General features: G+C 38.3%; 1 protein-coding gene and 1 long non-coding RNA gene across 4 annotated transcripts; one reads left to right on the forward strand and one right to left on the reverse strand.

The window, feature by feature from the left end:
- Nucleotides 1–114,507: 114,507 nt before the first annotated feature.
- Nucleotides 114,508–190,924, reverse strand: LOC140659855 (uncharacterized). The gene is made up of 4 exons (XR_012045249.1): nucleotides 190,086–190,924; nucleotides 189,531–189,577; nucleotides 188,964–189,076; nucleotides 114,508–114,606 (listed from the first exon to the last, which is right to left on the reverse strand). It is a non-coding gene; the product is annotated as an uncharacterized lncRNA (long non-coding RNA).
- Nucleotides 190,925–191,986: 1,062 nt separating this feature from the next.
- Nucleotides 191,987–243,070, forward strand: SFSWAP (splicing factor SWAP). Of its 3 annotated transcripts, none has more exons than XM_072879995.1 (19): nucleotides 191,987–192,553; nucleotides 195,032–195,201; nucleotides 195,737–195,874; nucleotides 198,941–199,026; nucleotides 203,110–203,335; nucleotides 203,784–203,899; nucleotides 204,764–204,899; nucleotides 207,963–208,200; nucleotides 208,527–208,658; nucleotides 209,031–209,124; nucleotides 211,443–211,620; nucleotides 214,211–214,444; nucleotides 215,972–216,162; nucleotides 227,612–227,877; nucleotides 234,180–234,335; nucleotides 235,667–235,792; nucleotides 239,496–239,666; nucleotides 240,255–240,327; nucleotides 242,655–243,070. In XM_072879995.1, exons 1-19 carry the CDS (start codon nucleotides 192,294–192,296, stop codon nucleotides 242,718–242,720), a joined length of 3,057 nt encoding a protein of 1,018 aa, XP_072736096.1. In that variant the 5' UTR covers nucleotides 191,987–192,293; the 3' UTR covers nucleotides 242,721–243,070. The 3 variants fall into 3 exon arrangements, with proteins under 3 accessions (XP_072736096.1, XP_072736097.1, XP_072736098.1); XM_072879996.1 differs by having other exon boundaries at nucleotides 234,180–234,322; XM_072879997.1 differs by lacking the exon at nucleotides 234,180–234,335 and having other exon boundaries at nucleotides 191,990–192,553.
- The last annotated feature ends 5,719 nt before the right edge of the window (nucleotides 243,071–248,789 follow it).

Genomic DNA, 248,789 nt, shown 5'->3' on the forward strand with positions numbered 1-248,789 from the left:
ATATTTCTTGAGGGTCTTTTCCAGTCAAACATTAAACAATATGAGAAACTCAAAATTCTTCAGTTCCAGGGTGTTCTCACACCCACCTTTATACTGTGACCATTAGACCACGTTCTTACATTCATTTGTTTTGGAGGAAAATGCATCATTTGTTTCAATACTGTCAATATGGTGTTTTAACTGTCTGGACATATGTCTTCCCTGGGTATACTATGCATTTTATGATTTTTTAAAAAGTTGGATTATTTCACCATGCTTAATGGGCCTCTAAAGGAGTTAAGGTGTATTATTATTATTATTATTATTATTATTATTATTATTATTATATCCCTTAAAGCTACAAAGCTGTAGCATTGTTTTTTTGAAAGTATTGGTTTTGCTACATAATGGCAGAAAGGAACTATGTGCTTCCTTGTGGAGGGAGGAGAGTTATGTTGCTTTTATAATTCAGGAAACGAAATGGATTCTTCTTTCCTTGCTGTATGTAGAGGCTACAGAAGTGTCAAAAATGAAGTTCAAAGTCAAAGTCTGTAGTGACACTGCTAGCTCAACTGAAATCAGTAGGTGTTCCCATTCAGATGAACAGTGATTTCATCTCTGGATTATCACTCTCACCACATCAGCATCAGCTGTCTTAACCTCTCTGTGCCTCAATTTTCCCACCTACAAAATGGTGGCAAATGACACTGATGACTGCCAATTGACAATCTGGCTACCCTTAACTTTTCAGAACACCTTGTAAATTGTGCAGAGGAAAAGTATATTTTTAGATCACAGACATCATAAAAGTCCCAACATATCTAAAGACACCATAGGTAAAATCCCTTTGACTTCAGTGGGAATTGTTCATGCTTGATGAAATATGGATGATGCACAGAAGCCTCCTGGCTGTTAGTACTGGCAGTGACTCATCTGCATCTGCTCAAATTTCCCCTAGAGAGGAAATAAGGTTTTTTGGGGGGAAGTATTTTAACCTGGATATGAATGCACTGGGTCTAGTATTAACTGGAAACCATTTCAGAATTAAAATTATTAACAAATTTCACATTTAAAGACATTCTCCAATGTTGAAATTCACTGAAATTACAGGAGGAAAAAAAGAATATTCTGTGTTAACATAAGTTAATTTGGACTATTGACTGGTATGTGGAAATTATACTACATGTGTGATTTTCTTGTACTCTTCCCTAAGCATCTGCTGTTGGCCTCAGTTGTGAGGTGGACCTTTGTCTTGATCCAGTACCACCACTTACGTGTGCAAGTCATGACAAATGACGGAGGCATTACCACTGGGGTTTTCCAAGTGAGCTTGACTTCAACTTTGTTTTACGTGAGACTGCTAAATTCTCATTGGGTCACAACTTATAGGGGTTGCTACAGTAATGCCTATATGCCAGATCATTAAGAAAGCACGTACGCTACAATTCACTAGAGATCAATGAAATGGAAACTGCTCTCACAAGGACTTTAAAATCTTGTGGATTCCAAAAAGTGTTTGAACCCTTGTAATCGTGGAGAAAATGCTTGTGATGCTCAATATCAGTCTCCTAAGATCTTAGAAGAAAGCATAATGAATCATTAAGTCTGGTTTGTTCTGACTTTAAACAGTTCAAATCCAAGGACTTTACATGGCTATTGTTAATTTTGGCATGTCATTTACTATCATATGTATTAGACTTCAGCATATTAAGTAGCCTTTCTGAATGCAAATGTTCTGACCTCAAGATTTTGTAGGTAAAATCCAAGAAAATACGACCTTTAAGAAAAACAAAAGAAACTAAGGTACTCAGCAGCTAAACCAAACTCTTGAACAGAAAAGAAAACTTCATGGAAGTTTAAAGTGAATATAAAGCTATTTTTAAATGAAAGGTCAACACCAAAAACTCTCTGAGAAGTAGAAGTAAAATTAAAATTCAGCAAGAGCTATAAGTTTCTGAAGGTTCCTAACTTGGCAAGTATTTTAACGTTAAAAAGGAAAACGGAATGAAGGGAACATATCTTTGTGCCTGAATTTCCACTGAGTAAACAAACAAATGATTTATTGAGCTTTGCCTCTTCTTAGATCCTGGAATATCTGTGAGCAATGTTTGATCTCTGTGAAGGAATCCACTTGAAATAGCCAAAAATATTCTTACTGTGTAGATTGATTACAAAGAGCTGTCAGTGAGGTTTGCCTTCTCTGTGCCCCTCAAGCCATTAGTCAGCTGGACCATCTAGCATTTGTCAGCCTCAGCTGGACTTCATATGGAATCACTAGAAATTGTTCCAGTGAGCTCTCTGTAGCTAAGATCAAGCCCATTTGGCAGATAAACTTTTCTGGTGTGAAATCAGTATTTAACAATACCTCAACATGCATTCTAGTTTACATTCTGAAAAGCGCACTTTGTTTGGTAAGGGTGCTCACATGAATAAATGTGAACATGTAAATTCTGTATGGAAATTGAGGCACAGAATTCTGTTTTTTTATTACTTGCACACAGAAACACAAAACCTAAACACCATAATAATGTGTGACAGTTGTTCAAAAGCATGTAAAAAGTGAACCAAAAGGATAGCAAGCAATGGATTCACTCAGTTTTAAGACAAATAATTTCTAAAATATGTAAATAGAGTAATTTACTGTGGACACTTGATGAAAAACAAATCGATTTTTCATATTGTTGTACACCATTTCAGAACAGAAGAGGTATTTAAAGCCACATCCTTATACAGCAGGTTATCTCTGCGACTATTGAATCAAAAATGTAAGAGCAAGGTAGAGAAAAATCAAGAAGAAATAAAAAATAGAAAATCTGGAGCAATTTCTCTATGTCATTTTAAGTATCTAGTATTTCACAAAGAATTCTAATTAAAGAATTACTTATTGATAATGCATATTTTCCTTTCAGATTTTCAGATCAAAACCATTTTGCATACTTATCTACAAAATATATTCTGTATCCAACTGTATTACCATGTATTGCTGTCTATCAAAGAGATCTGTCTTTCTGAGAAGCTCATTTTCAGTTGCAGGCAGCATCTGCTGTTTTGAAAAAGCAAGGTATGTTCTTTCTCCTGTATGCATTAGCAGGTATAAAGGCTTTGGAAGCAACAGTCCTTCCTGAAAGAGAAAGGAACACAGCCTACTCTGCCATCGTTATAATAGCTCTGGAACAGAGACATCAGTAACATCCAAGTGTTTCCACTGTCTGTGTACTGTCCGCTGAAGAAAATAGAAGACTTAAACCTGTGTAAAATTCATCACATTTTGTAAAATCCATTCATTTTGGTGTTGATGGATTTTACAAAGCAACTCTCCCGGTCGTATTGCTTCCTACTTTATTTTGAGACTACCTGGGAGTTGAGAGGGACAAAAACAAAGCCATTGAAGAACTCCATAACAGATATATATTCCTATTCTATCTCAGTCAAATCCCTGCCAGGACTCACGATGAGCCACTCTGGAATTGCTGTGTGACAGCAGTCACAGAAGAGTTAGTGGGCAGGCTGTGCGGTCAGAGATTTAGCCAGGCATTTTTTTCCTTTGGCCTTGCTGTAGCACTTGCAAATGCCACTTCGCTCCGGTTACCACCTCCAATTTTTTTAATTGCTGCTCAAAAGAGCCTTCTATCAGAGTAGTCAAATTTCATATCCATGAAGAAATGCAAAGATTTGCTATCCAAAAGGGAGAAATTATGATTGTAAGACAACCAGAATGCTGGAAGAATCACAGTCATACCATTAGCACTTCGCGTGTTATTCATGTGACACGTATAAGGAAGTATGAAAGAGATTTTGAAAGTTAAGAGTTAAGTAAGCAGGAATAAGGCTTAAAACACAATCCTTTCCAACTCCTCAGCTTCCCTGTACAGAACAGTTGACATGATGTTTTTCTAAGCCTCTCACAAAATGCATTAATACAAACTTGTGAAATAAGCCTGTGGTTTAGTGAGATTTAAGTGCAGCATTGCAAGTCAGTAAAGAATGACAACTTGATTTATAGTAGTCAACTTAAGAAATATTATTGGTCATACATATAAAACCTTAGGCACTCCATTTTTCATGATTCACATGTACCCCAAAATGCCAAAATTAATCTTAGACATTGTTATTCCAACATCCAGTAAGAAGAATGCGTACTGCATCAAATTGGTTTAATGCATAAGAAGTATGCAAAAGAACTTGCTGTATCTCCCTAAGACAAGGGAGAAAAAAGAAATGGCTTTGATTAACATAGACTAAAACAAATTAAACATATTTAAGAAAATATTAAGAAAATGGATCTTAATCTGAGATAGAAAACTATCGATTGTTCCAATTGCACTCAAATAGGGGTAGGTGAAGCCAAAGGTGTTTTGGTTTATGAAAAAAAGTCAAGCATTATGTATTTGCGAAGTTTGCTGATATGAAACTGTCCTCTTCTGTACCTACGTGTTCTTCCTGTTCCTGCATGTGCACTCATCCCCGTGTCAGTCAGACCCTGTTTGAATATGCTAAGCCAGTGGAAAACTAATCTCATAAAGAGTGAACAATTTGCAGAAAACTTTTTCTTGGTCAGCTTAATTTTATGCTGACTTGGCACAGAAGCGGCTCAGGCAGCAGTGAGCTCAGCCTAGCACCCCTGGGACCACATCCCAGAGGAGAGTCCTAACCTCCTTGTTTTGAAATCAGTCTGTCTCTGCCCCTGCTAATATGCACAGAAAAGAGAAGAGTTCCTGCAAAAGGACTGAGAGATGAGCCAAATGAAGCGGAACAGGAACCAGACCATATTTCCCCAATTCCATTTGGGTGCACTAGAGCATTATTAGCTACTGTAAGAATGCATTTTCTCTTCTCAATATTTTATCCTGGACCTCAGACACTCCACCTATTAAAATTTTTATTCAGCTCAATATATTTCTGTGAAACTTTTTCAGTTTCAGCAAAACAGCACATCCATCATAAAAAACCTACCTGTTTTGTTATTTTAATTGCTTTGTTCTTGAGACTACGACTTCACCAAACACAGACATGCATTTCTCCCAGTCCTCAAGAAAATGAACAAATCCAGTGAACTTGAAGGGCTCAAGAGTGCAAGACCCCCTTCCCATTTAATCCAAAAGGGCTCCAAATTTATATGCCCCCAGCAATTTCAACTCTTTAAGAGGCTGTTATATTTACAATGCTGAAATAAAGTGAATGACATTTAATACGTTAATAATCATAATTCAGGTAGACTAACTCTGTAAATATTATTTATCAACATTTAAAGGTCTTGGTCATGTTTTGTTTCTTTTTTAAGCAGACAAGGTTGCTTATCTATTGTCCTATTTGTGAACTTGAAATATGAAGGAATTTAGTATTGCATATACTCCAGACTTTTCAGAAATCAACTGCATGATATGAAACGGAAAATTCAGAATTATCTTTAGATCAAAACAATACAGTTCTCATTCAACAAAATTCTGAGTTATGTACAGAAATATCTACATGGCAGTATGATGCCACTATTTGATCTTATCCTTCCAATTATTATATTCACATTATGGGAATGAATCAATATTTTCACTAGAGAAAGTGTCCACGTTTTTTATCCGTCTCTGGCAAAACAGTTTCATTGTTCTTGGAAACATTTATTAAGAAATAAAGAAGTGACAAGAATAAAATAATATCTGAAACCATTTTCCAGAGCCTATGCATTTGCCTCACATATCCCCGATTAAAGCAATTTGTAACCATAAGTTTGAGTATAATTGAAATGTATGACCTTCAAAATATTATTACATATTGATTCTGCCAATTTATACCACAGGATGAAAAAGAATTTTGCAGTAAATTGCACTATTATTGCAATCAAAGATTTTAGTTTCAGAAGAAACAAAGGTTTAGAGAAACAGCTAGAATAATTGAGCTTATTCAGATAGGAGATTCTGGATGTGTTATGAATGCAAAGCAGCCCCTGATTGCATAATGCTTAACACAACAATCATAGAAGTAATTGATTTCACACTTCTTTTAGGTTTTGTTTCTCATTACTAGGCAAAGGCAGCGATCATCTCATTTCATTTCAATGCAAGAAATGACAATTGTTGCTAATTAATACAGAATATCTTTAATAGTTTCCTAGATGTTTAATTTTCTGGATCTCTCAAATTTTTAAAAGTCCTCAAGTTGCAAACCAACTTCTCTCACAATTGTACAACTTTTATTTTCTTTAAACTACCTACTGAAAAGATAATAAGAATTCAAGAATAAAAACTGTGCGTTTGCCATGACAACTGCTGTGATAAGATTTCCACATATCTGGGAAAATTATCCCTTCCTGCAGTAAGTAAGTTGAATCGCTATTAAAGTGGAGTTAGCCTGAATAGAGAAAGGGAAACAGGGTGGGGAAGAAAGAGGGAAGGGACAAGCACTATTGGTAACAATGCTATTTTAATAACAGTGAAAATGAAAGGGTAAAATGTGTTTGAATTGTTTAACCAGCTCTGCTGCCAATGAAACTAGTGCACATTCTTCCTTCTAAGATATCATATAAAACTGATTTAACAGCTTCATATCAAGAAAAATATTTTCCTTGACTCTGGTGGGCCCTGGAATGGCATTACAAAAGCAGTTTTTAATTTATGCAGGTCTGGGTGGTTTCACGGCACCGTATGTTGCAGTGCATATGGTTAAACACTCTTCTTTCCCATATCCTTCACACTGCATCTTCATTCACTCCTACCCTACTATTACTTCATTTTCTTAATCTATGTCTTGCCAGGTACACCTGCCAACATCTGATTAAGTTGAAATATGAAGCATTTGTTGTAAATGGTGTATGACCAGGATAATAAATCTTGTGTCGATATTCTGAGTTTTCCTTGGCAGTTCAGGTTCAGCCAAACACTGACACACAGCTTCAATTCCAGATACGGTTCAATTCAATTGCATGCGGGTGTGCCTGAATCTGGGCGTGCTCTTGGGATTTTTAGGAGCAGCAACGCAGGGCACACAGCTGTGGCCCTCTCCATCGCCCCCGAACATTCCAAGGCTTTGGAAAGCTGTTCACCTATACTAGAACTGAACCACTTCCTTTGCATTTTTAGAGACATAACATTAATTCTGACTTATGCAAGAAGATCACATCTTTAAAATAAACTTACTTGGTAATACTTAGTGGCCTGAATGGAGAAGACGACTGTACTTAAGTTTCACCTTAAAATATAAAAAGACCATGGTAGTATTTAGCAACTCTCTTTTTAAATCAATTGCTTCAAAAAATGAAAAATGAATTTTTGAATTGATTTTTTTTCCCAAAGATCCTTCTAAAAAAGTTAAATAATGGAATCCTCATTTATATTCAGGGAGTCACTGCAGACACTTGACCAGATCATCATGCATCTGCTTTAAGAGAGAGTTATTATCTTCTTTTCAATGCCAAATGTTTTCTATCCTACACAAGAATTGTTAGCAAGAATACATGTCATACAGCCGTAAACCTACACAATGCAATAGCAGTCATTTGAATAACTATCCACAAATATTTTGCCAAAACACCACCCACTAAGTCACAATCTTTCAGGGAATGGCACATTTTCCCACTGAATATAGAATGTGATTGATAGTGGGTTTTCCACAGAGCATTATCTAGTCTTTTATTCCTGTCACTCCAGTCCTACAGGGGCTGGGCATATATTACCGAACCTATTTTGTGTGCAGACTTTGAAATCCATCATAAGTCTGTCTGTTGATGAGTTGTTTTGTCTGTTGTAAGGTACAGAAACAGGAATTACAAAACCAGTATCTTTTTATGCTGAAAACAGGGGAAAGAATAGGTACAATACACCTCCACTCACCTTACATAAGCTATCATAACATTTTTTTAAACTGCTTTTTTTCTCCTAAATATTACATGAACAGCCCTGCAGTATCAGTACTTTCAATTTTCTTTAATAAGGCATTGTTTGTAGAGAGTTTTTTTCCACTCTAGAAGACATGAGCTATTTTTTTTGAATCAGAGCAAAGTATTTTCTGCATACCCTACCTAGAATAAAGCCATATTGAGTGATTAATACTTCTCAGGACTGCCACAGGTTTGTTTTAGTTGGGAAAATAACTGAGGTCCATTTTTCATGGTTTTTTCTACCTTGTTATAAGAAATAGCTACGGTTTTGGTTTTTGAGGACTATATTTAAAAAAAAAAAGATTTGGTCATCTTATATACCAGGATAATCTTCACATTAAACAAAACACTTTTTTGCTTAGAGAATGGGTCTTTAAGCAGTATTGATCTGTTCCTCACATTCATTTGTTATGCACGTGTTCTTAAAATATTACTTTTGTCCCATGCAAAGGTCTGAAATACTCTCTGTAAACCACCTACTTTCTAGAAAAATAATTTTAGGAGAGGTACCTTTAGCACATTAAGCACATTAAGACTTGTGCTGATTCTTAGGGTGAATTTCAAGCCGAAAAGTGACAAAAAAAGAAGTTCAGACAACAGTTGTGTACATGAATAGTCAGTATGTGTTATTCGTGCTGACAGGTTTGCTAAGTTGCATAGTTTTTACCTCTTTATAGCACTGCAGACTTTTACAGAAGTCAATTTAGACACTACCAAAACTGTACTGCATCTCTGGCTGAATCCGGAGATCAGGAAAATACTAACATTCTACTAAACTGCTTTCCATCGCTTAAAAGGTCAAGGTTAATAGTGCTTCCCACAGCTGCTTGTGCGGTGCCGCCTCTCACTTCATCTCTTCTGCAAGACTGAAGTCACTCAGGCTGTCAGCAGTTTGGTTCAAATTTGAAATGCATCATCTTCTTTAGATGATACCTCAGTCTGAACATTCAGCTGAGTAACGTATTGTGTTGGTGATGAAAATATGTTTTTAACATAACTGTAACTCTATATTCTTTTTTCCTAAAAGATTCTGTGGAGATACTACTGACAGAAATGACTTGTCTTTACTTTATTTAGCAAAACAGGAGATGGAAGCACAATTCCTTATGGTATGATCAGCCTTTGGATAATGTTGTAATTATCATGAGCTACATTTTCCCTTTGCACTGCAATGGTAAAACGTGTATTCTTGCCTTCTAACATGCAGCTCCAAGACAAAGGGAAGATGAAGTGGAGCTTTGTTTGTAAATTGTAGTGCACGGTTCTGGAAGCACACGATATACTGTCTTTATGTTATTTTTACAAGAGAAGGTAAAAGAATCAAAAAAGCAAAGCAAAAAAGGAACAAGAAACGAGCAGCATGAAGAAGAAAAAAAACAGGCTTTCAGTACTGTGTTTACAGTTTCCAACTGATTTCAGTAACACAGAAAAATTATGTTGTCTTATGACCGCATTTCCTCAGATGCACTGTAATGGAAAAGTAGACGGTTCCTTTCTAAGGAAACAGTTATCTTCTAACATCCTTAAATAATGTTTGCTTTCTGAAGTTTTCCTCTAAAATAGCTGATGTTAACCTCTGTCAGCATCAAGGTAAATGGGCCTAATCTTATCCAATATCCTAATTCTTTTGTTCCTATTCATTTCAATCTAGCCAACCTACAAGGTTACAGGAAATCTATTTTCTGTTGCTTTTCAATATTGATTAGTAATTATTTTGAAGGGTATAACAGAATGGGAAATCAGTAACTAAATCTTCATCTTATCCTTTAATCTTGGGCATCAGTGTCAAGGTAGTTAGGTGATTTTCAAGTTCTTGTCTGCTGTATTTTTCGAGCTCATGCATATGGTGATTGAATTAATACCTGGTGATACTTGCTCAGCCAGTGGATCGAATTATTAACACCGAATTGTCATTAAACTTACACAACAAATATCCAAGTTTTCCTGACTGTATCACATCAGCTTCTATTATCAAAAATAAAATAACTTGATTCAGGGATACTCAAGGCATCAAGAAGTACTGATCATAAAGCACATGACTCTGCCTTTATGGGTTTCTCCAAACTCAATAAATGAGTACAGTCAGCAGGGAATTAATTCTGTTAAGTGAAAAGTTATGAGACTCAGTCAATATGCAGAAGGTATATGCAGTAGCTAGAGAGACTGCAACCAAAGATCACTGAAGTTTTCCTTCTTTTGACTGATAGTGTGATGTACAACCTGATATTCACATATTTATCATACTAGTTATTAATCTGACCTCATAACTACTGACAAATGAATTATGAGGGCTCAGAGCAGGATAGAAATACAGTACAGATGGAAGACAGAGTAAAATGCACCCAAACACCCGTTCTAGGAGAAACTAGAGTTTGGCAAGAGATCGAAAATCTTTCTTAAATTAAAAAAACTTTAAAGAAAAATGTTATTCCGCAGTCATTACAAAGCAATAGAACACTGACACATCAAGATGAAGGTAGAGATCTGCACTTCAAACAACAGTGTGCTAACAAGACTGAAGGGTATGTAATGCAAAAAGGCTGATGACAATACCAGGCACTTCCTATATAGGAATAATTTTTTTTGGTGCATTCTCAGTCATTGATGTACATCTGGGACGTTTTTTTCTACTATTTAACTGGCAAAATCCTCAACTATAGGAGAAGGACATTTTGGTAGTTCACAGAGACCAGTCAAAACCTGGAAGCCCACTATGTGAGGTTCTGCAGGCAGCTAAGCATGCACAAGCAACAGAAAGGGAAGACAGGCAACTGTCCAAATAACTGAAAGTTATTTTGCTTGGGTTTTGTTTACTTTAAAAAAAATAAATCATTGGACCATTTTTCAGTCTCCTGTATTTACTTCTGTCGCATTTCAGCAGTGACTTTTGTGATATTGATACTTGCAAAAACTGCCTGGTAGTTATAAATGCCATTTTATAATGTTTACATAAGAGTCAGCACTGGAAGACCATTTCAGCACTTGGGTGTTTTGGCTGAAATAATCAGTAGCAACTTGTTTTGGCTTGTAGTTAAAAGACTCATGTCTGAGACTCTGGACATCATATTACATTATAAACCACGGTGGGGGTTCTATCAGAAGTTAAACTTTGCTTCACAAATAAAACCCTTGTGAGGCAACGTAAAAGGAAAATGTTGAAAATTCAGACTAAAGAAAGGTAAGAGAAGCAAATGAAACATCTGCCAAACAGTTTATTAGTGACGTGGGGTGCAGGCTTGAAGAGGGAGCAGACTTCCCTTCAATAACATAATTTCAAGAGAACACATTTAAGAAGTGACTGCACAGCCTAAATGGGACAAACATGGTAAAATAAACTACCTAAATTATCACTCTACTACACATTAAATATAAATGATGTCCTGTAATATGCCATGTATTTTTAATGACTGTCCTCTCATCAGCCATAATAGTTTCATAACAGATGTAGCTTATTTGAAGAACTTAGTATGGAAGAGAGGAAAGATCTGACCTTCATTTAGCTAATATGAAGGTAACATTTCATATGGAAAGTACAATCAAAGCTGCTTTACTTATTTCACATTACAAAGAGAAATGATTAAGGGACGCAGCAATTCAAGGGAGGCAAAGCTATTCCACTGTGGCAGGGACAAACATGCCTACGCCTGGGCTCGGTGGAGCAGCACCTCGCAGAGCCACCTGAGCTGGCTGTGGTGAGTTATCTCTGGAGCCAGAAGCACCAGGGCTGCCTCAGTGTGGTGCTTTGACTAATCACCCTTTCAGGGAGGCAGAACTAATTACCTTGGCTTGAGCCCAGATGGATATTGTTTCCAGGGCTCCAGCTACTAGCTCCGCATGGTGGTGCACAGTGTGCTGGATAGACTTTTGTATTCGCTTGATTATCTATACCATGGCATTGCTTGAGCTAGATAAGCATATCCTACTTGATAACCGGTGGAAATACCACAGAACCAAGGGTGCTGAGAATATCAAGATATTATTCATGGAATAGAAAAATACGTATTTACTCTAGCTGTAAGTTTAAGTCAGTCAACAGGTATAGGCATCAGCACATCTTCTCTATGATTTATTATAATTCAGATAAATATCAACTATAGCTTTTATTATAGAACCTTATCAACATTAAAATAAATCACTTAAAAATATTTTTGCCCTCTAGCACCATATTTGGTAAACACACTTCCTCCTGGAAAGCAAATAAAAGGACATAAAAATCTGAACACTAGAGAATTTCTATTTAAGGTTAAATTTCTTCTTTTGCATTGAGACATTCAGTCTGGGCTTTAAATTGATTTCATCTTGTTGTTAAACACAAAAATATTTCAGCCTTGAGGAATATTCTAAGAGTGAAAAGTATTTAGAGCCATGCTTTACAACATGGTTGCCAAAACGCCCTAGAGGTAGCAAATATTGACAAGGAGTACTTCAGTTCAGGAAGCCCCACAAGTCAAACAGTAACTGAACATGAGTTTTAGAGAACAACCTATCAAACACATTTATCCCAACTCTGTAACATGACTGGAGTAATCTCTGAAATGTTAGTGCGGTCAGAAAACCTCGTTACAAATGCAGAAATGGGAAGACTACATTCTCTGACACAGTTGTGCTGATCTTTGGGTGGAAACTGAAGTTATTGACCTGAACATACAAAGTGTTTTTAAGAACTAGAGGAATGAAGCAGGAGACTTTCTGAATTTTGTGTAGACGTTAAAGCCATTCGGCAAGTTCACTGACAGTTTTGCTTTTGGTAGGAAAATAAGATCAGATTGAAAATGCAAGAACATAAAACCAACAATGGCAAAGCTATCCTTAACAGAGAAAAAATAAAGTTCCCACAGGAAAGCAGGCTATCTTTTCACAAAGTTTTAGATTTTCAGAGACTGAATGTAAATCAATCTGATTTCAGAAGAAAACCTATTTAAAGGAGAACTGCATTTGTTTCCCTACCTCTTTTGTTTGAACACACCATACTTCTCTGCCCTTCTCATCCTCTATTTCTGCAGACTCGACTTTTGCTAAGCATTTATATCTACACATTCTGGTTATAAAACAGTCAATACTATCACAGTTTCAAATAAATAAATTTGAAACTCCACACTTCTGCCTGACTCCAAGTGCAAGCTCAGTTTGAATTATATATTTTAATCCTATCAGCTTTCTGAAGTGTTTCTGAGTATCTGCCTGGAAGCCTAGCTTCAGTGGACGTAAGGCACTTGCTTAAAGCACCCCAGTAAGTGCTTTCCCGAAGTAGCTCATGGCCGTGGAACATCACTGGGTGCCTGCGCTGCCAGAGGAGAGGGGCACAGTGTGTCCTGTGCAGGTCTCTGGGCTTTTCAGTGCCCTGTGCCTGGCAACAACTCCGTCCCTTCATTCATTTGCCTACAACCCCTGTCTGACCCAGGGCACGTACAAGCTTCCCCCAGAAAGGGAACCCTTCCGACACATCTCAGTCATCTCCTTTTTCCCTTCTCTCCTCTCCAGCGGACAAGTTACTGAAAGCCCCACAGGTGGGCAATGCTGAGCCACTCACTCACACAGCACTTAACCTTTCCTTCCAGTGCTGGGGAGGAACAAACAGGTCCTTGTGCACAGACCTACCACAGTTGTTTACACTTCAGCATCTCTAGCTGAAAGTGGTATTAATATTGTCACCTGCAGTAAATAGTTCCTGACATGATTTAATGAAATGTAACAATCAGGAACCAGACTATTAAATATTAAGCATTTACTTCAAACATTAAACAATGAAGTTCTCCTCTGAATTTTTAAATCTTATCCAGATTTTATAAAACTTAAAAATGAACCAGGAAACTTTCAGCATGAAAAATTTACATCCCTTAAACAGAGAAAGAAACTGGGAACAGGACATCAGGGACACCTCCACATTATAAATATTTCAGATCACATCTATAAAGAAAAAATATTGTGCTATCTCATATCTTCTCAGGTAAATATAATCTCCAATACCAATGTTGGTAAAGAATGAGAAGTTTCAGTTACTTTGACAAAAATACCTCAGTGACACTGAAAAGTATAATGCTAAGGATGTTTCAGCTGTGTCCATCCTGTGAGCCCATCTTTGTTTCCATTTGTGGGATGAGGCCAGCAGTAATACAAACTGGGAGACTTCTGTGATAATCCAGAGCCCATCAGCTGCAGAAGTGACAGTCACCATTAGTTGGTTATATGGGAGTGGCAGACTTTTTTATTGCTAGCTTCACTTGTCTGAACCACAAAAAGCTCATTATCCTGAAAGCTGCATTCTTATGTTATCCTGTAGACAAAGTCAATACCAGAACTCTCTCACACACACTATACTGGGCAATATCATATTTGTAATCAGCAAAATTATTTTCTTCTTTTAATCTTGACTCTTTTCATTGCTTTTTCAGCACCTTCTCAGTAGAAGATAAATGACATTTTAATAGAATTTTATACTGACTAAATTAAAACGTTCAAGGTAATGTTTAATGAGGCATAGCGCTTCTGGCCACACTGCCTTTATTTTAATGATAATCTCAGAATTTTTTAAAAATGACTACCACTCTATTACAAACTTCCCTGAAGGTTGGGGTATACCAGGACAAAGAAAATAAGCAAGCAAGCAGAGAACCAAACACATGCCCTACTTCTAGGCTTGGGAAGTTTAAGTCTAAAAATCAATGAGTAGCTTTGACAAGTTTTAAAGTAGTGAGAAATGTAACTGTCATTATTCTCTTTGGGAATAAATCAGAAAGTTTTGACACCAGCAGTCATGCCACCAATCCTTCTTTGTGCCTTAACAGATTAGCAAATATGACACCGATCTACAACAAGGGCTGGAAGGAGGATCTGGGGAACTACAGGCCTGTCAGTCTGACCTTGGTGCCAGGGAAGGTTATGGAGCAGATCATCTTCAGTGCCATCACACGGCACATACAGGACAACCAGGCAATCAATCAGGCCCAGTCAGCATGGGTTCATGAAAGGCAGGTCCTGCCTGACTAACCTGATCACCTTCTACGACAAGGTGACCCGCCTAATGGATGAGGGAAAGGCTGTGGATGTTGTCTACCTAGACTGTAGTAAAGCCTTTCACACCGTTTCCCACAGCATTCTCCTGGAGAAACTGGCTGCTCATGGCTTGGACGGGCATACGCTTCGCTGGGTAAAGAACTGGCTGGATGACCAGGCCCAAAGAGTGGTGGTGAATGGAGTTAAATCCAGCTGGCGGCCGGTCACAAGCAGTGTTCCCCAGGGCTCTGTGTTGGGGCCACTCCTGTTTAATGTCTTCATCAATGATCTGGACGAAGGGATCAAGTGCACCCTCAGTCAGTTTGCAGATGACACCAAGTTGTGCGGGAGTGTTGATCTGCTGGAGGGTAGGAAGGCTCTGCAGAGGGACCTGGACAGGCTGGATCGATGGGCTGGGGCCAATTGTATGAGGTTCAACAAGGCTCAGTGCCAGGTCCTGCACTTGGGTCACAGCAACCCCATGCAGCGCTACAGGCTTGGGGAAGAGAGGCTGGAAAGCTGCCCGGAAAAGGACCTGGGGGTGTTGGTCAACAGCCAGCTGAATATGAGCCAGCAGTGTGCCCAAGTGGCCAAGAAAGCCAATGGCATCCTGGCTTGTATCAAAAATAGCGTGGCCAGCAGGAGTAGGGAAGTGATCGTGCCCCTGTACTCGGCACTGGTGAGGCCGCACCTCGAATGCTGTGTTCAGTGTTGGGCCCCTCACTCCAAGAGAGACCTTGAGGGGCTGGAGCGTGTCCAGAGAAGGGCAACGGAGCTGGGGAAGGGTCTGGAGCACAAGGCTGATGGGGAGCGGCTGAGGGACCTGGGGTTGTTCAGCCTGGAGAAAAGGAGGCTCAGGGGAGACCTCATCGCTCTCTACAACTGCCTGAAAGGAGGGTGTAGAGAGGTGGGGGTCGGTCTCTTCTCCCAGGTAACAAGTGACAGGACGAGAGGAAATGGCCTCAAGTTGCGCCAAGGGAGGTTTAGACTGGATATTAGGAAATTTTACTTCACTGAAAGGGTTGTCAAGCACTGGAACAGGCTGCCCAGGGAAGTGGTTGAGTCCCCATCCCTGGGGGTATTTAAAAGCCGTTTGGATGAGGTGCTTAGGGCCATGGTGTAGTGGTGGGCTTGGCAGTGTTAGGTTTACGGTTGGACTCAATGATCTTAAAGGTCTTTTCCAACCTATATGATTCTGTGATTGTGATTCTGTGATTCTGTGAATATTTATTTACTTTTTTGATCACTGGGATAGTCTTCAGAGACAGATATCTCATTTTTAGGAAAGGCATTTTTATGAAAGTAGCTCTGTTCACAGTTGGAAACAGAAAAACCTGGGATTTACTTTTCAATTCACTTCTCTCCAGCTGCTGATTTTTTCCTTTGAAGCAATTAAGAAAAAACATATTGATAAGTAGAATGCTGTTTAAGCTAAAAAAGATCTGAAAACATTCTATAGTCTTCTTTACTGGTGTCTAGACAGTAATGCAATGCATTAATTCAAGTGTTTTCTACCCTGTATTCATTTTTTACCTTATTTGCTATTTATTAATCAATTCTGTCATGCAGTCCTGAAGGTGAAGGATTAGAGAGAGAGCTGAAGAAAAGAAAGTCCAAGGGAGTGCAGCCTTCATGTAGTTTTGCTCTGGCAAGAATAAGTGCATAAATGTATTCACTGAAAGCAGTCGTGACCGAGTCAGGCTTCATATGGTATTTTGTTTTCCTTATGTTTCACTAGAATAACAAGCGACCCTCAGCCTTGTCAGGGGCTGAATATCTAAGCAAAATGCCAAACCTTGATCTCTCTGAACCCGTGAATAACCCATGGAATCTTCTTCTATAAAAATCGAAAGAAAGACATAGCTGAAAGAAAATACATAATACGTTGTAATACACACTCTCTTTTGTCTTTTTCAATCATTAATTTGTTGGGCATTTTTTAAATGTCTGTCCCCTTTACAGTCTCCAGTGTCCCTAATTAAACTCACTAGATTCTTCCCTCATACCTGGCAGATAGCATTAATTGCCTGTTTGCTAGACACCACGTGAGGGGTAAGACACAGTGAAGGAAAAGCGTGGTTCTGACCCTAGGAAAAGCTAGCACGGAGACAGTATTTTCAACTCGCTCTTAGAAACCTAATGTGCTACACGTTGGGAAAAAAAATATACATTGTCTTTTAGATGCCTGCATTCACTCTGCGTACACAGTCAGAAAGGCTGGAAAGAATTGATTATGGTGGCTTTTTTTTTTTTAATCTATGCATATGGTTCCTTCTGAACTGTCAGGATACCTGACAGCAATAACATATTCAATCTTCAGTCAAATGTGCACGTATTTATTTATCTCTGCTTTTACCTTTTTAACGAATAAAAAGAAACAAACTGCAAACCCTTTTCCAATAGTGTGGTTGTATTCTCTAGCTATTGATATAGTTCTAAAATTTATTTTACAGTTCAGAACAACCTTGCCTATCATACAGAAGAGTTTTATAAACTCTTGTCTGGAAACTTATAGACATGAGGAATCTTTTTAGAGTGCTATTGCTACTTACTTAATATTATTTTTACCATTTGTTATTGGGATTGCAAAAAACAAACTAACAAACTGTCTTACACATGAAATACCTACAACTCTTAGAATTAGAAGTGAAGTAGAATGTCCAAATAATCTTCTCAAATATCTGGATTTTATGTCAGCAGGTCTTAATTATATTTACCTTTAAACACCACACCCAGAAAGTATTCTTTCCCATCCTGATTAGATGACCTGAACTGCAGATATATATAAAAACTATTCTTTTGGGGCTCACTGTTCTGCTGCAAATGTTCTTCACAGGATATAAAGCTGAAAATTTAAGAATAAAGAGACACCGGAACCAAAAAGTATTCACTGTGCTGTCTGCCAAATTTCTGTCATCTCAATACAAGTCCAGAGAGTAGTCAGGTGAGGCTGAAAAATCAAATAAAGTATATGATATAATCCAACAGATTACATTTGTGGCAATTATGGAATATTTTCCATTTACACATCTGCCAATGCTTTAAAAAGGAACATATGATTTGCCACATTTTCTAGAAGGGGAAAACCCAGAAATCAAGCCACATTTTCAAGGAACATTCCAGCCAGTCAGAAGGAAATGTGTAGTTCTAGCAAATGGTAGGAATTTTTATTAAATATGCTGTTTTTCTAATAGGTAGACACATTCTGAAAGACTTTCAAAGCAATGTATACAATATTGAAATAGTTTAAAACTACATGTCACTTCAATTTAAAAGGATATAAATTTATTTCCTTGATTTCCTTCTTAATGCAGGCATATGTATTTAATTTTTTACCCACATTAATTTCAGCAAATTATGTGATCATTATAATTATTTACAATTCTTTTTCTGAACCAATAGTTGTTCTTAAAACATGGAAAACAATGAGAGACAGCAAGTGAAATATAAAGAATGTTATTCTAAAGAAGGTAGGGATTCTGAAAGACCGCAGGATTTTCAGAAGCCTGAAAATCAGGATTTTCAGATTTTTGTGGACTAGATAAGATGAGACAATTCGGAGCATCTGTGAAATAACAAACATAAATGAGATAGCCAACAGTAATAAAAAAAAAGGCACCAGTCTTTAAAATTTAAGAATAGCTAAGGAAGACTGTTTAAAAAATCTGAAAATCTTACTTGCAATATTCTTTTGAGAAGGCAAGAGCTCTATCAACAAACAGAAAAAAAAACCAGCTAATTTCAGTCTGACAACCAGTTGAAATCCATAGAAACCATATTCTCTTTATGGACAAAAATAATAGAAGACTGGAGGAGTATCAGAGGAATATCACACGCTTGCCTGTGTTTTTCCTCTTCCATAACTATGTGCTTATTGCCACTGTTGTACAGGCTGCTGGACTGGATTACACCCTTAATCTATACAGCTATTCACATGTTATGGTCTTCGTCAGTGGACTACTACTTTTTCCATGTATCACAAAGCTTTTTTTCTGTCTATAACATCATCAAGATACCAGCTGAGCTGAACATAAGCAGCAGTTCTGTTGCATCAGTTGGAAAAGAGCTCCACTCCGCTAGAGGAGTACAGTTTCCAGATATTTAGGGCCTTGAAAAGCTTTCAATAGATCATTTTCCTCTTTTCTTCCCTTCAGAAAAAGTAAGGAAAAGTTGTAGAAGTTCATAGGATCATAGAATCATAGAATCATTTAGGTCAGAAAAGACCTTTAAGATCTGCAAGTCCAACCGTTAACCCAGCACTGCCAAGCCCACCACTACACCATGTCCCTAAGCACCACATCTGCACGGCTTTTAAATACCCCCAGGGATGGGGACTCAACCCCTTCCCTGGGCAGCCTGTGCCAGTGCTGGACAACCCTTTCAGTGAAGTAAAATTTCCTAATATCCAGTCTAAACCTCCCCTGGCGCAACTTGAGGCCATTTCCTCTCGTCCTATCACTTGTTACCTGGGAGAAGAGACCGACCCCACCTCTCTACACCCTCCTTTCAGGCAGTTGTAGAGAGTGATGAGGTCTCCCCTCAGCCTCCTTTTCTCCAGGCTGAACAACCCCAGGTCCCTCAGCCGCTCCTCATCAGCCTCGTGCTCCAGACCCTTCCCCAGCTTCGTTGCCCTTCTTTGGACATGCTTGATATGCAATAATAATTTGTTTATTGAACCACACTTTTCCTCTTTAAGAATGAGAACAGTATAATGTTTAAATCAGTGCATTGAGATTACTGTTAGATATACGTACATGATTCATAAGCCACTGAAAAATATTAGAGGTTAAACTGCCCTGATTATTAAGGTACTCATAATCAAAGCAGTCTATAAATGTGCACACATTTAGTTACATTGGTTCAGATGGAGAACTGTAACTGTTCAGTTGCAACTCAGGTCTGTTTGATTATATTCCCATGTCCATTTTCTGCAGCTAGCATGTGATGAAGATTTCTCCATTTTCAACCAACCATCAACTAACTAGTGTAATTATTTTTGCATGCTTTTTAATCATATATCATAATGAAATAATTTATTCCCAAGCAGATCATAACAAATGAGGAGTATATAATGTTGATGTTCTCTGTTAAAGACCAACAGCTGTTACAGTATTTGAAGTTCTTATTACTGTTGACCCCTATGCAATACATACGTATAGCCTATCGCAGGCTCGATTACAGTATTTTGCGTATGTATCTGTTTAGAGTAGATGGGACAGTAAATAACATTTTATTTTCCAGAGCTGTATATTTAGCTGCAAGAGCACAACTGTACCAATGACTGTAACCTCATGAGTATGCACTATGGAATATCTAGATTTTCACCTACTTAAAAGGGGAGGGGGGGGGGAAAGCATTGAGTATGCTTATGTAATGGGCTATCAATTGAGGTAGTTAAGAACAAAAAGATGACTTTCTAAACAGTAGTCATGTCTATTATCTCCACTGGATTAGTGTCACTGCCTATGCTTTTTAATGCACTTGTCATCCAGGATAAATGGAGATTGATGGCAACTATTAGTCTATTTTTTCGCACTTTCTGTGGTTCAGTGCTGTTCTGCTTGAAAATGTTGTTGTGTAAAAAGGTGACATCCAGCAGCTATATTGTTCATTGGTTCAAATCATATGTTGATGAATATCAGTGTAGTGCTACTGACTTAAAACATAAGAGTATAAGAGGTCTCTGGGTCACTGTGTCAAAACTCCGTAATCACAGGCATTAATGTAAATGGCAATAAATCCAGGAAGTTCTTGACCATATATCACAAGCCACAGAAAAACCTGTTACACTAAAACACTTATACACAAAAGACCGAAAGCTTCAAAATATGTAATATGCTTCAGAGAAAGAGAAAACAAGAGGTATTACCAGTATCCTGGAATCCTTCAGTATCAGAAAATTTGTTAGGTGCTAAAAATTGTTAGCATTAGCCCAAATGTTCTGGCCTTTTCCAGGAAGCTAACTGCACCCTGCGCTTCAGAGCAAGGACTCACATCCCTGGGGATACTGCTTCACCCAATGTGTACAAAAGGCCCCTTTTTCATGCTCAGGTCTCAATGACGGTTATCCTATCATCCATCAATGCAATTCAGGACCTTCTCCTCTTCTCTTGTAGCCAGACATCCTCATTTTCAGTCCCTAAGGCATGACTTTGCACTTTATATTATTAAATTGAAACCCAGTTCCATTACTACAGGCAACAAGGACATTTATTCTTACCATATGGTAATCTAGCTGCCTACATGACTGGCAAATTCTGTTAGCATTGTGTCAGCCACAAATTCATTTATCTCTTGATTATTCTCTTTTCTTCAAAATCCATTCTAATGCTGTGCATGATATTAAGGTCAAACTAAGAGGTTTGTATTTCTTATAGCTGAATATCTGAGAAGGCATTTGTATTCTCACATTGTAATCCTCTATCCATCATCTCTAACCAGAAAGCAAAATTACTTCCAAATTAGGAACTACCTGAAGAGAAAAGACAATTATTGAGTGAATCATTTTGCCTCTCCAACAGAGGATTACAAATGTTATGGAGTTCTTATCCCATGGTGGTGATCTAAGGGATGAGGAAGTTCCCTGAATGACACTGCTAATGTATCTCCTTTCCCGTTCCCAGATTGTCCATTCACGCCAGTCCTTGCAACAATGCGCTCCCTGCCTCCATGCTCCGCATCCTCCAGTTTTACACCTGCTGACCGCAGCAGAGATGGCATTTGCTGGGGCCAGGGCTATGTGTGTGCTGACCAGGTAACTTCTACATTGTCATTCAGGGCACTCCTGTGTCTCTGGGTTAAGCCTCGCAGTTACTGCTGGGGTAAAACCAGCATTGACGACTGCATGAATCTCTTGGGTCATATTTTGTGCAAGCCTGTTGTAAGTACCTCAAGTACCTTGGACCCTCTCCTTCTCTGATCGATACTGCTCCAAACATTCAAAACGTTTTGGGGGAGGAAGAGAGACAGGTAGGCACGACAGGTAGACCAGTAGACAAAATACAAGCGTACAAACCTTCCTTCATTGGGAAATCATGATAAATGCAATGTAAAATATGCTTTAATTGTAGCTGCTAAATATTAGTTGCGTGATTTTGCTAAGGACGCAGCCCCTTTGTCAATTTTCCCTTTGCTAAGGACACAGGTGGTTCAGCTGTGCCTTTCCCACATGCAATTTCCTTTGAATTACTGTATTCATTATTTATTTACTGTTACATTTATTGTATGTATACCTATTTAGATAATATTAATTATAAGGATAGTTATTTGGATTGTGGTCATTATATATAAATATCAGAAATCATGATTACAATGTACTAATATAATCATTCTGTAATATTTTATCTGGAACAGGTTGTCCAGAGAAGTTGTGGATGCCCCATCACTGGAAGTCAGGGGCAGGTTCGATGGGACTTTGAGCAACCTGATCTAGTGAGATATCCCTACTCATGGCAGGGGGGTTGGAACTAGATGATCTTTAAAGGTCTCTTCCAACCCAAACTATTCTATGATCTTTAGGACAGCAGTGCATACTCTTCACCTAGGAAGAATGTTTACTTCTATTTGTTGCAGTTTTGTCGAGCTTCTTGGCTTTGTTTTTTGTCTGGGAACCCACAGCAACTCTATGGCTAAGAAAAGTTCATAGTTGCCCAGATGGCAGCAGTCATCAGATGAGAATGATGGTGGAAGCAGTATTACAGACATACACATTTAAAATTCTGGTATTTCCAGGAGGGCTATCTTTGAGGAACTAAGGACCCTTTGGATCTTTTATGTGTTTTCAGGCAAACAGACAGCAGAAAAATACATACTAGAAAAGAAGTAAGCAAGACAAGCCACTGACTTGCTTACTAAGGTAAAGTAGTTTGCTTTTGGATTCTCTAAATTTATTATTTGTTGACTTCTATGCTGAGATTGAGCTGACAAATAGAAAGAATAGGACTCTCACCCTAGTTTGTAATCTAAACCAACAGAAGAACATACAGAAGGTCTAAAGGACAGTATTAGAGTGGGCCTTTATTGCTAAAAATGCAGTTTTTCCCTGTAAGTTTGATGTAACTTTGACTCTTACTGAATTTGATGGAAGTTTGGGTTAGTCAGAATATTAATACTAGAATTTTTACCTGAAATATACAGCCTTACCTAAACACTACAGTCACCTAATTACGGCAAAAAATTATTGACAGATGATGCCAAAATGCTGAGAAGCCAATGGTATCATTTAGTGGAGTATATGCAATTTAAGTGTTTTAGAGCCACAGGGACAAAGTAGGACTCAGGGGAGTTTCGCATGAAATTATTGTAAGCAGATCATTATAAATAGTCAAATTCCTGTAGGAGCCAGCAATGAGACAGCAGTAGTCGAAGGAAAATTGGCAAGGGTCTTTCTTTCAGCGGTGAAGTAGCATTACCCATGTGCTCTATTTTTAATTGGTTAAAAATGCTTACACGCAGACTTGCATACACGCCAGGATCTCCACAATACTGTTAGCAGAAGTTTACTACTGTGAGTGTTTGGCATGTTCCCATATAATTCAATCTAATTTATTTCATAAGGTGAATTCTTTAAGAAGCTCTGCTTACTGAGGTGTAAAATGATCATAGCATTTCACATGTTTGTGATGGGTTTGAGATATTGCTCTTCTCTTCCCACACAGCTTTTTACTAAAAGTGCTGCCAGTTTGCTGACCTTCCCCTCTTCAAGGTTAATGGTTTGTTATCTATAAATTACATTTTCTGATACAGCTTGGGTTATGAACTCCAAAATTTTCTTCTCTGGGCTCTCTCGTCAATTTGTTTTAGGCTCAAAGAAAAGCACATTTCCTAGTAACTGAGGCAGATTTCACAACAGGAAAAAGTACTACAGAAATGAAGAGAGATAATGTCAGCTTTGGAAACTTGCCATTTTGTTCTATAAGAAGACATACAATTATTTTGGTTGGTCAATGTTGTGGAACAACTACTGTCATGTTCTCTAGTAAAGCTGACTGCCTACATGACTGCAATCTACCAAACGCTTCCCCGACTCCTTTTTTCTTGCATAGAGAGCCTCTAGGCTAAAGATGTTGCAGAGAGACAACAATTAGTGACACTGCATTATTGTAAAGGTAACCATGTTAATAGTCAGACAATTTATAATATGCAGTGTTTGTTATTGCTATGGAACATCTGTTACTTAAGAGCCAACTCCATAATAAACCATGCCCTAGTATTTTATAATCCTGTCACAGTGTAAGAGGGAAAAGTAGAGATGCTATTAAATTTGATCTTGAGAGGTAGCGGACATATTTCCATCCCACTGAGGACAGCACAAGCAGAAGGTGTTCAGCAACACCTTGCAGTTTTCATACACTTTAATGATATATCACATAATTCTTTACCAGTTGGTCCTTTCCACCCTTTAAACTTCGAGAGTGAATTTTATAAGAAACCAATGACAAGACTCCAGTGGCACATTATAACTCTGTACCCAGGAAATACACATTTGCTTCCAAGCTCTGGGAAACATTAGAGTATCTACACTGTCAAAAAATATAACTTCACCACCTCAGCTGTAATTTCAGTCATATAAATAGCTGTAAGAGTCTCTCATCCAGTCTGACTGTTGTTTGCTACACATAATTTACTTTACATGATGCCATTTCAAAAGGAATGTAAAAATCAGACAATAATGCAAGCAAAGCTTTCTGGGCATATTTGTGGTACCTTTGCACATACAGTATTGCAAACTTCTTAATTTGTTTAATTTTCTATGAAGCATCTATCACGCTTCTTTTATTTTTAAAGCTTTTTGAGTGATACATGGCAGTATACTTCAGAATTACAAGCTGTAATGACTCTTACCACTTTATCATCAGAGATAGCAAAGGCAGATTTTTGCTTACGGTTAACTAATAACAATTCTATTATTGCCATTCAGAAACTGATGAAACTATGTCAGCTTGTTCCAACAGGCAATAAGCCCAACTTTTTTTTGTCCAAGTTGTTGGAAAAGGATTGCTAATTTTTCATCTATTTCACAAATACATGCCCCATACATCCTTCTCCCATTTAATTACTTCACTAGTCCCTTATATTGTGCATCAGAGCACACTCAGTGGAACTCACTTTTATTTTCCATTCTCTAAGACCGAGTTATTCAATGGCTGTGAAGTACTTCTTTTTTGTCTACAGAGATCATTAGCAAAATGTCTAGTTACAGCCATGTGTGCAATGTCTTCAAGTTATCTCAGTCCAATTTTATCCAACATTTTAAAAATGTTCTTAAAACGTATGCTCTTTTAAAGAAAATGAGCAGGCATTTTCTGTGTTTCCAGGGGATTGTTATTCCTCTTTCTCTTAACTCTTCTTTCTTACATTTAATTTCCACTCTTTTACATGGTGCACTGTAATTGCACATTTAAACCAACAAAATCACACACATACCATATGTTATTTGTGAGAAAGAAAATGCCTAACTGTAGCATTTTCCAAATTTTGTTGATTTTGTTATGGAAACACACAGCCAGCTTTGAAAATACATTTCTGGTAACACCTGAACTGTCAAAAAAGTAATATAGAAATTGTGTTTTAAAATATCATTTGATCATCACAAAACATCATAGTTGTCTTATTGCTTCTTATTTAGTTTTTCCTGTTTAATTACCAGCTACCTGCGGACAGAAAAGAATCTTTTTGCTATCAAATACAAACTCAACTCCTCTAATGTTTCGCTGAAATATTTGTTTTACTTTGTGTAACTCTTGTTTTCTCAATTACTGAAGTTACTCACAGCAACCAAACCCAGGGTTCCTATACCACTAGCAAGCAATATAGGTCTGGTTTTCATTTACTGGAAGAGACAAAGATCGCTGGGAGCATGCCAAGCTTAGAGCACCAGCACTATCAAAATCAGCACAGGTTTGAATAAAGGTGCCAAAGTGAACAAACTTCCCGAAAGTGGCACTCAGCTTCCATTTGTGTTCAGTGAAAGGACTTTAGAAAAAGCAGTTAGAAACATCTTTAAGTGACTCTGCTTCTTGAAAAATAGGCCGTGTTAAGAGGTCTCAGACTGGGGACTCGGTTCCTAACGCAAAGCTTAAAGCATGCAAGCCCTGTTTTCTGACATGGTTTAGAAGATGGCAGTTTCAAGCTGGCCTCCTTAAGTAAAATATGCACCGCATTAAGCAAAACTTCCAGGAGTGATGAATCTGATAGTGGTACCCTAAAACATCAGCTTAAAAGCATCAGTGATCCATTATGAAACAGACGTTATAAAAGGATTAAAACTTCAGGATTAAAGAGAAAGAGCAGGGTGCTGCAACATTTCCATCAGAGTAAATCAGGATAGTAAACCTATCAATTCTTTTACAACTATGCAAAATTTATATTGGTTAAAACCCTAAGCCTTTCATTATCTAAATTAAAAGTATACTGTGTTTATTGAATTCAGAGATTAGCTTGCTGTTATACACAGTAGTCTTACTTTGATGTCTCAGGATTAATATTCATGAAGTTTCAGACTATTAACTACACATGTATAACATCTGACAAGAAACGTATCTTACAGACTACAATTATTGTAGGATGCTTTTAGTTCTGATTTTATCTTTCATTCTGCTGTGGATTCCCACAGAGTTTTCATACTGTCAAACAATGTTTTAAGGTTGGTTCTGGCAGGTTTATCATATTGATGGATCTGGCTAAAACCTAGACATTCAAATCCAAAGGACATTTTTCAATTTCTTTCTCATTTTAAATAGTTTTACATGAGTGATAACTTTCAAATTCAGTTGCCTAAAATGTTGTCTGAACTATCAGCAGAACTGGAAATCACCAGAAACTGTTCACTCCTCAATCAGTTCAGCCCAGAATATTGCATGACACTATACGCACTGTTGGCCAGTATTGACACCTGTCACTTTTCAAAGAGTCTCAAAGACATGAAACCTTTGTAAACTATGATAAAAATCACAATTCACCAAAAAAATTGCCTTTTGTTTTTCATGTGGCACCAGTGCTTTGAAAATTATATCAGTCACTTAAACAGAAAAATAGCAGCAGAACAATCAAGCACTACATGAGGAGAAGTCTAGCACCATCAGATAACATCAGTTACACTGTTAGCTCATATTATGCTTAGTTCTAGCTGGCACAGTGACTATATGAGCACTATAATAACTACAGTTCAGGGAGTCATGCACAGTGAGCAAACAATTAAATGCATTGCTTTCTCTGATTAGCTGCTTGTGGTAGAGCACAGCTCTTGATGGCCTGGGAACATCAGCTCTTGGCTGCAGGCTTTCTTGAACCATTTTGTGAAACTTCTTATCATCAGATTCCAACCATAGAGCTGTGTAAGATCTCTGTGGAATAGCTAAGATCTGATCAATCAAGAATGTGAGAAATTTAAATAAGCTATGAAGGTAAAGACAATATAAACAATGATTTCCAAGTACATCAAGGGAAGGCCATCAACCATAAGAGTTCTTCTGAGAGACCAAAATGCATGGTGACAACTTGTGGGATAAGTTAGGGAAAAAAAAATCATTAATGTGGAGAGAATCTCATGCTTAAGAGAGATGGGCCCCACAAGTAGTCATAAACACAAGAAATTGTAAGCTGCTACTTTTTTCAGAATTCAAGCTAAAACTCAAAACATAAAATCATGCATCACTTGTATGGTAATTACCATACAAGATAGCTGCTGTTCAGAGAGCACTACCCACCTATGCCTCTGTGATGCTGCTTAAAAGCTGCTACCTATTTCCCGTAGTGCAGGAGAGAAAGTCATAAATGGCACGGCAATAGAAACAAAAAGCAATAACAAAAGCAAATGTCAGAATTTGAATTGCAAACTACAGATGAGCCTTGACTGCTAAAACTAAATCCAGATTTGAACATTAAAGGTTTGAAGTTGCTCTGCTGGGGCTAGATGTTGCTTCTGCTCATCCCTTTAATAAACTACGAGGCATTACAGGTAGACTAGAGCTGGTAGGGATAGAGAATCACTGCATAGCAACTCTCAAAGATACGTTCACAGGATTCATGGGAAAGATTTACTATTTTAATAGAGAATATATGCCAAATTACTCCTTATATAATAGACAATGATTTTTCTAATAGAGTTGTGGTGCAGGAATATAACTTTCTAAAACAGAGACTAATTTCTCCTGAAAACAAAAGATATTTTAGACCCCACTGTGTGAGCCCTAATTCCCACTCAGATCTCTGGATTTAGAAAAATATAGAATTAATCTCTTGAAAGGCACTGAATTTCCCATCAATTTGAAATTTTGGAGCTTCAGTTTTGCTGTCTTTCAAATTACACTTTTATGAATATGGTCTGTGCAAATGCGTATTATTCCTTACATCAGTAAATCTATTTAGCTGTGCGCTTTGTTCCAACACAGCAATGTCATCACATAAAACGGGTTTCAGTTTAGCTCTCAGTGTAAAAGCTTAAATGGGAATGAAACAAACGGCATTTTTCAGTCATACAATTATTCCCTGAAAGCTTGATGGGGAAAAAGATTTAAAATGCCCACACACAAAACAATGAAATATTAACTGCTAAGAGCAGTTATTTCCCTCTAAAAATATTGATACTAAATTATTTCATTACATGCATAGTCACACCTGAAAGAACGCAAAAGCTACAGACTATGAACCCGGAAAAGATAATGGAGAAAGCAGCTCTCTATCATTAGCTACTGCTGTACTTTTAGGCTGGTTTATGTTAATAAACATTATAAGAATCTATTTACATGCATATAGTAATAGGTAACATATTTTTTAACTCATGCTAATTTGTAAAACAAACTTCAAAATCCTACATTAAGGAGCTTAGCTAAACTGATGTTTTATGTGACTGAGTTTTTGCAAAATACATGACAAACTTTATTAGTAGGAATTGAAGGTAAGGGCTGTAGCAACCATAGAACAGCACAGGGTGTTTTGCACTTTTATAGTTCAGCTTTTAGCATTATCAGAAGAATATCATATGAGATAATTTGTATATCTGGCACTTTGGGTTCTAGGTACTTCTGCTTTTAAGATAGGATGATGGTGAAAAGTTGAATTCTACTGAGTATTGTAAATAAATAAGGTAAAAAGAAATAGGCAGGGGGGTTAAACCAGCAGAAAACTTCAATGGAGAATAACTAACGTAATGGGTGCATGATAACCCATGTGCATTTGCGTGTCCAGAGAAGGGCAACGAAGCTGGGGAAGGGTCTGGAGCACAAGGCTGATGGGGAGCGGCTGAGGGACCTGGGGTCGTTCAGCCTGGAGAAAAGGAGGCTGAGGGGAGACCTCATCGCTCTCTACAACTGCCTGAAAGGAGGGTGTAGAGAGGTGGGGTCGGTCTCTTCTCCCAGGTAACAAGTGATAGGACGAGAGGAAATGGCCTCAAGTTGCGCCAGGGGAGGTTTAGACTGGATATTAGGAAATTTTACTTCACTGAAAGGGTTGTCCAGCATTGGAACAGGCTGCCCAGGGAAGGGGTTGAGTCCCCATCCCTGGAGGTATTTAAAAGCCGTTTGGATGAGGTGCTTAGGGACATGGTGTAGTGGTGGGCTTGGCAGTGTTAGGTTTACGGTTGGACTCGATGATCTTAAAGGTCTTTTCCAACCTATACAATTCTGTGATTCTGTGACAACACCAGCCATTTTTCTGTGTACAGATATAGGAAAGCTGAAACTCAAAGCACCCCATATGCTCTGTATGATGTGCTCAGTGAACTCCAATTAATCTAGTGCTGTACCGGATCAAGAGCTATTTACATGCATTTTATAATGCTGATCCTTTACTAATAAATTCTGTAAAAATCTATGACAAATTCAGGATTCTTACTTTGGTAATTTGTCCCTTTCTTCACATCAGAAATTACAAGAGGTATCTCTGTATGACAGAGTCTCATGCCGTGCGTAAAAACTTAATGCTAACTCTGCAAGATCTACTGTAGGCCCAGGATCAGAATCATAACACTCAGCACGGGCCTGAAAATAACCTGGCCTATGGAGAAGTCTGGTCGGTGCTCAGGAAAACTAGTTTTCTGATAAAGGTTACCATTTCAGTGTACAGAACTGAGGGATCAGAATGTACTGGTGCTTAGATTTTTAAGGGAAAATTACAAATTATTTTATCAGGGCATTCTGTTCTCAGGGAATAATGCCTGAGAGATTAAGAAGCATCTCTTAAGAATTAGTGTAGATATATCACCCTGGTTTCCTAAAACTCTGCAGGATTTGCAACAGCTTACTGAGCTTTCTGTTTTATTAATAAAACTTCGGAGAACTTATATAAAACCATGCTCCAAAAGTGAACTCCTATTTTCAACATTAATATACTGAATGAACCTTCTGTAACAATTCTCCCCTAAACTGTTGGAGACATACAGTAAATTTATTTTTGAAAGAAAAAGAGTAATGCTGTCAACTTTTTAATGCTATATTTCAACTTGCTGGTAACATCAGTAGGGAAGCCCTTGGAATATGAAATAATTGTTTACAATTGTCTTTTCGATACATTTTTCTGTGCCACAAGCACAGTAGAACAGGGCAATTGATTTGCCACTCAAAGCACTTATTGTTTCATCCTGCTTTGTTTGCCCATGGGCTACCACATGGTTTACTCCCTGGCAGTTAAATAAATCCTCAGCATTGCATTGGGAGGTTTCAGGCACTTCAGTGGAAAACCAAAGAGTGGGAACCACTGGCTAAAAGCTGCAGGACTCTTGGAGCTCTTCCCCAGGGTTTGAGATGCTACTAAGAGGGTTATAATCCATCTTTGTGTTCCTGAACAAATTTCTTTAAAGGCCTCATTTTGGTGCAACGAGCTCCTTGGGCAGCTACAAAATCCCAGTTTCAGCTTTAAAATAGTCACATTTCCTTAATCAACATATTCTGAGCAATTGGTTTTAGAATGTCAGAGACAGAGCCATAGACGCAGGGATTTATCACTCATCTTTCGTTATTAGTGGGAGGAAAGAAAAAATACCAAAATGATCTTTTGCCTGGCTTCTGCCACCTTCAAGGTCTTCTGTCAGCCCTATGTCAGCATTGCCTGCTTGAGAGACTGATAGAAGCAAAATGTTTGGGCCATGCAACTAAATAATCCTATGGGATGAAGAAAATTTCTTCATCCTACAAAACGGTAAAGGGAAAAGTACGTGTCTCAAACATTCCCCATCAACATAAAATCAAATGTGACCAACTGACACCATTGTCTCACACATCAATCAAAATAGATATTTATTCTCTCAAAAGGAAGGGAGGTGGAAAACCAGGAAGCATTACACCATAGGGAAACATATCTCAACTCAGTAACTGGAGAATACTTGCAAGCTTCAGAATCAAAATGTAACTGATAAGGTCTGAGTCATTGGAGAAATGTATATGATTAGAAGCATTTAGAGACAAATAGTATCTTGTTACTTCCTGTCTAAATGTCTTCATGACTGATTTGTACCCCGTTGCTCTTGTGCCAGCGCTGTCTTTCAAATTCAGCAGCCTTCTTCCTCTGTAGTGTTTGTGCCTCTGGTGTGCATACAGGTACCAAGCATACCCTCTTAGTTTGATTTTGTCATGGTAAAAAAGCTACAGTCTTCTAATTTTTCCTTGTAAAACCAAATTTTATTCCCCTGATCATCCCACTGCTCCACATCCTTACTGGTTTCAATCAATCTAGTTTGGAAATGAGTGACTATAACTGCCAGATGAGGATGCAGTTATGTCTTATATGAAGGGTAACATTTCTCAACAGACACCAGAAATCTGTTGTGAGACATGGCCTGGCATTCGCCTTTAAGTTGTATCACACTGATGGGTCATAATGATGCTGGGATCTAGTACCGCACCCAGATTTTTCCTCACCTCGTTGCCACAGAGATCCTCCCTATGAGCTGGCTTGCATGATCAGAAAAGTCAACCAGAAAGACAAAGATTAAATATCAGTTTACTAATGCATATTCAACTAGGTTAATAAAGCAAATTCGTGCTGGTAGCCTGTTTTTAGTGAGCTATGTGCTTTGTTTCATTAAATACCTAATCCAAGTAAATTACCATGCTTATTAGTACTTGCTATCAACTAGTTGCAACACACTATCTCACTCAGTAAATTATACCAGAGGGAAAACAGCTCGTTGTTGCAATATGATTGTCTAGCACCAAAAATTTTTTTATATGAATACTTCTGAAAGCTCCTCTGAAGACTTGTATTCTTAACAATATTGTTAGGAGAAAATCTGCCGACTATAAATCATTCTTACATTGAAACAACTAGTGAAAACAATAATCCACGTAACAACTGCCTGAAAAAAAGGGACAGCAAAATGAACTCCCATTATAAGCAAACAAAATATGAAAATGTCTAGGAGTTAAAAATTACTCACAAAAGAAAGTATGACTCAAGACAGAGACTGGGCATTAAAAAGACAAACTTAAAAACTGTATTATGCAAACACAGAACTGCCTTAAATGTAGAGATGTGATTTATACCTTAACAGTCATACAACTTATAAATATTTTGCTTTTAATGTTACATGTTGCTTGTTACCAGGCATCAGAGGCAGCTAGTTCTGACAGAGAAAAATCAATACAATTTTGCCAATGAATCATTGGCAAAATTGTATTGATTTTTCTCTGTCAATATTTATCAGTCCATCTTTTTAGAGTAATCTCTTTTTTGATCCGTTTGTTTGCTGTCCTTTTCTTTCTCCTTGCAATTTAAAAGGAAATTGCCTTTTGAACTTTCATACTTGTTTCTAGCTAGAAAAGAAGATCTGTTTTAAATCTGGTACGCTTTTCATTTAGACAAGGGGGGGGGGGGTATGTGACTGGTCAGTCCAACTACCTCCACATTGTCCAAAAGCAGAAAGAAGGAAACCTACATGGCTGCATTTCACCTCAATTTAAAACAACGTTTGTAAATATAAAATTATTCCAAACTGTAATGGATGTATTTAGAACAGTGTAATTTATCTACATATATAAATGCATAATTTACCTTCGCTATTATGCATAGATTTTTTTCTGTTATCTATTCCAGAATCTAGGAAAAGTTCACTATGCAATATTCAGTTATTTTTAAAACTAACAAAAACGTGATGTTCAGCCACCAGAAAAATAGCATCCACCAGAAGTCAAATGTATGGTAGTGAAATATGATTTAAAAAATTGAAAGAAAATATTTTCCAATTACATTTGCTTCTTGTTTTTACCTGTACCTTGCTAAACACATATATATAAAATCTCCATGTTATTACTGCATCACAAAGGACTATCCATGCCCATCAAATTTAGCAAACATTAAAATCTAAAACAACATGATAATTTGATGTGACACTGAAGTAGCTGGTGATCTTGATTACATTTAAATCACAGTCAGTACCATTATGCTGCACATTGCACCCTTTTATCTATGTTGCATATCATTTTATTAATGTGGACTTCAGGCACTAGATTAAAAATTTCTATAGACGTAATAACCAACAAAAGTTTACATTTAATTTACTAGCCTCTCATCACTTTAGTCATCTCTTTACTGTACGATAAAATCAGAACATAATGAGCTGGTAGTACAATAAACCTTTCATTAAATATGAAAGAAATATACACAGTAAAAGGTTAAAAATAGATGTGCTTTGTCTCCACAGAAGAAAGGTTAGTTCCTCTTTCAAGATGTACAGCCATTCTCATTCTTGCTTACATAGTGTACAATCTGCCTGTTTAAAGACGATAGGCAAAGCCTAAGACAGATAGATTTTCAGGGGTGCTTAAGTGATGCTAAACTGCATGAAGGATCTCATCCCCTCCAGCACAAGGAGGACAAAAGTCAAATCAAGAACTCAGCACCTCCACCTGTTCAGGCCAGGAGAAGAAACCTTGGCTGCATTAAGGGCCTGAATGAAAATGCAACTGAACTGAGGGGCAGGGGACTGGGTGCATGGATGTTCCCGTTATCATACTATGAGTAAAACCTACGGAATTTTGTCGTTTAGAGATTCAAAGCTTTCAGAAGTTATTTGGGAGGTGAAGGGGAGGGAACAAGAGAGCCAAAGACCTTTAAGCTTGCTTCACAGAAGTTCAGCTAAAAATATTGTCAGAAAAAAAATGACTAGCCATGTTTGCATGGAGTTATTACAGAAGAATAACTGTAATGCACCAAAATAATTAAAAAATAATGATTGGCCAAATTTGAGCAAAGACAAAAAGAAAAGAAAACTGGATGGGATATCCTCTACCTGGAAACATTGGTTCAACTGATTTTTTTTATTTTTTTTTTTACTTTTTGCATCTGTAGGAATCTACAATTAAAATAGCTTCTTTGGTATTCATGTAGAGGAATATGCTTTTCAAGGAGAAAAAAAAAAAAATCAAATTCAAGAAGGAAAAAAACCTCAAATCTACCAAGGACTTTCAAGGATGTATGGCTAGGTATTTTTCAGCATATTTCAAGCTCTGCAGTATGGACAGTTCATCTCTTTTCCTCTGCACTGCCAAAATGAAATGAAGTATGGATTATTATTTAAAGCAAGCAAACTTGCAACAGTACAGAAAAGTTGAAATAAGGATTGAGAAAACTGAAGCCCAGGAGTATCATCTTCAATTAAATGTAATTTAAGTGATCTGGAATCATTAACTTCTTAATTTGCAGCTTGCCCCATTAAACATGGGGGGGTTTGCAGGTTTTTTCTTATCAGCTGACTCATACGAAGTAAATTTCTGATGTAGTAGATCTATTTGCACTATAAAGAACTGACGCTTAAATTCTTGGTTTTCACTTGGCAACACAGGCTTTATAATTTGGTCCTTAGATTAATGTGTATACTATATCTAAAGTGAGAGTTTACCATAATGATGATTAATGGCTGGTTTTTCTGTCTGAAAATAAAAAGAGTAGCTGGCATGGTATTTTGGACTTTTACCTTTGTAATACTTAAAAACTACTTCAGTTCTTGCTTTCAGTAAATTTCAGGGTATACAGGAGCGCTTTTGAAATGAACATTGAGAAGTGAACGACGACTGCCACCAGGTAATGAATGTTGTTAAAAGAACCAAGTGCTTTTTTCACAGATTATGTCAGTTGTCTGGTCTGGAAACTGCAGTTTGCTTTGCAATTAATTGTATTTATATGATCAACAGGTGTGTGTTAAGTGTGAGATGATAAACAGGCTTGTGGTTAGGACATCCTACTCGCTCCTTTTGACATATGAAAACTAGTAGGTCTTATCTCAAAATTTCTCTTTGTCTTGCTTTTTCTGTTCGGAAAGGAAATAACAGTTTTACGTTTCACTTGCTTTTCTTCAATAAATTTCTTTGTACCCTACAGTAACTCAAAAGAAATCCAGTGTGGATATTAACACAGACAAAAGAAGAAACAAAGATAAAGTTTTAGTCCCATAGTGTGACAGGTAAGAAAAAAATCTAAAATCTGATGAGGGCTGAATTAGTTTATGCAAAGTCCTTTCCTCCATCTTCCCACATTTGCATTTTAGATGAAATATGTTTTCATTGCTTCTATAAAGACTACAAAATAAATCTTAATCTCCTGTCCATATTTACAGACTTTGAACACCATGTTGTAAGAGGCTTAGCTGTATGGACTTAATAACAGCTCTTTCAAAAAGCTGGAGGCAACATACTTTGAACAGAAGTTTCTACCTGAACCAGAAATTGGTCTGTGTGCATAATTTAACCATCCTTTGTTATATTGCTAACTATTGCTCATATTCCTTTCTCATTTGTGTACATTTGTAAGAATCACTCAAAACTTTGTCACCTAGAGGTACCTAAGTACACCTTTGTACTTCCACCCTACTGCTAACTTATCACCTTCCACCTTATAAAGTGTATACATGCTATAAAAGCGGGTTCCTAAATTTCAGAAATTAAGAGATTGTTAGATCTAGAAATACCATGACTTTGAGCACACAGTCATAAGATCTAGTAAAAAAGAAGGCAATGTAGGATAAAAAAATCTGCTCTGGATACCAAAGGTCAAAGCGTCTGAAACTAGATACTGTGGAATCACACAGATGGGCTGTAGGAAGGTGGCAGATCATGTCACACTGCTCTCTCCACCTTCTTTCCCATTCTGAAGTGTCACTAGAAATAACATTTTAAAAATACACCAAATATTTTTTGTTTATTAAATTTTCTCAATCAGTAGTGTCTGTGAGAAAGATATGAAATCATTAGGTTGAAAGTAATTGGTATGTTCAATTATCATCTGATAAAAATAAAATATGCAGAAAACAATCCATCTTTAAATGCAGTCTGCAGCCAAAAAAGAGCACAGGTCACTCTGCCTTTGGCTGGGTGCTAATATCTTACCATTATTAGCCTATTGTGACAGTGTTCATACACTTGTCAGATATATCATCTATGGATAATTTAATTTGTCAGACTGACAGCTATTCTTCCTTTGGATTAATTAGCTTGGAAGAGTAACAAAAAAAAAAAAAATTAACAACCCCCCCTTATCTTATTTTGCAGCTCTTCACAGGAAAAGATGAATTCCTCAATCTGAAGAGAATTTAAATAAAACTCCAGCCCAGCTTTTATGTCTGAATTTCACTGGATTCTGAATACACTACTCAATGGGGGTAAAGGACTTCAAGCTTTCCATTGTGGTCATAGACTCTTTAACTAAAAGAACATTCTACTCATACACAGAAGTTAACTGAAATTTTTCTTTCAGTAGATTTGCATCAATGCAGGGAAATATTTCATTTAGGGAAAAAGTTCAGAAAAGCATCACTCCTACAGAGGGAATAATCATAGAATCATGGAAACATTAGCATTGGAAAGGACCTCTGGAGATCTCTAGTCCAACTTCTCACTTGATGAAGGTCTATTGCTAGCACTGAATATGGGGAGCCCGGGATTTGTCTAGCTGACCCCAGAAAACCTCCAAACCTTGTGTGACACCTCTTGCAGTGCAGGACTACCGTCCTCATCAGCAGTTTGTGAATATATAGGATTGAAGATTAGTAAAAGTGTCAGCAAGTATACCAGATATGATCGCACCTAAACGTTTTCAGAATAACTCATCAAAAGTGGGAATGCCCTTCTTCTTTTACAGTAGTTGTATTCTCTACAATGTAGCAATGTGTGTAATCTCAAAGGTGTCTTGCCTAATTTGCAGTATTCCCTTTCATTAATAAGCAATCAGATTAAACTGCAAAGACAGTTGTCATGGTCCACAGACATTTAACGTTAGGAAGAATTTGAGATTTGTAAGGTACAGTTACGATTACCTTCTAATCTTTTTCCTCATTAACACATGAAGATATATCAAAATACAACACAGCCTTAAACCGATCATCCTCCTGTGCAAATGCAGGAACTCAGCAGGGAAGCAAATTACATTTATTCTACATTATAGGCATAAAGCAAGTTGTTTTGTGGTCAACCTGACATTTAAATAAAGCAATTCAGAATGGTTTAATTTTCTGCTTTACAGCTAGAGTAATAAAATCTGTATTGGTCCCAATCACCATCTACATTAAAAAACATGCTGCAATCAACTGTGGATTTCAGAAGGATGTTATAATTAATGGCTTTCTGCTGGCTGCATTTTTAGTCACTGTGATTTGCATAGACATCCGGGCTTGTGTCAGAAATAGTGTGGCCAGCAGGACTAGTGAAGTGATTGTCCCCCTGTACTTGGCACTGGTGAGGCCGCACCTCGAATGCTGTGTTCAGTGTTGGGCCCCTCACTCCAAGAGAGACCTTGAGGGGCTGGAGCGTGTCCAGAGAAGGGCAACGGAGCTGGGGAAGGGTCTGGAGCACGAGGCTGATGGGGAGCGGCTGAGGGACCTGGGGTTGTTCAGCCTGGAGAAAAGGAGGCTGAGGGGAGACCTCATCGCTCTCTACAACTGCCTGAAAGGAGGCTGGAGAGAGGTGGGGGTCGGTGTCTTGTCCCAGGTAATAAGCGATAGGACGAGAGGAAATGGCCTCAAGTTGCGCCAGGGGAGGTTTAGACTGGATATTAGGCGAAATGTCTTCACCAAAAGGGTTGTCCAGCACTGGCACAGGCTGCCCAGGGAAGGGGTTGAGTCCCCATCCCTGGAGGTATTTAAAAGCTGTGCAGATGTGGTGCTTAGGGACAAGGTTTAGTGGTGGACTTGGCAGTGCTGGGTTAATGGTTGGACTTGCAGATCTTAAAGGTCTTTTCCAACCTAAATGATTCTGTAATTCTATGATTCTTTCCAGATTTGGGTAAATGACAAATTTTCCCACATTTCTCTCACAATGATACTGTTTCTACATGATTTTGCTGAGCATTTTTAACATAAATACACATTTCTTTCATGTGTACCATAAATAAGCATAATGAAATTAGGTTTAAGCAGCCACAGAGGACTACAACAAAAGCCCGCTGGTTAATAGTGTTACACTTCAAACAAAGGTGGAAGAAAACTGAAGCCAGACTGGGCTAGATTTTCCAGCCTATGTCAACTATTATATAGTTACACTAACAACAGTGGAACTGCATTGGTGTAAGAGAAGCTGATATATTTAGAAAATTTCTGGGGCAGTCTTCAGTAGCCTAAACAATAGTTATGCAGGCTGCCAGGCAACTCAGCGAGTGCTGCAAGAGTTTACTTTCAGAATTCCAAAGCATCTTTTCTTTTCCATCAAAATCAAATGGAGAAAAACTCAGGAAACACTATGTACACACACACACACAGAAAGAAAAGAAAAAAAAGAAACTGGAAATCACCTTACCCTCCTTGAAAGTAAAGAACAGTATATTTTAACAAAATACATTCCTTTCCTACAGGGATACTCCCTGTTTGACCCTACTCCCTCCATTTTAAATGAGATGCTTTAAACCTGTGGGAGAAGGAATAGGTACCCTTTTACTGACTGTGTCTCATATAGGTTATTCATTCCTTTTTTTTTTTTCAACTTTATGCAAGCAAAGAACATGAGACCTACATGTAGCACAGAGACATGTATAAATTAACTGCTTGACTGTGCACTAAAGACTTCCGAGCATCCAGCCCTCCTTTCTATAGTTTTAACTGGACCTCTGTCAAGCTGCTGAGTGTTGATGTCTAATGATAAATATAAGAGAACATTCACTGTATTTTGACTGGAGAACTCAATGAATGCAAATGAAAAAAAATAGATTAAGTTCAGTTTTATGTTTTATTGCAACTAATGTTCATGACTGCATTTCATGTTGCAATTAGTCATGCAACTAATATTCATGACTATTCTGACAGCAGGGATCCAATGATTCAGAGATGCTGCTACAAAAGCTGCTGCAGAAGATGCTACAGAAAAAAAGAAAAGGACCCCACAGGCCTAAGACTGGGAAAAATTGGCATTTATTTCTTGCCAACTTTTATACCTGATATCCGTTACTGTTTTAAAAACGACTATTTGTACTAGACCAAGACTACAAGAGCTATTTTAACAGGAGCCCCACAAGACAATAACTTTGGCTACCATGTGCAGCTGACCTGCACTGGATTTATGAAGTGTCAGCAGTAGAAGATTAATTGCCAGTAGGGCAGAAATCTATTACCTAAAACAAAATTTACACGTGGAAAATCTATTTGTTCAAGAACAAAGGCCACATATCTGCTGTGGATGCCCCAGATTGGGATAATGGTACCTGCTGATCAGCCACAAATTAGTTTGTGTGCATAATATACAGAATCCCATTTATTGCATAGCTGGAGAGATGATTTGTTTCAAACCAGATTTTGAAGGGTACAACATGCAGAAAGGATACCTTACCTGACTGTTCTGAGTCAAGTGTTTGGTATTTGCAGTACTTTATTTTATTCTTGCTAGCATTTCAGCTTCCACGTCTCTGGCCTCTCTCACACATCTTAATGTACTCAGAACTAATTCATACTGTGCAGTAAACAGGAGAAAAGCAGCTCAAATGGAGAAATTTGTAAAAAAAAAAAAAAAAATAAATTTTTTTGATAAAAATATACAGCTCCACAAAAAAGAACTTTGCAATGCCCATCACTATCCACCACAGAGTGCATGCAGGGAAACGAAAGTTATTGCATCTTGCCTCTTTGTACTGTGTTCTGTGGTAGTTTATCTGAATAATTAAAGTAACAAAAGTTTGAGCCATTATTGAGCCACTTTTCCTAAGGAAATGAGGCTTAGAATACAGTGTTTTCTCTCTGTTACTCATTAACAACATTTTTATTAATTATTGGTTGAATTCAGCTGAATCTGACAGAGAAGCAGACATCTCAAACATAGGAAGCTTCCTAGATGTGAAAATCAATGGCTGGATAGAAGAATGTGACTCAGATTAGTGGTTCCAGCCCCTGCAAAACCTCCAGGGATGGAAAGTCTCCACCATAAAGATTTTGTATAAGGAAAGCATGCAGTACATGTTTAACAGCATCAATAAATTGGCAAGAAGCTTAATTCAGATTTTTTCCTCAAAAAAATTTCCAGTATATGTTTAAGGGAATTCAGAGTATGAGCATGGAAAGAAACGGCTCAAGTATTTCTTTCATTTCCTTTTCTACTATCATCTGTAGCTGAACCTCACTTTGGTGTAAAACGTATATGCATAGTCTGCAATGACAAAGCACAATACAAACTTTTAATATTGCAAATGGTTGAATAGTGGATACTGCATCAGACCACAGCATCTAAAGCCTGTATGCCAGGTTTTATTACGAGACTCTGTACATGATATGTACCTACATATGTGTATGTATGTAGGTTCAAAACATATGATGAGAAGCATTAGTGACACTATTTTCACTTTCAGCCTTCAAAGTCAGATGCCTTTTCCCTGTGAATCCTACTGTATTGACTTCAGGCTTTTTTCAGTATAGAATACCTATAAAGCTATCCCAAATATAACTGATTTGGCTTTTACCTTAGCATCACTACCTCATACACTCCTCAAAGGCAAAAGTGTAAACCTTTGGGGAAAAGGGAGGAAGTTTTCTTACTTCTGTTTTGGTTTTCAAGCACCAGCCACTTGGAGATGCTCAGGGATTTTTAAAGTTGAGGTTAATTCCAAGGAATTGAGTTACTAGGCAAGTAATATGGGTACTGAGGAAATATGTTGTATGGCTGCCAGAACTGCATATAATATATTAGGCAGCTATCTTCTCTGGGTTTGCTAGCCTGGAAGGGAGATTTCATGACAGATGCAAAGAAAAAAGAGCATTTGGGTTTGGGGGGGGAAAAAGCTCAGAAATTTTTCCTCTCTCATTTAAAATTACAGTATACTATTGCAATGACACCAAAAGCCCTGTTAATTTTACTAATTAGCTTTGTACTTTCATTCTTTTGTGGACTGGCTAGAAGAAATCAACACAAAGCCATCAGCAAACCTGCTAATTGTGTCACTGCCATACTAGACAAAAATAGAAACTCTCCCTGCAAATTCGTATTGTGAAAAGGAAACATTATTTCCAGTGCCTATTTAGCCATCATGCTTGCAGATATAGCAGGAGGAATTTGTACAAACAAGGAAATCCATTACTGGTACGAGGGAGCCTGTTCCTGATTGAAACCTGACTATGCTGCCTATCAAATCCCTGTCTCTGGGACAGGTTCACTCTACTCATTCCTGGGCTCATTAGTAATTGCAGCATCTTGACAAATTCTCATCATAGAGAGGGTTTCTCTTTTATGTTGCAAAATTACCAGTGTTCTTTGGCCACATACCATCCTGCAAAAAGAAATATGTGCACATAATAGTCACTGAGCAGTCCTGACACTACCTTGGATAAACGACGCCTCAATTATATTAACAAACATCTCCACCAAGAGAAAGATTTCACATAAAAATATGTAAATTACTTTTTATCCATTAGGAGACAAAGGAAGAAAAATGCATGCAATTAACAGAAAGCACAGCAGTAACTAGCTCTCGCCTATAGCTATCTGTTAAGAACAGCAGGAGAAATGTGTCTGTGAAGTCTTCATGTTGGCGTACATGTTCCTCTGTTTAATGAGCGCCCATGCACATCTGGTTCTCAATATCTTTAAAATAAACTTACATCTGTAATGCCTAGTACATGTTCTGAAAAAAATGACAAAAAGAATAATGGTGGTATCTATTGTCAAGGTGAAGAAGCTGAAGCTTGTTAATTGCAAACAGATTATAATTCAGACACCCTCAGTTGTAGATGAACAGAAGGAAATCATTTTGTAACTGCAGGGAAGCAGTAACTTTCTTAGTGTGCATGAGATCCCTTTGTCTTTAAGGGATTTGCAAGGTCATGCATGGCTCTGCTTCACTCAAGTGTGTGTAATGGGACAAGGCACTGTAATAAGACATTCAGACACATCTCAGGTTTTCAGGGATGAATGTTGCAATGATCATATGACTATACAGCTGTATAACATGCACATGAAGACAACTGAATTGCTAAAAGCATTCATACAGGACTCTGGAGATGTTTAAAACCATGCAGAAATAGCACGTACCATAAGAACTGACGGTTCACAGCTAAAACAGCAATATGATTCAGGTCAGAATACACCTGATCTTCTAATCAAGCCATTTAACAAAACTTGATCCAAAACTAGAAGTACTGACTTTCTACGTGAGCACAAACAATGTAGATTTGATCCAAATACAATCCTTCATGTATTACTTTTGACAGTGAACTATAAACTTCATTTTTTTTTCTTATGGACCTGAATACTCCTCAGTTTTCACCCACATCTGACCTCTCCTAAATTCACTTTTTAAATCAGAATTTGAAATTACAGTACCTACCTAACTTAGTGTCCAAGCAAAAAAAAAGTTACTTTATATCTTTAAAAGTAGTTCTTGCGTTGCAGTAATAAAACTAAACAAACTTGGTCACCAGTAGGATTCCGATGAGTAATTATATTCCATACATTTCTAATTTTTCCAGGTCTCTGGCAGTCTGACACTTGCTGTACCTATTTGTAGGCATGTTTAGGTTAAATGATCTCAAAACTCTGTGGTTTCTTAAAGGTAATTCAGGGCATGTAAAGTGACTTGGGCATTTAATCTATGCCTCTCAGTTGCTGAGCCATCTTTCTATTTCAGCTCTGGCTTTTATTTTTAGCCAATAAACCTGGCACGATTCAGTTGAAATGTGTGGAGCAAAACCACTTTACGCTCCTGGACAACACAGGCCTTTATGCCTGCATTTCCTTGATGCTTTCAAAACATAAGGCTGTATTTTTGAAGTGCATAGGAACTGCAGAAGCTCAGTGAATAAACACCAATTCGTTTTTCACTTTCAAAAAATATAAATTACAATTCTTTTATGCATACTACTAGCATAACTTTTGATGACATCAAATACTAAAAATATTTTAAAGAATGCTTGCTGCTGCAGCTACTCCTCTTACTTCCCATTGCTATATAATTTTGCAGTAATATACTACAGAAATCACCTTTTGTGCAGGTCGTGAGCTATTACTGAAATACTGACAATATATGAACAGAAAATAATGTACATTACATTGAAGGCATAAACTATTGACAAAGTTTCCTTGGCTTCCATAGACTCAGAATTGACAGTAAGAGGCACAAAGATAAGAGACATAAAGATAAATAGTGTTTTCCCAAAGTAACTCTTCTACAGGTACTGACAGTTTTGATGTTTCTTCCAAGCACTAACGTTCTTTATTTACTGTTGCATTTCATTTTATGGATTTTTTTTCCACGTTGAGTTCGAACAGAATAAACAGAAGTTTGAGTTATAGCATGTAACATGGTCAGAAAGGGACTTTATAGAATTAGATCAATTCTCATTTCTTACCCACCTGGATTCATAAAACACTCATATTGACTCTCTAGTACTATAATCTTTGTGTTTGGTTGCTCATGTTTCACAATCCATTACAAGCTAAAGGAAGAGCTTTTTATGAGAAAACTGGAAGTCATGGGACTTTGATAATGCTACTCTCTCTTCTGCATGGTTTTTTTCTGAAGCATTTTAAGGAAGTTCTCAATCTCATTTCTGTTCTGTATACATGTATTAAAACCCTTCAATGAAATCCAATAAATCTATGATTTCACAGTCAGGGAAGTCAACAGAAATACATTTCTCCGGTTAGCTCAATAACAAAAAAAATATATTTCCAAAGACAGCATGAAAAAATTGGACAAATTGTAGATGTGAGGTAAGTGAAATGGAAAAGAAGTGAATAGGTGCAAGGAATCCTACTCTACCCACTTCTAGACAGCTCCAAAGGGTTTCTTGTAAGAGTTCAATGCGCTTCCTTTCCCCTGAGGGGTACAGCAAAGGAACAGTTGGTAGAACTGATGCAATATTGTCATCTAGATGGAACCGACAGACACATCAACCGACTATTCTGGTGCAGGAGAAGATAATAGATCCAGGATGCTTCTTAACAACAAATTATTGCTTAAATAGTTTTATGATGTTGAAATACGGTGTTAGGAAATGTCCTTACAGATCTCTTTATAGTTGTACATCTTAGATTCTTAGAATAATTTGCTAACTGTCTTTACCCTCCTTTACTTTTCTGAGGAACCTTAAACAATAGTGGCTTGGAATACAGTTTAAAAGATGCAATTTCTCACGTCTTCTGCTACTACAGGCAAAAATGAAGCTGCTTGGATTACTTCCAGTCTGGCTCTCAATATGTATGAAGGAAGAAATAATAGTGCCTGTGATTTAATAAAAATGATTATCTGTAATGAAAAGCTGTGACCCCTCTGTAATTTATCTAAATGAGATCTGCACAATAAAAAGGAATTTTTTTTCCTTCTTAGCTTTGACATGCTGGCTGAGAGCATCGTCTTTCCAAGTGAGATACTGAGATAAGCCCAAAAGCTATAGACTGAGTGTTACTGAGCACGAAGATGCAACTTGAATTCTGACTTCATTCTCTATGTAAAACTCAATATACATTCCAGTGGGAGTGGGATTAGCCCCTAACTATGAAGAAAGCTCGTATATAATGTATCTAGCAGCAAAATAAATAAGCCAATCAACAAAGTCATGGGAGTTGGGCACATAAATCATGTGGGCATTTGAGATGCTGGAAACATTTTTTTTCATTCCCACAAAAATATTTAGGATTACAATAGTAGCGTCAATGCAGATTGGATCAAAGAATTAAAATTCCAGCTTCTGTGAACCAAAAAAAGGAAATTTCTATTATGGGGCAAAAGGAGTGCATCTTTCAATCATTTTGACACTACTACAGTGCTCTTCTATGTATCCAGTAAATTAAAATTTGTGTGACCCTACTATTATGTTTTGCAATAACAGGACTCTTTTGATCCAAATATATTTAGTTAAGGAAATCTAAGCTTTATAAAGAAAAACAGCTGAAGACAATTTCATACTGTTAAGAACCAAAAAATAAAGTGAAGAACACTTTCTGTTCTGGACATTTTAATTTATATTGGTACCAAAAAAGGACTCTCTCTCATGAACAGCATGCATCAGAAGGATGGTATGCATTTACCCGAGTATAGCTATAGTGATGCAGATTTCCATGTAATGATGTTACTAACAATTTAACTGTTACTAACCTATGTCTTCATTGGCAGCCAGGGAATTGTATTGCCTTTGAATTTCCTGCTATATCTCAATTTCTTGTCTCCTAAAATAGCTGGACTTGATATGAGAAAGAACTAGATGGGAATCTGTGCCCTTACTTGCTCAAGTTACTGGCATTTCATGGAAAAGTCCTGCTGTGAATTATGGTCTGGGACTAGTTCTTGTTTAAAACACACAAATAACACTGACTAAAGAATGGGCTAACAAACCATTTTCTTCATGCTTCTTCTTTCTAGCTTACTCCTCATGTTGTGCTAGAGTTGACTCAAAATGATTTTTCACAAGATGCCTGAGCCAATCCAATGATTTATTTAATTCAGTTTGTGTGTTATGGCTCTGAAAAGGTGACTTTCTTAGTCATTTTAAAATTACTACCTTTATATAAAAGTACTAAGGAACTGACTAGAAAGCAGCATGCTATTATATTTGGGTTAAAACCATCCTATTGAAATTATTAGAGATTTTTTTTCCAGAATATTAAGCACTAAAAAAACGCATAAATATTTTTAAATTTTGGGGGCAATTTCTATAGAAATACATTACACCTTCTTAAAGTAGCGTAGATTACATCTTTCAAATTATCGAAGATTTAAACACCCTAAGCCTTGTCACAGTTGGAGAGCTCATTAACTATTGGTGAACAAGTGTCTTTTCTATCTTGATTCATCAGCTCCTGAGGTATTTCTAGACAAGCAGAATCCCCCAGTTTTCTAGCAGAGTTAAGACCCCCATTATTCCTTTATCATCAGTTTGTGTTTTGCTCAATGTCTCACTAGAGCAGTAAGTATTACATATTACATTTTCTATTCGCACCAATATTAAGATTCATAGCTTTTTAAATCTAACACTGACTGCCTTCACCTCCAACAAATTAGTAACTTTATATTAAACTCACATAACCATAGCAATGAAAATTAAAGGGAAGATTGTATTCTTCTGTGCTGGTACAGCTACTTAGGCTGTCAGTAAGTTACATGAAGGGAACTTCCAGCAGTTGGCTCAAAAAATGTTGCATGTGTCAATATTTAAAATGAAAAAAAAAAATGAAAATAAATATTATGAGTTCTTACTGAATGCAGGAGCGAGAAGATTTTGATTTATAACCTATTTCCTTTGGTAGACAATAGATGCTTGTGTGCTTAAGAAAAGAACCAAGATATCTGAAAAACAAATGGAAATAAACTGCATCCACACGTCAAGCCTAGAGCTGTATCTATTATTTTCACAGCTAGTCTCAATAAGTGGCAATCCTCATCTCCTAGGCACTGATTCACACATCATAACAGCTCGCACTAGGCTACTGCATTATAAAAATGTGGCTGTTATCCAAGAATCAGTGCATTGCTAGATACATGAATGACATAAATGTATTTAACGACACATTGCCTAAAAGCAAATTAGCTTTTTCAATATTTGTATATCAATGAAACTACAGAAAGTGAAAAGAAAATTGTACATGCCATAAAACCAAGTATGAATTTAACACTGGGATTAAATTAAGGGAAAAGAGTGGGCAAATCTATAGTCATACAACCCTCTTGACAGACAGAAAGAAAATTCTGTCCAAACTGAGTCTTAGCCTTTTAATGGAGAAAATCTTGCTCTCACAAACCCTGGGGGTCTCTAATCACTGACACTGGGCCCAGCCCAAGTAACTACAGCTGGCAAGGGGGTTCTATGCTGCTGCTGCTGCTGGATGTTTTTGAGAAAGGTAGAAAAAGAAGGAAGAAATTCCTTCAGGAAGAGAATGCTAGAAACAACCAGTGCTAAACCTCTTCATTGTCATCCTTCCTATCAGCCTGCTCAGTTGGCAGCAAGCCTGTGCCCCTCAACCACAGCTAGCCCCCAAAATTGCCACCGGTACACAGGGTGCAAACCCAGATCAATTTTTCCCCACAAAATCTCCACAGCTATTTGAAAGCACTATAGGATATCGTGGGTCATAGGAAGAAACTAGAGTAATTTCTTGAAGTTTGGGAAAAGGCGTAGGCTACATATTCTAAAAATGAATACAATTTAAAGCACTGGTAAGACCCACTATGCTGTAATATGGGAAATCCTCACACTCTATTGCACTTGATTCCAAGTGTGGCTTCTTCTTTATGTGAATTTGTCCTGTCTACACACAATTGTATTGTCAAACCAAACATTCAGACAGTTCTCAGGTTTGGGGGTTTTGTTGAGGTTTTTTGCTTTTGTTTTTTTTGGCTGGGTTTCTCCCCCCACCCCTGCCTCCAGATATGAATCCTGAAAAGAATATCAAGCACAAAATGCAGTTTGGTCTACAGAGTCATGACAAAGCAAATTTGCTAAATAGGTAAAAACATCACCCACACAATAATATTACTTATAATGATGAAGGTAGTAAATAAATAAGCAGTGCAATTTGCTGGTTTCCTCTGAGTGCAATATATGAAGCCATAACTGTTTTGCTAAACTAACTGTGTCCTCCTAGAAAGATTTCCAATATCAATTACAGCGCTGATTGCATTGCTACTAAATAGATTTCCCTGTCATGTTTCCTTGATTATATGTAAATATTTCCTAAATTAGACATGTTTCAAGCTCCATTTAAAATGTAGTACAATTGGAAAGTGTGTCAAAATTATGCAAGGTAGAACACAACTAGAAGGACTATCAGACTGAGATTTATAGCTTTTAGTTTGAAATGAAAGGAAAAGAATTCCTTGTAGATAATGTAATTTATCAATATACTATTAAGATACTTTGGTTTTATGTTATGGAAAGTATGCCAGCTTCTCTAGGCTATTAAAAAAAAACCCCTGAAGTTTAGCTCACATAAGTCCCTAAAGCCTCTGACATTGTTCCAACAACAAATTCAGAATTTAAAAGTGTGATGTGCAACAAGATCTCTTTCCATTAGTATGATAAATTAAGCCATCAGGTGATGAGAAGTTCATATGTAAAATAATGACACGTGGAGGAATGTATTAATAACTCTCTGAAGTTTTTCATTGCTCACTTCAAAATTCCTGGATTTTTTTTAAAGATGTAAAGCTCCTTACCTTCTGATCTTGATATATTTTATTGTGTTAGAATTCTGCCATAGTCATCTTTTCTCTGAGTTCTGAAAGTCTCCAGAGAAATGCTAGGAGAGTATTAGAGAATACTGGATCAACTGTTAGCAGCTCAAAATTGAGATGGTTTTACTTTAAGAACACAGAAGAAACTAAGAAGCCTTTAGTTAATGTAAGATTTCTTTCTTCTTATTTCTGTGAAAATATGCTTTATATCTATCTCTATATATATTTCCTCAGAATTTATTGGTAAGTCACATATTTTCTGTTGACTTTATTCAGGTTTGTCTGGTATTATGAAAACTTCTCAGAATGTTATTGCTTCCTCAAAATAAGAAAGTTAGGGAAACTTAAATTAATTGGTTTTCCCCACACTATTTTCACCTCAAGGGTTTGGAAGATAAGGATGCACTAAGAAGTTTACTTAAACTTTAATACCTTCTTTAAACATTTACACCTTATGCCATAGAAAATATAAATCAGAGTTTTAACACAGCATAGTCTCCAAGTCAGCCATTTAAATATGTTGAGCAAGCAGAAAACATATCAGGCTTGGGAGAAATTCTTGATGTTATTTAATGAAAATCCCAAATGAAATTCACCTTTAGAGTAATACCACAAAAATGATAAAAATAATTTATGAATACTGATAGTTTTCTCAATGAAGACTGACACTTTTAGAAATCCTTCTTAGATATGGTAGGACTGCACTCAAACAAAGGAAATAAAATTAACTGTACAGCCTTTGCCAGTCACCTGACCTGTGTTTTCCTGTTTAACATCTATGTTGCATTCTATACAACTAGCCAAGTTTCTTCTAATCAAATGGGAGATGATTTATAAATAAATTTTGAAAGGGACTAATTAAACTCTGAATTAAATTCCATCTTCTCGAAATGCTCAAATTTTATTGAGACAATCTGAAATATGATGGACAATAGAGTTAAGGTCTGGGTTTTTATGGTATACTTTTTTTTATTCTTCAATGGGCCAGGAAATAAACTATGAATACATACATGAGTCTGTACACATGCACTTCAAAAAAAAATCGCTGGATCTTTCTTGTTTAATCCAAAACTGACAGAAGACTGAAAACAATGCCATAACAGTCATGCCTCAACTGTTCAGCTTCCTGACAGAATTGCTAAAAGCCAATGAATTCAGTCCTTCCATTGACTCAGAGGTTTTGGATTAGGAAATGACAGCACCAGCAGGAGGACAAAAGATCTGCTTAGTCTGAACACTGAGCTTGTTCAGGGCACAAAAGGCAGACAAGGGCATGGCTGCTTCCAATAAGAGGGAACAGAAGTCACTGAGAAAAAAAACCCCTCTTTGGTCCTGTAACCCCTTAAAGAGGACACTCATGTCAGATGCCATTGCTAAGTGCTCCAGTAGAAGACACACTGCTCCAAACCAGTCAGAAGAGGGGTGAGGTCACCCTGACTCTCTGGGAATGCTGTATGCACCACACTGATGATTTTTCTTTCCCGCTTTCACTGTTTTGTGCTGTATATTCAACCACATATTCTGCCTCAGACAGGCTGCAAATGAGCAATGCACCGTGCTTCATAGCTGCATATAACTCCTGCAGGTAATTAGACTTCTCCATAATATGCCTTGCTTTTTACTTAACAGACCTGACACACTGAAACTTCATTTCTAGAAATGTCACCTGACACCTAGAGGGTACACTTCAAAAATTATATCTCATCAGACTCAGTGAATTAGCATTTATAGTGATAAAATGCCTTTTCGGAGTGTTTGCTACAGCCTAAATAGCTTTTTTCACAGATACCTTTGTAATAAAAACCTATGTAACCTACCTAAGGGTGCCAGGTGCACCTAAATATTGTGCGGTTTGGGCATAATTAAGCCCCCTGTTGCTACCCTACTGCTCCTTGCCGTCAGCAGCTGCTTGTTTTCTTTCTGTAATAGAACCACACACGCTGATGGCTCCAGGAGCAAAGAGCTCTTTGACAGAACATCTTATGACTGTAGATCTCATCACTGACTTTTTATTTGAAAAATGCAAAAATGTTAAATCCCACCTGTGAGAGAAAGCTCAGGCAGAACAGCACTTCATGAAAATTAGGATGATCAGAAAACGCTGGCACAGACTTACAATCCAAGGCATCAATAAATACTCAACCACTGGCATTATTGAAAGTTTTCAGTTCTACAAAAAGCATAGGAAACAACAAAAATTTTCTAATCCAGACCATAAGTGGCAACCGTTTCAGCTATCCCTCTGGTAAAAAGACATCTCTTTTCTATTTAAAGATCAATATGGAAACCTTTATGGAATGTCAAAATATTATAAAGTTGTATAAAAATCAATCTCACACTGCTCATTTGAAGTTTCAGTTTCATTACCCTATTTATTAATAAGAGTTCACATTTTTAGAAATTCCCCATTCACACTTTTTTGAATTACTAGCTTTGGAACATCTCAGTTTCTCCAGAGAAGCAGTCTAAGATCACATGGACCAGGAATTTCACTAGAGGTGAAACCACGTTTCTTCCTTTCTACAGCCTCTTTTGGAGTTTCTAACGTTCTCCCTGCTCATGATCAAGAGCTGAAGGATTAGCAAAATTGCTCACTGCTGGATTGCAAGGTTTTGTCTTAAGGACATAGCATCAGTTAATTTCATGATAAAACGCCTTTCAAAGCAGGAATTCATTTTATGCTTTAGCAGAGAATACAAAAGCACAGCCCTTCACATTGTAGAAACCTACCAGAACTATTGATTTTTTTTTTTTTTTTTTGCCAGACTTCAGGATTTTACCAGATAACTGTTCCTTAAATTCAAAATATAGACAAGTGCATAATTCCTTAAAACCTGCTTGTCCAAAGTCTAGCTGAACTTGCATCTTTGCCTCTCACTCTCAATAAACTACATCTAATTTGTATTTGCAGGTGTGACAGGGGAAGATATGCTACTATCACCTTACCTTAATTTGGCTCTTCCATTTCCCCTCAATAAGAATTTTTTGAACTCCACTTCCCATATACCATTTACACCCATCTTGGTTAATAAACTATGAGATGTTATTGTCAAACCACAAATTAATGAACATTCCCCCTTGAATATTCCCTGTAGTCTTTAGATGTTTCAAATGAGCTTAAAAGAATGCCACAGTCTTACTGCGCCTCAATTCCTCATTACCAAAACAGAGCAATTTCTGCTTTCTATCTCATTCTCAGATCTTGTGAAATTTCTACAAGGATAAGTCATTGAAAATTTTTAAACATTTGGGAAAACTAGCAATGGGCCATATAGCATAGTCATAAGTGATCCAGCAAAGTATCTTGGAAAGATAAGCTTTTCTTCCTGGTGGAATTTTCAAACAAGCTTTATATTTTAATTATGCACCTGACCATCTACTGGGATATGCAGGAGTTTAAGCCTCAGAGTCAGGGTGTGCTAATAATAACAAAAAAAAAAATCGTGAAAGAGCGTGACACAGCTACAATGCCATCAGGCGGTGACAGAGTATAAGAAATTTTGACCATGTCAGTGAGTATATCTGCATAAGCTAATAATACACTAGGGACAGGTAAGTGGATCTTTGTCATACACAGTTTTGGAATATCACATTCTCTTTTGGATGCAAGGGGAGGGCGGGGAGGGAAGGGGCAGAATATACTTTTTCTACTTTCACTACCTGACAGTTTCGTTCAACATTTCCATGAGTTACTTCTTTCTTAGAAACAGAAAATGTTAATACTAATAGTCAAAGGCAGGAAATACACTTTTCTCAAATTCATCAGTCAGGAGTACAAAAAGAAGCTCTGACATGCCAAAAGTGAATGAATAAGAGCTTAATTATTCTAACCACAGAAAGACAAGGTCTCATTACCAGTCTAAAAGGTACTTTTACATTCTACACTCATGCTCCTGAATGGATCTATTGCTAATCGACCAAGTACAGACATAGAGGGTAACGGACTGTAAAATAAGGGCATGTACATTTCTGACCATGCTCTGCAATAAAGTTATCAGTTTTATTTACTGAGAAGATAAGGAGGGAGTTAAGGAACTTAGACGAAGAAATAATTTTACTGCAGAATTCTGGTAACATTAACGATACAAAAGCTACACAGTCAGGAAGCAGTGCCATTTCGATAACAATGATAATGGCACAGTGACAGATGAAATACTCTGGGACACAGCCAAAATGCTAAGAAACAAGATAATAAATAAATGTCACATCTAAGGCAGCAAGCAATATCTTTCTCAGACCCATGCACGCAAGACCCTGCATTGCCTAACCATAACTTGACCACTAGCCCCAACTCTAGCTTTGTTATAAAGAGAAGACCCATCCTCAAAAAAAAATCCCCAAAACCAAAACAAACAAAAAAACCCCACAACCAAAACAAAATAAACAAAAAAAAACCAAACAGAAAACCCATTTGACATCAGCCCTTGTTAATACCAGACCTCTTCATAAATCACAGCCTTTTTGGAAAACTGGATCTTCCAGTTTTCACCTGAAAACTTGATGCTTCGGTTCCCAACAGTTAAGCCTAACTGCAGTCCTCACCTTAGTCTCAACATGAAAGAGGGGACCTGTCTGTACAAGAAAAGCCAATAAATGTCACTGGCCCTCAATAACTCCAGTCTTTTCTTACCACCCAGTGCTTCTACAGGTCCCAGTTTTTAACCTATTTGAAATGCTAACTCTTACTGTAACCTTAACCTTGGCTTTAGCTTGAAGGAGGAAACCCATACATATGTGAAAGTAAACCACAGGATATAGGCCTGTTAATACCAGTTTTCCCTTTCTCTCAGTTGGATCTGTAGCTTCCAGACATCCAGGGGACCTAAGGCTGTGTATTTTGGGGAAAGACAGATAGCATGATATTCTTATTTACAACAGTTTCTCTGTTCCCACCATATAGATAGGCAGTGGAAGTGTGGAGGCCTCTTGGCCATCCAAGGATCACTAGGATGAAGCTGAGGGCTACACCACGAGCTTTATGTCCCTCTTGGCCCTTTGCTGTCTGTGAGACTTCTGTTGCTGGCTTCTCTACTCATCTGTACTATCTAAATTAATTCGGTATTCTGATTCAATTTTCATTAGCCTTGACAACAAGATTCCTTGTTGGCATCTCTGAGACAGGCAATGTTTATCACTCCCTTTATGTCACTTTCTGGAATTCTTTCTTTCTTTGGACTTTTAAAACACATGGTTCCTCATGTTTGTCACACTTAAATTGTCACTGTAGTATTAACTTTAGGTCAGCAAGACAATAATTAATTATGTTAAAAATAATATGCATCTCACTGATGTAAATAGAAGAAACTGAAATAACAAATAAAGCTAACAAGGAGTGACAGCGTAGAATATTTCTGTGTCTAAACAAACAGATGGCTTCTGAACAGGAGTACACTATTGACTCTCCTCAAGCAAGTATTGAGAAATTTATTAGGCAAGGAAATTAGGGAGATTTAAAAAACAACGGAAAAATGGCATGTCATTGTTCTGAACAGAAGCGTTTTCTTGAGTGAAAAAAAGAAGCAATTTTTTTTAATGCATGGAAAATATGGGATGTAGTAGGATTTACTTATACACTGAATAATGTAGCTGTCTTCTCTGTTTTTATGTAGTTTGTACATCTGTTTTCTCGTAGACATCTGGACTCACATCTTGAAGCAGACAGCTAACTGACAAAAGAGATGTGCTATTATTTCTTGATTGTAGATATTGTCACAAAAATGACACCAAGCTGGAAGAAGTACATGTTTTTACAGACTAAAAATGTTACCTAGGACCACTTTCTTCCACAATTATAGTTTATCATTGCTTTCTTACAGCACTCTGGTGAGAAGGATGCCAATAAGTGAAAGCAAAGGAGAAGTCTAATAGACCAAGGAAACTTTCTGAAGGTTGTTCCCTTCAGTCTTTTACATCCAGCAGTTCCTCTCTGTCTTCTGAAGTGCATGGCAGAGTAAAGAAGCAAAGAAATGAACTCATCAGAAATACCTCCTAGAAAATAAACATCACACGCCTGAAAGGAGCCCTAAAAGAAGACGCTATGTACATTACAGTCTTGCAAGTACCAATCTTTAACACATACCTAGGCTGCAACTGCTGCCCAGCTATTGCAGCTCTGCCTTCCCTCCAAACACACAGCTGGAATGGGTGCTAACCCTCCACCAAACAACGTAAAGAGTATGGCATTATTAAGGTGAAAAAGAGGACACTTTCTCCTAGACATGCAGCTGCTGCTTCTGATGCTGCAGCGCAGATGCTGATAGAGTTTGACAGAAGCGGTAAGTAATAGCCAAAGTAAGTTCAGAGCAGGGAACTCCAGCACAGGGGTGATCTCTCCAAAGCAGTTATCCCACAACCCCCCATCAGGCAACAATTAGCAAGCCAGAATGACTGAAGAGAGAACTCAAAAACCAGCTACAGCTACTAAATTATGCAGAATCTGGCTAAAAAAACCCCACACATAGACAAACACACAAAAAAAGGGTTTCCAATTTTTGTTTTAGTAGGGTGTATGGAAATGGAAACGGCTAGACTTGCAAGATAAGCCAAATGCCCTTATAACATCAGAACAGAGCACTGGACAGCCTGTCTGGCCTATTCCAATCCTTGCTGTAAAATCTGCTGTACAGCTACTGCAGAACAGGACCCCATTATCTTCTTTCCTCCCATTTGTTTTGGCCTTTCTAGATAAATGAGGAAATGCAAAGGTTTGATTTAACACAAAATTATTTCTTTTTCTTTTTTTTTTTCCTGAAAAATTAAAAAAAAAAAAAAAGGTTTGGTCTGGACAAGAAAAACCCCCCAAAACAACAACAACAACGCAACACTGGCCACACCACTGATCTTGACATACAGATTCAGAAGCCTTCACCCAGTCCTGAGCAGTTCTTTGGATCAATGGCTCCTTAAGCAGGTCTCTGGACAGATAACAAAATCTACAGCCAAAGACTTTGCTGTTAAGGAAACTAGCATAGCTTAATTGAAGTCACTGACATACATTAGTGCAGACCACCTGAGAATTTGGCCTCTAACATTATTGTTTTGCATCACCTTCATGTTATAAATCCTCTACCAGTTTTAATTAATTTGTCCTCTCTAGGCTCACTGGCTCAAAGCTCTTTATTTAAAGAGCAGGAATAGGGACTCAAAGAGGAGGCAGATTTTTTTACTCCAAGCTCAGCCAGCTTTAACAATTCTAGCTAAAGGAGAGTTCCAGGGCACTGCGTATTCTCAATATTGTTGTGTGTTTGGTTTTACTATCAGGATTCTGTAGCAGATTGTGTTTCATATGAGTATTCTGATGCCTTATCTCAAGCCTTGGTTTGACCGAATTTTCAGTCTCTTTGCAGCAAGCATGGCAGGGGGAAAAAAAAGCTCAAAACATAAGTTCCAATCTGATCGAAACGCTCTGTGCAGAACTCTGTTTGAAATCACATAAAGAAAGAAAGGACTGTACAACTGTCCTCTGCAGAGTAGTAGTACTCATTCTGAATGGTGTATTATACAATCCATACTGCATCGATAGTCTTCACTTCAGTGCTGACCTAGGCTCTCACTCAGGCAACCTCTAACTCCTCTCCCATCCAGGCACAAAACCCTCTTAACTGAACACAGAGGGCATTTTCTGTCAGGTTAATCTAAGTGGTCTGGGGATATAAATGAAAACCAGAGTGCTGCTTTCATTCCAGGGAGTAGCTTAGAGAGGTTTTCTCAGTGCAAATACTTATCATGTGCCTTCCCTATAATTCATCACATGTTCAGAGGCCAAACAAATTATCCTATAATCCAGTGGGAAAGGATCAAAGCTGATTCTTTCTGCCTTATTGCATTTGCTTCCAGAAGTCAGAGAAGATATATCTGTGCTAAGAGTACAGAGCAAATGATCACACAATAACTCCAATATAGCTTTGAAGCAGGCGTAATCACAGCAGAGCTAAGTTAACCTGGATGCTGATTTCTTTTTCAAGGGAGATCATTTTGAGCAGTGAGTAGTAGGGAGCCCTGCTTCCCACGTGGATTGCCAGAGCAGCAGGAGAGTGCTCTGGGGCAGTGCTGAAAACCCTCTGCTGTATTCATAGTTCTGCTGTTCAAGTTTTAAACTGGGCAGACTGCATAAGAAAAGCTCCCTAACTCATATGGGGTGCAAACCCTTCTCTGTGGTGTGAAAATGTGTGTGTGTGTGGGGGGGGGGTGATGAAATTAACTTCTGAGGTATCACTAATTAGTGGAGCAAGACTTGTGCAAGATCTGCCCATAGACATTTTTGTTACCAAGATGACTACAGAACAGTTGCTGACAGATTCTCTGGTGTAGCTGAACTAAATTGTTAAAATATAGACATATTGAACTATATTTTATAACTTTTTTAATACTACTTGCACACTGTATCATTTCATAAGCAGAAAGTAGAGTCACATTTTTAAATTCATGTCATTTTCTAACTCCTTTGTTATCTGTCTAGAAGTTTAGCCAGAGAAACAGAAAACAACAAGAACAGTGGTAGTACTGTAATGGCCCTGCCTCACGGCTGGGATGCTGTTATGATAAATCTTAACCAAACAAGATGAGCTAACTCTAAGCAGCTTAGATCTCTATCTGTCTAGCTGTTAAATTTCTCCTATTCATAGATCAGAACTTGTGCAAATTCTGGAGCATAAAAGATTTAACAGTTAAGGCAGGAGAACCAAGTTAATTCCACAGCCGTTCTCATATGTTTCACTTAGCGATAAAACAAGCTTTCTCTATGATTTTTTCCAGTTCCGTAATATATATTTTCTTTTCAATCCAATCAGTCTTCAGCTGTGGTAGAAAACAAGAAAATGAGCCCTCAGGACACTGCAAGAATTGTAAAGGTGTGATATGATTTTTAATTGCAGGCAGCTTTTATTTGGAACATTTTCTGCCATTTGGAAAAAGTACTGCAGAAAGAGAAAGGCCTGTGGATCTCATCAATCCTAAAACACTCTTATTTACAGGTAGCACAGACTGCACAGTCAGGCTTCGCTTGAGGTACTACGGAAAAGTGGAAATCTAACATTTTTAAACTGGGGATTCATATCCATTCGAACAAGGACAATATAAGCATGCACTACTGAAAAATGTAGACGTAAGCATTCAGCCCTCTCACCTTTTAATTTGCTAAAAAGGTAATTAGCAAAGACAATTATGAGACAAAGGCAATTTATTTTATGGATAATTGCATGCATTTCTAGTATGAGTAGATTTAGAATGGTTCACAAAAGTATTAAAGCCATACATCTCATAAGCTTATTTCCTGACTATTCAAGGTTTCTTTTCCCACTCAGTAGTCTCAGCTTTGCCAAATGATATCCAGTGGAAATTTGTACCCATCCTTTGGGCACCATGGCATAGCAGTTACAAAAGCCAGAGGAAATTATCTAAACCTCCATATTACATTATACTGCATGAGATGTAAGCAGTAACACAGTTCAGCACATAGTGCATTAACTCAGTCATCTATTGCAATGGCAGCTTTCCCTATCACTTAAAAGGAACATGTCACATGAAACAAGATACCTCCTTCAGAGTTTGTACCATTTAGAAAAGTTTTAAACTTATTGCATGGCCAAAACAGTACTGAGAACACATTAATGCTCTAGCTTTTGCTGAACAGCATTTGCAGAGCACGAAGGCCACCTCTGTTTCTCACTCTGCCCCCCAGTAAATAGATTGGGGGATGCAGAATAAACTGGGAGAGACACAACCGGGCAGATAACCCGAACTACCTAAAGAGATATTCCATACCATATAACATCACACTCAGCAACAGAATGGAAAAGAAGGGATTTTAGAGGGGTTAGCCATCTTTTCCTTGGGAACTGGCTGGGTGTTGGTCTACCCATGGGAGGTGGTGAATCATTGCCTTTTCATCATTTATTTTGTTGTTTTCTTTTCTCTTCTTCCACTTATCCTTCACTTATTAAACACATTTTTTGTTGTTTTCTTATCTTGACCCCCAAGTTTTCTTGCTTTTATTTTTCCTTTCCTCTTCTCCTGTCCCACTGAAGGGGTGGGGGAGGTGGGGGGAGTAAGTGAGCGAGCAGCTGTGTGGTGCTTAGCTGCCCAGCAGGGTTACCCCACAACACTAAGCACTGAAAAAAAATTTAATAGATGAATGACCCAAAGGGCTGAAACAGGTAGATTTGGTACAAACTGCTAGTGTCTAATTGTAGAGAAATACTACAGCAATGGTCCAAAGAGCCATAAGTAAAGAAAACACATAGGGAGAGAACGCGAAGAAAATTGGAATGAAAAATGTGCCAAGGTAGATTGGTTACTGATGTATTTGGGAGGTAGCTTGTCAGTGTGGTGCTATGATAATAAATAAATAATACTATATTACATTTATGCAGTGCCCTTCAGTGACAGACCAAGGTGCTTTTCTAGGTGAAACACAGACAGCAGCCACAAAACACTGCTGGCACATCAATGCTTTTTCAATACTGATGTAAAAATGTCCCAATAGAACTGATTTAAGTTCAAAACTATTAAAAAAATTAGGCAAGCCATTATCATGGGAAATAAACAGGCCCTGCTCTTGACAACTTCAAATTAGAATTAAGAAGCATCCAAGGGAAAAAAAGGCTTGTAGAAGTCAGTAGTGGTAACAGCCAAGATCAGAGGTGATCAAAGCAAGGACCAAATGGATGTTTATGCAGTTATGCATGTAATACTGTAATGAACTAATTTAATATAACAGCTTTTATGCTCCAGGTATTTCCTAAGGAACAGAGGCAATAGCTTTAATCCATATTAAACACAAACACAAGGGCTCAGAGTCAGGCAACAGTGTAGCAGAGAGCAAAAAAGAAGTTGAAACCATACAACATAACAAGTCCACTCTCATTAGCATTTAACTGTTATAAACCATGCCTTGGAGTAGGATTTCAGAGTCCAGGTTCAACTCAAGTGGTTTACTGATACTGTCCATAGTTTTAGACTCTAGAATTCTTGATTCCACTTGAAAAAGGGTTATAAAAAAAAAGAATCCACAATGGTTGACTTAAACAGCATACTTGTAATTATTTGTCTGCAAAAGCTGGAGGCACGAATGATACCAACAAAGCCCTTCATTTGCCAGACTACCTCCAACGACACACATTACACTTGCACAACTTTCAGTTACATAAAGTCAGATATTTTCATCAATACTGTCCATCTATTAATATAGCTCTTCCAGTAGAGTTTTGTAATATAAGCTAGATACAACTCTCCAGGATACATCAAATCCTCAGAAATATAAACTGACTAATAGATTAAAAGAAGCCAAGTTGATTCTTTGAAGGGACAACTGCCTACAATTTGTGATTTATTGAAGACCATGAGCTACGTGCCATGAGCGAGGGCTGTCAGCACGCAACGGGCTGACTGCGTAGGAAAGGAAGACGACTCTTGGAGTTCATCAGGGCTCTGGCACTGAAGGCAGGATGGATGAGTCTTTCATTTAGTCTATTTAATACACATCTATTTTAACTGATCACTTTTGATCAGTGCTGCAGTTTTCACTTTGTACTTTGACTAGAGAACTCTGATAAATGCAAATGGGGTGAAAGAGTGAATGGTAAAGGTCACAAGAACAAAAAATGAATTTCAATAAATCAAGCAATATGAAAAAGATACTAATTAACATCTCTTAAGTTCTTCTGATCCCACTACTTTTCCAACCAGTCAAGGCAGGAATGGAATTCAGGGAAACTGAAATCTCTTAAGCAGTTTTCCTCTTTTCCTTTTCTTTTTAGTTTTCAAAACTGTTTATTTTAAACAAAGTAGCTAAGGAGACTGATACTAGGGGTACACACAGCCTTTTATTATGCTACCTTATTGTTCTTTTTCCCCTAGATTTGTTGATTAAGTATCTACCGAACAAATGGAACAAATAATTTTCAAATTGTTCATTACTTATGAACTATTCCCTTAGACTAGCTGATAAACATTAGTCATGTTGTCTGATAGATCACCCAACATCATACAACATTGTTTCTGCCCTTGTACAGGATAACGGAGACATTTGAAGTGGGAGGATAACAAATGGCTAAGAGGTTTTTTGTAGAAATAACATTCACTGCTAAGATTAAGAAGCTTTGGGGATTTACAAAAATTGATGAATAATGCATATCACAGATATCAAATAGTGGGACTGTATGGATCACAGCAGACCAAACTTAGCAGTTTACTTTCCACAAGTTACCCATTATTACTTCCCCCCCCACGTTGTTCTGACAAGCAGTAAAGATAAAATTAAACCGTTGGCAGAGTAGTTTACACAAAACCACTTTAGATTCCTCAGAAAGATGAATTTCACTTATTTTAACACTACCTATCATGCACAGCTTACAATTTTACAGCATTACAATAAAGAATAGTCTCTCTTAGTTGAGCTAGACTTAACCCCAAAAAGAAAAGTTATAAGTTTTTACTCTTTTTTCCCAAGTTTCAAAGCATTGAAATGCAGACAATCCAAGGGCAGTAGACTACACAAATTCTAATACTAATCATCCAAACTAAGATTTCCTTTTATCCTCATCTCTAAGCATATCCACTCCACAGCACTACATTCAGAGATTCTGCACTACTTTACTTTTGACTAGCCCATTTCTGGAGAGCTGGGACCCAGTAATATGAGGGCGGTAGCTACTAATCCTTAACCATTGCCAAGATGACAGAGATACTCCTCTGTTGCTAGTGGAACAGAATCACATTGGCAGTCTTATCAGATGCTTCAAGTTTGTCTCATTTCCTTTGAATTTGAAAAGCGTAGAAGTTGTCATTCTGCCAGTTCTATTACATTATCACGTGAATATTATCTCCCAACCATTACACACAGGGCTGCGCTATTTTGTTTCCTCTGTATTTGATATGTGAGCTACAGCTTCCTCTGTGTATGACGCGTGAAAATTCATGTGAAATTTGAAAATTCAAAGCAGCCTAATACAATAGAAGTATAAGTACACAAATCCAAATATCCCGCACTCTGGTTTGGATTCATTCCACTCATCTGAGAAATTAAAGCAGACAGTCACTTCTCTCCCTCCATTGACTGTGGAGGGAGCTGGAAGTCCAGAGGGCAACTCAATCCAAAGAGCAGACTTGATCTCTGTTTCCAAGTACAAATGTCACACTACTGACAATACTGCAGTGTATTTTTACATAACAATTACCCCCTCTTCACATCAAAATTTCATTGAGAAAAACATATGCTCCATCAAGTTAATGAAAAACGATTGATAAAACATTGCATAAAATCTCAACTTTGCGATTTGGATTTCAGGAAAATTTGCAGACCTGGCCTTTCAGTGGGAGGTTAACCCTGTGCAGGGTTTGCCTTCATGTACACATGGTGTCTAACATCCTTTGGGAGATGAACTGTTTGCTGAGATTTGACACATAATCACACCATACACTTTGCCCAGGTGACACTCGGTATTTCAACAGTAAAAAGGGACTTGGGAGGGATCCACTTCAGCTGAGAATGTTTATTACACCCTCAGGGCTCTCCTGGGAAGTCAGAAAAGACCTGCCTCCTACTGGAAGGTACAGCCCACTGATTTTTACATGAAAACGTTAATAATACTTTCATGCATTTTCTTTTTTATAAATCCTGCCCACCTGAAAGTCGATTGAGGATCTCCAGTTTGATTTTGCCGAAGGCACTAGGTGGCACTGTGTTCTGTCTTTTGTGGCACTGCTCACCCTCAATTTGATAATATCTGCCCAGGTTTCACCAATTTATATTCTCTTGCCAATCACTGCTTGCATGTTAGCAAAGAAGATTCTTCAGCACTCATCACTACGCTTTGTCAGCCATCTCTAAGCTTTTTCTGTCCATCAAAATGGCCGGTGCTATTGAACTCAACATCATACTTATTTTTAAAATTACGTTTGCCTACCTAAAAACATGGCTTTCCTCTAGGTCCATTTAGAATTGAAAAGTTCATTGTTTCCATTTAGAATGGAAAAGAAAAAAATTGCAGTGCTGATTGCTCAACATCACAACAAAGAAAGCACAAACAGCCCAGCCCTATATAAAGGCTCATCGGCAGTCTTTTCTTCTAAGGCTGCATCAGGAATGTTATTAGAACACAGGACTGAATGTTAGAACTGTAAATCTACGCTTTTAGTTACTTGCTTTCACCCTTACCATGCAGTTTCTGCCTAAAAGCTTACACAATCCTTCCTGTCTTTTGTTGTTATTGTAATGGTCAGATCAACAGGCCATAAGCAAAAAGGTGATGAACACATAAACTGTATTTATACACACAAATACAGAGAATGAAGGAGGTTTTGCTCAGAAGAGCTTTTAATCCATTAAACTGTCTGCTCAACAATCAAGCAAGCAGATTAGAAGGAAAAATTAGTCTCCTGATTTCATAGAATAGTTAAGGCCTAATCATTTCCAGCCTATTACCCTCCCTTGTTGACCACATACAAATTTAGGACAACAGAACTTCTTTTGTAACTGTATCCTATTACTCTTTTTTGAGGTGTGTCTGCATTGAACTTTTCTTTGCTTGTATCTTATCTTCGCATGAGGTTAAAAGTCTTTGGAAGCTATACTGATCTGTAAATATTTAATCAAAGAAAGCTTTAGTCTCTGAAAATAAAAGCATATATGTATAGCAGGCATGCTTTAGAGATAGTAAAAATAATTACAAATGGAGTTTACCTCTAACATAATTTATGTTCATCTTGTGGGCATTTATCACTAAGTTTTCCTTTTGATTTCTTCCCACGTGTGTTGACAAAGAACAATTTTCAGTCAAATTAGCATTCAGTCCTGATGGACAAAGGCACCACGTTCTCACCAAACACAGACACACACTTTCAATCTGAGTTGCACATACAGCAAACCTGCCCAATATATTGGTTACCGCATAACTTCCAGGTCCAGAAAGATCAGGCAGAAGTAAAACACAACTCTGAAACAGCTACTGCTCAAAATAAAACACTGTCGGAAAGTTGTGTAGTGTACCCATCAGAGTACAGGAGTGCAAAACAAAAGGTCTAAATGCTGTTCCTACCTGTGCTGTCGAGCTGCTGGTTGATCTTAGGAAAGCCATTGCCCCTTTCTCTCTGGTTAGTCCCCTACTTTCCGGTCCATTCAAATGACAGTGGGAATTATATTTCCTGGAGTGTACCTACAGCATGCAATATAAAAAAGGCTGTAATAACAGTAAAGACTCCTTAGGTACTATCCTATGTTAATATGCCTAAAACAACTTTGCATACTGATTCCAATTCTAGAAAACATCTGCTTGCTTACCACTCACTCTTAACTTACCTCTTCCAGCATTTCCTGCAGGTTTAAGGCTTATATTTTTACATATCAATCATGGTTTCAGCAGTTTGAAGTTAGTTATTTTTAACATTAACAAGCTTCTGAAGCCAATATACACTGAAATCTGGGCATGACAGCCAAAGGAAATTAACCCAATGAAGCATAAAACAAAATGATATAGTTTACTCATTTTAAGTCAGTCATGAAAGTTCATTCTGGGTGTAAAATATGAGGAAACTTTCAGAACTGAAATTGCTTCCTTAGAGCAACGTGCTTACTGCTTCCATTGTACTGTTTGTTAAATCCTGAAAGAAGAAAAAAACACTGTAACACAGTGTAATGGCCAAGAGCATCTTTGTTTTACAGAAATAGAGAGCATGACTAGATATAAAAGGAGTGCTTCTGAAGTGCAACTTTTGAAATTTAATTTTTGATGGAGCTAGAGTTCAAAAGAGGAACCACACTTCACAATTCAAGAAAAATATTTGTGTTCAATTTTTCTACTTTTTGAAATTACGGAGAAATTAAAAGCTATATTACTAATAAATCCTTATCACATTTTAATACCCTACCTCTATGTAGGGACATATTTTTGTCTTGAAGCAAATGTTCATTGTGCCTGCTATAGGGATTACATATTATTTAGCATGTACAGTAGCAATGAGTGAGAATGCCTACGGTGCTGAAATTTTGAAAATATCCAGCCACCCAGTGACTTTCTACACATGAATCAGAGAACTGTAGGAATCTGTTCATGAAAGTCTTGGCACCCGGCATCCCTCATTAACAGATTTACCAATTTTCCACTCCTCAATAGGAATATTTTTTGGCACTTCTCTCTCTCGTATAAATTATTCCTAATTAATTAAAATGAAATTCTTAAGATGTGTGAGTTCATTAACTCCTTTAATGAGAAAGAACATTTTGGACCTTATTATTAGACTGTCATCAGTATCTGTTAGACAGTTAAATTAATAAAGTGATTATATTCAAATAACTCAGGCATTTGCATTTTATTTTTAACATTGCATGTCTCTTGCTTGCTGTGAGACTGGGGAAATTTTGCTGGTCATGAAAAAGTACAGTCTGGATGGATTTCAGTGCATTGCATGCCTGGACGTTTAAATGTATTTAGGGGTCAGAATAGCTGTGGTCTAGGAGAGGTCTACTTCAGGTCTACTGGAGCCTCAAGGAATGATTCAAGCAAGCACGTACCATGCAGCCATCCCTTAAAAATAAAGATATTGTGGTCCCTTTATTGTTAGAAAGGAAAAAGCCTGAAAGAAAAGTAGAGAGAATGGACATTTTGTATCCTTGAAAGCATCAAGATAAAAGCAGGACACAGCAATAATTTCTCCTGTACTGCACTCTCTGTATACTACTGACAGGCTGTGAAAAATATCCATTGGCTGAAAGCAATATACAAGGTGGAACTAGAGCTCCAGATGTCTCCTATTCTTGTGAAAAGCCATGGGTGTTTTGTAATGATCTCGTCATGCATCTTTCTCAGAAGTGATCCTCCAGCTACGCAGTAGCCCTTTAATGCTTTTCTGGGACACCAATTCAGTCAAGGCATACAGAAGAGACATACAACCTTAGTTCAGAAAGAGAAATGCTACTACTTTGAAAATCGTAAGTCAGCCAGGTGAAAAAAAAAAACCTGGTACCAGTTAAAACATTAATTTATAGATCATCTTAACTCACAAAATCTAGATCTGATTTTTAATAACAGGTCTCTGCTTTATACATATCCCTGCAAATTGAAATGTCAGAATGAAAATTTTTGCTCCCAAACATTATTCGATAGACAATGCAAGCATCTTTTTTCCCCCACCTCCTCATCACTGAAGGAAAAAAATCATGACTTTTCTTTCCTTTCTTATGTTTCCCAAGTCATAAACTTCACAACAATCAATAATAATGAAAAATGATAAAGACATATCCAGTCTGGCTCCTGCCTGAACTGAATTATATTTTAAATTTTGTAATCTTTAAAGCCAAACAAGATAAACTGCTGCTTCTTAAGATGCTGTTAGACTTACCATAGCCACATGGAAAGAAACTACATGAGTGAGATTTGTTGCTCAACAGACAAGTACAAAGGAGGAAAGTGGAAGATTTTTTTCAATTTAATTAAGAAACGGTTCCGTGGCTCAGGCACTGGTGCCTTCTAGACAAGTGCAGCTGATGAGGAATTTAAAGCACTGCTTCTTCAACTAAGTCTGCTTCAGTTACAGAACTCAGACATTTACAAAGAGAAATTTAGCTGAAAAAATAGTGTAACACCTGTACAACTGCTTAAATATTTATGCCACAGCTTATTTCTTTCTTTGAGGCTTCAGTTAGCTGCACAATTGAATACCACAGCAGTTACATTAAGATTCATCCCAGAGATAATGATTGAAATTAAATTATGCACATCAGAGCTGTCATCATTTGGAAGCAGTATTGGATACTTTGGCTTGAAACAATGCTGTCGATCACTATGAGGATACATAAGCTTCGTAAGAGCTCTCTTTTGGTGGAGTGGTGGAGGAATGCCCAGGGAGAACAACCCCACCGGTACCTCTGCCCTATACCCAGCTCTCACATGAACATCCATCCTACTTTCCATTCCACTGTTCATTTAATCATAGAAAAAAAAAAAAAATCACAACTGATGTGTGTGGCAGGCTCACAGCCTGAAAAGCCTATTACTGGTGGAGCCGTGAGAGAGGAGGGATATCGTGGTTTAACCCCAGCCAGCAACTAAGCACCACGCAGCTGCTCGCTCACCCTCCCCCTGCCTGGTGAGATGGGGGAGAGAATCTGAAGAGCAAAAGTGAGAAAACTCGTGGGTTGAGATAAGAACAGTTTAACAACTGAAATAAAGTAAAATAATAATAATGGTAGTGAAATAATAATAATAATAATAGAATATACAAAGCAAGTGATGCACGATGCAACCGCTCACCACCCACTGACCGACGCCCAGCCAGTCCCCAAGCAGCCATCGCTGCCCCGGCCAAGTCCCCCAGTTTCTATACTGGGCATGACGCCCTATGGTATGGAATAGCCCTGTGGCCAGCTGGGGTCAGCTCTCCTGGCTGTGCCCCCTCCCAGCTGCTTGTGCACCCGGCAGAGCAGGGGAAGCTGAAAAGCCCTTGACCAGTGTCAGCACTGCTCAGCAACAGCTAAACCATCAGCGTGTTATCAACGTTATTCTCATGCTAAATCCAAACCACAGCACTGTACCAGCTACTAGGAAGAAAATTAACTCTACCCCAGCCGAAACCAGGACAAGGGAGCATGCAAGCATTGTGTTAGGCAATTCATCCATATCACTGGCTATAAATCTAAAAAAATCCAGTGGGCATCCCTGTAGTAACCACGTCTCAAAACACTTTTGAATCCAGCTAGACGGTAGCTAAACAAAGATGAAGTCCAAACAAAACTGCAGCTCCTCAGGTATTCTAAGTGTGGTACAGATGCAGAGTATGCCTCCAGAGCTGGGAATCAAAACCCACAGGTAGGCAGGAAGGTTCTTGAGCAAGACATGCAAACTAAGAGCAAAAAATGCCAATTTGCCATTCTGGAAGACTCTGACTAATGTATCTTTAACCTCAAGATAACCTCACTTTAAACATTGTCTTGTTCTTCACAGTATAGTCATACAGGTGACCAGTAATCCGATTCAAATATTTACCAAAAATCCATGCAATCACCATTCTAAAATACAATATATTCTTCTCTTTGCACTAAAGCAAACCTCACCGGTTCAATGACAGATTCACTTATACAGAGTAAAAAAGGAAAATTTTGTGTGTGTTGGCCTATTTATTTCTCCTCTCACTGGGACATGCTATTTAAATCATTCATCCAATTACATGGTGGAAACAGAATTAACATAACATTGTATGTACAGCATTACATCTTTGTTCTTCTGTGGGAAAAACACCAATAGTACATAGACTCAAATTTCCATATACAGAAATGAAATATTGTAACTGAGAAAATTAAGTGAAATAAATTTTTTCTTCCCATAAAAGTGTTGCAGAGATACCTGGACAGAGAGCTGTATCTTCCATACTAGCCTTTTGTAAAGTAGGAAGTCTATTTGCATTTAATAGCAAACCAGGGTTTTACCAATGACCTTAATTCAAAGTGAGAAGACATTCGGTTTCTGTACACTGAATTAACTAGCTTTTTATTGAAAAACTGCTAAGTCTAATGATATATCCATCTTTAATTACTCAATGATTAATATTAAGGATAGGCTGAAATTCTCCAACCTAACTAAAATCATGGCATGAGAAACCTGTTCTGATTTAAAATAACATTGTATTTCACAAGGATTTTAATGGGCAGCTTTAATTTATTGCTTAAAATAACTACAGTCCTTCAATTTATAATGCTACTTCTTGTTTCACCTGTGATATACTACATGTTCTTATCTATGTGGATCAGCTGGCTTTATATTGGAGTTCTAACAAGTCTTACATAGTGTTAGTTACCGAGTTGCATGCCTGCATCCAAACTGGATGCTATCATTCCTCTTCAGCAGGTGAGAATGATCTAAATTGTTACCATAGCTTTTAAAGCACCAGAGACCATTACTTCAAATCCACTTTTCAAAAAGACCACCATACGGAAAAGCTGAAATACTTCAACCTTTACTAAAAGTTTGTGTTCTGTAAATACTGAAGTCAGGGAAATATCAGGATTATCAAACCATTTGTGCTATAATATTTTATGAACACATCAGTGAAGAACTACTGGTTCCAGTTCAATTATAAAAATAGTGAATGCAACTCTCTCTGAAAATACAAGGCATCTCCAGAATTTTTATTTCAAAAAGGTAACTTTTTGGTGCTTTTGAAATGAAATATGAACAAAATATCAAAATGGAGCGCTTTCACATTTTCACACTACCATCCCATTTTTTCTAGCACAATTTGCAGAATTCAGCCCAAATTCTCAGGCAATTTTTAGTTTGCCCTGAATTTCTATCTATCATATTTAGTATTTCTCATTTTTTTCCACAAATCCCAATCTGAAGTTCTCTGGACAAACATGATCTCTTTACACACATGCAGTGACATAAAAATAAGTCAGTAATAATATATTAATTCTTTTAAACCCACCAGTTACAGAAAGAAAAAATATAACATAAAGGCTTCTCTTCTCATTTTCACCAACAGACCAGTTTAAATACTGCACATGAAACATTACTATTGGGCTCGTTCAGCAAAGTCGGGTTAAGTGGCTGGTTTTGTTTCCCCAAAACACATCCCATGGCATAACAAACTGAGCTCTAGACATCCACAGAAGCTCAAATTCAGAAGACAGAAGACAGAAACTTTTAATACAAGTGGCTTCTAAGGAGTGCACATTTTATTTTAATGAAGTTATCCTGAAAATTAGGAGAAATTGTTTGACAATTTTTCCAGCTTCGGGTTCCCTTTCAGTAGCATACTTAAAAATGTACTTAAGTCCAAGATACCTAGAAAGAAATCTCTCAAGCAGTCATTACCCTAGTATTTGAGTAACTCATAGTTACTACTGCATCTGTGACAGAAGGCTGATAAGGCAGTGCTACTACTTTTCTTTCAGAAATTGAGCGTTGGGGCACAGAAAGACTGACCGCAACATTTTTAAAAAGCTCTTCAGAGCACACGTTTCAGTAAATGAAGCGGGGATACTAAATTATTCTTCAAAACAGTCTGATCTGTTCAAGGTCACATGCAAATATTACAACGGAACCAACAGCACAAGGAAATGTGTCTTCACAAGCCTCAAGCTAGTGCCTGTATCTCTGGGTCAAGCTTTTTTCCATAGTAAATGTTAAGAGGATGTAAGCACGTGCTCTGCTGAATAGGGAATCAACTTACTGAATCAACATCTAAATCCAGAGTCCTGGAAAACAGGGCCAACTATTTAATTTTTATTATTTTGTAGTACAAAGCAGCAAGAACAATGATATATTGAATTGACTTCTGAGGCAAAGAGAAAGTTGCACAAATGAGTAGTCAATTTTCTTTCCTCATCGCCATCCCCTAATGTTACAGTACTCGCACTGTATCACATCTTATTATAAAGCACCTGAAGATGAAGTCATGAGATCAAAGCTAAGAACATAAATCATGGCACGATTAAGCAGGATGTTAGGGAGACACTTAAAAGCATGTGCCATACAAGTGTTTCTATGAGAAATGGAGCTTTCAGAAGCAAAACTTGGCCGTTCACTTTAGCAGAGCTGGCATTGCCCTGTGGTAACTAATTGAAATTAATTTAATTTGTATATACTGAACTTTCACCACTACAGAAATATGCTTCACCACTGAAATAAGCTTCTTTTAATCATTTCAATGAGCATTTACGTTCTGAGTCCTGAATTCATCTCTGTTGTTATAGAAACCTTCAGGGATTTCTCAACATGTTTTGTGCAGGAAATTATTCAAAAAAGTTACATGAATTGCAGAGACAACAGCCACTTTGGTTTTAAATCCAACAGTGTGCAAATATTACCATAATGCACACTCTGTGAGTATACAAGGCTGATACAGCAGTGAAAAATTAACCACTGATCAAACAAGGACTGGTCCGTACAGAGGAGATGTAAGCAGGTGCACAAGCTGTATGTCATCCCTAATGCCAATAACTCTTGTCAGTTTTTGACAGCAAATTTAAAACACAAGCTTTCTGCTGCGCTATGTTAGAAAGACAGGACACTGCACAAAATCCAGACAAAAATGTCAGGTTTTGAACTTGTTCAATAGTTCCTGAGAAGGGAATGTACATGCATGCTCCTCTTTTGCAGGGTCTGCAGAATAGCATACTTCCAATTATATACAAATGCAAGACACAAACAAAGGAAAAAACCCTCAGTGAGAAAAACTAGGACAGCTATTGTATCTTTTACATTCAAACACCACGCTTCCATTCATTAATGATTAAATTCCCGTTTATATAAATAGCAAATTACAATAAAGACCATCAGAGGTGTGCTGCATTTCCAATCAATATGCTCTGGACTAGCATATCAGTGGACTATACTGCTTTGTATGGAGTTGTCTCTCTAGGGATGTGATTTTAATTTCTGAAGTTCTTCCTGACAGAGAACCGCTCCTGACAGAGAGAAGTTCAAGGTACAGAGCTACGAGCTGCAGAGGCAAAGGAGAGCAAAGGAAGGCAGTAGCGAACTGAACAGTATCTGCACTCATCTGTACTCTGGCTTCTTTAGGGACTGCTCTATTTTCTTTCCCAAAGTGATTGAGATGAATCAGTTCAGAAAGCATCGTTACCATTTTTTTAAACACAATTTTTCTTGGTAAAAAATGATGGCTGTGGCCTACACTCTAACAGGAAACTGCAGATTAACTTGCATTGGAAATTTCACAGCTAATGAAAACATCAGGCCACACGGTATGTTTTGTGTTTCTTTCTCTTGTGAACCCATTTGACAAAACAACTCTTCTGGATTTTGCTGCCTCTCGCCTTTTGATAATTTCCTTCCGAGTCTTTCCTTATGCTAGACAGCTTATCTTCTATAGCAGTTATCAATATAGCAGAAAACTAGTATATCCTAGTTTTTACACTGATTTAATATAAAAGGAAAATTTGATCAACGAAACATCAGCACAAATTAAGGCACAGTAAAAAATATCGTTAACGTTTAGGACAGATCCAAACCAATTATCTCTAAAATAGCTTAGAGGGAATATAAATATGCATTTCAGCAGGCAAGAGACTGAACACTGAATAAAAGGAAGATGCTGAACCCTCCGTTTTGGGCTCTGAACTGTATTCCAGAAATGCAAAGTGAAGAGTTAAATAACTGTGAATAGAGCATAGAGATTACTTTGCTTAGCAGGAAACAGTCAACAATTATATATCTGCATTATGAGCCATTAACTGGGTAGCAGTCTTGTAGGTTCAGAAAGATGTTAATGGAACAGCTGCCAGATAATAGGATGGCTGCAGAAATATGTATTTTGCCATTTGTTATGTTGATGTTGCGGTGTGCATCTGTCTGCAGATCAGCCTGATCCAAAGACCACCAAAGCACACAGTAATCTCAGTGACTCACGCAGTGTTGGTGCAGGCTGTAGGCAAATTTAAATCAAGACTGGTAACCTGTAGATAGATGCAGCTAAATCCTGTTAAAATAGATTTAATTAGGCTTAATAACCTGAATTTGTCCTTAATGTGTTAGATAAGTTGTGCTGTTCCAGAGTTCACTGTGGTGGCTTAATACTGTGGTATTAAAGTAGCTTTCTCCTCTGCTTAACGCAATGCCATAATCCTTTGGCATTGATCTAAGATCATTGTCATGGCTGTATGTCAAAGACATAATGGTTACGTATTATTAGACAGTCTTCTCTAATGTTAGATTTGGCAAAAGTAGTTTCTAGTGCTTAAGTAAAGAGGTTCAGCCATGTCCTTTATCAATGAATTCTTGGCATCAAGCTTTGTGTAAAAATGTTTTTCATTTATTTTCAGTTTCTTTAAATTCATTTGATTGTTTATTATTTAGTATGCAAAGGGCAATTAAAAGAGCACTTTAGCTTTCTTGTGGGCTATTAAATTTCGAGAAACAATGCTACACAGACACCTCTATCCAAATTGTCACCATCTTTGTACGACAATGTTTTAACCTAACAACATCTTCTCTCCAATTTCAATATTTTAACTCCATATTTTAACTTGTCGGCATCTCTTCTCTGCCCAGTACTGCATTAGCTACCACTGGAGTACAAGTGCTGCATCATCTTTGTTGTTATCATCTCTGATAGAACAGGTAATGTCTTAGTCCGACAACGGGCAATATAATGTAAATAACAGGTAACAATATCACCTTCTGTACATGATACACATCAACTATTAATGCTATGCATACCTTTTTTCTAAACAGACAAGTAATCTGACAACCACAAGCAGTGTACAAAGAAAGATCCTATTTCCTTGCTTCCAGAAGTCGTCTACAGGGAATGATAATATGGGGGTATCAGCTGTATGAGGAAATGTAAGACAAGACAAGTGAGAATACACAGCTGATTGCCTTCTACGCATGAGCAAATGGATGAAGCATGCAGTAGCATAGAAAAAAGACACTGTAAGAATGAAAACCAGGACAGCATTGAGGACATTGTTAGGATCCGCATACTATTCTTTCAGAGTGACAAATAAGAGCTTGTTAAATCTTATTACACAAACCATCTTCTAAATCACATTGCAAGTGCCTTAGTTTGCAACTGGAGTCTCCGCAGCCATCACTAAGCCTTGTAACTGTCACAGCTTGCTCTGTGTGAAGTCCATCCCTATTCTGTCCCTTTCTTCTCCCCCACTTTCCCCAGTTCTCCAACTCTGAAGACCTGTAGTTCTCTGGAGTTATGTGCAGCACTTTCACCAACACTGTAGTTTTCTCTCACTAGCAATGGTCTACAATAATCCATAGAGATATCTACTCAGTTATCATTTTTCTCAGAGGACTAATACCAGAAACGCCAGAAATCATGGTCAGTATCACTGATGTGATATTTTTTCCTACAAGCCTAAATTCTGCTAGGTTTTCCATATTCACATTTATAATTTAAATTACAACATGGGGAAAAATGCTTGAGGTTTCATTTAAAACAAACAACGAAAAAACCCAGCTTCAATTAAGACTTGCAGTAATTCCTAACCAATACCATTCTGAGCTCAAGTACCATTTCAGCATCTCATGGTACTACACAAGCACATATAAATTCCTGCAGTGTTTACTGAACGGAGCAGCAGAGCATTTCACAGTTTCCTACTTCCAAGCAGGCTGCCCTGACAGTATTTTGTAAATATGCCACCTTTCCTTTGTTTCTAAACAGAGCCCTTCAGCACCTACTTAAGGCTCTGTTTATTTGGAATTTTTTGTGTGTTGTTTTTTTTTTTTTTACTTTTGTATTTAAAATCTTCAGCAATCTCCTGAAATTACATATGTTTTCACTAAAATAAAGTAATTTCACAAGTAATCATGCATAATCACGCTTATCAAAACTTTTGTGGAGATGCTATCATACACTTCATAGCAAGTGTTCAGGTTAGTGGAGTTCTCTTTAGATTGTATTCCATCCCGCCCTTTGCATGTAGTACACAAACATGCATACGTAAAGACTTCTGCAAACCCATTCCCTATGCACACATAAAACAGTGGCATTCTACAGGCATTATTCAAAGTAACGTAACTTCTATTTTAATCAACAGAGCTTTACCAACAAAGAGACACTGCTTTGTTAAAATTGCTTGTTAGTAACATAATGTTTAACTTCATAAAAGCTTTAAAATCTAAATTCTTATTCAATTCTATCAGATATCCCTGTAGAAGGGAACATACTGATACAAACACAGCAGTTCTTTAAGAGGTTTTTTTGGTGCTTTAGGAACTTAGAAGAGATTATATGGTCCAAACAGTGAAGAGTCAGCTCCCAAATCAGTGCCTAACATAATCTTTCAAAAGATCTTTATACCAAAATTTTGAACTCTCTTGCGACTCATTCTGTGTACTGAACAGTTGTGTTTAAAGCATACAGAAACAAGTAGTGTAAACCACATTTTATGTGTGTCCAACACATGACTAAAATAGACACCAGAAAATTATACTTCTATATGTAATAGAAATGGTCTTGTTGAAAATCAACAGAAATGGACGCCTCATATGGAATTCTAAACTGCGCAGAAACCAAATGAAAGGCTATTTTATATAAAGTGCATTCTACAGAACACTATAAATTGGACAGCCATGCTGGCTTTTATCTCTCTCTATTTTATAATTCTTTATAATTTAATTCTTTACAATATAATATTACTATAAATATAGCTTATAATGAGTATATAATAATTTATCTACAATTATATAGTTTATAAAAATATATAATAAATAAATTGTATATAAAATGTATAATAATGCAATCTTATAAAGAAGCAAATTATAAAGAATCATATTATCAGTCTTCTAAAGGCATGCAGAATGATTGTATCTAAATGTGGAAAGTATCTGACACAAGATTTCCTTTTACAAAATTCACTGTCCTACCTATGGGACTCCACTAGTGGTGAGGCTCAGTCGGTCCAGCACCAGGGAAAATAAATTAGGCCCCACTAGAGATGTTACCAGCACTCTGTTCTGACACACACAGAGTCCTCTTATACCATTCCTTGTTGTTTATTCAATATTGTATCTATTCTGGCAGTAATAACAATGATTATAATGATACATCATTCTTATTACATAGAGAGTCCAAAGACAGATTGTAATCAAGAGAAAAGCAACTTAACAGAAAGGACGGGAGAAAATGTTTACTGCATCAGTGAAAATTTCTGTTTTAAAGTCACTAAATAACTTTAAGCAAGTTCAAATTATGTTGCTGAAGTCAAGATTCACACTGAAGTTGACTTTGGTCTTTTATTTGGTTACCTTCCTTCCACTGAAATGAAAAGAAATACTCCTAACCAATACTTCCCATGGCTTCAGAAGAGGTGGCCATGCTAACATACACTCATGATACTAAATCTCTTAGTTGGTAAAACTTCTAGTCAACTCCATACTTCATATTTTACAGACTGCAACAGTCTCATCTTCCAGACTAAAAGGCTGCTCACGCTACTAAGCACGCATTTAAATGGTATATTGTAACAGATCCAAACGTCTGCATGCCTAGACACCAAATGCAAATCAAGACTCCTGTGAAAGCCACAAAAAAGTTAATGCTTTAAAAATAGCTATCAACATTAGGAAATGCTTAGATAATAAGAGAGATTTACACAGCTAGATTAGGACTTTAAAAATTCCAAAGAGATCATTTGCTTTCGATGTATTAAAATCCTATTATAAAGGAAATTAACAGAAAAGTACTAAGAATGCTAATCTCAAAAGCAAAGCATTGCAAAGCATACAAATCAGCATGAAGTTAAGAGGAACTGCTGCGTAATCCAACAAAAGGTCATGGTTATTTTTCTTCTGACACAGCATGCTGAAACAGGCCAGTGAAAGGCTGGCCCAGAGTTAGAGCAAGGAAAGAAGAGAAGTGCTCTCCCTGGAGAGAGGGAAAGCAAGCCACCCCTTTTCAACAGCACACAGTAGTGTGAAGTTGCATTTACTGGCTGAGCCAGAATAAGTCAATTTATAGAGCTAGTCTTTCTTACTGGACCAAATACCTTGTAGCCATTTCACAACCACAGATAAAGCAACCTTTATTATCTCTTTATTTTCTCAGTGGTTCTCAGAGTAGGACCTCCTGCAATGCATGCATTCCCCTGAATTCAAAGATCCCAGAACAGCCTTAGGATCAGCCTAGCTCTGGGGGAACTAATGAGAAGTATATGGACAACAGAATTTAACAACAGATGACAGCATGAAAGCAAATGCTTTAATTCCTTTTTTTATCTGATACAATGACCAAAGCAAGCAGCGTCAACCACAAAAGAACAAAGAACTCAAACCGTAGCAGGCAAACCATGGGAAAGAGAGGATTTAAACAAGGTGCAGTGGTGTTTTCAGATTCTAAACAGTAAGAGCAAAAAGGAGCTAAATACCTGGGTTTTTAAAAATCTAGATAAAGAGCTAAATGTTATAATACTACTACCAAGCAACCAAACCCTGTCTTCCGTATGACAACTGAACTTGGAAAATAGACCCCCAAAAAACAAAGCAAGCATCATTATAAATCTACCAATCCCTTAATACAAGATGAAGAAAAGAGGGAATAGGGTGTGCTGCTTGTTCAAGAAACATGTCTTTGAAATTTGTGCTTTAAAGACATGGGACAAGAAGCAAAAGAAGAAAAATCAGTAGTCTAAGAAATATGTTTCCATTAGAGATGTGACTTTTCCAAGGTATGCAGATGCAGGTTCGATCTCAGGGACAAATATGCTACCATGACAGGAACAAAGAGGTAAGACTGGGCAAGTTCTTTGGGAATTTTTCCTTCTAAGGGTCTCGGGTAGTGTAGGAAGAAAAACAAGAACAAAAAAACCCTGAATTTTCAGGCTAACAAAAATAAAATAAAAATAAAAAACTGTGATCTGACAAGTAGTCAAGGATCTTGGTGACGTCAATAATGCCACATGAGAGGAACTGCAGACTCAAGGCCCCGTTTCCTTATGATAGTGCTGGAGTACGGTCCTTCGCCCCATCCCTCACTCAATAACAGGCTTCTGAAGATGTCTGTAGAGAACAGTTTTCAGTTTTCAACAGAACTAGATATAGTGCCTTGTGAAAGTCTCTATACTCTTCCTTTGTCATGGAAAACCTATGGATTCTGTCAAGGTTAGATCCTCATCTTACTCAGTCTGTGCTTGCTAAGGCTCTTGATTACCTCTTCCAGCATTTTTCTTTCTGTAAAATTAAGTGACAGGGAAAATCTGTGCCCTAACAGATTTATTCTGAAAAATTTGATGACATAGGGAGGGTTATTCCATGCAGAGTCTCAGCTTCAGTTTCAGCTGTTCAGATAGACTAGTGTTTTCAGAGTTTTACTTTAGAATCCAACACAACAGTCTTTTATCAGTGTGCGGAGTACTTAATTTGGACTATAGTGTGGTTTTATAGTAGTTTTAATAGTTTAGAACAATGTTTGGCAAAGGCACTAATTATAATTAAATGGCTTTTTCAGGCAATCATTGCATATAACTGTGTGCACAGAATGTTTAGCCCAACTGAGTTCTCATTTCAGACAGGATGTCTTCTGTAAGAGCAACATGCACATTTTCTGGCTTACAACTGTAGTAACACAGAGTAAGCAATTACCTAGACCATGTATAACAAAAAGCCAACTAGCATAAAGTCACATAAAGCCACGTTGAGAAAATATAGAGCTAATTTTAACGAGATAGGGAAGCCTTGTATGGAGTCATGGCTTTTTAAACATCAACCAATGATTAAGTTGAAACGCTTGTCCTACATGTTTTTGGGTGAAAGGAAGAAGACAAAAATATTAGAGCACTAAAGCTCCAGTAGGTTCAAAGTTCTCAGATATTCCCTACATCCGACTTTTTATACTAAACTATGAACACGGCATTTCTTGCTTTGGTTTCTTAAACATAATAAAAAGAATAATTACCACTTGAAGATTTTCAGTAATTCTCATTTCAGTGTAATTAGATGCAGTGATTAGAATATCTTTTCTATTGCATTGCAGTTCTTCCTTAGCACCAAAGAACAGTGATACAAGTTATTTACATAATTATCTTCAGTTAAAGGAGGAGCACAACTTCACACAAAAGTTGCTATTGCTTCCACTGGAGCTTCTACAACCTCCTGCATAATACCCTGTAGTGTTGTGCAATGACTTTGTAAACAGTTTGTGTCACTTCGTTATCTGTAGGATTCATTCTATTAAACACAGTCTTTCCAAATGACTTATCCATAGGCATTTTTAGCTGATCACAACTTCCGTCAGTGAAAGACCTCCTTTACACCCCAAAGACCAAGAGTCATGTTCAGATATCAACTACTTCTAGACTGCCTGCCTCACCCATCAAGTTTCAAGCACAGACAGGACAGCCTTGGCTTCTGACTGTTTCCTGAGTTGAGAAATGGATCTCTGCATCTTAATATATCATAAACGTCTGACGTGTCATTAGCGTTGTGAGTTAATAAGAATACTCCTAGGAATCCCACTAAAATATTTGTTATAAAGTTCTCATTTATCAACATTTATGAACATTTAGCTTCCAATTTCTTGGACCATTAATCCAAGTTTTCTTAATAAGCTATGCCAAAAAAGTTACCAGGAAAAAGTAATTTATAGAATGATTTTTGCTTACTAACTTTTTTAGAATAGAAACAATGTCAGCACATGAATTATATGCCAATAAAACAATATACTTGAATAACTTTCCAGTCATATATTGGAAGAAAACAATTTCAGCTTAAAGAAATATGGATGAGTTCTTTACTCTTTGACTCTCACTGAATGTAGCTAAATGACAATAATGCTCTTGGTCAAGGTCTAAATTATATTTTGATCTATGTGTTCTGTATCTTCCATCCTAGGACTGCACGATAACAAAGCATACGTTGTTTCTCACAGACCTTTCTTTTTTTCCTGATAATACTGTTGCTAATTTGCTCAGCAATTGATCTCCATCTGACTCATTTAGCATTGTGATAGCAATAACTGTTTCACCCTGACAGCTAACACAACCCAACAAAATCCCTAACCCAGTTATAGTTGAGATTTTGCTGCTGGGGAGATAGATGCAAAAACTGTATTCAAAAGCTTTGAGCATTTGAAGTGTGTGCCGAGACCTACAACGGGACCTAAGCTGCCCTTTTAGTCTGTAGCCACAGAGGAAATGCAGCCAGAGAAGTTTGCCTGGAACCCCTGCTGCAGGCTCTTTGAGTGATCTTCAGCAAGTGGCCCAATTTCTGTGCATCTATTGTTCTTCTGTAAAGCAGGGATAACAAGTATTTCTCCTTTCTCCCTAGTGCTACGTGTCATGAACTTTCATACCTTTATCATTTCTCAATACTTGTACTTATTGAATACCCAGTTCCTGGTACTGTGAAACTCAGCTGTCATGGGGAGAGAGGGGAGACAAAAGTTTGATGCTTCATGTTATGATCTGATGCTTCAAAAAAGAAAGTACAGCAAGAATTGGTCTGGGAGATGAGGGAAGGAGGTGGAAGCCAGTCACCGATACATCGAGCCAGTCACATGGTTAGAGGTTGGCACATTTCTATTCCATGGCAACTACGGTTTTTTCAGACATACATGACACAGCAGTAAATCTATACCAGGGTCTGTACCACCATTGCAATAGTGCTAATACTATCAAAGACAAGTAATTTAAAGCTAAATATTTACTAAAAATCCTGGATATGCTCTGTAACATATACCATTGCATTCTTGGCAGTTGTAATTCAGCTGGTCTAAAGATAGCTGAGTTTTACTCACATGAGCTGTGATTACTATCTCTAAATTATTTGAGACAGGGACTGTTTGCTGCTGTCAGCTTTTTGCAAAGCATGAACTGATACAGCTCTATTCTTTGTTCATATATCTAATTTGTACTACTATATAAATAAAATGGGTTTGGTGCAGATATTTTTTGAAGTCTAATGTAGCTTTTCCCAAAACTTAATTTCATAAAAGCATCAAATTAAATACATATGTTAGGCACAACATGTGTAGCAAAAAAAATTTATTCCCCTCCCCCACCCCTTTCTCCCAGTCAACTGCTGAATTACCATGAGCTGTCAAAAACTGTATCTAATTTCTATCCTTCAGTCATTTGCAAGAATGGGCTCCATTTCCAGATTGAATAAGACCTACAACATATACTAGATAAACCAATCATCTGTACAGAAAATATATTGAAGGATGACCACATTTGTGTGAATTTTCCTCGAGCATGCAAAAAGAATTGAGGAAATCATCCTTTATCCAGATGAGCAATTATGTGCATTCTTACCTCCCCCCACAATAAGATTTTAAACCGAGTTTAAATTTCAGTGATTTTCTGAATCCAAGCAAGCCCTCTACTTTTGCTAGTCAATTAACTATTGGAACTTTTAAAAAAAAAATTCACATTTACAGCTACACATTGGAAATTGTTCCAATAGACATTTGTGCCAGTGCAAAGGAGCACTCAAAAAGCCATTGTAAGAGGCATTCCATAATCAGACCAGGAATGGAAAATAAAAGAGCACGCTGAATCCTCTTTAAGATCTTTTGCAAGAGGACTTAGTTTCAATGAAAGTCAAGTCTAACAGTGAAAATGGAGACTACTGTTGGAAAATGTCAAATATTTAAAACAAAACCAAGCAGCCTACCTCCTAATCACAGATAACCTGGCACAGAGGAGGATATTTTGCCATGAAATCTTTTTAATGGAACCTGGGAAATAATTTCAAAGGGAAAATGTTACATTAAAAAGACAGAAGGATACTCTGAAATTCTCTAACAGCCATTTCCAAGTTGTTTTAGCCTTTACTAATTGAAGAAGTTGATGATTCTAATAACTTCTCCACCACTTTCTCCATTGTTTCCTACATTGTGTATAAGCAGCTGATGAAAGATAGCAGGTTAGATAAGAAGTGAAATGCTCTATCTAGCAAACTGTCACAAGACATTTATGGTTCAAGAAGGTCAGGATGAATATATCCTGTTAAATCAATCCAAAATAAATCTCTGCTCTCTTACATCACTCACTCAGATCATTACTCATGATGTAACTCTATTCCAGTTTGCTTTGCTTTTGAGAAAAGTTTCTTTGTAGCTTACGTTAGTCAGGACATTCCAGAAATGCTGACTGATCTTGCTCTTTAGTCATTATTTGCTCTCTTTTTAATAACAATAATTTATTCACTGAGTTTCTGTACTTTTTAAGATCTGCTATTTATTTCCAGTTTCTCAGATACTGGAAAGTATTCAGCAGTTTTTGTGCAAGGCCCTTTTCATTGTATGTGTGATTCAAAGCAGCTGGCTACTGATATTCATACAGTCAATCATAAATCAGATTTCTTTTCAGACATATAACATAAATGAGACAATCAGCATGCTGCTAAGTTTTAATATAATAGTTTTAAAGATTTAACAGATATTTAATGAGAATCATTGCTCAAGCCCAGTATGCTTTTCGCTAATGTGTATGGCCGCCTGGAAAATTCAAGCCTGGTCCTTCATGAAGCTACATCTGTATACTTAGGTCAGAGCAGGAGGAAGACTAGAGAACATTTATGGATACATGAGCCTGTGCCACACAGATCCTTTTGCTAGCAGGGATGAGCTGGCTCTGCCATAGAACTGAGCTGGCTGGAAGCTCTGTGAATGTACTGGTGAAAGACTGCACGCAGCCTGGCAGCATGCTGCCCTTCTACAGGCTTTATTTGTTCAGACTCTGCTCAGCACTAACTGTGGCCCCACAGTGTTTTGTAGAGCATGGGGAGGGGGGAGGGAAAAAAAAAAAAAAAAGAGCTTGCATCTGGCTGCAAAGGACTGCACACAGATCTAATGTACAAAGGACAAGGATCAGACTTCAGCTCACGCTTCCTCATAGCCATTCACTCGCTCCTGATTGTACCCTGCAGATTTGTAAAGGCTGAAAGTGGACAAAGGAATAGAAATGCTTAATGCTCAGGAGAAGAACAAGGATCCTGCCATCCCTTCAAAGTTTACACTACATGGGCTTTGGTCAAACATGAGCTACAGGACTCAACACAGTAACTACTGTATGAAGTGCAATAGGCTGAGCTCTCTAGATAAGACATGATCTAATTGCTGCTAGAAGGAGGTGCAGCAAGACTAGCAGAGACTGTGACATGGCTTGTTTCAGAAGAATAGATTGGATTTTCTCACCAGACTTACAAAGGGTCAAACTGTTTCCTGAGAACATTATGTACCAGCATTCCTAGGCCAAATGCAAGTATCCCATGTGAGCACTCCCAACACTCATCTGTAGGAACACCTTTTATTGCCAGCTAAACAAAACAAACACCCACAATGTTCCATTTCCCTACCACTAAGTTACTAATTTTAACAGGAACTAAAGATACTCTTTCCAGTCATCACTGGGAACTCTGGTCACGCCAGAACTACCCACCAATAGATTGCTAGAATCTGTGTGACCTGAACAAAACACTTCAGTAGAGTAAGCTACATCAAGAAGTGGGTGGCTTTAATTTCAGATTCTGAACTTCCAGGAAAAAAAAAAGAAGTCAGTGTGAGCTGAAGCACCTTTTTCACAAATCTTTAAACCCTTCCTCAGAAGAACTTGATTTTCTTTATGTGAATCTTGTATCACTTGAAAAAATGGCTTTTTGTGCATTTACACACCACAATCAAACCCATTTGCACAATTTGAGGAGAATGGAAAAAGTGAGAGCAATAGCATAGCATCTCATTTGCCACAGTGAAAAAATGAGCTGAACACACAAAATATTTTGTTTCCTATTCCAAAATGGGCTTCAACTATTCAATAATGAGTATCTTTATGAGCAGCCTGTGCACTTGAAATTGTTTAACTTCTGACTGTGTGGATGAATGAAACAAAAACCTCAACAGTAAGAAAGGAATATTTCATATCTGTACAGCTTTTTTTCCTGTGCCTTGCTGAAAAGGTTCACCCAAGGTAGCATCACTCTATCTAAACTTTATTCTTATATCTACTACTGGTCACTGTCAGAGAAAGGACATTGGACTAGACAAACATTTAGATTAGTTCACATTCATAAAACCCGAAGTAATGTGGAAGTGGTGCCTTCTTTTCTTCCTTCCCCTACACAAAGCACGAATGAAAGCTAAATCCTCCAGGCTTTGCTTATATTTACATATGCAAAGAGTGAAAGAAATTTAATTAAGTCAGCTAAAGTATAAAAAGCAAGAAAGACTGTGTTGTCTTTCTTGTTACTGCAGCTTTTTTCAGCAAGAGATCAAAATATCTCCTAACAAGAAAAGCACTTCACGTAAGTACTGTGTCTGTTTTATTGTCTAAGCCAGGGCTTTTTGTTGTGCATCTCTCTAATTTTTACTGTATTAAAAAAACACATTTTAATGTCCTAACTGGTGCTAACGCCATTCTGGGAGAAGTTTCTAATGTAGCTCCCACCTACGTTCTGCAATCAAATCCCGTGACTAGGCCAATCAACAATTCTTTTTTTTTTTTTCTTTTGTATCATTAAATATGAGACTCCTTCGCATTGTCTCAAAGAAGCTTTCTTAGAACTGCTTCAGATATGTTCCTATATCAGCTGCTTCACATGTGATGAGATAATCAACTCTTCTGTGAGATTTCCTTTATTTGCATTTTAATATGCTCATCAACCTGATTAGGGAATGGGGATCCAAATTCTCTAGAGGACAGTATGCTCACTGCAAAGTACTGTATTTGACTGCTATAATCCAAGAAGGTTTAAACACTTTATTCTGAATCAGCCAATGAGTAAACCTCTTCCCCATCCACCTTCTATGTCAATCAAGCATTTATCTTCTTCAGACATTGTCACTAAACCAGCCAACCTTGTATTTTATAGTTCACACTTAATAGTTTAAAACTCATGCTTAAGAGAATTTTGTGTTTCCAAATACCTAGACTCTCAGGAAAAACAGGCTAAAAGTCTGGCAAGGTCTGCTCAGACATTTATTGCTCTTAAGTTTGCTGCATTTAGGAAATCAGCAGTGAACTGGCAGAGCGGGTATGTGCTCCTTGCATAGTAATTTTGGTTGCCAAACTAATTCCACAAGTAGCTGTACTTGTATCTGTTGGATTTAGGAGCTGATATACAGCTTGCGTGTAAAGATCACCTACTTTCTAAAAAAATTTTTCCCAGCTTGTCTAAATACGTCTTTGCTAAAGCTAAGATGACAAAATGTAGAGCGGACAACAAATGGAGAAGTCTGCTATTTTAGAAGATGCATGGAGTCTCCACTCGTCTACCAGAAGAGTTTCCAAGGCAGAAAAAAATGTGACTGTAATGGTACTGCACAGCTGCAAGAACAGTTGGTTTTGTTTTCTGAAAATGCCAGTGTAACAAAGCTCTATGCTCTCTACATCACGATGCCTACTATTCAGGAACCTCAGAAAACTACTGAGTAGAACAGTAGCTTCAGGGAGCATAGCATATGTCTTAAAAAGTGTTGGTTGCACTACGGTTGTAAAACAGCAATATTTATCCCTCCCATAATATTCTATGGATTAACATATCTCAAAAAGCTAAACGCTCATGATAAATCTCTAGGAAATAACACACTTCAATTGAAAAGTCACCTTTGGAGCGCATTCACCACCGTGAAGGCAAGAAAGATAATTTTTCTGTGCTCCATACAAGCACAGAAACTCTATTGTCATTTTCAGAAAAAAAATTTGCAACTCCAGTTTAGGATCTAACTTTTCAGAGGAGTTGAAGAGCTGGAGAGTGGAAAAGGGAGAGACCATGCAATTTAAAATCAGAGGAAACCTTTTCCTTCCTTCTGTCACTTTTTGTTCCTTACATTCCTGCCTTTAGGAGCATTTAATTAATATTATTTTTCAAAAAATTGTTCCAACTTCAGAGTAACCAGCTAAATACATCAGGCAAAAGCCAGGCAGACCATTGTATTCCTCTTCAATGTTACACTCTTGAACAACTGGCTTCATAAATTAACGAGCTTGTCAATTAAGTTTAGAGCTTCAGTAAACCGTCTATATTAAATATGACTTGGATATGAGGGAAGACTGTCAGATCAAATGAAGAAGATTAATGTGGGATTCTCAGAGCAGACATATAATCTGCTGACTTTTGGGTGGAAAAATATGACATGCTGTTCATTACCCTTTGTTTAGAGTTCCACCCAGTGCTCTGGATTTGCAAGCATCTTCAGAGCTTGCAATTTTTATTTATTTATTTTTAGGAAAAGAAACACACTTTTCTAATAATTTATGATACTAAACATCACATTAATTTTCATGCCACAATCTAATGAATCAAATTGCTCAAAGTTTTTTTTTAATTATGGCTTTTATTCTATTGCAACTATTCTATTCTAACTATTCTATTGCATTCTATTCTCATCAAAATTCAGGGTTTGTGGTTGTTGGCTTGTGTTTGGGTTTTTGGGGTTTTTTGGGGGGAGGTATTTTGTTTTGTTTTTCAAAAACATGCACTACTTCTGCTCGAGCACCTACTTACACATTAACCCGAGTACTATAGCCTGTCTCATTATCTATCGGGCAGCACTGAAAACAGACACTTAGCATTTTTCCTCCCTATCTCTGCATCTCAAGCCCTGATTCTTCACCTGGTCCTGTACGTGTTTAAGCTTGTACATGTAAAGAGATTCACCAAAGTCAACCAGACAATAAGCATATTTGATCTAACCTTATGGATATGATAAGTGTTTAACAAAGGAAGGAAACTGATGTCCAGTATCTAAAGCTGATGTTTTCAAGTAAATCCAAAAGACTGATGTGTCAAAATCCTGGTTGTAGTCTGTATACACCACTAATATCTTGCTGATTTGACTATATTTCAATGCACAGATTAATTCTTAACAGAAATGTGTGTTAGGCTTTAAATAAGCAACAAGGACAGATTTGCAAAACTAATCTGATTTACATGACTCAAGACTTTTACCTACTACCGGTGGCAAAGCAAATTAGCCTGTTCCTCAGCAGGAGCTTCCTCAATGAGAAGCAACAAATTCCTCACTGATGGAAGGCTTTAATGTGTTTCTCAAGAGCTTAGAGTTAGCTGTCTGACTTTATTTTGGTTTACACAGTATTTTAGCTACTTTCCACTGAGAATTTTGTTGTGTGCTTGCTTATTTTAAAATCTCTTGCAAAACAGACCTGAGGTAGGACCTGCCATATAAGTACAAGGAGGATCACCAAGTGAATGAGACCTAAAGATACTTTTCTACGTAAGTTTGCAGTCCATTTGATAATCAATCTTGGGGAAAGGAATCCTGATTTTTAATACAATGTACAACACCCATCATTTCTTATACCTGAAATTCACCTTTCTTTTTGTGTTTTACTTAATTACTACTCATGACACATAGGTGGTGTCAACAAAGGACAACAGACCCTCAACACACATATTCAGGGGGATTGTTTTTGACAAAAGCTTTGGACAATTTCTACCATAATCATGTATCAGATATCTGCCTGTTTTACAGACAAAGGAAGAATTTTGGATATTTTCAGACTGGAAGCTCAAGATGTTTTTTAAGCAGATCACTACTTGTTTTGTTGATGAACTAATAAGACCTGTTGTCTCTCCTAGAGTTTACTCATCATGCCAGCTCACCCAGAGATGCTCTGAAAGAAACCAGCAGAAACTACTCCAACCTGCCACACAACTAGTTCTGTACTACCTTGTGCCTTCTACGTAGTTCCTTTAAAAGTTGACGATGATGCCCATTAGCCTGTGTTCCTCACTGCACGTAGTCCTTCAGGCGCTTCTACCAAAGTGTTTCCTGTTCAATACTTTCTAAGATGCTATATATCTTTCCCATTTACCCTGATCATAAAAGATCGCTGGGGAAATTTTCTACTATTTATTTAAAGCATTGATTGAAGTTTCTGAATTATTTATAATTCTTACAAATAGTTAATCTCATAAAAATGATATCTCATTAAAATAGTCTCTTTATTTCCATATGTACATCTATGGATCTATTGAGAACTTAAAAGAACCATGTTTGGTTTTTCTCCTCAAGAAAAGCAATGAGAGCTACAGGGACAAGGTGCCCTTTAACTCCACACTGCACATTCACAGCTAGATGAACTGGATTTTTGATGACTGTGAGCATTAATCATGTAGTGATTTAATTTACTGGAAGACCACAGGGCACCTTCCTGCACACAATGCAGTAGCAACTTTACTTGGCTGCCCCTTGCCAAAGAAACATATGGGAAACTGATAAAAAATATTCTAAAAAGATAACCTTTTCTGGCTGATACAAAATGTTAATTACAAATGCAAAATAATATTGCATAACTATTTTGCTAAAAGTACATAGTAAAAAAAGACTGAGGAGGAAAAGTTAGGCACTGAGGTTGTGATTTGCTGAAGTTGGAATCTAGTCAGAATGTCAGGGAGCAAGTGATGCTTGGAATAAGAAAAGTTATCTGGGCCTTTGAATTCACACACTGAAGTGTTCAGGATTCAGCATAAGATTTCATCTCAGCTGCAGTATTTCCAGAAAAGTACTATACACATTCTTGGTCAATGTTATCCTGGAGGGATGGTACTACTGGATCATTGCCATCCTTTTTCTTAAAAGTTTTCTCATTATTCTTCTGGGCTTTTTGGTGGTATTTCTCAGAATCGCACTACCAGCTGTTATTGCTTCAGGCTATGCAGAGGATTTGCACCTATCCACTGGTAAATAGCTGGGAAGCTACCATAGAAATACTATTCTATAATTTATTTGTAGATAACTCATTCTTAGAAAAGATACCCTCAGTTATGACTCTAATTCTTTCCTTAATAGGTACATTCTTATTACAAATGATAGCTCTCACAATACCTAAGACCTAGGTAGTGCACTGTAATTACAAATGAAGGCTAAATGATTCTTCTAATCTTTGGCTTTTTTGTGTGGTATCATCTTATTTAAGATCATAAGAACAGTAATAATGGAGCATGAGTAAGAGGCATAGCTACATCCACCATTTTAAGAGAGGCCTCTTTCCCCTCATCTCCTGCATCACTGAAAGAAAGACAGACAGACAAAATGAAAGAAAGGACTAAATCTCTTTTCACACCTTAAGACAGCCCAGAATTGCTAAGCCCGTTCCCTGCCAGAAAGGACGAAACAATGTCAGGTAACAAAACCTTAAGGATGACTGATTTGTCTTATATCCTCACTGTAGTAAATACCAGAGCTGAAGACAGCTGTAAATCATGCCGGTATGTCGGGTCAAAGGCTGAAGTGCCCAAGATGCCACAGACAAAGGACAAATGAGGAGTGTCACTGTCCAACGAAGGGGGACTCACCCTCAACACTCAAATTTGGTCACTGCTTATGATTTTTAAAATTTCCAAGCCACTGATAAAGCTAACCCTAAATAGCAGTTCCCAGTTCAACCCAAATAGCAACCAAAAAAATATTAAAATCCAAGCCTACCTTATAGGGAAGGGCCCTTGTAAATACCTCTTTCCCTTCCACTCCTGCCCCATATTGTCCCTTGTGCCTCTCCCAGGATGAGATGAATCTCACATTCAGGCCCAGCATTGACATCGCAACAGGAACAAGTGACAATGAGAAGAACAAGATCCTGCAGCCCCCCCCTCACACAGACCAACACCCTTGCTTCTCCTTTGAGATGGTTGCCAGAGGTCTGAGCCTCCTGCTTCAGGAAGTGGCTCAAATATAGCCATTTCTGTCAGGCAGGTAGTCTCCAGCCAGCCCTCCTGGGACAGGGTCCTATCCTCCCGGTATCCCCAGGCTGACAGCCCTGTCCTTCTGCCCCACACAACCCTCTCAGCTTCTCTTTAGCCGCCTCTGAACGCAAGCTTTTTGACAGAGCAAATCAGAGAGAAAAGGGCTTGTCAACAAATTGCCACTATAGCCTCTTTATTTAGCCACCTGGAGATCATACAAAACTGCAGAAAAATACCTACTGTCTACAAGAGTCGCATAACTAAAGTTGGACACTAGAAACTATCATCATGAACATCATTACAAAAAAGAACACAGTAAAAGCAAGTTTCTAGCTTTCCTATTTTTATCATTGTTTTATAAGAGGTGACAGACAGGGCAACCTTCACTCTTCAGATCATTGTACCAAAGTACCCTACTAAATTAATTTTCAAGGAAACTAACAGTCATGTCACTGCTAGAGGAAATTTTATTGTCTGTGCAACATGCATGCACCTCTCAAATTCGGAAGGGAGGGCTTGGGACTCCTGTTTTGTAAGCCAGGATAAGGAAGGATAAGGATGTGGTTTGCCCTCTTGGCTGCCAGGGCGCACTGCTGACTCTTGTTGAGCCTGCTGTCAACCAGCACCCCCAGATCCCTTTCTGCAGGGCTGCTCTCCAGCCACTCCTCTTCCAATTTATACTTGTGCCTGGTGTTACTCCGTCCCAGGTGCAGAATCTGGCATTTGGACTTGTTGAATTTCATCCCATTAATCATAGCCCAATGCTCCAATCTATCCAGATCCCTCTGCAAGGCCTCATGTCCCTCAAGAGAGTCAACAGCACCTCCCAGTTTGGTATCATCAGCAAACTTGCTAATGGTGCATTCGACTCCTGCATCCAGATCATTGATAAATACATTGAACAGAACTGGCCCCTAGAATTGAACCCTGAGGAACATCACTGGTGACCAGTCGCCAGCCAGATGTAGCCCCATTCACTATGAACCTTTGAGCTCTGTCCTTCAGCCAGTTCTTCACCCAGCACACCAGGTACCTGCTCATCTCACAGTTGGACAGCTTGTCCAGAAGGATGCTGTGAGGAACGGTATCAAAAGCCTTACTTAAAATCCAGAAAAACTACATCCACCACCTTCCCTTAATCCATTAGGCAGGTGACCTTATCATAGAAGGATATCAAATTAGTTAAACAGGACTTTCCCTTTGTGAACCCATGTTGACTGTGGCTGATGATTGCATTGTTCTTTAAATGCCTTTCAACAGTACCCAGTACGATCTCCATAATTTTTCCAGGAACTGAGGTTAGACTAACAGGTCTGTAGTTTCCTGGGTCTTCCCTCATGCCCTTCTTGTAAACTGGAATAACATTGGCTAGTTCCCAGTCAGCAGGACCTCCCCACACTCCCAAGGCCTTTGGTAAAGGATCGAGAGGGGGTCCTGCCATGGCATCTGCTAGCTCCTTCAGTACTCTGGGTTGAATCCCATCAGGCCTTATGGACTTGTGAACATTCAGCTGATACAGCTGGTCCCTGACAATTTCAGTGTCCACAAATGGAAAAATCACTGTTCCTGCACTTGAGGTCCTCCCACTCAGGGGACCAGGACTGATAGACCCAAGGTCTATCAGCATTACTAAAGACTGAGGCAAAAAAAGCATTGAATGCCTCCGCTTTTTATTCATCCCTAGGTGTGTGTGGGTTCCAGGTGTGTGGGGTGGGGTTCTAGGTGTGTGGGACCACGCCAATGTGACCCTTTACCTAGTTATTCAATCCGCCATCAAGGAATCTGCCTGTGATGCCATCCTTTATTCCAGACTCTCGGGACTGATCCCAAGCATGCAGGCCTGTCAGCTGCACCAAACTGCCCACTCCTCGGACATCTTTTTTACATGAATATATTGGAAGTATTATGAAGTATAGTGTTGTGAAAAGAAAATATGACAGACATAACCTTTACTCATGCTATAACCATTAACTGTCACAATACAGGAAATTACACACAGTCATGTAAAATAGCATCACTAGGGATAAATGAAATGGTAATTCCATTTAACCAACTTTTACATCCTTTGTAGGCATTACAATTTCAGAATCGGTCAAGACTAGATACATCCATCAGGATATTTTCAATACATTTTTGATCCATGCTTTTAAAGTTTCCTGTTACTTTCATGTTCAAAAGGGACCACCACAGTTTTGCAGACAATGTGACAGATTTTAAAGTACTGAAGCTTCCTATCTCTTTATGCTCACAAGCTGTAACTCAAAGTTCAAAAACTCAAAATTCAAAATTCTAAATTCTTTATTCGGTCTGTGTAGCACATTAGATATCCAAAACCTCTTAAGGTTTAGCTTTAGTTTGGGATCAGCAAACATTTTCCAGTACTGACTGCCTCCCAAAACCACAAGTCCTTCTCCCTTTCTCCCACTGCCCAGAGACAGATACACCCCCTCATTTCTGTGGCAGGGAAATATGGTGACACAGACCAAAACGCACTCGGGGTACACTCCACTAGTCAGCCCCAACCCACATGACTACCGTACTAACTGAAGATATTGCATAAAGTACAATTATGAGCTCAGCATAGACATAAAGAAAATGAAAGTCATGTTCCTTGATTAGCCCGTGACAATCCATTTTACTTATTGGGTTGAATCTCACCACACATTACGGCAAAATTGAGAGTCACATAGGAAATACTTGCAAACGTACTATTAAAATTATTAAAATAACAGCAGTAGGTAATGTGCCCTGGCCTTGATCCTTCCAACCACTTAAATACTCACTTAATTGAAGCTTTTGGGACCCAGGAATTAAAAAGAATATTTAAAAAATGGTCAGAGAAACCTATACAAGATTCCAGACAATAAAATATCATAGTGAATAATGCATGAGAATATTTGCTGCATTTAATGTTTATTTAGTATAATAGTAGATCTGACTTTACTATCTCACTACTCTGACTGACTAATTTAACTCCTGAAGTCTGACTGATCACCACTAAATCTCTTGGCACTAGTTAAGGATATCTCTACTAAGCAGGGCATTTGCTAACATTGTCCCCGATAAGCAATGGCCATGACTGCTCACTCACAGTAAGCTAGAGCCACTCCCTGGCAGATGTCCTAGTAAAATAGCCATCCCAGTTCATTACATTTCCCATTAAAGGAATAAATAATATATTCGCTATTGAAATTAGATCAAAATATTGAAAGATTCATAAAAGTCCTCCCACCTCATTTGGGGAAGAGGAGATAGACATTATCATAAGCACTTTACAATATATTGCAAGACTTTTGCTAGCAGCACATCAGTGTCACAGCTGAATTATGATATTCCAGAAATGCCAGCCTTCATAACTGCAAAAGTAACCACAATTTCAATAAACTGGAAGGACACATCAAGGTCTATAAAAGCAATAGGATGAAAGGAATATGGTATTAGCCTTCCATTTCTTCCCCACCCCTTCCCTGCCATTAGCTGTCTGTATGGATTTCAAGAAGATCAGTTAAAGTGAGGGTGAGCAACCTGTCTTTAACAGTATTTCAGTGGTCTTCCATTCAACTTTAAAGACAGATCTCTAATACATTAGATGTCTGCATAAATCAAATAACTGGGTGGCAACAGTCATGGTGGTTTAAGCAGCAACCACACGCAGTTTCTAACCACATTAGTAGACATCTAATGCAGATTCATCAGATACAACCCTGCAGCTGAAACTTCAGTGGTCTAATCTTGCACGGTGCAATGCTCCCAGTTCCCTTGGGAGCGAATGGGGCATGAGAACAAGCACCTGTAAGCAGGAAGCCTGGAACACCTCGCAGAGCAGGCCCGTCAGTCAGCGCCACAGGAAAACAACAGTGGACTGTGCTCCACTGGATGAAATTTAGAGCGCTTGTTTTCTGAAACAAGTGTCATTGTATTGGGCACTTGGAAGCAATAATCAGATTATAAAAATTGACAAGAGACTATGAATTTTTAGTCTGATCTTTCCATTAGGATTAATTTTAAGCAGCGTAACAGAGGCATAAAATAGCCCCAGAGAGAAAGTCTTCTCTATAATTAATTGTGCCATTTGACTAATAAAATAATGTATATTTCAATTAACAAAGCTGAACACAAACAGAATTGATTTTCAGCTTTATTTGATGTAAACACAGCTTATTATCTTAATTAATCCTTCTCCAGGCTTTGTTTTCTGGAACACATTTACCTCAAAAAAAGCAACACATAAGCAGTATTTTTATCTTTATAGCCTCAGATATGATGTAGGAGCTAAGACCCAATCCAAGAACATATTCATGTTACTAATGCTAAAATCCCTTTGTAAATAAATCCCTGTTAGTTGAAGTAGTTGTATCAGCCCTGGGGCTTACTACCAAACACCATCAATTTGTGGCAAATGGTCGTAATGCTCTGATCCATAACTAACGTGAGGTAAGTGCTTACTACCAGCAGGGCAGCCCCAGGCAAGCTGCACCTCAGGTGAATATTGAATTTATCATTCCCTTCTTATCTTGAAAAGACCCACACAATTATTTGTAACAGTCTTTTCAGAATTTGCTGCAGTACCTGCTAAAAAGGTTTCCAAAATGACATCTTGTTTCTTCACCTTTGTACCAGGTGCCCGTGCCCAGGCGCTGGCAGCGGCGGGGGCTGCGGGGGCCTCTGAGGAGAGGCCGGGGCTGCCTCGTGCCGGTTCCAGCGGCCCCACCACAGGGCACAGCTGCGCCCTCAGCGAGGCTGGTGGGGCCTCTGGGAAAGGACATTGAAGAAAGGGCAAAACCTGCACGGAGTGAGGAAAAAAGTGTGAGAAACAGCCCTGAAGCACCCAGGTCAGAGCAGGGGGAGGAGGAGAAGGAGGTGCTGCAGGTGCCGGGGCAGAGAGTCCCTGCAGCCATGATGGAGAGAGCACGGGGGAGCAGATATCCATGCTGCGGCCTGTGGAGGACCCCACACCAGAGCAGGTGGGTATTTCCTGAAGGAACTCCGACCCATGGAGAGCCCACACTGGAGCAGGTTTACCCACCACAAACTCCCATGCTATTTTGCCATCTTGCCTCTCATTCCTCCCATTCTCTTTCCCTCCCCTCCGACTGTACTGGCACAGAAAGGACCATACAGGATATGGTCAATGGGCCACCTCAGTCAACATCCTGTTTCAAATCACATTGTTTGAAACACCTCAGAAGAGCATGATCATCCCAGAATTGATAACTAGGCTGAAATATGTCCCTTTGGTGGTAGAGTCAGTTTTGGCCTAAAGAAACAAGTGCTTTTTTTCTTCCTCTATTTGACAATCTGAAATAGATTTTTTTTAATTAACTATATAAACAGGCAATAGCGTTCAAAATCCAATCTGATCATTGTCTCATTCCTTTTGCCCTCAATTTAGTAAAGTGCATATGAGCAGAAAAATACTTGAATGTACATTTAAGTGCAGAGGATAACATTCAGAATCAGCAGGACTGAAGCCTACACTTCAGTGCTTTCCTGAAACAAGTTTTGAATCAAATACTACACTGTTTAATCAAAGAACTTCATTTGCATTCCCACCTTTCACGGAATTTACAGCACATTGTTTAATTGTCACAATTAAATCATGACTAATCATGACAACAGATGCAAAATCTCACTCACTACTTCTATTCCTTTATAACATCTTAATTTGTAGAACTCTCTGTCTTTGAGAAATTTCCAAGATAAATATTTTTTAAGTCTTTCATAACTTTGCTGCTTCCCTCTGGCTTTTCCTCTTTTTTGCACAGCCCTGATTAGGGTAACAGAATTCAAAGGGGAAAACATGCTGTTTTCAGTATTATTCTCATTTCCTCTCCTAATCTCAGAGAGCCAACGAAAAGCCTTCACAAAAACACCCAAACAACTATGTTTTAATGATAACAAAGTGACTTTTCTCTAGAAACTGCACTGTCTGTAGAGATTTAATGTTACAAAACCCGATGTTACAAAACTATGCCTTCAAACAACAACCAGTTTTTATTTTCTTTGACTGAATATCTTAAGGTACTGGTACCAGCAGGAGACATCCTTACACAAGCACTTCTTACCTGCCCAGAACTTTCAGAAATGGACATAAAAGCAGAACTTTATACACTGTCTCTTTTTTTATATTTGAACCTAACTGCAAAACTTCCTTTACTCCTGTTGTCCTCTGCTATGACCTAACCAGTACAAATTTCTCCCACTAATCTGACCAGGATTTATTCAGAGAAAATTCAGTAGAATAGGAACCAGCAGGGAGAAAACTCAAAAGTGCTGCTGGGATTATAGGCTGGGGAGAGCTCAGCAGCAGCAGAACATATTAAAAGTAAAGGACATAATAAAAATACATAGCTAATGCTATCTGAAAATTATAACCCATTTTAAAAGAAATCTAGTCAATCGTAATGAATAGATGATCTATATAATTGATGGAAATTGTACAAATAATTAAACTGAAACATTGGTATTTTTGCAACAAACCTTATGTAGTACAGAAAGACAAGTTACAAAATAGCCGCCCTGAGTTATTGGATCCAATATGAGACTTGACGATTTGTTCACTCATTAGAAGTGGTTTATTCTACAAATACTTTCTTAGACATAAAAATCTTTACAGTTTGCATAAATCTTCATTGTAAAATAACTGAAATGCTTGAGGTGCAGGAATATCCTTTGCATTTTCTGAGTATACATTTTTCAAATCAGAATTTTTCCAAATTCCTTTCAGACCCATCATGAAAGCAGAACAGTGTACTGGAAAGTACAGTAACAGAGTGTGGATGAGGAATGTATTACCCGTACTAGAAAAGGTAGGTTTGGGACTATTAAACTCAACAAGTCTGCATATGAAGCACCACAGTGCTTCAGTGATAAAGAGACTCAATGTATTCTTTATCTTAAACCATATTTAAAAATATTTCAAACTACTCACTAATTTAGAACAAATTTTGTTTCCAGTAACTTGCCTTAAAATGAGCCAGTGCTTGCTCAGCAGTATAATGATGTTCTTTTAGAAACTGCACAGAGCAGCAATTCCATCATTAAACAGAATCATAAATAAATTGCCTCAATTTTCTCTGCACAGCCTTTCTTTGATTGTTATTATACAGGTTCTATCGTAATTTAAAGATGTAGTTTTAACAAATAAGTTTTCTTGTGTTCTGTTAATTGTGTTGCTCTTTCAAGATTTTAAAGCTACTACTGAAAAAGCTGCATGTAACCTGCAGAAAAATGGGGGATCCTTTTGCAGAAAGAGTTTCATCCACCAAGCATGACTTCTTACTGCTTAAGGCCAGAAAGGCCTTACTGACTTTTATTTTGTGAATATTCCACCTGGTTATCCCTGGAGGTGAGCCTAAGGACTTCACACAATCAAATGTATGGAAATTACTATCCGTTTCATCCCTTCTCGACTTTTTTTTTGACTGATGTAGAAAAGAACAAGGGGACGAATACACAAGCGTTTGCACTTCTAGTAAAGCAGTTCTAAAACATGGCCTGCTCTTATCCAAGAAGCAGTAGCTGGGTGCTTCATTTCTCATTCACTGCAATACAAAGCACATTTATTTGCATAAAACTATTATGGAGGCTATCTGGTCTCCATTCTATTGTCTCTAGAGCACCACCTTTTATTCTCATTAGTGAAGGGATGCCATTGGGAATTATTTAATCTCAGAAATTAATCTTGAAAACTGTTTGTTTTGAGGGCATTCGTCTTAATATACATAACAAAAGCAGTGGGCTGTCTTGGAAGAGGAAACAAATTCTCTTGTAGTTTTATCAAACATGACAAGTAAGCATCTCTGAATCCTTTACTTCATTACAGTTTCAGATGCAAATAAAGATAGAAATCTAAAATGTATAATCCTCGGGCTTTTGCTCCCTCTCATAACCAGAGGAGAGAATGAATTTAAGACCAATTAGGGGTGTTGTATAATAAGAAGATTTAAACCAATAACGAAAGGAAATTAATTGTGAAAGGGTTGAATGAGAGCATCATTTCCCAAACACTACTAGCAATCAGAATTTAAATACCTTTTCACCCAAAGTTCTCAAAGCATCTCACCAAGTATTATCTTGATCCTTGTGTTACAGACGAGGCAATTAAGGCATAGAGTAAAAACCTCAGAAGCTTCTTAAAAGTTCTGCTTTGACATTTTTATCAGAAAAAAAAAAAAATCACAATTTTTCCAGTGTTTTCAATGAAAAGCTGAAATCAAAACCCTTTGCATTATAGGACTGCGGACAAAATGGCCCAAAAAGTAGAATGTAACAGAATGAAAATGGAAATTACAAAATACTATAAATATCTTAAGACCTAAACTAAAGGTCTACCTCCAGCTCAGCCTCTTCCTAGAAACCTTGGTATATACATAGACCTAAACTAACTCTCTCTGCTACTTTCTCACTGACTTACATTTATTTAGGTGTCTGTGTATACAGTTACCAGAGCATTTTATGGATAATTGATAACTGATGCTGAAGCGAGTATTTACAACAATGTTATTCAAAAGCTACAAAGTCACAGAACCCAGTGACAGGGTGTCTACAACAGCTATTCTATGCTATCCGTGCATTAGAGTTGACCCAGGGAGCACTGAGGTTTCCTTGCATTTAAGGCATTTTATAACTCTTTAACATAACACCTTTTTTTTTTTTTTTTTTTTACCTGACAGGAAAGGTTTGCTTTTCTGGCGTTTAGACCTGTAATACTTTCAGGTTTTGCTTTCCTAGATAGATTCCTCTGTAGAATTATTAAGGTAAACTTATCTGAATGCACACAATCCTTTTAACTGTACAATGCAATGTTGTCAAGGAACATTGCTTTTCCTCAACAGCTTCGCAACCTGCAGTGACAGCAAAGATGTCACATATGCTTTGCATAACATAAAATAGATTTTTTCCTCTTCATTTATGAATGTACAGGCCCAAAACATCAACTTTGTTTAATTTCACTTACTCTCTCAAACAGAATTGATAGCAAAGCTGTTTCTCCATGACAAAAAAAAAAAAAAAGAGTTTTATAAAAATACACTCTTTTTTTCAGGTTCCAATAAGTTCTATCCAAGTAATAAGTGTTATATTTTGCGATATTTCAGCAGGACGTTTTTCTATCTCCTACCATAATTAGCCCCTCTATCTCAGCTATGAAAGTTAACTATTTCAACTCACTATCTTGAATTCATACCCATGCTTGTGAGCACGGTTGTAAAAGGTCGTGGCTTGGCTGTAACTACATCTGTAACAAGTCCTGATAAAGAGAGGGGAAAGGGGAAAAGGGTTGCCCTAAAAATATGACACCTGCTAAAAACTTCTGGCACCTATACCCACCTCTGCCTCCCTCCCTGATCCTTTCTGCCTCCCTCCCTGATCCTTTCTGACTTGCACTAAGTGCTGCCTGCCAACCTTTCAAATAATTTTAAACAAAACAGGCACAAGGGTCATCACTTGCATTGGAGTGGTGCTTGGAGTCCTCCTCGGGAATTAAAGACTGTAAATTTGATGCTGTATATATCAAAGAAGTAAAACTTAGACATTACCAGATAGAAGGCAGGGGATGGAAGGCAGATGTTAATTTTACAGCTGGAAAACAATCACTACAAGATTAAATTGTTTGCCCAAGGTCAGTGCTTGAGACTGGTAAAACTGAAAACTAAACTATTTGGATTACTAGGCTAGCAATTAAGCCTCTAAAAAACCCATTCTTTCACTATTTTTGGAGAACTATTCTTAATATATATTTAATTGGCATATATATAAGTGGAGGAATAACATGTTACCTATGTGAAGTGAATAAATACAGCTCCATTCCAAGGTGCCAGAGATGATGGCTTAGATCTTCTGCAAGTTTAATAATGAAGTGTCAGAACCAGAGTCAGTCAGAAAATAACTCTTTGAAGTTTAATGTAATAACAACAGGCAAGCTCTGCTCTTCTCCCCAAGCAATGATCAGGCATCTTTGAATATCAGGGACCACTTAGTCAGAAGACAGCTATTGAAATTACAACAGACCTGTATTTATATGATCAAAGATGTTTCATTGGCAATAGCTTTACTGGTAAATATATGGAAGGGTCCACTTTTTCTTATAGGAAGATGGATGAGCAACAGCATCTCACAACAGCTCTTCAGCTCAAAGTGATTTGGGTAATACTGAAGTTGCATCCTTTTAAATGTAGAGCTAAGGTGGAAATTCATTTTATCACCTTATTTAAATGTGTCTCAGGATAATCACTATCTTTACATCTGAGCATCTCACACACACCAACAGATATATCTGGAACACCTAAAGGGACAAAATACAGATCATATACCTCATATTGTGGAAGGGGTAAAAGCCAACCCAAATATTCTCACTGCGAGACTGAGCTAGATTTCATTTATTTAATCCTTATAGTCTCCCTAATCCAGTCACTTATGAGGAAATTAGTATTTCATAAGAGCCAACCATTCAAGTCCCCTTCCCACCACCATAATTTTTCATGGGGTAGGTCACACTATCACAAGATGTCAAATACTAAATAGTTATCAGTTATAGCAATACAGATCCTGCTGGAACGCATGAAAATCTTATTGTCAGTAAACGGAGCTATCTCATTTAACAAAGTCTTTAGCTCATACATTTCTACAGGATTTGGGGACGACAGAGTATTGCCTGAATTGAATTGAAAATTGAACCAACTTCTAATTACAAAGCACTATATCAAAACTGCCAAGTAAATTGTTCTTACAAATCATGGAGTTACTTATGGTCTTCTAAAGAGCAAACTCCACTGCCAACACACATTCCTTGCAGCAAACGAACAGTAGCTGTGACAGACTAAATCACAGGGAATAGAAGACCCAATCCTGAGAATAGACAAGGGGTCCTGAGGCAGCTACAGACCAACTGTTAGCACTGTCTGGGTTCATAAGAACTGCAGATCACGTGACAAAGAGAAGTTATCTAACCATCCCTCCTTTTTCCCCACTCCATTTTCCCCTGCTCTGTCTCTGGAGTACAAAGACTGAGATTACTCTTTCTTAACTTAAATACTTGAAAAGAGCAATACCATGCCATTATTCATCTGAAAGTTACTATATAACTTATTCAATCAAGAAAATGCAGGTGGTGTGCTGCATTTGTAGAATCACTGGTTTTCAAAGGCCACATCGCTGAAGTCATCCTTCCCACCAGCTTTTCTTTTTTAACCAGCACACATTGTTCAACAGCATATTATTACTATAACGGAGGTAATGCCACTGTGACCTTCCCCTTAAATGAAGAGGATGTTCTAGTTATAATTATGAGTTAAATTACAAATAATAGAAATAACTTTCTTGCTATAACAGATTTCAATCATATAAACCAGTTTAGAGTCAATGGATAATTTTAAAAACAGTTTAATGCAACGTTACAAGGAAATGATTGAAAAAGGCACTAATAGGGTTTAATCTCCCTTCTTCCAGGAATGAGACATGTGATGTTCTAAAGTCATTCCCTGCAAACTTTTGTTTGCAAGGTAGCTTGAAGCCTAGAAGCTCCTCTGAAGAGCTCACAATCAACTGTTTATGTTCATGCTACTGAAGAATTCGTTATGGTATGAAGTCAAATTAAATACTTCAGCTCAGTCCTGAAATAGCTTGAGACTTCAGGTCTGTCTTCAGAAAGGTCTGGAGATCCTCTGAAAGTGTGAATGTTACACTGGCTGTGATTCAGCTGTTTTCAAACTGTGTATCGACAATCAATTTTTGGGTCAAGCATTTACATCAGAACACACAACCATTCAAGAAGTGTATGGTTTAGCATTGCAGTTATGATTCTCACTGTATCATTAAGTTAGGGCTCCAGGGATTCAGTATTTATACGACACTATTTTCAGCAGTCAAGTAAAAGAGCCATGGTTAACAATGAGTTTTCTAACCTGCATCTTACTTGCAGTTATAGAAGGAAGTTCTTCTAGGGCATAGCTACTTGTCTTGAGAAATCTCACAAACCCAGAATGTGTTGCAACTTTCCTCAAACTAGAACACAGTTAACGTGTTACAGACAAGTCCTAGGCAAGGACTCTTAATAAGCGTCATGTTCCTAGGCTCACTAAGAGATGAACAAGTAATTTCTGCTCAGCTCAGTGTTCAGTCTTAGAGATTCTAGGTTCCCAGATTATCAGAGAAAATGTAATTTGGGAATGTAAAAACAAAGCTTTTTGAACCAGTTATGAAAAACATGCTTTGGTTTTCATTGAAGATGTAGGGGTGATTCCCTCTCCCTAGCTTATTGCAATTCAAAAATTTCCATGAATACAAATCTTAAAACAGCCTACCTAGTAAATCAGTCATTCAAGAAACCATTTATTCCAGAGCATAACTAAAATGTAAACAATTTATTCAAAATGCCTTTCAAACAATTCATGAGAACGTTAAATTTCATCTATTGATTAAAAACTTGGCCCTAAATTAACTGTTCTCTGTCAAAACAAGTGTCAAAGCTACTCCAAATTCATTCAAAATGCAAAATTCAGAATTTTATCATCTGTGTGCTGATAGACACTTCATTTCACAGAGTATATACATCACTGACTGGTGATATATAATCAGATAAGCCTTTGTTATTTAAGTCAGTTATCTTCTGCATTCAATATGAAATACATAACTAATTTTTAATATTATAGTTAATTAATTATCAGTGTCTTTTCTTTATTGTTCTGAGATTATCCAGCAACCATCTTTTTCCTTGTGTCTGCTAAAGTCAACAGAAACCTGGTCTGAGTAAGAACAGAAGCAGCATTAAACAAACATTGCATTACTGAAAGAGAAACAATAATAATAATGAACACAGACTATCTTATTAATAGATAACTACACTAGATAGAACACGAGATAGAACTTACACCCAGAGACTATAATTACAGAAATACTGCTGGCACATTCAAATTGCATCAACTGCCAGAAAGGTTACTAACCAGAGATTCAATATATAGAAGAAAACCCATTCCTGAACACTGTATCTCTCTCCTATCACACTTCTGTATCTAATCTGGGATTCTGGGAGAGATTAGAGTTTTCAGAGCTGTTTTCTGGGGTGGCTAAATGCAATAAATATCCTTCAGAGAACAACTTGGTATTTCAGTCACAAGATTTACTGTAGTTGGCTTTGCTGCCAAGGTATATTTGTCAAGCATTTATTTTTTCTCTGCCCATCACCGTTAAAAGATTGCGAGTGGTTAAATAGAACAAAGGAAAAACAGCCAGCAAATTTGTATGATTTAATTAAAGAAAGAAATCAAAGGGATTATAGCTAACAAAGGAAGCTTAAATGAAAAATTTACTACCTCTGGAAGTAACTCCCTGTGTAAGGTAATAAAGTACCTGGCACTTGGGGTTCATTGTGAAATGAATCATATATCTTCTGCTGCATGCTGTTCACTACACAACTCTTCCACAAGCCTCTGAATAAAATCACCACTTCCAACAGCTGCAGCTGGATCTTCCTTTGGGCTGAATAATATTTCTTAAATATTTATCTCATCCTTCTATTGATACATGAGACCTGTCTAGACTCTGTCTGCCAGACCAAAATTCTGGCTCCATTTTCCTCTTTTTTTTTTTTTCTAAGTCACTGATGACAGAAAAAAAACCTGGATTTCCATGCTTTCTGAGATGGAGGCAGGCTGGGCTAGTCTTGCTAATCCTCACCCAGGAAACAATCATTTCATGATACTCAACCATAGTTCTTAATTGGCTCCAATGGAGGAAAAAAGTAAGTATTAAAGTCATTTTACTCAAATGAGGCTGTGGAAGCAAATTTAAAAGTTTTTAAAGTAATAATGTGGTACACATTGAGAAATTGCATTTTTAAAATTTGTTTTGGTTGGGATGGGACCCAAGGTTTGGGCAGACAGACATGTAGAGCCTTGTCACAACTGTCATCATGCCATCAGAGAAAAAGACAATCCTCATTCAAGAGCATGGGTAATTCAGACTTTAAAAAAACACTCAACACAGATCTGATAACAGCCAACTGGAGTTTTCACACTGATTTATGTATGAGGAAGAATAGCACCCAGGGAAGAAAAAAGGTGGTCTAGATAGTCTCTAGTGTGCTAGTCTGGGATATGTATGCACCTGATTCATTTCCTTTGTATGCTACAGGTTTACATGATCATGGGCCAGTCCGCTTGGCTTTCTGTGATCTCTCTATAATGGATCATACAGTCTATCTTTCAGTGATTTTCTAAGGAAAGATATTAGAAAGATTGTGGGGTGCTCCTGCTTTTTTATGGGAACGTAGACAGATAGAAAAATATGGTCATAGCCATATTTCAAGGTATTAGACATCTAATTTCATTACTAGCTCACTGTACAACTTCAATCAGCCCAACCTAGGAATGCCTGGTTTTATTCATCTATAAAAGAGGGAAGTCACTTAACTTCTCAAGTTTCTTCCAATTTGAAACAAAACTTTCTAAAAGTTTCTACTATCCCTCCTTCAGAGGTAGCATCATGTTTTTTTCTGGACTGTCAAACAACAACCCATGCCCCCCACCTCCCATAAGAAACAACACATTTATTAATTTGGCAGTGAACCGTGGAAGAGCTTTGTACTAACTCAGCTATCATATGATTTAACTTCACTGTTTGTGCCCAGACTCTGTATCTTTAAGCACTCATCTTTCTGAACAAGCTAAAACACAAAAAAAGGAAATCATAACAAAACAATCACTTTTCTCTCCATATTTGTTTGGAAGGGAATTTTAGTGATGTTAACCAATTTGGAGAATGGATGAAATCCTGGGCTTATCATTAACAGCAAGAACTTCAGTGCATTTAGGAATATTGCAATTTCAGCTGCCACACTCCTGGCAACTCTGTCATGGTGTGAACTTAACCAGAGTCTAAGAGGGTCGCAGCTCTTTCCTTTGCCATTAACACTGCCTGGATCTCACTTCCAAAAATATTCCTCTGCAGCTATGTTCGGTCCCTTTCTGTATGTAAATCACATCTAAATGTATCTAATCTTTATATTGTATATTATTTTAGACATCATTCCTGGGAAAAAAAAAAAACTAACAAACCCTGATGTGAACAGAAGTGCTTAGGATTGGCTTCCTATGGATTGGTTTTATGTGGAATCAACATGAATTTTTTCATTGACATCAAATGGGAATCTGATGAAAACCACCCTTGTTTTTTTCTGAAGGTTTCACATTTTATTAATAAATGCATGTCCAATGAGATCTACATTCCTATAAGTCAAAAAATGAGAGAAATAATTGGAGACAACTGAATAGTTAACATATCTGTAAGAAAGTTCACAAGCAAAGCCAAAGAGAGAACCAAAAGTTGGGTACAAGCAACCAAAATTAGAAATAACTGAGAAAGTCAGGCTGTATTTCAATTACGACTGTCAAATGTCATTTGCACATAAAATTGAAACAGAATGCCTGTAAAAATCCATATTTGCTTGCCAAGTGCTTAACAAATCTTTGGTTAAAATTAAGCTTGGATTGCATTTCTTCTATTATATTAGAGAAATTGATTTTTAACCTAGTTAATCTTGTTTCTTCTAAAAGTTTTCTCTACATTATGAAAGGATCCTCGTATGACCTTGTTTCCCACTGAGCTCTATTCCATTTGTTTCTTAATTCTGTTATTCCATTTAAAAAGTTTGTTTCTCATTATTCCTCTGCAGGAGTATACAATGGACATATCACATCCGCTTTAGGCAAGCAAAGCTTCCAGTAAGCGTTAATAAGAAAAACAGTAGGAACACTTGGGTAAGTGTGCAGACGGAAGGTTCCAAAATCTCCTGAACAGAACTTTCTCTATTAATTAAAAGTTCATTTAAAGATGGGAAAGCCATCTGTGTGGTACTAGTATTTTAAAAGATACCATACTTCCAAACTAAATGGATGCTTTGGAAAATTTGAGTCTTTACATAGGCTGAGTGGTTCACACCACTCTTCTTAGACTAACACAGAACTGATCACAGTGAAAGTAAGTAGGCTTTTCCAAAATGTCTAATTGAAATCAAATGAAGGAAAAAGTTCATATTTACTCCAGTAAAAACCAAGTTAGGAGAGTAATAAACACTAGAAAAATCTTCGATTCCACTCTGCACAGACAAATTATCCTTATATCCTCCTCTATGCCTGTTTTGTTTAGGGTTTGGAGTTTTAGTTGTCTTCCAAAATATATACAGCACTGTGGTTTCTGATCTCAAATTTATTTTTATGACTTCTGTTACCAAAAGACATGCAAGTAGCAAAGAAAAGATTCTCAGGAGCAAGGGTTACCTGGCAGCCAACCTTAGTGCCTGCCTTTCTGTACCAGCAACATGTGGGTTTCTGACCACACCTGGTGGTGTTGAGTCATCACAGTGCCTTCTGCTGTTTATAAGTACAGACATTTTAACACATCAATTAAGTGATAACAGAAAAGAATAATTTTTGTTCAAAGTCTAATTGGATTAGACATATCATATTGCATTGGTTATACACTCTTCATCCAACAGACTGAAAAGGGGCTACAAATCCTAACAGATCCATATAAATAACTTTATTCCTAATGACTGCTTTTCTCTTCTTGTTAATGCAGAAACTAGTGGTTACCACTAGTAACCTTAATTAACTGCGGATGAAATGCAATGTAAATCTCAAAATCAAATGGTCATTGGAGGAAAACAGTTTCTTTCCTTCCATTCTTGCAACATTTTCCAATGATGGCCATCCTCTCTCACTCAGATTTACCCAGTGAAGCAACTTACCGCTGTTGTTTTACATAGCACTGGTTCCTATAGTTTTATGATGGGATGTTAATGTGCTGGGTCATTCAGGGCTGTTAACTGTACTCATTCAGACTGTATCATTGCTGCTGACGTAAAAGTCAGGTCTTATCCAACAATCTGAACAAAGTGTCTCTGGAGGAGGGAACAGCATCCCTGCCAGCAGGAAGACAATACAGAGAAGGGAGTATGTTCATCATTCCTTACAGATCTTCTCTTGCTGCTTTTCCCATTGCTGGCAGGGATTTGGACCTTCAAATCTGGAAGGGAAAAAAAAAAAAAGTAATTTCTTCCTGCTCCATCCTGTAAAGGCTGGAGCAATTGATCCATCCTGTAAACAGTAACTGATCTCAAAAATTTTTGGGCTACTTGATACACACAGGTACTTTGAATTACTGACATTATAAATGAATACTATGAAGGCTGCTTTGCTTCCTCCTTTCCAACTGCCTCTCTTCCTCCTTTTGAAAATGTTAACTTTAATCTTCACAAAGAAATCCTTCATTTCTAACTAATAGGCACTGAGGCCATCTTAAGCCGACCTTGAGTGATGTCAGGTCACTTATTTTGTAGACATCCAGGAATCGATGAGTTATGACTGAAAAAAAAAAATCTATTGCTTACATTGCAATAGATCAGACTAGATAGTTGTAAATGTTCTTGCTGGCTTGTTACTCGATACCTGTAAGACATTACTTTCTGGAAAAAAAATAAAAGCAGGAATACTTTAAATGGGCATCTGAAGCAAGGCTTCAATTCCTGTTTAAAGATCTTCATACAAGTGCTTCGTTTTCTGAAGTGCAGCAAAACTAACAGCTGCAAATAACCTATTAAAGCACTTTATTTCAATATACACTTCAGTAAAAAATTGGAGGAGTCATTTCTACAGCATCTTACAGATACTCCTGAATTGGAAGCCTAAACATTTCTTGGTTGGCTAATGAAGACAGCTGTGCAGATACAAACACAAAAGTAGAAGTAACATGCCGGTCTGCAATGTACAGATCATTTCATCTTCATTTCTTTAAGTTGTGTGCCAGCCCTCGGACATGACAACCCATGATGTCCATGGTGTGTGTGTGAACACCCACCTGGGACCAAAGGAATATAAGAGATCCAAAGAAGAGTTTATTCCCCATTGTTGAGCTCTGATGAACATAAAAATGAGGAAGGAGGTAAATTAGCTGCCTGGCTATTTCTAATTTAAAATTAGATACTTCACGAGGGTGTAAAAAGGTTTGATTACAGCATTTGATTCATTTACAGCAACGCTGTTCCAGACATTGTTGTGCATTTTATAGTTGTTTTGGAATCCTGGTGCTTTACAACTTTCTGCTTCAAAACTTTCCCAATTAAAACAGAAAAAATATAGTTCACTATGTAACACTTTTTAAATGAATGTACAATTTAAATGTTATTGTTTCTTCCAAAATAGGTCTCTTTGGAATATACAACACTTGTGATTTTTCAGGGGAGTAAGAATAATATACATAATATGGCAGTTGTAGCTAACAAACGATATGACTCTGTCAGTTTTACATATACAAACCAAGAAGGTTGCAGCAGAATTATGGGCAGTATTTTTAAAAGAATACTCACAGTTAGAAGCCTCATCTGATGTTACATATTCCTGCTAGTAAATAGCTCTGGAACTACTTATCACAACTTGCATGGTTTGCATATTAATGTTGTCATCACCAGAAACGCAAGGCATATCTCAGCAAGTGGAGAATTTGGCACTCAGGCACAGAACTTTAATGCCAAAGGAAAACACTTTTTTTTACAAGGGGAGCGGTGCTGTCTCTCTCCAACAGTACCAAAACAGCAGCTCCCATCAAAATCTGTGAGGGCTGACAGCAGTCAGCCTCTGGACTGTGTGCAGAAAGAAGTGTTGTTCCTGGTGAGAGAGGAGATTTTGTCAGTACAGCACCTGGTAGTTGAGAGCATTTTTCTGTTCAGTAAGAGTTTCAACAGACTGTGTATGCATGAATGCACACACACCCACACACAGCCTTCTTGTGAAGGAAGGACATCACATAAACCATAGATCCAGTCCTGGCTGTAATTAAACTGGCATAACTGTACCAACCTCTCTGACTAATATAGTTGAGGTTTATAAAAGTCAAGCCAATAAGACACAGTTACTACCCTATCCTTCGTTTAAATTCTTTGTAAAGGCACTTCCCTGTGACACTGCCACAAACAGATCAACGGTATTCGTATTCTTAATGGGGCCATTAGGAACTCCAAATGCCTCAAATAAATAACTAATTGCCAAAGCCCTCATCTTCTTCCTGCAGTTTTTACAACCTTGCCAGCTGAGTTACCTACACTCAGTGGTCTCCTTTTGTGAATTAATCAGGCTCTGGGTATTGTACAGACAAAAATAGAAATTCAGGTCTCAAGAATCAGAAATGGCTGGACAAGAGATGTTACAAATTTCTTAACAGAAAGAAGCCAAGGAAGGAAGGAAGAGTGAGGCAGAGGAAGCAATAACATTGTGAACCCTTCTCTAGAGATAAGCTATCCCAATTCAGAAAACACAGCAGTTCTCAGATCAATTACAAAAGATTTTCGGTTTGTTCAGGATTTTTTTCCACATACAAAAAAGAATTTTTTTCCTTCCCATGGTTCTCCCATTTCATGTTGTTCCCAATGCCATCTTAACTGCTATGGGGAGAGAATTGATTTTGGAATTGTGATCTGCTTTTCAAAGCATAACACAAGCTCAGATCCCCAGCAAAGGCACCAGGTGCATGTGAAAGCAGAACTCAAGAGAAAAATAAAGACAAATAAGAAGCTCTTGCATTACAAACACCAGACTAAGGGTATCCTTGTAATAACTTCAGATGTTGAAAGTGACAACAGAGATGGAGTGTTAACTGTAGCTTATATTTGCCCACCTCATTATTATAATTCTATCCAAAAAAAACCCAGAACTTCCTTGCAAGATTTTGTTGAAAGTTAATACAGAAATAAAGTAACCCCCAGCCAATGCAACACTGTACTGTACAGAAAGAACTAAGGATAAAGATTTATCTTCTTAATAGCTGAAACCAGCAAGAATGAACTATAAACATCTCAGGATAATTTTTGTATTTTACAACTAGAGTTCCACTGATGTTCTTGTTGTGCTTTGTCTTATGCTCACATCTTACCTGATGCTTCCCAGAAGGCAGGCTCAGTTCAGGTGTAACATTGCCACATAAAGTTAATGCAGTGAGGACTCTTTTTAAGGCCTCTCAGATGCTATCATTTAAATTGTCATGGGCAGAGCCCTGCTGCAGAATAACCACAAATGAAACGATTGATATAGAGCAAAGACATCTGTTGTTTTGTAGCTCCTAAGAACCTCCCACTTCTTCTCCTAGGGAACATTTATCTAATTCATCTCTCCTATATGTGTGAACTATGGAAATCAGTAGGAATCTTTTCAATGACACCAATGGGGTTTAAATTAATCCTCCTTATTTACAATGAAATTCAGCCTGTCAAATCCCTGCAGTAGTATTTCATATAATATGCAAACTCAATGTGTTATGTGGTTAGAAGATTAAGTTCTTATTACGATATGGAAACACTGAAGATGTAAATATTGGGCCTAATTTAGCAAAGCACTTAAGTGCATGCTTAATGTTAAGCATATGAGTAACCCCATTACAGTCAGCTGGATTTCAAATTAAGCACATTTTAAAATATTTTGCTGGAAGCACTACTCCAATCAGTGTCCTGGAACCAGCTAAGACAGATGAACTATTTCTTCATCATAAAAGGATCAGTGAGACAAAGGAAAAAATGTTATAATTGGATTTAGAGTAGAAGAGAGATACGCTGTCAGGGTAGAAAGTGTTATTTGCTTTCACTGTTACATTTCCTTTGAGATACAGCTGTCACCCCAAGTATTTTTATATCTTGCAGCCTTTATTCCAGCTTGTATTTTATTCTCTTTTTTGGAATAATCACATCCCCTGGCTTCTTATCTGTTCTCCTTTATATATTTCCCCCATATTCTTTGCCTACTATTCTACCCTGCTCTTCCGGAGAACAACGTGAGAAAAAGGCAATGTAAAATTTGCACTCTGCCAGGCCCTCAGGTCCTAAGCTTTGTGATATACACTTTGTTTGTTGAATGCCTCAGGCTCATTATATTTGCCTTCCTTTATTGATTCTGGATATCTGACAGCTACAGATTATAGAAGATGGTCTAAGTAGTAGCCTCTTGAGCATACATCCCGACTCTGTCGTATGGATTGCTGTGGCTGCTAGAACAGTTTTCTCATTTGCACTTTCTGCATGTTCTGTGGATGTTTCTTAAACACAGGTTTCACCCTAGTATTAAAGGCTAATATTCTTTTCTAATAGGTCCCATTTCCCTAGAATCTGAACATTTCTTCTAGGATCTAAACAATAACCTTCACTGAGATAACATCAACTGCCTCCTGCGTCTGCGGAACTGAAGAAGGATATCCGTGACCTATTCCTGTTCATAGCAGGAATGGGAGCAAAGCAAGCACCCTGGGCTCTGCAGCCCAAGGGTAATGCCTGAGTGCAAGACTGTCTTCTTCATAGTATGTTTTATGAGGATTCTGGAGAAGAATGGGTATCTCTGCTGAGGCATACAGCATTCAGCTAAACTTTTAGTTTCCCACCAGCAAGCAAAAGCAGAGATGTTCAACACAAGGACTGCAAATCGTGACGTATGCAGGTTGGAAATTCTCACTGGGGAAGAGGGGAGTGTTCATACCAACCGCTTGCAGGTACCTCACTTGGGCACCTACAACGTATTGCCCAGATGGTTAATGGACAGAAGTAGTGGCTCTTGCATTTGCAATGGCCTTCAAATGACAACGTTAAATTCCCCGCACTTTTTGGTGTTCCAGGTCTCAATTAAATGCTGAATGGAAAAAGGAAAGCTGCACGCGAGAGGGATTATACTTGGCATTTTTTAAGCCATTTGTCAGGAACTGAGTGGGAGGGATGAAGACAGAGAGAATAGGCATGTACTGTATCTTTGTAGCAAGTACAGAACTGAAATGCCATCATGCAGTCAGTGTGAGTAAATTTAACCGGCAGCCTCTCTTAACTAAAGTAGGATCTTTCAACAAGCTGGAATGCAGCCTGCACTAAGACTCTTAGACGGTTTAAGTTCTCACAAGGAGTGAACGCTACCTCAGTATCTCAGCCATGTGATCTCCTGTGCACCTGTAATCGCCTTATCATACTGTATATTTGCATTTTGTTTAAACATTTAGAACTCAAGGTAGAAGAAAAAGCTTTTAAAACTCTCAACAGCTTGAAATGTCAATGAAATGAAGCACTGAAAGTTACATCCCTACTCCTTGCAGAAACAACCTTGCAGGAATCATTTCCAAGGCTGTCTGAATACCTCATACCCAGGAAATTCCTGACATGTCCTTTACTTCTAACTTTTCTTTTTACTGGAAAAAGTCAGTTGAAAATGATGGAGTTGAGTTCAGGTGAAAGAACTTGACTTATAAGCATGAAGGTTCCTGTCCTTTTCATGAACAATGTAAGGCAGATGATACATGAAAGGAATATAAGGATTCTCACAGGTAATTGCATTTCTTCAGTCTGCAAACAAGGAAAGCTTATCAAAGTTAGTATGGCAGACATGCTCAATTTGTAAATACTAAATGTTAATTAATGAAAATCCTGGTTTCTGTTTTAGAATAATGTGGGTTTTTTAGATCCAGAAATTTCACTCAAAACCCATCCTTGATCAAGCTCACCCTGGCTCCAATGCAGGATTATCTATCATATTGGTTCAAAGACAAAGCTCCTTATACAGACTGTATGTTTTCCACATTTATCATAATTGCATACTAACACTTAAAAACTACCTTAGGGCAGGTTAAACTAAGAGATGATATATAGACCTCAAATTTTCATTTTACAGGAATCAGATAAGTTTACTTAAAATCACTCATGTTTATGAGGTGAGTCTTACCTACATTAATTTTAATTCATTCTTAGTACTCAGGTGATACAAGAGAAATTGCTTAAAAGCTAGTAGCAGGATCCATGATGTATTACATAAAATCTAGCGTAACAGTAAACTACCGGAGTGGAACTACAAAGGAATCTGGAAATTTTTAGTAAGTATATTGCAATTAAAAGAATGTTTTTTACTTCATTATGGACTGTAAGAAAAGGTGCTCAAAATTATGAGAGAACTTTCCTTTATAGGTGAAACAAGGGTTGTGTATTTTTCCCCTCAGCCAACAGCAGTCTATTTTCCCTGCAGTATTTACTTATTACTGTGACAAAAATACTATTTAAAGCAGGGTATAGCTGTTAATATCCACTTATCCTAGAACAGTCGGTATAGTATATTAGTGTTGTCCCTAATCACTTAAAAATCACTTTGTCACTTAAAAAACTTAATAACCAAGTTTTTAGCAGACTGCATACAGTCTGGAGCATCTTCCTTTCTAGATGTTAAAGTTCCACATGGGACACTGTTGCGGTATTATTATTTTCAGGATTTGATCACATATGCAGTTGAATAAATGAATCTTCTGTCTGAAGACCTCAGCATATTAAGAGAGAGCTCGTGCCAGATTCAGTCATGATACCAGTTCAAGAAATTTTTAGTGAAGTGAGACGCATACATGTGAAAACCTTGCTTTTATTTTCTCAAAATGCCTTTTACTCCAGCACATTGAAATCACATCATATGCAAGTGCCAAATACCTAAACAGAACTAAAACCTGCATAGCTTTTGTCCTTGCTCTGAAAAAAAAGGGATAAAATCCTCTGTAGAGCTGGATCTCATGAGTAGGAGCATATACCCTCTTCTTCCACTCTTTAACAGTGATTTAATTTGTTTTAGTCCTGTAGATTTTGTCACTGCAACTTTATTAAATCTTTCTGAAATAGGCAGAAAAAAATATGATAATCCAATTTCAAAATAAATTATATCATTTCATTAATTAAAGGGTATTCAAGAAGGATCTCAAAGGTAAGCCAAAACCATATTAGCAGCAGCAGCTAAGTTAGACTTGACTTCATTTTTGTTTACTTTTAAGTTTGGTGACCTATCTTGGTGGCTAACTGGTAAGATTTGGGATTCAGTTGGCTGAACTTTAAAAGGTTTAATGATCTTTTTATATCTTCTAGAGACTTATCTGCATGGATTGCTTTCTTCATATATTTCTGCCCTTTCTAATATTACTTGGAAATAATAAACACAGGCTGACTGTATACAACAGGTGGCAGAAGTCAGAGATTTCATATTCTGTCAGAAAGATCCAGATGTGGCTGTCAAATGAAAAACTCCACCAAGAGATAATATTTCTACTGAAAGTATTCATAAATACCTTATTAAAAAGATCAAGACATCATTGGCATAGCAATACTGCAGGTCATATATAGGTCTTTCCTTTAAAAAAATTGGTCCACATACAAGCCAGATAACCGACATTTAATTTCACACCGGTATGGTAGAAAATTCGTGCTTTATATTTCTAGAGGAAATCAGACTTGCATTGAGCAGCCCAGCCTATGGGCAAGTACTTTGTGGCAATGCATTAAAATGTACTTAAAGTGGAGTGTTACTCGATGTTTCAAAATTTATGAAGTAACACTTGATTTTTCAATTTTTCCTTTCTTCTTCCCTTCCTTTCTTCCTGTGCAGAATAAGGAGGCAAATAACCCTGCTACGGGGTATCAAGATATTATTTGCTGAATACCACACATTAGGCCAATGATCAGAGTAGAGGGCATGTTGTAGTTGTGCTGAATTTTAGCCATTACAAGTAGTTTTCTCTCAGTTTTCATGGACAGGTTCATCTCTTCATATCCTTATACTGGTATAAAGGCCTAAAGAAAAGCAAACAAAAGATAAAGACACACAGTGCAATCAAAACTTAGCAGTTTAAAGCCAGTCAGCCTGCCTTGTTTTCCAATGCAATTTATTTTATTGCCTTGTGTACTAACACTAAACCACTGTATCATTCAGCTGAAAGAGTAAATCTGGGATCTGTTCAGCTCTCAGCATTGTCCCTAGTGCACTGCAATTACAGAAACACCTGGTTTGAATAATTTCTCTGCAGTCTACTGTAAAAATTCAGTGCTCAACAGACCAAAATTTCACTTCAGCCTGCAATATAAATAATGTATGTATAATGGACTCAGATTTGTAAAGGGATGTGGACTTCTCCCCTGTGTCTTCAGTTACCATATTCATCATGGAACAACTTGAAAGGGGAAATGAGATTTGTTAAACTTTTTTCTGACATTATATGCAATAAGCATTTTTTAAAAAGAGATTAATTTGGAGCTTGGCCAAACCCTATCTGTTCTGGAGATCAGCCTGGAATTGTCCTCTGGGAACATGGTAGCTCTCATTCCTGACATAAAGCAACTGAGATGCATCTCAGCCTATCACCTACCATCACTTGATGGGACTAACAGCAGTTTTACAGGTATATCTGAAAATAAAGTGTTTTTTATATTTCTGCACTATCCTCTTACTTGTTTGGAGTTCATTTTTCTGATTGCATTTTATCTGATGCTCATTTTGTGTCTCTCCTATATGTGATTTTTATTTGCAGAACATTGTCATCAAACTATATTCATACGTTAATGTTGGAACGCTCACACAGATGCATAGTAAACCAAAGATTTTTAAATGTACCTACAGTAAACCCAACACTAAGAGTTTACCAAACACTTGCAGATTTGATATTCAGAAAATAAGTCTGCACACTTACGAGTGTTGAAATCTTGGCCGATGCTTAGAGCGACACAGAGGTGAGCCTTGTCGTGTCACCTACAATGACTCGAATACAAGGTTATTTCTGTCTGTGCCGGACGGCCTAGTTGGCTGGCGCTGTCAGCATGTTATATAAATGTGCTGATCTGCATATGCAGCTATTTCATCTGTAGCTTCTACCATGCTCAGGTCTATAAACTTCAGGGTGCTCATAGCTACAAAAAATTACTTTCCAGTTACCATGAACTTCTTCAGCCAGTTAGTAAGTATTTTCACGTTTCTAAGGTGGCAAAAATATATATCATACACACACCATAACCTAGAAATTGGATCACAGGGTACTGGACCAAGACCAGAAGCCATTAACAGCAGAAATGGAAAAGTTTAGTCATGCTACTTTACCTCCCCTCTCACCTTACCTGTAAGAATCTGCTCCATGGTCAAGAAAGCTTCCTCTTAGTTCTTGGCATGTGTACAAAGATTATATGAAGTAGTGCCCAAAAATGGCAGCGGTCCAAATATTACTTGGTTGAGCTTACTAATTTACTTCTTTGGGAGCACCCACTAATCTGCAAATACCGGCAACCCTTGGGTCCTGTTGAAGGAGAGCAATAATAAGAAGCAATAAATCCCACCTTGTATATTTGAGAGGAAGGTTTCAAAGACCAAGAATTTCATAATCATGGTAAATCCCCTGTGATTTACACGGCAGCAGAAATATACCTATCGGTAGTGATTCTAGTGTTAAACAAATATTTTCCTTTTTTGAAATTTTCACTAAAAAGAAAAATTACCACCTCCTGATGCACACTTGGTCAAAACAGGGCTCCTTGCTGCACTGTGTAAACTAAAAATCAATTGCTAGGATTTTTATGAATCTGAAACATTTGCTTTACAAGCCTTATTGGGTTGCTGCTAGTGGCCAAAGAATTGGCACATTTTTTGTTTCCTGTTTGGATGAGTGCTAAATCTCCTCTGGCTCAGATGCTCTGCATACATATTTTTCCTGATCCTGGCAACATGTTGCTTTGACTTTTCCAAGAACTGGTGGAATACAGCAAATTTATTCTTTTCAAAAGGAATACAAACCACAAATATGGCTTGAGGAAACTTATCTCTAAGATGAAGCATAAATGTAACAAAGACTTCCTAGAATAAAAACCCACCTTAAGACCAAGCATCACAAGCTGCTTCAAAGAAAGATGCAAGAAACAAAAAAAACCAGAGGTATGGAAAATGGTTTTAAAGTCCTTTCTTATATTTCCTTTTTGGTTCTTACTTAGCTCATGGCATGAGTCTTTGACCACTAAATTTCCTTTTAAAACAAAAAAAATCTCTGCCCAAAGGAGTGGGACATTGTCCTGGTTTCAGCCGGGATAGAGTTAATTTTCTTCCTAGTAGCTGGCATGGTGCTGTGGTTTGGATTTAGCATGAGAATAACGTTGATAACACGCTGATGGTTTAGCTGTTGCTGAGCAGTGCTGACACTGGTCAAGGGCTTTTCAGCTTCCCCTGCTCTGCCGGGTGCACAAGCAGCTGGGAGGGGGCACAGCCAGGAGAGCTGACCCCAGCTGGCCACAGGGCTATTCCATACCATAGGGCGTCATGCCCAGTATAGAAACTGGGGAGTTGGCCGGGGCAGCGATGGCTGCTCGGGGACGGGCTGGGCATCGGTCAGCGGGTGGTGGGTGGTTGCATCACTTGTTTTTTCCTGGGTTTTGTTTCTCTCTCTCTCTCTCATTGTTTTCCTTCTCATTACAATTTACTATTAATTTTGTTCCAATTATTAAACTGTTCTTATCTCAACCCATGAGTTTTCTTACTTTTGCTCTTCCGATTCTCTCCCCCGTCCCACCGGGGGGGAGGGTGAGCGAGCGGCTGGGTGGTGCTCAGTTGCTGGCTGGAGTTAAACCACGACAGACATTTAAGTTAATGTGAACCAACGTCTGTTGACTATATCTCTTGGGAGCAAGTTTGGCATGTTTATTACATGGATGCAAAAAGATTTCCTATTTTTTGTCTTATGGATTTACCTCCTATGTGCATGTACTGCAAAAGGAGAAATACGGTCTCTTCTCTTTCATTGTTATTCATTGCCTCCTACACCATTGCTATTAATCTTCTTAATTACCAATTACAGATGGATTTGTTCTGATGATCTGAAGTTGAAAAAAAAAGCCATTCAGTGTTCTCCAGAATTTTCACATATTTAATTCTTTTTTACTACATTTAAAAATTTTTACTTATATTAGACTTCCTTAAAGAGCCCCTTTGTCCTCCGAGGCAGTTAGAGAGCAAGGCCACAGTTTGCAGTGCCTTATGTAATAGCTCGTATCGGAGAAATACATCTGGGGCTGATTTCTTAACTGTTGTGATTTCATGGATTAAAAATTTGTAAAAATTACAAAAATTTAAGCATTTGGTTTTCTAAAAAATTTGACCATTTTTTAGGTAAAAGAAATGGTAAGAGAAAGAGAAGAGGTAAGAGAAAATTGACATTAATATGTAAATTGACATTTAGCTTGGGTAGAAGTTAATGAGCTCCATCCTGTCAAAGCCTGAAATTGCCTGTGAGCTTGCCTAGAAGATGCTTCAACAAATGAATATGAACAATTTCCAACAAAAGAAAAGCTTCTGCAAGCTCAATTAAAACTTATCTTCAGGCTCTGAGCATTACTAAACATGAGATTGAAATTTACTCCAACTGCTGCCGTGATCACTGGTATGGAGGATACAAACACATCAACCCTTCGCTCCTTGTATCTGTAAGCAAAACGAGAAGCGATGCTGTTCTAGATCTTGCAGGAGCCAACCAAATGGAAGACCTGACCGTCCTTTGACAGGCGTTCATTCAGACAGTAGCACATCTGCTTCCAGTCTCGAAAACGAGCATCAATAGGCGACAATGTCACAGACCACAGTGGCTGCTTGAACACCTGTGTCCCCTTCAGAGGAAGAGAGAGAACTGTGTGTTGCATGTGAAGTACCAGGTTTTCTGTTATGTTTAGTCTTGGATGACAAATGTTCTATAGATATATCTGCTAGAAAAGCTCTTTCTGACAAATGAATGGACAAGAGATACAATCTTTATAGTGATATCATTAAAGAGACTGATTGCAGCCCAAGTCCTCCTCAATCTCTTTAGCAACACTTTGAAAGAACTACGCGATTCTGAAAGTCCCATTATTCAGCATAGCAGTGTGGTAGAAAAGGTCTTGAATGCCCTAGAGAACTGAATGGTCTTGAATGCCCCAGAGGGAAGGCTGTTGATGCTTGAACTTTTGCACCCAAGGTTTCTTCACTCCCTATTATTTGAGCTCTTGCAAAAGGCTGATCTCATAAATACTGAATTCTCTGCAATATTAATAAGAGATGCTATGATCTGACAGGGCTGTCAGTAGGGGATTGCTAACCGAGCCTTTGAAATAGGTCCCTGAAAATGAAATGGCAACACTCTTCAGCTTCCTACGTACATTTAATGTGACAGGTGCCTACAAAATACGTATATTTTAACCCCATGGAAGAACAACCAGGAGCAGAGTCACACCTCACAGAGGCATTCCAGAGACGTTCACAGGTTTCCGCCACAGGCTGTCAGAAACAGAGTTGTTATTAACCTAATCATTAGCAAAGAGAAGTATCCCAGATACAACATGTAAATAGCTCCTGTTGAGTGCCTGCAGCGCTGACATCTTTTTAGGAATGCAGTTTCCAAAGCCCTGCCTCTCACTAAGCAGAAGCCTTCTGGCAGAAAAAGAATGGGAAAGATTCTTTTAAGAGAGGAGCAACAGTTTGTGACAACCTTCTCAACCTCAAAAACGCTGGAAACTGTGACAAGTCCCCTTCTTTTCTTGCATGGAGAGCAAACATGTCTCATTCTATTCTTTTCTTGGTATTGTCCTTTTTAAAGCTACAAATGAATAAATAAACAACATCTGGGTTGCAGAGTAGCCATCTGGGAACGTCTTGGAAGTGAAGTGGAGAAGGGCCCCCAGAGAATGCTCAAGAGACAGAGGGGAGAAATTTGAATGGAAAATACCTGCAGGTGCACTCACCAAATAAAGGGGCTCCCGCTTACCCACACGTGTCTAGCGAGGAGCCCGCCATTCACCCTGCACCAGAGCCATGCTGGGCTGACAGTCAGCCTTCGCTGCTCGACAGGGAAACGCAGGTACAGGACGGATGTGTCTCCAGGAATCTGACTGGTAAAAAACACAACGTACTGCAGGCACACCAACCCCCTGCTAGCCATTCTCTGCCAATTATTTTTGAATACAGCTCTGCTTTAGACACACATTAAAGGTTTTTATACCAGAGCTTTGAACAGCAATTCATTATGTGGTTTATTAGACCTGAAGTGCAGTTTCATGGTCAAATCGATTTAATGCTGATCTTGCCTTTTTCTTCCCCATCTGCAAGCTTGCGTGCTCTCCCTCTTGTGCTGGCACCAGCATGGCATATTGGGCCCTGCAGCCAGCTTAATCAGGAAGTTGATTAAGCTGAATATTAATAATTTTTTGCTTTGGGGCCAGATCAGGTTCCTGAACTGGCTGATTGCTTGGCTGCACAAAAACTAGTTCAGGGGAAGGGAGAGGATTAGATGGCGGTGCGGGCTCACTCCGCCCTCCTTAGCAGCACCACAGACGTAGGTTACCCAGACCTCTTTGGAAAGCACATGTATAAGTGTACTGTTCGTAACGAAAGCCTCTTGACTCTCCCTCCCGCCCTGACTCTTTGCTTAAGGCCCACATGATGTGTTAGAACTGCACCAAGATTATTTCTGCTGCCTTTGCTTCAGATCTCTCTTTTGCAAGCTTCACAACTGAATTGAACTATTGATTAAGCATGAGGAAGAAGAGGGGAATGAACCTTAGCATGGAAGTGATGAGAACAATTACTTAAATCCTTTTTTTTTAAAATCATGGTTTATCTGCTTATTTTATTAGACCATCAATTCACAAGTTCTTTCAACAAAAATTGAGATGGGTTCTGAATCACCATTCATTATAAAACCAACAGGAATCTCTCAGCCAGAACTAGCAATTGAATAGAGTTGTAGGAAGGAAAATAATATTTAGAAGTTAAACTTTTTGACAGGAATTTCATTCAGATGATTTGGTGTAAATGTTAATTTCAGGCATCAGAACCATAAGATTAGGTTATTTCTTCTTTTACTTGTTTTCAGCTGCTATGAGGAGGTAACAGGCTAAATTCTTCCCCAAATGCTATCATCTGCTTCTCTGTTCCAAATATGTGAATTACAGGATCTGTTCCCCTCCCAGTTGCACCATAATAGTGATTGTGACGGTAATGGGATTATCTAGTGTTAAATTCATTCAAGTTGTTTAATGACTTAAGAACTTCCTCGAGGCTTTTACTTTTCCAGCCAAGGAAATGTTTTTCTTAAAACAAATTACACTAAAATAATAATTAAAAAAACCCACTCACCAAATGTTCCTGGTATTAAGATATAAATAAAGAAGATTTTTCTTTTTGATTCAAACATATCCCTTCAGTGTTGTGAAAAAGTCCATCAGTATGAATTAAATGAACTGGCAGGAGTGGGTAGTAAAACATCGTACCATTCAGTGCCCCAGCTGAACGGCGGATTCAGGAAAGGAAAGGTTAATTGAGGAGTGTAAAATACAAAAAAGGCTGATTCTACATACATATGCCTAGATCTGAGTTCCTCACGACAAGGCCCACATCTGCCCTCTGTACTGCAACAAGAATGACGTTGCCCCTAGTTCGTGGCCAGATCTTCCGGCTGCCACCGTAACACACTAACAGTAAGAAGGAAAGAAGTCCCTGCTGCTCTGCACTCGCGTATTCATCCACATCAATGCAGAGTCAATACAAAAGTCAGCCTGGAACATTTCTCTTGGCAGCGGTCACCCTTTTGCTTGTGCTGCTCCAGTGTTTGGAGGCTCATTTTAATTTTAACTGGGATCATTCCTCGATCTGTGTTGCCAAACAGTCCCACAGGCAACGTTCGCACGTAACTCAGGATGACAGAGAGCAATGGGCAGCTGGAGCTGCTTCGTATCAGCGAAGCCAGCTTCAGTGTGAAACTCCCTGTCACTACAGAAGTGCTTTATACCCGCTTTGCTTTGACAGGGATGGTTAGGGAATAAAAATTCCTTCAGTCTCAACAAAAATAAATCTTAGTAGCAAATTAGGAGGCTTTTCTCCTATTCTATCCTGCACTTGATGTACTGAATTTTGCAGAGCAGACATAAAACTCACACAGAATTAGTACTTAGTTACATAACCTATCAACAGATGATCTATGAAGTTTTATTGATCACATTTAGTTCTCATGAGTAAATGCTCCTGAAGATGGTCAGTCAAACCGCAACTGCAGCTTTTTCTTCTTGAAAATATCCCTATAAAGGTCTAAAAATCTTCAATTAAAGGAAATCAGCTAAAAAGCCCTAATTAATGAAACAAACTACAAAGTCTCCACTGGGTTTCGATGGAAGGACTGTATAACATCTACTGTCCTGGAAAGAGGTGTGCTGCAACTGTGATTGTTGTGAGCACTTAAATGGCCTGCAACAGGTATCCGGCCTTGTATCAGCTGCTATACTGAATATTTTAAATTGCACCTTCATCTGGGCACCTTTCTTGTAGACTTTCCTATTGTCCACCGAAGCAAGTAAATACATCAGGCAACCACAATGTTTTTAGAACTTTGTTATACTTGTACCACATCCCCACCTCCTGCCCTAATATCTTATGGGTGTAATTCTACCTTTAGTGAACTGAGTGACAGACATTTCTACTGACTGAACTTAAATTATCATAAAAACATGCCATTTAACATTTTCCACTGTGGTTTCTTCTGAAGTCAGATTACGATATTTCACAGATTTTGTTAAACTTAATCTTATTTTTTTAAAACCACTCAATTGTGTATACTTGGGAAAGTAATAAGGTAAATCCTGTGCAGACAATAACTCTCTGAAAGATAAGACCAAATTTCATGAGAGGCAGCATTTAAGTTTTACAGTGGGATATAGCTGTCCTATACTATTTGTCTGAACAGGTATGTAATATTTCACAGCTTAGGCAGGAATAAAAAAAGAGAAAACAATACAGCTAGTCTCACCTGGAGACAATGACATTTTTCCACAAAGCTGATAGCAATAAATAAGCTTCCATGGCTTATTCTTCATGTACCAAAGTTTCAGCATTATAGCGTGGTGAAAAACCAGAACAAGGCTATCCTGAGTCCACAGGAAGAGCAACATATTGCTGCCAGTTTTGTTTCAGTTTTTTCCCTTCTTTACTGAGTTGTGCACTCTGGTTTCATAGCTCATTATATATATATATATTATATACATAATGTATATGCATGCACCAGATAGACAGAATATAGATTTCACTTCCTTGTCCACCTGACTGAATTGTAGCACCTAGCTGCCAAACTCCTAACAATTCTCCGTCATAAAATATGAAAATTAAAGCAGCAACATTTATACATTCGAGAATCAGATGCTAAGGTAATAATACCCTGTTACTATGAAGAGTTGGAAAAGGCATAATTTACAGACTTTTTTGCTCACGGGCATAAAGAACAGATTATGCCATTGCTCCTTCGTCATTACTCTTAAGTATAACCTTGACTAATCCAGCATAGCACGCCTTGTTCCTCCCTCCCCTCCTTGCCAGCCCGTGGCCAAATAATTCAATGAGCTTTTATGAGGCTCTTTCACAGAAAGATCAGTGGTTTCTCTTCACTGAAATTGTAAGCTCGGTTCTTGCTGTCCAAAAATCAGGTTACACGGTCACATGCGGGCTGCACCATGTTAGCAGACAAAACTGCCCTGCTAGCCCTGGGATGAAACTCCTATTCTTATGCCTCTTGCATCTTCTGGATCAAAAGATGGTTTAGTAATCAAGAGACCAGCCAGCGAGTCACGTTCAATGAGAAGGAGTGCTCAGCTGGAACTGGTGCGTCAGCTCAGTCCTGGGCTACCTGTTAATTTACATGCACAAGCTTAAAAGCTGGGCCAGAATCCAACCCTTTCCAAGCGCATTTGCAGTTAGTTACAGTCTTCCTGCACTGCCATCCATGCAAAACAGCCTGAAATACTCTCATTATAATTTAATCTAAACCAATTGGCTTTATAATTTATTGTTATTTCTGGTCTGCAGAAAAATAACTCACAAAGTAAAATGAAACCACTAACAAGCAAGTATCTATTCCAACATCACTTCATGGACTCTTAAACACTTCCAACTTCAGTTTCATTTTTGGAGAATGCCTGCTTACATTTCAGCAAACCCATCCATTATTAAGTCTAACTATCAACCATGAATTCATTTATGTCAATCAGATTTTGTGTGATATGCGGACTGGCATTAAGAGACAGCAAATACATTTTTTGAAATTTCAGTTACAGGTTGATGGGAACAAAGTCCATGAAATAGAATGAGATTTTTGGCATGCTATTTTTACTGCTCCTGAGAAAATAAAAGCTTTTTAATCTATTAGAAACTGAAAAGCTACTTTCGTGTAGTTTAGCTGTGCCTCAGACTCTCCTGATCACTGTCAGCAAGTGCTAAAAAGTTAAAAGGGAGGAAATATTGTAAAATGCCACTAGAAGGTAGTGCAGTCTAAGATTGAATACAAGGACTCGTGGGCTCAATTCCAGCCTCTAGAAATTTGCTGGGGATGAAATTCTTTTATGTGCAGACAGCTGTCATGGAGTGTATACACCTTTTACCTTCCCACATAAATGGAAAAAAATGTTAAATGATGCATTGGCCGACTGCGCCGTATATGGAGGGCAAACCTTAGCCTGGGGTACTGATCGCCTGTGCTTCTGCTCCCCCCTGCCCAACTGTAAGCATCGCATCAAGATAACCCAACACTTCTGTGGGATACATTAACATGCATTTGGAGATGATTGAAGGGGATCAGTGAGCGTGCAACCAAGAGTAGTGTAATGACACCAAGAAAAAGACAGAAATCTTTAGGCTGAATTCCAGGACAAATTGTCTAAGGTCCATATGACCATGAAACAGACTCCAGGAGAAAACAGTGGGAAGTCTCCATCAACACTTAATTAACAGGACAAAGCAACAGGAAAAAAAATCACTAGGAGTAATGCTTCATGCAGAAGAGGATAAATAATTTGATTCAATTCCTTCTTCCCTCTCTGCTCTGCTATGTTTGACAGAGCTGGTAGCCCTGGCTTTCAGGCATTGCTCACTATGCCTGTTAGGTCGCTACCTGGAAGGAGGGACGCGTCTGGAATGCTCGGTCCAATTAACTATACATTTCCAGGAGCAATCAAGGTAGTAGTGGGCAAAGTGCTGCTGCTTCTGTCAAAGCCTGAGGAGGACAAACTGCTCATTGCCAGCCAGGCATCAATGCAGAGCGAGCGGCTGTGGGCAGACGGCACTCCTGGCCTGCAGCACCGCAGCGGCTTCCCGGGCAGAGGACAAGCTCTGGTGAGTCCGAGGTTGCCTGTAAATCCCAGGCGGGAGGAGGGAGGGAGGAAGTAAGGGAGGAAGGGAGGAAGGGAAGAAGGAGGAAGCACTTCTTTAATTTATAAAGCCCAGTTGTAAGTTTCTAGGCATATATGCATATTCATAGCAACTGTTTAAAGACAACATGATAATGCAAATAGTTTTAAATATTACTAATCCGTGACATATATGCACCTAATAATATCAGCTAGACTGAGAGAACCAAGAAGTCTCTTCTTCCCTAGCAGATGTCCTTGAAATTTCCTCAAATGCTTAAACTTCATTCTAATAGTTTACCTTATCAACCGTCTCACAGAGCAAAGAAATGCATTTTTCAAAGATTATTGACGTGCTGTAGAATAGAAATCTAAAGGGGATACTGTGAAATTCGTATGGTTAGAAATAAATAGGGTAATCTTCAGAATGCTGAAGTCACTAAAACAGATGTGATACTTTTATCTGTGGCCACATATATATACAGTTTATCAGTGCAATTACAGGTAGGGAAGATTATATTTATCTTTGCTTTGCTGTGAATTGGAAAAGAAATAAATTATTTGTTTTCTAAAAGACTTGAATTGAGTGGAAATTGAAGACCTACCTGTTGTGATAAACAAACTATTTTTTTCTCTGAACTATCAAGAATGGTAAACAAACAGCTACAAATTATATCATTAAAATATGAAAATAAAACGCATTTAAAAACAAATAAAACCAAACATATTTAGGTTTTAATATTTTTTTAATTCAGACAACAAAAATGGACATCTTTCTAGTGCTTAGTAAAGTATACGGCCATTGCCTTTTCCAATATTCTGCTAACACAAATGGCTTACAGCTGTGCACCAAGGCAAGAAAGGAAACTTGTCCTTCCCAACCAGAGAGCAGCTGCAGTTGGCCAGTAGCAACTTTGATATTGCAGGCTCCTTTTAGCCACTACCTTGTGAGCACTTCTCATTCCAAAGAGCCATCTGTCAGTGTAACCCACCCACCTCTATAGCCAAACAGGCTACTTAATGTTTTCTTTTAGAAGTCAGCGTAAAACTTGCTGATAGCTGTTAGGGAAAACGTTGCATTCCCAGTTCACTGAACATCAAAACGTTGAGTAGGTGGCTCGTCATCCATCAGAAGAGCCCGCAGACTTGCTGTTTTCCATTGGCCAGTGTCTCCTTTGCCATAACACGTCCACCCTCCTTGTTATGATCATTCTTCTCTGTGTTATTTTCAAAGATTACATTATCTGCATTTCTCCCCCTCTTCCAAGTGGATGTATGTGGATAAAACTTACATGGGAGAAACTACCACTGAGGCACTGTGAGATTCATCTTTCTGGTAATGATAGCATAATCGAAGAACAGAAAGCTCAGAGGAAGATGAGAAAGAAAAATTATTCTTTATGGATGGACTAGTAATCTTGCTGTGTCTGTATGTAGTGGCATCATACAGGACTGCCATATGTGTAACCAAATAGATCCACAAGGCTCTTTGGTTTATTCCATGAAGCATTAATGGCAATTTTCAGATGAAGGTTGCTCACCAGCTCTTGCAAATGTGCATGTATTCATGCAACTTAATGCCAAAAAAAGTATCATTACTGTGTGCCTAAACCCAGCAAAACCAACACTGAGTTTTTACAACGGACTTCACCAGGTAACAAAAGCTCGCAAACTTGTTAAGAAAACCACGTGAAAGAGAAATTCTCCCAAGGACGTCTGGGAAAAATAGTGACGAATACAAAGTGTCTACATTGGAAATATGTCAGCAGGGATGTTGATGTCAGAAATCGTGGTAGCTGTGTGGCATACACTTTCCCACCATTCAAAGGTAATCAGAGCAGGTGGGCAGACGGCTCAGTCACTTCCTTAAATTTTCAGGCATCTGCTCATGTGAATTACAAAAGCACTGCCCATATGTTTTTAGATATCCTTTCAACTTCTTTTAATAATTGACATTTCAATTTATGGCATGATTTTATAAAGCATGTTATTCAAACAGGTTTTAGAAGTGCTTTAAATAGCTTTTATCAAATAATTTCTAGCCTAACAAAAAGACCTAAGAGCCACCAGCATCTCGGTGTAAATACTTTTCACCTTCCCCTGCTTGCATCAGAAGAGTCACGTAAGGCTCTGTGAGTTTGTTCGGTGTGTCAAGCTGCAAAACCTCAGCACGCAAGTAATGCATCGGTTACCATTCTTGTTTCTTTCGAAGTCAGTCATTCCAATGGCTTCCCTGTTATTATCTATGTTGTAGGTTTTGTCCAAATGCATTTAGGAGTCAGCTTGCAAAGATAAATGCTTTCTGCGGGGAACTTGCTACATTGAGGAGATATGTATTCCTTTATAAACTGTTTATTTAAGAAGCTCTTGAAGCTGGCATTACCCAGGGATTCTGAACTCGGTCCCAGAGACTCCCTTCAGGATTTCCTAACTATGACCTTCTTCAATATACCTGAAATTCATTACTATGTACACAGGGTTGCCTGAGGTTCAGACTTAAAGGGTGACTTTTTCTTTGATGCCTGAGGTTAGACAGCTTGGGACAAAACTTTAAAAGATCTCCAGATTTCAAGGCATTCTGGGTTCTACTTGTTTATAACAATTAAGTGTCCAGATTTTCAAGTAAGTTTACACGGTCAAATGATGGCAAGGAGATAATGGAATTTGGATCGAAGCTTAACTGCTTAACTGCGGGGGGTTTTAGGACAGGCCTACACAGAGGGAGCAGTGTTCATACCACTGAGAATTTGTAAAATGGTACGTTGGGCACTTTTGTGAAAGGTACACGCTGGAAAGGATTTGGGACTTTCACCTGTTATACATAGGAATGGTCATGCATCAGGCATTCTAGAGAGGCTTTTGAGCTAGGCGATGGGAAACTTGCACAAAAACATGTCAGGTACTGGTAATTTAGGAAATTCCTGTGGTAGGTAAGTTTCCCTATGTTGCAGATCAGTACGACTCAGGACTGTTGCAAAACTCGAAATCTAGCTAATGGGAAAGAAGGATTTACACAGAAAGGGATTGTTCCACTTCCCTGGAATGCTTTTTGTAAGGGTGGCAGCACAGCTGTATGTTCATGGCATCACTTTTAAGTGTCCGAAGTTGACATTATTGAAGAAGTTTGCTTCTACACCAGTACATTAGTCATCTCCTGGATATTCAAGACTTGTTTGCCCCTTGAGCGCACTTAAGGGAAATATGACTGATGGCAATAAAACTACTTGCAGAAATGTGTTATTGCCAGCAGACAATAACAGAGTTGCCTATCTCCCAACAGGCATTTGCCATATATATCAAGATGTTTGTTATGAGCAACTGACTTCTCTAGAGGAGCCTAAATTCTTTCTGTACTCCTGTCGGGAGATGTTCTGCCATACCAAGAAAACTCACTTTGACACACACACTAATAGACCTCGTTTTGCAGAATCACAGAGCAGTGGAGGTCAGAAGGGACCTCTGGAGATCATCTGCTGCAAACCCCCTGCTCAGAGCAGGGTTGAACAGAGTGGTTTCCTCAGGACATCATCCAGCCTCTGGCAGGGATCACTTGCCCTTTGATCTTAGGTTTAGCTCGTTGTTCTGCTTCTCCATACAGAATCTCTGCCTGGAAGTCTTTATGGTGAGACGGCTTCACAATTTCCCAGTGCTGGTCCAGCACCAGGTTATGCACCTGCTGCAGTCCCCTATAGGGAATAAGTGGGAAGAAAGCCCTGAATATACATGGAGGTGGAGAATGAGAGAGGCTAATAAAGCGTTCACAAGCGAGCCATTTCAGTGGCCTGTCCTGACAATATGCACTAGAAGATGCCCAGTGGGATCACCTTAGAAGAACTGATTTTATTGCTCTGATCATCGGAGGGCTAACCATGACTCCGTAAAACCTTTTCCCCTTCTACAGGAATTATGTGCTGTTCAGGCAGGGGTATCCACACATCATCGGTTTTATATTCCTCACTCAAGCTGACTACATCAATTCCTGCTGAACAAATTTCTAGCATGTCTCTCACTCTCCCTCTGTCCTGATACTTACAGGTTTTATTTGGTTTCTTATTGTCATGCTTAATTCCATGCTGTCAAGTTAGTTTTGTCTTAATTGCCAGGGATTTCTATGTAAATAGCTTCACTGCACCCTTCAGTTTGGGATGTGCAGTTTTAAAAGTGATTTTTGTCTGTGTATAAGTCCAACTTTATATCAACCCTGACATAGGATATATCTTTTAAAGGGGTAGAAGACTTCACACTGAAAATGAGTTGCTACACATTCACACAAGGCAAAACTCTAAAATGGTAGTCCAAATATTTAAAATTAAAATAGCTGAAGCACAGGTATACTTAAAATGTTCATTTCAGTAAAGAAAATTTATTCAAAGTAGGTTTATATCTATAGGATCCACTCTAATTTTATAGCTGACACAGCCTTCAAACACCCGTACAAAAATCTTCTATGAAAAGAAGCGTCCTTCTGGTACACTCTCATATTTCTGGGCCAAGTTATCAGCTGATGTTGGCGACAGAAGCTCCTTTAACTTCAGCGCTTAACTATGATTTCAGTGGAGACACTAATTTACACTATTTGAGTCTAGAGCAAGAGACCACCCATTAGCCCACATCCAGGACCAGAAATGCAGTGGATTACAGATAGCTGCAGGCTCTGAGAAGCATTAATTACACTGTGGTGCCTGGACCAGGTCGGATCAAAGGCCCACTTAGCCTCGGATTCTGTCTCCAGCAGCAAATGCCTAAGGAAGTCTATGAGAACAAGCACACGCCTCGCGATACTTGTATCAGCCTTCAGTGATCTGCAGCTCAAGCAGTTCTGAGGTCAGAGGTGGTATCTTTGCTTTTAACAGCCTCAGATGAACTCTTTTTTCCCTAATTTTTTCTCATTCATTGATTACACTTTACATTTCCTAGATAACTTCTACCCAGTAGCCAAAGTTACCTAGAATATTGCATGAACCTCCTAAGCATCCTCTGGGATGGATACTCTTATTTTACAGGTTAGTAAGTGGAGGTACAACCAGGAGGAGAGCTTGAGTTTCAGAACTATGATCACCTGAAAATCCTACTGTTTGTAAACAGACGCCAAACAAACCAAACAAAACAACAACAAACCCCAAACCATAATCAACACAAGCAAGGTGGGCAGAATTCCGATTTCAGCCTCCTTCACACCAAGCATATACTAAGGCTGACAGAGCGTTAGATACTGCTTAAAGTTACCAGCTAATCACAACCAAACCTGTTCATGAAAACGAATGTATTCAACACGTTTTTCAACTCACAGGTGTCATTTAAAACCAAATTCAACCCTTGTGCGAGGGAGGCTTTGGGATCCTCAATGGATGTTGCCTACTATAGGAATAGTTGAAAAATCACCCTGTCATACTAAAAAGCAGTTCTGCAGTGTACCTCTGGTCCTCTTGAATATATTTCCTGTTGGCATTTAATCATATTTGAGCACAGACACTTGAAATTAATGTGCCTTATTTACGATTAAAGTACTTTTTCAACTGACAGTCTTCGTAAACAATATATTAATATTAATTTCTAAACTTACTTCTAGATCAGTTAAGCTGCATCAACAAATTTGACACTAATGGTAGCAGATCTATGAAATACATGTGTTGAATATTTTATAATGTTGATATAATATCTGGAAATTAAAGAAAATTAGTTAAGCTGTGACTGGGTACAGAAGTAGGCCATATCCTGTATATTTTTAACTCATTTTCCACTAATTAGAGCAGAGGGTATGCTTAGTTAGGCATATAATTAAGCAATAATACCCTAGTGATTCAGTAAGCACTACTGGTAGTTTGCTAATTAACGACTTCATGAAATCTAATAGTAGTTCTCTTATCACTTCAATCAATGAGTTATTGATCTTATAACAAGATAGACGTATCTGAAGAGGTAACTGTCACCTATTGCACTCATATAACCTCATTTAAAACAGAACCTAATCATTGTTTTTCTGTAAAAGAAAATTAGCATTATTTTATATAGCATTTTCAACTATATACAGCAGTGTATAATTCTGTCACATAGTTAAGTTACTGAAAAGTGGCATAAAGATAGACAATCCGCAAAAGCAAAAAAAATACTTGCCTAAATTTATTCTTGTTGGAAACCTTACATTCAAAGAGTATATAGATTTAAAAGGCCTATTATATCAACCAGATTCTCACCTTACCAATAAAAATGACTACACACTATGCAGGATTAAGTCGGGTGAGTATGGATGCTCACTCCTGTTTCTGGATCTAGAGCAGAACTTAGGTACTGTGCGGAACTGAGTGTCTTGGGGGTTGTTGCATATTTACAAAAGCTGTCCAAGAAAATACAAAGAAAATGGGAATACTCAGCAAATCTCTCCCTCAGTGCTAACACAGCTCCTAACCCCTCCTATACCTCAAGACAGTCAACAGTAAGCATTACAAGTTTTCCTGATACCAAGACCAAAATTAACAATGACAGTACAATTTCCTTTATAATTATTCCAGTAGCAGAAATAAATACAGGTCAGACATCTCTCAGGATGAGATTGATGCACTTGATTTTGAACAATAATTTAGTTGCAGTTGATGAAGCCTGTAATATTTAAATAGTACCCTTCTTTGCTACATTAGGTGGTGCAAAAAGTCTAATGCGTGATTAATTTTTAAAAATTATAATGGTTCCAGAAAATTTCATCATTGAATGATTCATTGGATAATGCCAGATTTAAATATCTGGCAAAGATTTCTTCTTATAAAGGATTACACTCTCTAAACCCTGAACATAGCAGGCCAAAGATGACCATTAATTTTTTTTCTTCAGTTTCAAAGTGATTTGTCATTAAATATTAATCTCTAGCCCAGAGGAACCAGAGTGCATGGCCTTAGGCATTGAAGCAAAAGAAGCGATCCTTGTGATTTTTTTCAAGACCTGGGCAGCCTCCAAGGGTTAATAGGGAAGTAAGGAAAGTCTCTATTATCCTCTCTTGCCGGCCTTGGTAATGAAAACCCCATTTTGTCCAACACAAAATCACCTCCTCGGTGTCTCTGTCACAAGACTGGGCTGTGGAGTTTTCAGAGGAGCAATGCAGCGCGCACGTGCAGCACATCAACGCTGGATTGTGAAACCCACAGACCCTTTGTTCCCAGGCGTCGTGGTTTAACCCAGCAGGCAGCTGAGCACCACCCAGCCGCTCGCTCGCTCCCCCCACAGCGGGATGGGGGAGAGAATCGCAAAAAAGGTAAAACTCGTGGGTTGAGATAAAGACAGTTTAATAGGGAAAGCAAAAGCTGCGCACGCAAGCAAAGCAAAGCAAGACAAGGCATTCCTTCACTCTTTCCCGTGGGCAGGCAGGTGTTCAGCCATCTCCAGGAGAGCAGGGCTCCATCACGCCCAACGGTGACTTGGGCAGACAAACGCCATCACTCCGAACGTCCCCCCCTTCCCTCTTCTCCCCCAGCTTTACGTGCTGAGCGTGACGCCATATGGTGTGGGATAGCCCTGGGGTCATTGGGGTCAGCTGTCCCGGCCGTGTCCCCTCCCAACTCCTTGTGCCCCCCCAGCCTCCTCGCTGGTGGGGTGGGGTGAGGAGCAGAAAAGGCCTTGGCTGTGTGTCAGCACTGCTCAGCAGCGACGAAAACATCCCTGGGTTATCAACACTGTTTCCAGCACAAATCCAAACCGTAGCCCCATACTAGCTACTGTGAAGAGAAATAACTTTATCCCAGCCAAAATCAGCACACCAGGGAACCCCTCCACACTTCCGTAAGACCAATTGTTTCCTCCTGCCTCAGTTTAATTTTAAAACTTTGGTTTTGCATTCTGCCTAGGCAGCTCAGATTGAGCCTTCATCTCTCCATCCACACAGCCTCAATCCATCTCATATATTTCTGCCCAGGGAATTCTAATAACTCTCTTATCAGTCTTTTCAGCCAAAGGAATCCCTCCAGATCCCAAATGGATTATCTGAACAAGCCATTTATTCCACCAAGACAAGCCAAATATTTATTTTTTATTATTTTAGCGTTTTTCTTTTTCCCAGGGCACAACCTCTAGCTTCCTGTCAGTGCTTTCCCACCAAATTACCTCTATCATATCCCTGGGCTGCACAACTTGGTTTTGCCAATCACTGTGTGAAAGTTCATCAGAACAGAAACAGCTTCAAAATATTCCTCCTGAGGAAGCAAATACCCTGAATTTTTCCAGGAGTGCTGAAGGAATTGTTCTCACACCTTTATGAAGAAGAGTAGTAGGCCTTATTTCCAGCGGGATGTTTGTGTCTCTAACCAGTCCTCTTCCTCGAGGCAAACCTGAGAAGACAAAAAACGAATGCCTGCTTCTGGAAGAGCCACGTTCAGGAGCGTAAAGCCAAATTGCTCAGTAGGGAGGGGGCAGCAGGGAACAAATGTCCTGTCCTGCAACACATTCACATTGTTGCTTCATGTATACATTAAGGTAAACAGGGAGAACGTAGCCAGTTTCTGGGTTTGTGTTTGCAATATAAAACAAAAGCAGCAGAATTTCTCTTGCATGCTTAAGAGAAAGATCAACCGCCCACACAAAGTACCTGAAACTGCTGGGGCTGTAAGTGTGGTGTTGATGCCCAGTTCATAAAGTTCATAGGTGAACTGGACCGTGAAGAGGAATTTCCTCATTTATGTTGGAAAGATCACATTATGTCTGAAACAAAAGACTAGCTTTCTCTTAATATGCGTAAGGGGATAATGGTGTAAGTTTCATACATCCAGAGAGAGATGTAATTCATACTGCCATTTCATAACCATATCAAAGACGAGCTACAGCTAGCAACATGCATAAAGATGAAGGAAACACCACAGTAAAGGTGGTGAGCTGAATTACAAAGCACTGTACTCCCTGCACTGAGTGGAAGGCGGCATGCTAAAAATTAAAAGGGAATTCAGCTGCTATGGTCCATTTATTCCTCCGTCCTTCTGAGACTGCAAACTAGCTGGCTGCGTGCAGCACCAACCCACTCAGTCACAGGACACAAACAAATAAGAGTCAGCACAGCCCTAACTGAGGAGCAGACCAGCAACTAAAAGATTAAATGCTCCACAGCTTGTTACTGGCTGTGTAAATAACCCACTCCTTCAAATAATTGTTTAAAGAGGCAGTTTAAAGACCTTTTGGGTAACTGTTGTATTTGGTTTCAGGATCAACATAGCCTGTTGCTAATGAATTACTTGTATTAGGAGTTAGATCCTGTATTCTTCAGCCTGCTGTAAAAGAAAATAAATTAAATTGCATCTAAAGATTGCAAAGAAAAACAGTTAGGTGGCCATGTGTTGGGCTTTAGACTGTGTAAATCCCAGCAATGATGCTACAAATTTTAGGTTGGTTAAATTATCCGAAGAGAGGAGCATCATGAAATGATGTTTTCTCTTTCTTCTCCCTAAATCCAAATGGTAAAAAATAGCAAATGATGTTGCAGGAAACGGTAAAAAGCTGACAGTTTCATCCCAATTAAGGGGAACGTTTAACTCTGGCCAAGGACAGTTAATTCTAAGGCCACATCTAAAAATCAGGAAGAGCTGGAACAAAAGCAACCATAATTATATTAAAAGTGCCTCATTAATGTAGTGTTAAGCATCAGAATATTGTAAGGAGGGGAGGGTGCAAGAATTAATAGTTTTATTGTAAAAATAAATTGCTCTGTCGTCCTTCTTTTTGTATTTCTATCTAAAGCTTCCACTAGTAATTGAGCTAGCTAAATGTATCCTTTGTTAGATGAAAATGTGGCCAGGCTGTTAGCTCCCTTTTTATCTGGCAGCTTAATAGAGTAAAACTCGCGTTATAAAAACGAACACTGCAAAGGAAAATTAAGTTGGAAGAATTTACTAGGGATCACACCATGTTACTTTTTAAGGTAAATCCTTTTTAAAGGAGTTCAATGGGTGCTACTGTTTCTTTTTGGTTTTAATAGAATCCATATATTTATATATTACATATAAAATCACGATAATGGGATTTCTTGTACAGAGTACATTAAATTTATCACTGACACACAATGAAATTGATAAATTGTGCTGTGACTCTGGTGTAACATGTGACTGATTTTGTAATGACTGGCATAAGAGAAAGGTAATAGGGTATATATTCCTCCTCAGTGATCTTTTTTGTGTGTTGTAGACATTGGCCATTTATGATACTTTACTGTACGGCTTTGTAAAGGTGAAAAAAGATAGGTACTATACATGCTAAGGGTTAGTTATTTTTCTACACCAACGCTGATCAGTACCCTACTTTCATGATGTTGTAGATAGGATGAAGACGTGGCCCCATGCACACAAGAGACTACACAAGTCTCAAGAAATTCACCCACAGAAATTACCAGCGTAAACCACATTCTGTAAAGCATGTGCTGGCTGAGAATATTCTCAAGAAATTCACCCACAGAAATTACCAGCATAAACCACATTCTGTAAAGCATGTGCTGGCTGAGAATATTCAGTTCTGAGTCCTCTGCCTGGCCTGTTGTGTCGTTATGCATATTTGTCCAAAACAAGCCAGTCTCAAATGCTAAGCACTGAAGTCAAGCACAGAATTTTCCCACCTGTTCTAAAAATCCCCTTTCTTTTGTGGTTGCTGTCCCCTTTTCAGGGTGAGGGGTAGGACTAAGAAAGGGAGAAGCTGCAGTGATTCTCATTATACCAGTGCCAACAGATGAAGAACTGTGAGTAGTAAACACCTCTGCTCTAATACACAAGACAATGAAATTTGCCTTCTCCACGCAAAGATGTATCATACACACGCATAGAAAATAGGCATCAGCACTGAAGAAGAGCTGCAGGTGCTAAAAGTTCTTTGTAGATCCAAGTTACCTTTACCCACCCCACTGAGGTATCAACATCTTGGGTTGCAATGGAAGTTTTCTTTAGAAGACCTATAAAGGGGGCAGGGGGCTATAGAGAAGAGGAACTCCCCCCAGTACAAAGTTATGTTGATGACCACAGGTTTCTTTCTGAAATTCAGCGAAGAAAGCAAGCCTAACAGCAACATACAGAGATTTAAAGACAAATGAACATGCCCTTTGGGATTGATCTAATTTGCATTTTAAATAATGTGCATCCTCTCCGCAAAGATACAAAAGCCCCATTCTCAATTCTAAACCTGAATGTGATGCTAAATATTTTTAGCCTAATACTAATGAATTTGATTTAAGTTTTCACTTGAACCATCATTACCTGCACCAGGACTAATACTAAGCCTTTGTTTGTCAGGCAGAGCCTGTCATGAACGCAGTGAAAGGCATTGACTGCACTTTTCAGTTGTTTGACTTTTATGTCAGATATAGTCTAACAAGGCTAACAAGCTCCACAAAAGCATTCAGGTCTCCCTTCACCCCTAATGGGCACAACAAGAGAAAGCAGTACACCAGAACAAATTCCAAAAGAGCTCTCATGGAAAAAGTCCTCCTTATGCCATATAATTAACAGTTTTCTTAGGCTAACATCTAATAAACCCCTTCACATGTGCTTTGCTTTAAGTGAGCATGGAATGTTAATGGAGCCAATGGAATTACTTAGAGCCTAAAATACTGGTGGATGCTCAAGCAGTCTACTAAATCAAGGCTTTCATGAGTCAGAAGTCTGTGCTTTACTACTTCTCTGAGTCAAATTGAAGAGGGAGCTTTTACAGAGGTATATTTTTGCTTCCTCTTTTATGTAATGGTAAGTCCTTATGTCACCTAGTTCAGCACTTCTTCCAAGAAGCAGGAGTTATTTATATGCTCTGTATTAAAAGCGTTTTCTTCATTGGCTTTTGAATTTGTCATCTTCAATTTGGCTTAAAGTTTCCTGACTCTGTATTTGGACAAAGGTGTATAATATGGTGCAAATATGGTGTTTACCAATGTCCCTGAATATTTCTCTGCTTTCTAGAACACTTGCAGTCTTTTCAATCATTCTTCAATTTATGTCTCCGCATGCCTGCAAGCATTAATTGAAATTACATGAAATGAAATAACTGTGTGGAATGGAATTGAGCCAGAACACAGGAAAAAGCACCCTTTCTGTGTAAAGTGCATGGGATTTTCAGTGTATATGCTGACATAAAACAAGATTCTGTCTATCATCAGAAAAACAGCAGCCCCAGAAATAAATGTCCTATAACATATTATTGAAGCGGTGGCTGAGTTCCAACCTCAAGAGAAAATATTTTCAGAATGATTTGGAGGAGTGGAGGAGGAATCAGTCCCACTTGACACACAGAACCTGCCTCTTCTCCCAAATGGGGACCAAGAAACGTTTTCAGTCCATCCACAATCACCTTGCTAAGTCACATGGTTTCTAAGCAGAGCAGATGTGACAAGGCTCCCCTTTAAGCCAGCCCACTTAATGACTGATGCGAGCTATATCCTGCACGTTCAGTGTCATGTTACTTGCAAATGTGCATTTCTAACAGACTCCTTTCCTATCCTGCCACAAGAAAAGTCGCTGGCCGTGTCCTCCATCAGAAGGAGCTGCCACAGTGGAAATGTGATACCTGGTACCTCTTCACACACACCATGGCTGATTCTGCACCCAAACAGCAGCAGCTGCACTATGGCAAGCAGTTCTAGACAAGCAAAAGGCACTTGAATTATTGTTCATATAAATGAATGTCATTGAAAAATTACTCATCCCAGTCACGCACTACGGAGACTGGAAGACATGGCTGTGATTTAGACACCAAATCTGACCAACTTCCTAAATGCTTAGACTGAATTACAGCATGCAACTTGCCACACCATAGTCTCTGCACATCTCACAGGTTTGGAAAGTGTTTATCCTTCCACAGAAGAATGTGAAAAGAGTTTTTTTTCCACATCAGTGTTAGAAATATGGGACTGATCCCCATGAAACCCAGTTGCTATTCTAAAGTTATGAGAAATCTCTTGGAGACTTGAGACTCTTTCTCCCAAGTTGTATTCTTGTGCTCTAAGCTTTGGGCTATTCTCTCCGTGCCTCACGTTGGCAGGTAAATCCTTTCAGCAATTCAAGATCACAATGACCCCTTCACTTTCAATTTGCTACATAACTTTACACATTTCAAACTTTCTTGTTCAGCTCAGCTTGTTTCTCTGTTTCATCTTCAATGCTTGTGAAAGACGAAGATAAAATCAAAGTGAGGTGGAGGAACAGAACCCCGGTGTCAGTGTTCAGGAGTTCAGCACTGCCAGGTACCAAACACTCAGGAGCTGCTCAACATCTTGCAGAGACAGCTTTGCGTTCTTTGACTTCGCCCATACGTTGTTATTTTTAGACTTGTTACTGCCTGTCTGCTGCAGTGTCATGACGATGCAGTCTCTGAAGGCTCTCTCTCTTCAATTCCTACCCTAACACAATGGCACTATGAAGAAAAGAAGCATTTTTAATAATCTTTTGATTCTGAGCTGTCTGTTCCATTGGTAATAATGTTTCCTATTTCTCTGTGACTAGAGCAAAAGAAAATTATATATATACAAACATATATATCAACAATCATGCAGAAAACTGCACATGCAATCATTCACGTTTCTTATTCATTATTGACAAGAATTTTAGCTGGCTAATTTTCAGTTTTATCAAAACACTAAATTACAACTGCAATGACTTCATTGATTTTCAAGGCATTTTTCCCCCCTTGAGAGGTGGTTTGCTTTCAACAAACCATGAAAATTCATGTATTTCAGAACCAAATCTAACGATTGATAATCTTCCTATTGTTACCTTGCAATTGGAACTCTGTAGTTTACTCCTTGCCATTTGAATACTGATTAACATAATAATTAGATTTTTACATAAAGCCTTGATCATCCCAAAGGAACTGCAGATACTCAGCTGAATATAAGCTATTCAATCCTCCTTTAAACAAAAGGCAGAGTTTGCAAGTAGCTGTATTAGACCAGCTGATTTGGTTGGACAAATTAGACAAGCGTCTAGTTATACAAGTTCTCCTTAACATCCCTTCTCCAGACAAGTTCCTGGGTACATAAGACTCATTTATCCCACTTCATCACCTGGTCTATTAAAAGATTTTACCTCTGCCTGCAACCTTTTTTCTTCCTGTATTCTTAAACAAACAAAATGTCTAGTGGCATCTCCAAATAAAGGCATAACCTGAAAACTAGACTCCAAACTCTTCAAAGTATATTTTCACTCTTCAAAGTAGATTTTCTATGTATTTACTTCATGTGATCACTCTTTCTTTAAAAAGACTTCTAAAAAATGCATGATGATGTAAGGAATTGTAGAGAAACTATTAACAGCATCAAGCCAGATTGCAGTGGAGCAACGTGACTGCCTCCCTGCACAGCTCTTGACAAGGAGAGGTTTTACGGGGTTCTGTGAAGAGTTCTGGAAATCCAGGATTTCAGAGAGATTATGAAAATCCTCCCAAGATAGATTTTAGGGGATAAGGGCAGACACAGTCTCCCCAAAGCCTCATCATTTGCGGTGACGTAATCCTCGCAGAGGATTTGGAACTGTACTCATCTATCTTGTTTGATAGTCAGGGTGAATGTTGAACACCTAAACCAAAAACATTGGAAAGAGGTTTTCAAGCATTTATCGCCAGTGCAGCTTTAAAGCCATGGTAAGTTCGAAGACTGCCATGTTGATCTAGCTATTCCTCAGCAAATATTCAATAGCTAGTATCATTAAACAGGGTTCTTGTTTAAAATTATCTGCAGTTAATTTATGTTTCAAGACTCAAAGAAGGAAAACTGGTATCCTTGGAATAAAATATACAGAAAATCCTTGTACTGCAAGGTAGGAAAAGAACCTGGGCTCATGTTCGGGGGAGAGAGTGAATTGGAAGAACAGCTCTATTTGGGAATAGTAAATTTAGTGCTTTATCACTAAATTTCTTCAATGCCTTAAGCAGCAAATATAAGCTAGCACTGTTGATGCAGCATGTCAGTACTCTACATGACACAGAATGGACTGCAGAATAAATCATACTTCTGATAAAATCAGTGGTGTCCCAATGAGGTCAATGGCAAAGACCTCTTAGATCTACTTTCATTTCTTCACTGTCCACATTTGTGTAAATAATTTAATAGATGGCTAATAACCTAGGGTTTGTCCATTTGCATGGCCAAAGTAAGGGAACTCAGTTATTTTTCCTTCCTATATTAAGATTTTAATGAAGACATGACTATACCATTTTGAATTCTTCAGCGGGATAATGTAAGAGATAGAAACCAATACAGCCTTACTCAGTGTGAAAGTTTTAATTTTTGTCCTTTTCCTGGACAACACCAAAAAGCACATGAAAACGGCAGAATAAAGTTAGCAAAGTTACTAACCTTATTGTTATTTGTACTGTAGCTAATAACACGTTCCTACCTTACTTTCAAACTATAATGAGTTACCTTGAACATTTGGTCAAAGGAGTATTTTGGATGACAACTTTGGTGGGAATTAATTAATCTGAAACTTGCTCCTGGGTAGCTATTAATTACTTATGCTAATTAGAAAGAAAAGCTTGAATGGCTGTTGCAGTTACAGCGTGATGTCTCGAAACATGTTTAACTACATCGTTCCAGTTTTAATAACTGTTTCTCTGTTTCCCAATCTGATGAGACGACAGCAAAAGAAGCTGAGGCTGAAGGAAAGGGTAGCATAGAGGCAAGGAGACAAAAATTGGAAAACCTGGGAGATGAAGGAGGTGTTAAAGCTTTGCAGAGACTCCTATTTAGTCTGTTGGCACTGCTGTTCATCTTACTATGAGAAAATTGTAGACATAGATAGTTTAAGCAACTTGCAGGGAGAAGGACTTCATCTTCCCGGTCTTACTTTGGATGGATTCAGCGGGCAACCTTGGCAAGATTGGTGGCAGCACCATGCCCTAGGGAACAAAATGCCTCAGCATAGTGCATGAAAAGTGTTACTGCAGTAGAAAAAAGTACCATCTATAAATTGTTTTACTAGTTGGCAGACTATCCTAACACGGAAACTGAAATAAAAGCCAATGACAAGAGTACACTAAAGAAACGTAGTTGATATGGTTGGAAACACAGGAAGGAGGTTAAGTAAAGTTGAAAAAAACACAGTTCCTCATCCAGGGAAACCATGTCAAATGTAAAACTCAATGGAAGAGATGCAGGGAAAGCTGTACAGTGAAAGAAATGCAAGAGCATAAAAAGACAGCAAATTAGATACAACATTCAGTTACACAACAACAGAAAATATTGGAAGAATTTAGGGCTACAGAGTGGGGTTTCAGTCACATCGCTTCCCCCTCTCTCCACCCTGCTGTAAGCACTCGGTTTCATTATCATCATTATCACTATTATTATTCATTACCACAGAGGTGCTGAAAGACTGTAAGCAGTTCAGGAAACAGAAAAAAAAATTACCAGGGACTTAAGGAAATTTATTTATGAGCAATAAAGTAGTGATGATGAGGATAAAAGGCTTTATCTAATTGAAAGTAAACATCAAAGAGAACAAATAATTATTTACTATGAAGCACAAAGCAATACGGACAAATTAATGTATGGAAAGTCTAGGGTGAAGAAAATGGAACACCTCTATTACCTTCACTGTGTCTATTCCCCTCAAGAATTTGTAGAGGCTCTGTTACTTGGGATACTCGAAGAACAGGTATTGGGCTTGCCCTCAAGTGCATCACTGCTTATTATCCAGTTGCTGCTCTCCCCCAGATGGCAGAGATGGTGGAAGGAGGGACTCATTCTGCCGGTGAAACAACCGGCCAGGGAAGCATTAAAAGGAGATCACAAAATAGCTGAAGAGGAGGGCATGAGGTACTCGCCTTCCCCAACCACTCCCACCGTCGACAACTCCTGCAGCGAGCACCCGCCTGAGGAATTCACTCACTGAGATGGTTGCAGCCTGCAGCCCTGGGCCAAACGCGTGCCCAGGGGCTGCCCCGTGTCCCCTGTAAGCACAGTGCCGCTTGCCTTTCCCAACAGGGTGGCCCAACCACAGATTTTCACTGCCCCCTCGATGGTACAGGAGGGGGGCTGCAGGGCTGCCTCATTCAGCGGTCTGTGCCGAGCTTCACAACAATGTGACCCTGGACAGAGGGCAAAAGAGCTGTTGGGCAGCTCTCCTGGAAAAATATACCACCTTATATGGAGGTGAATATGGCATTATCTATTATCTGGAGCTATAGGCTATTTGGAAGGTGTACAAAGCACTGACTAGTGTTTTCGTGCTGGTTCCTCTTCACTGCTCCACAAAATCAGACAGATGGTATTTAAATTGATTTTTTTAAAACATAAATAGAAGACGCTCAGTCATTTTCTGGTTAATGTTCAGTGTTTATGTTTTAAAGTGATTATGAGTTTAGGTTCGATGTAGCTTTCACTTGAAACTAAATCCCATCTCTATGTATGATTAAGTTATTTAATAACTTTTGCACAGGACCCAGCTATCTTCCCTTTGTTCTAAAATACTCCCAACTATACGCTTTTTTACAAAACTTGGCTCAACCTCCTGCCCTGCCATCTATTGTCCTCACATTTTCATTAAAAATTGAATTTAGTTTTAATGCCAAAAAACATTTATGTTGTATGTCATCTCTTTAATCTTAAAATGCCTGTGTCCCTCTGTGATATCTTTGGAATCTCTGCCCAAAAACCTAGCTTCAATGAGCTGGTGAATCTGACGCTGTAGTAATTTCCTAGCAGCCAAGTCTTGTCAGCTCCCACTTCAGAGCCATCTACTGTGATGAAGCATGTGATTTGGGTTAATTCTCTTTTATGCCAGAGACTTCTGACTAGCAATAGCTATCATTCAAATACCCCAGATAAGGAGCAGGGATTCTCTTAAAGAAGCTTCAGGACAAATTCATCTCTCCTGCCTTTTGCTAGCCGTTTCGTGGTGTACCTCTCCATCCATGAATCCTCGAGGAAGAATTAGCAGAGAAAAAGAAGACCCACAGAGACAGAACAGCTGTTGTTTTCAGAGCACAGAGGATAAGAAAGGAGAAACCTCCTTCCCTATGGGCTCCCAGAAAAAAACAACACACACTAATGGAGCCTGAAGTAGCTGAATTACAGGTAAGACTTCACAGGCTAAACAATACCTGTAACAAGCACATATCTTTCACATGGGACAGAAACAAGCCAGCCTTTTATCCTTTCTTCTGGGACTAGACTACTGAGAGCCACAGGAGAGCTTTCTTCACTGTGAAACTAAATGGGATGCTATGTGGAAAAAATCATTAATGTAATGGAAAGAAAAAAAGTTATTTCCCAATTAACCCAAATTAAAAGCCCAGTGGTATTTTCTGGAAGAAAAAAACCTCTCAGCCTTGTACAACCAATCCAGCTGACCCTAATCTTGAAAACACATCCTTGCCTTTGGTGATTGATTTTAAATAGACTCATGATGTCCTTCTACTTCATGTAGAAGTAATTAGCATTTGTTTTCATGATGAGCAGCGCAACATCCCTTCTATCACTCTACTATTGACACAGTTTTTTTGGAAGATCAGAAGCAGTTGAATGCAGAAAAAGCCTCCAGAGACATGAAGGCAGCTACACTGACTTTCATTCCAGGGTCCGCAGTCAAACTGAATCAAATGTCTGAGGTGTGCACAGCTGCCTGTGTCAGGCTGAGGATGGATGTGAGAAGTTCTCATGCATATGCAGTTGTCTAAAATCTCCTTCTCCCTCCTTGGGGTGCTTTACGTTATTTTGACATAACATTCACAGTAAAAACAGAACAAGAGCTGGTGATTCATATTGCAACATGTGATAATAATCTTTCTATACACTGACATCGGTATTATACTCCCCAGCTAGCTGTGTTCCCGCCTGCACACCCACATGGAGTCCTCAAAACTGACCAGGAGGTCAGTGGAAGGTGGACAGCTCGCCATGCAGAAGCCCTGCTGTGCTCCATTTAGACCACGACAGGCTGGATCATCTGTGCACGCTTGGTGCCCGGGGGATAGGATGGACTTTGCCCTCCCGTTCGGTCTCCCACTTCTTATCCAATGTTGTGGTCAGCAGAGATTCCTCCATCCACAGCAGGCACTAAAAGGGAGAGGCAGAGAGACTTGCCAGTCAAGCAAAAGCACAACCTTCCCAACACTGAATTGCACAGATGTACTCCTTCAGTTTTGGCTGAAGGAAATTTCGTTTTTGCCTGCATCCCTGTATGCGAGAAGCTGGATGGTGCAAGCCTGCAATGAGGCCCACAACTGGACCTTGCAAACCGTATTTGAATGAACTTGAGAAGACTAATGGCAGAGATTGCATGTCAAAAAAACAAAAGCCGTGTCAGTGAAGATTCGTAGCTTGAACTGATCCTTGCTTTATTTTCAGGGAGTTATTCACACTGTCCTTGTCAAACTCACAGTAGAATTTACTTTAAGAAGTAATAATTTTACTAATACTATAATTTATATCACAGTAGTTCAAGCCCTCACTCCCATTAAACCAAATAAAATATGGTCCCGGCCCCTAAGATCCTACAGTTGAATCATTTGTTCCTATCACCAAGCCCTTAGGAAGCTTGTTAGCTCTTTATCATTGGAAACTCTCACAGAAAATTGATCTTTCCAAGCTTGCTACCAGCATTTTCCTTTCCTCCAGTGCTGCTATTTTTAAGCTATTATTTTGCACAAAACTTACAGAGTTTGATAAATCTTTTGGGCACTATTCAAGAACAGTCATGAGCCTGTGTGGGCACGTTTCTCTCTTAATCCTCTCTTAAGAAAAGTCTTCCTTTTTTTCCCCTTTTTTTCTTTTTTAAAAATATTTTTCTTGTTTGGAGGAGCCAGCATGAGTAGTAATCACAGTCCTGGTCACTAGCATCTTAAAGGGACCCAATATCAATCATCCAGTACCTACAAGGAGGTCATCAAGAAGACGGAGCCAGGCTCTTCACGGTATTGCATGGTAGGAGGACAAGAAATAATGGACATAAATTGAAACAAGACAGGTTCAAACAAGATAGAAAGAAAAGCTTTTTCATGACCAGGACATTCAAGCAATAGAACAAGTTGCTCAGAGAGGAGGTGTGGTCTCCATCCTTGGAGGTTTTTAAGATCAGACTACATAAAACCCTGAGTAACCTGGTCTGACTTCACAGCTGACAGTGCTTTGAGCAGAAGGTTGGACTAGAGACCTCCCAAGGTCCCTCCTAACCTGAATTATCCTATGATACTATACCTCATTCTCCAAACCCCTTTTTAACTGAAGTTTTTGTCTAACTTTCTCACCTCCACATGCATCAGATCCTAAACATGTTTTCAGCATTTTGACTAAGAGGTTCCAAGACCTTTTCAAATAGTGGCTGAAAGCATTTCAAAACAAACTGAAATAACTTCTTTTATAATGATTTGGAAGGCAGGGTTTTTTATTTTTTGTTAACATTCATACATGGAAAAAGTGACCCTCAAAGGCTAATCTTTTCCTAAATTAAATTACGGCACTTTGGGATTTAAATATATCTGCTCATAGCCATTTGGTACCTAAATGGACTAAATTATAGACAGAATTTTTAAAATAGGGAGGATCACTTACTGCCAAATGAAATTTAGGAGCATAGTGGGAAGCAAAACAGAAAATGAAAAAACAGTAATAGTCCAGGCTTTTTCAGGTACAGCTAGAGGAAGCAGTACCCATCACTAGGCAACACCCTCAATTAATTTGCTTCAAGGAGAGTGACAAAGACAGGCAGAGGGAGTCATATTATGCAGAATGGGTTTTCAGTTAAGTTGGTTGCCCTCTGTTTGTTCAGTATGTTCCAGGCTGGCTCAAGATACATGACGTAAAAACATTCTCTAAGGCAGGTTTCATATATGATATACAAATGTTTCTTCCCATGGGACCCAGGCTACATAATCAGACATTTTTCCTAACCAACATAAAGTGATCAGTCAAAAAAATCCACTCTAGAAGCAAGCAGTAGTTGCAATGTGAGAAGCATAGCTCAGAAAAATTATATAATAATTAACTTAATAAGAAACAGTTTCCCATAAACTAAAGTTAGAGCTAATCTGTCAGTAAAACGGAGCATCTTTTACCTGAAGAATTACAGAACAAAACACATAAAATCAGTAGAGTGCTAATTCTATGCATTAACGGGAGTTTCTTACAGATGTATTTTAACACTATCCCACTTCCCTCCCCAAAATGGGAAATTCCATTAACAGCATTATTAGCTCTCCTTTAAATAGCTAATTACACCTAACTCCAATCATAATGTCTAATTACTGGTTTATTCACTCTGAGTGGTTTATAACATGATGAGAAATTACTGAGACGAAAGCAGATCAAGGAGTAACATAAATGTATTTGCATTTCAAACTGCCTTCAAAGGCAGAGGTGGAGCTGGAAGGGGGTTGGGGTGGTGGAAGAGAAACAGCAGCATGAAAGTATAGCTACATTTCCACGAGCAGTCAGCATCTCTTCCCTTCAGAGCCCTTCTTCCTCCGTGTCCACACGCACGTGTGCTGTATACCTTGGAGAAACATGCCAGACCAAAGCAGCGAGAGCATTTACTAGGGCTGCATAATGTGCCAGGAGATGGATGCAATTACTCTCGTTGCCTTTGGAAGATTACGATAGGAAACCTGAAGCAAAAGGCTGCAGGAAAATCATGGGGAGCTACATTAAACCGAGCCAATCCTGCAGTTTTCAAGGGTCTCTGTAGCATTACCGCAATAAAAATCTGCTACCTAAAATGTGTGTACAACAGATGGATAATAAGTTTTACCTCATTATCTCACAGCAAAATGATGTGGCTTTTTTTATTTAAAATTTTGCCTATAAAAATGGAACAATTAGCACTCCTAGCAACTTAAATTGTTTCTCAATCTATATGGGAGCTCGTGTTGGGATAAGGATGGAAACGATGTTATGTCAGGAGATGGGTGGGGTGGAGGGGTTTCACAAGGCACTGGTCTAAAAGTCTGAGGAGCCTTGAAATAAAACAGGGAAAATGCATTCCTCATAAAGCTCTCTCCCACTAATACTTTCTCGCAATCTTCTCATTTGCAGTCATAAGTGACAAGTTTTCCTTTTTACACTTACCAAAGCTGTATAAAAAGCATCTCATCAGCAACGAAGTAACTTCAGCCCCAAATTATTACTTTTCTGTCTTGGTTGAAAGGATAACATGAACATAGCTAGATTGTTCATCATTTCAGAGTGGGATGCAATGTTTGTTCACATCACTGAGAAGATTCCAGCAAAATTCTGTGGTCTTTTTAAAGCCAGGTAGGTTAAAAAGTGATTTACCTTAGTTCAGAAGGACAATGCTTTTAGTCTTCTGCAAAGACATCTGCCTCCTTCAGCAGCATTGGATGTTTAATGCGAATACTTGTTACACCAGATTGCACTTTCATAGGAAGACTGACTTAAGGACCAACTCCATTCTAATCAAGACTCTGATAACATCTTGAGGGCAACTGCTTATGCAAGCAGTATCTCTTTTGCTCATGATTTAAAACAAGGGAGACGTTGCACAATAGTTTAAGAACATCTTGCTCATCTCATTCTTTGTCACAGTGTACAACATCCTCTCCTTCGTATCTCTGTCCTTTCTTCAGAGATGCATCAGTATAAACACTTTTCCAATGACTGGTAGGAAACAGGGGAGTTGAACTTCATGCACGACAGCATCAAATTAACAGAGACAGGTCATGAATTATATAGATAGTTTGTCATTCATTTCCTTTAGACTGTACAGCTAATTAAGAGCTGTACTTTTCATATGAATTCTGTAATTACACTGACATATGCTAACCAAGCATCCCATCCCTGGCTAGTATTATGCTCCATTACAGAGTGAAAGTTAATGGTGGTCTGTGGTTCTGACATTAGTCTGAACCATAAAAACTAATAGCTGAAACTCCTTGTTATTGGTGATCCTCTTCTGTGACCTCTTGCTTACATTTCTTAAAAACACACATCCTCCTTCATGAGAAAGAATGCGTCCATTTGAAAGACAGTCCCATCTTATGGCTAGTTAGGAAAGCCATTTCATGAAGAAAAAAATATCCTTTTGCCTGTTAAAAAAATATGCAGAGAAACTGCAGAAACAAGCCTACCGATCTGAGACCTTAGGTTGTTCGCCGCCCCTCACGTCTGAGCATCGCACAGTATCGTAGGTATCTTTACTACATTATAGACAGGAGGCACAGAGTAGTTATAAACACATAAACTGAAATAGTTATATGGTGGCCCATTGCACCCTACAGTCATCAACTATGTCAATAATTATTAATTAACCCTCTATTGCACAAACAAAACCATGCCCTTAAAACAAGAGACTGAAGGGCTGAAGTACAGATATAGTGTAGGAGAAGCAGGATTTAGGCTGGAGCACTTTTTTCTAAACACGTACCTCACAAGTAACATGTATATCTGGACCACTCTTCCTTTAATTTTTCCAAACTTATTAGATGAATTACTGAAGAATGAAAAGCTTACTTCCCCTCTCCTACTATCACTACTTCTCTGTTAAAAAGATCGCTATCTCTGTATCAAAATCAAATTTAACTTTGTTTTATGCATGAACGAGGGACTTCAGGACCCGAGCTGCAAGAAGTCACATGGGACTACATCTCATCCTAATTCATGAGTTATAAGCACACGTATCGAACTGATAACATTATCAATATGATTTAAATACAATAATTGAGAAAAAATAGTTCTCTTTTGTGTGTTCATGGTTTGTGGGACCTCTACACATTACTAGTATATGAACACTGAGAAAACACAAAACCCAGGAAGATGCCCAACAAGATTTTACTGGTGTCCTGGTTTCGGCTGGGATAGAGTTGATTTTCTTCCTAGTAGCTGGCATGGTGCTGTGGTTTGGATTTAGCATGAAAATAACGTTGATAACACGCTGATGGTTTAGTTGTTGCTGAGCAGTGCTGACACTGGTCAAGGGCTTTTCAGCTTCCCCTGCTCTGCCGGGTGCACAAGCAGCTGGGAGGGGGCACAGCCAGGAGAGCTGACCCCAGCTGGCCACAGGGCTATTCCATACCATAGGGCGTCATGCCCAGTATAGAAACTGGGGGAGTTGGCTGGGGGCAGCGATCACTGCTCAGGGACTGGCTGGGCATCGGTCGGTGGGTGGTGAGCGGTTGCATCACTTGTTTTTTTCTTGGGTTTTATTCCTCTCTTTCTCTCGTTGTTTTCCTTCTCATTACAAATTATTATTATTTTCTTGTTGTTGTTGTTCCAATTAATAAACTGTTCTTATCTTAACCCACAAGTTTTCTTACTTTTGCTCTCCCGATTCTCTCCCCATCCCACTGGGGGGAAGGGTGAGCAAGCGGCTGGGTGGTGCTCAATCGCCAACTGGGGCTAAACCACAACAACTGGGAAGCTGCTCAATGCAGGACTGAAAGAGGCAGAGACAACATCAAAAACTGGAAATTTCTTGCTCAGTTGTCTTCAGCATACAACCATTGAACTGATCCTCTGCAACTGTACCTGTTCCTCTTACCAAGCTGTGACCACTCACAGAGAAGATGAGTAGATGTAGAGAGAAAAAACTTACACTCTTATAACCTCTACTTATCCAAATAAATGAGTCCATCTCAAGGGATTATAGACAAATTAAGAGTGGAACTGGTTGTTGCTAACACATATTACACATTTTTTATATCTGCAACTGAGAAAAAGAAACTAAGGAATCTAAGTGCATAAATTACACCATTTATTTCTTAATCTCCCTTTTAAAAACTTATTTCCAAGTCAGTTATATCTCAGTATCTTTTTTTCTCTAACATGGATCAGTCATTTTAAGAGAGTACACAGGAAGAAAAGGAGAAAATGGTAAGGTGAGGAGATGCAGATGTATGCTTCTCATCTGACCTTCTTGACAAAGATAAGGCAGAATCTATTAAGCACCTACACAAAACATCCCTTATTCCTTTTACAGCTCTTTGCCATCACTCTCATTTTTGTGTGAAGGATTTGCTGCTCTCCCATGAATCATTATCTCTCCTTGACATGCTCTGACCTAGGCTCTGCTGTGAGTTTCAATAACCATCTGCATTCTACTGGAGCATAGACTTTTGGAGACAGAAGGAAGGAACCACATATCGTCGCCACCTAATGTCCAAAGTAATGTCAAATCATTCCAGGCTTTTCATATTTTCATGATTCTTTCCCATTTTCTGGCTTTTCCCAGATGTGGCCACCAAATCCTTCTTCTCTTTGACAAATTATGACTATGACCTTAATTTCTTACACTTAGGTGTAAAGCCAGATCCACAAATATTTTGCCAAACACTGTACACACCACTGTATTAGAGACATTAACACCTCAGCAAGCTGTTACTATTAAATTTACATGGAAACATTTAATTGCATATGCAAACATCTCTTGTGTAGGTAGGAAAGGCGGGACAAGGAATATCAAAAGGTATCCATATTTTGGCCTTTCTAATTGTTTACTATCAGTTCCGCCTGCACAATTTTCCCACAGTTGCATGGAAAGGTGCCATTTCCTTTGTGTCAAAGAAGGACACAGGCTGTTTGTTGCCTAGCTTTATTTATTAGCTGAAAGACAGACAGTAGATAATTGTCACAAGACAGAGCAAATGGGATTCCTAAAGAAGCTTAAGGGAATTGATGTCCATCATCCACTGAATTTCAAAGGGAACTGGGCATCTAATTCTTTAAGTATTTTAAGAAAAAAAAAAAAGTTGAAAATGTCAATAAATGGCTTAAGCATATAAAAAACCACTTGCCATCACTTACACTTGTGCAGTCAATGGCTAGCACTGAGTGCTATGGTTGAGCAAACAAATGCAAGCAAAAGAGGAACTGATTCAAACAGTACAGCCACAAAATTCTGCATTATTTAGGTTCTACTAGTTTTTAATAGGGGAATTACTTAAATACAAAATAGTTTTCAAACTTTGGGAGTTGACTGGAGTCTTTTTTCTACTTCATATATCATGAAGGACACTAACAGTCTCCTCTTTTTGTGTATAATTTATCCCAAACAGATGAGTCCCTAGACAATATAGAACCAGCAACAACTCTGATTAATGCTTCTGTCAGCCCATGCATTGATTGGTATTCCTCTAGTTGTTAGCATCCCTAGGAAAACTCCTCAGAAGATGCAATTAGTTCCAGGTGCTATTCCCGTGTAGCAATTACACCAACAGGACATAGAGACCTCACTTCAATGTATTTGAAGGGAGCTCTGTCTATCACATATACTTACACTACTAATTGAATAGGCGAATCCTAACTGCTCTGCAGTCAGTGTGAAAATCTACATCCAAGCGAAGATGCCAGTTAATGGCAGGATGAAGTCTTTGCTTCTCTTTTCAGATCATATGTAGGAGACCTTTAGGACAAGCAGCCAACTTTTACTGTGTTCATACAAAATTTTCCACAGTGTATTTTAAACTGATATTTAAAATCCTAGTCTTTGCTATAATGCGAGCAACCACCCATCATGATCACTAGTAGTGAAAGAAAGCACCTTGGGTGTGCATTTATGACACTAACAATCAGCTCTGCTTGCTGCGGTGCCATACAGTCAGAGCTAGCTCTCCTGCCTGGAAGGTGGTAGAGCAGAAATCAGCACTAACACGTCATTTAGACACATTAACTAAGGACCGTGCCCAAGCTAGGAAGCTTGGTCATAGTCTGTGTGACCTTCAACAAATCACCTCATGTTCTCACCCCTCTGTGCCTTAGTTCCCAAATATAACATGGACATAAAACTCATTCTAGTTCATAGGAATGCTGTGCAAATTAACCTTTCCAAAATATAGCAAAAGCTTCTAATACACTGCTAGGTTTCTTTAGAAATACAGCCTCATAGCTATTGCTGTTTAGGAATGGGTGGGCTTTTTTTGGCTGTTTGCTTGCTAATAAGGAAAAAAGCCAAGGTGAATTAGAAAGACTTTGCTATTCACCTCAGTTATTGCCTTCTACCTCTTCCTCTATTGACTGCTTCTCATTACTCAACTTCCATCAGTAAACATGATCACCTATCATTGCTCCTTGGCGCTGCGACGAGTAACCTACCCCTTTAATCCATTTTTGGAGGCTGTCAGTTTTGATTTCTTGCCTCAAAATGTCATCTTCGTCTTTGGTGTTCTGTCATTCTTAATTCACAGTGAACTTAACACACCATTCTGGAAAGCATGCTTCAATTTTAAAATAAGCAACCATTATTTTATGTTACAGTCTCACTCCCACAGGACAACTGATTAATCCAGACTTCCAGATAAGAAGTTTTCTTGGTGAGCAAGTAGCAGTTCATTGCAATGACCAAACCAATGCACAAGACAGGTAGTATGATGCACGTGGGGCTGGAAACAAAACTGGCGTAACACGCATATTGCCCGAGAGCCCATAGGCTTCACGGTTTCACATGACTGTGCAAACTGCTGTCTTCGTTGATTTGACATACGTCTAGTAGCCTGACTGCCAAGGAAGTAAAAAGACAATTTAATCAAAACACTGGTCATGAGCACATCCCAGGATTCTGCAGGATAATTTCATTCCCCAATGTATTTCTTCTGTGCATGTAAGAAGGAAGCACATCAGACATATAAGGACAGAGAATCACCAGAGAGGAAAAAATAGCTATTGTAACGTACAGCTCAATGTGAAGAGGAATCAGCAGTTTGGGAGACCTATATGGGCTCCTAATTGGCAAAAGAAGCTGCAAAATGTTTGAGGAACTTGTGAGGCAGCAGCAATCTGTTCCTGATTCATTTGGCTGGCATAAGACAAGCAAGGTGGCTGATGGCCTGACCTTTCTTCACAGAGAGCTGATAGACACTGTCTCTTCATTTGAAACAATTCCCTAGAAAGGCAGAAGTGATGGTGCATCTTTAACTAGATATTGCTTCTTATCAAGGAGCTGCACCTTTTACTCTAACAAAGATTACAAAAACAAAGGACATACTACTTCAGTAATGAGAACAGAAGGCTCTTAAGGTGTCTACATTCCCTTTTTCCCCCATTAATAAAAGCTTTAGTTAATAACTTAGCCTATCTGTTGTTTCAAGGGCAAAACAGCAGTCATATTTTCAGGTGTGTAGACAGTGATGGATTTTGGAAAGTTCCTATGAATAAACTTTTTCAGCCTTTGCCATATTCTCCTTTTTAGATTTTCCTAGTATTTTCTCTAGTCTCTCTTTTTAAGATAAAAGCCTTTGCTAGGAAATGGGAGAGCACAGTGACTTTCAGAGTGCCTGTCCAATTCTAGATACCAACTTAGAGACAGCACAGAAAGACAATTTTTGGATATTAGATGGTCTATGCTTTCAAAGTACCTGAAGTACCGCAGAGTCAGCAGTCACACTTGAAAGTCTTGTCTGAAGTACCTCATTTCCTACTGTTTTGTCTCTTTAGCTCATCATTTACTTCTCTATGGATGACACTGCATGACATGATGTTGAAATATCCACAGCTTGGAATACTCCACCATCTCGGGGCACATAGTCGTTCAAAGTGGAATAGAGAAACTTGCGCATGAAATTAAGCAAAGGAGAACGCAAAGCAGCAGATGAGGCCTGTTCCAGCACAGCCCTAATAAAGAACAGTCCCCATGAGACAGATGCGTTCCTTGGAACAGAAGATAGCGGCTGTACTGAATCTTTACTTGGAATAATTTTTTTTCACGTGAGATTCCTACCACCTATTCCTCTTATCTACCACATATAACTGACATCATGGCTCAAAGATTAGCCTTCTTGCTCAGTCAAAGAAATGAACACAGAAAACTATTGCAGGTTTTAACCTTTTTCTTCCTTCCTGTGCCCTTCAGAAGATGAAGCCAAATAAGAGAGAGCAGTGAGCACTAAAAGGATAAAATCTCAAAATTTGTGTCTTTGTTCTACGATAACTCGGCAGTGTAGGGTAACAATTGCATTGTTATTTTTTGAGCACATGGCTAAGGAATAAGAAATTCTTAATAAAAGAGTTGTGTCCTTTTGGCAGGTAATAGTTACTCTCCAATGTTTCAGAAGTGACGACTGACATGAAAGGCACATACTGTAAAACTACTGACAAATCAAAACAGAGTTTCCAAGACAGCCTAGAAGTCATTAAGTGTTCTTGTTTCCAGAAGGTGTCAGCAATCCAACGTCAGGTTTCGTTGGATAGGATATAAAGTATGGATATAGGATATAGGATGTAAAGTATGAAGCCTGTAAACAAAGAGTACTTCTACGCTGGCAGTTAACACTGCAGAAGAGATAACTATTGCATCAATAACACAGGTTTTACCTGGGGTGTTCTAGCTAATCTCTGTAGAAAACTTTCTTACAGGTTTTCACAGACATACATTGACATGAATTTTCTCCTCCATAATCCATCCAGGCCTCAGACACAGGTAAGTTAATTGATTTGCAAGAAATCCTGTGTGGCCAACATGTCCTCATCACATGTCGATGGCCAAATGAGAACAAGAACACAAGAACTCCTTCCTGTGTCAGACCTGTACATTATTTATCGTTCCTCTCATGGCAAGCTGATTTCCAAAACTCAGGTTTCAAAAGTTGATGAGGCTTGCTAGCCCCAGCGAGATCTAAGCTCTCATGGAAGAGCAGACACATTTGGTAGCGCTCCAGATACACCAAGGAATTGTTGAGTATATGTTTTCAGGATGACACACCATTTGTCAAAGTCAGTTAGGAGAATGTTACCAAAGACTGATTGTTTCACTGCGTTTTGGAAATGTTGTCTCATGATGTGAGCAAACTGTTGACATAAAAGAAGCCAGGTGGGATACTGAGTTATTCATTCCTGAAATCTATGATCTGTGTAGTTAAAAAAAATTACACAGAGCAGCTGTATATCTGTGGCATGCAGTTTCTCAGATATTTTTATCGTATCACTGCAGTGTCAAACCACTTCCAGCTATGAAATGCAAAAGAACTGTTCACAGCTTCTCCTTCCAGTGTGTTGGTATAAGGAAGCAGAAGACAGGTGGTGTTCCTGGTACTTCTGCAGAGATTTTTGTATGACTGTTCCAGCGAAATTTTGGATTTGGAACTGCTTTATGGTCAGGAAGATATTTCACAGATGGGTTAAATGAATTCCATTTTTCTCTCCTATTGATCATCTGGATTTAAAAGGTTTTGTCTGATTAGATCATGTGATGGGCTATATCTAAAGCTAGAGCTCTCGGTGTGATGCCGACACAGGATAAATATATCCTTTCAAACTGACAGTGGGAAGGGACACTTCCTGGAAGAGGGAAAAAAATCCTATCATAGAGCATGTGTTTACTTCAGGCACAAGGGAAAATCATAGAGGGGAAATGAAAAAGAGCGATGGCAATGCTAACCAAAATCAGATCGTTTCTGCTGACCTTCTGCATTACCCGGAGCATGTCCCTGTATTTCTTGCGCAGAGAGGCACTTCGGTACGGGAGGACAAAGTTAGCTGTTATACAGACACACATGCAAAGGAGCTTGCAAGAGTGTTATTAAAGTAAAAAAGCCAAGCATTCAGGCGTTGGGAAATGCCAGAACCAACGTTACTTATGCAACCTTAGTTAAACCGTCTTGTACGAATGCATTATGTCAGTGCCTTTAGTTATGTGACCACATACTGGTTTTCCACAGGACTCCAGCCTCATTCAGTGCACAGAATGGACAGCAGCATTCAGTTTGACTGACATGCAGTCTTTGTTTTATTGCCTAGCATTTGACCCTTCTTCCTGCATCATAGGTAAATCCTAGTTTGAAAACAAAATTCTGTTTCCTTGTCAGCTTTTCAGTAGTATTTCTTACAGGATTTTTGTGAAGTTAAACCTACAGTGCTGACAGGACATAAGAGGTAGTGCTACTCCCATTTCACAGACGGGGAATGCCAGCACAGAGGCAATGCTAAATTTAGCAAGATGTGAGTCACTTAAGATACAGGCTTTTTTTAGTATATGTATTATTCACATACCACTTAACTATGCACAAAGACTAAGGCATTGCCTTGAAGTTTCTGCAATTTACAGAAGTTTGCTTCGAATGACTTCCCAATAAATATTTCAAAACTGCAAGTTCTGATGGAAAACTGTGTCTGGTTTCCCACAGGAAATGAAACATATACAGTTGTGCCATCTGCCTATTCATGTGCTGTTAATACCCCTTCCACCTCATTTCTGAACCTGTTGGCTGGTTTCAGACAAAATTGGCAGAGGAAAAGCTCTCTAAGTGAATGCCTCTAGGCCTAATAAAAACTGGCAGCTAACAGGGAGTAAGACTCGAATTACAGCCTCCATTGAGAGAAAGGAGGTTACATCTCTCCCGCATCCCTGTCCTGCCAGGCAGTGACAGAACCCCTGCTCAGCACACACAGCTTTCAACTAGCTGCTTGCTAGGGGAGTCAGGGCACAAATGTGTGGAGCTAATATCCACATTCCCCTTTGAGAGGCTGTGTTTTCATCTGGTGATGCAAAACAGAGAAGCAGAAGAGAGTAAAATCATCTCCGAGATACGCAGTAATGAGCACATCTCTGTAATGATCACTCACCGCAGGGCTGGGCTGTGCTGCCAGCTGAGTGTCGCCCTCTTCTATCACTGCCAGAAGAGGCGCTTGGATCCAGCACAGTTTTCACTTCCAGAAATGCCAGCACACTTTCCAGAGGATGCTCTGGTGCTCATCTGACAGGACACTAGCGAAAAGGTTTGGCATCACTTAGCCAAGAATAAAACGGACCTGTCTCAAAAGAGAAACCATGTCCCAGTCCTTTCCAAAAGCCAACCAAATACACTGCAGCTCAGCGGAGGTGAAAGATACTAGTTTTGGGAAAGCAGCTGTTGAGCACAGCACAGCTCTCAAATAAACAGAAGGCTATGCTATCTCTGTTAGCACTGCTATTCCCAAATTTCCTGCAGCCAACCCCCACTTGAAAAACTGGTACTTACCATTGTCTCCTTCCCTTCAGTCTGCCTTGGCCTTGAGATAGTCATCACCATGTCTTACTCCTGCCCTCTTTACGACAGCCAGCAATTCTGCCCGCGCCTTCCATCCCCTTCCTTGAAACCCTGCCTGTAGTGACCTACAGTCATAGACTCTGTGCTCCTCATCTCATCAGCATTAAAGTAGTGAGATTGTGGGGGCATAACGGGCTGACATTGACCTCGTGATGCAAATTGTGCTGAGATTTTCCTGTGCAGTCTGCTCAGGGAATGTGTACCAGACCTGCTGTGGCATTTACAAACCAGGCAATGAAAGATATACCATTTTATCAGCTTAGAGGTGTTTATGGCATACTAAATGCACTTTTCTAGAAAATACAATTGTAAGCAGAGGAAGAATTGGCTGCTTTTACCGTAAAGCATTCCCAGATAGGGTGATCCAAGTGTTTTTGGCATAGAAAATTAAAGAAAGACACATCCAAAAAATAAATGGTAATTGGGCAGCAGTAAATTCACACTCTCTCACCTATAGATAGCTTCACAGCTCTCTAGCAACTGTACAGAAAGAGGAACCTGCAGAGCAGCCAAGAAGATGCCAGCCACAAAACCAGTCACATGCTGATTGCTGCTGCTAGAAACCTGCCCTCGGTGCAATACATTTGGCATTCCCCACCCTGGAGTTGCAAATGAAATGAGAACCCAGGCTAGTGTGTCTTATGCTTCTGTCTCTTTCTCTACCAACACCATAGGACTGGGATTAAAAGGACTGAGCCCATTGCTTGGTTCAACAGTTTCTTCCACACAGACCATTTACTGTGTGCAAGCGCGCTGTACCCTGTAACGACGGGAGCTTCATGTGCCTAATCTTCCCATTTGGTGAAGTTGATAAAAGTTGTGCTCTTGATTACAGCAGTGCAAGAGTGAGCACAGAGAAGGAAAACTTGGGCAAGTGAAGGCATAAGAAAGCAGTCAGAAAAATTCTGGTGTACCAAAAGCAAAGACACTTCAGAAGGATGGGTTTTGCTTTCCAACAGTTTCCTCAGGTGACAGCTGCTTCCTGCTGTGCAGCTCTGCAAAATGCCACTATGTCTGTGAATTCGTCTGTGTGGTCTAAATCAAGAGAGGGCTCTCTGTTGGATAAATCTAGTAAAAAAAACGTTGGTCCTTTCCTTCCCAAAATAAATAGCCTTCAGAGCAGGAGCTGAAACCTGCTTTGAACAGGAGAGTGGAGACTCCAGCTGGGCAGTTTGTCTCTCAGGACAGGTCTCCAAAGAGAGAAATACTAGTAGTCCCAGGAGGTTATAACTGCAAGCATTAGCATCATCTTCTCTACTCTGTGCCCACTTGTGGTGCCATTTAGAAGAGAAACAAAACAAAATACTTAAAGTGGGGTCCACAGAAACCCTCTATAACTGCTTCTTGTAGCTGGGCTTTCTAACTGCCAAGTTGTTCACAGTGGATGCCGCAGCAGCTGGCTCTGTTTTCAAAGCAATATGAAAAAGTTAACTAGGATTCAGTTCCACATGGCAGTCAACTGGAAGGCACAACACAGCATATTATAGGATAAATGCAATTGGAAAGGGAGGAGGAAACAATACAGACTGAAGAAGTCAAATGCAGATGTGAATCTGACTTCTCTATACTCAGAATTCCAGTTTGGTTCATAAAAAATACTGGCATAAACTCCAGAACATAGATCATTTGGTCCATGAGGAAAAGGCCCAGCAATAAGGAACTTCACCGCATCTTATAATGGTGGTCTAGGCTAGAAAGTCGCACTGAAAAAAATGTATGTTCCTAGGTTTCTATTTTATTTTCTTCCACAAATTCAGTTCAAATTTGGCAAAGTATCTTCTGACCTGTGAGCTATGTGACAGTCATACAAAGTCAGATGAGAACTTGGCTTGAACAGCAGTTTTGTTTCCTAATGTTAGTGGAGTTCTTGAAATAAAAACGTAAAAGTCATGCTAAATTTACACCATCAACAGTTAGTGAGAAATTCAAGGAGATTACAGAGCAGAATTTGGCCATTGAACTGTCTGTCACTATTAGGCACCTGAAACAGGTAACCCACAGTGACTGTCTAGTCCTAAGGTCAATGTTGGAAGACAGGCAATCAGAAAAAAAAAATTGTAGTTATAGATGGTTCATTTGTAAGCTGATCTTTCAAGCGAAACTGTATTTTATATCTAACTCTGTGCTTCCTTTTGTGTATTGAAGAGATGAGAAGAATCCCATTTTATTCAGTGCTGGAAGAACATATTTTGATGGGCAACTTCTGAAACAACTGAGAGGGGACACCAAGATCTGCTTGAATATGTACTCTCCTCTGCAGTGAGCACTTGGCATAGACTTCAGTTTTGCCAGTTAAAATACGTTTCAGCAGCGGGTACCCATCTGGATTCTGATCTGAAATAACATACAAATTACTACAACACTTCTAAATATACTCGTACACACATTATCGAATGTTCTGCTGCTTTATACCTCACCATAATAGTTGAGAAATAATGGAGAAAGGCTTCGGCTATTTTACGAATAATAAAGTACCGAGATCAAGAAAAATGTTCTATATCTCCTTGACTCATGGATCAAATGGGCCTTAATAAAAACTGAAGTTAGCTGGTTATCCAATAACCTGAGGATGTGATCCTCTCAGTTTTATTTTCCAAGTTGTTTAGCTTGCTGACTATTTTCTCTTCCCTTCCCTCCTCCCCTTCTGCTACTACCTATCTCATTAGAAGGCTGAAGTTCTGGTCAAGCCCTTGAAGAATTCAGTGCTCTGAAACAAAGGAAATCATGTCATAATCATCTTAGAAAAATATATACACACAAGAAAGTATCCCCTGCAGAAACAGCCATTATTGAATATTATGCGAAGCTGGGCATTTTAAGGCATTGTTTAATTTAATTGCTAGTACCCATTTTAATTAGCAAGAGCTATATTTGTACCATAATGAGCAATAGCATAGAATAACAATGTGGGAAATTTGAAGAAGATTTTCTCCACTTTGTTGAAACCACTGAAGTTATCTGGCTTCTTCAAGAGCTGCACACTTAGCCCAGGAACGTGACAACAGATTACAGCATGGTATCAAACCAAATGTCCCATCATAATCCCCCTGCTTATAGCCTCTACAGTAACACCAAGTCCTCCGGGACAGGAACTGCATCTGCAATGCCTTTCATGACATAGCTTTGATCTGAAGTGGAAAGTATAGGGCTAAATTCATAATAATATACCTGTGACTTCTCTAAAGTTTCCCCATGTTAACATTAGGCTTAGCACAATGGTAAAGGATTAAAAAAAAAAAAAATTGAAAAGAGAAAAGTATAAGAAATTGTGGCGAGAACGAAAGCAATCTAATCAGTGGTTATGAAACATTGCTTTAGTGGATATGCACAGTATATAAGCAGCAGTGGCAGGTACTTCAGAATGCACAACAGCAGAGAAGCTGAATTTTCATGTAAGGGTGTTCCTACTGTTTCATACATCAAGGCCCATTAATGTTAAATTTTAGGTTTCATGCATGCATGAGACAGACTGATCTTCACCGTTTTCCAGCCCTCTTCTGAAATCCTAAATGTGGATTTGGATAGTCTGCATAGGCACTGGGGATATCCAATCCCAGAGTCTAGGGGAGCCAATCCCTCAGAGCTGTAAACTACAAGTACACTGCTTGTATGGGACCCAAACCTAGCTCCTGAAATGGGTATCGTTACAGGGGTCATTCCTTTGGGTTCTGGGAACTATTAAGTCCCTGCAGGGCTTCCTCTACCTGCCTGTTCCTCTTCTAGTCTCTCTGTCCTCACACTTTTAGCCTGTCCTTTAGGGTTGCTACTAGTTCATATCTGCTCAATAGTTCAGTATGGTAAGTAGGAGGAGGGATAAGTAAAGGGAAGCAGGAGTGGTTGCATTAGGACGGGCAGACTGCAAAAGCTCCAAGGAGGAGCTGATTTGCTCTGTAACAGACCCAGAGGCCCTGTATACAGCAGCATTTGATACACCTGCGAGAAAACTACTCTCCAGTCTCATGTCCAGACCTGCAAAAATATTCAGTGACAGAAACAGTCTGTCCATGTAAGCAAGCCTGTATATGCAAATGATAAAGGTTGGAAATGCTGCATTTTACTTCACAGAGCAAGGCCTCCTCTGATTAAAGCAGCTTGCACCTGTGACAAAGGGGACATAAATCTATTTTGTCCTACCCACAGTGATTAAAAATGATTTTCTACTACTTCAAACATACAAAATAGATCAAGATAAGCAGCATGGGCCAGTAAATGTAATTCTTCCTGCCCTCATGACAAGTGGCTCTCCTTAGAAACGTTTCTATTTCTCCATAGGAAAGTCCCTCCATTATGCACAAGGAGAAACATCTGCTTCTGACAGTGCATAAACAGCGATGTTTGTATCTCTGATGGCTGAAGGCTAATAAGAGCAAACCAGATTCTGCTCAGAACATTAACGGTGCCAAGAAAAACGATGTCTGTGCAAGCTGTTTTGGCTTGCATGTCCAGAGCCCAGTGGGACTGTGAGCAGGCAGACAATAGTTCACACCGGTTTTGCACTGGAGTGCCGGTGGTTTTTTGTTTTGCAGCACACCCTGCATACAGAGCTCTCCACACAAAGTCAAAGAAAACAAAATCTTAGTGAATGCTACAAAAAGCAGAATTTTGCTTTGAACACAAGGGAAAAGCATAATGAATGGCCGCGATAGTCTCCCTCACCATCATTACTCACCAACACAACAAAATGGAGACCTTAATCAACCATATTTGCCAATTATTTTCTTTTTTACGTCATATCATATGTGTTTAGGGATCTTGGATAAACTGCATCTGGCTTTAAAATTAAATATATTGCCTCTTAAGGACAGCATTACACTTTTCCTCACCTCCACCTGGGTCAAGTGAGGGCTTGCTCTTTTGCTCTATTTCAGACCTCTGTTTCAAAGACTTTTACAAGTCTTCTGGAGGTGCTGAGGAAGAGGACATAGGCTATGCAGGCCAGATGGGCAAACTGCAGAGATTTAATTTTATTGCCCTTTCATCCCACAAGATGATGAAACAACAAAACTGGGAAAGCTCCATTCAAGTCAATGGACCAGCATTCAGAGTGCTGCAATGCAACTGAAACACCTTTTGTGCCTTCTGTAGTCAACTTAATGGGCCTGGGGGTGAGGATTTGACCCTTTATACTGTAGGAAGAAAACATTAATTACTTTGAAAGTAGAAAGAATTTGTCCTTTAGGTTACGTAAGCCATGTTGCCACTGTACTGGGGACTAAATAACATGTAATTGAATGAAAGCTGCAACACTGGGCTGGGAAAATTTGCTGAAATAATTAATACCACCAGTCAATGATATTGATTTATACATTCAGTATTCCAGGCAGAGCTGGCCGCTGTAGGTTATTATCCTCAGGAGTCAATGTATTCAACTGCTATGCAAAAACAAAGGGAAAAAGTGAAATAATATAATTTTTAACACTTGCAGCTGAAAAAAAGGAGATACTGAACACACAGTGTGCACTGCATAAGGCAAAGTCATGCTGAAAAAAGAATGGAGAAAGAAAGAGAAGCAGACATGAAGCATTGCTTAGCATACAGCCAAACATATCATGCAATACTAACTCCTTGAATATACTGTTATTTGCACTGTCCTTTTATTTTGCCTCTCTGGTATTATTCAAAATCCAAAGGTAGAGTTTCAGCTGCATATGACTGTGTAGATACATATAAAAACACATACGCACATACATTTATACATACATAAAACAACTTTACAAGAATGACTATTGGGTCTCAGAGGACTTCAAAGTAGGAAGTGATACAATTTCTATCTGTATGTAAAGTTATCATGGTAACAACATTGTCACTTAAGGATAAAATAACAATTTGTATTATTATCCACTGTAATGCAAATTGTTATTTTTGCCAACAAATATACGGCTGGCTTTAGCCTCAGTGGCAGGAGGAATGTTAAATCAGAGCTGATGAATAATTCATAGATCTTATATAATGCAATGGCTCGTTCTGGGATTCGTGTTTGAAGCATGACTTCTCCTGGTTAGATGCTGTTTAGATTCTGGGCCAGTGACACTCTGGCATGACCTGCCTGCAATGAGATAATGATCTCCTGATGAAAGGGTTGGTTTGTTGTCTGGGTTTTTTTTAAAACCATTAAATTTTTATTGAGTTTTCATTACACAGACATATCTACAGAAGACTGAAATAAGCAAATACACAAATTAAGCAAGCACGTTCCACTCACTACATTGATTGCAGAGTTAGCAATTGTGCAAAGTAAACTAACGGCCTGTTCACATCACATACTGTGCAAAATGTAGCGCAGCAGGGAGAACACTGCACTTGGCTTGAGGAAATCTGGGTCCATTCCCAGCTCTGCCAACTGCTTGGGACATGACAGAAACATAGGGAAGTGATTTCCCTTGATGTCCTTGGGTGGGAAAGACAGGAAAGGAGTAAAGACTGTAACCTTCAGAGGACAGTGACTGAGCCTTGGTGGTGTTACAACTAGACCACATGCTTGACTGAGATGTCCTCTCCAAGGTAGCTGAAACAAAGATACATGGCATTTACCGAAGGTGGGGAGGGAGCAGTGAGGATGAAGGGTCTGTGGCTCTTCACCTACGCTGTTCCAGCACGATGGGAGAGTGTTGTTCACAACTATAAATGGAGCAGGAATCCCAAAGCTTTGGGAAATTTAGCATAACTGATTATACATTTTTCCAAATGTCATGGGAGCTTGTTTGAACATTTCATTTATAAAAACAAAACTTGCAATAACATATTTTTCTCTAGTACACAATGACTTTTTGTTGTTTTGAGGATTTCGGGGGGGAGGGGGGGACTTGTGGTTTGTTTTGGTATTTTTACACTCCTCTCCCACATGTTATAAATAGCTCTACTAATTAGAAAGGTTAAAAAAAAAAAAGAATGGAGGAAAAGCGCAACAAGATTGTAAAATACTGCTCTGGATGTTCTTGTAACTAAATATATGCTCAGATAACATCACACATTACAAAACATAACAAAATTAAACCCATCTCCTCCTCAAAGGAGTTTTGGAGGGAGAATTAGTTCATCTGTCTCAGAGTGAAAAAAACCAAATAACTGATATGGGCTGAAGGGTTGTATACGTCTTGATCCAGGTTATTCCATGCTGAGCTCTTATATTCAATTCCTTGTACCTTTCTTCCATACTGTCTGCTGTTGAACACAATATTGACCTAGAGGTCTAAACAATATGACTGTTCCAACACCCTTACTTCTTTATGGGCTATATCTATCAATGGGATGTATGGATAGAAAGAATACTACATGGCAATCTGTGTGCTCTCCACACAGGTGAAGGTGCAGTTCAGAGTCCTAGCTCTAATTTAATAGAGGTTCTGTCAGGAACTCCCACTCCCCTTTTCTCATGTCCACAAAACAGCATATTTCCAATCTCTGTTCCACACTGCATGGTTTAAGGGGCCAGGGTTGAAATGACTGGGTTTCTCATTTGAAGAGATTACTCATAACAGGAGGAGAAGTAATTTCTCTCTAACCTTCTTGATGACCATGAAAATATATATAATTCCTTAGAGTTCCTGCATTTCTCTGATTCAAAAGAATTAGGAAAGAGGTACACACAGCAGGGAACTAATTTATGCATACCTCACACCTTTGGGAACTGATTTATAACCGTCACTGGCTTTAATAAATTCTGCCTTACTGTAGTTGTTAGTTCCCCAAGAGAACTTGATAACAGCCAAAGTGTCAAAAGGAAGGCTAACACCTCACTGCCCATATCACTCCAACTGCTCCTAAAAATGAGGGTAAGTGAGAATTGTTCTGCTAAATTTAAAATTCATTTGCCACTCAGAGATTTAGTAAAAAGCTCTGTTCCTCTGAGGCCCAAACCTGGGGTTCTGTAAGGTCTGGCTCTGTAACGACCACTGAGGTAGCTCTCAGGAACCAGCCTGTGCAGCCCAGAACTGCAGCATGCAGAAATACCAGCCTGGCACTCAAAAGCATGTCAGCGGTGTTAGTAGGTGAGAATAGGGGGCCCGAAGCAGGAGGAATACGCCCAGAAGCAGCAGCTGTTGTGCTACTGCTCTGAGCTAGGTCCTTCAGCATCTCTGTACCAGACCGCACATCCTTCAGACATGCAAGTACGAGGCTAGGAGGTAAGACTGAGTAAGGAGTGTTATGGGGTGGAAGCATCCCTGGACCTTCCCAGAGGAGGAACAGTCATCGACTTGCTCAAACACCATCGTGGAGGGTGCAACTGCTGTCCAGATATTCCACGTAAACGTCACAGCAGATACAGACAGCACACACATTAGTGCAAGCTAGCGCCTGGAGTTATTCCTACAATATCTTCACTTTATATTGCCTAAACTAGCTAAATTATACTTAGACCAGGTACATTACACATGTTGCTGCAGTTTGATCAGTGCTGTGTAAGGTCAGAGCTGTGACAATTCAAATCAGAATAGGGACTAAGCATTTCGAGTTTGGCTCTTAACTTATTCCATTTGATGAAAGTCCTTTAGCTATTAAGTGCGTGCTTGCAAGCCTCCTAGTTTTTTAAGGGATTATGATTAGCTGATGGCATGTTTTTGTTCAGATAAGCTGCCATCTAAGAATAAATAGGGCACGAGTGTAAAATAAGTACTCATAAAAAAAAAAAATTCAACCTAAACTTACTATTGATGCTGTGCTGCCTCCAGTTACACAAGAGACTGCAGCATACCTTCAGCCCAAGGAATCTTTTGGTTTGTAAGTAGCAAGTCATCTCATGATTTGAATACAAGTTAGATGCCTTACAATATGCTCTCCACATGTGAGCAATCAGCTGCTCTGCTGTTGTTGTCCTAGAGACAGGGGAGGGAAAGGAAGATTGCAGATGGATATGGTTATCAGACGAAAAGCATATTGTTTAGGTTCAGCAATGCTGAAACATACATAGTGCTGTCATTTGTATACAATGCTCTTTTCAATTTAACCACAACAACAAAAGGATAATTTCCGGGCTACAAATGTGTCCATTTAAAAAGGTATGTAAACTGACAACCAGGGAGAAAAAAAAATATTCCTCTCTAAAAATCAGAGACCAATTTGTCTAAACCATGCATCCTACTATTGAGGGCAACAAATCACTCAGACCTCCCCACTAAGCAGAGTTAGACAATACCACTGTATAGGTAGGAGACTCCTACAATACACCTAAAGCACTTTCAGGAACTGATAACTCATGATAGCTGGTAAAATTACTTGACATCTAAGTCTGGTTATTCTGTATGTTGTGTTAATGACGCTGTTTCCCATTGAATGGCATACTCCTGATGCCCATTAAGGATCTCAAATTACTTTTACCAATAGTAGATCCAGCAAGCCAAGTACTCCATGAAGAGACTTATATAGATGTATGCAACAGCTCGTACAGTGACATTTAAGTTCATCATAATGCACAACTTCCTTCTAGCACAATCTTAAATTTCTAATTAAGAAATTTACCTGCTACTTATCTGTCCACTCTTCTTTTGTATGTAAGCAGCTGTGCTAGGTGCTATGTGGCACTTCTATAGTACTGCTAATAGCAGCTAAGTAGGTGTCAAGCTGTGCTTGACAAGTGACAGCAGCTTGGTAGCAAAGTCATCACCTCTCTGTTCTTAAAGTGCAGAAAGTGTTTTAAGAATCCTTAAGAAGAAAGCAGGCTGGTATAGACCACAAAATCTGTGAATGATTAACTCACTTAACTAGTGATGGGGAGTGGTGCTTTTTTTGAGTCTGTTCTACCCCTGATTGTGAGCATGCGTAGGTGTCAACATACAGAGTCCCAACGCAATGCAATCTCTCCTCTTGGACGTTAATAGTGTAACAACTGGAATTTGTCTACTATACTGGGTTTGTGTGGCAAGATTTTGGTAGCGGGGGGGTCTACAGGGGTGGCTTCTGTGAAAAGCTGCTAGAAGCTTCCCCCATGTCCGACAGGGCCAATGCCTGCCAAGACAGACCCGCCGCTGGCCAAGGCTGAGCCCATCAGTGACGGTGGTAGTGCCTCTGTGATAACATATTTAAGAAGGGGAAAAAAAACCTGCACAACAGCAGTGGAGAGAGGAGTGAGATGTGAGAGAAACAACTCCGCAGTCACCAAGATCAGTGAAGAAGGGGGGGAGGAGGTGCTCCAGGCACCGGTGCAGAGATTCCCCTGCAGCCCACGGCGAAGACCATGGTGAGGCAGGCTGTCCCCCTGCAGCCCATGGAGGTCCACGGTGGAGCAGATATCCGCTGCAGCCCGTGGAGGACCCCACGCTGGAGCAGGTGGATGCCCGAAGGAGGCTGTGACCTCCCATGGGAAGCCCGCACTGGAACAGGCTCCTGGCAGGACCTGTGGACCCATGGAGAGAGGAACCCACGCTGGAGGAGGTTTGCTGGCAGGGCTTGTGACCCTGTGGGGGACCCACGCTGCAGCAGTCTGCTCCTGAAGGACTGCACCCCATGGAAGGGACCCACGCTGGAGCAGTTCGTGAAAAACTGCAGCCTGAGGGAAGGACTCACGTTGGAGAAGTTTGCGGAGGACTGCCTCCCGTGGGAGGGACCCCACGCTGGAGCAGGGGAAGAGTGTGAGGAGTCCTCCCCCTGCAGAGGAAGGAGTGGCAGAGACAACGTGTGATGAACTGACCACAACCCCCATTCCCCGTCCCCCTGTGCTGCTGGAGGGGAGGAGGTAGAGAAAATCGGGAGTGAAGTTGAGCCTGGGATGAAGGGAGGGGTGGGGGGAAGGTGTTTTAAGATTTGGTTTTATTTCTCATTATCCTACTCTGATTTGATTGGTAATAAATTAAATTAAATTTTTTTCCCCAAGTCGAGTCTGTTTTGCCCATGACAGTAATTGGTGATGTCTCCCTGTCCTTATCTCGACCCACGACCCTTCCCTGTCCAGCTGAGGAAGGGGAGTGATAGAGTGGCTTTGGTGGGCACCTGGCATCCAGCCAGGGTCAACCCACCACATCTACATACCATTTTCACATTAATTCGCTCACTGCAGCAAAGAAGTGGTTAAACCAGCACGAACTGTGTGCAGATAAAACTAAAGGTCTTACTGAGGCAGAGAAGTGCTGCAGCCCTCGCAGAACACCTGCATCTTGGCTACCACGTGGGCAGTTTATCCTGCTGTGCATAATGCAGCGTGGCGCCGAGATCCCTCAGCCTTGCTGGATAAACCGGCTGCTTCTAAATTAACTGGAGCAGGGTTACTTGTCTTGGGCCACAGCACTACATTTGCTTCTGCTATTTTGGGGACCTGAGCTGTACAGCACTGCACCACTCCAGCCTGTCTAGAGTTACTTCAGTGATTTCTATCAATGCTGCATTGCAGCATATAACCTTGGCCTTGGCTGGGTTTATACCAACTAGTCGGGGTGGCCTTCAAGCCCAGACCTACCTACCAGCTACACCCTGAAAGCCTCAAAGTTCAGTCGCTAGTTGTACACTGGCCCATCTCTTCAGAAGCGTTACTCAATATCAGAATTTGAAGCCAAGCCTGCCCTTGCTGATTTTCAAGTCTTAGCCCTTCTGGAGTGGCATTGCAAAAATGAGCTGAGGGAGTCTTTCAGTTATATCCCTGCCTTTGGCTTTCTGCTTTCTTGCCCTTTTTTTTTAAAAAACTTGAAGAAGCAGCCTTAGTTCTGTAGTCAAACAGCTATGTGGACTTAACACAGGTCTCAAGATAAGATATGGATAAGGAAAGGACTATTCAGATGGCTCAGGTGATCCTACACACTTTGTCCAGATCAGTTGTAGAAGCAGGCTATGCTTCTAGATGCCATCCAGTGGAAAAGCATTCCAGTGCAGTAGGGCAGGACAGTGTTTATACTCCAATTCATCTCTTAGCCTACTTCCCAATAGCTTCTCCCCTATGAATAGGCTCAGGTAAAGCTTATAAAGTCCTTTGAATATGTAACTGCTAAGTATCACAATTACATTTTTAGTGGACCTGATCTATTTCCCCTGCCATGGCAAAGAAATAATGGAGTGTCTCAGCTGTTATATTCTCCCTTCCATGTTTTCACATGCCCATTACATTTTTTTTTTATTTTTAGAAGCATCACCCTGGCATAGGGCACAAAGACTGAGCCATCAAAACTGAACCATAGTGATTATAACACAAACGCTGCTCCAAAGCTGAAAGCATTAATCCCTCCTGCAAATAAAGGACTATTTACTAACACTTTTATCTGAGCTCAGACAAAACACTTGTAAAATAGCCCTTTGTTTGCACCTCAAACTAACGGGCAAAATGTTACTGTGGGTCTGCAATTTGTCATCTAGAAACACATAATGAGCATCTGAGGGGACAGGCACGGTCCTGATTCCGCTGTTTTTATTACAAGACATTCTGCAACATCAGCCAGCTCTCCTGTCTTCTCAACTGCTCTTACTTTTTAAACTGGGGCTTTTAAAGTTACAGTCCTAGGAGGATACAGAAGGTATCCTGCAGACGGTTATCCTGCAGAAGGTTAACACTGCAGACTTACAGCACCTCAATATGAGCAGTTCATTCTAATATACGATATTCAGCAAAAAACAGGCAAGTGAGAAGGAGAGTAGAGATATCACCTAATTAACAGCAGATGAAGGTATAAATCCAAATTACCTCTTTCATATGTACAAGATGCAAGAAACAAACAGGTTTTTGGGGGAAAAAGGACTCCAGCTATAGGGATCACAATATTTACTTGTTAATCTCATCTTGCTATTTCTGTTCAGTTATTCCAAGAACAGTTATTCCAAGGATGTCATTCAAGTGTTGGGTTTTTTTTTCAACTCAGAGGAATTTATTTATGCTGCACTCAAATACGATGTCCTTTCTTTTGCTGTCGAAAATCACTCCATACTTTGCCCCAGAATAACATATGAAGCCAAAGGGTAGCAAGATAGGAAATTCACTTTACAAAAACAAAGCTACAAGAGTTAATGCTACAAAACTTATGTGAATTTTTTTGATGCCACTTTTCTGGGTCTTTTTCATTTGAGTACTATATACGGATGTGAATAGCTCAGCTGGTAATTACTCTGTACATAATACAGGCACCTAAAAGTAGAGCAGGTCTGAGGGAGTTGTGAAGTTTAAGTGCCTTAATGAAATTTCAGTTTTGTTCATATTTGTGTTAATCTGTGACACTCTGTGTGCCTGTTCAATAGCTCTTTCCTCTGCAGCTAGTAATAGGCTTGGTACAAATCTAGCTAAATCAAGTTACTATAAGACAGGGAAATTAATAGTTTTAAAAATCAATTCATTTCTGTCTATATTTTAAGATTTCGCTGCCAGGTTTTAACATACTTGTTTCCTGAATGTTGACAAGCAGAACAACTTGTATTGATTCGCAGTATTCACCCTCCATATGACATCACTGACAGCTTCATTACATGGGATGCTAATTTTTTTTCCATGTGGTCACCCTTAATGAGATTAAATATACTTTGTATTTTCAAGCCATTTATTTGGAAGGAATTGTGATTGGATTGTCATCACATCAAGGTTATTTAACCTAATATACAGTAGAAAGAAAAAAAAACTCCAAGCACTTCTGAAAGAGAGGTCATCAACTGATGTTATTTAGAAAGTATATTACTCAAGTAATTTTTGTGAGATATTGAAGAGGTATTTTATTTGCAATCCTATGCCATTTGAGTTATTCAGAGGTGCTTTGCATATTTATAGTACACACACTTAGGACACCTCATTTCCTATTTGGAATCAGAATTCGGGTCCCACTTAAGTCAACGGGAATTTTGCCATCAGCTTTAATGAAATCAGGATCTGGTTCTTGCTATGTATAACTCAGCTTCAAACTACTCCAAAATTCTGGCATGAATTATCACTGACTTCTGCCCCTGTTGTAGAACTGCTAACACAATAATCAGGCTGGAGGTATAAAAGCAACAACAGCAAGAGAGAGACTACAATTGTGAAAGAGGGTTACAGTAGCACCATATAAATACTGTGTCATCCATGTTATGGTGTTAATCTGCATGAGTTAGCAGATTAATCCGTCTTCTCTAATTTAAGTTATTTAATATGTAAGCTGCAGGCATAGAATAATATTTTGTTGCAGATAAACATGCTGCTATAATCAGCATATTTTCAGGCAATTCATACATAAGAAATGTCACTGTTATACGAATGTATAATACATACAAAGAAACAGATTACACCTATCGCAAAGGCTTTTCTTTAAGATAACATAAAATTCTGTATCTCAACTGGTACTTCAAATAACAAAATCTTTTCCTGATCCACTGCATAAAACAATTATGCTAATTTCTACTAGTCCTCCATTTCTGTAATGCTTATGACTGAGAGTTCGACATGATCATAATTTGGCTGACTGGGAGATTGTAAAAGAAGCACAAATAAAGCATCGTACCAAACAAAAAATCTATAGTATAGCTAGTAAGCAATACAATGTTCATTAATAGCTGCTTCCTCCCAAAGGACTCCCACCAACCAGCAGAGAATCTCACGCTCTCATTTCCAAGGAGTTGTGTGTGGTTGATGCAGACTCAAACTTACTTTCTCAGTTAATTCTGTTTTACATAACTCAAGCATTTCAATGGTGATTATTTGCTAGCTAATCTCCTTCAGCTCATCCTCTTACAGGCATGGAATATTGACCAAACAAGCATTTGTCATGTGTCTCTAACGAACGTTATGCAAGCAAACCTAATAGATGTTGTTGGCCTAAGCAGGAAAGCACGCTGCAGTCCATGTGCAGTAATTTCCACCCACATACATCACATCTGTAAATGGAACTGGACTCAGTCCTTTGAAAATTTAATAGTGTCACTGTGAAAATTTATTGGTACAAGTGTCTAGTGAAAGTAGGACTTCACATTTCTAAGGAGACTCTATCCTAACATTAGTGTGTTTTTTACTGTCCAGCTGTCAATAATTCTAAATAAGCATCTGCTTCCAGTCTCTTCTAGTACTGTTGGCTTGAAGGCTTGCGTTTCATTTTCCATCCAATGTTTACTGAGGAGAAGAGGTGACAAACGATGCAAAACTCAGGCTTCAAAGGGCTTCCTTTTTAGGGATCCAAAAATGGAAAGATATTGGTTTCTACAATGACCCTTTCTGAACTTCTGTTCATGCTGTTTGCATCTCTCTCCACTTCCTAGAAAAAGGCTGCTGTTACGTGGCAGAGGGACATCAAAGTTGCCTCCAACTCCAGCCAATTCTGTCATACAAGAAAAGTGGGGGAGATAAGGATCATATCACTAACAAAGCAAGGCATAGCAATGGTGAGAAGGAGTTATAATCTGTCAGAATGCATTTGAGCATCAAGGAACTACAAGCACTTCCAGGGAGCTAAGGCCCCTCCTCTGCCTTGCACAGACCAGGTGGGTCAGTGCAGATATGAATTTGGCCAAAGAGCTTTGCATGCTACAAGCAGTACTCAATACTTTTGTCTTGAACTTTGTCTTTACTTATCTTGTAATCTGCACAATCTGCAATCTCCAGTTAGGACAGATGCTTTAAAAAAAAAAAAAATGCACAGTTCAGAACTCAGTTACCTATGCCATAGAGTCATCAGGATATAAATAATGACATCGATAACTGGTTCTGTTCAAGCCTTTAGTTCATCTAAAAGCAAAACTTCACAATCAACCACAAAGATCAGCCCTCCTACACAACAAGCAGAAGACCAATGCAAAGTCTTTGACAGCCAGCCGTCCTCATCACTTTGATGTGAATGGATGCAACTGATTCTCTCTTTTAATGATCACTAACATTCACAGAAAATCTGCTAATGACTTTTAACCTTGTCTACAAAAACTAACAATCCCTCCTAATTCCCTCCTCAGTTACCCAAGCAATTAGAACCTGTCTCTGCCAAAGCCAGACAAGTGGCACATCCTCTCTAGTTACAAAGCCTAGTTAACGATTACACCCACCACGGCTGGGGAATGGGAGAGGAAAACAACACACATCAGTGACAACAAAGTTTATTCAAAGTTTTTATACCTTATAAAAATAATACCTGTATAATGAGGACAGTGGTTCTAGTGTGCCATTATTGAAATGAAACCAACTGTACCATGAGTTCTCTAAGTAGTTTGAACAGATGATCAATGTCAAAATTGTAATCAGCAATTGTTATCTCCTATTTTTCCCCCTGTGTTTCCCAGCTTCCCCTGACAGGTCTCTTCTTGGCATGTAAGATCTCTGGGTCAAAGTTTTCTTTCTTTGTTCTCTGCCCCTTCACACACCTACTGGCAATTAAAACAGTACAATTACAGAAAATCAATGGCATATTTTCCACTCTATTCTATTTAGCAGAACAGAATAGAATTCCAAACTATTACTGGGGGAAGTATTGAAAACTGCATATGAACTCAGGGTTGTTTAGATATTAGAACTGAACTGAAAGAAGAAGAGGGAGGGGAAAAAATGGACGTTGCTAGTGATGTGCTGAAACTCCCAAACTGTTTGGAAAATGTTTCAGATGATAGATAAATAAAAAGACACATGTGAGTGCGCTGCAAAAAAAGCCTCTGCTGAAACCCTGCAAAGCCAGAGGTATTCCTCGAGACAGTCTATAAAGCCAGTCTCATTCAGCCACACACATACCTCCAGAAGCCACCGTCTGTATGGAGTGGTAGATGTAAAGCAAGACACGGTTACAAACAGCAGTGATGGCACAAGTAGGTGAAGTCATCTGACTTCTGACTTCCAGTCCTGCGATTTAGTCACAGATTATGCTATTCTTTTAGTTGCAATATGCAAGCATCTATACAGTTCCTTAGCAGTACAGACTAATGGAAGTGGGTATGTGTGGTGTGTTTATGGCTAGAGAGATTATGTATTATTCTGTCCCTCAGAAGAGCCTTGTAAACTCAGTCCTACAAACCACTGAGTTCAACGTGTGCCTTGTTTTAAGTAAACTCACAATAATGCCAAGCATGCCTGATGCTCACATGTGTATGTTGCAGGATGAAGGAGAGTAAGGTGAGCAGACTCGCTTTTAGATTTATTTGTTTTGGGGTATCCCAAAACTAGATAATTTAAAAAGAAAATAAGTGGGTTCTCAATAGATTTGCAAGGTTCACACTTGTTATTAGAAGCAGCATTACCTTGCTCAGCAGAGAACTTCCCTGCCCTTTGAAGATCAAGCGCAAAATCTCTCACAGGCTCTGGTGTGTCTGCTCCTCCACTGATGCATTAAAAACAAAGCGCAGAAATGAACCGATGGCTTTTCATTTCTTTCCCTAATTACCAATCACAGCAACTGCTTGGTGGAAGAATAACAAGCTTCCTTCTTTATTTTTTTCCTCATTTGAGCAAAATCGTAGGCTAGTTTGGTGCATATTTTTGTGCTTTTTTTCTTACGACACTCCTACTTGCTGCAGTCAAGAGCTGGTTTTGTTTTATTGTGTTAGCTAAGGACACTAAGGCAATACAGTAAATAGGAGATAATTTGATACATCTGTCCTGCATGTATTAGTTACTGCTGACATATGTAAGAACAGGTCTGGACCTCAGTGCCCTTAGGCTGGAAGTCATAGAGCATCTAGCTCTTTTGACCTGAAGACCTGCAGAGATGCTATTCCTCAGTACTGCAGTATATACTGCCCAAGGAACAGGAAGCCTCTAAGGCAGAAAACTATCCCATAAGACCTTTCCCTGACTTACTGTCTAAGCAAAATAATGACTAGAATAATTAATGACTACTGGGGCAAGACTCAAGTGAATACAGCAATCTGTTCTTCACAACTAACCATCACTTACTTGGTAAAGCAGTTATAACTAATCTGCCTCTCAGCAGATGAGCTGGAGGGCCCCTGACTCGTAGGTGTTCCCAGCGAGGAATTCAACTGGCACACTAAAAATCCAAGACACCACTATGATTTGAAATAGGAATGATAACTAGGCCCAAGATTTGCGTGAGACAGGACACCCAGGTCCAGTCCTGCAGTCAAGCTTGTGACTAGCCTTTCACTGCACTAAAGGATCAGGCCAAAATGATCACAAAACACTTTTGGGTATAATTTAGCTTTGAATTTAGCATCCAAGTTTTATCATTCAGCTTAAGCTCACAGTTACATTAATACTTTCTGTGGGCTTTCTTCAGAAAATTAGGTATTTGACATATTCTTAAAGTTGGTAGTAATCAATGTAGCTCAGTTTCAAGAACTTCCTAGGGCAAAACCTTTATGTGGGCTCCACTGAGGGACAGCTAGCTTTGAATAGCTTAAAAATTTAGGCCTGGGGTTAAAATACTGGACTAGGACTGAAAATCCATAGCTGGTCCTCAGTTTTGCTATAATCTTCACGCAATGCTGAACACCATTTTCCGACCAAGGGAGACAAAAAAAGTCTGCTTTCCCCTAGTTAGACCCTGCCCTGTTTCTGCAGAAAAAGAACTCTCTTCAGTTGGTGCATCACTAATAGTAAGTAGGTGGGAGTTATCCGAGATAAAATATTTGCCTTTTTGTATTTTCGTGGTACAATCTCTCTACAAAGAATCAGTACATTTTTTACAAGGGCTTAATCCCCGTAAGTTGTGCAGTATCAATGAAACAAACCTTAAAAGAAATTATATGCTTCAGCTATTGGGAAATTTGTTTTTTATAGAAGACTACAACGCATTCATAAGGGGCTCAAACCATACATTATTCCTATATGAAGAACAAAACAGCACGCGACCAAAGATGCATCTGGCCATGCAGCAAGGCTGCTACTATCTATCACTTAAATAGATGAGAAAAGTTGCCAGTAAGTGCTGCCAACTGCTGCTCTAATAAACAATATTTCTCTCAACAGAAAGCCAGCACCATGTGCTGATTTATAGTAAATGTGCCATTCTTTCCCTGTGCTATCAACACTGAAGACAATAACAAGTAGCTCAGAGCACAAGAATACATTTTTATAAAAACAAAACCATGGGTGTTGGCACAGCACCTTATCTGCTATATGTGAGCATAGAAGCATTTGAGTTGCCCCAGTGGACACCCTAAGATCCTTTATTACATTTATGCTGTTGGTTTCTTGAGCACAGCTTTGAGAATGAAGACCAATAAATTGTCAGTGAATAGTGTTCAGCGATATATTTGACACATTTGGATATATGGACACGTAAGTCAAATCAAAGGTTGTGAAGAGGTAGCAGAGGTTACGGCCTATTACGGAGGTGAGTCATACGTATACTCTGAATCAGCCTGAACACATAACCAGTGGAAGTTAAGAGATGAGCAAATGCTCTGGTTCACAGATAAATCTGTAAAAATTCCTTATGCGTCTCATCTTCCGAATGCCTGCCGTTCAATTACCACCACTCGTAAAGGGAAAAGGAGTCTCTAGAACAGTACGATCCCTCTTCATCATCAACGGCTGATGGGGAAACATCCTGTTTTGGAGACTGCATTAGCTTACACAAGTGTGAAGCTGCAATGTTCCCATCTCCCATCATGTTCAAGATGTTTTCACAGTAGGTTATTAGGCTGGTAGCTGCACTAACACTATTTCTGCACGGTGTGCAATATGTACATTGCTCAGCCTCCCCAAAATGCTCTTCTATTAGCTATTTCCACACACACAATACCGTCCTGGGGCCCATCACAATTTTCCATTCACATTTTACTCAAATCTAATATGAAACATGCTCTTCATTCAGAATCGTGTGTCTGCCTAACACCACAACTCCTTAACTCTGCTCCCAGCCCCCTTGGAGGCAGTCGCACTCCATCCTGAGCCAGCTACCCAGAAGGTCTAATCAAACGGCTTTATGGAAAAGTATCACTCTTAGACCTAGTGCAATTATTTACATTTGACTAAAGCTTAATGCATATTTTGCTGAAGTTAATCTTCCAAAAACATACTTAAGCTTAGTTCTCTGCCCTGAAATGCCTTTGAACTATGAATTTATTGCAGCAGTTGTGATGTATGTCTAATCTTTTTTAATTGGCATATGTCGGGCTTCAGTTTCCATCTGCTGATTCTTACAAAAACACTATTTAGGACTCAACACTTCTTTTCCCATGAAAATACTACTTCATTGTAATTGAAATCTCTCTCAATCTCTTTAATAACCACATACACTAAAAATTGAAAAGCTCAGCCCATTTCCAGTTACACTTGCAATCTTGGCTATGCACATTTCCAAACCATCCTCCTGCCCCTAACTGGGATTATACAAATACATTTTGTTTTGCTTTAATTTCCCCAAACATCAAGGTTTCAACTGGTGCTTGGAAGCATTCACTGCAACCTTCCAACACTTACTCTTGTGATTGGAGATAAAAGGGCGCTAACTGGGGAGTGTCTGATTGACCAGATCGTGCCTACAGCTGACAGTTATCTTTACAGATCGTGACAGGGATGGTGCTGCTTGGCAGCATTTACCATTCTGGCAGACACTGGTGGAAATTTCAGGGAAACCTTCAATTCTTTTTGTATGTTTAAAGCTGCCCAGAGACAAAGAGAGAGTGGTTTCAAATACTACTGATTAGCCCACCCTTTTTCATTGACAAACATCCGGGGTGAGTAAAAGCACATTAAATGTATTTTGAAGAAAGGCATTTTTTCCTCCACGTTCCCATGTAGGGAAGGGGGCAGAAGCCTACAGATCACCTGCCAGACAGGGCCACTTTCAGCAATCTGGTAGGTGCTGAACACAAGCCCATGTGAGGTCAGGTCTCAAGTCGTAAGCAGCAGCTCCCAGTGGTGGGACATGTTTCTCAAAGCTTTGTACTGTGGGCTTGTGCTGAATCTCTGCACAATAGCCAGTGCTTCCATAGCTAGCTGACACTAAAAAGGAGGCTTTTAGAAAGACAAGGAAGAATAATTTTCACATATTGCATTTCAAAGGCAATATTTCTCAACAACAGAAGCTTTTTACATCATGTTGTCAAGGGAGAGGTTCTGCCTTTTCAGTTAAGGCTTTTGTATTGCTCAAACATGAACAAGCATTTAATTACAGGACAGTTCTGAAATAACATGTTAAGGAGAAACTTAGATGAAATTCAGTTCTATTCATCCAAAATCAGAAGAACCCACAACTGGCTAATAAACTGGTTCTTCTTCCTAGTTGGGAACTTTTACCTGGTGTTTTAAGATTTTTTAAGCAGAAAATTGTCTCTACAATATGCATACATTAAAGTCCAATCATGAAAATATTTGGTATACAAATGTTAATTTGTTTGAAAACGCAGTTGGTTCTGTCCTTAAATTTACATTTAATGGAAAACACATCAAAGAATGAAGTAACTAATTACAGGGACACATGTTTGTTTGGGACCTACCCAAATAGCCGACAGATCTGGGCAGGGAAACACAGAATCCTTTAAGTGAACAGTAAAATGCTGTAAATTAAGTTGCTTTCCTGGTATTTTCTGTGCATTTCTTGGGTTGGTTTGGGTTTTGATTTTGGTTTGGGTTTTTTGAGAGTCTGGTTTGGGGTTTTTGTCATTTTTTTGTTTGTTTTTTTTTAAAAACTTTTGGTGCAATCCTGACCAACGCCGTGCATTATCTTACAGAGCTGATTGCACAAAAGCTTTTTAACACAGCTGCATGCTCCAGGGACAAGGAAGTTGGATCAAACTAGTGCTTTTTCTGCCCTCTTAAGCATCAATGATTAGCCAACAGTCAAGGCAGACTAATTTAGGCATCTAAGTTAGCAGCTTTCTCCACGTCTGAAAAAGGAGCTGATGATTTCAGAAGAAAAAGGTTTCGGACATTTCTAGATATCTATGGGCTGGAGAAGAGGATATAAAGAGCCTACATAGCCCAGAAATCAATCAGGCTCCTCAAAACTCCACCAAAACAGAAAAACAATGGCAAGCTCTTACATACTTAACCTTGTGACACAGAGAAAATGTTTCTTTAATAGCTTTCCTCCTTCTGCAGTAAAAGTTACAATCACATTCTAGAAAGGTGAATGGGTGCTACTTAAGAGCTTTATTTTTTTAAACAGTTAAAAAGAAATCAAAGTAGTAACTGATTCCTTGATACAGAGAAAACACTCTGCTAGCAGTATTTTCTTTATACTGAAGACTACAATAACGTTACCCTTTGTTACACAGAAACTGCGGCTCTTATAAAAGTTGAATAACTTTCACCTGTGAAACAAAGAAAGAAAGAGAGCAGGAAAAAAAACCTAATCTTTAATTTTGTCTAGGGCTTTTGCCTTTCTTCTGACATAATTTGAGAAAAAAATACATCTGGAGCCTTCTCGTATTGAAGCTGACAAAATACTTTTCAGACCTAGGTTTTTGGCAAAGGCAGCTGAGGAGGACTTAGGCAATCAGATGTAAAGTGGAAAGTTATCAAAAAAGGACAATAGGTTGAATATTCTTTTTAAATAGTAGAGTTTAGTAAAAAAAAATTTTGCCTCTTTTTTTTTTTAGCTTTCTGCTGAAAGCAAAGCATATCTTTTCAAATGAAGAAATACTGACTTCTTTGGTAAATAATACCACATAAAGTACTATTAAATTACAGCAGCATTTCTCTAACACAATGGTTTGAGGCAAAAAAAAAAATCTGTTAACAGTTGGCAGCTACTGTACACGGCTTCCCATTTTTCTGGAAATCCAGCCAAGTTTTCCTCCTCCCCATACAGGGTATTAAAGCCATCATGCTAGAAAGCATGTATTACCAAACACTTAGGAAGAAACAAACATTCTTAGGATTGCTATCCTAAATGCAGAACATTTACTAAAACCGAGTATTTGTTTCACATGGGGAATGTAGATAATAAATATGAAAGTTTAAACTTTTTTTTTTTGTTTAGCTAATTACTGAGCAGTTTCCCAGTGAACTTGAAAAAGGATGAGGCATTGTGTTGCACTAAATACAGTTAAATTTTGAGAAGCATCTTAAAGATTCAAACTAACAGGCCATTTGCTGAGAAGGCATAAACAAAGTCTCAGGAATACTGCAGCCTGCTGTCCAGACCAGCAGAACTTTCTGGGCACATAGCATATGAAAAATAGCATAGGAGAACTAAATCATACTTTTGAACACATAGGAAACTATGATAGAGGATAATCCCTTTTCTGTAGTCTTAGAATACACATTTTTTCCCTCTACCATCACCGCACTGAACATGAAAGCATCAGTGCCATTGATCTTCTCATTAGCTTGTGCTGTTAGCCCTGAACATTGTCTGCCATCAAATTATTCTGTAACAGATCTAAATGTGCAATATGTTCCAATTACAGGACTTCACTGAGCTGTTCAGTCCTTCTGAAATCACTGGGCTCCGCTGCTCTTTTCTTAAACTCAGCCGAAAGGAGCATCATGGGGTTTATTTTTCCTTCAGCCTGGAGCGGGGGGCATTGGCACATGGTAGAGGCTCACAGGATATTCAGGCAATTTTGCCAACGGGTGCTTTTCAAAAGCTTCTAACAGCAAGAATGGTTGACACTCACAGCAAAACATTTTACCATTTTCAAACACCACTGCCAAATTCTAAGTTGTGCTTCTTCCAAAACCTAGGGGTATTACTACCCCTAAAAAATTTTAATATAAAAAAAAGTTGCCAAAACATGCCCCATGCCCCTAAACCACTTTTCTGGTAACAAAGATTCAGGCTGAAAATGTATGCAGGAGTGGAAAATTTCAGGCACAACACTTAAAACTTGATAGTGTTACAGTTTTTGAAGCTGAAATTTATTTTTCAGGAGAAATTTTTAGGCAGCCTTAAATAAGAGCTACAAGGCCAATTTAACACTTTTTTTATTGTTGTGGAATTTTAGCCAGATCTGAAGTTATTTATACTCATATTGTACTCAGGCTTCTCTCAGCAATACCTCAATAACATCAGAGTTTTTTGCCTAAGGAGGGAACCAGGTAAAAATGCCAGATTAATTGCCTAGAAAATAATTAAACGCCCCACTGCAGTCTCACACTAAGTAGTCACACTTTGCTGGTTCAATACACTGAATCATTTGGGAATTTTATTTGTTGTGAGTGGGCTTCATTACATCTGAGATACGCTTTTACAGAAGCAAGTGGGTTGTACTGGATTTATAGTAGAACAACACAAAGAGCAGCACAGGAAAGATGTATTTTAAGACCTTTTTTTTTTTTTTCAATAAAATGCTTATAAAGAAAGACTAAGATCAGATGCAATGTGGAACTGATGTTGGAAGGGGGATGAAAAGATTATCATTTTCTGTGTCTTGTGAAATGATCAGGTCTCAGAGAAAGAATAAACTTACCAGACTTCAAAAAAAGTGGTTAGAGCAGATTATCACACATGAGAAAGGCACAGAGTGGAGCAATTTCTGGCATTACATTTCTAGCAGCCTGAATTTTAAGACTCATAATAGAAAAAAGTCTTCCTTTGGGATAACAAAACCTATTCTTTTGCTGAGCATAAACGTTTGAAAAACACTAATAAAATTAGCAATAAAATCACCAAAGAAGTGAACTTTGGGGAAGTTATATCAAGAACAGGTTGCTGTCGGGAGAAAGGAAAGTGCTTCTTCCCTAGCCTGCCATGACAGAAGCATCTCAGGAGAAAGTCAGCCTTAAATAATCCTGCTCAGAGTACGCATTTGGGAAAGGTTTGTGTAGTCAGATCCTGTCTAACATCAAAACTCTGTGCAGTGGTTTCTTAGATAAAGTATTTCTGCAGATGACTATCCATTTGAGAACACAATGGTATTGGCTTCTTGCAGTTGTAAAACACTGTGTTAGACCTTCTCAAGCTTCTTATTGCCGTAAGAGTGCCCACGGAAAACAAGGAAAACACCACTGAAGTGCTCCAAGTGAGTATTTCTGACATGGTTGAAAGTCTCAGTTTCTTTTAATAAGTACTGGGTTTTTTTTCCAAAAACCAGCAGTAACTTGGTAGGAACAAGAGAGTCACCTATAGATTTTTTGTAGTTGTGAGGACTAACACTGCAAACGAAGCACTCCATTCCTAGAACACATTCCAAAAACACACTGACATTTTGCAGATACAATTAGGCCAGTAATTAATTAATGTAGCATGATCCAGAAACAAATCTTATAAAGACAGCAGGTTGTCAGGAGTCACCCAGATAATAAACAACCAAAAAAGCGAGAAGTGTCTGTGCCCTGCTGCAGTACAAAGATGATCCCATTCCGTCTCTGTTAAATCATGTAGCTTTTTCAAGCACAGTAAATTTGGGTTCCTTCAGCTTTGCTAAGAAGACTCTAGGTCTGACAGCATTAAGGTCTTTTTCCAGTGTGGGTTCACTGCTGCCTGAGCTCAAAATGCAGATTTTTCCCTTTGGAGGCATTCTAGGGTTTCTCTAATCCTGATGTCCTGTTTACACAAATTGATATAAACTTACATTTGAGACATCTACTCTGCTGTCAAAATTCTCCCACAAAGGTTTTCAAAGCTTTTTAGTCAGCCTCTGTGTTTGAAAAGAAAATATTTTTTAGGTCTTCAGCTTAACGTTTGCATCTTGCTTAAAGTTTGCATCTAGTAGTTCTGTGCTGTGCCTGGTTCGTGCCTCTAACCCTCAGTTCAATGATCAAGACTGTCAGATGTTCATTTATCTCAAACTTCGTCTGTTCCCTAGTCTCCACACTCAAACAGAAGTTCAGTGATCAATTTTCGCAAGTCACACACAGGTGATTATTAACACAGTGTAATCCCTGACAGCCTTCCTCTAGCACTCCTTGTCAAGGCCCTTTAAATCTGCTCTCAGATTATGAGAAAAGACCAGAAATTCAAGGAAGTAAGTGCCCTTCATTCTCCTGTTGCTAGCAAGGCAGTCGCACCCTCATGTACATGCAGGTACACACCCATACATGCTATTTAAAATTAAAAGCTTTTCATTGATCCACTTCTTGGCAGAAGAGTACACGTATGATTCACATAGCTGTATTATTGTCCGTCTTGCTCAACAAAATACCACTAGTCTTTTGAAGACTACCATCTCATCTGCTGGCAAGCGTGAGTTCCCAGGAAATGCAACAGGGAAAGAGTAACAAACTGCACTGAAAAGATAGAAAAAAATGAGGACTCTTCAGCAGTGGCAGCTTCCTGCATGACAGGTAATTTAAGAAGCCTTGATAATAAAGAGCAATGCAACCCAAGCCAAAATGCTGGAAAACAAGTGGAACAGTGGCTACAGAGGAAAACTTAAAAAGGAACAAAATCCACATTTTGGTTTTACAGCAGCATAGTCCCCACTATCTACCCATCAGTGCTTGCATCCCTAAAGAAGAGACAGACCCTCTTGAAATTATTGGGATCATGTATTCCTCACACTGAGTACGTGTCATTGGAAGAGATGTATGGATTCACCAGATCATTCAGATTAGAAGGGACCTCAGGAAGTCATCAGTCCAACGTCCTGCTCAACACAGGGTTGCTATGAAGTCAGACCAGGTTACTCAAGGCTTAAGCCAAATCCTTGGGCTGGGTATTGTATGCCTTTCAGATTTTTTTATCTGTTATAATCTTCTGAATATACTTCCCCTTCCAGAAACTGAATTTATGGAAACCGCATGAAGTGAAGCTTGAAGAAATCAACTGGTCTGTAAAGTGCCCTGGAAAATTTTCAGTTTGCTATGAAATATCAACCCTGAGCCTCAGGGGAGAGTTCATTACTCCAGATTTTAGGGATCATTATGCGTGTCTGATTCTATTTTTTCTTGCTTTTATCATTAGGACAAAGATATAAAGTAGTTTCACAATATAGTGTGTTATGTGTGTAATTAATGTTCTCATTTCAGTGTGCATGTTATTGTTGTGCATCCTAACATGAGTTCCCATCACCAAAATATTGCTGCTTATGCCATAATTAGATCTCTAAGACATTAAGTCTATTTCCCAAGACATATCAAACACCTATATGATGTTATTGTTTTATTTTCCTTTGAAACATGAACCAGCTGTCTGATCCAATATTTCAAACCCTTAAGTTCTTAAACAGAAGCCACCAAGGTATTGAACGTAAATTACTTCTGCTGGAAGGAACTTCAGGAATGACTGACTGCTGAGCAGCATTTATTTCCTTTCCATGTTAACACATTTAGGTGTGCTCTCCTTCAGTCTGACACCTATTTAACATGATAAGATATGACCAAGATTTTGCAGATCAGAACAGAAGCAATACAACGATAATTACCAAGTCTTTCTGCCTCAGGTCCACAGCAGTAGAAAACCCTTGGGATTACTGAAGAAGTTAACACAAAGTGATCTTTAACACATATATTGCTTGTAAAGTTTTTCTTTGACCCATCAGATTATTCAAGAACCACAATGTCAGTACAATCAAGTTATTCTGAGATACAATTTAATGCCTTCAGCACGAGTGTACTCCCATGCAAAATGTGAATGAATAAAGATTTCGGATTACAAATAGTAGCAAGTCAAGAAGAAAACATTACTAAAAGTCTCATCTTACTACTGGATCAGCACAGGCACACAGACATGCCTAAGCAGCTGTACTGATATATGGATCATTTTGGTGGCATACAGGCAGATACTAGGCTGAGATCTTTGTCTTTGAAGTTTTCCTACATGATAAAGCCTACAAAAATAGGAAAAACATCACAAGGTTTGGCTTGCTTGTATGCTGAGACCTCAGCTTATCATGCTGATCAATATTGTCTCCTTACTATATGTGCTTTCCTTTTATGTCAAAACTGCACACAGTACGGAGATGGCAAACACACCTTGTCTGTGTGTCTTTACTAATCGTAGCAGATTTTATTAACTTATGCAGCACTATGAAGCATTTGTTTTGACTTCTCCTGTGCAGGCAAGTCATATTAACTGAAATGTCTTATGCAGTTCAGACTTTCGACTAACAAAACCATTGCATTAGGCAGAGAGGCAACTTTATGAAGCATCAAGAGATCTTGGAGCAGTTTGCTTCCAGATTTGGTAGCTCAGGTTTTTCCCCTCAGACCAGTGATGTTCTGAGCCTTGCACATAGAATTATTCGTTATGAAAAGCAGCATCAAAAAAAGAAAGAAGCTGTGGGAATTGACATCAATAGAGGAAGACAGCACAACAGGCACAACTTTGAAAAAAAGTCAATGAATTTTAGAATAATAAATTCTAATATAGGATGTCTCATCACTTAATTAGCATTTTCTACTCAGATGTGTCTCAGATTGAAGTATTTGAAATAAATCATTGGATCCAAGCCTTTAAATACAGGTATCTTTTCCAACTTCATCCACCTTCAGAAATTGATGTTACCTCAACCATATATAGCAGAGGCTAAGGTGTTTAAGCACACTTCATTGAACAGTGGCAGTGAGCTTTTTTTTATTTCGGGTTCAAGTTTTAGATATTGCCATTATGGAAACACTAACAATTTCTACCCAGCAGATCCACCATGAAGGGACAACAGCTCTACTAGCTTCCCATGTCCCTCGTTTGATCCCAGCCAATGTGTGAATGAGAAGGACAAGAGTTTTGCAAGGGATGACGGCAAGTTGTACTAGAGAAAAAACACATGAAGAAAGTGGCAAATTACATATGGCTTTACACTGACTGATTTGAAGGCACAGTGCAGCACACTTTGAAAGTACCAGCTGCTGAGTATAAAACACTTGACACTGCTGAGACATTTGGAAGCCAAACATCGAACACTGGAAGAGAAACTTAAAGGGTTTTCATCCAAGAAAATTTGAAGCCTTAGCGGGAAGAATTAACTGGATTTGATTACTCAAACTGGCAATATCAATATGAAGAAACTTCAGCCTTCTTATTTGGCATCTCTGTGAATCATGCAGCCTTACAAAAGACAGTACTGTTGGAGGTCTGTGCATAATAGTCAGCTTCAAGATGCAGAGAGCCATAAGCAACAGCATGCAGTATATTGTCCCACTGTGCCATCTGGCACTGGGTTAATGTGTCTATCAGGGACTGCTTTCACACTCCTGACAAGCTATTACTCAGCTACATAACTAATAGGCCAATTGTAGTCTGCTTTGACTTGTAAGCTGTCTGCCCCAAAGTTACCATTTTTTAAAGTTATATTCTGACTCAAATAAATGTTTATTTCAAGAAGCATTTTTCAAATATTTTAGACTTACAAATTTTGCTGCAGTAAGATCTAATAAAAAAGGATGTATGAAATATCACAGTTAGAGCAGCTGCTTATTAAGGACCTCACACAAACTTTTACTCCTAAGTCCATATGATTACATCGTTTCATGCACATCAAAGGCTTGATAGCAACATTTCTGCCTACAGGTTTGTTAGGCAAATTGTCCATGTACTGTTTGTTTTTGCAGTCCAGGCAGACTCCATCAGCAATTCCAAATGTAAACCTTTCAGGAGACAACTTCTTTCCTCTTCACCCACACACAAAGGTGCAGAGATGTTGATTTCTATTTGACAACAATCAACATTACAGCTCAACCTAGTCAAACTTTAAGTTAATTTACAATCAAACCTAAGCAAATCACAATTGTATTCATGGCTCACATCCTACAATATGGGACTGAACATTCTGCTTTCCATTATGGATCAACAAAACCCCTAGTGACGTGAATGGCAGTCTAGCAAGGAGATGACTCGCTGCACAGATGGATTAATAGACTTAAGAAATTGCTATTTGTGAACATTCACAGGAATTAGAAAGTAATTGTGAGGCAAACAACAACTAAAAAATCAAAACTAAAAGACAGTAAAGCATACTCCAATCTGTTCACAAATAGTATGCCAACAAAGGGGGAAAAAATAATTTTTGGTGGTTTGTTTTATCTTTTTACACATTCCTGTGTCTCTTCTTACCGATTAAAGGAACCAATGAACTAAGTTTATTGACATTCAACCACCAGCATTAAACACAAAACAAGATCACCACCCAGTATAGCCCCTGGCATGAGAGGCTTAAGAGCTCTTCTGATGTCTCCTACCTATGAAACTTTTCAACATCTTTTCTTGAATGACTAATCTTTGCTAAAACATTTAAAAATTAAGTGCAAATAAAATGAAAATCTTCAAAAAATACTCTGTAGAACAGAAGATCACAAAACTTTAAAGAAGCTAATAAACAATACAAACTGCTGCTGCTCCACCTTTTTCTTCTAGGAATGAGTAGCAGTCCACCCAGTCCAAATCTTTAGTAATTACTTCCACACAGGAGTGCAGTATTGATTTCTCTAAAGCACACAGAGGGCCAGGAGTGCTTTAGCATCATTTGAGAAGCCTCAAAAAAGCAGTGGCTACTAAAGAACAACATTTACTTCATTTGCAAAAAAACTGAATTGCCAGAACCATGAAGTTTGCAAGTAAGCCTTTCCCTATCTTCTACATTCATTTTATCATATAAAATGACAGCCATTAATAATCTGTATTTCCTTCTTGTTATTAGTAATACATATGGCCTCACAATCCATCAAAGCTAATGAATCTGTCTTGGGTTCTTTAAGCATGCTACTATTATAAATAAACAACAGTGGCTTTAACAGGGTTACACAAGGGCAGACTTTGACCTTTTGATACTTGTATATTCCCAATGATGTAATGTACAAAAAAAAAAAAAAAGCAGAAAGCATTTATTTCTTTGTGTATCAAGTGGGGTTCTCTTCAAGCAGCAGATCAATGATCATCAAGGTTTAGTTAGGAATGCTATCACACTGTTAGACAAATGGTACCACTCATAGGAAAAATAAGTTTATTTTCTGCACGCAGTAAACCTTCTCAGCTACGACCTTCTCTTCTTTTGCAGAGAGGATTCCTCTTAATGGCTAAGAGGAGATTAAATACAATTGGCCAGACTGTAACACAGGCTTGGCTGCTTTGTTGCACAAAGAATTTAGTGTAAAACCTCCCTGCCATAAGACAGATACACTATCAACTTTGAAGGTTGCTCTTAAACACATCAGTGCTGTCTACAAAGTACCAGTTCATTTTGATTACTTTATCTGCAAGACAGAACATTACTTAAAAACAAAACCAAAACACATCCAGTGATGCTATGCTTTGCAAACAAAACCACAACACATTCCTTATGGAAATTGTATCATGGGTTTCCACAGTAACAACAAAAGCAAATCCATTATGAAAGCTGAATGTAAAGAATTTGGTTAATTATAAACTGATTATATTTTAAGACTATTTCATTTTCTCTACGAATCTTTTATACAGTAACAGAAATTGCTTGTTGCACACTTTAACTGAAAATGTCTCATACACAAGCACTTTTTTTTGGAAAAACTGTAAGAAAACAAAGCTACTGCTATAAGAGAATTCAAGAGCAAACCCAACATTGATTGTTAGTGCTACTCCTAAGGTTTAATTTACCCTTTTCAAGCACACAGTAATAAAATGCCTTATAAAATACAACAGTGAAGATGGTTTGGAATAAAGAAAAGAGAAAGCAAAGGGAAGGGAAAAGGGACAAGCTTTGTGTATTGTTTTCTATTTATATTTAAGTACATCTTTGCTTCCTACAACCACACTCAAGAAAGGAGTCCTCTGGCCTAAAGAGAGTAACCAAAGCAATTAGTCACAGAAATTGGCAGGCTGTGAAATACACATACAAACCCAAAACAAAACAAAAGAAAAAAACCCTACCAAAGGATACATGACATATCTGTGTAACTTGCCAGAACAAGTAAGGTGGTCGATAGATGTTGTCTATTTAGACTTCAGTAAAGCCTTTGACATGGTTTCCCACAGCATTCTCCTGGAGAAACTGGCTGCTCATGGGTGGGTGTACTCTTTGCTGGGCAAAGAACTGGCTGGATGGCCGGGCCCAAAGAGTGGTGGTGAATGGAGTTAAATCCAGCTGGCGGCCGGTCACAAGCAGTGTTCCCCAGGGCTCTGTGTTGGGGCCACTCCTGTTTAATGTCTTTATCAATGATCTGGACGAAGGGATCGAGTGCACCCTCAGTCAGTTTGCAGATGACACCAAGTTGTGCGGGAGTGTTGATCTGCTGGAGGGTAGGAAGGCTCTGCAGAGGGACCTGGACAGGCTGGATCCATGGGCTGGGGCCAATTGTATGGGGTTCAACAAGGCTCAGTGCCAGGTCCTGCACTTGGGCCACAGCAACCCCATACAACGTTACAGCTCAGGGAAGAGTGGCTGGAAAGCTGCCTGGTGGAAAAGGACCTGGGGGTGTTGGTCGATAGATGGCTGCGTATAAGCCAGCAGTGTGCCCAGGTGGCCAAGAAGGCCAATGGCATCCTGGCTTGGATCAGAAATAGCGTGGCCAGCAGGACTAGGGCAGTGACCGTGCCCCTGTACTCGGCACTGGTGAGGCTGCACCTCGAATACCGTGTTCAGTGTTGGGCCCCTCACTCCCAGAGAGACATTGAAGGGCTGGAGCGTGTCCAGAGAAGGGCAACGGAGCTGGGGAAGGGTCTGGAGCACGAGGCTGATGGGGAGCGGCTGAGGGACCTGGGGTTGTTTAGCTTGGAGAAAAGGAGGCTGAGGGGAGACCTCATCGCTCTCTACAACTGCCTGAAAGGAGGCTGGAGAGAGGTGGGGTCGGTCTCTTCTCCCAGGTAACAAGTGATAGGACAAGAGGAAATGGTCTCAAGTTGTGTCAGGGGAGGTTTAGAGTGGATATTAGGAAATTTTACTTCACTGAAAGGGTTGTCCAGCATTGGAACAGGCTGCCCAGGGAAGGGGTTGAGTCGCCATCCCTGGGGGTATTTAAAAGCCGTTTGGATGAGGTGCTTAGGGACAGGGTGTAGTGGTGGGCTTGGCTGTGTTAGGTTTACAGTTGGACTCGATGATCTTAAAGGTCTTTTCCAACCTATATGATTCTGTGATTCTGTGATAAAAACACTGTGCTAAAAAGAAGAGAGGGGTTTTAACCTCCTTTTTTTTTTAAGAGAGAGGTAAATAGAATCTTTATACAATTCATACAAGAGGCAAATAACTCTCTGGATATAAAGTGAGCAACTAAGCTATGAATTACACCAAGCTTATAATTAAAAAGAGCTGGAAATCCTTAACCACTACTCTGCACCCAGTCATTAATGCAGCCAGTTACACACCCATAAATTGTTTACCTAGCTACCATTATACAGCAATTCTGTATTTAAAATGTGATTCCAATTCAGTTGCATTGGAATTAACGTATGTTTTATATGTGGATGCTACAGTAATGGCAGAAGTAACAATAAAATCTGCTCAAAAAGTCATGCTAATTTAGAGAATATCTTCTTTAAGAGAATAATTATGTACAATTTCAGCGTTCAAGGAAGCCTCGCAGGTTCTGTGCATCCTTCCCTAAAGAACAGCTCTTTTGTTACAAGACACCACTGGGACAGAATAAAGAAGTCTGACGGCAGTGTAGGTTCATGCCAAGTTCCATAATGAACAAATGATGACCAAGGAAAAAAAAAACCTAAGATCTTGGCTCCAGCCTGACTAAGCAGAGCATTTTCTACAAAAATAACAAACTTACTTCAATAGTTTGAGAGTGCTAATGTCAAGATTAATATAGGGATACGCAAGCTTTCTATTTTTACTATAAAAAACATTGTGCTTGTGTTGATCCACAAAACCCTTTATGGTAGCTCTCTCATATACAGTTTTGTCCCCTTATAACCAATACAGAAGACTACAAGCCTGTTCTGTGAATTTATACCAAATCCCACTCCCAAATTATAGCTTCTTAATTACTGAAAAATTACATGTGTTTCTGTACTGAACTGCTTACCCATCCTGTGCTTTGTTTTCTGCAGGGTCTCTACCTCCAGAGCTTCAGATTTCCATGTCCTTGGAATAACATTTGATGCATTCTTTTGGTATGCTGAAAACTGCTTTATATCGCTGAAATGTGATATAAATTGTATTTTTCTTTAGAATCAGCACAACACACTTTTCTTTAAAACCTATTTCAGAACTAAAAAATAATGTGTTGTTATAAGCTTTTAGCTAAAGATAAACTGCAAAACAATACTATATGACTACACTTCCATTCAGAGTCGTATCAGCCTAGAAAGGAAATACTTGCTCTATTCTTGCTTTCTTACCTATAGCAAAATGAAAATAGAAAAAGTGAGAGGGAGAGAGATTAATTTTGTAAATTTTTTCCTTTTATAGCTAGCCACTCTTCATCACAGCCAGGACAGCTGGAACTAATCAAGGGTCTGAATGAAATAACATGGGCATTCTACCATATAAAGACCTTAAAACAGAAGCTTATAGTAATTTCAGGGTATTTTTTTCTTATTAGTAGATCTTAAAGTTGGATGTGTCTTTAAATGTGGTAAAAAAAGCATACCCTATATTATGATTAGCACCAAGTTTCCTTCCCAATGATGACGTACACTAAAAAACACAAAAAAATTGAAAAAGTTTACTTTTTTACACATACTAGGAAAAAAGAATATTAACTGTCTAAAGGGAGGGATACAGGCTTTTTTATTACAATGCTAATTCGTAATTCACGATGACATGCTTTCTTAAATACATTAAAGATCCCTGTATGTACTCTGCTCATGTTCCTACTTCTTTTCCTCAGGTACACAATAACATAAAAATAACTGTTGTGCTGTAGTCCTGCTCTTCCAGAAACCTCTCTTAATCTCTATTCTGTTTACAGGCTAATTACATGTGAACAAATAGCCTAGAACACCACATGCTGTAATGAATAGCAAGATGCTGCCCCAGGCCTCCAGTTTCATTTTGTCCCGCTTCTCAAAAATAACCCCCTTCTCACATGGTTCCCCTTTTCCATTTCTTTACATTATTTTCAAACCACCAAACTAACACAAATTAGTTTTTAAAGTCTTATCCCCTCCGGTTCTTAATAATTCAGTGGGAACATTATCAACACCTGGTGCTTCATTGTTCCTGGGTGTTCTGGTCGCCTCTTGGTTCTTCTACAAATGGCTCAGCTGGCTGGAAAATTGCTGTTTGTTTGCCTTTATCCATTTCACCATTAAAGAGATCATTAAAATACTCCCTCCATCTTTCTGTAATTGCATTCTTTGTAACCAAGGGTTTTGTTCTGTATCTGACTCATGCACAGTTCGCATCCTTGTCTCAAATGCTGATATCCCAGTAAAATGGTCTGAAGTGATCTTATTACACTGCCACTTCAACTGCACAGAGCCATTTTTGTGCCATACCATCTTTTTGCTGAATCATTTGCATTACCAGAAAACTTATGGAAGTCACAAAATCCTTGCCACATATCAATGTTCAGTTGCTTGCTTACACTCCCCATCAAAAACTGCTTATTTTTTTCCTGGAGTTCTTTCTATTGTTTTCTCCTGCTCTTTTATCTACTCCAAATGTTTCCCAGCTGGTATAAAATTGTTGCACAATGTTCAAGCGTGTTCCCACCTGTCTCCTTGGTGTTCAGGTCTGTATTTTGTTTCTCAAAGGCGAGTGTTACACTTAGAAATTCTCTCTTCATTAAAACAACTCAAGAACTACTCTCTTCATTAAAACAACTCGGTCATTATTTTTATAAAACAGTAAGATACGTCTGAAGCATCTACCTTTAGCAGATTTGTTCACTGATAGCTTTGAAGTATCAGATAATTACTGGCAACTTCCACATATTCATTGTGAAGGAGACAGATGTTAACTTTAGTAGATTTTTAACCATCTTTTCTAGAGCACGGAATGGCAACTGTATATGCATCACAATTACCTAAAAGCAGCATTATAAAGTTTACTCAGATTTTGTAGTTCACTTTGAAAGATACTGTGGAAACCCCATGTATTACTGTTTTCAATTTCATAACTCCAGATGAATAAAGAAGCATCCAAGGAAGTTTCTAGATTCCTCTTTCAGTAAGTTTACATGGTAGCAGGTATTTCTAAATGCTGGCACAAGCTATCCATCCCTCTTCCAGTGCTCGTGCAGTGCTTTTCTCACACTATTTTATATATTTCATTCCTTTGTGTACAATGATGCCAGTAAGTCATTCACACAGGAAAACCCCAGCAGTTCTGCCGATATTCACGGGCATCCAGAATCTCTCCTAACAAAGGCTGTGAATTAACTTCCACTGTGGATTCCAAAACATGACGTGCTTCATTACTAGATTTTATTATAACACACGCAAAACGTGCTTCTTCATCCTCTTTGAAGAGCAACAAAAGTAAGTATCCTGAGGTAAAAAATATTGACAATTTCAGCCCAGATTACAGAATTTTAGCAAAACCAGCCTAATTTATCAATTTCTTTGAAAAATCTTCCTAGGCGCCACGGCCCTTCCCCTTCCCGCTTTGGCTCCCAGGCCCGCTTTCCCCTTGAGCTTCCCAGGCGCAGCCTGAGGTGAATCCCCGCTCTCTGCTACACCTGCCCACACCTCTCCCTGTCAGAGCCACCCGCCCCCACACATATTTCCGCCGAGCCCCGTAACCCTCAGTCTCTCCACTTCCTCTGGCTCTACCGCTGCCCATCTCGCCGATGACCCCCGCCGTCAATCCCCTGCGGGGCTCCTCAGCGGTGTGACAGACACCGGGAGACACGGCCCCCTGCCCGGTGCAGAGCCTCCGCGACCTCCCTCGTTCTCTTTTTAAACTCTGTGTACGCGTTTCAGCCGAGATCTCCCACAAAAGCGTCCAAGCCGTCCCCCCCCCCCCACACCAGCCCCAAGGCCGCGGCAGGACCCGAGCAGCCCCGCTCCGGCAGCCGAGCGCCTCAGAGGCGCGGCCCCGCCCCTCCGCCCACTCCCTGATTCCGCACTTTCGTCACGCCCGCGGCGCCACAGTCCCCGCCTGGCAACCGGCCGTTGTCGCCGGACGCCGCGCTGCCAGGCCGCTAGCGCGGAGCCGCGCCGCCTTGCCCTTCCCTTTCACACTCGGGCTACCAAAACCGACCGCGAATCTGCCTGCTGCTGCCGGAAGCCAGCCTAGCCTCTGCTCTGCCAGCGGAAGCGGAAGAGTCGCCATTTTGTTTCGGGTGATGGCGACTGTGGTGCTCTGGAGCTGGGGAGTTTAGTGCGGGCCCGGCCTTCTGGGGGACTCGCTTCTCGGACAGTCGTTGTTACTGCGAGTTTCCTCCTCCTCGCTGCATCCCCTGGTGATGTACGGGGGGGTCGGAGGTTCTCGACGGACTGCAGAAGAAGCAGGCCCGCCGCCCCTAATGTTGTTGTCAGGCGGGGGAGCGGTCCCCGGGCCCCCCGGAGGAGGTGGAGGAGGAGGTGGAGGTGGGAATAGCCGTGTGGAGCTGCTGGTGTTCGGCTATGCCTGCAAGCTGTTCCGAGATGATGAGAAGGCTCAGTACCAGGAGCAGGGGCGACACCTTATTCCTTGGATGGGAGACCCCAAGATCATGATCGATAGGTCGGTGTAACACAACCCCCAGACTCTGCTGCGAGATCTCCTGTATAGCCTCTTTCTGTTCCTCCCCTTATGCTGTGGGCAAATGAGGGCGGGGGATGAGCAAGGAGCTCACTCTGGCAGACGTGTGGGGATCTTCTTCGCTGGCAGAGTTGGAGGGCAGCTCCTCCTGGTAGAGTGCTTCGAGTGCTGCTGTTGTAACGCTGCAGGGCCGTCCCCCCGGCAGCGGGAACTTGGGGTTCCCCGCTCTGGCAGTGTTGGGAGGTTCCCCTCCTTCTGACAGTCAGTGCGCGCTGGGTCTTTCTGCTCCACTTGTTAGTGTAGGGTTTACAGGGTGGAGTGGAGAGTGGGAATTATCTGTGCCTTTTCAATGCAAACCACAAACATCATCTTTTCTCACTTGGAAACCAAGGGAGCCTTATTGCATGGGAATACTTATTAGGCACTTTATATGTTCTCTACGCGAGAAGGGTGCGGTGTGGGGGGTGGAAAGGTATTTATCCACCTTAGGGGAAATGGGGTTTTCTTATTTTGCCTACATGATCTGGCTGCAGGCTGTTGGTGGGATAACCCAAGAGCAATTCTTGGCCTATTTACTTTTTCCTTGTGCCGTGATTCACTGTATTAGGCAGAATGGCTTTGATTTTGGGTTCTTGCTTTCCAAATTTTATGTCAGGGATGGCTTTTTTTGGTTGTTCTGCAGTAGGTACAGGTTCACGGCCAGAGAGAGCAATAGAATCTGCTTTGATGTTTCTTCTGGTCTCTAAGTTGTTTCAGCAGTGCAGGGTGGGATTTAGAAATAAATCCATTCAGAATGAATTTTCTGAATATTTTCCTGGAGAGAGGGAAAATGGGTGGTCGGGTTGGGTATATTTGAGTGGAGCACTGAAAGTACAATGTAAGAGTTGTGGCTGACCCTGAAAACCTCAGTGGGAAAGATGGAAGGATTTTGGTTTGAAAAGGATCACATGACATACTATAGATATTTGTTCCCTCAATTTCATCATTGCTTTGGTGCTATACATGATTTTTGTTGTTCTGATTTAACAATCGTATTTGGTTTGGAAAAATACCAATAAGGGAAGGTCTTTTCATTTCCTTCTATAAGACTGGAGAAAAAAGAAATGCCCTTGCACTATTTTGGGGTTTACGCCATTAATTATTTTTGTGATTGAAATTAATTTACTGAATTGGAATAAACGCAAAGACGTGACAAAACAACCATAAATGTTTGTAGCTATGTTTATTTTCTGTCTTGCATAAGAATAGAAGTGTTACGATGCACACTTCTAATCCAGATCACTTTTGTGACAGATTTCATTAGTAGGTAGAGGCCATTTTTGTGGACCTGTGCAACAGTAACGCAATTTACAGTCGTTACAGAAATTGTTGGGAGCAAAAACTAAGTATGTGCATGTATGTACATATAATACCAAAAAAATCTAAATAACATATATTTGTAAGTTAAGGTAGCTTGCAATTACTAATCTTATAAACTCCTTTGGAAGCTTAGATTCTTTTTATCTCCAGCAGCAGGAAGTCTTCATTTTCACCATTTTGAGAAAAGCACATTGCTATGAGAAGACATGGGTTGAAGTTTGCCTATGGACAGAGCTTGATTAACCAGACCTACGTGTTTCATTAACTTTTTGCTATAAGAATATTTACTTTCTTTGTTTTTGGTCTAGCAAGTTGGCACAAGTCAAGAGTTGTGTGTGGGAAGACACCTCAGCGGAGTCGAGTTTATTGTCACTTTACTTTTCAATCAGTTTCTCTTACTGATGCATAAACATTATCCCAATGCAGTGCTTTTCCTGCAAATAAAATTATTTCTGCTTAGTAGAAAGGAACTGTACGTCATTGATCTTTGCCGTTTTTACGGTGAACCTCCTTAAATTGCATGTATATGTTACTGTTCCTATGTATGTGTGTCTCTCTATCACATAACCCAGAACTTATTTCCTCAGCCAAATGGCTAGGGGCCGAGCCTAGCCATGATTTTACCTCCAATGGACGCAAGTTTCTATGGTGAAGATATCTCCTGAGAGTTCGGGACTAGCAGAAAGAAGCGAGGAAATTTCGACCGTTTGGTTCTTACGGATAGGTATTTATGTATTCGGGTTTGTGTGAATGTAAGCTATTTGACTTTCCAGAAAAACGTATTTTGCAAGTGACATTGATTGGTTGGTTGAAGCACGTACGGTAAGAGCTGTTAAGGAAATGGATCCCACTTAAACTATTAAAGGATACCTTTGCCTTTAATTGTAATAATTTATTAGTTTCTTTGAGAGGAATTTAGACTATTAAACAAATTTTCGATAGTTGGTGACAAATGATTAGCAAAATTAAACGTAACTTCTAAAAGGAAATATGCTTTAACGTATAAGTATTTTTTTTTCATTTTTAATGGGTAAGTATTTAAGTAGTCGCATAAACCGAAGCCCTAAGTTTTTTGCATTGACCAGCTGTTTCATCTTGCAGGTACGATGGGCGTGGTCACCTACATGACCTTTCTGAATATGATGCTGAATATTCCACGTGGAACAGAGATTATCAATTGTCTGAAGAGGAAGCTAGAATAGAAGCCCTCTGTGATGAAGAGAGGTATTTAGCCTTGCATACGGACTTGCTTGAGGAGGAGGCGAGGCAAGGTATTGCTCAAGGAAACTTCCTGAGTTTAGCACATGTTTAAATAAATAATTATGAAATTAAATTTACTCCTAATTTTATACTCTCTTTTTCTGATGTTATCTTGACAGTACCCAGTGGATTCGAAAAACGGGAGTCTTTGCGTATGTGAGAGGACCTCAGGATAGTTTAAATATAGATCCACACAGAAATTGCCCAGATTCTGAGGGCAGACTGGGATTTCAGACCCAAAAACCCCCAAAATAAACACATTCTGCTTCTTTTTTAGTGTTGTATAAATGAAATTCTGTGCTCTGGTATGCATAAGTACATTCTAATGTTTTAACCCACAGCCTTTGTCTCTTCAGGAAGAAATAAATGGTCAGCATATGTACAGGCTGTTTTTTTCTATTCAGTTTTTAATGACAGTTAAAATGATTAGGTGAAAACTTCTCATTTAAAAACTAAAGTAAGAAATATTACTTCTTCTTTTTTTTTTTTTTTAATAAATTAGCTTTTAAATATGTTCTAATATTGGTAATTGCATTTTTGTTCAAGAGGAGGAATATAAAAGACTGAGTGAAGCTTTGGCAGAGGATGGTACCTATAATGCAGTGGGATTCCGTTATGGCAGTGATTATTATGACCCTTCAGAACCCACTGAAGAGGAGGAGCATCAGCCTGCAAAACAAAGAGGTAAGGGGTAAAAATAGCAAGGGTTGATTGAGAGGAAGAACGTAGCACCTCTGTGTCTCTCACTTTCAGCTGAAGGTTGAAAATGTGTATTTCATTAAAATGCAAGTAAAAAATCTCAAAGCATTTCAGCGAAGTCTTTATGGAAGTGTGTTAATGAGTTTTTGCAAACTTCGCTCTTGATGTGCTTTAATATTTTCCTGCTACGGCACAGTCAATGCTACAGTAGTCAAGATAGGAAATTTAATTCTGCTGTCTTGCAGATTCTTATTCAGAACAAACTAGTAATTCATCACGTGTGGCTGGCTGTTAACACAATGTTTCTTGGTCAAGAAGGAAAAGATCATTACAAACATAGACAGAATAGTAATTAACAAGAATATATATATTTTTTAAGTTTAGATTTTGTCATCTTAATAATTATAAATGCATCCGTCTTCAACATAGTGTGCCCCTCTCCGTGATCTTAAAAAAAATGCAGAATTCAGGTTCTCATGTTCCCATCTTTAATTAGGATAACTTCGCATTTTTAACATGAAGTCTTAAGGAAGCTTTCAAGTGTTATTGAACTATGTCTTAGTAAAGTTAGGATTGTTATTAACAATTGGGTTGTCTGACTACATATTGGTGGGTTACTGTGGTATGAGATGTGCTTTTTTTTTTTTTACCAAGGTGTGTGCTATAATGCAGGATCATTTTAGGTGCTAAAGCTTATTTGGTGGTTTTTGGTGCTGTGTGTGAGGTTGTGTCAGGGCACTGTCCATGCCGCTTGCATTCTACCAACGGTTTCTCCTGTACTTTTCAGTACTGATGCTGAATTGCATTGTCTTTTCTGGGGTTTATTTCATTTGTTTTATTCCCATTTGTCTGGTAGGTTCCATAACCAAATAGTTTCTAAGTTCTCTTTACATACCGTTTTTGAGTGTTTCTTGTCATAGGGGTGTTTTTCATGTTGTGGTGGAGGTGATAGAGAACATGTGTGTAGTTTGTCTGTCCCATCTTTCTCTACTTCATAGAGATTAAAAAGGTGAATGCCTTCTCTCTATTGGTCACTACAAAGGGAATCTGCTGAACCTTACAGGGTGTCTGTATTGTAGGAGACCTTTGCAAAACTGTGTGAAAATGTGCCATAATGTTACAGAATCTACCTTTGACCAAGTGTATAAGGAATAAATTAAAATTCCAATTTCATTTGATAAGAGAGCTGTCGTGAGTTCAAGTTGTGTCTGGGTTGCTCCACGTTATTTTTCTTTCTAGAATGATGAGAGATCTAGCATAATGTATTTCAGCCTTATTGAAGTCATATTTTTAGAAATAATGCTGAAGTGTGACGACTTAGTCATTGGCAAAGACAGATGTAACTACCCAGTCTTCCAGCAAGTTAATATTTAGTTAATTAGCATTTGATGCAGCATGGAAGTGTCATGCTAAGCTATTACAAAATCTTCCGGTGTAATGTGAGAATTCTCAGTGCTGCTGACGAGAAGTAGAGATCCTCATAGCAGGTCATTGGAATGTTGTCTCAGTTGTGAGCTTTCTTATCAAACTTTTTATCTTCTAGAAAATTTTTGGTAATGATGGATACCAAGGGGCATTTTCTAGTAACACTTGATAGTACTTGGGGCAAAAGTGAGATAGAAACATCGGTATTATGTTTTGCTGTAGTTGAACTGTACATGCTCTTAATAGATCACTATATTGTAACAATTTCCAATCAGACAGGACTATAAATTCTTAACATTCATTTTTTATAAATCGTAGTAGAATAAAATCCAGTATTGGAAGATGCAGATAACAGTAATGTGAATTACAGGCTGTAGTTCTGTGAACACATCAGGTGTTGGCTGGAGCTGCTGCCGAAATAAACAGTCCTGTTCTGCTTTGTCTGCTGCTTCTTCCTCCTTTCCTTAATGCTAAAATTACTCTGTGCCTTTGTGGAGTTAAACTATTTGAGTTCATTTAAAAAAAACCCAACCCACCAGACAGCAACAAAAAAGTTAACTCTCTTGCATGGGTAAGAGCTTGTATGCAGTAATTGCTGTGACATCTCATGCATGATTAGGCTGTTCTGCTCTCTGTGTCCATGGTTCCCATAGTCAGATTTTCATGCAGTTTGTGCTATCTAATTTGTCAGGATAAAACTGGAATACCTTTTCTCTTAAAGCTAGTAGAATAGATAATACTAAAAGTTACTTTAAAAAGTAAAGTTTCCACTTCAATTATTATAAAAATTTGTAAAGCAAAATATTTTCAGAGGAACGTTTCTGGTATACCAAATAACAGAATGTAATACATATTGGCCTTTATAAAAGAATAACTGTTTTAGATGAGTAGTTCATGTGATAAATCTGTTAAATATTTGGATATGTTAAACTTGATATAAAAGGAACCACACCAACTTTAGACTGAACTCACAGATGAATGGCAACATTTATTTTAATCAGTTATTAAGGCAACTACTGGTTTATCTCTGTAGGTGATGAAAGTGGATTTTAGCCTCCCTATTGCATTCCCGTACAACTTTCATTAGGGTTAGGAAGCTGATGAAGGTACTTAGGTTTGTTTGCGTAGCCTGAAATAGTTGATTAAATGGGAACTGAATTCAAATAGACAAGATGTATGGGTCTTAACAGCTTTAGAGATATTGGATATCTGTAATATTTTAATCATTGTTAGGAAAGGATTCACCCAGGGCATTGAAAATGGTTCCCCTTAGTTTTGCATGGGTTTTCTTGTAAAAACAAAAAGTAATATTAGTGAAAATGAATGTTTCTATTTGATTTGACACTTGTTTGTCTTCAGCACTGTAGTCAGGGCTAAGGTTTATAGGGTTTTATTCTTCCTAATGCCTTTATTAAGACACAATTTATGCAGTCTTAAATAAACTACATGTAACACCAGGGAGAGGAACCATATTTAAATGTCTTCAGTGCAAATGCTGGTTATAGTGTCGTTTGAGAAATTCCTTGATTGCACATCCTTTTAGATATACTTTGATAATTTTTTGTTAACATTTGGGTACTTTGACATGCTTTGTCCTATAGTATTTTGTTCTGTTGTTTCTTGTAGAAACAGCTCAGACAGAAAATGTAGAAGAAAATGAAGAACCTTTTGTTGCCCCTCCGGGACTGAACGTACCTTCTGATGTGGAACTGGTATGTGTGTACATTTAACGCAACCTACATTTCTGTCAATTTTCAAGGAGTTTATGGTGCTTTACTGATATTTTTTCCATTAACTTTAGTGTGGTGCATTTTAAATGATTCTAAAATAGTGGCTTAATTTCAAATGTTCTTTCTTGAATTCTTGAGTTCTACCACCTCTCTTGAATCTTCTTTTTCATGCTGAAATTATTGCAGTGCTTATACTAAGTGCATTTAGTATCACTTGTGATATTATTTTAGATAACGTAGAAAAAAGGCAGTTGTTCTTGGAATGGATACTTACTGAGATGTCAAGGTTGACATTCCGAATGTAAAGGACCATGAAACCAAGAGATTGCTTCTGTTTAAGATTTTTTTTTCCTGGATTCTTTTTAATTGAGTCCCAATCTGAAGGGGGTAGGAAGTGATCAAATATAAAGGCTGTGTTTAAGACTAGCCTATTCAAGGAGAAAATCAATAGTTTATTTCTAGCAAATTCTGAAATAACTTGAAAGTATTAGCATATAGAAGCTCTTTCTATCATGTGATGTTATCAGAATTTGCTACATAGTCAACTGTAAACTTAATTGCAACTTGTGTATTTTTCCTGAAGGGAGCTGAACAGTTGCCTGCTTAAGTACAGTTGTAACCATGAGGATTTTCAATTTATTTCAAGTTTCATAAAAGATACTGGGAAGTCAGATAATATTACCTCTCCTATACCGTGGTCATGAAAGTGTTAATTTATATTTGGGCTGCCTTCTCATCTCAATAACCTTGGCCAGTAAAAGATTCAAAGCACTCTGTTGGAATAACTAATAGTGAACACAGGATATTTGTGTAAGAGTGTTTTTCTACTTCATTAGCTTTTAATTGAAAATTTTTATCCTGTTCTGTTTTTTATATGAAATAAGAGCTATTTAACAAATCTAATGTGCCACTTTACTTGTTCTAATTTTACTTCCTCTACTTTTCTTTACAATCTTATAATACATTTTGTTAGCGAAGTGCTTACAAACCTACTTCTGAGTTCAGGGAAGATTTTTATATGTTATTGCCTTTAAATTATGAGTTATATTTAGAATAAGAACGTTGAGGTCTCAGTGAGAGGCTGCTTATTTAGTATTTGGATGCTGTTTCCAAAAAGTAACTGCTGGTGAAAGAATGTTTGCTGTTTTAGATAGCTGCTTTGATGGAATTTTGTTCTGAAACTTAAGGTATATTTTACACGCAAGTTGCAGAATGCAGTCTGGGGCTTACTGAAGTAATTTCTCAGTCAGCTATTGAACTCTAGTATATTCAGGTGAACAGAAAGCAAATGTGGGCATATTTGATTTTGATTTAAAAAGAAAAAAAACAAAACACAATGTCTAGACAGCATCTCTGAGAGCAATGCATACTTGACCTTGGATTGGGAATTGTGAGGGTGGTGGGTTGTTTTTTTTTTTTTGTAAGCCTTGATTTGTTGTTGTCATTCTAGTCAAGTCATTCAGTTTTCTCATTGAATGTATTTATTCTGTATTTTTTAATTCAGTTACTGTGAAGGATAGAAGCCTAGTAAATTTTTGGTGGGTTTTTACTGGCATGTTTAAAAAATACTTCTCACTCTACCCTGTTCCCATTTAAAAAAAAAGAGAGAGAAATACATCATAAATTCCATGTCGATCCATAAGCGATTGGAAGAGGTGTACAGATACATTGCTGATTTGTGGAAATGACAGAATGGTGTTCTAGGTCTCTCCTGAGTTTACTGCTAATTAACATTCAAGTTAAAAGACATGGCACTTGTTGATGGTCATGGCGGGGGGGAGGACACTTGTAAACTTTGAATCATTTTGGGGAGGAAACTGTAGTGCTTGGAAATAAGATAAAATTTGAGAATCAAATTTTTGCTAACTTGGTGATTTTGTTCACAATCTGCAAGGTGCAGTTCAATAAAGACAGATACCAAATAGTTCCTGTAATACAGAGCAATCCAAAGTGCAAATGTTAAATAGTTAGGGAGCACTACTGCAGAAAAGATCCAGAGGCTGTAGTGATCTGTTGAATGTTCAGCGTATGGCAACTCCAACTGCAGCAGTAATGTCGTTCTGCAACTTAAAACAGAAGAGTTGTGTCGAGGATGCAGGAGGTCTTCCACTGCTTAAAACTTAATGTCAGGGTTATGGGCAAAGGTGACTGTTCTTGACCATTGCATTTTAAGAAGCACGCGATGCTATGGAAGTAGGCTGTAAGAGGATGTTACCAGTTAAATTTATGAGGAGAGATTGAAAATTGCTTTGTTTTCTGCAGATGAGAATATTGAGAGGCAACATAAGACTTAAAATTATTTTCCAGGCTTACTGAGGATTGGAGGATAGTTGCTTAACTTGCAGTAAGGGAGACTCACTCGTGAAAAACTTTTAATTACAATACTAGTTAAAGATTGGAACAGAATATCTGACTAGATGATGGCACTTATGCCACTGCAATATTTTTCAGAAGGGTTTTTTCTCTGCTCTGGCAAATACTCTTACTTTCAGAAGTTTTAACAATTCTCAGTTTAAATGTTTAGTGTTTTTATTAAATTTAATAGCAAACCAGAATATGTCTATGATATCTGCATCTCTGCCATTTAATGTTTTCACTTTGTAAAGTTTCTAAAGTTTTGTAGATCAGTGGTGTTAGTAATCTTAGAAGTCAATTAAAAGCATATTAATATTCATAGTGCCTGTTTTCCAGAGCTTATAGTGGTATCAGTTTCAAATTCAAGACTGGATAGTAATTTCAGATACAATCTTTTTTAAACTTCCTTGCTGATCTGCAGCTTTGTTTATGAATTTCTCGGCCTTAAGTGTATTTTGTATTTCTGCATAAGAACCGCAGAAATAGAGAAACTTGATGTATGATTAAATAGTGAAACTGGCTATGCACAAAATGTTATCAGTTTGTTGAGAACTTCATTGCCTCTAATTAAAATAACCTTTGGTAGTGTTTTAGAGGGACAAGTAGAACTTGAAACAACTAATTATTTTCCATATTTAACATGTTGTTCTAGTAAAGGATCCAATCAACTGAAAATAATTTCTAAAAATGTGCTGTTTGATCACATTCAGACTTTTTCCTTAAATAGAGCACCACTGTCTCGTGTGCTTCCAGTCTTCTGAAAAAAATTTTCTGAGGTTTGCAACATACTTCTGTATCTAGACCAATAAAATTGCAAAGCTAAAACGAATCATTAATGTGACACTTCAGTCTTTATAGGCACACAGAGTATGTGTTTCTACAGTTTATGGAGCACAAGACAAAACAGAGCTATCTGAGTATGAAATTAAAGACAGTGAATGGTGAAGTTCATTCATTCTTTAACTATATTCTTGTTCTTTTCACTTCTTGGGTTTGATATGGCAGTGCTCCTTAGATGGCATTTCAGGAGTGGAAATGCATGGATGCTGCTTAACTTTATTAATTTTCTTTTTTCTTTTATTGCTGAAGTGTTCAATGACTCTTTATGGAAATATGACAACACATAGGAATTGCAATTCTTATGTTGGTCTTAAGATGCAACACGTTCCTTCCAAGCAAATGCATAGTAACAAGCTTTTCTAGTTAGGGAACGATATTTGCACATTCAGTGGTAACAGAATAAAGGACAGCTGCTGGGAAGAAGACCATACATGTTGAGTCTTCAGAGCACCTTGAGGTATTGTAAGGTAGGGCTGCTTTAAGTTGGCACTGCTGTGTCAAGAAACACAACTATCTCCTGTCCTGTGCCAGCAGAAGTGTCTACATGGCTATGGAATGTACCTGGCTTAAAATGATTTTTTTGCTACATGAAACTTAACCGGGATTTGTTCCTCTCCTCAGTTTGGTGTGCAGTGGCAAAAACAGTTGTGCTGATAGAAGGAAATGAATGAGCAGCTAGGGAAGACTGGGACTGGGTTTTTTTAGTGCTGATATGCTTTCACTAGTTGAAAGTGATTGTGAAACTGAGTTGCTAGAGAAAGCTGAGAAGAGGGGCAGGGAACTACTGCTCTTTCTAATTCCCTCTGGAGTTCTAACAGATTTTACAAGATGCTTATGAAAATACAAATATATGTTATCTTACTCCCACAGCCACCAACAGCAAAAATGCATGCGATTATAGAACGAACTGCAAACTTTGTCTGCAAGCAGGGAGCACAGTTTGAGATTATGCTAAAAGCCAAGCAAGCACGCAACTCCCAGTTTGACTTCTTGCGATTTGATCACTACCTCAATCCTTACTACAAATTCATTCAGAAGGCTATGAAAGAGGGACGATACGCTGCTCCTTCTGAAAATAAAGCGGACGACAAAAAACGTAAGTTGTTGCTTGTCAAATGGATAGCTTCAGGATGTGAATCATTGAAACATCCACTGGTCTTTTTTGGTAAAATAGCCACATCTTTTTGGTACGTTGCAATGGCAATGCTGTTATCCTGCAGCTGAGATTGATGTTTTGCTTGAATTGGAGGAGATTTTTAAAATAAAAGATTGTTTTGGGAAACTTTCAGATACAAGAGCTGCTATGATCTTGGAGATTTTAGAAACACTTGTGTAGCTCTAGTCCAACAGAAGGTTGGTCTGTGCGCTTAGGTTTTAGTTTTATTGATGGCTAGCAATATCTTCTAGTATCTGTGTTTTTGTGAATAAGCAGATTTATGAAAACAGTTGTTTCTTAAGAAAGCATGCTTGTCCTGTACTATCTTTCTCTCCCAATATAAATCCACAGCAAACCCAAATAAAACTCAGACATTGCTTTTATTTAGACTCGAAAGTCAAATCAGAGGAAGAAGACGATGACGACGACGATGATGATGGAAATTACCTGCATCCGAGTCTCTTTGCATCTAAAAAATGCAGTAGACTTGAAGAGCTCGTGAAGGTACTTGACCCTATTAAATTTACTTTCTACCTTGTAAAACATCTGATTCATGAGCACAAAAATTCTAATAAACAAGTGTTAAGATCTTTCATTAACAAAGATTCTCCCCCCCCTCCCCGACCGTGTCTTAGTAATTTAAGTCTGTTTTGGTAAACTTTCAAGTTACCCTTTCTCTAGGACATAAATTGTTATTTTTCCATTTGTAAGGAATTATATTTCTATTTTTATGCCCTCTGGTATTGAGGGCATCACTCAAGGATTTATCCCACAGAACCTGTATTGAAGCTGAAAAGATTAAGATATTTAATACTTTCTGTGTATAAGCTGAGAGAGAATGTTTTCTTTTTAAATTTTAGTAGATAAAATGTTGACATGAAGTAATAGTTTCAGCGAATAATATTTCAGCAGAATGTACTGCTCATTAAATGTAAATTTTGCTGGATGTGTTATTTTTATTTTCTGAGTTTGATCAGTGCTGGAATAATGGGAAGGACAGATGGTTGTACACATTTGGGACTTTCAGAGGAATGGCAGTGGTGCTGTCTGATATTTAGACAAGTCAGGTTCTGTGTCTTATCCTAGCCTTGGCAGTAAATGAGTAAGAGTAATACCCACCTTTTTTTTTTTAATATCATGGATTTCTGTTCACATTAGAGTGTTTTTTATTTTGTTTTCCACTAATTTTCAGAAAAGACGTTGATTCTGATGTGAGAGCTACAAAAACAGTAACTTCAGTGTTTGGACAATATTATTCATGTCTATTAACATAGATAAATTTGCTTTCCAAATCAGGTTGATGCTGTCATGCTATAAATATGTACTTCAAATTTTAATTTGTTTTTCTATTCTCAAAATTTTTTTCAGCCTTTGAAGGTAGTAGACCCTGATCATCCACTTGCGGCACTGGTGCGCAAAGCGCAATCAGATAATAACTCGTCTACACCACAGTCAACAGATGGGGCAGCTGTACAGACATCACAAGCAGAATATTCTTCTGATTGTAAGTGCATTGTGATTAGGCAGCTGGTGGTGCGTCGTGATGAATTGTATGTGGATGCTGGTGGGAAGAAAATACATTAGCTTCATACTTGATCATTTGTAACTGATATTTATTCTTTTTCAATCTCCTGAATCTTTGAAGGTGTATTCTTCCACTGAGTATCTGTTGAATTGTTAGCTGCTTAGGAAAAACAGAAATGGGGTGGAGGGGGTGGGCAGGCGGGAGGCCAAGTCTCCAGTCTGTGAGTATGGTTAGCACAATACCCTTAATGTTTTTTGATAACTTCCATCAATTTCTATTAATGAAGCCTAATGAATGCCTTCACTGTTGAATATAAAACTGTCCTACAAAGTAATTCATGAGATTCCTATTAAAAAGAGCTTTCTATATTAAGCAAAGTGCAGATGGTAAATCTGCTTGGAACAGTTTTGCTGGAGTGTCTAACACTAAAAAAAATCTGAGAAGGTAAAATCATGTAAATTGAAGGATCTCACTGAAGTGATAAAACCAGCTTTTAGTATAATATTCTGTTCTAAAGTTGGAAGTAGTTTTACGGTAAATAAATACGTCTTTTATTATACAGTCAATTCCTATAATTTTTCATTATTTTACCTTTTAGTCTGTGCACTGGTGCGACGTTACATTTAGAAAATAAAACTCAGGAATATGCAAGATTCAAAGTTAAAAATTTATCTTTTAAATTGTATTTCTCATTACAATATCTGAGAGGGAGTACTAACTTTTAAGTTCTGTAGCTACAGAGGGCATTCTTTAATAAAGGAATAGCTATTCTCTTTTATTTTTTTTCTCAAAAGAACAACAAAAGCAATGATATATTTAAATTATAAGCGAGCAATGTGGAAAGTTGTGTGCTCGACTGCTTTTTCCTTGCACGATATTGAAATACCAAGACTTTTTCCTATCTCCAAATTATTATTAAATCTTTAATCTTAGATTTTTCTTGAACCATTTCAGATAAATGTAAACACTGTCCTGTCTATAATCACTTTTAAGAATCAACTTTGCTATGAAATTTTTAGCAACATTATCTTAACCTCTCTGGATGTGTCTGGTTTCCATTATCTTTGAAGCTGCTTAATGCAGGCCTTGTATAAAGCTCCTGCAAATTTTGTAAATTCTGATACTCAAAAGGTGAAGTCAAGCTTAATTTGGTTTATGTGCCTCTAATTCTTTTCAAATTTCAGAATTCTGAAAGTCCTTGATTCCTTAAATATAGAAGTTAAACTTACCCTTTCATTTATGGGACTTACCATTTGACACTGCTGAGATATAAGGAAATTTATATTGCAGCCTTCACTACAGTAGGGTTTCATGATATTATAAATTTTGTAGGTAATGAGTAGTGCTACTTCAAGGTGGTGGTGGTGGTGGACTTGGTTTTGTAGTAAAGCTGATGCAGATAAGTATCATCATAATGATCTGAGTTGATTTTGATGCATTATAGGTCCAGAACCCACAAAGGATTACAGGTGTTGTCAGAGTGTAATATATGGAGAGGAATAGGCATGGAAGTAATTTTTATTTAAAACTGTACCTTAAGAGAATCTTAATAAAACTGAAATAAGATTTCTGTGGAGAAGTTGAAAATTGCTGGTTATTTCAAGAAAGACTAAAATCAGAATAAGTGTCTCCGTAGAATAATGCTCGTCAGTTTTCTGATTACTTTCATGTCAGCTTTGAATCTGACTGTGTGTGATGCAAACTGGGAGATTATAATTTATGAGCAATACGGGTTAAGTTTGCAGCTCCTCTCCCTGCATTTAAAACTTAACAGATCTTTATTCTGCTCTCCTTATAGATAACTTATTGTTTGAAGAAAGTAAATACTGCCATACAGGGATGTTTATGAAACTTTTAAGAGGATAATTCATTATAATTTAATGCATTGATTAAAATTTGCCTCCAGAAATGTAAACTCTTACTGTAAATCCTTTTGAAGCATTTTACCTGAATACTTTGTTTATACATCTTTCTGCAGAAAATCTTTAGATTTACAAGAAGTAACTGCTGTTTAAAAGTGTTAAGCTAATTAAAGCATTATAAAATATTGTCCTTAAAGCAAGCAAGCCATAAGCCTTTGCACTCTCAGGAAATAAATATTTAGAATCAGAGGAGCCTCTGGTGTGGAAAACTTGCTCAAATTGGTTGTTCATTGTATTGGTGTTAAATTGCAAAATCTGTCCGCTTTTTGAGGTTTCAGTAAGTAGGTGTGTGTCTGTGTATAATGATATAGTGGTTTTTTATATATATATTAGTGATACTAGTGGTTTAATTTCTCGATGTTAGTTTTGAATATATGTGCATTCCTTTCTTTATGCATACATAATGGCAGTTTTAACTGAGTTAAACTGCCAGAGGTGAATCAGGTTAGGAAGAATGATTTCGTATTAGGTCATTTTTTAATAGGCCTTCTCTGGTTCACTTCTTTATTCATACCTGTTTGGCTTCCAGCTGACCTTCAGTACTGTCCTACTTTTGGCTGGGATAGAGTTAATTTTCTTTATAGTAGCTAGTGTGGGGCTATGTTTTGGATTTGTGCTGAAAACCGTGTTGATAACACAGGCATGTTTTAGTTGTTGCTGAGCAGTACTTATACTAAATCAAGGACTTCTTGGCTTCCCATGCTCTGCCGGGTGCAGAAGAAGCTGGGAGGAGGCACAGCTGGCACAGCTGACCCCAACTGACCAAAGGGCTATCCCACACCGTATGGTGTCATGCTCAGTATATAAAGCTGGGGAAGAAGAAGGAAGGGGGGACATTTGGAGTGATGGCGTTTGTCTTCCCAAGTAATTGTCTGATTCTTCCCAGAATCAGTACATTCTGATTCTGTCCCTTAATCTACATATTTCTTATTCATCCTAAGTGTGTTACTACGAGCATTCTTTTTTTTCTTTTTACACAATAAATTAGATAACATTTCTTAGCGTGTTGTGCGAATCTGGATTCTCAGTGTGTTTGTACTGATGCAATAATGTTTGGGGTTTTTTAATAGGGCATTTTTCATCTAATTAGAACATTGTTCTTAAATATGTCTTTTTATAGCAACCGTGGCAGCCATGTATTATAGTTACTATATGCTACCTGATGGAACCTATTGCCTCGCGCCTCCACCTCCAGGAATAGATGTTGCCACCTACTACAATGCGTTGCCTGCAGGGGTGACTGTATCAAGCACTACAGGGGTAGCAACAGTACCTCCACCCCCTGGTACTACGCCTCCACCTCCGCCAGACACAACCGATAGCAGCAGTGGGTTGACTTCTACCACAACATCTACAAGGTACCACGTATAGATTTGCTTGTTGGTTGTCTCTTTCCTGCACTTCAATATGAAGTATTTAGTAAGGGTTCTCTTATTGGTGATTCCTCAGTAACATTCGCCAGTGTTTATACAGCTTTGATTACCTGCACTTTGGTCTTTAATATTGTATGTGGTTATTGTTACTCAGCTACTATGAAGTTTTTGCATGATGAAAAGTCAAGTTACTTTAAGTGCATAATGAGCCCAGAGAACAAACCTCTATAATGTTTTTTTTTGTTAAAGCAAGAGTCTGAAAGATATTTATGTTCTATTTATAAAAACGATGTACTTTTTGATGTTTTCAGCACAATTGCTCCAGTGGTTGCCATTATACCTCCACCCCCAGATATCCAGCCTGTTATTGATAAGCTAGCTGAGTATGTTGCTAGGAATGGGATAAAATTTGAAACCAGTGTTCGTGCCAAGAATGATCTCAGGTAAGAGAAAATGTTATTTTAACTTCTATTTTAAAAGTTGAGGTTTTCATCTTTAAATATATTGCCAGGACATGCGGATCTCAAGAAGAGTACTACTAACATGTTTGTTTGGGTTTTTTTAATTGAAATTCAGGGACCTACTTAAAGGTAATGCCAAAGCATTATTGTCCAAATCCTCAAAACAACCAACCTAACAAAAACATCTCTAGAAAGCATGCTCTGAATGTGTATCCTCTGGAAGTTTAGGCATAAGTTACAGTGCTTCCAAACATCAAATGTCATTCCATTTGCTAGAGAAAATTAGATGGGAAAGGATTGTTGGTATTTACTATGTTCATGTACATTTTCACATATTCCGTTTTCTTTTAACAGATTTGAGTTCCTGCAACCATGGCACCAGTATAATGCTTATTATGAATTTAAAAAACAGTTCTTCCTTCAAAAAGAGAGCAGTGACACCTGTCAGGTACATGTGTGTTTGTATATACATATATTAAAAATGCAATGTAAGTGAGAAAAGGACTTGCTTATCTGTTATGTTACCGTGAGACGTTTTACAAATGGAGTGCTGACTTATGGAGAAATTGTTCAGCAAAGGATGTGAATGCTTTTTCTTTTGTTGTTGCTTTTTAGTTTTGTATAGCATTTAAATAAGGATATGTGAGGTGGTGTAATATTTAGTTCTTGCTCTTTAGTATAAGCAGCCACTCAGTGTGGTTGTAATATAAAAAGGCAACCTGAAAATCTTTTGGCTTTCTGTACAAGGGAATATATGCTTTGTGGAGGTTTAGAGCTTTGTTGGATTGGGATTAGTGTTGTCAGATAGGTTAGGTATAGCTTTTTAACAACCATACCTTCTCGTATGCCTCATGGTTCTTTGTGGAACAGTAGCACAGTAGCTAGACTACTATTCTGACATGCTTTTTTCTGAGGGAGGTTTTGTTAAAGAAGAGTCCTGTCATGACTGACTGAAACAATATTGAAGCTTCAAAATCTCGCATCAGTTTCCTACGTGCTTTGTTTCTTCTAGTCCATGTTATTAGAAGATGATACCCAGACTTGGCATCCTTGTTTTTAACTATTCTCATGTTAGCTAATCTCATTAGATTGTTCTCTTACTGAAACAAAATTTGCAAATAGTATCAGAAATACATTATCTGATGTTAACTTTTCATGGGAAAGAGCTATTTTTTTTTTAGGCCCTATGTCATTTGTCATCTCAAGGCTTAGATTGAGGAGCCTTAAACTGAAGAAGGTAGGCCTGTGGGTAAACTCCTCAAAATCGCTTTGTGGAAAATGAAGAAATTCAATACTAGTTGCTGTTTGAAACACTTGTGTCTAATATTTTGTTTTAATAGTGAAAAATGTTTTGAAAACACTGTTTTTAAAGACAAGCTGTGGTAAATATGGTCTTATTCAGTTGATAAATTACATGCAAAATTGTCCTGTACCACAGTGCTGACTGTTATTCTAGAATTTATTTGCAAACCAGTGAGTTGAATTCATAATACTTACATAATTAATAAGGACTTGTTAACATTTATTTTGGGGGGAAATTGTACACTAACTGAAGTGTGATAATAAAGGATTCATTTTAAGTGTTCAAATGAGTACAGCTAAGAAGCAAGCAGAAACTGGTTTAAGTCCCTTGAGGTCATGTGTAGCAATGCATATTTTCCTACTGCATGGTTTTGTAGATAATGCTATTCTCTTTAAATTTTTAGAATAATGATTTCAATATTATCTTTATGCTTTAGTAGTGTACGTATAGGCAACTAATGCAATTGATTGTTCTCCTTTTGGCCATTAAAGTTAATAAGAAATTGTACTACTGGCTTCAGTAAGTACAGGATGAAGTCCTTGATTTCCTTGTGTTTTTCCCCTTTGAGGGTTTTCAGAAATTAGTTCTGTTGGTCAGGGAATGACTGCAGGGAGCAATGAAAGGATCTCTTCAATACCTAGTATTTCAACATTAAGTATACTCAACGGCAGCCAGTGGAAAGCAACCAAACTATTTATTGAGAGGCTCATTTAAATGTTAAATTACTTAATGTCGTTGCCTGACTCACCATGTAAATATTTTTCATGTTCTACAATATCCATCCTAAAATTTTTATACTGTGAGTTTAGAGGTCATCTTGAATGATTCAGTCATGTAATAGTAGAACCAGTAACTCTTTACTCTTTTGAAAAGCACATCTGTACTGTATCAATTCAATGCCACAAAAAACATTAATAGGCCCAATGTTCTTCAGCAAAACGTTGGAACAAATCGAATATGTTCACCTGTGTTGATCCCTGTAAAACTTCATTTTGTAAAGAAGGTATCATGCAGTTGCACATTAGGAAAAAATGTCGTAAGCTTTCATTCTGCTGCTGTGAATTAACTTGAGCAGACTTTGTCCTGGACCCTGGAGATCAAGACCTAAAAGAGTATACTTTGGAAAAAAGTATATGCTTTTAGGGTCTAATTTTAAAAACATAATTTTTAAAACAGTTGGCAAAGGTGTACCAGCTGAAGAACATTTTCTTCGCTGTAAAGTAACAACCCATTCTTACTGTAGGTCTGTAGTTTTTGCAGCCTGTGGGTTTACATGAAGCAGTGCGTTATTTATAAGAAGCAGACTTTTGGTCATGAGTGCTTATTGATGTAAAATTATCTGTTATGTGATTAGCTGATAATGTGATTTTTGAAATGGCTGGCAAAATTGCAGCTCCACAGACACTGCATTAATTCTTTCATGAACTACCCAGTTAGTAAGCTTGCACATTTCTTTTGAAAAGGGAGTATCTTCATCTGAAGATGTTCCAGCAGATACTGCCAGTGATACACCGAGTGAGACTCAATTTGCAGATGAACATGCACCTGAAGATGCATCTGAGCCAAGTGCTAAGGGAGTTCCAGGAACTAAAAAGGATGTTCCTCCTTCTAAAACTGTCAGTGATGGTAAATTGGTGAAAGGTATGTTAGCATGATTTGTTGGGTGTGAAAATATTTGTTAGCATATACTTCAGGAAAAAAAAAGGTGGGGGGAGAGGCGGGGGGAAAGTAGAGAAAAGAGTTTCATCATGCAGAAAATATTTTCACTGGAAGCATCAAAAAAGGACTGAAATAAGTAATTTGATTGCTTTCATATTTCTTTCTTATCAGACTATCAGGTATTTATGGTCTGACAGAATAAATTGTTTTATTTCAGTTTTGTGCGAAGTTGAAGGCTTTCATCAGTGACCCCAGTAGAATCTTATTTTTGTCATTTTAAACTTGACAGTTACAAGCTCTGTGCAAGAAAGAAGTTATTCCTTCTGAATAAAAGCAGTAGTCTTATTTGAAACCATACATATGGAGGAAGTACACTAGGCTTATTACTTAGTTGCTCAGTCTTCCTGTGTTGGATGTTAGTCATGCTGGAAAAAAAGACCCTTTCGATGTCTAAGTGGAATGTTTTTCCTCTTGCAGTTGTAGCAGCAGAGGGACAAAATGGGAGGATCTCTTGGAAGCCAGTGAAACAAAGTCAGCTAACACGCTATTAGTGTCCTGAGTTGGAGAAGTGATTATTTATACCTGGGAACTACTTCCTGGCCTATCAGGAAAAAATACCTTAAAATTTCTTCTTTTCAGTAAAAACTAGAAACTTAAATCTTTTACTAGAACTGAAAGCCACTGAAAAAAAACCAAAACAGGAAAAACACGCTTGACCTGTGTTCCCATGGATGGGTACTGCCTTCCTGCCACTTCAGTGGCTTTCTCAATTGCTGATAAGTTTATCTACTTACTCCCTGTGATCCCTTGGAATTCTTCTCTCTTCCTGCTCCTCACTGCAATTTCTTTCTCTCCATGGGCTGCAAGCTCCAAGCTCTTTGCCATGGTTGTCTGGCTGTCCGTACTCTGCAGTTTCTTCTCTGGGCAGGTTGACTAGCTTCCCCAGGGAAGGAGCAATCTTCCCTGTCTTCAAAGGTGCCCTATTAAGAGAATGTAATATACAACAGAAAATTATTTCGTTTCTTGTTGTTGTCTTATTCATAAATGGCAAACTGGAGCCTGTGTTTTAATAATAATAATCTGCTCAAATTTAGATGATGGAATGTAACCAGCGAGTCATTTCATGACAATCCTATTCCTATAAACTTATTTTCATTTCCTCTAATATGGTACAAATCCCACTTTCTTGTGACCTAAATACAGTACTTGGCTGCAAGACAGACATGACATCCATACTAGATTTTTCTTCTGCCTCTGAGGGAGTAAAATCCCATTTTAGGATTTGTTTTGTCATATGAAAAAGTTGGAAAATCACTATTATAATATCTCTTCTCTTGGAATTCTTGAGTTCTTTATTTCTGAGCCTATTTCCTTACCCCAGAATTACAAGATGCAAAGCTTATATTTTATAAAACTTGGTATGTAATTTAATTATTGTATTTAAATTTCCCTGATTGAAATCTTGTAGGATATATATGCAAAAGGCATCCTGAGAAAGATAAATATTGCAGCAGACCATATGGTAGTAGGTTGCTTTGCTTGAGATGTGTGAGAAATTCCATTCTTTATTCTTAGAAGTTGCATTTTGGATCAATGGTTTAGAGATTAATTCTGTAATTTTTTTCAGAAAATTGTTCTCAGAAACGTTCCAAGGAAAATTCTGTGAGGCAAAACGATTACTTCAGACTTGAATATAGTTATATGTTAGCTATGCTTAATATTTTTTGAAGATCCATTAATACAATCTAGCTTGAAATGATCCACAATTTCCTTTTTATTGTGGTATTCCATGTTTTTTACAGGCATTCTTTTTCCTTTGAGTGTGCTGACATGAGTATGTTGTGCTGTCCTTTTGTGTTGGAGTAGTAGGGGCCACTTGAAAGGAATAGTTGACCACCAGTTTTGCTACAGCAAGACTAGCTAAGACGTTTGGGGAAAAGTACTTAGCTTTTGCGTTTATATCTCCTGTAATGAAATGTTGTTAACTCCCCAAAGTAATTAATTTTCATATAGATGGAAATAAGTCTTTAAATACTGTTGCGTGAGCCTGCCAAATGCTATTGTTGTGCAAACCATCGATTTAGCGTGAAGGAAACATAAGGGACCATATCATACTGCGGTGTGTCAGATAGGAGCTTGAGCACAGAGCATTTTCATCTTAAGCCTGGAAGAGTAGATTGTTCATTTGGGAAAAGAAGAAGTACTGAAACTAAAATTTATTTGGGACAGAATATGAAATTATTTATCTCATCTCAGGAAATGTAACTCCTGAGGTGGTTTAGAGTACCTTTCTTTTTCCCGGCTGCTACTGAATTATTAGAAAAAGACTTTGAGATAGATCTTTACAGAGCAAATGAAGTTGCTGACATTTAAAAAAAAAATGGGGGGGGGGGGGGGGGGAGCGGGGAAGATTGTGTTGTCCTTTTCACCAAAATAATTAGCATAACGTAAGGGTGATACAAGTTTTTTTTTTTTGTGGTGTAGTCTGCATGAGTAACGCATAAAGTCGAGAAATTCAACCTGCTTTCTACTGTAGTCTAATGATGTATAAAATCTTACCCATTATTCACAGCATCATTTGCTCCAATAAGCTTTGCAATCAAGGCCAAAGAAAATGACCTTCTTCCTTTGGAGAAAAACCGTGTTAAATTAGATGATGACAGTGATGAGGAAGAAGAAGAGGGCAAGGAAGGCCAAGAGAATGCTAATAGTGCTTCAAACCATACTCCAGCTGTTACCACTTCTTGTACTACTGCTGAAGAGAAAAAACCTCAACTTACACAGGAGGAGTTGGAAGCTAAACAAGGTATCCCATGTTACACTGAAAACAAAATGGAAGATCGAGTCCTTCAGGCAAACTACAAAACTGTCATATGAATAAGTATGGCATTTTAGGTATTTTGAATCTTCACTATGTCATGTTAACAGGAATCAGAATTCTTTTCTTTTCCCCCAGTTTCCTGCTTATTGTTAAGAGTGAAATCTTCATTGGTTGCTCAGCTAAAATCAAACTTGTAGCACACTGGAGTTGAGTACTTTGCCCTAATGCATCATCTTTCTGAATTTTATTTTGTTTTTCCATTACAACCTCTGAGTAAAACACTAAACTTCTAGTTTCCAGGTTGCATTAACAGAGCCCAGAAAAAGGCATGTCCATTTCTCATTTTCTTCAGAGAACAATTAAATGCTTCAAGCTATTTTTCAGTTATATAGCACTCCCATATAGACTAATATTGCCTTGTTGATGTTTTGTTACTCTTATAATGCAATGCCATTAAGTCTTTGTATGGGTTTTTCCTGTTACTGTGTTTATGTATGTAAGGGTAGAAGGGTATGCTGTGTGAATTTGAATGAAATGATCCTTTAAAGGGATCAAATTTTCCCCATTCGTCCCTAAGGCTGTTTCACAGCAGAGGGTGTTAATAAAGTGGAGATGCTGTCAGTGTTTACCAGCTTAAAAACTTAATATTTCTCTTACAAATATGAGTATGCCACAGGGATTTAGTTTTTCATTTTTAAAAATAGTTTTTTTGCTCCTAAGTAGCAGTTCCTTTGTAAACTTTAGTAGCACAAGGTATGCTATGGTGATACATATCTAAAGCAAATATGAAATATTTTGTCTGATAATAAAAATGAAGTGCAAAACATGTTTGGAAAAAGTTGTGTGTTGGAAAAACTGTGCAACTGAACAAAAAAACCAGTCGTTTGTACATGCACAGAACACAAAAGTGGAAGTGTAAGATGAAAAAGGTTAGACAAAATATCCGTTAGGTGCCCAGTTAAATAAATTGGCTTATTCTCTTTCTGTAATCACATACAATACCTGTTGGTTGTAACAATGGTGAAACAGTTTCTGAAAATTTCTGGAGCAGCCCTTTGTATAACCATTTGAAGATGTATGTAAACAGGGCTGGAAAATGTAAAGATCAGCTCTATGGAAAGAGGAAAATGGAGAGTTTGCATCCCTTTAACAAGTACAAGAAAAAGCATCTGAATTTTCAGTGCTACTTTTTTAGATAGCTTTTGTAAATAAAAAAGGACAAGTATCCTGAATTTTCAGGATTGTATTTTCATGTCATTTTCTTTAAGCTTAAAAATTTTTACTTTACCTGTACTGCTTTTCATTAAGCAAATGATATATCTATGAGTTAAAATGCTTGGAATTTCATAATTTCAAGCTGATACATCCTTATTATGTCTTTGAATGGATGTATTAGAAAGGTTGGAGGGGCTGTTTGGTTGTTTGTGTTGGGGTGTGTGTATTTGTTTCAAGAATAGCCAAGTTCCCCAAATGTGACTCACTCTAAACTTTATGCTTAATTGTCTTTCTTAGCAAAGCAGAAACTAGAGGATAGATTAGCAGCTGCAGCAAGAGAGAAGCTTGCACAGGCCTCCAAAGAGTCAAAAGAAAAGCAGCTACAAGCAGAGCGCAAGAGGAAAGCTGCACTGTTCTTGCAGACCCTGAAAAACCCTCTGGCAGAGGCAGAAACTGAGAAAATTGAAGAGAATTCCTTCAATAACGAGGTAAGCAGGAAATAAGTTTCTCTTTACCATAAAGCCAGCTGAAAACTTACCTGTAGAGTGTGAATCTGACAGTATGTTATGAAGTTGACTGGAGAGATAGAAGCTTTTCTAAATGGGGAGAAATTTGAATTTTAAACACTGTTAGTCTTTTTCAGCTATCTTATATATACGTCTCATTATATGTCTCTGTCATTAAAGAACTGGTAGAGAAATATGATGCCTAATTCAGAGGTCAGTCAGCCAGTTACAAGAAGGAAAATGAGCTTGCAAGTTTAACTCTGTACTAGTGGTCCATGAATTAGAATGCTTACCTTTCAAGAGTATTTGGATATCTGTTGTGATATTTACTTATTTAATGTGTATTTTGGTGTGAGTAGACATCTTCCAAATTCAGAAACAATTCACAGGCAATTGAGCTTACTTTAAGACTTACTTTGCACCTGGTCTGCTGGGTTTTGTTGTTTGATTTTTTTTTTTTTTTTATTAATTTAACTGGCATGGAACCGAGACGAATAGTTAGTGAACTGGTCTATGTGATTCAAGGTTTCTAGCTGGGACACCCTTAATCGAGAAAACAAATGCATAGGTGGGAGAAAACTAGGCTAAATAATGGTTGTTCTTCATCATCTTTGTGTTAGTTGAGTATTTCATGTGAACTCCTTAAAAGCTTAGAATGCTAGGATGTTTTTCTCTCTCTTTTAGGCCCAAGTTTAGTATGGGAGTTAAAAGATTTTATTATAAGGATATGTTTTTTAAAATAAAGCTAAATTTACAGATAGTGGCACAAAATTCAAACAAATATATGTATGCATGTTATTCACTGGGCATAGTCAATGAAGAGTCAAAACAAAAAACTCAGAGTGAAATAACTGAGGGAGCTAATTATTCTGCTAGCTATCTTCCAGAGAACTGGAAGTCGACACACTACCTGCGCCTCCTTGATCATAAAATGACCTAATCCATTGGGTTTGTTCATCAGAATCTCTTATTTCGGAGAGTAGAAGCATGTATCTTTCTGTAGCATATCAATTGAGAGTGTTGGCATTCCTGCACTTCTTTCAAAGAACAATTTTTGATAGTTGTGTTAGAAATTCAAACCCTCTGCTTCTTTCTAGAAAACTACTAGGAAATAATTAGGTGGCAGAGGCAGACTGCTTTCCATCTTTCTTCTGCCTTGTAATTCTCTTGTCCATTTGCACCCATTTTCATTGTTTGCATAGTCAACCACAATAGATAATACTAGGGTAATGTCAGTTTGAGGGCTTTCAGAAGCTCTGTTTTGAGTAGGTCATCATGATACTGCACTCTTAGGCCAAATCTAAGAGTAACCTGGATATTAATGGTGGCTTATTATTAGGTTTTAGGAACACAATAAAATTGCTCAAATTGTTCCCTCACTATTTGGCTGTTTGGACTATTGTTTCCAAAGGAAATTACAAGGTAATTGCTCATAGCCATACGTTGGATTACTGGAATTTATCACAAAGAGGAAAAAGAGGATTTATCATGCAGAAGTAACTGTTAATCAGTTAGTTGGCATTATCTTCTGCAGTGAACAGAAGTATTACTAGTCAGTCTGTTGATGAGTAGTTATAATAAAAATATCTTTTTGGGTAGAGTCTCTAGAAATCAGTTTTATAAGACTTAGAATTTTTGAGTTGGCAAGGTTAAAGAGGAATCTTGGGCCAAAAGACTTTAGTAATGAAATTTCAGTAATGAAATATAAAACTGAACCAAATATAAAACCACTATTGATCAAAGCCACACATTTGCTTTTTTCCCTACTAATAAACAGAAAATGCTGTTTAAAATAGCTACGAAAGAATGTGTTTCACATAAATCCTTTCTAATTTCAATAAAATAACTACAATTTTTAAAGCTTAAATGAGGGATTTGAATTTATTATATAGGAAAATCCTTCAAGTATTGATTTGTTCATGCATCATAGCTCTGTCCTGAAGCTTTTCTCTCCGTCTGCAGGTTTTGGCAGCAGAGCTATGTTCTCTGTTGAAGAGTCACTTTCCCATTTACATTGCATATTTTCCATTTAAGTTCCTAATTGCTTAACTTCATCCACAGAGGAGAATAGGCTATTTTCCCACTTGGTTTCTGTTTTTTCTTTTTTCTTTTCCCCTTGTTCCAGCTTTTTCACTGAGCCACTCTCTCTTTCTGCCAGTATAGTGCTTGTCCTAGCTTAGGAAGTGATAATTTTACTTCCAGGAGTGTCACTCATTTTTATGCAGCCTAAGCATCATTTTATCATAAGCACATCCCAATCCAGTGTGATGTGATACATGCTACCTAATAGATGGGGGAGTCTGTGTTTCCAGCACCTGTATGGACACCTCCAACAAGTCCAGACAGTCTCTTTTCTTAGTGGAAGAAAAACTGTCAAAATCCATTTTCAGCAACGTCACCTTAGACTTAAGTCTTCACTGCAATAGCTGTAAACAGCTTTGGGGAAAAAGTAGGAATGGGATTTGGTGTAGGCTATGTAGTTTCCTGAAACTTAACCTAAATAGGGATGGAAGTTTATGCAGCTTGGGGTATTGTTGCAGCATCCTTCACAAGCCAGATTGAAATTCCTGTGTTTGTCTGTATATGCTGCAGTCAGACCTTCCATGCGCGTTGCAAATATAAATATTGTTGGGAAGTAGAACTTTAGTTTCCTGGTTTTGGAATTATATTGCTTCCAGAAAAGCCAGTAAATCACTCTTGGTTGCAGTAATCAAGCAAAACTTCATCTCTGGATAGTGACAGAAAATTTCAGATATTGATTGTGACAGACTGGTTACAAGAATGAATGACATGGCTTTCCATCGTTTCCTTTCCCCAGAAAGAATTCCAGTACCTAACAAGTAATTCATTGCCCAATTCTTGATTTTCTTTTTTTTTTTTTTTTTTCCAAATAAATAATGGATTACACCTCAAAACGCTTTCAAGAGAACAGACAATTGAAAGAGACATACTTGCAGTTTAGGTGATCCATATCAGCATAGAGTAGCAGATATGTGTATTGAGTGTGGTCACATCCCAAAAGAGATCCTGTTCGGGATTCTCAGTGCTACTGCTAAAAAATTTTCCCTGACTGGCACAAGTGTGCAGTACTATTTTCCATTTATATATTGAAGAGTGAATGCAAAGAGATGATTACAGTGCAAAACTCCCCAGACTTGCAGTTCAGCTCCCCTTCTCAAGGGAATTTGTCAAGGATATGGATATTTCTAAGCTAAGGTTCTTTTGATATTTTCCTTTAAGAGAATACCTGAAATAACCGGTAGCTCTTCAGTAACAGCTGACTCTTTTCCAGAAGAGCAGATGAGTGTCCTTACTCACATCTGAACTTACTGAAGTTCTAAGCTGAACTTACTAAAAAGCAAGTGAACTTTTCGACAAAAACTGCACCCTAATCCCACTTCTCAGTAAACGGATTTGCTAAAAACTTCTTTTTCCTTCTCCCACATAGGTACTGTTTCAGAGAAGGCATCTCTCTCACACAAAAAAATCCAGTGTATTTAAGAATTTTAAAGTAACCAATTTCACTGCTTCTTACCAATAGAAATGGTTTAGAGATGTTTTTTTTATAAAAGGGTTTATTTAGAATTTCAAATATATATTTAAATGTTACTGATGTGACCTTGCATTTTGAAATAATAAAATTAACTCTTGTACTGGGAATACTATTACTGTGTTAATGAACAGTCTAAAATGCCATAATGTCTTTGGAAGTAACATTCCTCCTAAGTGTAGTTTGCTTATTGACACGCTTATATATGTTTATATAGATATATGCATATAGATTTTTGCATATAAAAGTTTATTTTGAAACGTGAATATTTTTCAAGCTGTTGTCTTTCCATTTGCCATATTTGAAAAAGCTTCCATCTACATTTGTTCCAATGCGTAATCTGCCTTTTGCTCTACTTGCCTGGTTTGCCTATTCTTAACAGACCATTTGATTCAAGAAATTTTATTGAAAAGATAAATGAAATCGCATTGTGGATTTGTTAACCTCTGTTGTATACACACTGAGAATCCAGTAAGCTGCATCATGATGTCTAAATCAGTTTTTAAATAAATACGTAGCACAGGGGTGTTTTAAGCTTTTTCAGTCATGTTTCAGAAATAAAAAGATGCATTTAAAAACACTGATTGCAAAAGTAACAAGAAGTAACTACAGTGGCTGTAATTTAAAAAGATAAATACATATATTTTAAAAAGTCGAGAGAGAGAGAGATGTAAAATTAGTTTTGTAGCTTGGCCAATGGGACTAATTGGGGGAATTTCAGAAAACGAAGAAAAAGAATTAAATATTTAAGTCCATAAAAAATGCCACTTAATGTATTTCATCTCCCGTTTTGGGGGAAGGAGCATCCAATGAGGAGTCTAGGAAACAAAGATTGATATACAGTGGTCATCAAGTTAATGTAGTAGAATGATTTTTGTAGCTTAAAATGTGTCTCAAAAAATGGAGTAATGACTGAGATGTATTATAAAGCATGAGGAGGAATTGAGAAAGTCCATGGGAGATACATAATTCCCATGAGACTGCCCCTGCCTAATAACTGTATAAAAACTAGTAATGCTATTTATGTGTATACGCAGTGTACATTTGTGCTGAAAACCTGCTTATCACACTGTGTAGAAATGCATTAAATGAGCAAAGCTTTTTTGACATCTGTCAGATTTTCCTGATACCTGGTATTTCTTGAAAGAAATGCTGGTACTGAATATACATTATATCTGAACAAAATTGATTCTATTAGCTGCATGTAAAGGACAGGTGATACCACAGAACATAGCGCTTTTAAGCTTTTTTTTTTGGCTTCAGCTGAATCTTAAAAATAGTCAGATCTACTTTTTCCATAGCTGAATTATTTCTTTTGTATGGTTTCCTGTTTTTCCTTAAAGAGAAATCAAGCAAGAGGAACAAAAGGCTGAAAAATGAGCTTGAGCAATGAAGCAGCACAGCTTTTCACAAATGGCTCCTCAGCATTCTTGCATGCATTACAACAGTACGGTTATGCATAATATTTCCTTGAACCAGCAGGTGGAAAACATGTAGCTTAGCTCAGTTTCCAAAACTAATCAGCTTCCAGTAACGTTGTAGCTAGTGAAGTCTTTGCCCTTTTTCAGGACATGGGTAAACAGTAACTGGGTGGCATCTGACTTCTTGTGTATATAATTCCCATAGACGCTTTTGTAACAAGAAAATCAACTGGCACATCTGTGAGGAAGTGTCAGTAAGGAGAGGTTGCAACCGTTCTGCAGTGAGCATGGGTTCTTTGTCCGACAACACCAAACAACCTGTAGTTTTAACAACTGCAGTTCTTCTAGATATGCAGAGCCGGAGTATGCCAGGTTACCTGGAGTGCTGCATTGAAGTGCTTTTTTATTTTTAAACAAATAAAGTAAGGTGTTTCATAATCTGAAATGCAAACCTTATTCCAAAATTATTAAAATTAATTTAAATTTTAAAAATTAACATTATATTTATATATATTTATATGTAAGTAGAATAAAGGCTAGTTGTGCACGTTCCTATATATATTTACTAAAACCTGAATTAAGTAGATTAGACACTGGGACAGCTCATGTTAAGATGGTTTGTTTGGTTTGGTTTGGTTTGTTGTTGGTTTTTTGTTTTGTTTTGTTTTTAAATTTATTTTTCAGCTGCTTAAAGCAAATATGCTGGCTATTGGCACGAGTTGAATTCTGAATACAAGTGTCACCCTTGGTATTAGGCCTTGGTACGGTACACTTGGTATAGTAGGCCTGTAACATTTTTGCCACCTTTTTCAGGGGTTAAAATGTTGTCTGCAGATGTGCCAATTCAAAACTTTTGATTGTCCCTAACCCTGTCCATCTCAGCAATGTTGCTCTAGGTGCATCTGGGAGCAAAAGGTTGAAAAAGAGAAAGGAAAAGAATCTGTTATGGACCCATGGTTCTCCATCTGTGTGCAGCCAAGCCTCACAGAAGAAAATTGGCATGGTTCATTGTCTTGCTGGTGAACACTTGCTTAATGTTTTTGTTAACAGTGGTTGATAATGGTAGCAGGTTATAGGAGTCTTGCAGAGGAAGAATCTAAGCTGCCAAATCATTACTTCCAGCAAAAAGTTGTGGTAAATATACTTTGTGTAGGTAAAGTCCCCTCCCTGCTGTGCCTGTCAAAGGAAGGCCTGCAGACCTGCATTCTTTGTCAAAGAAATTGGTTGTAAGTGACCATTAAAGTAATTTAATTGATAAAGTGCCTCTCAGAATCTACTGGTGCTGGTAGTACCTGACAAAAATAGGAGAAGGGGCCAGCACTGGTGGCTGGCTAGAGAAGGCACAGTGTATTTAACCTCTTCAAAAAGGTTACTTGATGTAGTGACAGGTGTTCTGCAAGTCTAGTACAGTCTGACTTTTGTCTACAGGACATGATTTAACTAATAGTGTATCTGATGGGTTTCTAATACAGATTATTCTGCTAATCTCATGTATTTTAACCTATGTCAGGAATGCTTTAGGGGTGATGGTACTTCGATATGCATGTAAGACAGTTGGTTATACCCTGTTACCTGTATAAACCTTAGTATCCGATTTAAACAAGGAGAGAAATCCACGATCGTAATGCTGCAAAAACAGACAAGCACATGATTTGAAAGTAACTCTATTTTAATGGCTTGTCCCAAAAGTGATCTGCTGTTGTGCCTCTGAATATAAAGATTCTATAGTGCAAAGCAAAACTTAACTTCTTTTGGCTCTTTCATCTTCCCTGTTTTGAAGCCCTGTTTTATCTTTTGTTTCTTTAGATAGCTTGTCCTTACTTTTGTCCTGTATGTAATAATTTTTTCTTTCCTGTGGAAAGTAGTCTGTTTACGAGTGAAATAGAAGTGTGCTATGTTTAAAAATAAGATGCTATTCAAGTTTTGCCAAGCATAACAGGGTTATCAACAGCTGTAGATAGCATACGTCTTTCACACTTACTGCTGTAGTTGATCCTACTTTTTTTAGCAATGGACTGTAGATATTGCTGCATGCCTCTTTGGAATAATAATGTATAACATAATATTATCTTTGCATATTTTCTTAATGTTACTTTGTGAGCACAATGTAATTGTCTAATGAAAACCATCCAATAAGTATTTAAAGAAAAAATGCTTTAGAATATTTCAGGGCCATTCATTTCTTACTTCACTTCCCCCCCCCCCCCCCCCCCAGAATATTGGTATCTATATCTTTTGTTTAGTATGGAAGGGGAGGGTGTTTGTTTGTTTGTAAATTTCCCTTATCTTGCTTTTTCAAAAGGACGGATAAAAACATAAAACAAAATGTCATATACTAATGTGGCATTTGGGGGGTGGATAGCTTGCTGGCATTTGAACTTTTTTTTTTACTACATGAGAGTTGTAATTCGTCATATGGTAAATACTTTAATTAATTAATATTGGGGGGGGGTGAGGGTGGTAAATATCAGGAATTGCCATCTATTAAGATAGATGAGGGAACTAAGAATGTTCCATGCCTTGATTTTTAGTCTTCACAGTACTCAAGATACAAAGGCATATTGATCCATACAGCAAACAGATGCACAGCCACTGATTTCTTTACAGCTGGCCCTTCAAAACTGAGAAGGCAAAATTCTGTCTGTTTTTGAAGAACTTATCATGGTCAGTGTGCTGTGCAGCAGCTAAACCCTGATGAAACTGTTGAGTCTTTGAGTATTGAGTATTTAATTTGTTCTATAGGAACTTACGCTATAGGAAATGTTTTTATTACTTCTATTTAATCATTTCGGGGCAATTTATTGAGGCTAGGACTGACAAACTCTTCTAAAAGCAGTAACTGCTCACTTTGCACAGAGCAATCATACACTTCCATTGCTGGTAGGCAGTTGCTTATGAATTCTCAGTCAGGGAATACTTCACCATAAACTTTGGGGAACCTGCGGTAAGAAAGGTACAGTGGTAGAAAAGAATCTGGAGTATTTTCAGATTTTAATGAAGTAAAAGAATTGTTGATTAACTCTTCACAGTTCTGACATGCTTCACTCTTTCCAATTTTGATCTAACGTAGGGTTCAAGTTACTGCAGAATTCAGCTGTTCAGGACAGAAGAAATATTAGCCAGTTGTAAAAGTGTTAGTAACATTATTGATAATGTTCTTTACCGGTTGATTTTGTTTGTACCAGGAACAATGCTAGTGTTTTGTTCTGTTGCAATAAGCACCTTTTGGTTCGTTTCTAATGTTGGCTTTGTGTATTGATTAAGTAGTGTAACCCTAGAATAACTAATGTGTGTTCTGGTCTTATGAATACTGCAAATATGCAAATGTCTTGTAATGAACTGAAGTGCTTGTTTCTGTTCTCATATAGCTATAAATTCTTCCTGATACAGAGCTCTTTCCTAACCCATTCCTGCTAAACAGGAGTTGTTGAATCATCTTTGTTTTCCAAACAGGTGTCTCTGAAACATTTTTTATACAAAGTGTTTACTGTAGGAAGCGTTATTTTAGTCAGATTTGCTTCAGTCACGCAAATAAAATGCTGAAGAATAACTCTGCCAATGAAATTGTCTGACACTGTAGTGTTTAACAAGGGCCAAAAAACCATGCTCTTACTCAAAATGGGCAAAGATGTGAGATTCAATGAATGCTGTCTGAATGTTTGCAGTGTAACTTCCTGGAAGAGCTCTCAAAAAACTTAAATCTCTCATTCCTTGAGATGCATAATAAAATTAATCAGGTAACCAGTTTGTTGCCAAAACTGTGTTCTACTGGCCTGCAGATTCATGGAGCCCACTCAGTAAAACAGTGTTTCTGCCTTTTGGAAATGCTTAATCATCTCCTAGTATCTGTGCTTGCTTTGATTTTTTTTTTTTTTTTTTTTTCCTGCATTCATCCCTCCAATTTTAGTTCCCATTACCTTAGTTTGCCTGGATCAGCTTTCACTAGTAAAAACACACACCACTGAGAGCTGCTTCTATTTGCCAGACACTAAGACAGTTTATTTTTCTCCAAATATTTTTATTCAGCAGCATTATTTATACATCTAGAAGTTTTCTTTGTGGCCTGGCAACTTGCTGACATTAAGTTCTTTCACTGAGCTCTGTAATCTGCTCTGATGGTGAATCAGGTCATTTTGCTGGTGTTTTTTTTTTTTTTCTTGAAGGCAACCAGAGTTGCCACTGAGGGAATCAGCACATTTGTTCACAGTTGGTCATGCTGTTGCAACCTGACAACTGTCACCTGAGCTCCTGGTCACAGTGGTGCGTTGTGTAGGTTTGGACGGGTAGGTGACTTCTCCCTGTGTGTTAGCTGTTGTCTTGTGCTCCAGAACCTACATATTCACCTGGGGGTAGCTAAAGTTACTTCTGTATGGCTTTCCAAACATGATTCATTAGTAACCTGAAGCAGTGGTGTCTGAATCTACAGCCAGCCAGCCTGCAGCTGTACTTTTCTCAGAGATATCTGGACAGCACTGTCACTCTTTAGTGTAAGCATCCTGAAAGTCAAGGAGAGCCCACAGTTTCAGCATCTGATACTTTTGGTGGATACATAGGGGTGCTTAGCATTGTACATTCTTTGTTCTGATTGCTGAGAGAATCTCTCTGTGTGATCTAAAAGTAAATGTGTCATTAACTTCCTTTTTGGCAGTGGTATGATAGCTTGTGTTTTAATGCAGCCAAATGAACTTGGGTGCTGAAAACCATTGGTTTTTTCTTCCCTCTCTTGTTTTCCTCTTAACTCTACTTTGCCTACAGCTATTCCAAGCTATTAGAGGTGTCTACTTCAAGGCAAACTGGTCTATTACATATTCAGTAGTGTTCAAAGTGAAGACTAAGATACTGTATAAAGTGGTGAATAACATTGTCAAGGAACAAAAGTCGGCTGCGGTGGTCTCTTAGGAAACTCTGAAGTTTGGAGATGAGGTGTCTGCAATTACATGTGGATTGTGAAGCTAGTGAAGTTGGAAATGGGCCTCTGGTAAACCAGTCACTCTCAAATGATCATGCTATAAAATGTTTATAATCCTTGAAGCAAACTACTTTAGTACTGCTTTATTGCTATTTTTGTAAATATTGTGATAGCAGTTATCAGTTAAAGCTCAGAAAAGTGTCATGGCTCTTTAACTTGAAGCAAAGCTGGATTTCCAATTATTCAGATGTGGTCAATTATTGCCTTGACATATTCACAGTAGGAGAAGGGTAAAAAGAAAGGAAAAGATGACCTGTTTCTAATTTGGTTATTTCAGGTTTTAATGTATTACTTTTTATTCTGATCACGGTAAGCATCCTTGTATCAAATGGTGAAAGTGTCAGACCAGGTGGAGCAGAAATTATGACAGAGGCAAACTGATTTCTCCAGTTGCCTTGAAATGGCAGCTGGGGGAATGACAGGCTTTGAAATGAGGAGCATATCTATAGTGCCTGACTTGAATTGTTCTAAACAAGGTATTGAGCAGAATTCTCTCAGGTACAAGCTGATAATTTGAAAATTTCATGGAGTATGGTATGTTTTGCTTAACTGACTGCAGTCAGAATTACTCACTGTGCATGAATTGTGCATGGACCTGTTCTGTCTTTGGAGATGAATAACTTTTGTGATCTTCCCAACCCTTTACATGCAAAACACTTATTTCGCAAAGTACAGAAATAAGTTGTATCGGCAGTAATTAATTTTGCTGTTTTCCTTGAGGTTGTAATCTAAACAGCACCGTTCAGGGATGAAAGTGACACTAAAACTTAACGTTGAATGTCAGTAGTTCCTGATTGTATTTTCAGGTTTATTTTCAGGTATTTTCAGCTTCTTAAAATAAAAGGCATAAATAGATGAAAAGATATCTGGTACTACCCATTTTTTAGAACCCACTTCTAAAAACTAAAGATGAAAACTTCAGAACTATGTCCTAGTTAAGCTGACAGTCTCAGCATGCATATCCCAACTTGCATATGTGTCTTTGGGGAACTGTATAGGCCTCCATTAAATACTATTAGATGCGTGTTCTTGAAGATGTCAGCCTTACTTATGCACACTTTACGTAATACTGATGCAGCACTGTGAGGTTTTAAAGCATTTGTGGGAGGCTAGATTGTTACTGATTTAACAACTACTTTCTTAAGATGGGCAACTACTTTCTTAAGATGGATCTATTCCTCACGGTTTCATGAGTCAAAAAATGTAAGGTGATTGTTAGTTATTATTTTCCTTGCTGTTGTACTTGTTATCCAACATTTCTGCAAAAAAAAACCCCTATATTGTACATTGGCAAGACTACCAAGCAGGATACGTTGAAGTTTCTTTGCCAGAATGTGCATGTATGTGGCATGCACAGGAGTAGATGTAGCCCTCTGTTTAGTATAAAGGCCTAGAGATGCTTATGTGGTGTCCACACTTACAGGACTTTTTCAAAAATTTGCATGCAGCTTTGAAAACTGAACACTGTTCTTTGTTTACCTTTGATTTCAGAGTGTCAATAGTATACCGTGTCCTGTGACTGCAGTCAGAACTTTACCCACCTTAGAAGTTAAACAAGCAGAAAGGCCTTCAAGCAAAAGCAAAGATCCTCCTAGGGATGAAGAAAAAGAAAAGAAAAGAAAAAAACACAAGAAAAGATCTCGGACAAGATCTCGATCACCATTCAAGTATCATTCATCATCTAAGTCCAGATCTAGATCACATTCAAAAGCAAAGCACTCACTTCCCACTGCCTATAGAACTGTCAGGCATTCAAGGTGGGTTTGGAAACCAAACATATTCTTTAGAGTTCTGTGTGGGCTAACACTTAGAGCATTTTTGCACTTCTTCCATTATATAAGCGTCTTTGTACCCATTGCAAAGGGTATAGTCACCTTGAAGACAGTAAATAAGTATCATTGAATGTGGAAGGTCTTTGAAAATAGTTGAAATGAAATAATGAATCATTAATTTCTAATTACATAGTGCAAAATTTGTACCACTCAATGCTTTTTCAGTCTGGTCTGTGAAATACCTGACGATAATATGTAGGAATGTGATTATAGCAGGAAGATAACTTGCTAGTTAGTCTGTGGCTGTTGCTGGGGTAAAGTAACCAGACAATGTTAAGATAAGAAATAGAGGTAGAGAACCAGGTGGTTGAACAGCAAAGCTTGGAAGGAAAGAAAGCAGTTGGGTAGCATGTGAAAAAAATATGATGGATGAATGGCAGGAAGAGATATGGCAGGAATCCAAGAAGGGTGAAAACAGAGTTGCTGAGGAAGGAAGACCATAGAAGAATGTAGCCCAGTGCAGTTAACTCTATATTTAATCATTAATAAGATTAAATTCACTATATTAATTATCCAGCTGTAAGATTATATATATTGTGTTACATTAATACTGTTGATTACATTTTAGACTTTTGGGTCTAGGCACCTTTAAAGTTTACTGTCTGTAAAATTTGTCATATCTGAATGCCCTGCCACTTAGCAGTTACTGTGGTCAGTAGGAAGGGCTTATTCTTGAGGTTGCATTCTCCGGATCATGCTACAGAACAGTATTTAAGTAACTTGTAGTTCAAATGAATTGTGCATATAAATAGCACCAGAGTTAGATATCTATGTGATGCATGCGAAATCATACATTCCTTTATCTTTGTGGCCATACCTATGACATCTGCTTCTTCCTGAAAAACAGCTTCTAGCCCTTTATGGTGGTGTGACCAAACTTCTCATCTTGCATTTTCTTTGTGTGTTTTTTTTGTTTGTTTAACAAAGTGTCTAACTACACTAATATAAGTAAGTGTTAACACGTTAACTTTTTACTTTATACTAGATTTTTAAGGTTAAATACAATACTTTGCTGAAGACATCTCTGCTATTCAGAGATGCAAGAAATTAAGTGAACATAACTTGGGCTGAAACCTTCAGTCTGTGCTGCTTATTTGACTGCCTTTGACAATAGGTGGTCATGATGCTCTATGTTATAAGGCACATTCCAAAATACTGTGTGCCATTCCTTTTCTGGGCTTACTGGCATGTAAAGGGAATGATGCTGAATGAAGCTGTCCTTGTTTAAGAAGTGAATGCAAGTCTTCTCAGGGTTAAGGATATCTTGGGGAAGGGTCTCCTCAGGTGAATCACTCATCTTTTCAACTCCCTGTCAAGCCATATCTTCACTTGAACCTTGCATGTCACTTCATCCAAGCTATGTTGCATATATTTATTCATGATTTATGGATATATGGTAAAACCAAGGAGAAACATCATAGTAATGCTAGAAAATGTTTCAATCATCTTCTGTGGTACCTTGAAAAGGACAAAGAATCATCTGAGAAGATCCTTACCAGTATTTGGGTATGCTACTCAATAGGATAAAGATAATCCTGCATGGTGCATGAGTTTGCATCGGGCAGTAACCAGATTCATGGGAACTTGCAAGTTCAGTTTGATATATACTGAGATACGTCTTCAGTGACTTAAGGGAGATAACATATCTGGTCCTTTATAGAGGTTTGAGTACTTCCACCAAGTGGTCTACATTTGGTTCTGCTGGTGAAAAGACAAAAACCAGTCTACTGAAGTCTACCACATACATAGTGAATAGTCTCATGTTTGGGGTTTTTGGGTTGGGTGGTTTTTTTTGGTTTGGTTTTTTTTTTGGTGGCCGTAGTTCAGCTGGTAGAGAAACTACACAGAAATCACCAAGAATAGTTAATCTGCTGGAGATAATCTTTGTGTGCCATCTTGAGTGTGCCTCCTGGCACAAATCAAATAACAAGACACATAAAAGCCTTAACATCATGAATCAACACAACACCTGATTAAATCTGGTTGGATATTTCCTAGATCAGCTGTTGAATTCTACAGCCTGAGATGTCCAATAAGCTTGATTCTGGCTAGCTGAATTTTAGAATTGTTTCAGAACAGCTGCACCACATCTTGCACTGAAAACATTTTGCATGTTATAAAACTTGGCAGAAGTCAGAGCTGAACGGGAAAGGGCTTTCCATTCAGCCTGTCTTTCTGTTCTGTGAGTACCAGTTTAAACAAAGGTCTCTCTCCCATTCAGAAACCCATTGTTTCTGGGAACTTAAGGCAGTATCATCAGTGCTGACTGGGTGCCCATTCCCTTTGAGCTTTTTGCAGGCGGTATGAAATGCTTAGTGGCAATTATATCAGGTGGGAGATCTGTTTGAAATCTCAACGTACCTTCCTATCTACAGCATTTCACAAGAACATGGCTAAATCTAAACTTCTGCCCAAGGACCTCTTGTAATTCAGCTGTATTGAATACCTTTCTCCTGCATCTAATACTTAATGTTGTGACTGTATTGGTTTACTTTAATGTAGTCAGTAAAGACAAGCAAGTCTTAAGCAGAATGCATGAAGTGTTTCCTTGCCTGGAAGATGATGTTGTTCTGTTTGGCCTCAGCTAGAGTACTATGTCCAGTTTTGTGCATCCTTTAGAAGGAATTAGACCAGCTGAAGGAAGTTTAGAGGGAATCATCAAAAATTTTCAGCATTTAAAAAAAAAAAAAGCGTTGGAATGACTGTTTGGGAAGACTGAAGGAAGATGAAATGAGTCTTCATGTACACCAAAAAAGAGGGAATAGAACATTCTTAAGTCCTTGGGACTGGACAGTAAGTAATGGATTTAAATTGATACAGAGAGACTAGATAAAGCTTTTCATAGTGTCTCGGTGGTAAAGGTAGTTAATACAGCTTGTGAACGCTCCATGTGGGAAATTTCTGTATCAAGAATTACAGTTTGGAGAATATTGAATAGTCTTATTTCTTGAAGTCTTTTCTAGCCCCACCTTTCTAATTAGGGCCCACGTGGTCTCACATTGTACAAGAAATGGTGATGATTGAAGGTTTGCTTTATTGAAGGTGTTTGCTACGCCTTAACATACTCACTGTATTTCCAAAATTAAAGCTCTTGCTCTTGAAACCAGAAAATTTGTAGAGTAATCAAGAATGGGAGGCTGATTCATAACCCAGTCAGATACTGATGTGTTTTGTCTCTCAAATGTTTAGGCAAAAATAAGGACTTGTAATTGCCAAAAAAAGGCAAATGTTGTTGCCTAGCTAGAAGATGTAACACGTTTTCTTTCTTTTTTTTTTTATTTATATATTTAGTGTTGATTCAGAGAAAATTATTTCCATGCATTGTCTTGTCTCATTCAAAACATGGCACCTTTTGCATCTCTTTGCTCTTCAGTTTTCCCAGTGCTTCACCTAGAACAATATTTTTTTCCTAGATTCCCAAAACATTGGATGTTACAGCTTACTGCTGAATGAATAATTATGTAGAGAGTCATACCGTCCTGGGGTAAAGTGTAAACTATCTGTAGAAGTTAATGTGTTCATCTTGTATTAAGTGGATGGTGCTTAGAGATAGTCTTTATTGTGTGGACATCAATGCCAAATTATACTGGAACATCCCTATTTTGAGTAACATGCTTTATTTTAATGTTTCAGTCTAATGTTATATGTTTGAGATCTTGTTGCCTTATTTTATTCTTTTCAAAAAGTATATTCTAACCTACAAATCTCAGTATAAAGTGATTATTGGTGCTTTATTTTACCTCGAGTGGACTGAAAAAGACTGAAAAAAGCTGGAATTTTCCCTTTCTGTAGTAATTACTGCTCCAGTTCCAGTTAATCAAATAATTTAGAATAATGAAGAAGATCTTTTTCTTCATAAACAAACTTCATAACGTTCTTAGAGAGTAGCTTACTAGTTCGAAGTATCTGCATAGTGAAAATAAGTATTTTGGATTTGAAGTTATTTAAACTATTATATTTAAATTAACTGTGACAGCCAAAAGAGAAGCTATGCTTATTTCATAATTTTTTGTTAGACTATATTGCATTCAGATGATAATGAATTGTAATCTCTAAATTGCAATAATGACTACTCAACACATGCCCTGTATTTGGGGAACAGTCTTAAAGCCTTAGATCTTGTGAGGTTTCCATATAGACATTAGTTGAGCTTCTGTTTAAAAATACTTTGGGTAGTTACTATTTAATGGTATAAGTTGTTTCAAAATGTACAATTAAAAATCACCTTTATCATATAACTTATTGTGACAAGTTACCAGGGAATGAGATGTGGGAAGTGAAGTTGAACATAGAAATTTGCAGTAACTTTTTTTGCTCTTTATTCAAGTGATGTTCAGTATACTTTTCAAGGTCTTCCTTTTTCGTTTGTGTATCTTAATTTTTCTTTTTTCCCCCCAAAATGCGTGTTGTGCTTAGAAATCCTATAGATGAACTTTGCAATATACTTCTCTGTATACCATTTTATATCACTTGTTTATCATTTAGTTTTGCATTGTTAGAGGTCTAGAGGCTCTGCTTCATTTAAAAATAGTCTTTGGTGGTAAGATACAATTTTTGTACTGTTGCTTTTTTTTTATATTTTCTAATGCTTCTTCAGCAGTATTAAAGTTTAAAAATTCTGTTCAAATAATATGAAGTTGATTCAAAGTGTGTTTTGGATATTCATTTTTCTGGGTAGCACAACCAAACCTGCTTTACAGAAACAAGTTTAAAAAATTGTAGCTACGTAAGGAACCCAGATACATTGGCTTAATTGTGGCATGTGGTGTGCTAACAGCAATTCTCTGTATAAATGCATGTTATTTTCTGAAACAAAATTTCTGTACCAAAATTAGTCCCATAAAGCTCCTGATATCGTAGAGTTTTAATTCTAGACCAACATGACAGATGAAAGTTAAACAAAAGTCATGGAAACAGTAAATGATGCCAGAAGTGCTGTAAGGTACTGCAGCGTGGATTGCTTTGGAGCTGTTAGTCCCAAAGAGATAACGAGTTATTACAAATAAGTACTTCATGTCAAAGATGGGGCACACTTGTTAAATTTACCTTGGAAAACAAACAGCCTTTGGTACCTTTCGGTCATCTGTAGTAAATGCTTCAGCAGTGTCTTTTTTTCTAATCGACTTCAAAACACCATTAAAAGTTTGATGTGAAATGTACCTGACAGGGGTGCTCTTTGAAGAAGTGTAGGTTGTCAGTCACTGGAGTTTTCAGGGTGCTGTTCTAGCTGAGCAGTTAGGTTTCACTGCTGGTTGGCAGTAAGTGTAAATAATGACAATGTTCATCTGAATCTCTGTTTTCTACCGACAGATCTTTGTAGTACGTGATCTAAGCTAATGATGTATTATTTGTATGTGTGAGTGGTTTGTGTGTGTATGTGAGGGGAGAGGAAGGGAAGCAGAGGCACTCGTTACATACTGAATGCTTTAGTGATTTGGTTAGATGAAACTTGGATGTTCATTTTGAACTAGAGTAGAGATGGAAAGTCTGAACTTCTCTTTGCTATTGATCGTTTTTCTTTATACTGTCTAGTAAGAGTAGTACTAAGCCACATAATTTATCCAGGTAATGAGTTATAAACAGTAATTAGTAGTGGCATGCTTAATTAACAGGTTACTTTTAAATAAGTTTGAATAGAGTACACCTGTGTGTGTGTTTGTGTGAGACTTTCTGCCTCAACGTTAGGAATTTAAGAGACTTGGAAGTAGCTGTTCTTTGTAAAAAAGGTTGTTTGGGGTTTTTTTTCTCCTTCCGAACTGATTTTCTTATTGCTGAGGCAGCGTCTATTCACATAGTTTTAATTCCTATTTTGTAATGAGACAAGCCAAGCTTCATAAGCCTTCGTAACTTTTGGGACCCTACTAAACACAAGTGATACTGACTTTAAAGGAATAGAGTGTCTTTTGAAATAACAGTCTAATGAAAGTAATAATTGATGTATTGCAGTAAAACTGTTAAGCTGTTTTTAATTGTTTGAAGCTAATGGCCAAAGTTCTTAACATTTGGTGATTGGAAGAATGTTGTAGAACCACAAACGTTAGTTCATAAAAATGAAGCTAATGCCTTTTTCTTTCTGATTGTTTGGACTTTTTTTAGGCTGGTCCATATAGGCATGTTTCACTAAGGTTCAGCTTTTGGTTAAGGGACTGAGCCTTTTCAGGATTCTAGTTAATACCAAAACTAGCACATTTTATTCTGAATGTGAAGTGTGTGCCTCCGTATCACAGACTCACAGCATCCACAGGGACACTGAGCATGGAGCCGAGTCTGAGCAGCTCACCAATGGCAGCAGCAACAGAGCGGGAAAATTATCAGGCAACTTCGACAACGAAAAGATTTGACTGCTGGAGCTCTTTTGAGGGAAATCCTGGTAAAATGTCAAGGTGTCTGACTGACCCCAAACTTTATAATCTGTTGGTTTTTTTCCTTTTTTAATCCTTCTGAATGGCCTGGTAAAGATCAGATTTCTAAGTGACAAAGCAGTTAATTTGCAACACTTAACTGCCATTGTGATTACTTTTTTTCATTTTCAGTTGATCTCTTTTGTTGTAGGTGTAAGAGAAATGGCTCAGGAGTGTGTGTGTACATATATTATATATATGGTGTGAGTCTGCAGAAGATCAGTGATTTCACAAGTGCCTTGTCTTTTAGTCACTGCCAATTAGGTATTTCCAAGAACATGAATGTTTGGTATACATGGAATTACATACCTATAATAAATAAATAAGAAAGGCTTTAAAATAAATAAGCATATAGAAGTAAAATTATTAGAACTATATATTTTAGTGAGAACAAAACTAACTCTTACTATCAGGAATTCTGGGCAGATTTGGGGTTTGGTTTTTTCTTTCTTTTTTCCAAGCTGGGTCCCCGAATTGCCCCCTTCTCTATCTTCCCCCCTCCCCTTCATCTCTCAGGACTTTTCTCATTCCATTTATTTTGTTGTTAAGAAACACTCAGGTTTTACTTGCACATCCACTTAATTCCAAATCATAGAGAAAAAGAGTTAAGCCCTTAAGTTGATTTCTGATCTTAACTGGGCATACTTTCTTTTTTCCCTCTTGATCTCTTTCTCTCTCTCTCTCTCACTTTTCTAGGAAAAATATCTCAAGTCAAAGTGCTAGTGCCAAACAACGCCGATCATGGGGTTTTGGTCACTTGCACAAGTGAAAATATTGGCTGTGCTAGGATTATTCTGCAGCATCAGGGAAAAATTTCCTGGACTTGTCAGTGTTGGAGATGCACTGAAAACAAAAACTTGTATTTATCTCGGTGATGCAGCAGTTTTTAAAACATACCATTAATTTGAGAAGACAAGGTCAGGCCTGGCAATACCAGGCTTCAAGCCAAATTGGACTTCTGCATACCAATGTTGGTAAACTCTGTTACCACAAAAGGTGACTGGACTAAAGTAAAACTTTCCCGCCTACTAATACAGAAGATTATATTAGCACACAATACCAAAAAATAATTGCTTCCCCCTTCCCCCCCGTTGGGATTGAAAAGCAATGGATAACTACATCCTAAATGTCTTGGATGGATAAGAAATTTTTATGCAGCTGACAAGTCTTGGAGACTAAATACCCCAAGTTGGTATAAAATAGGCATTTGAAAAGTGTTATATTTGTGTTTGGTGACAGCACAATTCCACTGAAATAAAAGCAATGAAATAAGTAACAAAAAGCAAACTTTTGGATGTCTTTTTCCTGCTCAGGTCACGATCAAGGTCACCTAGGAGAAGGGCTCACACACCAGAAAGGCGAAGAGATGAAAGAAGTGTTCCAACAGCTTATCGCATTAGTAATAGCCCTGGAAATAGTAGGAAACGCCCACGTTCCAAGTAAGTATACCCGGTCCTGGAGAAGGTTATGTCCTGGCATCATAAGAGACTTTAAACATTGCCTGATGTGTTGTATACTCCCTAGGTAGAACTTACATTTTTTTATGTTCTGGAGCTTTATTTGAATAGACAAGTACTTCTGTGGAGGAAAAAAAAAAAATAGAAGCACTCGTTCTTCCCCCATTCTTGCATATGTTTGAATACTAAAAGTACAACCAAATCAGTGAACGTTAATAGGCTACTATCTCCTAGATATGAGAGTTCAGATTTTATTTGGACTTCTTGTTGGGTCATTTTCTCATGCTCTGCTTGTGCAAGCAATATGGTATAGTGGTATTATGTTATTCCTACTGGTATTGCTTGACATCTCATCGTATCTGCACAAATAAGGGGAAACTCCCGTTTAGCAAATGGTATGCTTTACATTTAGCAATTATTTTACTGCCAGAGTGGAATGTGAAATATGAATCAAGAGGTGCCTTTTTTGAGAGCACCTTGCATATAGTCTCTCTGAACTATTATAATCAAAATGGCATACCAACCATTATTTCAGCTTGCCAGTTGCAGAAGAAGAACATCTGCAAAGGTGTGTCCAGAAGGCTTTGAGATGTTTTGTGTCTCTAATGTTTTGTGGCATGTTGTGTCTTCAACATGCAAGGAAGTGAAAATTTTTCGTGCTTGTATATGTACACCTAAAGTGTACACAAAACCCAACGGACTGAAGTTACTAAACTGAGCATACAGAATTTTTCTCCTCATCAGTGAAGATTTAGTCTTTAACCTCTTTCTCCATATCTCTTGTGGAATAAGAAGCAGAGAGATAATTTTCAACTTTATGATTATTAAAAAATTTCTATTGTTTCTTAAGATAATTTTCCATCTCTTGACAGCCTCTAATAAATTGATGTGTGGTATGTATAATTGAGAACTTCATCAGTATACTTCAGCTGATTCAGTTTTTCTCATTCATCAACTTGAGATAATAGAGGCTTCTGTGGAATTCAGCATGCAAATTTGATTAAGCAGAAAAGATATGGAAGCTTAAAATGTTTTTCTTCCTATAAACACACAGGAGAATGTTTTCACAGCCCTGTGCTATTTTTAATGCAGTGTTGGTGTGTCTGCTGCTTGACCATTCAGTATTTTAAGCTATAAATTATTTTTAGAGTTATGCCACTCCAAGTGGTAAATTATGATGACAATTGTGAAACAAACTAGATTCCTCTTTAAATAATATTGTTTATATAGGTGGAAATTGTAAACTTTGGTTAGGCTGCAATCAGGAAAACAGAACTACACAATAAAATATGGCAGTAAGTGCAAAAAATATAGACTGAAGAAAGAATATTCTAGTTAAACATAGATGAGGATATTTTGCAGCTCTGATTGCAGAAAGCCTACTGTTTCAGCCCTGTTAGGACTGACATGTTGAATTTTCAAGTAAAAATGTAGATGCTGTGATGGACCAGTTTTCACCTTCAGTTATGGAGTAGATTCTTCGCAATGGTGTAATGGAAGCAAGGTTTGGGTTCAAGGTCTTTTAAAAGCTAATTAGTTTGCTTAGGCTTCTATGAGTGGGTAATGTATAGTGCACCTGATAGCTGAGAGCAGGTTTCAATCTTACATGGCAGCAGTCAGCTGAGTGGTTTTTATTAACCATAGTTACACTAAGAACTAGGCAAGCTTTAGAATCCAGTACTGTCGGAGGACTGAAAATTAGAATTAATAAATACTGCAATGTTTTAAACTTGCTCGGGGCATTAATCTGATATCTGTCGTGATGCTGAATAGCTAGCATTGCTTGTAAATTTTTTGGTGTATTTCCAGAAGGAAATACGTAAGAACTAGGAAGCTATGCTTTACTTTGTCTTGTTCGGGAATTACTGGCTCACTGCTTGTAGAATGAGGTGTACTTCAGAATAAATATAACAATTGTTTTTTCTTCTGCTTATCCTGTATCTCAGTTGCTATCATAGTCACTTTAAAAAGAAGTCTAATGTAAATTAGTGCTTTGAACTGACTGCAGTGAATTACTTTCCACAGAGAATATGCGTAGTTCTTCTATGCTGGCTTTTGGACCTAGAAAAATATTTAAAAATAAGCCTAGTTTTAGCAAATTGAGTGTTCTAAAAATAGAAAATTGATAGATACATTCATTCAGCTGTTATGATGTTTGTTCATCATAATCTGAGATGAAAAACACCGAAAAAGCTTACTGCAAAATATTCTTCTGGCATGATGAATGTTTGCTGAGATTTTCAAGAGTTAAGTATGAAATATGTTCACAGCTTGATTACATTATGATGTTTTAAGAAACTGAGCAATTACAGTACATAATTAACTAGTCAAGGAATAACTGACTCTGTAGCTGGTGTTTTTTGTACAGTCATGAGAATGTTAGAGGCCAGTAGAGCTGCTGGGTTTTTCTTCTGCCACTTAATGATTATTTATGCAAGAAAAACGTAAGGAGGTTTTGCAGTCTTAAGTCTTGAATGTTAAATTTTATATAAAAATCAGATACTTGTATGATGAATTCTAAGCATCAGAGGTGTACAGTATTTATGTGGGAATTTAATATGTTATAGTGTAGCTGCTTTTAAAGTAGCAAATTCCTAAGAAAATCAAAATAAAGGAACTGATAATGTGATACTTAAGATGGTGCAAAGTTTTACAGTGTTTTAAGATGTTCTAGAAGCTTCAGCGACATTCTTCTGAATAGACTTATAGCAGTGCATGCTAGAGAGAGATGCCTACAGTGAGGGATTGCCTAACTCTAATTAAGGCATTACTCTAGTAGTTCTAATTACAGTAATATCAATACTGGTATGTAAATCATACAGACATAAATTCGTAACCATGTATAAAGATTTTGATAGTTCCGTCTCTAGTATATTACTAATTGAATTCTCTTTGAGCTTCATATGGCATATGAGGAGGCTACCTCTGTTTTCCCCTTCTGTCAATAGTGAACACATCAGGTACCTGTAAGTCCTTTGTTCCAGCTCTCATAGTAACAAACATTTGTGTATTTAATTTCCAAGTCATAAATGGTTTGCACTTAAAACATGTTGCTAGGTCTAGGTTTGTTTGAGTGGCATACAAGAGCTTGTTTATAATTTTTGAGCCTGTGGTTTGTTGCATTATAGATTGGATCACAAGGAAAGGGGTAATTTCTTTTAAAAAGCAAATCCATGGTTTGTTTGTTTGCCTTGTAGATCTTTTGCATAGCTATGATTCCATGGTTTCCTCATTTAGGAGCTAGGAAAACTGTAAGGGATATAAACTCTTACATTTCTCATTATATTCTAAGCATCATATTCTAAGTGTCTGATGTTGTTTGGGAAGGAACTTCCCTCTAGCAAAGTTATTCTGCAAATCTCCAATGAAATACTTTTCATTGTCATCCTTCAAACTATCAAATACTGCTCAGTAATTCCTGTGTACCCATGAAGCAGCATTTCAAGTGAGAACCTCAGGTACTAGTAGTTGCCTAATGTAATATGTTTTAAAAAGCTGCTGAGAAAGTATTTTGCACAACCATAGAAGTGCGGTATTGGGGTAAGACTCTAATGCTTGCTGAATGCATGAGAAGTATCCTGTGGAAGAGGGCTACATAAGCTTTTAGAAGTGTGAAAAGTAACTTCAACTGAGCTAGTGTAATACTGCTTTAAATATCCTTCAATAAAATATTTTCTTCTCGCAGAAGTCCCCATGAAAAGAAGAAGAAGAGGCGGTCTAGATCACGTACCAAGTCCAAAGCTAGGTCTCCTTCACCATCCATGTCACCAGGCAAACCATCCACACACAAAAATTCTGTACATTCAACTAGTGTCTCTCCTGTGGAGAGCAGGGAATCCAGCCAGGAACGCTCCAGGTAATACGCTCTTTTACTGTAATACTGCAGTGCCGATGTCTCTTGACTGTGAGTGTGTCTTTTAACCTAACTTGTATGGTGAGGAGCTCTCTGTGTGTGTAATGTGTGCATATTAAAAGTAGGAGACACTGGGAGGACAGCACTATGTGCAATGAAGATATTGGATCTCTGTTGCCTACTGGAGTAAACATCTCGACATACTTTTTACAGTAAAACTGGTGCAGAAAATCCTGCAACCTAATTCTAAGTTAGAAATTGGAAACTCTCATTGAATGGGTTAAGTCTTTGAAGTAGAATTTTAATAGAGTGGTTTGAATTGTAATGTGTGTGCAAGATTCATAATTAAATTATTTCTACAGAATATATCACAATCCTGTTAAAAATTCCTAGGCTGCTGTTCAGATTTCTCTGTATCAGTTGTATGAGTGACTCTTCTGACTGTGACTTATAATGGCTTCTAGTTGAATGAGAGAACTGTTAACTAACGTATAAGAGACTTGTGTAATAAAACCCAAAATTGTGATGGTGAGTGAAATGCACTTTTAAAATATTTCCTATAAATTTCTAATTGTAATTTTACTTTTTTAGGGGAGTTTCTCAGGAAAAAGATGGCCAAATCTCTTCAGCAATTGTGTCTTCAGTGCAGAGTAAAATCACTCAGGTACAAATAAACAAATTCAGTGTATGTTGCCTAATTAAGTGTGTCCATCATATCTTGTCTTACTACCTTGTACAATTCTGAGCTTTGCATATGATGTAGAGGCATGTTCATTGTCATTCTTAATTTGTTTGCTTACAAGAGAAACAATTTTGTTGCTTCTCTAGCTACTGTCCTTTCAAGCTTAATCAAGCCTCCAAAGACCAAGCTAAATTCATTATGCTGCAGTATATCCACTGTTAATATATGGAAGTCCACATTATGCTACAATATCCCAGTTACCAATAGCAGGTATTACTGAGAGCCCCTCTTGTCATGTAGTGCTCTTAACAAGTTTCATGGAAGAAAGAAGGAAGGAGAAATACCTTGGCAAAGGCTAAATTTGTAGTGTTGGCAGTAGGGGAAAGATATGTCCTCTTGCAAACTGAAGTGTTTGCTTTGCATTAAGCAGTATCTTCAACTTACTTATCTTACCCTTGTTGCTGCTTATGTCTCTGAACTCTTGTTGTTATGATTTCGTTGATATATTCAAGTTTGCTGTGAATCATGGCATATCAGGTATGTGCCTCTATATCCTGTGCAATAATCTAAATGCATTCAGCTTCCCTAACACAGTTTTAAGATACCCAACCTCCGTCAAAATAATTCCATTCCTTTTTTAAAACTTACTGCATGGTATTACTCTTTAAAATTTTTAATTTCACTCATCCTCTTAGAGTCTTCATGCATATTTAACTTTCTTTCAATAGAATATGCCAAGTTTAGAGGAGGAAAGCTCTTAATTATGCTTTGGAAAATTTACAATATAAAATCAGAGTTGCTTTTTACATTTTCATTTTTTTCAATGGGTAGATGGTTCTTTCAATAAATGAGTATCGCTCAAAGATTTAGTTCCACTAGGGAAATAGTGGCAGTTGGGAATTAATACTAGTAGACTAGTACCTTACATACCATGTTTGATCTGTTTTTGATGAGAAACCCAAAACAAGAATGTTCAGGAAAATAGCAAGTATAGGCACTGCAGAAAGAAAATGGAGTACTAACGCCATAGCACTTCTTAGGCTACCAAACATATGCATGGAAATTCCTGGTGTGACAAATGAGATATGAACTACATCATGGTCTCAGAAGTAGAGTAGGCATCCCACCCTTTAAAAACATATACCTTCAGACAAAGGTAATTGGTTCATGCATTTCTTGGCTTAAATATTGCTTATGGCATAGTATTTGGTAGTCTAATATTAGTCTGCTTGCTTGAAGTGCAGCTGTAAGCGGAGGAAAGATTACTATATTAAAATACAGTTCGTAGTTACTATTTGCAAAAAGTAAAAAAGAGGAATGAAACTTTTGTGAATCTGCAAGATATTTCCCAACATAGATTAGTTTAGCATCCTTTTATCTTTAAGGGCCCAAAGAAATGTAATTTACCTAATTATGAGTAAGATTATTTTGCTGCCAGTGGGCTGGCTGACCCTGACCAATTCAGTATCTTTTCTCATTCAAATCCTTCCATCTTGTAAAGTGGAATAATGATGCTGAATTCCCCTGTGAAGTGTTTTGAGAGCTTCAGATGAAAAATGCTTTAAAAGAACTAAGGATTTTAATTCATTTATATTGCATTTCTGAAGAAATGCTTTAAGTAACTTTAATTCATTACTGATACACACTTTGTATTTTGTGATCATTTTTTGCAACCCAATTATTCGATGCTGTTTACATGAAATTTCATTTCCTTTTGTAATGCTGTTCCCACTGGATACTAAGACAAGACTGAGAGATGCTCTTCAGTTTCACAACAGTCCTAATGTTTCAGTCACTCTGTCATATTTGAAAATACCACTGCCATGTAAATTTTTGGTTCAGGTTTACACAGCAAACAAAAAAAGCTTTCTGTTATAGAGTAATTGTTAGCACTCTCTTCCTACCAGCTTGCTATCTTTTTTCTTTTTCCCTTTTTTTTTTCCTTTATCAAACCAGTTGTTAGTAGTTGTGTGTTCATTACAGTTTTTGTGAAGATACAGTCATAGTTTCTTTCCATTTTAGTTGACGTGATTTCTCTGTTTTGTTGTCTAGAAACTGCTTTAAATATTTATGCAGAGCACTTTTGTAGCATTGTAGTAAAAACAGATTTCAGTTGCTGTCATAGGAACTTTCTCCAAATGATTTCATTCATTTCGCTTAGGGACTGTTAATATCTGATGATCGTGAATCTAAGTATTCTGTGTGACTGGAGCATAAGCGAACCCTTTCATGCAGGTTTTTGCAATGACATGCTTTAGCTCTGTTCAAAGCCCAGACATGTCTGACCACTTTCCTTTTATTTTCTACAGGATCTTATGGCCAAAGTGAGAGCAATGCTTGCGGCTTCCAAAAACATACAAACTAGTGCCTCCTGAGACCTGTTGAACTGACCATCAAGAAATTGTGCGAAAAAGAACAATTTTAAAAAAAAAAAAACCTGCCTCATCTCAAATGTACAGCTGAGCTTAGCTCACTTGGTTCACAACTCGTCTAATATTACCAGAACTTGAGGAGCTAAAACCTATCTTTCTGTACAGAAGCGTCTCCTTGAAATTTCATTAAACTTTTTCAGCCAGAATATCTTTGGAAAGTTCTTGGTTTTTGTAAATTGATTTTTTGACTAATTCTTCAGTAACATTTTATGATCAGCAGTCTATATGTGTATATTTGTAAATACCATGTTTCTGTGAAAGAAGTATTACACAATAATAAAGAAGGAAACATCTTTCATTAGCTAGAGTTTTTGTGGAGTCCTTAATTATTTGCGGTTGACTTTTGTTACAAATTAGTTTTCTTTTTCTTTAGTACTTTCTGCTTTTTAAAATAACAACTGTCTAGCCTGCCTGACCACCTTAAGCTGAGAAATACTTTTTATCTTCCTTCGTGCACAGAATGATCTAAGAAGAATGCTTGTTTGCTTGGATGTTAGTAGTGGACAGTTTTTGGACAAGGGACCTGATTTTCTGTCCATCATTTAGAAAGATCTCTTGAGCCTCCATTTGAGGAGTTGACCCTTTGAAGTCCATAACTAATGGTCAGTAGCCCCTTTGTCTTAATGTGCCTTATTCTCTCTAGTTAGCTACAGAAAAGAGAGTATATTTTTGTGGTCATTCAACAGGCATACTTTACAGAAATCCAGCATTCTTCTGATTTAACATCTTTCATACAGTTGAGAAAGATGCTTAGTAACGTATGTTTTACTGACATACACCAGTTAACAGTTTTCAGAAAGCTCGTGGCCTCAGTACAGTTGCATGTTTGTTTATTATGCATTCTTTGTTGTACACTGAGACTGTTTAATTTTTTAATTGAAATATTCTTAAATTGAGTACAAAAAGGCATGTGTGAATTTTTCCCCAAGGCTGCTTTAACTATGAGGTTTTGTAATGGTGTATTCAAAAGGTGCCTTTATTGGCAGTTATCTGATTCCATGAAGAGTGGAATCAGGGCTTTTAATGACCCCTGAAAAACTCTGTGATCTATAATCAGAAAGATTGTGGTTATAGTGACTCATGTCCTAATTTTCTCAAATTTTATAGAGAGTAGGTGGAGGTTAGAGATGGATTAGAGAAATTAATGTGGTAAAGTTTATGCTTACTCACAGACTAGTTGGTAAGTTAACTACATAGAACTACGCAGATTAATAGCTCCAGTGCAAAATCTTTTTGTTCAAAGCAAGGGAAGGAGAAAGAATGCGTTGATACAATTCGAGCTTTGAGTAATGTGATGGTCAAAATGGTAGTTGGTATGCCACTTGCTGGTGCTCACTTGGAATGAGAGAACAATATTTAAACCATTGGAAACAATAATCAATCAGGTTGCTTTTCAATTTTTGGCCAGTAATAATTAGCAGGGTTTACACTCCTGCAAACAATATAAAATGCTGTGTCTGATGCAGAGAAATTTCATTGTGCACATAAATTGGGATGAGACAGAGCCATCTAAATGGTAATGTAGAATCATGTCATCCACCATTTACCTAATTATTTCAAAGTTATTTGCAGTGTTTTGACTAGGACAAAAATACCTTTCAACCAGTGCGAGAGAGGTAACATTTTCTCTGTACGTGTTGATGAAACAGTACTAGTAGAGCCAGAGATAAAAAAGGACATAAAGTAAATTTTGTAGGCAGCTGTTGTAGATTGTTGTGCAGTGTTAAATTTACAGCAGTTTTTTTTCCCTCCTAAATGGAGTTAAAAGTCTCACCATGGTTAAATAATTGGCAGCTTGGATGCCAGTTGTTTGTCATGTAATAGGAAAAAAGCCCAACTCTGATAAAATAGACTGGGCAGCTTGTTTTGCTACTGCTTGCTGCTTTGCAGATTTAGTCTCTTTGGGAAGGTTGTTGCTTTAATGACTTCTTAAAATATTTTCCCTCCTTGTGAGTAAGTCTGTCTTTTTTTTTTTTTTTTCCTTTCCTTATTCCCTTTTGTGGTACGAAGTGAGATGGAGCGTTTAGCTCCAGGAAAATTTAGATTAAACTGCATTTTTATACACTCTTTATCGTTTACTGAGGTTTGTTTGCATTTAGCACTCTCTCATGGGTAGTTGTATTCTCCAGAATTTAAAAAGTAGTAGTGTTTTTATTGTGTTATTTTTTCTCTTTCCAAGCAGAATGGACATTTTCACCATATTAAAGGGGCTTGAACTGCTTTACCAGAATAATTCCTTTGTATGTATTCACATTTAGAAATCGATGCTCGTTTTTTGGTCTGTCTTCACAGGCACTAGCTGTGTTGTAACTGCTTGTAAATACAGCATGGAGCTTGTGATACAATCAGTACAATTTCTGGTGTCTGGTATATCAGGAGAATGCATAACTGATACCAGGAAAGTGTCTTAAGAACTTCAAACTGGAAGAATTTCAAATTTCTATTTTCCAGGTATGGATTTTCAGTGCAACCCCTGGGAGAGACCTCTCCGTGGACCCGGTTATAGGACCCTGCCTAAGCATCTGGGACCACAGGCAGCAGGTCTGGGATTTGCAGAAAAGGGGAATTGGACTGCGTCTCCCACCCCATCTCCCATCCACGAAAACTGAACGTACTCAATTCCTTGCGATGTGGCCACGCACCAAGGGGCCTAAAGAGGCCCTGTATCACCTGGCTGTGCTGCCAGAATCTTGTTTCTGATGGGGAATACATGAGGTTGCTACAACGGGCAGTTAAGAAACCGGGAGAGCTTCAGTTGGAAGAAAATGGGCTTTGACTAGTCATGAGGAAGGCACTGTGGTAGGTCTGAGTTGTCAGCAACTAGTTGTAATTTTTCAAATTTCTCAGTTTTGTGGAAACAATATAACGTGAGATTGCTTTGCTTTAAATTCAGTCAAATACAGTAATCTAAGCAACTCTTTAGCTGTAGGTACTTTGAATTATTTGCGTGCGTGTAACAAACCAAAAGGACTTAGAATATTAATGCTAGCTTTCTAAAGTGCTTTGGAAGGGCCTTTTTGTCTGTAATGTGCTAGCCAGTCTTTCCTCATTCTCTTAGGAGTTCCAGATCATAGTTTTGAAGATATTTTTTTTTTAATTTATTCTCTCTGTATTCATGCAGAGTAGCCTTCTCTCAAAAAAAAAAAAAAAAAATTCCACTGACAGAAAGATAGTAGGAGGTATCAGTTTTTTCTCTGTGGAGATTCAGGTTCAACTGAGATATCAAAAAAGTACCTACAACTTTGTTAAGTTTTGAACCACTAAATCATTTGCAGACTTGGGTATTTGTAGGTGTTCTAGACATACTTTCTCAGTGATGGATAGCTTTATGAAACAAAGCTAATAGGACAAAGGCATTGCTACAGCAAAGGTAGTGTGTAGCTTTAAGTTCTCCACCTTTCTTTGTCAAATGGAAGTGAAATAGATAAGTGTTAGGTGCTTGTATACAATCTATCCTCCGATCCCTGCTACCACTTTCCTTCAGAGCATATGTCTCGATACAGACTTCTACTTCATCAGCTTTGCTCAGTCTGCCCGTGTAGGTGTAATCTTCATAGTTCAAGAGGTGGATTCGTAATAACTTGTATTAAAGATGCTCTAATGTGAATTAATTAGATGTGTTCAACAGCTTCCTACTGGGGTCTTCAGTCAGCTGGTGGGTAACCTGTTAATAATAAAAAAGTTAAAATCATTTGGCCATCTCAGTATATACTTTTTGTTTTTCTACAGGTGAAGAGACCTTGCTTCCACTGGTAGAAGAGCTTCTATCGAACTGAGTTAATGGTTTGGCATTGAACAATTTGGCTCTGTCACGAAGCTGATAGCCATTGAGATGTATCTGCAGTCTCTTGGCATTGATCATGATTTCACATCTGTTGTCACTTGTAACTCTTTATATCACAACATTTTGTTTGACACCAATTAGTTGGGAACGTACGCTTTCTCACTTGCAAACTTCATGCATTAGAGACAATCCAAACCATACCCTCCATTTTTCAATGGGGCAACAAATGATAACATTTACAATTCATGTTTTCTTGGATTTAAGGCAATGTCTATTATCTTTTGTGAAGAAATTTCATTGGGAAATCCTATTTAATTAAATTTCTATTTAATTAAATTAAATAGAAATTTAAATTTCTGTTTAATTAAATTGCATTTATCATCTATTCCTCTTCTCCCATCCCTACCCAGCATCTAATTATATGAAGCAAAGAAGTAAAAGACCTGTGGATTGAGGTTAGTAACATGCTAAAGCAGCATCTTTACTAATTTTTATTTTGCCTCATGATCTGAAAGCATGAAATACAGTATTACGCTGATCTAACATCCTTATTTTCATCTCGTAAATTAACTTGGCTATAACTTTATGAACATTTGTTTGAAATTCTCCTAAATGCAGCTCTTAAAAGGTGAAAGCTCAGTGTTTGAATTTTTTTCTGTTGTGATTTAAATATGAACATGTTCTGAATATTTTGTTTTGCTTTTAGACAGATCCTTTCAGCACCAGAAGTGTAGTTTGGTTAAGTATTGCATATAAAAGGAAAGGCTTTATTGGAGCAGTTGGTTGGAAACTAATACCTGCCTGCACGCTAATTAGGTTTCAGTCTTTCTGGTGGCCAGCTGGTGTAGTATTGCTTTTGTTATTCTGTTTGAACCATCGAAGGATTCTTGATAATTCTTGATGCAAAGCATGTCTTTGATTTTTGCCTTAATTTTCCTCGCTCTGGATTACACAGGAGGTGAATATAGGTACAGAAATACCCTACTGGATTTTGTGTAATCTTAAAGCAAGTCCTGACAGTTTATAACAAATCCACTTTTACCCTCCAGTGAACTTGAAACTTCCATGGTATTAATTTAATATCTTTAATTTGAATGAAGATGATAATCTCTTGGCAACAATTAATCCTGAACATGTAGCATGACAAACATTATAAAAAGCTCTGCCAGACCATTTTAAAAGCGATGGTGATAACCTGCCATTTCTGGACCACTGCCGTACTTTCCTCGGGAGACGTGCTATGACTTGTTTTTTCTGATAAGGACAAAATGGCTGCACATCTAGATGCATGCTGACAAACTCATTTTTCTCTTTAGACTGAGTATTAAACTGTTGATCTCTAAATAGAAACTGTGTTGACTTCTTGATAATATTTGACAGCATTAAAAATACAGCTGCCTGGTAGGGGAAGAGAAATCCCAGTATGCAACACTGGAGAAGGGCAGATGCCAACTTCCCCAGACAACATAGAGTGGCAGATATGATACTTCAGTGAAACTGGTGTAATTTGGGGATCCAAGCTTTTCCTTGTCCTGTTTCTTATAAAATAAATTCTAAAGACATATTCTTCCAGGGAGAAGTCCTGTATATTCTCATATTTCCCCTATTTAAAAAGTAGAAGGATTTGGTGTTTCTTGTTAAAATGCAATCCAAAGATGTTTATCTGCAACTTTATTTATTAGGATATGGTAGCCTTGGTGATTGTAGGACTGTCTGTTAAATTATTGCTCTCGCTTGTGTCCTGGTTTAACCCCAGCCGGAAACTCAGCCCCACCCGGCCGCTCGCTCACTCCCCCCGCAGCAGGATGGGGGAGAGAATCAGAAGGGTAAAAGTGAGAAAACTCGCGGGTTGAGATAAAGACAGTTTAATAGGGAAAGCAAAAGCCACGCACGCAAGCAAAGCAAAGCAAAGCAAGGCATTCCTTCACTCCTTCCCATGGGCAGGCACGTGTTCAGCCATCTCCAGGAGAGCAGGGCTCCATCACGCCTAACGGTGACTTGGGCAGACAAACGCCATCACTCCGAACGTCCCCCCCTTCCCTCTTCTCCCCCAGCTTTACATGCTGAGCGTGACGCCATATGGTGTGGGATAGCCCTTTGGGCTGGTGGGGTGGTGTGAGGAGCAGAAAAGGCCTTGGCTGTGTGTCATCACTGCTCAGCAATAACGAAAACATCCCTGTATTATCAACACTGTTTCCAGCACAAATCCAAAACATAGCCTCATACTA

Source organism: Ciconia boyciana, chromosome 15 (assembly GCF_034638445.1).
Source record: "Ciconia boyciana chromosome 15, ASM3463844v1, whole genome shotgun sequence".
NCBI classification, from domain to species: domain Eukaryota; kingdom Metazoa; phylum Chordata; class Aves; order Ciconiiformes; family Ciconiidae; genus Ciconia; species Ciconia boyciana.

Excerpts from the sequence above, each read along its gene's own strand:
- SFSWAP (XM_072879995.1), top strand. The coding sequence starts at position 192,294 with ATGTACGGGGGGGTCGGAGGTTCTCGACGGACTGCAGAAGAAGCAGGC. Across the intron at positions 192,554-195,031 it reads CCCAAGATCATGATCGATAG|GTACGATGGGCGTGGTCACC; the intron begins GTCGGTGTAACA and ends TTCATCTTGCAG. Across the intron at positions 239,667-240,254 it reads TCCAGCCAGGAACGCTCCAG|GGGAGTTTCTCAGGAAAAAG; the intron begins GTAATACGCTCT and ends TTACTTTTTTAG.